General features: G+C 43.3%; 8 protein-coding genes across 30 annotated transcripts; 2 read left to right on the top strand and 6 right to left on the bottom strand.

Annotated features, from left to right (window-relative positions):
• Nucleotides 1–9630: 9630 nt before the first annotated feature.
• LOC308237136 (ETS translocation variant 3-like protein) lies at nucleotides 9631–15910 on the bottom strand (the record flags this gene model as incomplete). Its single annotated transcript, XM_080647649.1, has 5 exons — nucleotides 9631–10109; nucleotides 14367–14487; nucleotides 15134–15302; nucleotides 15537–15774; nucleotides 15850–15910. 5 exons carry the CDS (start codon nucleotides 15908–15910, stop codon nucleotides 9631–9633), a joined length of 1068 nt encoding a protein of 355 aa, XP_080503775.1.
• Nucleotides 15911–39761: 23851 nt separating this feature from the next.
• On the bottom strand, nucleotides 39762–50937 carry ETV3 (ETS variant transcription factor 3). Its single transcript, XM_080648811.1, has 5 exons — nucleotides 50869–50937; nucleotides 48920–48978; nucleotides 48089–48326; nucleotides 46723–46838; nucleotides 39762–41685 (listed from the first exon to the last, which is right to left on the bottom strand). The coding sequence occupies exons 2-5, from the start codon at nucleotides 48963–48965 to the stop codon at nucleotides 40550–40552; spliced, it is 1536 nt and encodes a 511-aa protein (XP_080504937.1). The 5' UTR covers nucleotides 48966–48978; nucleotides 50869–50937; the 3' UTR covers nucleotides 39762–40549.
• A 24919-nt stretch (nucleotides 50938–75856) lies between these two features.
• Nucleotides 75857–97112, bottom strand: PRKAB2 (protein kinase AMP-activated non-catalytic subunit beta 2). Of its 6 annotated transcripts, none has more exons than XM_080647476.1 (9): nucleotides 96639–96898; nucleotides 91908–92074; nucleotides 91041–91134; nucleotides 90686–90806; nucleotides 84973–85106; nucleotides 84157–84225; nucleotides 82102–82138; nucleotides 81000–81043; nucleotides 75857–80691 (listed from the first exon to the last, which is right to left on the bottom strand). In XM_080647476.1, exons 1-8 carry the CDS (start codon nucleotides 96792–96794, stop codon nucleotides 81024–81026), a joined length of 798 nt encoding a protein of 265 aa, XP_080503602.1. In that variant the 5' UTR covers nucleotides 96795–96898; the 3' UTR covers nucleotides 75857–80691; nucleotides 81000–81023. The 6 variants fall into 6 exon arrangements, with proteins under 6 accessions (XP_080503602.1, XP_080503603.1, XP_080503604.1 ...); XM_080647477.1 differs by having other exon boundaries at nucleotides 75857–79226; XM_080647478.1 differs by lacking the exons at nucleotides 82102–82138; nucleotides 96639–96898 and adding exons at nucleotides 93410–93471; nucleotides 94332–94393.
• Nucleotides 97113–104835: 7723 nt separating this feature from the next.
• LOC308237065 (flavin-containing monooxygenase 5) lies at nucleotides 104836–124949 on the bottom strand. Its single transcript, XM_080647472.1, has 9 exons — nucleotides 124815–124949; nucleotides 124372–124549; nucleotides 120153–120341; nucleotides 116466–116628; nucleotides 115417–115559; nucleotides 112682–112881; nucleotides 110640–110992; nucleotides 108703–108775; nucleotides 104836–105721 (listed from the first exon to the last, which is right to left on the bottom strand). Exons 2-9 carry the CDS (start codon nucleotides 124504–124506, stop codon nucleotides 105376–105378), a joined length of 1602 nt encoding a protein of 533 aa, XP_080503598.1. The 5' UTR covers nucleotides 124507–124549; nucleotides 124815–124949; the 3' UTR covers nucleotides 104836–105375.
• A 14398-nt stretch (nucleotides 124950–139347) lies between these two features.
• Nucleotides 139348–190838, top strand: CHD1L (chromodomain helicase DNA binding protein 1 like). 6 transcript variants are annotated; one of them, XM_080649123.1, is made up of 23 exons: nucleotides 139348–139686; nucleotides 141691–141803; nucleotides 143969–144075; nucleotides 144619–144733; nucleotides 145730–145761; nucleotides 150751–150832; nucleotides 155900–156062; nucleotides 157344–157499; nucleotides 160475–160567; nucleotides 162128–162224; nucleotides 164806–164879; nucleotides 167191–167301; nucleotides 167902–168016; nucleotides 168631–168784; nucleotides 169682–169847; nucleotides 172147–172295; nucleotides 174267–174430; nucleotides 175166–175371; nucleotides 176490–176588; nucleotides 181931–182001; nucleotides 184354–184468; nucleotides 185166–185274; nucleotides 189810–190838. In XM_080649123.1, exons 1-23 carry the CDS (start codon nucleotides 139545–139547, stop codon nucleotides 189886–189888), a joined length of 2712 nt encoding a protein of 903 aa, XP_080505249.1. In that variant the 5' UTR covers nucleotides 139348–139544; the 3' UTR covers nucleotides 189889–190838. The 6 variants fall into 6 exon arrangements, with proteins under 6 accessions (XP_080505249.1, XP_080505253.1, XP_080505252.1 ...); XM_080649126.1 differs by having other exon boundaries at nucleotides 139485–139686; nucleotides 141691–141789; nucleotides 189810–190391; XM_080649125.1 differs by having other exon boundaries at nucleotides 139485–139686; nucleotides 156005–156062; nucleotides 189810–190391.
• LOC308237865 (FIGNL1-interacting regulator of recombination and mitosis-like) lies at nucleotides 189916–251817 on the top strand. 2 transcript variants are annotated; one of them, XM_080649130.1, is made up of 24 exons: nucleotides 194071–194285; nucleotides 198277–198316; nucleotides 199600–199688; nucleotides 202246–202350; nucleotides 202995–203135; nucleotides 203899–204064; nucleotides 206443–206527; nucleotides 208117–208255; nucleotides 216623–216703; nucleotides 227206–227270; nucleotides 232871–233019; nucleotides 233675–233804; nucleotides 234847–235033; nucleotides 236693–236775; nucleotides 237095–237146; nucleotides 238123–238212; nucleotides 241698–241883; nucleotides 243691–243813; nucleotides 244883–244978; nucleotides 247036–247149; nucleotides 248680–248784; nucleotides 249453–249533; nucleotides 249962–250081; nucleotides 251353–251815. In XM_080649130.1, the coding sequence occupies exons 1-24, from the start codon at nucleotides 194175–194177 to the stop codon at nucleotides 251551–251553; spliced, it is 2739 nt and encodes a 912-aa protein (XP_080505256.1). In that variant the 5' UTR covers nucleotides 194071–194174; the 3' UTR covers nucleotides 251554–251815. The 2 variants fall into 2 exon arrangements, with proteins under 2 accessions (XP_080505255.1, XP_080505256.1); XM_080649129.1 differs by lacking the exons at nucleotides 194071–194285; nucleotides 198277–198316; nucleotides 199600–199688 and adding an exon at nucleotides 189916–189986 and having other exon boundaries at nucleotides 251353–251817.
• On the bottom strand, nucleotides 191506–194313 carry LOC308237867 (histidine protein methyltransferase 1 homolog). Of its 6 annotated transcripts, none has more exons than XM_080649138.1 (2): nucleotides 193922–194313; nucleotides 191506–192906 (listed from the first exon to the last, which is right to left on the bottom strand). In XM_080649138.1, exons 1-2 carry the CDS (start codon nucleotides 193940–193942, stop codon nucleotides 191737–191739), a joined length of 1191 nt encoding a protein of 396 aa, XP_080505264.1. In that variant the 5' UTR covers nucleotides 193943–194313; the 3' UTR covers nucleotides 191506–191736. The 6 variants fall into 6 exon arrangements, with proteins under 6 accessions (XP_080505264.1, XP_080505265.1, XP_080505269.1 ...); XM_080649139.1 differs by having other exon boundaries at nucleotides 193652–194087; XM_080649143.1 differs by having other exon boundaries at nucleotides 193885–194070.
• Nucleotides 251818–251924: 107 nt separating the features above from the next.
• Nucleotides 251925–281380, bottom strand: SCYL3 (SCY1 like pseudokinase 3). Of its 7 annotated transcripts, none has more exons than XM_080649132.1 (15): nucleotides 280946–281153; nucleotides 278009–278096; nucleotides 276323–276533; nucleotides 274090–274275; nucleotides 268933–269046; nucleotides 266934–266990; nucleotides 265638–265740; nucleotides 264343–264448; nucleotides 262722–262799; nucleotides 260803–260942; nucleotides 259490–259674; nucleotides 256450–256621; nucleotides 253908–254075; nucleotides 252598–253253; nucleotides 251925–252225 (listed from the first exon to the last, which is right to left on the bottom strand). In XM_080649132.1, the coding sequence occupies exons 3-15, from the start codon at nucleotides 276485–276487 to the stop codon at nucleotides 252166–252168; spliced, it is 2190 nt and encodes a 729-aa protein (XP_080505258.1). In that variant the 5' UTR covers nucleotides 276488–276533; nucleotides 278009–278096; nucleotides 280946–281153; the 3' UTR covers nucleotides 251925–252165. The 7 variants fall into 7 exon arrangements, with proteins under 7 accessions (XP_080505258.1, XP_080505260.1, XP_080505257.1 ...); XM_080649134.1 differs by having other exon boundaries at nucleotides 253917–254075; nucleotides 280946–281111; XM_080649131.1 differs by lacking the exon at nucleotides 278009–278096 and having other exon boundaries at nucleotides 280946–281380.
• Between the last annotated feature and the right edge of the window lie 5843 nt (nucleotides 281381–287223).

The following is a 287223-nucleotide window of genomic DNA, read 5'->3' as shown; positions in this document are numbered from 1 at the left end:
TATACCTAGTTTTATGTCTGCATCTATTGAAATGACATTACAGTCCAAATAAATTACCAAACTGGGGGTACAGAGAACATTCCTCCCCCTCAGAAGAACTTAAGGGTTTTAAGTCACATGATCAAATTGGCATTTTAATATATATTTTAATATATATTTTATTGATTTTTTACAGAGAGGAAGGGAGAGGGATAGAAAGAAACATCGATGAGAGAGAAACATCCATCAGCTGCCTTCTGCACACCCCCTACTGGGGATGTGCCCGCAACCAAGGTACATGCCCTTGACTGGAATCGAACCTGGGACCTTTCAGTCCGCAGGCTGACGCTCTATCCACTGAGCCAAACCGGTTAGGGCTCAAATTGGCATTTTAAACAGAGCATCCTGGCAGTACAGAATATGAATTGGAAAGGGACAAGCTTAGACTCTCTGAGAGGCTGGTGAGGACCTAATTTCTGTAGTGTAGAGCTGTCCAGAAGAGGGTAGATGTGAGAAATGCTTAGGAGATGAAACTGGTAGGATTGGGTGACTGACTGGGTGTAGGAGGCGAGAGTGAGAGGAAAGCATAGCCTTCCACCCTAGTTTCTACTAGTTTCTATTTGGGTGTAGTTGGATGTATTGTGGTGTCATTAACTCAAGAAACCCAAAGCAAAGGGGAGTGAGTGGCAGCATTGGATGGTGAGACAAAGAATTCCATTTGGGACTTGATCTATTTGAGATGCCTGTGGTATACCCAGGCAGAGATGCTCAGTGGGCAGTTAGACCAATGAGCCTGAAGCTTGAGTCAGAGGTCATGGCTGGCTGTGTAGATGGGAACAGTCAGCATTTAATGGTGGTTAAGGCCAGAAGAGAAGACAAAACTGAAACCATCTAGGAAGCGTGTGTAGAATAAACAGAGATGTGGTCAATGTTCTGGAGAAAACGGGAAATGGGGGTGCAGAGGGGAGCCCAGTAAGGAATTTGAAAAGGAACAGTCTTAGGAATGGGAGAGCTGGGAAGAGAATGATCTTGGCAACTAGTGGAACACAGGGTTGTCAACAGCGTTGCATGCAGGGGAGCAGTTGAATAAGATAAGGATCAAAATTGTGCTCAATATGGAAGTCATCGAAGAAACAGGGCACCACTCCCCTTCCTAGGCCTCGAATAGAATACAACCTTGCCTGACCTTCCTTGTTTAGTGCAGGTGGGAGGGGTCTTACCACTGGGGAGACAACCCCTTCCTGGGACTGGAATAATGGACCAGAGCAGGGGAGGGAAGCTCTAGTAAGCAATGAGTAGAGCCCGGCTCAGTGGTTGAGCATCGACCTATGAACCAGGAGGTCACGGTTCGATTCCCGGTCAGGGCACATGCCCGGGTTGTGGGCTCGATCCCAGGTGTGGGGTGCGCAGGAGGCAGCCAATCTATGATTCTCTCTCATCATTGATGTTTCTATCTTTCTTTTTTCCTTTCTGAAATCAATAAAAATATGTATTTTTAAAAGTGAGTAGAGAGAAACAAGTGGGGGATATAGGTAAGAGAGCAGATTTAGAACGGATGCTGACTGGCAAACTTGTGATGGCCCCGATGAGGTTGGAGAGGGTGGCTTCATGGTAGCACCAAGCCCCATAGTTGTGGCCTTCTCTCCATGAGTCCGCAGCACACTGGGGTAGGAAAAGTGAATGGGCTCGATACATAGGGATTGATAAACAGGTTTTGCTGTTCCTAGCGACTCAAGACAACTTATTTTCAGGCACATTTGAACCCTCAACTGGAAAATAGATGGGCTAAGTTCCTGGCAGTGGCTCATGGTGACTCTGCTATTTGGGTCTCATTCCATTTGGAGGCAAAACCTCTGGCTCAAAGACCAGATCTCACTTATTGCTTGCTTTCCTCTGGCTGAATCCTCCAGGCAGTTACTGCTGTGCTCACTCAATTCTCCCTAGTGGGTTGTCCTGACTGGTCAGAGCCTCTTAAAGGTTAAGAACAAAGCAACGAAAAATGATCAACCGTATTAATCAGCTACATTACTAACATTTCAAATGGAAATAACAGCTCTTAGTCCAAGTGACCAGGGAAGAGTCTAAGAAAATTAATATCTATATCTTTTTTTTTTTTTCTTTTACACTAAATGAGGTAAATGGTGCCTAGCCTGGTGGCTGGGAAATTTCTCCCCCACTTTTTCAAAACTTCCTAAAGAGCTCTCTCTTTTTTCTTCCTCTTTCTTCACCTATCTCTATTTCCTCCCCCCATCCTTAGCTGGCCACAATATAAATTTAAAATATCTTTTAAATATTGAATTAGTGAGGTAGTCCTTGCTCCCTTTGTGTAATTTCGAAGTTATAAAAAGCAAACGAGCATACAGCCATTCATTTGCCCTCTCCATTTACTAAAGACATACCACGGAAGGTAGTAATGACATAGCAATTTGCTTTTATTAATAAAAGTGGGAGAAGGCAGCTGCTGAGGCTCCAGGAGAACTCAGACTTTACAGCTGGAATCATAGGCCAGTGGGTGAGGGCCAGTTTATAGACACAACTGCTTATAAATATGTATTGCCAGGAATGTGGCCTTGAGCAAGTTGTTTTACTTCTCTATGCCTCAATGTCCACTTCTGTAAAATGGGATGAAAATCGTATTTATCTCCTAAAACGCTTGTGGGCCTTGGATGAGTTGATGTGTGTGAAGCACTTATGACACGGCTGGCTCAAAGTAAGGGGTGCATAAATGTGGCTTTTTAATTGGATTGTTTGTCTTCCTGGTGTTGAGATCTAGGAGTTCTTTTCTTTTTTTAAATATATTTTATTGATTTTTTTACAGAGAGGAAGGGAGAAGGAGAGAGAGTTAGAAACATCGATGAGAGAGGAACATTGACCAACTGGGGATGTGCCCGCAACCAAGGTACATGCCCTTGATCGGAATCGAACCCGGGACCCTTCCATCCGCAGGCCGTCGCTCTATCCACTGAGCAACACCGGTTAGGCTAGAAGTTCTTTATATATTTTGGAAATTAACCCCTTACTGGATGTATCATTGGTGAGTATGTTCTCCCATACAGCGAGTTCTCTTTTCATTTTGTTGATGGTTTCTTTTGCTGTGCAGAAGCTTTTTAGCTTGATGTAGTCCCATTTGTTTATCTTTTCTGAGTTTCCCTTGCCCTCAAAAACGTATCAGCAGCCGAAACTGGTTTGGCTCAGTGGATAGAGCATCAGCCTGGGGACTGGAAGGTCCCAGGTTCGATTCTGGTCAAGGGCATGTACCTTGGTTGCGGGCACATCCTCAGTGGGAGGTGTGCAGGAGGCAGCTGATCGATGTTTCTATCTCATCGATGTTTCTGGCTCTCTATCCCTCTCCCTTCCTCTCTGTGAAATATCAATAAAATATATTTTAAAAAAAAAACGTATCAGCAAAAACATTGCTGCGAGAGATGTTTGAGATTTTACTATGTTTTTATTTTAAAAAAAATTTTTTTAATTCATTTCAGAGAGAGGAAGAGAGAGACACAAACATAAATGATGAGAGAGAATCATCCATCAGCTGCCTCCCACACACCTCCTACTGGGGATTGAGCCTGCAACCTGGGCAGGTTCCTTGACCAGGAATCAAACTGGTGACCTTTTGTTACATAGGACAAAGCTCAGCCAACTGAGCCACTCTGGCCAGGGCTAGAAATGACTTCCTAAGAATTACCTGTAGGTGTTCAAAGTAGGTTGATTGACTACGAAAAGTAAATAAAATTTATATTCAAATTAGGTGTTAAACACTTATAAGAAAACTTGCCTCTCAAGCGCTCTGTACTCAGTCCCCTGACGGCCAAGTACAGTACCTGCACATCCACCCCACCTCCATCTTGAATGCAAACTCACTTCCTACGCGATGCACTGACTTCTGTCATGCTCCCTGTGACAGATACCCTGCACCTCATTACCGGGCAGAACAGTGTTTGGCATATGTAGTAGGCATTTAAGAAATATTTGTTGAACTGTGTGTGTGTGTGTGTGTGTGTGTGTGTAAATCATATATATATGGCACCTGAATTTTTCTCCCCTGTTGGTCAGGGTCCTCACTGGGAAAAAAGGGGGGAGAGGGCAGAGATTATCCTCATTGCCACCAGCAACTCAGAGCAGCAAATGCTGTACTTTTGTTTTGGTTTTAAATCTCCATGTGCTCTGGTGACAACACCTTCCATTTAATAAGAATGTGCTGCACTCACCTGACAATATGGCTTTACAGGGACACTATATTAATGCACACCAACTGTTAGAGAACAGCACCAGACAATAAGCAATCAAATGCCAAAATGCATACAAAAAGGGAAATGTTTGCTACTATGGTCGTATTCAAAATCACACAGGCCCTGGTCAGTTTTCTCAGTGGTTAGAGCGTTGACCTGCAGACTGAAGGATTTCGGGTTCGATTCCTGGTCAGGGGCACATACCTGGATCGCAGGTTCGATCTCCATCCCCAATAGAGGTACTAGTATATTCGGGAGGCAACCAATTGATGTGTCTCTCACATTGGTGTTTCTCTCTCTCTCTCTCTCTCTCTCTCTCTCTCTCTCTTTCTCTTTCTATCTCTCTCTCTCCTCTCTTCCTTCCACTTTCTCTAAAAATCAATGGAAAAAATATCCTCGGGAGAGGATTAACAACAACAATAAAAATATCACACAGGAATTACTTTTTAAATTTCTCTCTCAATATGTAATGTACTTTTTATTTCTGAGGAATTTTAAGGACCTCTTAAACTCTCAACCCAAGTGATTATGGTGAGATGGAAAGAACATTAACTGATAATTAGGAAATTTACATTCTAAATTTGGCTCTTCTTCATGCATGATTTTGAGCAAGTCCATTCCTCTCTGGGCCTGTAAAATTAGGGGGTTGAACTTGATGATCTCAAAGATCCCTCTGGCTCCTAACTGTCTAAGATTCATGAAGCTTGGAGTCTGGCTCCCTAAAATTCTGCTTGAGTGAGTGTTTCTGTCTTTGTCTTTGGTATGATAGACCTGAGGGCCCAGGGCAGGGGTGGTTGTTGAGCTGACTAAGCTGAGTCTTGTCTTGGTTCTGTCAACTGATGGTTGTTGATGTCAATTCAACACCAACAGGAATCGCTAATTTGGGGTGCAGTGAAGAAGGAAACTATTCAGTGCAGACAGCTTAATTGTGATACAGTACGGCTGTGAAAAGAGGACAGCTGTGGAACAGTCCAATAGTGTTACCACTCAATTATGAAGCAGTACAGTTTGTGGAACACCATGGCTACCAGGGCCCTCTCTGGCTGGATAGCTCTACTCTGCTCCTGTCCTGGTCTGCTGAGACATCTTTGGTGTTTCGTCTTTAGTGTTTCTGCTTCAGCTCCAGCAAGGAGACAGTCAATGGTCTTTGGTGGAAAGGGAAAGTGTGGCCCCAGAGCCAAAGGGGAGCTGACTTATATAGACAGAAGTCCTGCCCCTGGTCCCTGATTGGTCCTCATGCAAATGAGGACTCCAAATCCCTGCAGTTTGATTGGCCCCAAAGGCATCACCCTGATTGGTCCATAAATATGCTGATGGAGATACAGCTGCATAGAACCAATTGGATGGGGAAAGCCCCAGTCCTATTGGTTGAAATAGGAACTCCTTTATAAAGGCTGGTTCAGCTGACAGGAACAGTGCAGGCAGGCAGTTCAGGGGAGGAGGCAGGCAGTTTAGTGCAGGCCTTTTCCCTGAAGTGCAGTTTTCATGAGAGGTTTGCCTGTGTAGAAATGGCTGCTAGGCTCTTGTTTTTTAAACTTGAGCCCAGTTAAGTCACTGAGAGCCCTTCTCAGAGGTATTTTCTTTCTCAGGGTCCACAGTTCCCACTGCTCCTAGAAGGCTGAGTAGTCATTCAGTGTTCTCAGAGGAGGCTCATGGCCACAGATGACCAGAAAGTGTGGTCTAGAATTGATAGTGGCACCGATTGTACCAGAGGAACTGACAACCCTCAATCTGTTGACACATTGGACCTGCTGATCCTTGGGTGACTAGTCCATGATTTGCAAAAGGAGTTTAAAACAGCAGAATTATTATGAAATGTTTTGTTTGTTTGTTTATATATATTTTTATTGATTTTTTTACAGAGAGGAAGGGAGAGGGATAGAGAGTTAGAAATATTGATGGGAGAGAAACATCAATCAGCTGCCTCTTGCACACCTCCTACTGAGGATGTGCCCGCAACCAAGGTCCATGCCCTTGACTGGAATCCAACCTGGGATCCTTCAGTCCGCAGGCCGATGCTCTATCCACTGAGCCAAACCAGTTAGGGCTATTATGAAATGTTTTTATCCTGTAACTTGCTTCCTGTTTGCAGAAGACTCCAAGGTGCCCATCACCCCTTCACCTCAAACAGTGCCTCCCATGGGATCTACCCACCCAGGCTAGTCCAGAGCTCTGAGCTCTTCCTATCGCTGATATTAACTCTGGCCACCAGAGGACACTCTTGCAATGTAGAAACCAACAGTTCTCTCTGGCGCCTGGGTCTCCTCTTTGCCAGAACAACCTGAGGTGCTGAAGCCATATTCTGCTTAAGAGATTCTCAACTGTCCTGGCTGGTGTGGCTCAATTGGTTGGGTGTCCTTCATGCACGGAAAGGTTGCTGGTTCGATTCCTGGTCAGAGCACATGCCTGGGTTGCAGGCTTGACCCACAGTGGGGAGCATGCAGGAGGCAGCCAATGATGTTACTCTCTCAAATCAATGTTTCTCTCTTCTCCCTTCCTCTCACACTAAAAATTAATAAACTATTCTTTAAAAAAAACAACCTCAACCAGAGATGATTTTTCCCCCCACCAGGGGATATTTCACAATGTCTGGAGAAGGTGGGGGGGGGGTGCTATTGCTATCTAGGGGCCAGGGATATACTAAACATTCTAGAAGGTACAGACAGCCCCTACAACAAAGAATTTTGCAGCCCAAAATGTCAATAGTGCTGAGGCTGAGGAGCTCTGCTCTACCTGAATCTGTTGTCTAACATACAGAGTGCATCACCTGGAAACGGAGGTCCTCTGGAACCGAGTTTTCAGTCTCCTAAATTCACCGGCCCCAAAGGGAGATGTTAGAATAGTGACCGTGAAGCATTGCCTGAAATGTGGTGGGTCACACAAACCACAAACCACTGAAGAGGAGGAGGGGGAAGGCCGAGGAGGGCACATTGGTTTCCGTTATAGGACCCTGTCCCTGGGGCTGGCCTCTCTACAGTGGGCTCAAGCCCCTCTTTCTAGAGCAGACAACGCTAACTCCTTGTCTTTTCAAACTGGGCGGGTTGTTGGAAAAACCTTGGAGTTGGGCCTATGGCTTTGGGAGGAGGCGAGAAGTCGTTTTCTCTACAGCCCCTGAGGTTGTTATTGGTGGAAGTGGAGTTCTTGGGGTGCTGAAAGGAAAATAATTTCCTGAGGCTCCTATGGGAGGGTGGGGTTTCATGGAAAGCTTTATTGATGATGTAAAATCAAGAGGGTTTCCCTCCGAGGTCCCGTCTCCATCCATCTTGCCACGAAAGAAATCCAATCTTGTCTTCAGCAGGGCTAGAAGTAAGGCCATTGCCCAGAACTTCTTTTTCGTATTCAAGTCCAGTCCAGTCCAGCATCTGGCTAGCTTAGCTTGTGTTCCCAGCTGCAGTCCATTGTGTGTGGGGTCTGCCTGGCCATGGGCCATGCAGCTGCTTAAGGCCACATGGTGGGTGAGTGCGGGTCATGTAGCAAGAGAGAAAAGGGAGCGGGAACCCTGGGGATTTTACCCTTCCATGATTTTGTACGTTTGCAGTGGCTCTACCCTCCTCACGGATGACCTTTTTTCCAGGCTAGACTGACAGACAAGCACCTTCCCTACATCACCCCAACTTCATGGTGCACGCGCCCATCTCCCCCTTTGTTCAATCCCTTCCTCCAGTGGCTTCCTGGGGAGCGTGAAGCTGTAGCTTCCATCATAATTAGCTAGTTATTAATATTAATAATAGGAAGAGAGCAATGGGGAAGCCAGGCATTATAAGCATGGTCATCTTGGCAGCTTCACCAGGAAGCTACAGCCTATATCTAGCTTGGAAACCCAGGGTTTGGGTTCCTTGCTGTTCTCAATCTTCCTGTGGGGCGAGGCCTAACCCTGTCCTACTCGGGGTTTCTGCTTCCCATTCCATCCCTGACAGTGACACACCTGCCACGAGGAAGGACTGAGAGATAATAGAAGGCAGAATGTACAGGGATCCCAGAGACAGGGAAGCACCTTACTCTTTGAGTGAGGGGGAAAAGATGGACAAAAAGATCCTCTGTACCTCCTTGGTCTCTGTTCCTCATAATAGGAAGTAAGTGGAGACAAATCCTGAACCTGCTATTGACAAGCCTGGAGATAGGAGAGCAATACGCTTCAATCACCTTGGCATTTCCTTGGTTAAGCAGAAAACCCTAATGTGTCTCCCCTTCCCCAGCCATCCAATGCTTCACACCCCCCCTCCCCCCGCCCTCATCACTCTTAGGACCTGGGGCTCAGAGCAGGAGGGACCCCTGCCAACACCCTCCTTCACTCCAGCCCCTTAGAGCTCTGCTTAGAGACCCACAGCAGGGATCAGGGTCATTCTGTAAAGAAGCCCTGCTGTGCTGTTGTTCTTTCCTTGAGGCTGGTTGTCTGCATGGCCAGAGTGACTGCTTCAGCCTTTCTCTCTGGGACTTGACGGCAGCAGGAGGGAGGAGACGGGTTGGCTTCATTTCCACTTCTGCTCCATGACTGAGGCCCCATCCCAAGCCCCCTCACTCTTCCCATCAGGAATCTTGGGTGCTGTTTAGATCCACACCACATCAAGGGGCAGCAGAAAAGTCAGCCAAGGGGCCAGTTTGCCAAGGGCATTTTATTCATGGTCTGCAGTAGAGTGTTACAGAGTCCCTCCCTACCCCACTTGCGTGGGTCTTGGGGAAATGGAGCTAGAAGGATGGGCCTGCATGCACATCCCAAGGTCACAGAAATCAGAGGGATGGAAAACAAGGATGTGGAGGGGCAGCAGGGAGACTGTGTAAGGGACATGGGCCCCAGAGAAGAAAGGAGTTACCCTGATATTCAGGGAACAAATCAATTCCTGATCCCCTTCCCAAGCTAGACCTTTGATTTCCCCCTCATGTGGGTAGGTATGGGGTGCTTCAAATGATGGAAACCTTCTTCTCATCTCCCTCAAAGAAAGTTGATATTTAGAATGTCTCCTTAGGCCCAGCCGGCATGGCTCAGTGGTCGAGCATTGACCTATGAACCAGGAGGTCATGGTTTGATTCCCGGTCGGGGCACATGCCAGGGTTATGGGCTCAGTCCCCAGTGTGGGACATGCAGGAGGCAACCAATCAATGATTCTCTCTCATTGTTGATGTTTCTGTCTCTCTCTCCCTCTTCCTTCCTCTCTGAAGTTAAAAAAAGAAAGAAAAAGAAATGTCTCCTTAATCTGATTAGCAATTTAGTGGGATTGGAGGGGGCACCCTGCCTCAGTTTGTCCCAGCTCCATATATGCTCCTTCTCTGCAATGCTCCCCACCTCCTCGGATCCAACTCCATCCATTCAAATCTTCCCACAAATTAAACTTATTTCCACCCAGGGAGGTGCAAAGCCATAAGGGAGGTGGGCAAGAGGAGAGATGGAGTTTGGGGGCCCACTTCACATCTTCCTCCTCAGTTAAGGAGGATCCAAGGACCACACTGCTTCAAAATTCTCCAAATTAGGGGACCTAAGACTTTCCTCCCCAGTTTTGGGTCTTTGCATCTCTGCAAAGAAGCCCTCCCAGGGATCTGGGTACCCTTTTTCCCCCATCAGGGGGTGGGGCTTTACTTCCAGCCCCTCTGGCCTAAGGAACGAAAGTCTGAGCCTCTCACCAGCCCCCTGGCCCAGCCCAGCCAACAGTGGAAGCCCTGGAAAATGCCAGGTCGCTGGGGGGCACATGGGCCCTGGGAGCAGGGTGTCTGTCGTGGAGGACCCTGGAAACTGCTGCTCTGGGAGAAGAGGGGGCAAGAAGGACCCTGAGAGGCGGGTCCAGTCAGAGGGGAGAGAGTGGGGGAGGGGAGGTGTGAAGGAGGCAAAACTGGGCAGCTCTTCTGGGAGGTTCCCCAAATGGCAGCAAGGGCTGAGCAGGCAGTGGGTGGAGGCAGAGCCAAGTCCTAGAGAAAGAGAGAACGGGTCAAGAGAGGCCCCCCCTTCTTTTCCCATTTCCCATTTCCTTTTCCTCTTGCTGAAAACTTTCCCCCATCCTGTGTGCCTTCCCTTTTTCTTTGCTTCATGTCTCATTGTAAATGTCACTTCCCTGGGGAAACTTCCTAAGACCGCCCCAGTCTGGGCAAGAGCCCTGGTTGCTCCTCATGCCCCCCAGTACCTCTCCTGCAGGGCCCTCCGCCCCGTTAGCATCAGGCGGCCATTTGTGTGATTATAGCTCTGTGGGGGCAGGAACAGTCTGTTTTATTTTCCTCTGGATCCAGCCCAACCTGGCACATATTAAGGGCTCAATAAAAATGTGTGGAATGAACGAATGAAGATATCCTTTGCCTTATACCCAGCGAATCCATTCTTCACTCTCCCTATAACAGGGGGCTCCGGGTTTAGCTGGGCAAAGAACTAGCTGCCTGGCCTGATGCTTGTCGTTTAAATTCTCAGGCCTGTTTCTTCATAAAAACTCCTCTCCCGGGTAAGAACAGGTGATGTCATCAGTAAGAAGGGGCCCCCAGAGCCAAGGGCCCAGTGCACATGGCTGAGCCCCGTCTTCCACTTTTCCATCTGGCTCTGGCCCATAACTCTCCTCCTCCAAGAAGCCTTCCCTCCTCTGGTCCTTCCAAATCTGACCTCTTTCCCCAGAATCCTACACAGAGGCTCCCAGGCTGGGGTCACTGGGGATGGCTATATAGAACTTCACTTCACTTTGTATATTTAAAAAAAAAAAGCACACAACAAAAACCTAACACCAGTTCTACATTTTTCTTAGTAAGGCTGTCATTTAACTAGGAGAGCAAGTATCAACCCAATGTGATCACATTGGTGGGGCTATTGCTGATAAAAGCTGGAAAAACAAATTAGTTATGACAATATAACCCATTTATTTAATATTTCTGAAGCTGGATCTATGTAGGGGAAAACAATAAAAAGTGATATGTCGCCGAAACCGGTTTGGCTCAGTGGATAGAGCGTCGGCCTGCGGACTGAAAGGTCCCAGGTTCGATTCCGGTCAAGGGCATGTACCTTGGTTGCGGGCACATCCCCAGTGGGAGGTGTGCAGGAGGCAGCTGATGGATGTTTCTCTCTCATCGATGTTTCTAGCTCTCTATCCCTCTCCCTTCCTCTCTGTGAAATATCAATAAAATATATTTTTTTAAAAAAAGTGATATGTCACCTGGCCAGCATGGCTCAGTGGTTGAGCGTCCACCTATGAACCAGGAGGTTGCTGGTTCGATTCCTGGTCAGGGCACATACCCTGGTTGCGGGCTTGATCCCCAGGAGGGGATGTACAGGAGGCAACCGATCAATGATTCTCTCTCATCATTGATGTTTCTATCTCTCGCTCTGCCTTCATCTCTGAAATCAATTAAAAAAAAATATTAAAAAAAAAAAAAACTTGATACGTCATTAGGAAAATTGGAGTCCTCTGCCAGAGGACCCTCTCCTGGGCCCCTGTCCTTTCCCAGGGTCCTTACATGAGATGGAGACTGCTGTTTTGCACCAGGAGGGTTGTGTCCCCTGCCCTCTGAGATCAAGGCTGTGTCTCCCCTTGGAGAGCCACAGCAGAATGGGCGTGTGGAGGAGATAGTACTGCTTCTCCCCCACCCCTTCCTAGCACCAATCTTGCACCTTCTGCCTCTGGCTCAATAGTCCTGGCCCCGCTTCTGCCCAGAGCAGCTTCCTCCCTTGGCTCTGAGTGCTCTCACGAAGGTGGAGGTTAGGAGCTGGCACAGCCTTCTGGACTCACCCTCCACAGGTAAGGCAGGGGGCTGCTCCTGGTCTGCTGGTGACCTAAACCTGCTTAGCATCCCTCAGGGCCCTAGCACAGGTGTGTGTGTGTGTGTGTGTGTGTGTGTGTGTGTGTGTGTGTGTGTGTGTGAGAGTGTGTGTGTGTACCTGGGCCAGGGAGGTGCAAAATAGCCCACTGCAAGCCAGGGAACACTTTTTCTCCCTCATAGTTTCCCAAAGAGAGAAGCTCTGTGCCCAAGGCATTCCCAGAGCTGGGAAGAGGTGGCTGGGGTGGAAGAACAGGGAGAGCTGTTCAGGTGCTGTTTAGCTCCAGGCTGCCAGATGAGTCCCAGCAGGCCCTGAGCCGCCCCACGCCCACAACCTCAGCTGCACTCACAGGGGCCCAGAGCCAGGCATCCTGCATTCTCTGAGAGGTGGGACCTCTGGGTCCCCAGCTACACTGGGGGTGGGGCTAAGGCCAAGAATTCTTATTCCAAGAAATTGCCAAGGGATAGAGGGGTGGGTCGTGGGCTTCTGCATAAGAGTCTGTGCTTTGTGATCTTTTCCACAGAAAATCTGATTTTTGTCACTTCCCAGCTTACAGCCCTCTAAGTGCGGGCCTCTGCATACATTTCTACCTTCTCCCCCTCGGATCACTATGTGCTGCCACATTTGCCTTTTCTTGGTTGAGCTTCCTTCTCCACCCCATGGTCCTTCCTTGTGCTGGTCCCATCTTCATCAGCCTAGATTCTCTTCAAAAGCATCCCAATACCAGTCCTATGCCTACCCCAACCCAAAGTCAACATTAACCCAAGCATCTTAGTAAAATGAATATCGCAACCTGCCTTTCCCTCCTAGACCCCCCACAGGATAAAGTCCAACCTCCTTAGCGTGGCTTCAGAGGACCTCTGTGACTGACACCTGTTTGCCTTGCTAGCCTCATCTATCACCTTCCTCCGTGTCCCCACCATCTCATAACTCACTCTCTGCTCATGGCAAGCTACCAGCAGTTCTTCACTCACAGATTTGCAACACTCACTCACAGCTTTTTGCTTTACAAATGCTATTCTGTACCCAGGCATCTTTCTCCACCTGCTTCCCTGGGAGCCCCAACTTCTTCTCTGCATTCCTGTAGCACCTGTGCTTCCCCTAATCTCTGATCTGTCACTGGCTGTACTCTCCCTGCTCCCATCTTTTCTCTCCACTAGTCTTGAGCATCTTTTTAAAAATATATATATTTTTATTGATTTCAGAGAGGAAGGGAGAGGGAGAGAGAGAAACATTAATGGATGAAACAATCACTGATCAGCTGCCTCCTGCACGCCCCCTACTGGGGATCAAGCCCACAACCCGGGCATGTGCCCTTGACTGGAATCGAACGCAGGACCCTTCAGTCCGCAGGCTGACGCTCTATCCACTGAGCCAAACCAGCTAGGGCTCTCAGAGCATCTTGAGGGCCACCTTTCATCTCTGAATCCCCACACCTAATAAGTAGCTAGTGCTCAAGAAATGTTTGTTGAATGAAAAAATGACTTACATTATCCCTTGTCTCTATTAACTGATATTTGGTCTTGTCCAAAATATCCACAGAAACATATGGTCATACCAAAAGGTTCTTGAAATTTGGTCCTGTCAAAAATGTCTACTCTTGCCCTAACTGGTTTGGCTCAGTGGATAGAGCGTCGGCCTGCGGACTAAAGGGTCTCAGGTTCGATTCCTGTCAAGGGCATGTACCTGGGTTGCGGGCACATCCCCAGTAGGGGGCGTGCAGGAGGCAGCTGATCGATGTCTCTCTCTCATCGATGTTTCTAACTTTCTATCCCTCTCTCTTCCTCTCTGTAAAAAATCAATAAAATATATTTTTTTAAAAAAATGTCTACTCTTAGAAAATGCCCTTGGGTTCAAACAGCCCAGAGTGTTTATTTCTTACTTTTGGTCTATAGGTTAATACACAAAAAATACTATCATGTTTTATTGGTCCAATAATAGTGTTGTGGCTGTATGGCAATAATCTTTCTTGCCTTAGTGCCCAGCTGGTCATGGCACATGGGCTTAGGTAGAGCGGTTGGGGCGGACCAAATGTCTCCATGGACATTTAAAAAATATATATATTGTTATTGATTTCAGAGAGGAAGGGAGAGGGAGAGAGAAACATCAATGATGAGAGGATCATAGATTGGCTGCCTCCTGCATGCCCCACATTGGGGATTAAGCCCGCAACCCAGGCATGTGCACTGACCAGGAATCGAACCATCACCTCCTGGTTCATAGGTCGATACTCAACCACTAAGCCAGGGCCGGCTGGGCTCCATGGACATTTGGACAGGACCAAATATCAGGGACCTTTTGGTGTGAGTGTTTTGGACAAGACCAAATGTCCTGCTAGACTTGTCTCATGCTCCCTCACCCATGTGTTCATCCAGAAGGGTACTCCCCTTACCTGGTTAAGATTCCCTGGGCCCTTCCCAGTCCCAAGCACTCACGGTAGATACTGCTGCTGCTCCCCTTCTTATCCTCAGAGGCCTCTGGTGGCCCTCGGAGGGCCCACTGTCCAGCCAGCTGCTCCACCATGGCCCAGTGGGTGAGCAGCATGCTGTGTAGGAGCTGCGGAGCGAGGAGCAGCCGGTGTGGGGGTGGGATGGGCTCTCCCTGGCATACATTTCCCAAGACTTACTGTTTTAACAACCAGTTGTTAAAACAATTAAATGCTCTCATAATGGTTGTTAAATCACCCCTGCCCACATGCCTTGGACCCTTGCCTGAGACCCCCACTCATTCCCTGTGATCCACCCTGAAGGCGTGATGCCTAGCACAGGGATATTTTAGAGTATCTTAGAAGATTTAGAGCAGTGGTCGGCAAACTCCTTAGTCAACAGAGCCAAATATCAACAGTACAACAATTGAAATTTCTTTTGAGAGCCAAATTTTTTAAACTTAAACTATATAGGTAGGTACATTGTTATTAATTTAATTAGGGTACTCCTTCAATCGCACTGTACATGTGCGCCCGTACGTGGTATTTTGTGGAAGAGCCACACTCAAGGGGCCAAAGAGCCGCATGTGGCTCGTGAGCTGCGGTTTGCCGACCTCTGATTTAGAGAGTCAGCCCTGGGCACTCAGGGACTAGGATGCAAGGGAGAAGGACATTGGAAGCTTCTGGGTCCCTGAGGCAGAAAGGAGGGCTGGGGGCCTGCTAGGCAGGAAGATCAGTCTGGTGGAGCCCGGGGCTAGGGGCTGCCTTCATGCTTACCTTACTCTGCATGCCCATGGGCACCAGGGTTGGCCGAAACAAGTTGGGGGCTGGCATTGCCCGTCCCTCCCATAGAGGATAGTTGACTACGATGAGCTTGCTTAAGTTGAACTTATAAGTGAACCTTTTGCCTTTGGTCTTGTGCAGGATCTTCTTATTGTAATAATATCTGGAGATCCCAAGGATGAGAATGGAGAGTTGGCCCAATGGACAGGGAATGTAGTCTGAGACCCAGCCATGTCCCCTCCCCAGGCCAGCAAAGCTAACCCCGAGCTGTTCCTGGATAACCACTCACGATCATTTCCCAAGCCTTGAAGAGGCAGGAATCAGGTGGAGTGCCAGAAACCACAGCCCTTTTCTTTGAACTCTGCCCTGTCTGGTGACTTGGGCTGTTTTCTCTCACCTGAGGGCCCGGCTCAGCTTGTCATAATTCATCTGTGGTTTGCACTTCCTGCGGCCCCAGAGGCGGGCCACCTCGTCTGGATCCTTGATGACGAACTCCCCGTACTCTCCCTGCTGCCAGGCGATGACATGGCGGAACTCTTCCTTCTGCAGCAACTCCAGGATGAAGTGCCACAGCTGGATCTGCCGGGAGCCTGGGGAGGACTCAGCTTTGCAGGCCCAGTGAGGGAAGGCCAAGCCTGGGGCAGAGAGGGAAGTGTGAATGTCTCCAGCGCCACTGCTGGACCGTGGTGGGAGGCCTGGCAGAGGCTCACCTGAGATCCAGGAGTTGCCCGCAATGGTGGGGACGCCCTCTGCCAAGCAGCTGCGGTGCATGTTCCAGTCTGGAACTGTGTCTGGGCTTTGGGGGAAAGAAGAAGGGAAAGGAGAAGGCAGGGGAGAGGGAGGTGAAAGAGGGAGGGAAGTGGGAGGAAAAGAAGGAAGGAGATAAGAGGGAAGAGACGTGGGGAGAAAAGGGAGACTGAGGCAGGGGAGCAGGGTCTGGGGCAGGACGCTCCCCTATGTCCCCCTCCTCCGGGGACCTCCTCACTGGCCAGGAGCTGACCCCAAGACGCCGAGTCACTTATATAGATGGAAAGGAAGGCAAAGGGTCCTATATCCTGACCCTGCTGGAGGATTTAAACAGAGAAGGAGATCTCTTCTCAGGGCTTAACAGGATTGGAGTTTTTCCCAAGATAAGAGCAAATGTAATTAATCATTGGCTCTTTCTAAATCTTGAGTGGGAGGAGATGGCAGATACAGAGATCCCCTACCATCATTGTACTTAGACTAATTTTACATTTGAGAAGAGCAGGATTTGTGTGTGTGTGTTTCACTGATGAGTCTCAAGTGCCTAAGAAAGTATCTGGCACATCATAGGTGTTCAAGAAACGATTGTTGATACCATCAATGAATGGTACTGAATTGACCAATGGTGCCTCTATGTGTTTAACACCTGCTTTTCCCTCAGAGTGTTGTTAGCTCCATGAGGTCAGGAACCCCAGCTGTCTTGTTCCCTGCTGGTTCCCTAGAGCCTATCCTAGCCCAGGGCCTTGCACTCCCAGGGGCTCTTTAAATATTTGTTGAATTAATGAACATGAGCATGGAAGACGGGAATTCATTGATTCCCAATTTGGCATGGTGGGTGGGTGGCGGTCAGATGGGGAGAAGATTGTTGAATGAGCCCCAGTGTAACGCAGGAAAAGGGAGGAGAGAAAATGTCTAAGTCCCAAAGCCTTTGGATGGAACTAAGGCTGGTGCAAAAAGGCTGGCATCCTCTGTCACCAGTGGAAGAGGAAATGATAAGCAAGAGGCGGAGGAGGGATGGGAGAGCTTGCCATGGGGATGGCAGGACTCAGGCCTGCTCCTGGGGGTGGACCTAGAGGGGTTACATGGACGTAAGGACCACTTGTAAACAGGGGATGGGCTTACAAGGTGCTGGGTTCCCATCTCTGATATGTGGGTGTAAGGTGAGCTTCATTCTCTACTAGAACTTACTAGGTGCAAAGGTCTGGAGAGCATGTGAGTGTTTGGCTGGAGTAGCTGCCTCACTCTCCAGTCCAGGCTCAGAGAGGGAAAGCACCTGCCACATGGTGTTCAACTGCTCTCCCCCACTCCTCCTAGTCCACAGCACTTTCTCATTTCTCATTTATTTATTTTTTTGTTATTCCTCACCCAAAGATATTTTTCCATTGATTTTTTTTTTTAGAAAGATTGAAGGGAGGGGGAGAGACAAAGAGGGAGAAATATGGATGTGAGAGAAACACATCGATTGGTTGCCTCCTGTGCACCAACTGGGGCCAGGGATGGAGCCTGCGACAGAGGTATGTGCCCTTTGACCGGAATCAAACCTGGGACCCTTCAGTCCGCTCTATCCACTAAGCCAAACCAACAAGGACTCTTTTCTCATTTTTCAAAGTGATGCTTCAAGTCCTAACCGGTTTGGCTCAGTGGATAGAGTGTCAGCCTGCGGACTCAAGGGTCCCAGGTTCTATTCCGGTCAAGGGCATGTACCTTGGTTGCGGGCACATCCCCGGTAGGGGGTGTGCAGGAGGCAGCTGATTGGTGTTTCTCTCTCATCGATGTTTCTAACTCTCTCTCCCTCTCCCTTCTTCTCTGTAAAAAAATCAATAAAATAGCCCTAACCGGTTTGGCTCAGTGGATGGAGCGTCGGCCTGCAGACTGAAGGGTCCCAGGTTCGATTCCGGTCAAGGGCATGTACCTTGGTTGCGGGCACATCCCCAGTGGGGGGTGTGCAGGAGGCAGCTGATCGATGTTTCTCCCTCATCGATGTTTCTAACTCTCTGTCCCTCTCCCTTCCTCTCTGTAAAATAAATCAATAAAAATATATATTTTTTAAAAAATCAATTAAAAAACACACAAAGTGATGCTTCAAGACTTAAAAAAAAATCTGTAGTAGTGCTATCTAATGTGCATAAGGATCACCTAAGGATCTCTTTAAGTGCAGATTCTGACTCAGTGGAACTTGGTGGAACCTGAGGTTCTGCATTTCTAACAAGCTCCTGGGTGATGCCCTTGCTACTGGTCGATGGACCATACTTTGAGTAACAAGAATACATGGGATACAGCAACAAGGAGCTGTGGGTGTTGGAAAGCCAAGGGATCCCAAGCACCACAGGTGTTAAAACCCTTCCTGCTCTCCCCACCCCCACACCAAGAGGCCATGGGGGTCTCTTTCTGTCCCTTTCCCAGGGAGGCCAACTGAAAGAACGGAAGCTCATGGTGGGAAGGGGGGCAGGTGCTTCTGGGGTCCCCAGTCTGGCCTGAGCAGAGAACATCTCTGGAAATTAGGGCGATGATTAGGACAATCACTCTGAATTTGGGTGAATATGTTTTCCACACACCCCTCTCTCTTTCTAAAATAACAGCTAACATTCTAGAATCCTCTTCTCTCCTTCCTTCCCTCCCCTGAAGCAGATGCCCCCCTCCCCGCCCCCTTCATTTCCTGCCCTGTCCTTTGGGAATCTCCTCTGTCTAACCTCTCCTACCTCACCTTAGAAAAATGGGTTGGGAAGTGGGCATTGAGCGATTCCAGGAAAACTCTTCCTTGGGGGAAGCTGGTAAAGTACCTGTGACTGCCCCAGTGCCTGCTGGATCTGATGGTATGTCCTGGTCTGGAAGGTCTGAGACCTCGGCATCAATTTAGGATCTGGCAAGAAGAGATTGATAACCTGCCTCGAAGCAGATACTCAGCGCCCCTGCACTGTGCTGAGGAACTGTCATGCCCTGAACCTCACACAAAGTATCAGACAGGCTAGAGCTCAGAGGGGCGGAGTAACTTCTCTAAGGTCATACAACTCCAAGTGAAAAAGTGGAAAGCGAGACCTTAAATCAAGATTGATAATCCGCCGTGTAGGTAGCCTACAAACACTCTGTCTTCTGCGCCAAAAGAAAAAAAAAACACAAAACACAAAACACACCAAAATACAGAATCAAAGTGGGTTAAACTTCTGGGTTTCTGAGGAATACCTGAATGCCCGCAGCCCCCTCCCTGGCCTGGTGGTGTCTGAGAGTCCCTCCTGGAATCTTAAATCTCTGAGGAGCTCCCCGGTTCTGGATGTGGAAATACTGACTGCTGGCAAGTCTTGTCAAAGGTCTCCCCTCAAGTCCTTCCTTTTTGAGCTGACCAACCTTAGGTACCCCCAGAGAGGAGCAGATTTTAGTTCTGCCTTCTTGCTCAAGAATTATTCTTGGTGTTTAATCTTAATAACTTGTGCTTCCATTTTAACCCACACTCCTGGTGATGCTCCCAAGGCTGAGGGAGGGAGGGAGTCCCACTCTGTCCCACTCCCCATCTCCCAGCTCCCTCCCTCTTGTGCTGTGAGCTAACTGTGCAAAGCTTGGGGGCGGCTCTACCAGGCTATGCATAGCCCCTGCAGTCCTATGAGGATACGCATTGAGAACTAGAAATCAAGAAGGATCATAACCCAATCTTGAATCATCAGAGTGGCTGCACTTAAGTGCCTTGTGTTTCTCGAAGGGTTATAGCAGTGAGCAATCATTATTGTCATCACCATCATCTGGTTACTAACACAAATGCCTATTACGACACATGTAGGTTTTAGGTCATTATTTATTAGAAGCAAGAGAGATAATGATGATAACCATAGGGAGTATGCCTCAAACTTGAACTTGGAGCCCAAGGAAATGCCAAGAGTAGATTTTACCTTTTTAAGAGTTTAGTTAATATGAATTGGGTCCCTATCATGCACTCAGCATTGGGTTTGACACTTTTTTGGTCATATGCTACTTCCCCAAGTCTTCACAATGACCCTTTGAGGTGGGTATTATTATCTCTGTTTTGCAAGCCTAGGAAATTGAGGCTCCAACGATTAAGAGACTTGCATAAGATCCTTGGGCAAGTGGTGGAGCCGGATGGGAACAGGTCTGTCTGACTCTAGGCTCCCAGCCGTAATCAGTCAATCATGGCAGAAAAGTTGAGGATGAAACTTGGGAGCAGAGAGAGGAGGCTGGCAGGAGGCCATGGGCGCTGAAGGAGGCACTCAGTGTAAACCTAAGAAGTGGACTCTTTGCCAGAAAAATGATCCGTGGAGGACCCAGGACGCCAAAGGACCGTCAGATGGGCAGAGTGGAATACAGAAAGGATGAGAAAGACAGAAACACATGGGTGAGGGGGGCGGGGGTTGAGAGTTCAAGACCAACAACACTGCATCTCTGCAAATTAGAAACTTGCATCAAAAGTCATTTTGTTGTGGGGCCTTCTGAGGGGCTGCAGGATCTGACTGACTGGACACAACCAAGTCTAGTAGTAGAGACTGCTTGATTGATTCAGTGGGAAATCGGGGCTGTTTCTAAACACAAAGGTGGAGGGGAAGAGACAGAGCAAGAGAATCAGCAAGAAAGAGAGTCAGAGAGAATGAAACAGAGACATAGAGTTGTGGAATTGGGACTGTGGGCACAGGTGAGATCCAGGTACACAAAGGGGGGCGGGGAATCAGAAGGGCGGCAGTGTTAATACAGAGATGGTGGCTGGGGTGTGTGGAGGGGGATTCTTAGCACCGAGCAAACTGCCATCCCCAAATCCTGGATCTGATTAGAAGCCTCTGGTCTCTCCCCTTGATCTCAGCCCCACGCGGAGAGTGTTAGTCCTGAGACCTCCCTTAATGCTATTAGCTAAAGCTGCTTAGGAGGAGAGCAAGACGGGCTGGGGCCTGGGGAGGGCAGGTCCAATCACTTTTTCACTCGGGGAATTTGGAGGGAGGTGCAGGGATAGATGTCTTCTCTTCACAGAGACCCCAGGGCGTCTTGTTCCTCCTTCTGCCACAGCACCGCACCCAGAGAGCTCAGGCCTAGGGCAGAACAGACTCCTGATTGATGCTCCGTGCCTGGGAATCTAGCCATCTGAACCCCATGTCCCTCCTGCAGCTCTGCCCTTCCAGCCATCACCCCCCACCTGGGAGAGGCCCCTTCCTCCCTGCCACTCCTCCCCACCCCGGGGTCCAGCCAGCACTCACACCCCCCTCCTTCTTACTCCTCGGCCCTGTGCCCCCTCCCAGGCCCCTTCTCACTCTTCTTTGGTAGCCATCCCGCAGTTACCCTGCCCGCCCCCGCCCCTGCACAGTGCAGACGCCTTCAAGGATAGTCTTTGCAGTCCCCCGGGGCTGTGGGATTTAAAAGGTTTGTGTAACTCAGTGGAGTAGAAATCCAAACCCAGACACCCCCATGGCCCACGCCCAGACCAGTCAGTCACTAAGGGCAGTTGAAAGTCATGGGGAAAGTACACACCACCTCAGGGATCCAGAGGTTAGGGCATGGGAAATGGGGTGTCAGGAGGCCTCTTCCAGCTCCGCACCCACCCCTTTCTCTGGCCCATCCAGGTCTCTGTTTCACTTAGTTTGACCTTTCAGTCTTCAGCTCATTTCCTCTTTCATTACTGTTTCTCTCCTCTTTCCTCTCGGTCTACCTCTTCTTCCTTTTTCCATTTCCCTTTCTTTTCTCCCCCTTGTCCTGTCCATCTTTTTCTGTCTCAGTTTCCATTGGTCTCTCCATTTCTATCTTTACTTCTTGTGTCTACAAATCATGTGCCACTGGCTCTCTCTGTCTTGCTGTCTCGGTCACTGTCTCTCATTGTTTCTCTTGCCTCTTTTTCCAAGGGCCCCTGCCCCCCCCGCAACACTCCCCCCCCCACCCCGCCCCGTCTCTTTTCAATGCTTCAGAGCTGGAAACTGAACCCAGGCCTCCCAGCTTCCTGGCCCTGGCTCTTTCAGCCCACCTCCCTGCTCCCCACTCTTTTCTTCCCAAAGCCCTCCAGCACCTTGCCCCTCCCCCAGTGGCAACCTCAGTTGGTTCTTTTCATCTCATTCCCATCAACTGTGCCCCAGGGGATCCCCCGTCTGGATACCCCCTATCCTTCCCTTTGTCTCTCCAACCCAGAGACAAGAAATCCCCTCCAGCAGGCGCTGAGGTAGTGAGGAGCCAGGCCAGCCAGAGGAAGTGAAAGCTCGCAGCCAAATGCTGAGCTGGAGTGAGCTGGCAGCCAGCATGAGGCTGAGTAACTGGGGACCAGGAATGCAGGAGGCCTGTGGGGCGCACTCACGAGCTGGGGGCCTCTAATGCCTCCACCCCCAACCCTCAGTCCTGCATCCACTTCCAGCCTCCACCTCAACCCCAATCTTAACACAACCCTAACTTCAACTTCCACTAAGCCCCGAGACTCCATCCATGTGGCCTGGCCCCTCTCCCGACTGAGCCTCGCTACCCGCGAGCAGGGCCAGGAAGGGGCTCGAAGGTGGAGTGGCAGGGGCACCACACTCTTCCACAGCCCTTCTCTTATCCATTGGGAAGGGGCTGACGAGAGGAGCGGGACTTCTCTGCCATCAAAGCATCACCTCAGTGCCTCTCCAGCTTCACCCAGCCTGCATCTGTCTCTCCCCGCCTCTCCCCGCCTTGGCTGATCAAGGACAGCCAAGTCTTCTTGGTCCTAGTTCTTTGGGAAGCATTCCAGGAGTCTGAGAAAGGGAGAGAAGGATGGGGCCGAATCCTCTTACGCCATCAGAGGTTTCCATTCAGGTCACGCCAGCCTGCTTCCCATGGGAGCACAACCTTAACTCTTCCCTCTTTGGGATCCTCGGCCCATCCTGTTTCCTCCCCTCCCCATGCTGTGATGCCCACACCCTCAGTGCCACTTCTCTCCCACTTTCCTTCAACCCTGGCCACATGGATGGCCCCCGTGAGCTCACTGAGAGGCAGAGCTCCCTATATGTTCACAACAGATCCCCGAGGCCCCCCCAACCCCATCAATCCCAGGAGTCTGCTCCAGTGAGCTAACACCTGACCCTAGCTGTGCCCCCTCTGGGGGGAAGAGCCTGCTGCCGGCTGGACTTGCTGTCTTTATGCGGTCCCCACCTCTCTTCCTTGACTGCCTAACACCGGGCTCTGCGCTGTCCCACACCTGACCCCCTCAGGGCCTTTAGTGTGGCCCTTGGGTTCTCATCTCCTCCAGTGACTGTCTCCTTACTTCTCCCCTTTCCAATTGCCCCACAACTGGCTCCACGGCTGGGGTGGGGGTGGAGGCAGAGAAGGCCAGTCCCAGCCACAGACCTGCCCCCAGAGTCCCTTACCTCAGTGATTAGTCTGTCTGGTCCGTGCTCTGTCCAGCAGCTCCTTCGCGCTCACTCCTCGCCCAGCAACCCCTGGCTCATCACACACTGAGTTAGGGTTACTTAAAATGAGAGCGGGATCTCCAAGCTCTCAGGGGAGCCGATGTGGTTTTCAGACAACAGAATTAACCCTTCGGGGGCCAGTGGCACTACAGACATTCGCCCCCTCCACCTCTGTGGGGGTGGAGTGGGAGGGAGTCTCTCTCCCTGGGTCCTTTGCATCCAGCGCCTACCTCTGGGGCAGACAGCTCCCAAAACAGCAACCAACCGAGGGACTGGTGAGAGGGCTGCCCCTTCTTCAGTTCTGAGAAAAGGGACACTGGACTGCGGGAAGTCCTTCTAGCAGTCTACCCTTCCCAGTATAAGTTAGCTTTTCTCTCAAGGGACTTTCTGCGGAGACAGAAAGAATCTAGGCCTGGATAAGAGCCCCCTTTGCAACCTCTGGCACTTCACATTACCTCACTCCCAGTTTCTTTCTGAGTCCCAGGCCCCACCTGTGCTCACATACTGCTGCCAAATCTTCACAATTTGTGGCTTTTCCTCTTAGTCTCAAATATTAAAATGATATGAATAGTTTTCCTAATTACCTTTTTCTAAGGATTTTTAAGCACTCGTGTGTTTCTTTCCTTTTAGAGTTCTAGAAAGTGATTTTTTCCTTTTCTTTATTAATATGACTCAAAGTTAGACAGCAAGAAGAACTTCTGAATAAGGCATAAACCAGACAGGAGAAAGTAACTGCATGGTCATCAGATACGCTGCTAAGGACATAGTCAGAACATGATAAGAGATTGAATTCCAAAATACACTGGGGAAGGGGCGAAGGATTTAGGTAATTGACCTCAAGAGAGACTTCTCCGGGGAAACTGGAGGGTGGATGTCAAAGACCAGAGCCTCTGTCTCTAAAGTCCTGGGGACCAAGCAACCCTGGAGCTGGGTGGGTGGGCCTGTGTCCAATCTCCCAATCCCTAGTGGGGAGGGAAAGATTGATAGCTGTCACTGGGGAATCAATATGATTTTCTTTCTTTTTTCCCCCTCCATGACTCTGGGAGGCCAAGCTTCCCTCCCCTCCTGCATCATTACACAACCTCTCCCAGCCCCGAGCTGATCGAGATGGGAATAGAGGGCCATGGAATTAAATTCTGGGGGTTGTTTTCTGGTTAAATCAGCCGAAGCTAACATAATGGAAGTGAGAGAGAAAGGCTGAGTGATGGAAGAGACAGGAGCTGAGGGTTAGGGGGAGGCAGGAGGACGGGGCTCCGAGCCCACTGAGGGCATAGGAACAGGGCTACAAAGGGAGGGATGGCCCAGAATACTGTCCCAGGGAGTTGACTGTTATAACAAGGATGAGGCAAACTTGATGAGGTTAGTGCCAAGATGCAGTATCCGGGTATTTTTCTTAGGTGTCGTTGCTATTTCCTCACCTGGAGAGCTGGTCCTACCCCTTCGTTCACCTTCTCCCCCTCCCATTTCCTCCACTTAAGGACCATTTGCGTTAGGAGCAAGAAGATGCTCCCGGGAGGAAGGACCCCTCCCCTTCCTCTCCATGAAGGTGTCGCAGCAGAATCTGAAGTGGGAGAACTGGGGCCTGGGCCTGGACCTTGGGCCCGGGCTTCACAAGGAACTCTGCCCACCTCCTGCCTGCCCAGCTCTCCTGGGAGAGTAACCTCTGAAAGGCTCTTCTGCTTTCCCACTTTCTGCCGCCATCCCAGCTCCTAGGCAAGTCCCTCATGCCACTAACTTCAAGTCCTTGTGAGAACGAAGCAGCTGCTTCGGAGACAATTAGTGTTTTCACCTTTTCTCTTATGCTGTTCCACACACTGTCCCTACCTTCTTCCTCTCATATTCCTGTAACCTGATCAAAGCCACACCTCTCCCTGCCCTCCCTGCCTCCCTGTCCAAGACACACTGTAGAGAAGGCTGGGCATGAGATTAGGAAGTCAGGTGCTGACATTGGCACAGACATTGGCTTCTGGGTGGCCCACTGGGCCTCCTCTTTCTTCCCCAAGACATAGGCAAATGGCCTGGTGACCTTTGGGGAGGCGGGAGTCCTCTGTCCAAATCCAGCCCCTTTCTTTGCTCTCATGAGCATCTCTAGGTGCACCCCTGCGTCTGGCACAGTGCCTGGATGTGGGGGCTGTTCTACAATGATTGCTGAGTAAACAAACCATAAAGTACCCCAAGCAGCTCTCCACACTCTAGCCAATCCAAATACCTTAACTGCCCAGCCAGTGTGGCTCAGTGCTTGAGCATCGACCTATGAACAAGGAGTTCATGGTTTGATTCCTCGTCAGGGCACATGCCTGGGAAGCTGGCTCGATCCCCAGCAGGGGGCGTGCAGGAGGCAGCCGATCAATGATTCTCTCTCATCATTGATGTTTCTATCTCTTTCTCCCTCTCCCTTCCTCTCTGAAATCAATAAAAAATATATATATTTTTTAAAAACTTCAAATACCCTAACTTGCAACATGCAGCCTCAACACATGTTAAACTGCCTTCAAAACCCCCATCTTCATGTCCAGTAACTGTACCTGGACTGATCAGCCCCAGAAACTCCCTGACAAACTAGTACGTTAATAGAGGCCAAGTGAGCTGGGGTGGAGATCCCATCCCTGTCGGGAAACAGGAGTCCGCAGGAGGCAGCCCTCCCCCTTCTCTGGGTGTCTCTCAGAGTCCACAGGGACAGATGCCTGTTGGGCTGAGGGAGGGCCAGGTGGGGGCTGGGAGGAACCCTCTCAGCTCCCCTGCCAGCCCCCAGGGATTAATGCACAGACCTGGGCATGTTGAGTGCCTTCACAGCAGCAAAGCAAGGCATGCTCTGTTTGAGCCTCAAGTAGAATTTCCTTTCCTAGTTAGGGACTTTTGTCATACAATATTTGAATAATCAGCACGATCTGCTAAATTCTGAGCCTATTGACACTGTCTGACATACTTTGAATGGGTCCTCTCGGGCCTCACTTGAGCCTTTAAAATGCGCGGGACCATCCCTGACTGGTTTGGCTCAGTGGATAGAGCATCGGCCTGCGGACTGAAAGGTCCCAGGTTCGATTCCGGTCAAGGACATGTACCTTGGTTTCGGGCACATCCCCAGTAGGAGGTGTGCAGGAGGCAGCTGATTGATGCTTCTCTCTCATCAATGTTTCTAACTCTCTATCCCTCTCCCTACCTCTCTGTAAAAAATCAATAAAATATATTTAAAAAATAAATAAATAAAATGCGCGGGACCCAAGACACAGGGATGGGGTCAGAGCTTGGGGCGGGCTTCTCTGGAGGCTGCACAGGATGGGGGTTGCCAGGCAGGGCGGAGGTGAGGAGGTGGTGTCCTCTCTTCCCTGAGGAATGGGGAAGAAGTCTCCTCTTCCTTGCCCTCCTTGCTCTTCTGCCAGGACTGGTCTGGGGTCCAGGATTGAAGGGACAGGGGACTTGGCTTGTTCCCAGAGGGTCTGTCAGGCCAGTCCAATGTGACAGAAGGAGAATATCCCTTCATAAACACGCCTTGCCAGCTGTTGGTGAGAGAGGGGTCATTCCCACTGGCTCATTCCCTTGAATCCTCCAGCCGCTCCCCAAGGCAGGATGGGGCCCAGTGCACCCTCATCAGAAGGACAGAGGGCAGTGGTGGTGAAAGAGACTTGATTTAGAGGAGGGAGAAGAGGTGAAGGGAGGAGAGGGAAAAGGGACACCCCTGAATAGAGGGATACGGTCCCAGGGGGCCAGAAAAGGAGAAAGGAGAGGAAATGCCAGGAATGCTTTTGGAAGGAGGAGAAAAGCAGCCTTCAGGAGACAAAGAAGAGGGCAGAGAAGAGGACTAGGGGAAGGAGTAGGTGAGGCAGCGGGAAGAGAAGAGACTAGAGATGGAGGAGGAGGTGAGCAGGAGGCAAGGGAGGCAGCCCTGGGATGTGCAGCACGTGGCTATGAGGGCTAGGGCCAGGGAGGCTGCGTGTGTGTGTGTGTGTGTGTGTGTGTGTGTGTGTGTGTGTGTATGTGTGTGTGTCCGGTGGCTGTGGTGTCGGTGGAGACTCTTCAGGTTCCATTAGTGGCAATGGAAGGTGACATGCAGGGATCGATACCAATTGAGGCAACAGACTCCCAGTAATAAACCCATTTCGCTCACACTTCTCCACCCCCACCAGCCAACCCCAAGAGAGGGAGCAAGGGCTTCCCACATCTGACCCCCTCTCCAGCAAGGCTGCTCTCAGAACTGTCCCAGCCCTGGTACTGGGACGGGGTAGGGACCCCAAGCCTGGGAGGAATCTTCAGCAGGGTTGGGGCATGTGCTATCTGGCTCCATGAGGCTCTAGCCCAGGGTCTGCTGCCTTCCACCTGGCTGCCGTCTCCTCCTCTCAGGTGAGGAGGAGCCAGGCTCACCTCCCAAACCCTGTGGGTATTTCCAAGGCAGAACAGGGAAAAGCTCTGGATTTACTGATCAGCTTACCCCTGGGTGCTGGTGAAGGCCCCTGTGTGCCTGGGTCGGTGTGGGTGTCAGAATGTGTGTGTCTGTCTCTGTTAGTAGGTGTTCGTCCTTGTGTGTCTGAGGATTCATGAAATGAATGTATGTCTCTCTGCGGAGTCTGTCTTTACGACTGCATGGTTCTGTGTGTAGGTGTTTGTGTTTCCAGTGTGTGTTGTTAGTGTACTGTGTGTGCCTATCCGTGTCCACACACCCCCGCTTCTGGGAACGCGGGTCTGTGAGCCTGAGTTGCCTGCGTGAGTCTGAGTGTGTGTATCTGTGTTCCTGTGGGTGTCTGCTGCTGGGTGTGTGGGCTGTGCTCTGTTTTGGAGATTGTAGGTGTCTCTGTGTATATGCATCTGTGGGGGGTTTGGGGTGGGAATCGTGACTGTCTTTGTCTCCTGTACATGTGGGAAAATGCTGCTGGTCTCTTAGTAATTTTTTCACCCAAACCCTGCCCCAATCTGGCCCCTGGAGCTGGGCCTCCGGCAGTGTCCTACCGTCCAGGTAGGGTGTCCACCGTCCCTGGAACTGAGCAATTTCCCCAGATACGAGACTCTCAGTACTACTCTCAGTACTGAAACTGGGACAGTCCCAGACAAACCAGGGCAAGGTCACACTTCTTCCAGGACACACGGAGGCCAAAGTGAATAGGGGGGCAGGTGTCCGGGAAGAAAGGGCGGGAGAAAGGTGGGGTGGGGAGAGTTAGAGGAGAAGCTAGAAAGATTGAGGCATTTGAATGGAAGAGGAACTAGGAAAAAAGAAATAAAAGGCTGTGGGAGCAGTAGGAGGAATGCTGGTTAGACTTAAGGAAGAACTTCCCCAGGGTACAGAGGTGGGACTCCAGAAACCAAGGCAGGAGGCAAGGAGGATGGGTTGTTCTCTGCTGGGATAAACTCCAGTGAAGAGTCATGTTGGGCTCTGTGGGGGGGCACTGGCAGAGTGATGCTGCTGGCCAGCAGGTAGCCCCTCTGTGGGGGCTCCTACCCTCCTGCACACCCTCACTGTCCGCTCTATCCCATAGTACAGCGTGTGGGGATGCCCTGCTTTGAATCCTTCCCTCTCTCTGCCTGGTGGGCTCCCTTCCTCAAAGGGAACAGGAATGGGGACCTGGATGGCTTTGGGTGGTGGGCATTGATGAGGTAGAGGGTCAGGAGGCTGTGGGAGGGAGAGCTGGTTTATAATGTCCTAGAGTCTTTAAAACTCCACAGGAAGATCGGAGCCTCATCCATGTGTTCACCATGGAATCTGCAGTCCCTACCTCAGTGCCTGGCGCATGGCAGTCTCTCAGGAAACTTTTTATTTTATTTTATATTTTTATTGATTTCAGAGAGGAAGGGAGAGGGGGAGAGAGAGATAGAAACAGCAATGATGAGAGAGAATCATTGACTGGCTGCCTCCTGCATGCCACCTGGGCATGTGCCCTGACCGGGAATCAAACCGTGATCTCCTGGTTCAAAGGTCAATGCTCAACCACTGAGTCATGCCCAGCTGGGCTCTCAGGAAACTTTTTTGATGAAATTCATAGCTTTGCCCCTGCTCCTGAGTGTGTTAGCTGTCCTCCTCTCAGGGGATGGATGAGAAAGAGTCTGGCTGTTCCTTCTCTCAGCCCCATCCTGCCACTCCTCACTCCTGCCTTCTCCTGCATTGGGCCTCACTGGTGAGCCCTTCCCAGCGAATCACATTCCTGCAGAGTCTCTGAAGGTCAGACACACTGGGCTCCTGCAAGGGGCCTCCAGGCTCTGCTGAAAGTTGTCCCCTCTAGTTTTGTCTCAACGTAGTGCTTTTCTTTCTTTTTCTTTTTTAGAAAATATATTTTCATTAATTTCAGAGAGGAAGGAAGAGGGAGAGAGAGACAGAAACATCAATGATGACAGATCCATCATTGATCAGCTGCCTCCTGTATACCCCTACTGGGGATCAAGCCTGCAACCGAGGCAGGTGCCCTTGACTGAATCGAAGCCAGGACCCTTCAGTCTGCAGGCCAATGCTTTACTCACTGAGCCAAACCGGCTCGGGCAACGTAGTGCTTTTTAAATTGCCCTGACATTGGCGCTTTGGCACTTCGAGGTGTTTGAGAGGGTTACACCAATAACCATGAGGATGAAACTGCCTTTGGGGGGGGGGGGAGGTCACAACAGGCTTTTATCTGTTCTACAAACTGAGTTCTCAGTAGAAGTTTTGAAAATAGAGCTTTAATGCTAAGAATCTTTGCACCCTGGGCCACTCCTGACATCAGGTGCCGCTGTGAGGAAGAGTCAAGAGAGTGCGCCCAGGGCAGAGACTGCGCACGCCTGGGTGCTCCTCAGGGTCAGGGACGCTGAGCAGGTAAGTCCCGGAGCCCAGACTGTGGGCTAGAAGAAGGGACGTGGCCGAAGGTGGACATGTCCTCTTGACCCCACGAACTCCACATCTGGGCTGGGGGCATTACTGTTGGCAAATTACAGTTGCCGTGGTTTTGGGCCCCTGCCTGGCTGGTCTATGAGCTGGCCCTGGGCTGAGCTCGGGAAGACCGCGGGAGAACTGAATCTTGCCCAGGACCCTCCTGTGTTCACTCTCCTTTGGGCCGTGTCTTTTCACCTTGGTGCGGCTCTTCTTGTCTATTTCTCAGACGGGTTTTGTCTCTTCCCTCAGACTGGGGGCTGTGGGAAGCCAGGAGCTGTTGGCTCCCTGAGGAAACCGTATCTCCTCCGTCAGACTGGGGATGGCCTGGTTGCAGACTAGGGGTCAGGGTGGGAATCCCTCCTTCCTTCGTCTGTAGACTCCCTGGGAGGGGCTGAGTCTCCTTTCCTAGTTCCTCTTCCTCTGTCCGAGCCCTGGGGCGGGGAGGTGGGGGGTGTCGGGGGTGAGCACGGAGGAGATTGGGCCAAGGCTCCCTGAAAATAGTGAGGAAGGGGGAGGGTGATAGTATGAAGAACACACAGACAGCAAGGACACACACACAGGGCCACAGAGAGGGCAGGGAGAAACTGGCATTACACATGGCAAGAGGGTGCAGGCAAGGCTTTGCAGCCTTAGTGAAGGGACATCCAAAAGCCTGGCTTGGGAGTGGGGTGGGCAGTGGGGGGTCATGGAGGGGTCACAGTGGGAAAAGGCAGATTGTGGCTGTTGCCCACTAATTCTACTTCCCCAGCTCTTTTCTGGACCTTTGAGGACACGAGATGGGCAGACATTTCTACCGTCTGGAGGCAGGAAGGATTTCTTGGCAGAGGAGAACTCAGGGACTCCAGGGGGATGCTGGTCTCCCTAACCCCCCATCTAACCCTGACCCCCACCCCAGCACAAACTTGGGGCAGGCCAACCAAACTTTTGTGTATATTTTCAGTATCAAGGAGCCCTGTGTCAGGCTGATAGGAAAGAATAAGAGGGAGGGAGAAGGGGCCAGGAGAATGCAGAGCTCAAATGAGACCTGAGATAAAGCAATTACCTGATCAATATGGGTGAAATTGAGTAATCTAGCAAATCAATACCCTGGGCAGGAGGCTGAGGGGTGCTCCATGCTCTCAGTCCTGATCTCTGGACTACTCCTGCTGCAGCCCCCTTCACCCACTTTAGTCTCCCCCCACCCTCCCACCCCCACTCCAGGAATTCACTCTATGTCTGCCTTCCATCCAGCCTTGAACTCTGGTCCCCCAAAAGCTGCCCAAGACTTCCTCTTCAGCTTTTCTCTTCTCAAACTGATCCCCTTCTCTCAACAGCCCTCTAGGTTGATGCCTCCACATCTTTCTCCATCTTCCTCCATTCCTGCCCCACTTTTCACTCATTGGGGTCCACAGCCCAAGCCAGCTGGGTAGCCAGCTGCCCACATCTGTGTCCTGGGAACAGGTGTGGGAAGGTGGTTCCACCTCTCCCCTATCTGATAGGCACTTGCTAAGGACAAGAACTAGGTTTTCAGGGACCAAGTCTTCCCCCACTCTTTATATGCTAGGTTGCAGGCTGAGCTGGACTCTGGGGCAAGGAGCTGGAGGAGGATCCTGCCGATCCAAAGGGGACATAGTGGGTGCTGACAGTAGTGAAGGCCAGTAGGCCATCTGGGTCTGTCTAGAAGAGGGTCTTGGGGCTTTGGTTATTTTATTTTTTTTTTAAATATATATTTTATTGATTTTTTACAGAGAGGAAGGAAGAAGGATAGATAGTCAGAAACATTGATGAGAGAGAAACATCGATCAGCTGCCTCTTGCACACCTCCTACTGGGGATGTGCCCGCAACCAAGTTATATGCCCTTGACCGGAATCGAACCCGGGACCTTTCAGTCAGCAGGCTGACGCTCTATCCACTGAGCCAAACCGGTTTTGGCAGGGGCTTTGGTTATTTTAAAAGAAGGGGTGTGGGGAGAGTGAGAACGGAGAACGCCCCCGTATGTGGGAACATGAGTTCCTACCTTCCCAAGTCAGTGTTAAAGATTCTCTGGCAACCAGGAAAGTTACAGCTCACTGGGAGATGAAGAGAAAGACCATAGCATTGTGGGAAGACCACTGGAGCCGCAGTCAGAGCCTCCTAATTACTCATCTTCCATCGCTGTTGGACTGGAGGATCCTGGCAGGTAGGGAGTGTCTTTATTTGGCTGTGAAAGCCCAGGACAGAGCCTGGCATCCAGTAGGCACTCAGGAAATGTTAGTTGAATAAATGAATGACTGTTGTCACCTTGCCACAGTCCACCTTGTACCTCAGTTCATTATGTTGGCTTGTTTCCCCACCTACAATGTTAGTCACTAGAGAGCAGAACCTGCTGGGGCTATCAGCACGTGGCCTGCCAGGTTTGTTTCACAAATGAATGAATGAAGGTCTGCATATGCGCCTCTTCCTCTCTGGCCTGGCGTTCCATCCAGGGGAGCTCACACCGGCAACGATTCCACAAGTTCCCTTAGAGCAGTGGTCGGCAAACTCATTAGTCAACAGAGCCAAATATCAACAGTACAACGATTGAAATTTCTTTTGAGAGCCGAAAACCAACTTCCGCGCATGGGACACGAAGTTTCAATTGCACTGCATGTGGTATTTTGTGGAAGAGCTACACTCAAGGGGCCAAAGAGCCGCATGTGGCTCGCGAGCCGCAGTTTGCCGACCACTGCCTTAGAGAAACCAGAGACTTCTTTAAGGCAACTCAATCCCCTGCCACCTTCCTTATGCTCTCTATGTGTCACCTCTGAGAGGCAGGGAGGTGTTTGAGAAAAAACACGGACTTTGGAGTCAGAAACTCGGGTGAGCCTGGTTAGTTACTCACTAGCTATGTTGACAGAGGGCAATTCACTTAGCTTCATTGACCTTTGTTTTCTTCATCTGCAAAATGGGGATAACAATGATACATTAGGCAGAGGGCTATTTTGTGGATCAAATAAGTTAACTCAGATGAAGTGAACATAATGTACAAATGTTCGTTGTTATTTTCAATATGAGGGGTAGGAGGGGTTGCTCAGCAGAACAACACTTTAACAAATGCAGATAAAGATTTTTTTCAGCTGGGCCAGGAGTGGGAGCATGAAAACGAACTTTCTTGCCGAAACCGGTTTGGCTCAGTGGATAGAGCGTCGGCCTGCGGACTGAAGGGTCCCGGGTTCGATTCCGGTCAAGGGCATGTACCTTGGTTGCGGGCACATCCCCAGTGGGGGGTGTGCAGGAGGCAGCTGATCGATGTTTCTCTCTCATCGACGTTTCTAGCTCTCTATCCCTCTCCCTTCCTCTCTGTAAAATATCAATAAAATATATTAAAAAAAAAAAAAAAGAAAACGAACTTTCTTTACCTGTGATATTCCGCAGATAGCCTGAATCTACACTCCTCAGTTTCCCTTCCCCTTTTCTTTCAGTTAAGTTCTAATACCCAGAGGGCAAAGAAGACACTGCCCCAAACACCACATTGTGGCTGGCTCCCCTCCCTCTCACCTATTTATGTTACTCTTTGAGGAATGCAGGAGGTGGGGAGGGGGGGTTGACCAGATAAAGTCTTAATGACACGTTGGAACAAAGGACCCTGCCCTGGGAGTCAGGATCTTGGTTTCAAGGCCGACCTCTGCCTCCTGGAGAGAATGGTCTTTCCATTCTCCTCCCTTCTTCCCTCTCCTCCCTGGTGTGGTCCCTGCAGGACTCCAGGTGAGAGGTTCCTTGCTGGACCTTCGCTCTCTGACACCAAGGTCGTAAGGCTCTAAGTCTTCTCCTAGACTAGTCTTTGGACTGGAGTTGGACTGGAGCCAGCCTTGATGACAAAGGCCAGAGGCAGTGACACTGGGGTAGAGAAGCCTGCTGCCTCTTGGCTTCAGACCTTCACTTCCCAGTCTCAGCCCATTGTTTGGGCTGCACCCTCCCCACTGTCTGCCTAGACTGCATCCTCAGATCCGGGAGCTACTTCCCTATCAGTCAGGGTTGGGCTCATCTGCATTCTGGGAAGGTTTGATCTTTGATCTTTACCCCTCCTTGGCCAGTCCCACAGCTCAGCCCCTGGAGCCTATTTGACCACAGGTGCTAGCTCCCCCTCCTGCCCTTCTGATTAGGACATAAAGCCTGACACTTGAAGAAACACTAAAGTTGTGGTGCCCCAGAATACCTCCAATTCTGCATGTCTGATTCTTAAGAGGTTGGGAGGAAGCGTCTTTACCCTTGCTCAGAAATTCAAAGCAATGACTAGTTAAAGTGTGAAATTCAGAGTGAGGAGACCAGTTTGAGTCACCGTGGGCCTCATTTTTCTCATCTGTGAAACAAGGATTATAGTAGGAGTGGGGCCAGTGAAAGAGCGATGTGCAGGTACAAAGACCCATAGAGTACAAGAACCATGAGGGTGAAGCAGAACCTCCCCAAAACACCTTGGTCACTTATTAAACAAGGATTTGAGTACTAAAAGCTTTGTAGGCATCATTTAATACTAAGGTCAATCCTATAAAAGCAGGAAGTTGAAGCATAGAGAGCTTCTGTAAATTGCCTATGTAATAGCCAGTAGAATGGCAGGGGTGGGACTATGAATTAGAGCCAGTTCCAGTTTATCTCCCTTCCTCAGAGAGTTAACACACCCAGCTCCTGTGAGAGGAGGGGAGCAGAAGTCACAACAAGAAGGGTCGGGGTGCTGGTTGGGGGGAGGGGAGAGTGAAGTCTGAGACAGCAGGCCTTCTCCTGTCCTCATATTCCAAACCTGCATCCTCTATCCCAACAATCAAACCTCCTTTGTATATCTGTCATCCATTCATCCAACACACTGTTATCAAACATCCTTAGCTCCAGGCAATGTGCTGGGTACAGAAGAAAGATGAACTGACCCTTGCGCCAGCCTTTCAGCCACCCTGTGACCAAGCCGGACCAGTAGAGCATTAACAACAGCATGGAAGGGTGATGGTGCAGAGGTCAACATGGGCTGTGGCACAACACAGAAGGGTGCCCAGGAAAGGCCCCTGGAGGCGATGACCTGAGTGGAATTCTGAAGGATAAGATGCAATGGGCCAGGGGAAGTGGAGGAAAAAGGGTGGTCCAGGCAGTGAGAGAGACCATATCAGCAGCAGTTCAGCAGGGTCAAGAGAATTTATGGCAGAGTAATTGAGGCACCAGTATTGGGGCTTGAACCCTCTTCATATCAGTTAATGTCTCCGTGATTCATTGTTCTCCTCATGAGGAGTTAATGAGAAGCCCTTAATCGTGACCGGCACATGGTAAATGCTCTCTGTTCATTGGCTGTTGGGGTTGCAGCCATTTTGGCTGTGTGGGGTGGGAGTGTATGCACATGTACCTGTGTGTAGTTAAGGGGCTAGATTATGAAGGACCTTCTAAACTAAACTAAGGACTGTAAATAGAGAGCCACTTAAAGCTTTATTCCCTACTCACTTATCTTGACAGGCTCTGAGACACCCTTTTCTATCACCATCACCCTCTGTCCCCATGCAGTGTTCTCACCCCCAGACCCCATCTGTTCCCTCACCACTTCTTCCCCTCTGGTCACCCTCACTCCTAGGCTCAGAATATGAATAATCATCTTCCAATTCCATGCAATGAATGGTCAACAGAGGGTGGCAGAACCAGATACCTGGGATCCTGATCTCAAAACTAGATGCAATTTCACTTCTAATAGAAGTCTCATTTTGCTTTCAGTAGCATGACGAAGGGAAAGAAGCAGGAAGCTTGCCCAGCAGGAGGGTCTCCATCCAAGCCCATTCTAAGCTTGACTTTGTTTGCTTCAGAGAATCAACCAGTCAGCCTTGTCACTTCACTTTTTCCCACTTCAATGAGTTGAATAGTCTTCTTGAGCAGACATTAACAGGCTGGTTACAGTTTCTCAGGGCTGTGGCCTTCATGTTCATTGGCCTACCCCAAAGGCTTTGGCAAAATATTGGGGATGCCCATCACTAGCAGAATAAAATGTAAATTCTTTGGCATCTCCTCAGACCCTCCATAATCCTTCCTGGTTTGCTTCTTCAGACACACCCTCAATTCCAGTCTTCCTGACTCAAAGGACTATTATATGAAGTCAAATTAACACCTGGCTATGATTCTACAAATGTTGGGATCTTTAGATCACTTTATCTCCAGGATGAAATGAGGTTACTCAGTCTGGCACCATTTTTCTTAGGGTGTGTTCTGTGATGTTCAGTACCCCACCAAGATCTCCTCCTACCCCTCTGGATTCCTGTCCTCTACTGGCTTGCCATGTACTTAAAACAAACCACCACCAACAAAACCACCTTTACTGATATTATTCACATACCAATTCACCCTTTTAGAGTGACTGTAATTGAGTGGGTTTTATTTATCCAAATTGTACAACTATCACCACTAACTCCAGAACATTTTCCTCATCTCCCAAACAAAGATGTGACCCATCGGCATCACTCTCCACTCTTCTTGGCAACCACTAATCTATGTCCTATCTCCGTGGATTTGTCTATTCTGGACATTTTATAAAACCATACAAAGTGTGGCCTGTTGTGTCTGGCTGTGCATGTACTCTTAATGAATCCTCAATCTAGAGGTAGAAGTTTCCCTACTACACTTGTGTCCCAGGCTTGTGTCCTTTATCTAGCAGTAGCCATTGACTCAAGAAAATCGATACTTCAGAACTATTAGGAGACTATCTTCTCACTATATGCTGATATCTATACCATAGGAATAAAAAGCATAGACTCGGCAAAACCTCTGGCTTACCTACCCTGGCTTAGTGTGTCAACGACAACACCAACACTCGTATTTATTTAAAAGTATTTTTTTTATTTAACTTTAATTTCTGAGGTAAAATACTTTTTTCTTTCAACTTCCATAACAAAATACAGAGCTATCAGATACCCCTGGAAAAAAATATGTATATTATACATATATTTCTATAACATTACATCATATATATAATATATATGCAAAAATTTGAAGACTTTATAGAAAGCGGAACATCTAAAAGGCACTGCACAATGGAGTTAAGATTACTTACATTTTATGTACATATACACACTTTATTCTGCTTAAGCTAACTAGTGAAGTCATCTTTCACATGTGAATATCTCACAATTCCCTGCATCACAATTTTATAACTCAAATAATGCCTAAATATTTAAAAAACAAATTAAATGGTAACTTTTTTTTCAACAAGAAACTAAAAATGGAACAGTTCTTAAAAGACTGGGTCAAAGTTCTCTTTAACAGAATTAAAATTTCATTACTGTTTATAAAACAAAAAGCACAAACATAATTATGGAATAAATAAGAAGGGACAAATAGCCAACTCACTCTACCCACTTGGTGAGAAGTGAAATACAACTATATTTTTAATGCTTCTGAAAGTTTCTTGGCCCATGGAGGACTAGGGTGCAGTAATTCCCTGTATTAGTGAGTTGGGTTTAATGCAGTGCAGCTTGAAAATGGGGGGGGGGGGGTGTTCGAAGGGACTGGTGAATTGTTTAAGATTGACCTCTACTATTGTCTCTTTTCAATAGTCAAAAAAAAAAAAAAAGCAAACTGCACGAACAAATTCTGGATTATAAGACTTCAAGATTCATATTTGTAAAGTTTTAAACATTTGGCACAGCAAAATTCAGAAAAACTGGGGGAGAAAATAGGTCTGGTTTTACCCCCCTTTTTTCTATCTGCTGTTGGACAGTGATAAGATGCTCAGAGAAAAGTAAAGGCTGGCTTTGTGCCAGGCTGGTGACAGGTGCTGCCAGGAGCAGGCTGGGGGGAGAAAAACGAACTCCCACCCCTTCACCCCAGGAATGACCCACCTCCACATTCCCTGGTCCACTTCCTGAGCAAGCCCAAGTTTGGCTCTATTATAAAGGACCCTCCCCTCCACCCAACCCCAGTGTGCAGTGCAAATTGACCAACAATTTACTGGTGGAATGGCAATCAAAGGAAACAGTTAAACACCAAATAATTTCTTAAAGCCAAAAACATTTTCATGGAATTTAACATTTTTTGAGTGTGTTTTTTCAAGTGTAAAAGCAGTGACTTTTTGTTCAAACAGAAGCAGCATCTAGGAATTCTGGCACTTGGGTTCTAGGGGGTTACAGGTATGCAACATGGATTTCTTTCCCTCTTATTTAAAGGCCTCATGTTTCTATTCCTGAGTTAATACCGATACCTGCTGGCCCTCCCCTCTAGTGGACAGGGAGGGTGGCCAGCCAGCCTCCCTGGTTAGATTGGGCAATGACAAGAAGACATACCTCCTCCACATGCCCGGGCTTGCTTTCCAATTAGAGGTAAGTTGAGGTGCAGAGAAAGTAACTGACAAAAACATAACCAACCAAAGATCCCTTGAACAGGGAGCCCTTTGCAGCCTGACCAAAGCCTGAGTCCTTAGGGACTGCTCTGTCAGTCCCTTTCCCAGGAAAGACAGGTTACTCATGGAATTTGAATTAAACAAGGGGGAGGGCACTTGCCCCAAAAATCTGCATGATGGACTCAAGTCATCCCAAACCACCTAGTAACTCACTCACCTGCTCTAACCTTCCCTGAGCCCCTCTCATGCATGCTCTCCTTTAAAAAAGAACAGCCACCTGCCAACATTGAAAGACAACCCTCCAATGCTTCTTAGTAGAGTTCACTTAGATTAAGGTGGAGTCAGGAATTTCTCCATTCCTAGACAGCATCCCTGTGCCCACTCCTTGCCCCTATCAGATATGGAGTTACTTCTCTCCCTGCTGCCAGGTGGATTTGAGCCACAGTTAGGTGTTTCCACACACTAGAGTTACATGGGCACATGCATGCACAGAGCTGGCTGTGGCTTCTCTCTCTGCCTCTAGTCCAGGCTCCTTTCCCTTCCTAGAAAATCATTACTTTCCCATTCCTTTGAAGTTGATGGAACAATTCCTCATTGTCTGTAAACAAGAGTCTCACATAGGATAGTCAATTGATCATGAATATTAGAATGGGCTAGGGCAGTGGTCGGCAAACTGTGGCTCGCGAGCCACATGCGGCTTGCAAGCCGCAGTTTGCCGCTCTATTGACTAATGAGTTTGCCAACCACTGCCTTAGGGAAAAACACTTAAAAAACATTTTAATAATGTACTGTCTTTAACCTGAAGTCAAAACTTCTGGGTAAGGTTAATGCCTTAAGCAGTGGTCGGCAAACTCATTAGTCAACAGAGTGGCAAACCGTGGCTTGTGAGCCGCAGTTTGCCGACCACTGGGCTAGGGAAATGGTATGGCAAGAATGGTAATGCCACAACAGGACAGACACCAACTTTCATTCATATCAGGCCTTTTGACATCTGTTTGCTTTCGTTATCTAACTATTCCTTCAGGTTCAATAAACCTCCACTTGTACCCCCAGCTACCTTCTGCATTTCTAGGTATCATCTGTCTTTCACTTCTATAATCCTGCCTCTTTACTATCCATCCCGAAAACATCTAGAGAGGATTACTAAATATTAGCTCAAAATTGAATCGTGCTTCGAAATTCTTGGGTTATCTGAAAAGTTGTTCATGTCCTTTTACACGTTTATTTTGACAGACCCGTATCATGTTAAAGTATGTTCATTGTTAAGGCTTGACTTAAGAAAATGGTAAGAGAGCCAGATAACAAAAACACAACTTCATCAGTGTCATGCCTCTCAGTGAACTCGCTACAGCCATATTCTGGTTTGGCTCTCCAGACCCATGATGGAAAAGGAAAAATAAAAGATAATTTTTGTGTTTGTTTTGTTTGTAAAGGCGTTGGGTTACTTCCTCCTGCCCTCTTTTTTCCTCCCTGAATAAGAGTTTACAACTCCTCATGGCTTCTTAACAGATGAAGGTGAAAAGTCCAAGAAATTCACAGCAGGGCTTCCTGTCTCAACCATGCAGCCAGGTTCAGTGCCTGCTCCACTCTAACTGGCAGTATGTTTCATGTTTCCTGAAAACATTTTTTAGAGGAAAAGAAAAAAAATGCCAAACAACAAAGGAAAAAAGAAAAAAAGCAACATCTGAATACCCCAATCGCCCTACCCCAGTAAGACTGAGAATATCTTATTCTCCCCCTGAAATAATTACAAAGAAACATCTCAGGCAAATACTGAGTATTAATGGTCTCTCACCTGTCAACCATGCCCTTTCTCCTTTATATGTAACTCTCAAAGCAAAATAAACTCATTAATGGCTTTCCTATATATAAATACAGTAGAAAAGAAAGAAGTCTGGAACCTGAACATCATGGGACCAAACAGTGTCTTGGCCCTTTGGGAGTTTGTTCAGAAAGTATTAGCCTCAACAGGAAATAGAGGCCCTTTCTCCTCTCAGTTCAATACCCTTCCTGTGTCCTACTCACCAGGAAAAAAAGTGTGTTCATCTCACCTAATTTACAAAAGATGACCAATCCCATCCCCAAAACATAAAAATACAAGTCTATGCCCCTAGAATGATCAAACCAGCTAATTCCCTCCCCCCACCCCGAAATCTTGCTACATAAATACATGTATGTGATTATAGTATAAACAGCTCCCAATCCACATCCAATTCTAAGCATCAGCAGCTGCCGTTGCCAAGCCCTGTGGTCCTGACCCATTCCAGAGGAACTTGCCATCCTTTCTCAGCTCTCGGGCTTCAGGGTCGTCATTCCAGCGCCGCTTCAATCGAAGCTTGGGGGGCATCAGGGCATCTTCTTTCTTCTCAGGCGCACTGGGCTCTTTGCCAGGCCTATCTTCGCTGTCTTCAGTCACTTCTAGGGGTTCTTCACTTGGGGTGCTAATGGGTACAGAGGGCCAGATAGGTGGTGCCTCTGGGCGGGCAAAGATGGTGCCTTTTTCCTCCTCTATGGTCCTGCTTGGCACAGTGCCCTCTTCTTGAGAGTGCTCCTCCTTCTCTTGGGCTGAGTGCCTGAGACTCTCAGGATCCTTTTCAGAGGCTGGCTCTACCTTAATTCTTGGGGGCACAGGCGCCATGGTGGGAGCAGTGACAGGTGCTGACTCCTCCCTGCTCTCTACCCTCTCCCGGTTCTTGCGCCCAACTGGTGGGGGCTGCAGCTTGATAGAAAACTGGGTTGACTCTTCAGGATGCATTTGGCACTGCAGTGGTGGAACCATGAGCCCTGGGTAACGGGGAAATGTCCGGGGACTCAGATGGTAGTTGAACACAGAACAGGCTTGAGAATGAAGGTAATGTTTCATTTCCTCAGGGTTGAAGGAAAAGCAACTGCTACTGGTGAAAGGGCTCAGGCCTGGTGATGGGCTATAGGAGAAGATAGTGGGAGTAAGGGAGAGGGCTGGTGAAATGGGAACATTAAGGACACCTCCTCGGCCAGGGATTGGAGAGACAGCGAAGGGACTGTGGGGGTCAGGGTAGATCCCTGGCCTACTGAACAGAGGAAGCATGATGTCAGGCTTGCGTTTCTGATGGCCAATCCCTCCTCCACCGACAGCATTCCGGGAGGACATGAGATCCACACCCCGGCGCCAGTCAGCGGTTGAGCCATCCTCCAGCTCTGAAAGCTCCGCCTTTCTATCAGTGCCATTACTCAACTCCTGACCAGCAGTTAGGGAGCTAGTAGAGAACCGCCCAGGCTGCACGTCACTAGTTGGAGAATGAGTGTCCAGAGGTGGGAAATGGAACCGGGAAGAGGCTGTTGGAACTGGTGGTGCACTCTGGGGAACCACACCTGTGGAGGAAGAAAAGACAAAAGGCTACCTCAGGTCTGATAATTCATTATCATCACTTTTACTTACGCTAAACAAATACAAGATGTTTGGGAACAACAGGAAACGCTCCAGCGGGACTGATTCCCTTAGCTCCCTGTCTCTCTAGTATCTACTGCTTAGCTTCCTCTTCTCAATTTAGTTGCCATCTTTCTGTAGCCTTACTCACGTTGTCTTCACAGTACGCTTTGCTATTTATCTGTATTCTAAAACAAATTCCACAAAGGCAGGGACTTCCAATTGTTCACAATTAGATTTCCAGCACTTTGGGGCTTAACAATGAGTAAGTGCTCAATAACTATTAGTTGAATGAATGAATGAATGAATGGGTACAAGAGCCTTCTCCTCTGCAATTCTAAATACTGTGTGTATATCACCTGTTTTAATTCTCAGCTTTGCAAATAGTCTTTTCTTATTTTCACAATTTTGGCCATATCTAAAAAGCAAGCCAACACAGCAAACCAAAAAACAAAAACAAAAATCCACAAACAAAATTAAAAATTACATTTATGTAAAGCAATGCATTAAAAGACCAAAGATGCCCTAGGTGGTTTGGCTCAGTGGGTAGATTGTTGGCCCGCAGACTGAAGGGTCCAGGGTTCGATTCCAGTCAAGGGCATGTACCTCGGTTGCAGGCTCAATCCCAGACCCTGGCACGTGCAGGAGGCAACCAATTGATGTGTCTCTCTCACAACAATGTTTCTTTCTCTCTGTCTCTCCCCCTTCCCTTCCACTCTCTCTAAAAATCAATGGAAAAATCTCCTTGGGTGAGGATTAACAACAACAACAAAAAAGACCAAAGACCCTGCACCTAACATATATGGATACAAACAAGGCATGTCTTAAGAATAAAAACAGATTTTAATACAAAAACCATGTTTATTAAGTTCTTATGGTATATGTTTTATCATTTCTGATATACAATCACCACTTTATAGAAATTTAAATGTTTCAACCTCTCCAAATCATTATTTCTCTAACAAATTTTATATAATGATCTCCATTCCAAACCTGCTTTCAATACTTTTCAAGCATGGAGAAGGCTGGGTGAAATCCAGGACCTAACACTCACTCTACCAAGGCCACCTGCGAAAATGTGAAGCTCTAAGCTACCAAAAGCATGCTAGACATGTCAACTTCAGATGCTCACAAGTTCTCAACTCCCCAAAAGGCCCTTCTGATAAAAAAGGCCATAAGAAAGGGTTGCAAGCCAAGGCCTCAGAGACTCTTTGGGTTCCTAGAAAAAATTATCGATATCTATCACTGAAGATGTCAGGAGGGCTCTTTACATTCTGAGGCAGAGATAAGGGAGAAGGAAAAAAGGGCAAAGAAAAAGGTAAGAAAAATCCAAATAAGTAAAAGTATGGTGATGTAGGAGAAGAAACAAAAAAGCGCATAAGACAGTGTGGTTAGGCATCACTCCCAAACAGCTGCCTTCTGCTATTTGTATAATGGAGTCATCCTCAGATAGGACTCTGGAGTCTGCTGGTGTGTGCAAGACTAGCTTTCTAGGCACATGTGACGGAGTAACACTCTGCCAGAGCAGCATTTCCCAAACTGATGCTTCACAGAAAATGCAGGACTTTTTTTTCCCTACATCTACTGATTGAATCTTACAATTAGGTTTGAGTAGAGCCACAAGGGTCCCAGGCCAAAAGTTTCTCTTCTTCCAGTCTATTACAGTGGCTAAAATTCCATTAGAGTCTTTTCTATCTTGATTTTTTTTATAAGAGCACATCAAATCAAAAGTAAAAAAAATCCCCACTTTTGTGTGTTCTGAAGGACTGAATAACATTAAGCATAATGTGAGAAGGTCCTGTCTCCTAAATAATTTTTTCTTAGAATAGCATCAGCTCATAGCAAAATGCATGTAAGTATTTTTCAAAATAAGTAATTTGTTAGATAATCATGGCTCAAAAGTAATAACTTTAAAAGGCATATGTCATTGGAATATGGACCATATATTAGATAATAATATTAGAGCAATGTTAAACTTCCTGGGGAGTCGTAATATTACTGTGGTGGTTATGGAAGTGAATGTCCTTGTACCTGGGAGATCCATGCTGAAGTACATGGGGGTGAAGTGTCATGATGTTTGCAACTTAATCTCAAGACTTAAACATGTGGCTGTTCACTGTTTTACCAATTTTTCTGAAGGTTTAAAGTTTTCCAAAATAAAGGTATATATAAACAACTTGGGGTGGTGGTGGGAGGCAGAGTGATGTCTGAAGACCATCCTTGATCTGGTATGTCCTGCCCCCACACTCTTGACAGGCTATCATTTTTTAAAAAAAATTCTTTTGGGGTTATCACTTTTATTAGTATCTTCTGTATCTTTCTTTTATTATGCAAGTAAATATTTAAAATATATTTAATATTTTACAGGACGCTTTTAATGGTAAAAATGAGATACTATACGTAGAAGTATTTTCAACACTATTCAAATGTTAAGTACTCTCCTGTGAACTGTTAAAAGTAAGATTGTGGGGAAGGGAGAACATTCACTTTACTTTTACTCTATGAACTTCTGTATTATTTGGATATGTTACAACCAGCATGTATTGCCTCATTTTTAAAAACACACAGATCAAAACAGGCCAACTGTATCAACCCACCATCTAGACATGATCTCTCTGGCCTCCAAGATCTAAATCCATACAGCCCTACTTTTAGAGTGCTTATCACATTCCACACTCTGAATTGTTTTAAACCTACTATATCTTATCTCTCCTGATAAACTGTAAGTTCCTGGAGGAAAGAGTGCCCCTCCCATAATTGTGGTTTTTTTTTGTCTCTAGGGCTTAATATATTAAGTATTGACTAAATGAATGAATCTCAATCCAGAGGAAGAATGGTTGATTTAGTAAATAAGAACTGAATTTCAGAAGCTCTATTTCTCAGGTATTGTTTCCTAAGAAGCTGTTCAACAGGTAACTGTATTCAAACCACCCTGATCAATCTTTAACTTCGATGTCTTCCTTAATTTTATCATTTATAAAATGATACTGAGACATATACTTTATCCGACTAGCAGAGTTGAATGAAATAATTCACCAAACACTAACGTAACTTTGTTAAGTAGATGTATGTTCAATAAATGTTGTATTTCTTGTCATAAAAAGTTAAATTGAAACAACATTTGGTCTATCTGGGTAAAAGTTCTCTATGAAAAAATGACGTTCTTTGGAGTTATCTATCCAGGAGTAAGCAACCAAGCAGTGTGCCTAAAGGAAATACACACTGCTCTGCATTTCCTGTGACTCCCCTGATAAGGATCTCGAGTTTAGTTGAGGATCAATGTTGGTTCCAATGCCTTCAGGAAGAATGGGTTGTGCCAGGCTACTACTGTAAGGTCTCTAGACCAGAGTCTTCACAAAGTGAGAGTCCAGATTTCCTTGCCTTGGAAAAGCATATTACTCCCAAGGGCTGATGGATACCCCATTTCAGGTTGTCCAATGGCTAGACTTCTGAGTTTGTAATAGACAAGAATGGGTGAAAGACAGAAGAACAAGACCATTAAAGCCTTTTTTGGACGAGTGGTATGGCCGGGTATGAACACCAACACCTTCTTCAAAATTGCTGGTATGCCTACTTACAGTCTCAATTACTCTAGATGTACAAGGAAGGAGCAAGAGTGAAAAATAGAGGAAATGGAATTCCAGTGGCTGAAACAGGTTTGATTTCCTACGGCCTCTCCCTCAGGCACAAGGAAAGAAAACAGGTTGTAATCAGAGAGATACATTCCAATACCACTTTTTTTTTTTTTAAATGTATGCCCCAGGGACAGGAGGGAGTGGCTATAAGTTGGAAATGTAATGATAGCTACATCAAGCTAAAACTGCTCTAACTTGTTGTGTGTAGTAATTAGGTATCTGCAATGGATCTCAGCATTATATTCTCTCAGCCACACCCCCGTTCCAGGTTGTTTTTTCAGGTTGTTTCCAACTTTTCTGTGAGAAGTCGTAATACTGGAGAATCACAATTAGATTTCTTTGCCTTAACATACAATGCCACAAAGACTGTACTGATGGCTGGTTAGAAACTGGTTAATACAATGTTTTATTGGGCAGGATTATGACTTGCACCAACAAACAAACACACTCTTATAAGAGACTGACTACTTTCTGCTTTGAGAGAGGCAGACCCGAAACCTCTGTGAAGAGCTGTGGTGAAAGCTGTCACCAGAGATCCTAGAGGGGAAACGTTGCTGCACTTGAGAGGTCAACTAAGCCCCAAGTCTTGTTCTGAGGTGCTGTTGGTACAGATCAAAGACACTGCTTTTCACTGTAAACATATGAACATTCCCTTCTGTGATCAAGGATGCTGTGGTTTTGATGATATTCACTTGATAAGGGAAGGTTTGGTAGTTTCACAGAAAATCGGAAGTGCTTGTAGAAACAAGTTCTTATCTATGAAAGAGCCACTGGGCAGAATGTTAAAACTCAGAGTCCTGAACTTAAAGATCAACACAAACCTACAGAACATCTTTCCTAAAGAGGATAGAGTCATAGTATCTAGGAAATTACAAATATGCAAAAAAGGGAACCAAAACAACAAACCAAACCCAATTTATCTTGATGCTGCAGAGCTTATCACTCTTGGTATGAGATGAATGGAAACACCTGAGCAAGAACAGAGGCAATTCAAGGGGTCACATTATTTTAGTGTTTCTGAAAACCTCTTAAAACATGCCAGTCTTAGTCTTGGGTTTACAGGATTCCTTTTCAACTCAAAATTCTTTCCTGCCCTAACTGGTTTGGCTCAGTGGTTAGAGCATCAGCCTGTGGACTGAAGGGCCCCAGGTTCGATTCCAGTCAAGGGCATGTACCTTGGTTGTGGGCACATCCCCAGTAGGGAGTGTGCAGGAGGCAGCTGATCGATGTTTCTCTCTCATCGATGTTTCTAACTTTCTATCCCTCTTCCTTCTTCTCTGTAAAAAAAATCAATAAAATATATTTTTTTAAAAAATTCTTTCCCCACCAAGAGACTTTGCATCTTACCACTTGACCGAATGTTGATGAATGGGTAGTTGGGCGTCACCAGCTTGTTAAAGTTAAATTTATAAGTAAACCTTTTCCCTTTTGTTTTATGAAGGATCCTCTTGTTGTAATAGTATCTGTAAAAACAAAAATGCATGTCAATCTATCTTCTATCTACTGACAGTTAGTACACTTAGGTAATCGCTAAGAGCAACAATTCTTGCTCTAAGTATTACTTGCAAACATCACTATCATTCTTTTGCTGATCTGCCCTAAGGTTAGGGCTGGGAGACCTAGGAGCTTACTTTTCATTCAATTTTCAACTGAGTTCTGATCATTGGCTAGAGCTTTACAAAAACAATCTCATTTTAAGATCCTGAACACCTATCCTAGTCCCAACCACCTTTCTTTTCCAACTCTCTCTAGTTCCAATTCTATTGTACATTTCCTTCCTGTCCCATTATATGTCACTAGTTTCTCTTTTCTGCCTTACCCAGCTGGGGGCAGACAAGTATCTTGGGACACCTGATGTGGCTAGTCTAGAGGCCATAGATGAAGGAATGTGGAACTGTTTTATGGTGGCAGGTCAAACAATGGTATACCCTGATCTGGAAAACAGCACCGAACTTGGCCTGCTTCACTTTTAAAGGGGATGTGAGTGGCTCCAGCAAAGCTGCCACGCACATTTCACATTCAAGGTCACTAAGAATGAAAAAACTTCATTCAGGGAGCTTCAATGTATCCGGAACCTTTAGCCTCACATCTATTCATTAGCACGGGTCATAAATTGCCTTCTGGCCCCTTGAGGACTAAGGGTTATGAAATATAAAGACTGACAAGTGGAAAAGAGAAGCTGAGAAAACTTATAGATCAATTTTGGACATGTTGGAGCAACTTATGAACTGACAACTGAACTCACAGATATGGTTCCTAAATACTGTAGCTAGGTCAGTACCATTCAGTGAATCCTCCTATGAGTTTGCTTCACTCTTTTTCTAGTTGCTTCCAGAAAAACCTAAAGAAGAGAAATTCTAATAGATTTCCAATAGGGGAAGTCTAAACTAATCTTCTGGATTATAAATGAGCTACAATCCACATTTTACCACACACTCTTACTCACTACAGAACAGAATCAGCTGTCTTTCAGAAGCCAGTGCCAACAACATTGGAATTCCTTCCTACGTATAACCAAAGATACTCCTTTTCTCCTTTTGTGCCTCTGCTACTCAAATTCAACAGCTCTCTACTCCCATTTGAAAACTACACATTATTCACGTAGGTAATATAGTCTCTTGTCACCTGATACTCTTTTTACCTAACATTCATCACACTGCTTAGTCTCCTGTCAACCTACTGACACCATGGATTTTGGGATCCTTTCTGTTACCTGAGGGCCCGGCTCAGCTTGTCATAATTCATCTGTGGTTTGCACTTCCTGCGGCCCCAAAGGCGGGCCACCTCGTCTGGATCCTTGATGACGAACTCCCCGTACTCTCCCTGCTGCCAGGCAATGACATGGCGGAACTCTTCCTTCTGCAGCAACTCCAGGATGAAGTGCCACAGCTGGATCTGCCGGGAGCCTGGGGAGGACTCTGTTTTATAGGCCCAATCAGGAAACTGATACCCTTTAATGTGAAAAGGGCAAGATCAAAGTTGTCAGGACCTAGGTACATACATTCCAGTATCTCTGACTTCACATTCCAATGCTCAGAATCTCTAGAGTGCTGTGCAAATATGCTTTCAACACCCTGGGGCTAACCACAGCAGGGGAGAGGAAAGCAGAGAGGTTACCTTTCCTTATGACAATCACCAAATCTGATAAGAGTTGGGTAGCAGCACCCAGGTGTTCTAATCTCTTACCCTTCCATACATTACTTACCCTCACGCCTGCTTTCTATGAAGGCAGGAAATTTCCAAAAGGAACAAATAGGAAAGATAAATGAATGTTTTAGGAAAACACAGCTGAAAACCCTTACCCCCAATATTAGAACTGTCTCTCTAACAGAAAAGAGATTCTAAAGCTTGGGATAAAAATGTTGTGACCAGACATGTTAGATATACAAACATAGGAAACAAGCCTACAACTGTCCTAGCAGGATCCACCCAGTCAAGAGGCTGTCAGTCATGGCCTGGCATTTGTGAACAGAGCCCAAGTGGAGAGAAAAAGAACCATGGAGGGACATTCCAAGTAGACCAGAGATGATTCACTTCTGCTCACCTCCACCTCCTTCTGGCTTTTCCACGATGCTACAGCCCGCTTTCATTTTCACCCTCCTGCTGAGAGAATATAAAGCCACATCAATTACTTTTTATTATCTTCCTAGGATTTCTGGCACAGCCTTTCCCCAACTTCCTTTCTTTATCTTTTCCTCCTTATGTAACCCTCTTTCTTTCAAACTTGTCACCTCCAAACTGCTAATCCTCAAGTCATCAAATGATGGTCCTCAGGTCATCAGCTTCAAAGGCCATAATTATCTTTCACCTGACTTTAAACTACCTAGGGGAAACACTACTTTAATATTTGCTTTCTTCCTCCCTATCAGCCCTTTGGAAAGTAAGGGTACCAGTTAAATGGGTCCAAAGAGGCAGCCAAAATAAGTCAGTTTGTCTTCTATTACTAGACAGGTCCAGATGCCAAGATATACATGCTTGAGCTCACCCAGATGTACCAGTTTAAAGACAAAGAAGAGTGGAAAAAAAAAAAATCTAAATCCAACTGATTGCCACTCAAGAAAGAACATCTGAATTTGATTTATTTTACTGAATTATGTGAGATGGGAGAAGGAAAACTCTCAGTCAGAAACTGCCCCCTCCTCCTTGAAAAACACTCTGGGATACAGAGAGTAAACACATTGTGTGTACACTCTATACAAGAAACACACACATTACCAAAATCTTTTTGAGAAAAAATTTACATTTTTTCCCCTTTAATAGAAAGGGGGGGAGGGGGGTTGGAGAGGCAAGCATTTCTGAGAGCCTTTGTCCAAAAGGTGGAGGGAGTCTTAGTGTGATCTGAATTCACTCCATCCAGATTTACAGTACCTCTATACATTTCCTGTTCCCGGCAGCAAGCAGCTTTGTATCAGTCAATCCTTTAGCAAAAAGAAGGGAAGGGTGAAACTGCCAGAGAGAGATGTGGGCAGGAGAGGCAGATCTACCCTCACTGCTCCCCAGGGTGGATGACAGGCCCTCAGCACCCACCTTCGTGGGAATCTGGAGGAAATGGAGGTGCCTCAATGGCCTCAGGGTGGAGTGGGGACAAATTCCTAGTCTTGGAAATTTCATCTAACCTAGGATTCCTCTAGATCCTTTGAATTTCCCCCCTCACCACACACATTAAGAAAACCAGCAACTTTCAGTCTGTAAGACAAGGGAAAGAGGATGAGATAAACACCCCAAAGGAAGAAAACACTGACACACAGCCGCATACACAAGATACACAATAACAAGGCCTCAGAGCTGAGGCAGAAGCTTCCTCTCCAGCTGCTTCCATCTCCGTGACAATGAGGGAGGAAAAACACTAATTTCCCCACGGCTCCAGGAAGCTGCCCTGGACTCGAACTCCTGGGTGGATCCGTCAGATCGCAGGGCCTTTATCCGGCCACAGGAATGGCCTTCCACCTCCGAGACTCGGGCTCAAACCCCACTGCAACAATAACTTGACCAGGAAGCTCTCTCCTGACACCCCAGCTCCCGATCCCTTACCCCCCCCCCCCAATAAAGATTCCCCTCCCAGGAGCCCGGAGGCGCCTCTGCAGAGTTTCATACATTCACTTCGAGGATACTGTCCAAGGAGGGCCACTCATCCCAACTCTGCAAACCCCACCGAGGCCCCTCGCGCCCTGCCTCAGACGCCGACCACCCCCGAAGAGTGAAGCAAGCAGAGTCTGGCGCTGCGGCTCCCGGCTCGGCTCGCGGCCCACGCAGCTTCTTCTCCGCTTGCTTCCCGGTAGGGTCTCCTTAGTCCCGTGGCACGAACGCTGCCCTGGGTCCCCGTCGCCGCACAGACACCCGGGCGCCCTCCCTCCCCCGATCCTCCTCCCCGCCCTGGGTGAGGCCAGCGGGGTTGGGACGTGGCCCGCTGGGCATCCCCGACCCCAGGGATGCCGATCCCGCCGAGATCCAGGGGGTCCATCAGAGGGGTCGGGCGGCGAGGCCAGGACTCACCTCTCCCCGGCAAGGTCCGTCTTCGGTCCGGTCTCCTCCGCGGCGTCTCCGGCTCCTCCTCATCCACCCCAGCAGGAAGTGACCTCTTCGGCTACTGTCGTCACTTCCATCCTCAGCAGACAGGGCGGGGAGGAGGCGGCGCCCTCCCGCGGGTCTCCCGGCCGCGCCTCCCTTCCCGATTGCGGTCCGCGGACGCCGACTTCCGCCCGCACTCCGCCCCCGGCGCTGCTCCGACCCTGAAGCCCACGTAGCCGCCCTGCTCACGCAGCTGCCCAGGAGTGGCGCGTGCGTCACGCTGCGGGGGCACGTTACGCACGCTCACGGCGGGAGGCCCTACCCAGTCGCGGCCCCGCCCGCCCGGTCGCGGGCAAGTGTGTGAGGCGGCGCGAAGGGTGTGTGGCGCATGACGGCCAACCCCGCACAGGCGAGGCGCGGCCCCGAGAGCCCCATGGGTCGCGGGAGTGGGCGTCGCAGATCCCCCTGGAAGGGCCGAGGTGCCGGGATAAAGCCTGCCCCGACCGCTGTGACCTCCCAGAGGAGTGTGTGCACAATGGGCCGAGGACCCCAGACTTCAGAGGGCGTTCTCTACACCCCCACCCCCTTTCATTTACTGAGGAAAGAAGCCGCGGAGCTTTCCCTGGAGCGCATTGCTTGGACATTTGTATGGGAAGTGTGACCCATTCCCCGCTTATCCCCATATCTCTGCATTTAGTTTTAATATGTCCACATCTAAGCAACTTGAAAGTCTACCTCAGTTATTAAAATACATCTACCCTTTCTTTTCCCTCTATCTTTTGTTCCTGCGGAAGCAATTACAAGTAACTTGTCCCAAGCATGTCTGTTCTCCCTGTCGGGCTCAGCGGTCAAGGCTCTCAGGCAGTTCGGTTTTATCTCCATCCTCAGCCCCATAGGGCTGAGTGGTGTCCAGGCTTAGTTTCACTCCAGAGGCAGGAAAAAGGGAGAATGAGGATCATTAAAGGTTAAATAAATTAGAATAAAGACTACAAATTAGAAGTGAAGAAGAGAGATGGAATTGAAGAAATCTGAACAACAATTTGGGATAAAGCAGTCAACTTCGTCTTGTACCGTTGTTCTACTAACACCTGAATGCCACCAAGAACATGGAAATGTCATGGTAAGTTGTTAGAAAAATTCCAGCTTGGGATTTGCTCCCTGCCATTCTCTAGCTGTTGATAAATGAACTAGCATACTGGGCCCTTCTGAGCTTAAAGTTGCCCGTTTAAAAAGAAAGGATAATAACATTGGTGGTATAAGGCCTTTTCTAGTTAGAAGATCCTACCGCGTAGTTGAATAAAGTGACCAAAATTTTAGCGCCGTGCAATGGACTACCAATGTCTGCAACTACACCAAGAGCTCCTGAGTCTAGCAGCAACTGTCTATTGTATCTTCCGAACAGCACCCAGAGCAATGTCAGATGTTTGGTTGAACAGTCTTTTTCAAATATTGGGGTTTAGCTCACTGACATCAATTGTAGTCAGTTCCTAGTGCCTTCATCAACTAGCTGTGTGACTTTGGTTAAATTACCTAACCTCTCTGCGTCAACTTCTCATCTGGATGAACATAATATCTACAGTATCTCCTCAGGTGGTCGTATGAGATGTGTTAATATATGTAGAGTGGTTAGAGCATGCAGAATGGCACGTTGTGAATATGGCAGATGAACAAATGTTGGCAAAAATAATAATTAAAAATCATTGCAGTAAAATTTTCATACCACCCATGCAAGTCTTAGTACTTGTGTCAACTTGGAAACCAAGGTGAGCAGCTTCTTCTGAAAGTCTGAAGTTACTAGCCTTTGGCTCAGGGTTCAAATTGTCATGGTTAAAGCCAGCACTTAACCTCCAAGGACCCTGTGTTTTCCAAAGAGCCAGAATGCAGCATAGAGGGACTCTTTATGCATATTCTTATTCACCCCAGTCTCCCAGTGGTTCTCCACTGCGGCTTCTCTGACTAATTAGAGCCATAGGGGACAACTTGAGTAAACACAATTAACAGAGATAAACAGGTCTCTCTACCTGGCTGGAGTCTGAGTTGACATACTGAGAAATGTGTCTATGCCAGAAGAGCTCAACATAATTTTTACATTAAGAATCTAATCACTGACCTGAAACTCAATAGGCGAATTGGGGTTTGATAAAGCAAACTGGAAATTCCTTCACAATTAGTGGATCCAGATAAATGAGTTTTGCACTAGGAACTTCTGTGATGGTAGTATCTGGGGAGATTTGGATGTCTAGGGACTTCTTGCCCACTGTATCCAAGGTCCCTATCCACTAATCTCCTTTACCACAGCACTGTTTGCCTTCTTCATCTGCTGCAGACAGGCTTTCACAATGTGGAGATTCTTCTGTTGCTGAAATAGGGAGAGCATGAGCTTTCTGAAAGCATGGGGGTGGAAACACTTAGACACAGTCTAGGAGTCAAGACAGGTTGTAATCTCTCTTGAATTTCCACTTGCTCAAAGCCTTCTTTGTCCACTGACACTGCCCTCTGCCCCACTTCCAACCCATCTTTATGATTGTTCCATAGGCCTAGGATAAGTTTCTGTTCTAAATCTCCCTCTCCCAACTCGGCTCTTGATGCGACAAAGCTACTCCATTGCTTCTGAAATTTAAAAAAGAGGAAAAAAAAGAACATCTAAAATTAATTTTACTTTAAAAACCCTTCCTGGCTTGGTGTGTGTGTATGTTTCTTTCCTGGCTCGCTCTTCAGTATGGCTCCTCTTTTTATTTAAGAACTTATATTTTCCACATTCCAAACTTCCTTGGCCATATGCAGGGGTTGGCAGAAGTAGGTTTACAGTTGTTCACATGAAAAATTACAAATTAGTAAATAATAATACAAGAATAAACTCTGTGTTTCACATACAACTCTAAACCTACTCTTGCCCACCCCTATATATGATATAAATGCCTTCCTCTCTATTCTCATGGTAGATCACTGTGGTTGATTTACTGTGGCAGATACTATTTGTGTGTTATGTATATACTAGAGGCCCAGTGCACGAAATTCATGCACGGGGGCGGGGGTGTCCCTCAGCCCAGCCTGCACCCTCTCCAATCTGGGACATCCCTCTCACAATCCAGGACTGCTGGCTCCCAACTGCTCGCCTGCCTGCCTTCCTGATTACCCCTAACCACTTCTTCCTGCCAGCCTGATCACCCCCTAACCACTCCCCTGCCAGCCTGATTGATGCTTAACTGCTCCCCTGCCAGCCTGTTTGCCCCTAACTTCCCTCCCCTGCAGGCCTGGTCACCCCTAACTGCCCTCTCCTGCAGGCCTGGTCACCCCTAACTGCCCTCCCTTGCAGGCCTGGGCCCTCCCAACTGCCCTCCCCTGCTGGCCTGATCGCCCACAACTGCCCTCCCTTGCAGGTCTGGTCCCTCCCAACTGCTTTCCCCTGCTGGCCATCTTGTGGCGGCCATCTTGTGTGTTGGAGTGATGGTCAATCTGCATATTACTCTTTTATTAGATAGGATTTGTTCTTCTAAGTGTGTTTGTCTTAGATTGCAGGCTCTCAGGGCTTAAAGCTGCAGTCTCTAGATCCCTGCAGTGCCCAGGGCAGTTCTATGTCATCATTTGAAATGCCTAATGATGATAATTTCCTTTTCTGTGCCATACGGGTTTATGTGCTGCTGGCACTGGTTACTTCCCACCTCCCTCAGGCTCCTCTAAATCTCCCAGCAAAAAGCTGGTAGCCTCTTTTCCCTAAACTGTGTTCTCTTTGAACTTGGATTCAGAAAACCTGAGTTTCATTCCTACTTCTGCCCTTTGCTACCTGTATTTTTGACAAGTTGCTAAATATCTCTGAGTTGTGACCTCCTCACCTTCATCTGTAAAAGGGGGACACTGTTGATGTCCTTGATGAGGACAGAGTGTAATAGTGGTTGTGGAATGCTTATAAAGGATGAAACCCTCTTACAAAGGTCAAGGATCATGATTACTCTGGCTGTCACTCCTGACCCTACACTGTGTTTGGTATCAAGAACTCAAACTTTACAGCAGTTATCACCTCATTTCATAAACTTTGAGTGGATTTAATGTTTCAAACTTGGGTAGGAATCTAATGGAAAAAGAATTTTGCCTTGAAAATAGGGTTCTTGAGTTTTTCATCTAGGCACTATTTTATAAGGCCTACCAAGAGGCAATACATTTCAGTCATTCTGTGCCTCAGTTTCCCTATTCATAAAATGCCTATGATAAGAACTCCCAGAAAGAAAAATACTGTAACATTAAAACATTATATTGGTAAAGTAAAAACTGAAGAGTATATTGAAATTGACTAATTTCTGCCCTTCCAGTGTGCTCAGTGGTTAGAGTGTTGGCCCTCACACTAAAGGGTCACGGGTTCAACCCAGGCAGATACCTGGGTTGCAGGTTCTATCCCCCATATTTGGTTGGGCCCCTGTGGAAGGCAACCAATCGATGTGCCTCTCTCACATTGATGTCTGTCTGTCCCTCCTTCCCTCCCTCCCTCCCTCCCTCCCTCCCTCTTTTCCTCCCTCTCTCCCTCCCTCCCTCTTTAAAGATGGACAGGAAAAAGCCATAGCCGGTTTGGCTCAGTGGATAGATCGTTGGCCTGCAGAATGAAGGGTCCTGGGTTTGGTTCTGGTCCAGGGCACATACCTCAGTTGCAGGCTCCGCCCCGGCCCCCGCCCTGGTTAGGGCCTGTGCGGGTCCGGGCATGTGTTTCTCTCACATCGATATTGCTCTCTGTCTTTCCCTCTCTCTTCCCCTCTCTCTAAAAATCAATGGAAAAATATCCTCGGGTGAGGATAAAAAAAAAAAAAAAAAAGGATGGATTAACACACACAAAAATTGGACTTATTTCTGTGCTTTGTGACTCAATTTCCCCTAAAGTGAAGGTAAATTATAATAAGAGAATAAGCTTTTACTAAGTATTAATTGCATTTTACCACATTGGACTTGAGAAGCTCATAAGATTTTGTGTTTAGGTTTATTTTTCCCATCAGCTCAAGGTTGTTGTGAGGGTAAAGAACTTAATGTCAGTAACATGTGAGGGGATCCCCAGATTAAAGGTTAAGTGAGTCCAAAGCAGAAGTAACTTTGTCCAAAGTCACAGCTCCACCAGAAGGAGCAGAGAGGCTGCTGTTTATTCAGCAGTGACTTGGGGATTCAAGGACTCTCCCGGATTCCACGTCCATTACAGTCCACAAATACCCCTTCCTCTCATTTCCCTTTTTTAGGTCTTGGTTCCCACATCTCACATTGGTGCAGTGGAGAGGGTAGTGGAGAGATTACGAAGGAACAGCATGGGACAGTATTTACTGAGGAAATGGCCACGTAAGCTAGTTGGCCTTTTTTTTTTTTTTTTCCTGGCAGCCTAGGAGCAGGGTTCCCCTAACCAAATGTTTGATTGCTAGAATTTATATATTTCTGAAGGCTCACTTCTCCCAGGAAGCCTGCTAAAGTTAATTGGAATGGGGGGCTAGCTTCTTTTAACCTATGTAGGATGTGTTTTTCAAGGCCCCGTATTTGTTCCCTCCTCTTGTAAGACCTGAAACCTTGATCCGTTTGCCACGTAAACTTTTTGCTGTCTTTTGTATTTATTTAATGTTCATATCTGGCTTTCACTGTGTTCTCTTTATGACTGTCTACGTCATTTATAATCCTAAGAGGTCAGATACTGTGTCTATCTAATTCTCATTATATAATAGCCAATAAAATGATAATCACTGTAATAGAGACTTGATAATCATAGACTAACAAATGCTAGTAATGGTTGTAGTGAATAATGGAGTAAGGTCTTGAATAAAATTAATTAAAAGTCAATCACCTTAAAATATTTAAAAACTTTTTTCTTTAATAATTACTCACATATTTTTGGACTTGTAGAATTTTAGAGTTGGAATGAATGTCAGAGGTCATCTATCCTATCCTCTCACTAAGTGCCACCAGCCATATATATATATATATATAATCAATTTATATATATATATAAATATATAATATATATATTTCATAATATATATATAATCAATTTATATATATATATAAATTGATTATATATATATATGTAAAATTGATTTCAGAGAGGAAGGGAGAGGGAGAGAGAGATGGAAACATCAATGATGAGAGAGAATCATTGATTGATTGGCTGCCTCCTGCACACCCCCTACTGGGGATCGAGCCTGCAACCCCGGGCATGTGCCCTTGACCCAAATCAAACCTGGGACCCTTTGGTCTGCAGGTCGATGCTCTGTGCACTGAGCCAAACCAGCTAGCGCACCACCAGCCTCTTGAACCCTCACAATGACAAGGAGTTCACTACTTTGCCCAATACCTAATCAACCTAGTTTTGCATTGTAAAACATATCATGCCTACAAAAATATATGAAAATATATGTGTTGAAGAGCAATAATAAAACAAAGTACTTAAGTACCTACCACCCAGGCAAAGTTTAGAAATTACCATACCTTAGAAGTCTTCTTTGCCCCTCCTGATTTCATCCAAGTTCAATGTTTAGATCACCCTAATTGTTCTTCCTTATATGGAGCTGAAATGTGTTCCATTGACACATCTACTTGTGATTCCTAATTCTGGGCACTGGGGCTATACAGATTCAATGTAATGCTTCTTCCACGTGACAACCCATCAGCTATTTGATGGCATGTATCATAAGGAATTGCTAGAAGAAACATCTTTAATTCTGTTCTTATTCAAATGTGTCTTCAATAATTGTAAGTAGCCCTCTACAGACCTGGTCTGATTAGCAAAATTATCTCGAAGATGGCCTCAGATAGGATTGACTGTTTCAGAGGCCATTGTACACTGCTGAGTAGATAGTAAAAATTCCCATAGTTTTCGTACAAAGACTATTAACCCAGGTCTCATCTGTTAAGTAGTTTTGAAATCTAAATGCCAGACTTTACATTGATTATGTTAATTCTTGTCAATTTTATTTGGTTGGTTTTGGTCTGTGATTCATGCCAGCCTGTCTATATCATCTTGATTTATTAGGATGCATTATTGTATAATTTATTGACAGAGAGACTGTCATTGGAGCAAGCCTGAATAACACTTCTGCAGAATACATTAAAATGCCAATGTTAAACTATTCTGAACATAATATTTTCTAAATGGTTCAGAAGTCACTGCAGGATCTTGCAGTGTCTCCTCAATTATTGTGCCTTTGATCTGTGGGATGCCAGTTAGTGGAGTTGCAGGTAATGAGATTCCAAATAGCAGTGTGCTTTAGTGCATGAGACTCTGGCAGAAAGTTAAAGCTACTGTGGAAAGCAGAGAGCATCAAAGTAAAGCTAGTCATTATGCTGGCAGCAGGGAGAGAGGAGTGGGAGTTCATGTACAGTAGTTGGACATCATAAGGAACTGAGAATATATCATATTTTGGCATCAATTCAGAGGGTGGAACGTCTAGATACATGTACCGCCAGGATATTTTTCTCTTAACAATAAATTATTGTAATGAGCTTGGTTAATGTGCTTGCAATAATGCTTTAAGGCCAGGTTTATTGGCACAATTTTAAAAATAACTATCATTATAATAACAGGTCTTGATTTTGCAGCAAAAATCTGGGCTGCTAATATTTTAGGAGAAGAAAAACTCAAAGCTTGGAAGAAAAACACCCTAACACATACCTTTTCTTGGCTGTCATGAAAGCACCTGGGGCACAGAGAACATGCACTGCAGAAGCACGCGCGCACACACACACACACACACATACACACACGCCATCTTGTCCAGCTTCTACATTATGCAGATGCTGGTTACAGACCAAGTCCTCATCTGCCCCTACATGCCAATCTGGTCCCCAGCAGTGCTAGTTTCTCGTGGAAAATATTTTGCCCTGACACTGCCCCCGAAGCCCTGAAACACTAATTGAACCTGAACATTTGAATTGAAACCTCATTACTTGAACTGTGTTGAGGGAAGTGTGGGTCCCTTGGGTCTGAAATAGGATGAGAGGAGACTCAGCTCTCGGTTACACTGTCTCCAGGTGCCAAAATACACTGCCTCTGGGAACCCAGTTACTTGCTACAACTTTGATTATTTTTTGCCTTCCCTGCTCCTCATTTACTCTATATAATTCACACTATAACTTCCCGAGTCCTCTCACCTTGATGCAGAGAGGGAAGTAGGCATCATATGAGAATCATGAGAGTCTGTCTAGTATAGGGGGTGGCTAGAATTTGGGGAACCATCACCCAATCAGTCACTTACCCACACAACTAACGCCATTCGTTAGGTAGGCATTTTGCTTTTCCCTATTCTGTAGAACATGAAAGGTCAGATAAGTGGGGTTTTGTGGAGCAAAAGTGACATGCTGAAATCCAGCAGTGCTTTGTGACATGTGCCTTGAAACTCTACAGAACCAAAATCAAACACCCTTTTAAACAGCTCCACTTTATACTTATGAATATATCTTTACTTTTAGATGAAATTTCTTTAATATGGGCCCATTGGCCAAGTTCGTCAGGATTGTTGTCCTCCTTTTTAAAAAAATATTTTTATTGATTTCAGAGGGAAAGGGAGAGGGAGAGATAGAAAAATCAGTGATGAGAGAGAATCACTGATTGGCTGTCTCCTGTATGCGCCCTACTGGGAATCAAGCCTACAACCCAGGCTTGTGCACTTGACCAGAATCAAACCCGGGACCCTTCAGTCCCCAGGTTGAGGCTCTGTCCACTGAGCCAAACTGGCTAGGGCAGGATCATTCTTTACTAAAATATAATACAATAGAAATAGGTGATATACTACTAAATACCTGGTGACATACCACCTTTACAAGTACCAACAGAGCAGAACAGATGCCCAGTTCTGGAAGGGTTTTCTAGAAAACATAGTAACTCCTTAAGTTTATGTAATATTTTTAAAAGCATTTAAATATTATAATTATTCATTCATCCATTATTTATTTCCTAACACTTCATGTAGCAGTTGCTAGATACCATGCACTATGCCAGACTTTGGGGAGACAAATCTCATGGAGCTAGGTCTCCTCTGACTGTAATAACAGTTCCATTAGCAATATTCCCTACAATTATTTAAAGCTGTGAACCACAGACTAAGCCAAACATATGAACAGAGTTTAATGTTGTAATCAAACATAACATAAACAGGTTCATCTAGTTCATTAAATTCTATACTTTCATTTCTTTAATAGATATTGGCTGAGAACCTTCTATGAGCCAGGAACAGTGCTCGTCACTAAGGGTACACAGATGATTGAAATGCTGGTCTCTACTTCAGAGAGCTGGGAATCTAATGGGAGAGGTGGATGCATAAGCAGACAACCTTGACACAATGTGAAACGTAGTGCAGCAGACAGTTTGGTAACCCACCTAATTATTCTCAGCCCTTTCTTTCCAGCTGGCAGGGCCCTTTCCCAGTAAATAGGTGAAAATGCTTTCCTAGACTCCCTTGTAAACTAGAAAAAGGACATTTTACTAAATCCTACTCTGTAAGTATACTGGAAGGGTGGTGGGAAAAATTTTTTCACCTGAAAAGAGAGATTCCCAGAGTGGAACTCCTATTCCTGTGTTTTCTTTTGTTGTGAACTGAATTGTGTCACCCCTAATATTCATGTTGAAGTCCTAACTTCCAGTACCTCAGAATGTGACTGTATTTGGAGATAGGGTCTTTAAAGAGGTAATTAAAATAGGCCATTAGCATGGACCCTAATTCAACATGACTGGTATTCTTATAAAGAAAAAGAAATTTGGACACAGACACATACACAGAGGAAAGACCATGTAAGGACACAGGGAGACGATGGTCATCTAAGCTATGAAAAAAGGCCTCAGAAAAAACCAACTTGCCAACACCTTGATCTTGAACTTCTAACCTCCAGAATTATGAGAAAATAAAGTCCTATTGTTTAAGACAGACAGTCTATAGTACTTTATTATGAAAGCCCTAGCAAACAAATATATCTTCCCTGATTTTGGATGTCATCATATGAGTTTGGAGATGCTGTAACCATATTGTGGAAGAGCCAAGAGAATTGTAGAATTGCTAGCTAAGAACCCTGACATCACTGAGCCAACTTTGAAACCATCTACTTCAAGATTACTGGTAAAGAGATAATAAGCCCCTACTCTGTAAAGCTGCTTTAGGTGTGGAATTTCGTTACCCCAAACCACAAGCATCCTAATTGATACTTTCAAGGATAGGTGCATTGTGGTATAGAGATAGGGTATTATTGCAGGGACACCAAGAAGAGGTGTCTAGGTGACAACTAAGCTTGACCTTTAAAGATGTGCAGAAATTAATCAAGTAGATGACTGAACAAAGGGCATTTCAGAAAGCGAGGATCATAACAAGGGCAGAAGCCACCAGATATGTGAGAGAAACTTAGTAGCTACAAGGCTTTGGTGTTGTGGGAGTCCAAGTGGGAGTTGGGAGGGGCAAGAAGGAGGATGTGGAGGTTGTCAGGCGTTGAATCAGTGGAGAGAGGCCTTGATTGCTGCTAAGATCTGTGACCTTTTCTTCCCCCCTCCAATCTGTGACTTTTTTCTATTGGCTAGATCAAAATGCTGTGAGTAGAGGATAAAGTTGAGGGGTCAGAACTGAAGGCAGGAATCCTAATCAGGAGATTTATGAAAGTTCAGGAGAGAGTGGAGGGAACAGAATGAAGGTGGTAGAATAGAGATGGTGGTTGACCTGGCTTCCCAGCCCTTGGCCCTTGGAGGACAGATACCAGAAATTCAGCAGACACACCTGAATGATGTATATCAATGTTATCGTGCTGTATGGCAATTAGGCATAAAAAGGGAATGACTATAATTTATAATGTATCTGAGAATAGAAAACTGAACTTTATCCTAAATGCCAAACTTTGTCTCTTTGTATCATTTTTATGAAAATTTTAAAAAAAGTACTACCTACTTCCCTGTTTTCTTCAACAGACTTTACTAGATGTAAACTGACCTTTTCTTGATGACTCATGGTCATCATTATGAAAAAGGAGGCATCATGGTGCAGAGGGAAAGGGCTCTGTGTTAGATATAATAAGATGTGGGTTTATTCCCAGCTCTACTCACAAATATGTGTGATCATAGAAAAGTTACTAAGCCTCTCTGAATATTTGTCTTCTCCTTGGCAGCCTACTTCATAGGCTTGCTGTGGAGATGAAGTGAGATATTGTGTGTGAAAAGGCTTGATAAACCATCAGGCACCATACAATGAGGCATTATAATCCTTTTTCTAGAGTGAAGTGACATACAACACAATACTGTGTCTACTCTTGAGTTCTATTGTCCTTTGCTGTTAGGTTGTTTTCTGTCTCTGCTCAAAAATGCTTCCACCTCAAGACCTTTCACCCACACCCACCTGTCCCAGCAAGGGCTGGGAAGCCAGGTCAACCTCAAAATACTTTGTTCAATGTAACTAGTAAGAGTCTGCATGGAAGCCTAAGGATCTGGCTTTGATTCAGGAGATTCGTGTCAGCTATTTTAGGTGCTTAGAGGCCTCTTTCACTTCTGGATTTGGTGCTGCATTCCACAGAATTGAGGTAGTCAGAGCGTGACCTCCAGTTAAGAGAGGTGTAACTAGGGTGCTTTTATACTGCCAAATGAACTGTTTAGTTTTCCCTCTTCCTGCTTAGTTCTCTTTTATCTCTCTGCAACCAGTTTTCTATGATACCATGTATAGATTTATTCTCACCACTGACCCACATACCATGACGTAAGTTAAGACAAAAAAAAAAAAAAATCTTGACTCTAACTTTTCAATAGAGATATTCCTTGCATTCCCTCCTTTAAGGATTTAGGGACCCTTCTAGAAAGGTCCTTAATTAGCATGTTGAGAGGCTTTTAGCCCCTCAGACTGACTGTGGGAGCCTAGAATATAAGATCCAGGTATAAGGATATGGGGTGGTTTATTTATTTGTTTGTTTGTTTATTTATTTATTTTGTTAATTATGATGATGAAAAACATACACAGTTTTCCATCTTTTTTTTCCATTATAGTTCACAGTCAATGTTATTCTGTATTAGTTCCAGGTGCACAACATAGTGGTTAGACAATCATATACTTTACAGAGTGGTCCCCCTAATATGTCAAGTACCCCTCCCCCCGGCCCGTACATAGCTATTACAATATTATTTTTTTCCTCCATTGACCTCTCTCTGGCCACTCCCAGCAAATGCCCTCACATGGGGTGGGTTTATTTAAACAGTAGATAGTGATGAGGAGATGTTTAACATTGTGCTTAAAGCCTGCATTTTAAGTTGGACCACTTGAACTTAAGTGTGTTGCATAATTTCTTTGGATCTCAATTTCATCATCTGTAAAATAAGAGTAAACCTGATGTAAGGAGTCAATGTAATAATGCATATAAAGTACTCAGCACAGACCCTGGCACAAAGTAAGTATCCATGAAATGGAGGATGGTGGTGCTGGTTAGAGAAACCAGTCTTGTAAGATAGTAAGACTAAGGGGTGCAGGGTCTGAATTCATTAAGACGAAGAAGACAGGAGTTGTTAGGAGATGGGGAGTAGAGGATCCTAGAAGAGGATTGGGTGTTTGGGTAGATTACAGGCTGGATTTTGAATTATCCAGTGAGAACAACTCTTGGGATCCGATAAGTCTTGGCTGGGTTTCGGGTGGAAAGTGGGCAGCTATCTGGGAGGCTGAAATGTTTACTACCTTCTTCAGGGAACTCAGCCAAGTCTGGAACTTTAACTTTCATATAAAGCAATTCTCCTAGCCTTTTTCATCTCAGGTATCCTTTCCCACACATCTTTGTGATGAATTAAACATGGCCACAAATTCTTTGATACTCCTTCCCTGGACATGTGGGGTCTTTTCCCCCTTCCCCATTATTTTGGTTGGGCTTTGACTGATTTGACCAACAGAGTACAGCAAAAGTGACACTGTGTGAGTTCGGGGCCTAATCTTTACGAAGATTTGCAGCTTCCACTTTTTTCTCTTGTAAACCTTGAACCACCATCAAAGAAGTCCAGTCCCCCTTCTAAAGAAAGCACATACAAAGACCTTGAGACCACAAGGAAAGGGAAAGGCACCCAGCTGAGTCCAGCCTTTCCACCATCTCAGGCAAGATAACACCCATATGAGAAAAGTCATCTTGGACTGTCCAGCCCAGCTGAGCCACCAGCTGAATACTACTGGGTAACTCTAGTCTGTGGAGCAGAATCGTCACCCAGCTAAGTCTTGTCCAAATTCCTGACCCACTAAATTCTGACATATATTAAAATGGCTCCAGCTTTAGGCTGCTAAATTTTAGGGTGGTTTATTATATAGCAATAGATAACAGAACCAAATAAGAACAAAGTAAGATTTATTTGCAGTATTTTTTATTTGCAATATTTTGAATGGGCACAAGGAATTTCAGGGCTCCCCATTATTTCTCCATCAAAATATTCATAGAGATAATTATTGGAATATAGAATACAGTCAATCACATCACTGTTACTGATTAAAGGCCTAAAGTTCAAATGATCTAGGAAGGCACTTAACTGAAACTTATCTCACTCCTACAAGAGTGGACTCTACTAATTAAAATTGTTTCATGTTTGGATGGAAAAATTTAGGGAACTATTTGGGAGAGGAGGCCTTCTTTTCTCCTGTCACCAAATATTGGAAGATGGTAGAAGGGATTCTGTCTAAAAGGACTGAAAAGGAAGATAGCAAAACAGTTTCCAGAACTTGAGTTTAGGGCCAGCTCTATTTTCCTTCCATCATAAGTACTCTGCTTAAAGTATCTTGGAGGAGCCAGCCATATACACAGTCTAGAACAGCCGTGGGCAAACTATGGCCCACGGGCCGGATCCGGCCCATTTGGCTGTTCTATCCGGCCCGCGGAGCCGAAAGAGCGGACGGTTCTCTTGCTCTCCCCTCCGCTCCTTCACCAGCAGCAGTGTTAACATGGCAACATCGGGAAACACGGCCGCAGCTCCTTCTGAGTGGGCGGATTTATATCTGCCCATTCAGTAGAAGGAAAAACCTCTCAATCTTCCAGAGGCTCCTTGTAATGCCCGCGGACGCGTCCCCCGACATCACCCTGGGAACGCGTAGACACGTTATCGTGGTGATGTAGGAAGACACGCCCCTGGAGAGCACAGTATCAGAGCATTAGCTAAAAAGAAGACCAACAATACTGTTCCCACTGAAGTTGATGTTTTAAAGACCAAAAACCTTTCAACCCAGTCTACATTGCCATCTACATCTATGTCCCGGGCATAATTTGGAAGTTGCACTAAAGAAAATGTTTAATTTACTGTTTACACATTTTGTTCTTTTCTATTTGTTTTAGTTTTAAATTATTTTATTATATTTAAGTTTAATTTGAAAGGCTTTTGTACCTTTCCTTTGTTAGGCAATTTTATTTTGCCTTTGCCATCTTCAATATAAGGTATGTTATTGTGCTATGATTCCTCCATTTTTTTAAGTTTCAATTTATAATAATTAGTGTTTACATTCTTCTTGTTAAAATGTTTGAAATGAATAAAACTATTGAAATAAAAAAAAAAAGACCGTACCCTTTTATGTAATGATGTTTACTTTGAATTTATATTAGTTCACACAAACACTCCATCCATGCTTTTGTTCCGGCCCTCCGGTCCAGTTTAAGAACCCACTGTGGCCCTCGAGTCAAAAAGTTTGCCCACCCCTGGTCTAGAATGTGTTGACATCATCTTCAACACTCAGGACCCCAAATCAGGAAAACTAAGTAATGGAGCAGTTTCTTACTCAGGACCCAACATGTCAGTAGTAGAGCTGGAATTCAGATCCTGGCTCTCCTGGGCTCTTTTCCTGAGGGATTTTTCTACTGCACCATGATGTTTCCTCTGCCTTGCTGCTGAGGATAGAGCACATTTAAATAATGTTTATCTTGCAGTTCTCTGGAACCCTGACTCCCAGAGGTTCAGCTTGTTTTTCTGAGTTACCTTCCATCACTAACTTTGACAAAAAAGAAAACTGAGCACAGAGAAGTGGGCTTGTACAGAGCTCCTAGCTCAGAAAGAGGCATTCTGATGTTGAAAGAATTTCAAAGGGGTCAGTTGTCTGTCCTTAGGCAGTTATATTCTAATGGGGAAATGGTATCTGCTTCTACTCAGTGGTTGAAGAAGCTACGGCTAAGCAAGGTGTGGGCAACTACAATTTAATACTGGTCCTGGAATCAAGGAGAGGAGTAGAGAGGCACTAGTCAACGAAGAAGGCCTCTTGGAAGAGGTGGTAGGTACAAATTGGAAAGGAGAGAGAAAGAGAAGATTTAGGAACAAATATTTTGTGCAAAGTTTCCATATTCATGTTCAAGACATGATAAGAAAATTCCCAGAGATAGCACACGGCCCTGGCTGAGGAAGCAGGACAGGTGTGATTAGAAAAGTGGAGGAAGAGAAAGTTGAATTAAAAATGGAGGGAGATCCTAGACTCTTAGGACTCTTATGTCTGAATCAGAGTATGAGGCACCTGGTCCCAAGGCCAACCTCCAGCTCTTTCTAGTGTCATCTGTGTTTCTAACTCCCATCTGTGTCTCCTGCCTCAGCAATAATCTCTATGGCACCCATAATAGCTGCCATTTATCAAGTGTTTCCTATGTGCTGGGCGCTACATGGAGCTCTTTACATGCATATTCTTATATGACCCTCCTGGAAACACTACGGGGAATCTGCACTTTATAGACGAGGAAACTGTGGAACTGTGACACAGAGCTGGGAGCCGGTTGAGAGAGGTCTGGCAACTTGCCCCAGGAGTCCCTTGTCACTCAGAAGTAGCAGAGCCAGGAAGGAGTCTAGGCTGTTGGCCCCAGTCTGTGTTTCCACCTTCATCTGCTTGGGCTCCGGGTTGTGGAAGGGATTACATGCAGGACTGGCTGCATAATTTGCCGGGCCCAGTGCAAAATGAAAATGTTCAAATATGATGAAGAATTTCAAGATGATGACAGCAAGCGCAGGGATCCCTCTGAATGCCCCTGTGTGGATTGTCTTCCTACGAAACCTGGCCTGATTATGTGGTTACTGCAGGGACACAGGAGGGTGAGATACGCTGGGCTTGAGTGCTGTAGCAGTTCCTATATGCCCTCCCTGCCCTATCATTATGCCTCTCCTCCCCTTAGGTAAATCTCTCAGCACTGTTATTCAGAGAGAACAAAGAAGGAGGGGAGGACAATGAATTGGCACTGTCAGTGGGTAAAGCTGTCCTTTGGCTGATCTGTCCCCAAAGGACCCCTAGCTCCCAGAAACCCTCGGGAAAGCTGCCTTCAGGTGAGGTTTTTGCTGCATCCAGCCAGGGTAACATACTGTGTAGATACACAGCCATATAATAAGATATGAAGGTGCTTAATAACTTGGAAATTCTTGCCTCTTCAGTGCTCTTTAAGTGTCTGTTTATTGGAGGAGCTCTTTCTGTGTGTCCAGCACTTTGCAAGCTGATGAGGGGAGAAGACAGAATAAGTGAAGGGAAAGTCAAGATTCTTGCCCTCAAGGAATTTTTGCACTCTGGTTGGGGATCTAAGATTTGTAAACATGAAATAATTAGAAGACAACGCCAAATTACATATAAGTACACTGTCAATTAAATATGAGCAAGGGCCAGAATATATATCACGAACGTGCTATGTGCTGTCTGGAAGAGGAGAGGCCAGGGTGGCTTGAATGAATTAGCATGCAGAGCTTCCCAAGAGAGTTGTGTTTGAGTTGGGCCTTGAAGAGTGAGTAGGAATCTGAAGAAGGGAAGAGGCAAGTCAGAGTGATGTGGAGGGTGGGTGGGAATGTTAACAAGGTCAGAAGGGAGAACAAGCATAATGACTGTGAGTCTAGGAGGTGACACGACAGGCTGAGCCACAGGTGAGTGCTGGCAGACTCAGATTTCAGTCTGGCTCTTCAGGGAACTAGCTGTGTTATTTTAGACATTGCTTAACCTTTCCAATCCTCAACTGTCTCATAATATGATAATATCTGCCATTCAAGGTTAGGCTAAGGATTGAATTCAAGTAATTGACATAGAGCCTGGCACAGAGTAGAGCTCAAAAAAAGTTAGCTATTATTACAATTGTTTTGAAGATAAACTTGCATGGGTGAGTAGGATTAGATTATGAAACACTGTCTTGCATCAACTCCAGTTTTTTTTAGTTGGGCTGAATTGAACAATTTACCTAACCTCCCCAAGTTTCTATAGGGTTGATAATGTCACCAACCTCATAGCGGGGTTGCCAGGATAAAATGACAAACTACATAAATGTAAAACACTTAGGGCAGAGCTTGGTACCTAAGAAGAACTAAAAAATGCTTGCTATTGTTATAGCTGATCCTACCCAAATCCTGCAAAGGTTTTTATCATTCACTTATTGTTGTTAAGGAAACAAAGACTCAGAGCTTGAGAAAACTGCTCAAGGCCACCCAGCCAGTCACATGTGAGCCAGAACTTCATCCTTTCTATGAAAGAAAAACAGAAACAGTCCAGACTACCTTCCTCATCCCCCAGGTGGAAATTAGTCTCTCTGCTTCCAAAGCTCTCTGTACTTCTAAGTATAACACTTATTATAGTCTGATTTAGACTGTGCTGACTGCCTCTAAGGCTGGTGTCTAACCCACCTTTTGTGTACCTGCACCTGACATCAGCCAGCCTCTGGAAAGTGCTCAAGAATACTTGTTGGCTTGAAATGAGGTGATTGGGATTAGAGCCCTGGAAAAGGCAGGGCTTGGTATGAGCCTGTATCTGGGGTATCAGAGGAAAGAGTGAAAGACAACTCCAGGTTTCTAGTCTGGGTGAGTGGGAGAAGGGCTGGACTGTTGGCAAAGAACAGGAAGTTGGGAAAGTTGATGGCTTGGGCTTAAGAAGAAAGTGGGGAAAGGGGGAGATGCAAAGGTTAGGTTTAGATAGGTAGTATGGAAAGATGGGGGCCATTTAATTAGGATTGTGTACTGTAAAAATGTACTGGCAGCTTTCCAACCCCCTTCCTAAGGACTGGCTTGTGACCAGGTCAGGTCCCTGCTCTGGAGTTGCTTCTAATGGGAGAGGCCTGAGACACACCCCGGAAACCACAGTGCTCAGACCACTTACCTGACCACTTATCAACATCCAGAACTGAAAGAGGTGTTTGTTCATTGTGGTGAGGATGAGGAGCCTTGGAGTGAGTGGGGTGTGGAGGAAGCTCTAGGAGAGCTTCTTGGAGGAGGAGGAGGAGGAGGAGGCCTAATTTTGGCCAAGAGAGGCCAGTAGGCTGCAAAGGAGGGAGAGAGAATTGGGAGCTGGGGTGGTGCTCACTGCCAGGAAGACGAGGCTTCTTGCCCCTGACTGGGATTCTGGGCATGGTCCCCTAATCCATCTGTGGGAGTGCTGAGGAAGAGCACAGCACAGCTGTTGTGAGGGGGCCCAGAAAGAGATCTCTAGGGAAACAGGACAAGAATAATCATTCTAATGCCCAGCACCACTCCACACTCTGCTACCTTCTCTCCCTGTGGGGATTTTGCTTTCAATGTCGTGGACACCTCTCTGCCACGCTCCCTCTTTTCTCCATTCCCCATCTTTCTACCCCAGCAGACTGTGGGGGAGGGGGACCACCACCTCCCAGCATATGGGGGGAGAGTGGGCTATGCCAGTTGTCTTCACCCTCACCTCAGCCCATTATGATCCCTTTCTTCTGGGCTGGCAGCACCCACTCTGGTCCTGACAGACAAATCTGGCGTACTGCCTTATCTCTCAGCCTCCACTCCTCCCTCCACTTTTCCTCCAGCCCCTTCCCCTCCCTCCACTCTCCCCCCAGCCCTCACCCCCTCCTTCTACATTCCCCCAGCCCCCACCTCTCCTTCCACTCTTCCCCACAGCCCCCATACCCTCCCTTGAGCTGGCAGACAATGATAAAACCTCTATATACAAGAATGCTCCCATCTTGGGCTTTATTCCCTGGTTTCTCCCCAATACCCTCTCTCATCCCCTAGTCCCTCTTCCTTGGTATGCCATAGCCCAGTCCTCAGCCTTTTCTCCTAGGGCTGAGAGCCCTAGTACCTGGTACCCCCCTCTGCCTGCAGGAGGGCACAGAGCTCCCTGCCCTGGCCTGGCTGTGAGTTCAGCTTTTGGGATTTCCCGTTTACAGCCAGCAGGAAGTCTGCCTTGGGGAGGGGAAACCTTATTCTTGGCCTTAGGCCAGATACTAAGCAAGACCAAAGTTCAGGGGAGGAGCCTGTTTCCCTGGTCAGCTGGGGACTCCCACTGACCTCTACTATTCAAGCTTAGGGGTTTGGGCCTCAGAGGCCCAGAGAGCAAGGTCAGATGGAGGCAGAGGGAGAAGGAGGGCTGGAGAGCAGTGGGGTGAGAGAGACTTTTCGCTGACCTGCCTGCTGGTTACCTGTCCCTTGGCTTGTCCAGCAGTAGGGAATGTCTCAGGACGGTCTGCCCTATCACAGTAGGGAGTGTATGCTAGGGGGGCATGGTCTGGGCACACACATGGTTGGTAAGGGGCCTGTAGCAGCAGTACCACCCTCTCCAGCCCCCGGGGGAACCCTGGTATAGCCCTAGGGTAGAGCTGCTATGTGGGTGGAGTCCACACAGGTCTCATCCTGAGACATCCAGGAATTAGGTGCAAGAAGGGAGGGTGTCTGGAAGCCAGCCTTGTTCTCTGGTGCCTCAGTTTCCCCTGCCCTTGAGCTGTTGCTTTTGGAAGCTGATAAGCTCTGTGGATGGGGCTGTGGGGAGTGGCCTCCTTTTCCAGTGGCTCTGGCCCAGAAAAGGTCTCCCAGGCACTGCGGACTCCTCTCTCTTCTCTGAATCTCACCTCTGCCCTTACCCAGTTTGCCCTATTCCCTGGCTCCAAATGAGCCCCTTGGGACCCCTCAACAGCAAACACATCAGGAAAAGAGCAAGAGTCAGCCCCCAGGGAGCAGAGCAGACCACACTGGTGACTGTCACATTGCACACTGCCCATGCCAGCCCCTCAGGCCTTCCTTCCTCATCTCCCACTCTGCTCAAATTCAGGCTGGGGTCCCCTTTTCAGGGCTCTTGGGCTGGCATGGGGCGGTGGGAAGAGAGAGAAACTGAGACAAAGGGGCAAGTACGTGGAAAGGAACCACTGGATGGGCTGAGGTCAGGGTCAGACGTGGTGGGGCAGCGTTGTGGAGCCAAGAACGGAGTTTTCAGGGGTATAGGGAGTAGCTGTGCATTGGGCCAGCGCCCCCTGGTGGAAAGTGTTGCAGCTGCTACCCAGAGCCCGGTCTCCCTGCCCTGCTGCTGTGGCTACCTGGGCATTCTTCCCTGGGCATTTGGAGAGAGGGGAGAGTACAGCCCTGCACAGGGCCCAGAAAAGGTCTGCTTTAGTAAGAGTTGGGTTTGAGGAAAAGAAAAAAAAAATGTCCAGGAATCAAGTTCCATTCCAGTGCCCCTTGGAGAAGTGCTTCCAGAGGAAACACTGTTTGGGCAGCCAGGGTAAAGACCTGGATCACTGGAGGCTCCTGCCCTGAGGCAAAATTCCTGCCTGAATAAAAAAGTATGCCTTTCCTTTCCTTTGCAGTTGTCCTCCTCCCACTGTCCTGCGTGCTCTCGTGTCTTCAGAACAGGATGTGGGACTTCCTGGGATTCCCCTCCTCATTCCCCGCTGCACCTCTCCCAGTCTTCCTTTTCCCTCCCACTTCCTTCATCTCCTTTCCTACCCCACCCCCCACCCCCTCACGTCCCTGCTTCCCCGACTCAGCCGGGGCTCTCAGGACACAGGAAGGGACTGCGCCACCCCTCCAGTGGGTCCAAACCCTGCTTCTCAGGTTTGGACCCTTAGGGGATCTTTACGGGAGGCAGAGCATCCACAGCCAGTGCTCAAGGTCCGGGCAGTGTGGGCCTTTTGCCAGCCCAGGACCTCCCCGAATCGCGGGTGACCCCAACGTAAAGAACATCGGCTTGCCCTAACCGGTTTGGCTCAATGGATAGAGCGTCGGCCTGCGGACTGAAAGGTCCCAGGTTCGATTCCGGTCAAGGGCATGTATGTACCTTGGTTGCAGGCACATCCCCAGTAGGGGGTGTGCAGGAGGCAGCTGATGGATGTTTCTCTCTCATTGATGTTTCTAACTCTCTATCCCTCTCCCTTCCTCTCTGTAAACAATCAATAAAATATATTAAAAGACAAAACAAAAACAAAAACATCTTTTTCCGCGCCGCTCACCGCAGATGCGTGTGATCCCAGGAAACCGAACCGCCTGCAAGGCGCTCCTTTACAGCATCCACTGAGAAAAGGCAGCGCCCCTCGTGGCCAAGCCTGTACGGCGCACAGTGATCAGCGCAGTACGCTGGGTGATACTCGGGGGCCTTGACATTAAATGTCCAACAAGCTACTAACTAAAACACGAAGAAAAAAAGGTGTTCCTCTCTCCTGGCTACAAGCGGAGTTTGCAAAAGCAATTGTCTAGTGTTTTAGGATTCAAAACGTGGATAGTCCCACAAATAGGAGCCCGAGGACCATTGCCAGGCAGGAGAAAGGCTAATGAGCCATAGAAGCCTCTACCTGCGCAATCAGTCCTCTAGTTTTTACACTTCCAGAAGTGCAGAGACTCGGCAGAAGCTCCCTTGCCTCCATCTGTGCACAACCCAACATCTAAGCGTCTGGACCCTGGAACAGAGAGAGGGGTCTTAAGCTCATTGGGTGGGAAAGGAGAGAGAACAGGTTTTTGTCTCTTAGACTTAAGTATACTAGTCAGATTCAGTGGAGGATTTTAAATAAGCCTCTGCTTTGGTTTATAGTTAATAGTGGTTGCTCTTAGGGAATTTAATGTGGGAGAGAGGAACTGAATTTTCCCCTATACACTGGGGCCAAGTGTAGCAGAGAAAGGAGGTTCAGGCATTGGGCTGAATAGCATTCCCCCACAGATGGGTTCTTCAGGGATTTATCACCACCCTCTTACTCTCTCACTTGTTCTTAAAATCACCTCGCCCCTCCTAAGGCTTGTCTGTGCTTGTGAAATGAGGGTGTGATCACAAGGGTTAGTGGTTTCCTAATGATTGGATCCCACTTCCTACATTTAAGAATGACCAGTTCATACACACACTGGAGTGCTTTGCAACCTTAAATATGAGAAATACCTCTATGAACAGATATGGTTCATAATGTTTTTTATGTGAAAACTCCAAGTACAAAGGAGTGTGTACACAGTATGCTATCTTTTGTACAAGGAAAAGAGCAATAGATATGCTTTTTTACAGGAAGAATAGGTCAGAAAATAATGAAAAATTTTTTTAATCTAGGGATGCATGGGAATGGAGTCTAAGATATGGAGATGGGAGGGGCTTTTTTCTAGTTTTGTTTTTTAATACAGCTTTTTTTACTACAGTTTTTTTTTTCCCATCCCACCGCCCGCTCCCCTTTACTACAGTTTTTAAATAATGTTAATGTTTTACATATTCCAAGAGATTGAAAAAGCTCTTACAACTGAAAAACAAAAGCCGAACAAATGAATTTAATTATATATGAAACGATAATAAAATCACATAGAATATAATTGAGTAAATTTTGAAGGTAGTTTTTGTCTGTATGTCCATAGTGGAGTCCATCTTCAGGACATCTTGAGCTTTACTTAGTAGGTTGATGGTTTTTTGATTTCAGAGAGGGAGAGGGAGAGAGAGAGAGAAACATCAATGATGAAAACCACTGACCGGCTGCCTCCTACATGCCCCCCACCAGGGATTGGGACTGCAATCCACACATGTGCCCTTGACTAGAATTGAACCCAGGACCCTTCAGTCTGCAGGCCGATGCTCTATCCACTGAGCCAAACTGGCTAGGGCAGTAGGTTTATTGTTGGTAGTGGAATTAGTATAATTGTGAAGCTGTTTTGTGTGTTTTGTAGGATAGAGCAAATTAGTAAAAAAGGTTGACATTGCCAGGAATCAAGGTTATCCTCTTGGAAAAAGGGAAAAGTTGAGGACGAACCCTATGGTGTTGGACTGGAATTGGAGATATCCATATCAACTCATGACACCCACTGATAGGGTCTAAAAACAGTGAGCCCGGCGTGGCACAGTGGTTGAGCGTAGACCTCTGAAACAGGAGATTAGGGTTCAATTCCCAGTCAGGGCATATGCCTAGGTTGTGGGCTTGATTCTCAGTGTGGGGCGTGCAGGAGGCAGCCAATCAATGATTCTCTCTCATCATTGATGTTTCTATCTCTCCTTTTCCCTTCTCTGAAATCAATAAAAATATATTTAAAAAATTTTAAAAACAGCATATTTAGTTCTTGGTTTCTGAATACCATTTCCCATGAAAAAATTATGATTCATTGTAGAAATGCCTGCTTTGGGATTGGGGGATTAAAAAATACAAGGTGAGCCTGGAATATTTTATTGTGCCTGAAGATTAGTTAGGACATGTCAAAAGGTCACAGAAACCAGTTTGAAGAGGTTGCCTGGTCAAATTAGAGACCACTGGAACATCAAAAAGAATTCTGGTGCCATTTGTTGTTTCCGTGACCAGGGTACATGAAGTGTAGACCATTCTGCCACAGGCCGAGTCACATGACATCTACCACTCTCTACCTAAAGCCTGCAGGCATATCTTGATCTGCTGTTAAGGTTTGAGGTTAACTGTTTCGGTCTGTTTCCTTCACATGTCTCCATTACCTGTCCTACTATATGTCTCCACTTCTTTCAGCTCACCCTATTCTCACCCTCTAGTTACTCCCACAAGGTCTTTCTCCTATCTCCCTGAATGAAATTTAATTCAGTTAAATATTTAGAGCAGCAAATATAAAGGAGATTGGCTGTGTTGTTTTTGGAAAAGTCCAGAGGCCAGCTATGAAAAACCGAGTGAAACAAAGCAATAGAAAACAAAAATTAGCCCTAGCTTGTTTGGCTCAGTGGATAGAGCGTCAGACTGTGGCCTGCATGGTCCCAAGCTTGATCCCCAGTAGGGGGCGTGTAGGAGGCAGTCGGTCAATGATTCATCATCACTGATGTTTCTATCTCTCCCTCACCCTTCCTCTCTGAATCAATAAAAATATATTAAAAAGAAAACAAAAATTACCCTGTTATAATTATGACCCCAAACAAAGCCATCTGAGGAGTGATTTGCTGTCAGAATGAAGTATATAATCTGTTTTCATGTATAATGAAGTATATGCCTGGCAGAGAAAGGATAGTGGTGCTTATCCCTGGATGTATATTAGAATAATCTGGGGACCTTAAATATAGACGCCTGAACCCCATACCAGAGATTTTCATTTAATTGGGGTAAAGGTAGTAGACTGGGCATCACTATTTTTATGGAATCTGCATAGGTTATATGCATGTGTAGCCAGGGGTGAAAAAGTTAGTCTAGGACTTGAGCTAATTCACCCCAGGATGGCTAAGTGTACAGTTTACAGAAAGTGCTGAAAATTAAATCATAGGGTTTGCAGTTCTCTAGTTAATGTCGGCATACCCTGGAACAAAAAGAAAAGAAGTGGCAGATGTAAAGATGACATCACTTGTGTTCTACCCCTATATATTCTCACTTAAATGTGCCTGCGTGGCAATTTACATTCTTTTAGGTCCTGAGACTATCAAGGCAGATAGATCCCTTTTTTTAAAATGTATTTTTAAAATATACTTTTTATTGATTTCAGAGAGGAAGGGAGATGGAGATAGAAACATCAATGCTGAGAGAAAATCATCAATAGGCTGCCTCTTGCATATCCACTACTGGGGATCGAGTCCCAAACCCCAGCATGTGCCCTGACCAGGAATCAAAACCTGACCTCCTGGTTCATGGGTCAACACTCAACTACTGCGCCACACCGGCCAGGCTTAAGATTTTTAAAAATTGAATTTTAGAAAGAGGGAGAGGGAGAAACACTGATGTGAGAAACAGCAATCAACTATTTTTCGCACACCCCTGTCAGGGATCGAGCCCACAACTCAGGCATGTGCCCTGACTGGGAATAGAACAAGCAATCTTTCAGTACTGGTTCGGGGTGATGCCCAAGCAACTGAGCCACATCGTCCAGGGCAGCAGACAGATCTTGATAATATAATCAGTAGTCAATGAACAATTCAAATATTGCTGCATAATACTTTTATTCAACAGTTTTATGGAGAAAAAACAATTTCTGCATGTGCTACATCACAATTTTCAGACACATCAGAGTCCAGTGACAAAATCCATTTGGAGAAAAGTTTTCAAATCCATTCTTGTGTGCTACCCCTCTATTAAATATTGAAAAGCAGTTCTGCACCTCAGCACTAAAGGTTACAAAAAGCACCATTTAAAGGACTCACATGTTTAATTCTTTTCAAATTATAGTATTATTTCCCCTTTATGACAGAGCTTCACTAATCCAAAATGCTTCAGTATAACAACCAACATCCTTCAATGTACCATATTCAAACAAGTCTCACATATGGGGCCCAGTGTGGAATTACAATTAATAACATCAGTGAGCTTGGCTGTTCTAAAACCTGAACCTGGTTAAGGTGACTGCTCTGTAGACAGAAACAGAAAAGCAAGATGATCAATACATAATACTATGGTAGGTATTCCTTGACCATTTAACCTGACTACAAAGTCCAGTGTTTAGTATTTCATACCAATCTTACTGCAAAAGTACTGTACTACACACAGTCCATTTTCAATTAATGTTGAAACCAATAAAAATTTCGATTTTTAACAAAACTTAATCACTTCAAAGCACAGTTGAGAAAAGCAAACCAAGACAAAGCCCAAATATGAATCCTAGAGAGATTCCATTATTATTTTTTTTAAATATATTTTATTGATTTTTTACAGAGAGGAAGGGAGAGGGATAGAGTTAGAAACATCGATCAGCTGCCTCCTGCACACCTCCCACTGGGGATGTGCCCGCAACCAAGGTACGTGCCCCTGACCGGAATCGAACCTGGGACCCTTCAGTCCGCAGGCCGATGCTCTATCCACTGAGCCAAACCGGTTTCGGCGAGAGATTCCATTATTAAGAATTGGAGTTCATAAGTAGCAGATTCGAGTTCTTTTCTTTTCTTCTTTTTGCTTATAATTTAAAATTTAAAAATAAATTCTTTTACTCCAAAAGTTTGGGTTCATTGCAGAAATCACAGCCCTTCGAGCTCCAATTGAGATTGGCGCTTAAGAACAGACAAATGCCTAGGTCCAGACTTTTATTTTATTTATTTCTTTTTTAAATATATATTTTTATTGATTTCAGAGAGGAAGGAAGAGGGAGAGAGAGATAGAAACATCCATGATGAGAGAGAATCATGGATCAGCTGCCCCCTGCAAGTCCCCCACTGAGGATTGAGCCCACACCCCGGGCATGTGCCCTTGACCGGAATCGAACCTGGGACCCTTGAGTCCGCAGGCCAACGCTCCATCCACTGAGCCAAACCAGCTAGGGCTAGATCCAGACTTTTAAAAGACAGACCTTACCCCCTCCCCGCCCAGGTTCACCATCCCATTGGTAACTGGAATCAGCAGTCCCTGGTAGAAGACAGCAAGAACTTGGCTTTAAGGATGAGTCAGAATAATGTAGGAACAAACTGTATCTGCGAGTAAGCCCATGCCCAAATCACTAGAACATGGGGATTTAGAAACCTTTGAGAACAGAATGTATTTCAAACACACACAAACATAGACTATTGCATATCATTTTTAGTTGAGGTCAAAATTTTAAAAGCCCTGTTTCCCCAGTTAAAAGCAGGAAATTCTATCATTAGTACGTCACCTTCATTTACAGCCCACATTAATATAAGCCCAGTCTGGAGGTAACACTTCTTTCAAAATTTAACTTCATTTTAGCAGCATACATGGAGTACCAATACTTTTCAAAGGTTTTATCTCAGATTCAGTAGGTCTACAGGAGACTAGAACTAATTAGAGGGAAGTAAGTGGCCAGGGTTTGTAGGATTCTCTTAGGAACTTCTCTTAGATTCTTCTTTTATAGGATTTCTTTACCATGTAAGCATTGTTTAAAAAAGCCAAACTATTAAGCATGACTGAAAGTTCTCCATACCAGCAAGATGCCTAACATTTATTTTAGGTAATGTTTGACTTGAGACCCTGATAAAGTCTACCTGACAAATGAAGTTGCATAAGAATATAGAAAAAAGGATAGAGAACAGGAACAAGAGTTGAAGGAATGTCTTTTACAGTAAATTCTGTACAATGAAATCCAAGGACACCAATATGTTATTTCTGATTTAATTTTTTAAAAAAGGATAGTTCTCAGTTATTCAAGTCTTTATTTTCCTAGTATTACTCAACTCAGTCCTTCTCTTTTTCCCATAATCCCAAAACCATGATGTAGTTCTTTAAGGGTTAATCCTCCTGAGAGCTATTTTCTTATTCTTCTGACTCTTGTGAAACTGCGCTAGTCCCTCCCAAAAGAGCTAAAAATATTTTTCTTGCTTTTATTCATTTCTCAAATCTGCTAAACTCTATTCTGCAGAAAGTAAACTATTCCTTTAACCAATACAAAAGAATGAGTGGCTATACGTGGGGCTACCTTCCTCCCTCCCTATCTACCTTCTGAAACAGTTTCTTGGGGACAGAGTGTGACAGGGTTTCTCAGGGCCATGGGACATATTAGCAGTAAAAAAAAGGAACAATACTGAAGGAGTCATCATCCAGTTCCTCTCACCCACACCTTCCATACCAGCTGTTAGGCTCCCATTTCACATCTGGCTGAGAGATTACCTCAGAATTTGGGAAACTGACGCTCTCTGCATCTTTCCTGATTAGAAAGATGTGAAGGTCACCAGCACCAAAACCTACTGTCACTGAAGCCAGACCCAATTCAACAAAGCCTTTGGCCTGAAAGAAATTGAAGGGATCTCTTTTCCTGCCCCCTCTACTGACATACCTGTGTGGAATAAAAATCTTAATACATGAACATACAGGCAATCACATTTTAATACTGTTGACCAGAAATATAAGTGCAACAAAATCCTTTATTCAAAAGCAAGGTTTTGAATCCTCCTAAGTGGCCCACTTATTTAATGGGTATTAGAAAAAAACAAAATTCTAGATTAACTGAAGATGACAGAGATCCTAAGAGTTGGTTAAAATAGGATTTGGCCTGGATTTTTTAAATGGCACACTATTCAAAAAGTGGTTGGGAGTATAAAAGTTCTCCACAAAAGCCTTTTGCTGCAGAAGGTGGCCTTAAGCGGCTAAAGCAGTATTTATTCTCAGCAATTAACCACCAAAGCACTTAGCAATTTGCATTCCCAGCAAAACACCACCACCATACCCTACTGCCTCATACGGGGATCTAAGAGGTCTACACACCCAAAGATCACTGCCTTCAGCTTTGCATGGGAAAGCAGGAGGTAACTAAACTGACCTGTGGATGCCCTCAGTGTGGCTGGGCTCATCTTAGCAGTCAAGGAGTCTCTCAAGCATCAAGTTTGGACTCCTTTGGTGTTGAATGTTTGACGTGCATTTACCTGTAATGGAAGAGCCAGATACCTGGAAAATATGTCTTATCTTTCTACCCCAAGAATAGATTGAATGCTACTTTTCATTCCACAAATGGAAATCACTGACCCCACCTCATTATCAAATATGTTTTTTAAAAAGAGGCAGAAGAACAAAACGATGGTTGAGAACACCAAGGATACTTTCTTGCTTTTCAGCCTAACAAATCTTAAGTTGGGGGAACCTTTTAGGTGCATCAAATGAGCCTGAATAAATCTGTACCTAGAGCAGTATTTAGTGTAATGATGTGCACAGGGTCAACTACATTACTTACTCTAAGGTTAAGAACTAGACTAGGGAAGAAAATCTTGGGAACCATTTATCAAGAATTCTCCTATAAAGTCTCATAAGACCAATGAAAAGGCATTTTTAATTAAAGAAAAATGTAGGCACATAAAAATCTTTCAAGGATGAAAGACATGAAAGTTTTCCCTGGCTCACCCCCACCTTCAAGGTTGTCTGCTCTGAGAAAGAGAACATGGAACAGGCCAGGCCAGGTAGGAAAACCTGTAGGGATGTGCCAATACAGCCTAAGCTGTGGCATCAAACTACTAGTAAAACAAGAAAGTAGACCTTCTGCATTCCTGCCTTTATTATTATTTTTTTTTTGTTAATCCTCACCCAATGATATTTTTTCCATTGATTTTTATAGAGTGGAAGGGAAGGGGAAAGATCGATGTGAGAGAGACACATCGATTGGTTGCCTTCCACATGCATCCCAACCAGGGCCAGGGATTGAACATGCAACCCAGGTATATACCCTTGGCCGTAAATAAAACCCACGACCCTTCAGGGTGTAGGACAATGCTCTAACCACTGAGAACACTGGCCAGGGCTTCCTGCCTTATAATGCTGAGCCATTTTCCTTAGTAGAAGTTAGTCAAGGAGTTAGTCAAGTGGTAACAAAGTGGCCTAGGCCTGTGCTGGGCTAAAAAGGACTTTCTGGCAGCCCTAGTCTCGGAGGTGGGTCAGTTATCCCACCGACTTTGAAAGGAGTCCTTTACCCAATGAGTTTTTGTGTTAGGGGAGGGTCATGTATAGGATCTGAAAGAGGTTATCAAAGCAAGAATGTAAAATGAGAGGAAAAAAGGATTTTTGTGGGGTATCTGGTATTATATAAAAAACCCATAGTGTATCCTCAGCTGAGGATAAAAAAAAAAAAATGACCACCACAAAACCAACCAACCAACCAGCAACAAGGCTGTGCCACATACTCTGGGAATACAGAAACCCATGCCAGAAAAGCTGCCCTGAAAGGAGGCAGCTGTGAGTAGGGCCAGAGTATGGCACAAGTCCATCCCTTGGAGAGCCCAGGTAGCAGTGATAGACTCTCCACCCATCAAGGATACTGAGTTCGCTCTTCATTTTAGTAAAAAAAGCTTCCTATAACGAAGGTTCTTCCTGCAGCATCCCCAAACAGTTCTTGGTGCGTCCCTAGAGGCAGAGAGAATACATCTAGCTAGTAGGCTTCCATTAACCTTCCTCTCATATGTATACATATATGTATTATTTTTCTTAAAATGAACGCCATGAATTCATAAAGCCCTCATCTTCAATCAAATGCAGAAGCAGAGCATCCTACTCAGAGGCTCAGAAACACACATATCAGCCTCAAAGCAAATCAGCCTTCCAGTCTCAGGTAAGACTAGTCTAGTCCAGAAAGGCAAGAAAACTGCTTCTGAAGCCTGGGAGGCAGAAAGGGATCCCCTCAGATGGGCTTGTACAGCAGAGTAGTGACATACTTCTTCTTGTAGCGATGGGTTGCACTAAGGACCATCACGCTGTCCTGCAAGGAAAAGAAACATGCAGCTAATTCATTATTTCAAGTGGTACACAGTTGCTCACTTTTAAGAGACATAGTTTGATATTATAAAAGGAGTTTGGTTTTAGAGTCAAATCAACTTAAATCTGATCCTGAATCCTACTGTTACTCTGTTTGTGACCTTGAATAATCTACTTCATGTCTGTAAGTCTTTTTTCCTCACCATTAAAAGGATAATACCTACCATTAAGGTGGCTCTGATGTTTACATCAGAATAGCTGGCATAGTACCTGACACATAATAGGTGCTGATGCGGAAGAAAGATTAGTCTCCTATTTCATTCCTTCCCCATTTTAAATTTGAATATTGGGTTTAAACCTAGCAAAGATAAAAAGAAACACCCTGGCAATCCATTTATAGAAGGAATCTTAAATGCAGTGAGAAGAAAGGGCATTTTCAAGCCCTGAAGCAGGTCTAATTTCCATTTAAAAAGTCTTCTTTGATCAAGAGGGGACTCAGGAATCCCCTTCTATCCTTGAATAAAGTAGACCCCAAAATCCTCCTAGGAAAGACACTCAATCCAATTGATTAATTCCAAACAGCCTAAACAATCTGGGTCAAGGCCAAGGTGAATCACAATACTCAAGACCAGTGTGAAAAGTAAAAGGTACAAGTTCCCAGGCTATGTTACAGGTTATGTATGTACCACAAGAGAAGATGGCAGGCCTGTAGACATCCATTGATAGTTAAGGAGCAGTAACAGGAGGCAAAAGTTCAATCAGATCCCTAAGAACCCAAGCAGATCCAATTGAGAAACCAGTGCATCTTCCTATTTTCCCCTATACTGTTTGTCCACAATCAGTGCTTCCCAGATTAACATTCCGTGACCAGAGAATGCTGGTCACAGCCTAAGTATGACAGAAGCAAGGCAGGTAAAAAGTTCAACTCCAAGAAGGGTTTGATAGAAATGAGGAGTAGGTGAGAGAAATACCTACTGGGAAAGACCTGGCACAGCAATATCTAGGAAAGAATATGGAATGAGGATAGGAGGATTGGACTTCAGTCCTTTCTCTGGTACTTACTGGCAATATGACCTTCTCTGAGCCTTAGTTTCTTTATCTATAAAACAGGGGTTAAAAATAATACTTACCACACAAGGTTATTATAAAAAATAAATGCAGTTAGATTTTTAAAGTACCCATTAAAGAAGTCATTTGTTAAAGAAGCTGTATCAGTGATTTCCCTTATCTGATGCACATCTAAGAAATAAAAGCAGCTTAAAAAGACGATTAGGGCCCATCCTAGATGCACTTATTCAAAATTCCTGGGATGTAGCCTCTGAATCTGTATTTTCACAAACTCTCCAGGTGATGATCATCTGGTAACTGTAGAACAAAACTTTATTCCAATAGCCAAAAACCACAAAGACATGACTAGACTGAATGACTGTTTTCAACCTAGACTCTAAAGCAGCAGAGAAATCAAGAAGGACTATAAGAATTGGAGGGGACACTGCAAATCTGGTCACATTTCTCCCAATATAGGAGAGATGCAATCACTTGGGTATATATGAATGAGGCACCTGAAAGCAGCTGTGTCCATCTTTAAAAAGTGAGCTTTAATACCACGTTTAGGTATTCTTTGAATCGAAGCTACACTTGCTTTTTGTGCAAGTGGAATTTTAGTGCTATGTACTCAAAATTAAGTAGGTAATACAGTGGTTATAGCTACCCACAGGTAAGCTAAGAACACATATGTCTGTATCTATGAGTTTCAGTTTTATATCCCACACATAAGAATTATATGGTTCTTAGCTTTTTCTGACTGATTTATTTTGCTTAGCAAAATATTCTCTAAGTCCATCCATGTTATCACAAATGGCAATATTTCATCTTTTCTTATGGCTCAGTAATATTCCATTGTATACCAGCCTATATATGTACCACATCTTCTTTATCCAATAATCCATCAAAGCACACTTTGGTTGTTTCCATGTCTTGGCCTCTGAGTATAATGCTGCAATAAACATACATATATATATAACACACATATATAAACACACATATATACACACACATATACATACATATATATATATATATATCTTTGCAAATGAATGTTTTTAAATTTTTCAGGTAGAGACTCAGAAGAAGGACTGCTGGGTCATATGGTAACTCTATTCTTAATTTTTTGAGAAGCCACCGTACTGTTTTCCATAGTGGCTGTACCAGTTTACATTCCCACTAGCAGTGAATGAGGGTTCCTTTTTTTCCCACAACCTCTCCAATACCTGTCTTGTTGATAATAGCCATTCTAACAGGTATGAGGTGGTATCTCATTGTAGTTTTGATTTGCATTTCCCTAATAGCTAGCGAAGTTGAACATCTTTTCATACATCTGTTGGCCATTTGTATGTTTTCTTTCGAGAAGTGTCTGTCCAGGTCCTCTGCCCATTTTTAATTGGATTATATGTTTGTTTTGTGTTGAGTTGCATGAGTTCTTTATGTATTTTGGATATTAACCCCTTATTGGAGCTGTTGTTTGCAAACATCATCTCCTACTCGATTGGTTGCCTTTTAGTTTTATTGGTGGTTTCTTTCGCTGTGCAGTTTTTTGAAACTAAGATAAAAAAAAACACCAACCCACTAGTTTAAAAAAGTTCTTTATTTATCTCTCTCTCCCAATTTTTTTTTGGGGTAGGCAACCAACATTTTTGGTGGCCTAAAAAAAAAAATAAGTAAGTTCTTTATATGACTGTCAGTGTTGCTCAGTGGTTGAGTGTTGACGTAGGAACCAAGAGGTCACCCGTTCGGTTCCTGCCTGTTCAGGACACATGTCCGGGTTGCAGGCTCAATCCCCAGTATGGGGCATGCAGGAGGCAGCCAATGGATGACGTTTCTCTCTCACTGATATTTCTCTCTGTCCTTCTCCATTCCTCTCTCTCTAAAAAATCAATAAAAACTTATTTGGGGGGGAAAAAAATAAGTTCCTTATAATTTGACCATTATTGCCAGCCTCAGCTTCAGTGAAGTAGCAGAGCAAGTAATCACTGGAAAACATATGTTACCCTTATGTGTGGGATATAAAAGTGAAATCCATTTTGGGGAGCTCTATGAAGAGCCAGCCCCACCACTTACCTTTATGGACAATGCATAGAGATGGTTCAGCATAACGTGATTTGGTTCAGGGAGCAAGGCTGGATCACACTAAGAGAAAAAAAAAATCACTAATTGGGGTTAAATGCACAGTCTTAAACCAGGCAGTTTCTTCTTCCTCAAGCCCTTTGGGATTGTTGAGAAACTCTAAACTAGTATATATTGTTCCTTTTACATACTGTACTCATCCTTGTATATATCAATACAGTCTCATTACAGGAAATCAGGAAAATTCTGAGTCCAGGACAGAAATGCTAAGCCTCAATTCATCTTCCTTAACAGAGCTAAGACAAAAATCTTGGCCCACATCACACATAGAAGATACAGGCTTAAGAGGCAACAGTAATCTTAATGGGAATCATGTGAATTGACTAGAGATGTAAATTATATGAAAACCACACACAAAAAAGGACCACTTTATACTTCTTTTCTATATCCTCAAGTGATAAATGCGCCCTATATTGTGTTGGAATATAAGTTCCCGAAACTAGTTCTAGTAATCCATAGCTCTGGGCCTGAATTACTTGGAGTAGAAGACAACTATGAATTTTGATATCAGTACCTGGAAAAGTCACAACTCAGCCCTAAAAAAAAGAAACTATAATAATATATGTATCTATATATAGCTATATGTATGATAACAATATGAAAAGATTAGAATTCTTTTTTCCATATATGTGATGAATACATATATAACAATCACCTTTGTAATAATCCCAACCTCCAGGATTACTAAACTTTAGCTCAAATGGTCCCAGTGACCTCAAGATGCCCCAGCAATACTCTCAGGATACTCACAGAAATATTAGTGTCCTTGTTAAGAATAACTTGGAGAAGGTGAGGAGGCAAGATGGGCGGGGATTTGAATCTCTCCTCAGATCGAAACACATACATTTCTTGACTATAAGGGCCTGGGGGTGAGCTGGAAAGGTCTGGAAGACATTTATCCAAATATAAGGGAAAGTTAGAGAACTAGTAAAAACGCATGAAAAAAAATATCGTCATGGCATCTAATAATAAATACAAAGAAGTAATGAATCATAAACTTGTGACATGTTGGGTCTACAACTGTAAGGCAGACAGGAAAAAGTCTGAGTTATCCTGAACATAAACTAAAGTTCCTCAACCTGGAAACATGATATGGAGGATAAAGGAGGAGAAGAGGGGTAAAAGAGGTGGGTTTTGGGAAGAAGTACTCCATTTATCCGTTTCCTCATTCATACAATATGGTCAGTTTCCTTCATAAAATAAAAAGAATCTCTACCCTATTTCACAATGTTTTTAAGGAATCAAATAAGAAAACAAATGTGACAATGCCTTGTCACTGTAAAACAGTATAAAAAGATTACATTTCTTCTTTTTTTTTTTCCACCCAGGAAACAGACAAGGTTATAAACTTTAAGATTACTTATACTACCATGATTGCAACAATGAGGACAAAATTACTAATAATATAGTAGTCATTAGGGAAATGCAAATAAAAACCACAATAAAATACCACTTAACATGCATTTAGATGACTATAATAAAAAAGACTGACAAGAACAATAATTGTTGGCAAGTATGTGGAGAAATTGGAACCTCTGTACTATTCCCATTGCTGGAGGGTATGTAAAATGGTGCCGCTGCTTTGAACAGTTTGGCAGTTTCTTCAAAAGTTAAACATAAAGTTAACATATGACCCAGAAATTATATTCCTGGGTATATACCTAAGAGAAATGAAAACATGTCTACACAAAACTTGAACACAAATGTTCAAAACAGCATTATTTATAATAGACTAAAAGCAGAAACAAATCCAAATGTCCATCAGCTAATGGATGGGTAAACAAAATAGTATATTCATACAATAGAATTTTATTCGGCTATAAAAGGAATAAAATACTGATACATATTACAACATGGATGACCATATTAAGTGAAAGAAGCCAAACACAAAAGACCACATATTGTATAATCCCATTTACATGAAATGTCCCATATAGGCAAATCCATAGACACAAAGTAGATTTGTGGTTGCTAGTGACTGCTGATAGTTATGGGATTTCTTTCTGGGGTGATAAAAATACTCTGCAATTAGACAATGGTGATGGTTACAGAACTCTGTGAATATACCAAAAATTACTGAATTTTACACTTTAAAAGGGTAAGTTTTATGTATGTGAAAAAAAAGAAAAATGGCCCTGGCCGGTTTGGCACAGTGGATAGAGTATCTGCCTGGGCACTGAAGGGTCCCAGGTCAATTTTGGTCAAGGGCGCATACTTCGGTTGCGGGCTTAATCCCAGTCGGGGCGTGTATGGTAGGTGGCCACTCAATGTGTCTCTCTCACATCCATGTTTCTCTCTCTGACTCTCCCTCTCCCTTCCACTCTCTCTAAAAATCAATGGAAAAATATCCTCGGGTGAGGATTAACAAAACAAACAAAAAAAATGTATGTAAACCAGAATAGAAGAAAATATATAAAAATAAAGAGAACTAATTTAAAAAAGAGAGAACTATAACTGTTTGCTTAACAAATTTTAATATTTGTTTATAGTTTCCAGTGAAAAAGATTTTAATAACCAGTATAAGAACTCAGATTTCAGTTGACTATATGAGAGGCAAAAGAGTAGCAATAATATTGCTATATTAAGAAATATCTTAAAACTATATAGAACTTGAAATTTTTCAAAATACTCTGTTATTTTGTCATGTGATCCACAAAACACCCCTTGGAAGTATGTAGAAAGTTTTTATTTCCCTTTCATTCAAAATTTAAAAAAACAAATTGGTTAAGTGATTTGCCCAAAGTTACATACTTAGCAACACAGTCATTGAGTGCAGATTCCTAATAAAATGTATTCTAAACTTACCTCAGTGGATCAGGAAATTGGGTAAAAGAGGGAAGAAATATCGAAAGTGTGCTAGTCCTCTCTCTATATATAATTATGACTATATGTCCAGTATTTATTGGCTGCTATGTCAGAATAATGTAATATAAAAATTTAGTCACAAGTGGCCTCATGATTTAATTTGGTATTTTTAAACCCTTTTTATTCACTGTCCCACCAGCCAAGAAGAATGCCCAGCTTTACTTTCTTTCCTTTTTTTTTTAATTTAATAAGTTTTTATTGTTCAGATTATTACAATTGTTCCTCTTTCCCCCCACCCCCCATAGCTCCCCTCCACCCGGTTCCCACCCCACCCTCTGCCCTTACCTCCCCTCCACTGTCCTCATCCATAGGTGTACGATTTTTGTCCAGTCTCTTCCCGCACCCCCCACACCTCTTTCCCCCCCGAGAATTGTCAGTCCACTCCCTTTCTATGCCCCTAATTCTATTATATTCTCCAGATTATTCTGTTCATCAGATTTTTTATTCACTTGATTTTTAGATTCACTTGTTGATAGATACGTATTTGTTGTTCATAATTTTTATCTTTACCTTTTTCTTCTTCTTCCTCTTCTTAAAGAATACCTTTCAGCATTTCATATAATACTGGTTTAGTAGTGATAAACTCCTTTGGCTTTTTCTTATCTGTGAAGCTCTTTATCTGACCTTCAATTCTGAATGATAGCTTTGCTGGGTAATCTTGGTTGTAGGTTCTTGCTATTCATCACTTTGAATATTTCTTGCCACTCCCATCTGGCCTGCATAGTTTCTGTTGAGAAATCAGCTGACAATCGTATGGGTGCTTCCTTGTAGGTAATTAACTGTTTTTCTCCTGCTGCTTTTAATATTCTCTCTTTGTCTTTTGCTCTTGGCATTTTAATTATGATGTGTCTTGGTGTGGTCCTCTTTGGATTCCTTTTGTTTGGGGTTCTGTGCGCTTCCTGGACTTGTAAGTCTATTTCTTTCACCAGGTGGGGAAGTTTTTGGTCATTATTTCTTCAAATAGGTTTTCAGTATCTTGCTCTCTCTCTTCTTCTGGCACCCCCATAATTCAGATGTTGGTACGCTTGAGGTTGTCCCAGAGGCTCCTTACACTATCTTCATATTTTTGGATTCTTTTTTCTTTTTGCTTTTCCGGTTGAGTGTTTTTTGCTTCTTTGTATTTCAAATCTTTGACTTGATTCTTGCGGTCCTCTAGTCTGCTGTTAGGTCTCTATATAATATTTTTTATTTAAGTCAGTGTATGTTAAATTTCTAGTTGGTCCTTTTTCATATCCTTGAGGAACTCGCTAAATTTATTGGCCTTTTCTAGGAAATTCTTGAAAAACCTTATAACTGTGGTTTTAAACTCTATATCCAGTCGTTTGCTTTCCTCCATTTCTTTCATTTGTGATCTCTTTCTTTGTCTCCACATTTTCGCTGCTTCTCTGAGTTGGTAGAGTAGCTTTGTGTGCTAGGTGTCCTATAAGGCCCAGTGGCTCAGCCTTCCCAGTTACCTGAGGTGGACACTCTTGGTGCACCCCTTTGTGGTCTGTGTGCACAGCCTTGTTGTAGTTAAGTCTTGATTGTTGTTGGTATCACTGGGAGGAATTGACCTCCAGGCCAATTGGCTGTGAGGATCAGCTGTGTCTACGCTGGGAGAACTTCTGTGCTGGAGACACCCTTATGAGACAAGACTTGCAAAATTGCAAAAGCCTCTGTGCTCAGCTTGGATGGGGCGGAGTCTCAGGGTGGAGCAGACAGCCTTGGCTTCCCATCAGCCCTGCCCTATGAGGCCCCTGGGTCTCAGTGTCCCTCGGTAATCGCTGCAAGCACCTCTGGGAGAAAGCCGCCCTCGAGTTTCGCCCGCTGCCAGACAGACCAGTTTCTCCCCGAATGAGTCTGGGTTCCCAGAGTCTCACCCAGAACTGGAGTTCAGCGCAGTTGGGAGCTTCCGTCTCCCTCCTGCTTGAGAAAGCCAGCCACGCACTCAGCAGTCAGTCCTCTCCACATGCGCCCCTCCGGACCTCTGCCTTTCGCAGCTCCCCTGAGTTTCAGTGTGCTTTTCTCTTTTCCTGACAGTCCAGATTCTCCCTGTATGAGTCTGGGTCCCCAGGGTCTCGCCCTGAATTGGAGTTCAGAGCAGTCGGGAGCTTCTGTCTCCCTCCCGCTTGAGAAAGCCAGCCACGCACTCAGCCGCCAGTCCTCTCCGCCTGCGCTTCTCTGTAACTCAGCCTTTTGCAGCTCCTCTGAGTCTCCGTGTGCTTTTCTCTTTCCTTCTAGTTGTACAATGTCCACTTAGCCAGCTTTCCTGTGGTTCTGGATGATGTCCGTTTTGTCTTTTAGTAGTAGTTTTGAAATTGTTGTGCGAGGCAGCAGTTTAGGTGTTTACCTATGCCGCCATCTTGGTTTCTCTCCAGCTTTACTTTTTCTTATATAATGAAAACAACATTTTTACAATTTTCATAAACAATTATACTATTGATTATTCTTTTAGAAACTGCTTCTTCTTGTAACCCACACTTAGTGCTCTGAGATTCTAATATGCCCCATTTCAGGTACTGTGTCTCCTCAATTGAGAATCTAAGCCTCCAATTTTATTCATAAGGAACCGAGAACCAAAAAGGTTGAAGGACTTGTCCATGATGGCAAAGCTAGTCAGTAGCAGAGGCAGGCTTTGAGCCCACAAGGGAGAAGTATGCTCACTAGAAACACAGTGCACACAGTTCTGTAGACAGTCATAGCCTTTATTGTAAAGTAACAAAATGGTAACTGTGAGAGTGACTAGCAAATCACCTATCTGGTGCTGCAGCAAATGCACATAGAGATGAAGGCCTTCCTTGGAAAAAATATTGGGAGAAACAAAAGGATACAGGCCTTTTATTCTTTCAAGGCATTAAAAAAAAGAAAGAAACACTTACAAAACTTCAGTTAACATATACACACAAGAATTGTGGGGTTTTGTAATTCCTCTTTCCCTACAGACTGCCATTCCTGTAGGGTCCTATAACACTGTAGGCAAACCAGACAACATCTAGCCCCCGGGCAGTGGGTGGAGGATGATACCACCAAAGGTCAATGAAAAACTTGAAATATTGTTAGAAATAGATTTTTAAATATAGGCCATAGCCCATTATTTGCCAAAAAGGAAAGGATAAAATAGAAAATAGAGTGCATCATATGTAATAAAGGCAAACACTGTTCTGCAAGACTTGTGTTATAGGTGTGTATGTGTGTGTGTGTGTGTTGGGTTATAATGTAAAACAAAAGATCTACATTACTGCAGATCCTGGTTAAAGTTTGAAATCAAATACTCTAAACTGAGATTTTTTTGTCTCAGAGCATGGGACCAAAATGCTTACAGAATTACACAGGGTGGGGCAAAAAATAGGTTTACACTTGTTTGTATGGAAAATAATAAAAATGATAAATAATAATACAAGCATAAACTCTGTGTTTCACATACCCACAACTATAAACCTACCTTTGTCTCACCCTGTATATAATTCAGAAGATTCCTGAAGAGAAAATGAAAATAAAACACACAAATAAACACAACAAAAATTCTTTACAAAAAAAAATAAAAAAATAAAAACCACTCTTGGGAAGGAACATGCATTATAAGAAAAACATCAAGAAAGAGCAAATACTACAAAATTACCTCGACAAGATGTCTCCGAGCTTTCCATTGAATCTAGTTTTAAAGCATCAAACACCTCAAAATCGGATTTTTTGACATGGATCAAATTGTTAATCGTGCCAAGCTGACTGGTAACCACAGGCTGAAACAGTGAATGGGAAAAATGTATGAGTCCCTGTTTCAAATCCACCTCTTCATTCAACTCTCCTCTTTTTAAAAATGATCATATTCGCCCCCTCCATCTTTTATCAAGAAATAAATCCTCCAGTGCAGGAGAGCTGCTGCCATCAATCCTGACAGCAGTGAAGTTTGACACCAAGGGAAATAGCTAGGAGGAGACTAAGTCAGTGGTTACCCTTGGAGGTCAAGGCCTTACCTCTGATGGATCATGAACCCACTGTCCATCCACAAAGAACTTGTACTGATGCTCTCCCTCAGGGAGGTCCAGGATGGCCACAAAGTCATTATGGCTACAGAAGAAAACAGAAAGTTAAATAGGCCAAGTTCTTATCAGAAGACGGAAAGTAAATGTAAAAACCACGAGGCAATAAAAATATCATACCAATTATCCTCTACACTGCTAAGTGATTGTAGCCTTTGAAGTAATTTATAAACCCAGTTTCCTTTCCTAGATCATGTTCAGCATGTATTTGCCAACCCCTCCCAATAAATTGAGTTCTTAACTAATGTCTGGAAAAATATAATAAAAATGTTAAAGTCTTCCAAAACGATTCACCTTAGTACAACTATTTTGCTTCAGCAGAACAGATCCCTCACAAGTGTAAATAAGATAGCAGGTAGGTTCAGGATACAGAAGTGGCTCAAGGTACCCTTTCCATATTTTGGTGAGCATCTTCTGGAAGATTACGTACTGACAGGTAGGCCGTTCTGATAACCAGTTAAATAATTCATTATTGCCCTGGAGGCAACAAATAACATTAGAACTTCACAGTGTGTTTCGTTTTAGTGCAGAAGTCAGAGCAACTAGACTCAGCTAGTTATAAAACACTTCCTACAAGCATAGAAAGGACTTGAATTAATACAGTCCTAAAGAATGTGCCCACAAAACTATAAATCCCTCTGAGTAGTAAAACACCTCTGAGTCATTATGAGATTTAAAAAAAAAGTTGCAGATTAGTCACTGGTCACAGAAAATGTTCAAGAGTCCCTAGCAGGTGGAAAGTAGTCCAGCCAGGTCTCTACTCCTGGACTCTGTAGACTCAATCAAGACACTTGTCTTCACCTCTTAATCAGTGGAATCTTGGTGCTCCAATTGTTGAAGGACCCAGAGATGAAGACCTCCTTGCCTCCTTCAGACCAGCGGATAACAGTGGGTCGGGCCTGCTGTGTGGGCTTTACGGAGTCCTCCAAATCCTGCTGCCATGATACAAACTCTTTGTCCCCAGGGAGCTGTAAGAAGGATTAGGTCATCCCTAAGTTGTGACCCAGGAATTCTTAAAAGGTCACTCTCCTCCCTAGGGCAGAGAGGGGTGCTATGTTTCTGCTAAGGGTTAATAAGCCCTGAAATTAGCAAGTTTGGTTTTGAACACACTATAGATAAATAACTCATCTAGGACCAATATGGTCAAATAAATGACTTATGCTCACAAGCTGCCCAAATCACATCCTAACTTCCAAGTCTGTTTCCTGTTATCACATTAACTCACAGGCAGGCAACTGTGATATGCTTCTGAGTGCCTCTTAAGAGGAAAAATGTGAAAATGAAGTGTGTGTATATACACACACACACACACACACACACACACACACACACACACACACACATATATATATAAAAGCCTAAGTGATGAAACAACTGGTCGACTGGTTGCTATGATGCACACTGACCACCAGGGTTCAGATGCTCAATGCAGGAGCTGCCCCCTGGTGGTCAGTGCACTCCCACAGCCAACCTCCCACGGCCGGCCAACCTCCCATAGTCCCTCCCCCAGGCTAGCCAGCATCAATTGCCGGCCAGGCCAAGGGACCCCACCCCTGCATGGATTCGTGCACCGGCCTACAGTCTTATATAATAAAAGACTAATATGCAGAATGACCAGTGGAATGACTGGTTGCTATGATGCGCACTGACCACTGGGGGCAGACACTCAACACAGGAGCTGCCCCCAGCCCGCAGGCCCCAGGCAAGCCAAGGAGAGTGCCAGCGGGGGCCTCCCCCCAGCCCCGTCTCCTCCCCCCACCCCCTGGTCATCCTACAGATCAGCCCTGATCACCGGCCAGGCCTAGGGACCCTACCCATGCATGAATTTTGTGCACCGGGCCTCTAGTGGTTCTATAAAAAATAATTACATTAGCCATGTATTTTTCATGTGCAAGTATGAACATCTCTCAATTATCAGTTACAATGGAAGATAGAGACTAAAATTCATAAATAATTCATAAACTCCATTTTAGCTAATAGGTTACAAATTAAAAATATAAAAACCAGATCATTGGTTTCTTAAATTTTGAGAATTGGTTATGAACTCTTATTTGCTCACCATACTAATTATTTCAGGAGTAGGAATGAAAATTCTGGAGCCTCAAGAAACATCAGATCAAAAACAAAGCTTCCTTAAACAAAAGCAGTTCCAATATCAAATGAGGTCTGTAGGATTCTGAAAAATACTGACTCCTTACTTAGTTTCTTTTCATTACCATGTTGGGAAATTTCCTGGGACTGGGAGACTGAAGAAAGAGGTTGACAATGCCATCATTACATCAGAGTTTATTAAGGGAACTTACATGAGGTTCATCTTGGGCTTCAGCAAGATAATGTGGATAAACTCCAAGCCCTGCAGCAGGCACTGAAGAAATATATAGAACAGAGCAAAATGGATAGGAGTACTGGGGCAGGGGCTGCCCTAAATAAGGGGAAATAGTCTTAGTGCCTGCCCAGGGCAGGACAAGGGCTTGTTCTAGGAACCAGTACAACTGGGACATATGGGAGAGGTCAATCAAACAATCTCTGAGGGAATTTACAGGAAGCAATCTCTGTTCTGGCAGGGATCTAGCTGGATGTAGGTAGAGGACATATATTAGAACAGTCTCTCCACATACCATCCTTTAGAAGAAGAGTTGGCAAACTATGGCCAGTAAGCCAGATGTTTTATAAATAAAGTTTTATTGGAAAATAGCACACTCATTCATTTACTTAGTATCTCAGCTGTTTTCATGCTACAGTGGCAAAAATGGGTAGTTGTGAGAGACTATATGGTCTGCAAAGTCTAAAATATTTACTATCTGGCCCTTTACAGAAAAAAGTTTGCTGAGCCCCACTTTACATTGGCTTAAATAACATTGGTAAATAGAGAAATAAGACTGTACAGTATCAAGGGAAAAGATTACCAAAGAGCCCTGGCCAGGTGACTCAGTTGGTTGGGCATCCTCCCATGCACTGAAAGGCTGCCTGTTGGATTCCTGGTCAGGGCACATGCCCGGGTTGCAGGCTCGATCTCTAGTTGGGGTGTGTGCAGGAGGCAGCCAATCAATATTTCTCTCTCACATTGACGTTTCTCTGTCTCTCCCTCTTCCTTCCTTTCTCTTTAGAATCAATAAAACATATTTTAAAAAAAAAGATTACCAAATAAAATAATGTGTGTTTTTTTTTTTAAAGGGCTAGCTTATTCATTTGGGCTTTATTTTCAAAATGGCTGCGGTAGTCTACCTTCCATACTGCCTCTCGATCTTCCTCAGAACTGCACCGAGACACCAGTAGCAGTATAATCTGAAGTAAACGGAGAAAGAGAAATGAAGGCACTTTCACATTATATAAGTGGCTTAAGAGAAAAGCTGGTCTCCATGTTCTTAAAGCAACGCACTCTTGTCTGACAAGCTGCATTAGAATTACAAAATGTCTACGTATGTCTAAGAATAATCCTCAGATTCTGATTCAGAGATAGGGTCTGGGAATCTCCTTAAGTTTCCCATATAATGTTAAACAAAGAAAAAAAAACCCCTCATTTTTAGAGATCTGTCCTAAAATAGATAATATAACATATGACATGTCTGGAATTTGCTTCAAAATAATTGATGGGGAGAGTGAATGCGTATAGGTTATATAAATTCATTCATGATTTGATCATTGTTTAAAATGGGAGACAGGTATTTAGGAGTTCATTACACTGTTCTTCCTAAACTTCGAAACATGGAAAATGTTTCACATTTTCCATAAAGTGTTTAAACAAATGTCAGGTGATTTTAATGTGCAAACAGAATTGAGAACTGAAGAAGGTTGGCATTCAAAGCAATGAATTCAATCCCACTGCCACTGTTTCTATCAGTTACTTTTAGGATTTAGGATTTTCCATTTAGAATTTGAAAGCTACAAACTATTAATATGCCTAGCTTTGGAAGAAAGCCCTTCCATGTATGACATGACATTTCTGTGGTAGATATGAGTACTGCTGACTAGCAGAAAGACTGTTTACGCCAAGTTAAATTGTCAGCAAAGGCATCAGGGAAAGAGACAATTAGGATTACAGTATGAAATGTTCAAGTAAAACACTGAGGGAAGAAGACAGTAATTTGAGAACTATAAAATTTTAGATTTGGAAGAGATCTTAGGAATGATCTGAACCAATTTTCTTATTTCACAAATGCCAAGACTGAGGGAAGGGAAAGAATGATCCAAAATAGGCTCCATTTTCAGATAGAGCAACCTGGCTTCAATCCAGGACACCGAATACTGCACTCACAGTTTGACAAAAACACTTCTTAATTCCTGAGTCATCAATGTAGGAAAATGGGAAAAAATACAGTGAGGTAGATCACCTTGAGAAACCTTGAATACGTAAATTCAGATGGCTGGATGGACAGCCCAAATGATGAGGAAGGAGTCCTGAAGTGGGAGAAGAAAGGAACAGAAAAGAAACCCCAAGAAGTGGTCCCTTTAATCATCCTCAGTCCTCCTTTCTCTGATTACGTTCTCAGTTGGGATCCAAGAAAATAACCAAATTCTATGTGCTACCAACTAGGCAAATCATTCTCTACTACTTTGTTGAAGAAATAAGAAACATCAAACACACTCCAATCTCCTCAATCCCTTCATTTTTTTTTATTTATTTATTTATTTATTTATTTATTTATTTATTTATTTATTTATTTATTTATTTTTACTTCATCCCAGTTGGCCTTAATGCATTTAATGCTGACAGCTCTAAAAGTGATTAGAAGCATTTGGGTGGTAATCATATTGCTGTCAGCTCCATCTGTCCTTTCTGTAGAGTAAACACACGTTACTGCTTTCCTGAGAAACCTTGGAACTGAGAGCAAGTTCTCCGGAGCAGCCGTGGGTGGTCCTTTTTAGCCATGCTAGCATTATGAAGTACTACTGGGAAATGGAGAAATCCTGGAATTATTTGCTCTGCCACTGGAGGAGCAGCTGGGCATGAGAGGAGCACAACCTCAGTCACTGCAGACAGCCAGAGTATGGGGCAAAAACTGAGCGGTGATATCCTTTTTTGAGCCCCACTGCTAGAAGAAAGTATTCAAATAAGCAAGCGGTTGCCACAAACAGCCAAGCCAAAGGGAAAGGGATCAGAAGTGCTGAGCTCCTAGAAGGGTATCATGTTTACATGATACTGATACACATAAGTTGTCAGGGAAAATATTCATTTACCCACCTCCGGGCAAATGTGAGAAACTGAAGTTTTCCACCAGCGCTTTTAACCTATAGTAGTATTCATCAACACTTTAGAAGAGGACACCTTCCTGTTAGGAGAACCAAAGATAAGGGGGCGGGGGTCCTTCTGTCATGCTAAAAATGTGGCCAACAGACTGGTCGGAAAACAAGAATTCTCACTTCTATTTGGAGGCAGCACTGCAAGAGGAATTGCCATCCAACATCTCCATCCCCGAAAAACCCCTTTAATTCACAAAAACCGTAACCTCGATCAGTGGGATAACTAAGAAAGGGAGGAGGAGCCCTGACGCCCAGGCCGCTGCAGTATCGCCACCCATTGGGTTCGCTCACCTTGGAGTCGGGCAGGCTGAAGACGCTGGGGTCGTCGGTGCTGCCCACCATGATCTTGTGCTCCTTGCTCGGGCCTTGGCCGCCGGCGCCCTCCGCGCGCACAGCCTTGGCGCCGTGGCGCTCCCCGGCCACCCGGTCGCTGGCGGTGTTTCCCATGGCTGCAGCTCGCGTCGGGGCCACCTGTCGTGGGAACAACACAGAGCGGGGAACACCCCGGCGGCGCGTCAGGGGCACCTCCGGCCCCGCCCCTTCGCCTGGGGTTCCGGTTCAGGGAATCCCCGCCGCAGGGAAGCCGTCTTGAGGTCGCTTCCCTCCCGGGTCTCCAGGAATGCCCGGACCCCGCCCCACCCACCCTTGCTCCTTCGCCGTGCGTCGCTCAGGAATCCCGCTCTCGGGAACTCCCAGGCATCCCCGCGCTCACGCCCGCACCCCGATCACCTCCCGCCAGCGCGATGGGTGTTCTGAGGATAGGGCCACCAATAAAGTTATTGAAATTGAAGCCGCGCCCGGGTAGCAATCCGGGTTTCCTTCAAAAATGGCTACAGCCCGCCCCGCGCGCGTTCCCTGCGGCCGCGCTGTGCCCAGGCCCGCCGGCCTCTCTAGCGCTGCCATCTCGATGGTGGACAGCCGCGCGCAGCCTCCAGCGCCGCGCGGGGCGCCCGTCCGCAGTCAACTAGGGGCCGGACCGGGCCTCTGCCCGCAGGATTGCCCTGGGAGACGGTTCGCTGAGTCCGGGCCTCGCGTGAGGGGGACGCGGTCCCCGAATGACACTCGGGCTGCCACCCAGCCTCCCGTGTTCAGTACCTGGAGGAACGGTGCTTTCTTCCCGGCCCCTCACCTGGCCTCAGTTTCGCCAAAGCCGGTTTCTTGTTCGTAGGCGACCCGGAGAGGTGGGTTCCTAGAGGGAATAAGAACCTGGGCTTCCCACGGCCGGCCGGATTGCGTGAGGTTGAAACTAAGTGCTGTAGGGAGCAGTCTGGGGGCCCAGGGAAGGAGTGATTAGGAGATAACCTTAAGTTAGTGAAATGCCAGTCTAAAAAGAAGGGGGAAGCTATTCCAAGCTAAGAAACAGTATATGCAATGAGCAACCTCAGAAGAAATAAAATTCAAGGAAGAGAGCAACAACAAAAACAACCGAGGAATAAATACTAGGCAGAAGAGGGCAAAGATAGTCCTGGGTTTGGGACAGATCCAGGCTTTTACTGATAATGAATGGTATTTAACAATTCTTACTTTGTATTATAATTACATGGGTGTCTCATTTCCTACTAGCAACCCTTGTCGCTCAACACGTGTTACACAGACCACCTAAGAGATTGTTCCAAATGCAAAATCTGGGCTCCATCCCATAGAATTGAAATCTTCGTTTTAACAAGATCCCCAGGGGAGAGTGTGTGCATATCGACCTGTAAGAAGCACTACTTTGACAATTGGCAAAGAGCAAATCTTGATTTGATTCCTCTTCATATTCTGCACGCACCTTGTACAGAGTATGCTTTAATAACATTTGCAAACTGAAGGATAAGTTACTACATTTCTCACAAGATAATGCCATTAGGCTTAAACACAGCCAGTGATGGGGACCCTGAAGTCACACAAGGCCACCCCCTTTCTGAATGAGCTGCTCTATTTATTAAAAAGTTCATTTTTATATTTTAAGTTGAAAACCCACCACTTAAGTCCAACAAATCCACTGCTCCCCCTTTTATCTGTGCTCTGCATCTCATAAACTCAGTTTTCTGGCTCTTACCCAAAGACAGTTAGCATTAAAAAGGCACATTTTTACCGCAACCTTTTGCTTACCCCTCCAAAATCTGACTGTCTGCTTGCATCCTATTTGGTTATCCCTGCCTCCCCCACCCCGCCTTCCTTTCATCCTTTCCATAGGACTCTGAAACTATGAGGATGAGTGCAGAGTCCTTTGTCTTGAGGCTTTTCTTTCTTGCTTGCAGGTGGGAATCTTAGGGAAGGTCTCAGGGGAGAGTTTCTGCAAATTATTCATCAGTTTTCCAGGTGTGCTTTTTCAGGGTTGTGGTCTCCACTGATGGGTCATTGTCAGGGTAGGGGGTCGTTAGTCATTGCAGCTGGTCCTGGTGTTGACTACCTGTTTTGCTGTTTTTCTTCAGCTGGCGCTAAATACAGCTGAGGCCTAGATGTTATCTCTAGGGAAGTGACCTGTATCTGCTGTAAATTTCTCTGCCAGTTTGTTCAGCTCTCTGTCTCAGTTTCCCTGTTCCACTTGTCCTGGCTTCCTGGCCAGCCTGTCTTTCTCCCAAAAACCCATAATCCCAGCTTACTCATGAGGAAAATATCAGATAATTACAAATTAAAGAATATTCAACAAAAGACTTAACCAGTTCTGCTCAAAACTGCAAACATCATAAAAAACCTGAGAAGTCTGAGAAACTGTCACAGTCTGAAGGAACCTAATGATGAGGAGTAATGTGGTATCCTGAGTGAGATCCTGTGACAGAAAAAGACATTAGATATAAACTAAGTTAGTTCTTTTAAAAAGTGTCAAGGCCCTGAAGTACAACCAAAGACTTCTCAAAGGTTAGAGGAGATTAAGGATGCATAACAACTAAAGGTAGGATGGGATCCTGAAGTTGATACTGGAACAGGAAAAGGAAATTAGCGGGGAAAGCAGTGAAATTTGAACAAGGTTTATGGTTTAGTTCAGTGGTCGGCAAACCGCGGCTCGCGAGCCACATGCGGCTCTTTGGCCCCTTGAGTGTGGCTCTTCCACAAAATGCCACGTGCGGGCACGCACATACAGTGCGATTGAAGGAGTGCCCTAATTAAGTTAATAACAATGTACCTACCTATATAGTTTAAGTTTAAAAAATTTGGCTCTCAAAAGAAATTTCAATCGTTGTACTGTTGATATTTGGCTCTGTTGACTAATGAGTTTGCCGACCACTGGTTTAGTTAATAGTAGTGTATTATATTGAGAGGAATGGTGGTGTGAAAGATTCCTTTGGTCTCTCGCCTATAAGTTACAGTAATATGTACAGCCATATCTCAACAAAGGATTCCCTGCTCAACACACAAATGTGCCTGAGAGAGCCACATGATCCACACATTGAAACATCTAAAGGTGGGCAAGTGGATCAAAAGGGGGAAGCGAAAAGGGAGTGGGGCTGACACTGTTGCTGGTGAAAGTGATAGATTCTTTTGCGGTGATGTGAGAAAAGAATTTCAAAGCTACATGCATGGAGAAGTTTAAATGTGAGGGCAAGATTTTATTGTAAATTAGAGGCCTGGTGAATGAAATTTGTGCACGGGTAGAGGGTCCTTAGGCCTGGCCGGCAATCAGGGCCAATCCGTGGGGCGAAGGGTGGGGCGACCAGGGGGTCCCCACTGGCACCCGCCTTGGCTGGCCTGTGGCCTGCGGGCTGGGGGCAGCTTCTGCATTGAACATCTGGTGGTCAGTGCACCGGTTGTTCCGCCATTCGGTCGATTTGCATATTAGGCTACTATTAGATAGGATTAAGGGGAATTCATACACCTTAGGGGACAGAGGGTGGGCAGGCTCTAAAGAACTGCCACATGGCTCCTATTAATCCTCCATATATCTTCTAGGTTCAGGTAAAGAACAAAGAACCAAATTATCCAACCCAAATTCCTAACTTTTCCCAGGCCTGGATTGGGCACTCTTCCCAGTAAATTTTATTGGGGTGTCATGTCCTCTATCCACTCTGATTACCTTTTTGATTGTTCCCAGGCTAGCTTTTAGTATCCTGTTCCGAGGATGATGTCCCCTGGTGAGGAGTGGGGTGGGGGAAGACGGGGGAGGCAGTTCTCTGGAGTGTGTGAATGAATGTTTACCACTAAACTGGATGGAATTCTGCTCTGTTACCTGCTTCTGCTTCCCAGTTTCTTAAGATTTTTTAGTTCCCCTTTGCATTTCTCCTTATATTAATAACTAGCTATCTTCCTCATATCAATAACTAGCAACCTACACTGACAATGCGAGCCGGAAACACAGCCCAGCAGCCAGGACCTCATCCAGGGAGGGAGGAATCTGGTTGTCGCTGACACACCATTCATCTGGGAGGAACACAGACCACATGGACACTCCTGCAGGAATGAGCAGCAGTAGCTGCAGCTGAGCACAGAGACCTGGGCAAAAACACAGCAAGGGATAGCGGCCACGGTTGTCGGGGCTTTTGGCAATTCAGACAGTGAAGCAAAGCCACAAAGCCTGGCCGCCTGCCCTTAACCTCCCAGAGATTGCCTCCCTTTGCCCTTGATGTCGGGCTGTAGACCACATTAACTGCGTGCCCAAGGACACGCACCCAAGATCTAATACTGCAGAATCACATTTCTCCCTAAGCAAAGGGTACATGCTTTAACCAGAACACAGGGAGGACCCTGGCAGAGGACCGAGGTCTCCTTTACTGAGAGTAAAACAACAAAGAACAAGTGTTGGGATTCCCCAGCCCACCCCAAGGCATTCTGGCTACACTGACCAGAGGTCAAGGGAGACGATGCTGAGATCTCACAGAGCTAAAAACCTTGTGATTCAGCTCCACCTGGTGGAAAATAATAGAAATATGCCTCTGTGTTAATCAGCTAGAGGTAGTGGATGCTTCAGGAAGGTGGGAATTTGGGAAAGCAGGGAGAAACAGCTAGCTGTGAGGACCAAGGCAGCAGTGAGGACCAAGGAAGACGTCTACCATTCCTCCTTTCTTGTGTTAAGATACTGACTTTCACAGGCAAGAAGGAGTAGAAAAAGTGTGTTTGAGAATTTACGGAATACTTCATTTTATTGTGCTTTGCTTGATTGCGTCTCAGAGGTGTTGCATTTTTTAAAAAATTAAAGGCAAGACCCTCCACCAGCAAAATGACTAAGACTCGCTTTATTGCAGTACTTGTCTTATTATGGTGGTCTGGAACTGAAATCACAATATCTCTAAGGTATGCCTGTAAGTTACAGACAGGACATATCATTTGTGTTTCAAACCAAACAGGACATTAGAGATGACATACTGAGTCAGATCAGTGATCTATTCCAGAATATTTTCTAGAACAGACTTGCCCCACAAACATTTCAAAATGTTAAGCACTCCTTACTCTCCTTAATAATACTTTTTATGTGTGTGTATATTCATTTATATTGAGATATATTCACTGTTTTATTTGATCCTTTAAAAATACATCCAGCCCTAACCGGTTTGGCTCAGTGGATAGAGCGTCGGCCTGCGGACTGAAAGGCCCCAGGTTCGATTCCGGTCAAGGGCATGTACCTTGGTTGCGGGCACATCCCCAGTAGGGGCTGTGCAGAAGGCAGCTGATCGATATTTCTCTCTCATCGATGTTTCTAACTCTCTATCCCTCTCCCTTCCTCTCTGTAAAAAATCAATAAAATATATTTTTAAAAAATACATCCATACTTTTACCTCTTATGTCAAATTTATTTATGCAATTAAGTAATCATTAACATACTCAGGCCATATGTTTTAGGCAGCACTAGCAACATACAGATTACTTACAAAGTATCTTCCTCCATGGAATTTACTAGTTCAAGAAGGAAATAGGTGAGAGAATCAAGTGATATATAGTGTGACAAAGGCAGAGTGTCTACATAAATTATTTGGAATTCTGGTTTGGAGATTTGTGTATTCTTCCCCTCTTATTAATTTATTAAAACACTAGAGGCCTGGTGCATGAAACTTGTGCACGGGTAGGACCCCTAGGCCTGGCCGGTGATCAGGGCTGATCCATGCCTTCCAGCTGCTGGCCAGGGCCTTCCTTCCCCTGCTGCCAGCTGCTGGCCTGGGCCTCCCTTCATTCCGCGCTTCCCCCTGGTGGTCAGCACATGTCATAACAAGTGATAGAACTCCCGGTCTCCCAGTTGAACTCCCTTGGGGACACTTTGCATATCGATTTGTATCAATACAGACTCATGGGTATTTTTTATATTTTACTAGAGGCCTAGTGCATGAAATTTGTGCATGGGTAGGGTCCCTAGGCCTGGCCAGTGATCAGGGTCGATCAGGTTCCCCGCCTCCCCGCCTCCCCGCCTCCTCTTTCCCGTGCTCCCTCAGTGTGCCACTGCTGCCACCACCACTGGTCACCACCATGTTCTGCACCGCCATCTGGTGGTCAGTGCACGTCATAGCAAGCAATCGAACTTCCGGTCTCCCTGTCTCCTGGTTGAACTCCCGAGGGGACAATTTGCATATTAGCCTTTTATTATATAGTATAATCTAATATCAGGTAATTTATTTTATTGCTTAAATTGTTACATCTTTGACCACTGGGGCCACCTTCAGTGGGTTCCTGACATACCCCACCTTTGACATACCCCATCAGTTTGCTTTTTGAGCACATCCATGCTTTTTGGCTCTATATGGATGCATTCTATTGTATAATCTAATAGAGGAAATAATATGACCTTTTAGTATAATTGCAATATATGATAAATTGCTGAATATTAGTACATATTTATTAGTTATTTTGGGTTTTTAGTAATTGAATTGTTTTGAGTTCAATTTCCTATTCATATTTTACTTTTAGCTTGGTTTAACCAATGATTTTTTTGTAACCTTCCAAATTATAAGGAGAATGAGACAGTTAATGAATTTAGAATTAAAATTTTTTAAAAGAAAACTGGGGTACTTGTTGCTGATAATTAGGAATTATAATATGAAAGGACTATTAATTCACAAACTTACCCACTGAAAGAGGCAAACTTAAAAAATACATTAAAAAAATTAAAAAAATAGCAAGCAACCTTCAAATTACTTTTTTTTTGAAGTAATCTGCAGATTAAAAGATACTAGGTCCATTTTACATAGGTAAATTAGGCCAAAGGGCAGGAAATTGTTCAAATAATTATATGCTTAGAAAGAAGTTGTGGTTCTCACTTTTTGGTTCTCTTATGTGTATTTATATTGGGAAAGATAATTTCTAATGCTGTTCTTTCAGTTTTTCAAGTTTATCCTTTTGCTGAGTAATAGGCATTGATCCCAAAATGTATTGCACAACAGCTACTTATGAACATACACCTGGCCAGTATACACAGTACCCTAATTCATGAAATTAAGTGTGCCTAACAGCTAACAATTAAGTTCTCTGTGAGACAAACACACAGCATAACTTGTACAGATTAGAAAACAAAATCAACAGTGGCACTGGAGTCCTTGCTTTTCATTTCATTTGCTCTCTTTTGCTCTGTTTTTCAGAACTACACTATATGCTATAAGGAGAACGGTTATAAGCAGAATGACTTTATATTTATTTTTTCTTTTTAATTAAAATTAAATTTTTTTTTTCAGAGAGAGGAAGGAAGAGGAAGAGAGAGAGAGAAACATCAATGATGAGAGAGAATAGTTGATCAGCTGCCTCCTGCATGCCCCCTACTGGAGATTGAGCCAGCAACCCAGGCATGTGCCTTGACTGGGAATCGAATGGTGACCTCCTAGTTCATGGGTCAATGCTCAACCACTGATCCACACTTGCCAGGCATCTTTTTAATTAAATTTATTGGGGTGACATTGGTTAATAAGATTATATAGGTTCCAAGTGTACAATTCTATGCTATATCATCGGTATATTGCATTGTGGGCCCACCAGCCAAAGTCAAATTTCTTCTATCACCATATATTTGATCATCTTTACTCTTTACTACCTCCACACTGCTCTTTCCTCTGAATGTCCCTATATTTAATTAATATCAATTCTAATTTAATATAGAAATGACCTAAAAAGGCCACACTACAACAGTAGGCAGCTACTTATCATGTTTCCCAAGGTAAAGTCTTGTTGGATTCTAATATGAGAACTAAGAGATCAAAAAAGATAGGACAGCTCATTTAAAATCTCAAGTTTTTCAACCAAGTTGAACTTTCTGACAAATGCTAATTATTAGAATGACCCACGAGCCTAGTAAGTTTAAGGTAGTTTCTTCAATGAGATAAAAATGCCGAGGGAAAAAGAGTCAAAATGACCAGATATCAGATACACTAGTGAACAGCTAATGAGACAAAATGTTTAAGTATGTATATATCTTAGGTATATACAACTGTTACAAGACTGTTATTTCTTTTTATCCCTCAGGAAACACATTTAATTACAATATTAAAAACAAAAGATTGAGCTTCTAATAGAAAACTAAATCCTATCAGAAGCTGAGTTACATGGAGTCACCCATTTCTTTTTTTTTTTTTTTAATATATTTTATTGATTTTTTACAGAGAGGAAGGGAGAGGGATAGAGAGCCAGAAACATCGATGAGAGAGAAACATCGATCAGCTGCCTCCTGCACAACCCCCACTGGGGATGTGCCTGCAACCAAGGTACATGCCCTTGACCGGAATCGAACCCAGGACCCTTCAGTCCGCAGGCCGACGCTCTATCCACTGAGCCAAACCGGTTTCGGCAAGTCACCCATTTCTTATATAGATATTGACTTCTGCTCCCCACCATAATATTTGATAACAACGAACATTTATTAAGCACCTATCATGTAATAACTCTGCTAAGGACATAAAAAGACTAACAGAGTATCAGAGCTCACAGACTAGGGATTGCTGGAAGGAAAACATGATGGGTCATAAGAAGAAGGGAGATAAGTCAATATGAATGAAAAGCTGGAATTTCCTTGTAGGGGAAAGAGGATTAATGCTTTGGAAAGAGAAATATAAGATTTTTGGTGAAAAAATTGTTCAATAGTTGTTCAATCTTGTCAGATTCTGAAGGCATCTCTCCATCCAGCTCCCCAATGGGACAGCTAAAAATAGGTTATCATTATAGCAAAGATAACAATGGCTAGCATAAACCTGGCCACTGTTATTGTTGAAGTCATGGAATCGCTGCTTTCAACCTCTCTTGTCATCATAGGCTTCCTGATACGATCTTCTGTGGTGAGGATGGCTTTTCGAGCTCCATCCCACTTTCCAGGACCCTGTAGACGATACTGGATGGGAGTGCAGGGTCCCAATAATAACTGCAATGCCAATTTGGGGTCGGTGAAAGCTAGAGACAGCAGATTGGGCCTGACGCCCACCAGATCAGCAAGCTCTTCCATGGTCTCTACATAGTCTCCCTGAATGGTATGGCGCTGGCTCTCCACATACCTGAAGCAGAGAAGACAAAAGCCATGGCCTATCAACAATTTAGTCAATCAATCAGTCAATTAATCAGTGCTTTCTAAGTATCTGTTATTAGCTCAATATTGGTCTAGGACAGTGGTCGGCAAACTCATTAGTCAACAGAGCCAAATATCAACAGTACAACGATTGAAATTTCTTTCGAGAGCCAAATTTTTTAAACTTAAACTATATAGGTAGGTACATTGTTATTAACTTAATTAGGGTACTCCTAAGCTAGCCTTTGCTAAAAAGGTCCTCAATCTGATTGAGTTACACTCAAGGGGCCAAAGAGCCGCATGTGGCTTGAGAGCCGCAGTTTGCCAACCACTGGTCTAGGAGGTATGGAAAATAAGAAAGATAAGATATTGTCTCTATCCTTAAGGACAAGAATATAAGATAGATACACATGAAACATAGAATATAAGACTTTTAGAAAACCATGTGATCTTAGACTGCTAAATAGAAATGTAGAAGAGGGTAGTTAAAATAGAGCTATAATAAATCCTTGAAGGATGTGGAAGATACAAATAAGCTGACAACAAAGAGGAAGGTGCCCTAACCGGTTTGGCTCAGTGGATAGAGCATTGGCCTGCGGACTGAAAGGCCCCAGGTTCGATTCCAGTCAACGGCATGTACCTTGGTTGCGGGCACATCCCCAGTGGGAGGTGTGCAGGAGGCAGCTGATTGATGTTTCTCTCTCATCGGTGTTTCTAACTCTCTATCCCTCTCCCTTCCTCTCTGTAAAAAATCAATAAAATATATTTAATAAAAAAAACAAAAACAAAGAGGAAGATATTACAAGTCAGAGGGACAGCAGAGTGAAGGAATTAAGCAGGAATGAGAGTAGGATGTGAGTATAAAATATCTGTAGGCACTACCTACAGTAGAGGAGGAATGTTGTGGAAAACAAGGATGGATAGAGAGAGGCAAGTATAGCAGTTCCAGATACAGAGGACTCTGATTTTATCAGAAAGAGAGAACCCATCATAAAAATTCTGAAGTTTGGGACACTCCACTGTGTTATGAGGGCAGTGGTAATGGGGTCCACAGAGCACAACTTTGGATGGCCAATGTTCATTCAGAATCTTGAAAGGAGGGGGGTGGGTGACTTATTCCACAAGAGGAATTAACGCTCCAAATGGAGCCAGGCGGGATGATTACACCAAGTGCAGATTTGAAAAGCTAAAAGGGATTGTTAGAGGGAAAATGTGGTAATGATGATACCTGTGTGGTAGGACTGAGATTTAGAGAGCTAACTGGTAACTTTCTTTTTCTTTTTTTTTTTTTTCTAGAATAAAAATAAAACAAAGAGCAATGGGACAGAAAGGAAGTAAGAGAAAAAGCCAAGTCAAATTAATTGAAATTAGATGGGCTTATTAAGAGAATCCAAAACAAGGACAAGAAAAAAAATAGAAAATAAATTTGAAGTAGAACTGGTGAAATAAAATTCCACAGGAACGGACAGATTCTAAAGTTTAAAAGAGAAGAAGATAAGACAGGACAGAATTTGGGAGCTCTCCCTTATGGATGTTATGTTGGCTCAAGGATTTATAGACATACATTTATCCTATACTGGGTTGCAAGCTGTAGTATTCATGCATCTTTCACAAAGAGATTCACTAGTACATGCCTTGTAGGGTTTTATGAGGAATAAATAATTCATACATATAAACCATTTAGTGTATGTACATAATGGACCCTCAATAAAGGATAAATTATATCCTTAGGGACTGCTCAGTCAGGTGGCCAGACAAAAATAAGCCAAAGTAAAGGGAACAGGAAAGTTGAAATAAGATATTTTAGTACCAGAAAAACAAGGAAAGAAAGCACTCCAAGAAGGATGAGATGTTTAAAAGTGTCAAACTCCAGAAGGAAAATGAAGTTGGGCATGGCTGACTTTCAAGAGAGCCGTAGCAAGGAGTTACAATGCAGGGACCTTCGGAGGCAGAAAGGGTAAGAATTGAGCATATCATGCAGAATATTTATTGCAGACATTTGGCAGTGAAAGGAAAGAGGAAGCTAGAGGACCTGGAAAGGGTAGCAGGGTTAAATAAAAACTCTCCTCCTCCAAGGTAGGGAAGAGATACGCTAGTATAACCAATTCAAGAAAAACTACATCTTTAGGCTTGGATGATTGTGCCTCTGACTTTAGCACAAAATTTTAGGAACTTACCATCAACTTCCACTTGGTCCAAATAAAATTGACCAGTGAATAAGCTCAGTTCTAAAATTCAGATTGCTAAATGACTGTGTCCACCCAAGCACTAAGCAGCTGGCTGATGCTACCACCTTTCCAAATCACACGGACTATTCACACCATGAGCCAGTGTGAACAGTGACCTCTGCAGATTTGTAAGCCTACCGGTGGATTTGGAATTCAACCATATTTATCACTCAATTCATTGTCACTCTTCCTTTCTCTGGTGGCTCTGCTAGCATTTCAAATAATAGTTATAAAAATCATAGGCCCGATTTTCTCTCCAAGTGTTTTTTCCTACTTGACAATTTCTTTTAGGCCCTACATACTGGATTTTAAACACTTTTCTTAAGCTTGTTTCTTCTTTCCCATCCATATCTAAACCACTTGATACTATTTCTTCAGTCTGTTGTCATAAACTCTTATTTCCTTTTCCTGCGCAATACAATCTAAATCCTTAAACTAACACAGTGGTCGACAAACTCATTAGTCAACAGAGCCAAATATCAACAGTACAACGATTGAAATTTCTTTTGAGAGCCAAATTTTTTAAACTTAAACTTCTTCTAACGCCACTTCTTCAAAATAGACTCGCCCAGGCCGTGGTATTTTGTGGAAGAGCCACACTCAAGGGGCCAAAGAGCCGCATGTGGCTCGTGAGCCGCAGTTTGCCGACCACTGAACTAACACAATGAAGATAAATAGAGTACAATATTGTTCTTATTAAATAGAAAAATTAAGCACATATTTTCCTGGGAGAATTTCTTACCTTTTTCTCATTTGCTCTTGAGCCTTAGTTATTTCTGTTATCATTTCATTTTGTGAGGGCAATGTCTTTAGCCCTAAAGAGAAAAAACAAAAATATAAGTATAAAGCTACCTCAGTAGGAATAATAATCCTATTAACAATTACTGTGTTATGGAGAATTCAAAGAAATACAGGATGTTTTCTTTACTCAAGGAGGTTAAACCTTCACTTGATCACTTTATCCTAGCACCACCATAATATAATAATATAAATTAACAATAGTAGCTTTCTCTATTCTACTTTCTCTTTGGAAGATACTTGCTTAACTCTGCCTTCCAACCGATACCTGGTCCTCCATAGCATAGTCCTTTATTTGGGAAATGAAATACAGACACAAGGAAATAATAAATGGCCTTAAAGTCTATGGAAAATGAAGTACAAAGTAAAAGAGCAGGGGAGCACACCCACAGTTGTACTCAATAACAAAGAGGTTTTATAACCCAGGGAGAAGGAAGGGAAAAATAACGTTCAATCCCATTTCATGCCTGTACCCCTATGGAAGATAAGCCTCATCTTCTAAATTTTCTTTGGTCAGAATGGGGGTAAGGCTAAGGGCAACTCATAATACTCAATCTCGACAGATAAATTTAAGCACTGATGCACAGTTCCGATAAGTAGGAATTTAACATCAAGGACCTGGCTAGAAAAGTAGAATAGTATTTAAGCCAATATAAACAACTCTAAGTTTAAAGAATTAGCATTATGTCCAGATTTATAGGCACTATGCCATGCAGATAATTTTTGTCACACCCAGCCATAAGGTGTTACTCCATAAAATTCTGGATGGTAATATATTTTACCTAACACAAGCCTTCTCTTTACAAATACACTAATCAAATGGTTATCTCTTTCCTCCTTAAACATCTTTGCTGACAGGGATCTCATTACCTTCTGAGGAGATGATTTAATTGAGTGGCTGCTCTAGTTGCTGGAACATATTCTTTTTATTGATCCCCAAGTCTACTTCCATGCAGCTTGTACCGTTGGACTTAGCTCTGCCTTTTGAAGCCACGGAGTCTAATCTTATATGACAGGCCTTCAAATCTTTGAAAACAACTGTCATAACTTCTTCAGATCTTATCATCATCAGCAGAGCACAAGTTCCCCACATCACAGGTTTCACATGCTCTGCCATGTTGGTTGCCCTCCTCTGGGCACAGGCCAGTTATTATCCTGGTGTCCCTCTTAAACTGTGAGACTCAGAAATTCAACACTCAAGAAATAGACTTCTGTATTTTACCATGTGCTTTCTCATTTGGGAATTATAACTTACGATGAGGGAACACTGAAATGCTTCATTTGAGATTAAGCAGGGGTCCCTTATGATGCTTGTGAAACATATTTTGAGAGTTGATTTCAAAATTGCTTCTTATAGTACAACCATAACTTTTACTTCTATTAACTAGAAACATTATGGGGAAGGAGGTATATTTCTTGCCTTGGAGAGGCAGCCAATTTATCAAAAGCAAAAAATTAAAAACAAAGAAAATCTTCTATATACATATACAATACCCTGTGGTACAATTCTTTCTTAATTCATTGATACTGTTCTTGCAGTGTTTACTTGTTCAGATACGTATTATATTTTTACCACATTTTTTATCTTCCTCTTCTTATCTTAGGTTTTCAGTTTACTATTATTACTACTATTATTTTCTTTAATCCTCACCTGAGGATTTATTTTCATTGCTTGGGAGGATGGGAAGAAGGAAGGGTGAGAAGGAAGGAGGGGTGGGAAGGGGGGTGGGTGGAGGTGAGTGAAGGGTGGTGAAAAGGGGGATCCCTGCAATTATGACAACATTGAAAAATTTAATTAAAAAATAAAAAATAAAAGCAAGAACATAAGTATAATTAAATATACTACAAGTAATTAAGTAGTCAAGTTGCATGGTCACTTACCTTTAAATACTTGAGTGACCCAGCGTCCTTGGAGCTCTGAAATGGGCATAATGGCACCCAAGGGCTGGATCAAGCCTATGATTGCAAGAGTTGGCTTTTCCAGGTTAGGAGGGAAGACTTTTTTATACAGGGATATCTTGTTTTTTACTACTCTGACAGAATCTTCAAGGAAAGGAAAAGCAAAGCTATAGCCTGTGGCAAAGACAACAGCATCAATGTCATCCTCCCTGGAGCCATCTTCAAATATGGCAGCTGTTTCTGTGAATTCCTTGACATTTCCTTTCACCTTTACCAAGCCAGAAATTATACGATTTGGCAGATCATCATTGATTGTTGGATGCTGACTCAGAGCTCTGTGAGTAGTGATAAAGACCAAAAATAAAGAAAGAAGAGTGATCATGGGGGCAGGGAGGGAGAGAAAAATAAGTAACATGAAAGTAAAATTCTATTTTGATGGAGGTGGTTAAACAATATGCCAACGGCCTCCATCTTGGTCTATCCATGGAATTTGGGAAAGGTCTAATGTAATTGGCACAGATCAGGATCTCAGAGCAGAAGTTGTACCCTGGATGTCACTGAAAGGAAAGATGTTAGAGAAGTGAAGGAAGAATGGTTTTATTTGGAGACTGCATGTATGGTTTCTCAAAAAGCAGACTTTCTGCAAAACAATTGGCTTGGATATTTTTTTAAAAGGAGAATTATTTCTTTTTTTTTTTTTTTTTTAAATATATTTTATTGATATTTCACAGAGAGGAAGGGAAAGGGATAGAGAGCTAGAAACATCGATGAGAGAGAAACATCGATCAGCTGCCTCCTGCACACCTCCCACTGAGGATGTGCCCGCAACCAAGGTACATGCCCTTGACCGGAATCGAACCCGGGACCCTTCAGTCCGCAGGCCGACGCTCTATCCACTGAGCCAAACCGGTTTCGGCAAAAGGAGAATTATTTCAAATTAAGAGAAATTAAAGAGACAGGACAGCTAAATGCAATGGTGTAATACCTGATAGGATTTTAGATTTGAAAAAAAAAGCTATAAATATATATTATTGGGGCAACTTGGTAAATATGAATGTATTAAATAATGATATTTTATCAATGTTAAATTTTCCAAGTGTGATAATTGTATTATGTTTATGTAGGAGAATGCCCTTTTTCTCAGGCAATGTATGCTGAATAACTTAGGGTAAAGTGTCTTAATGATTGCAACTTACTATTTAAATGGTTCAGAAAAAAATATGTATGTATGCATGTATTGTGTATGATATACATGCATGGATCTATTTTTAGAGAGAGGGAGAGAGAGAAAACACATATAGTGAATCTAAATGAAAGGTATTGGTGCTCATTATCCTTACTATTTTGTAGGAAGTAAATCTGAACATTTAAAAAATAAAAAGTTGGAAGGGAAAAAAAGTTGGGTTTAAAATCAGCTTCTAAAAATGCTTTCAGTCTCCTTCCTTGGCTGTGTGAGGATTCTCATCCTTCATGCTCTCATAGCATGCCTTGCATTTCTCTATCTTATCCTATTGTCTGTCCTATCATTAGAGTATTTAAGGTAAAATCCACTTCTGGACTCTGCCATTTATTTCTTGTGTGATCTTGGGATAGTTCCTCTAAGTATCAATGTTTGTAAAATGGAGGGAAAATGCCCATCTATAGGACTGTTGTTTGAGGGTTAAATGAGATAATGCATATAACTCATTTAGTACTGTGCTTGTCATATTAAGTCCTCAAAAAGGTAAGGTGTTATTATTTGTATTAGTATTACTATTAGATCTTTAAGATCTGTATGCTCATGCCCAGTATAATGCTTGGCTTGTAAGAGGTGCTCAATGTTTGTTGGATGAATGAATGATTCATGCACTGCCCTCTACCACCATTTTGTTGTTGTTGGACATCACATAAAAAGAACTAGTACCGCTCTGGCTGGTGTGGCTCAGTTTGTTGGAGTGTTGTCCCATATACCAAAAGGTGGCAGGTTTGATTTCTGGTCAGGGCACAGACCAGGTTGTGAGTTTGATCCCATCCTGAGAACATACCTGTGTTTAGGCTTTAGGCCATACATTTTGTGGTTAAACCTTTGGTTCATCCTTTTTTCCAAATATGTGTTTGCTAGTGATTGACCACAAATCTTCGATAAAAAATGTTTAAGTCGAGAGTTTAACAACACATCAAAAGGATATCCTTGGTCTGCTACACGATTCAGGATCCAAGCCCCTCTCCTGGTGCTGAGGAAAACCTGGGGCATGGGGAAAAATTGTTTGCTTTTACCATTCTTTGGTTCATAATCCTTTAAAAGTACCCTGTTTTCCTCAAGAGTAAGTTTAAACTCATTAGTCTGGCTTTTCAGCGCCTGCACAATCTTTTTTTATTTCCTGCTATTTTCCTTCTCAGATACTAAGCTTACAATTAAATTGATGTAGTCACTGACCTAGAATATGTCTTGCTCTTAACCACCACTGCATTTCCGTTTACTGTCATCACGCCTCCTTGAAAAGCCCCTATCCTCTTAATTCTCTAAAACCTATTGTCATTTTTAAGATCCAGATCAAGCCCTAACCAGTAGGGGGAATGCAGGAGGCAGCCGATGGATGATTCTTTTATCATTGAAGTTCCTATCTTTCTCTTCCTTTCCCTTTCTCTCTCTAAAATCAATAGAAACATATTTTACAAAAAATAAATTAGAAAAAAAAGAAAGGAATGTTTTCTCTTCACAAAAGCATTATAGCACAAGAATTCTTATAACAAAATGTCCTTGATACTCTGACATTTATAATTTTATTGAAAACTAGAGGCCTGCCCTAACCGGTTTTGCTCAGTGGATAGAGCATCAGCCTGTGGACTGAAGGGTCCCAGGTTCGATTCTAGTCAAGGGCATGTACCTTGGTTGCAGGCACATCCCCAGTAGGGGGCGTGCAGGAGACAGCTGATGGATGTTTCTCTCTCATCGATGTTTCTAACTCTCTATCCCTCTCCCTTCTTCTCTATAAAAAATTAATAAAATACATATAAAAAAAATAAAACTAGAGGCCTGGTACACAAAATTTGTACCCAAGTAGGGTCCCTAGCCCTGGCCTGTGATCAGGGCCAATTTGTGGGGCAACCGGTGGGGCAATCAGGGGGCCCCTGCTGGCACCTGCCTTGGCCGGCCTGGGGCCTGTGGGCTGGGGGCAGCTCCTGTGTTGAGCATCTGCCCCCTGCTGGTCAGTGCGCGTCATAGCGGCTGGTCGATGTGCATATTAGACTTTTATTATATAGGATGTTTGATTTACAAACCATCTCTCATAAGTACAATTTAATATGTAAAGCAAAGAGTCATATCCAGCAATTGAGTTTCTTCAACTTGCTTTAGTGGTGTGATAGTGCTGTCCCTGCTAGGCAGACATCATTTTGCCATTTGTTTTCCCAGGCTCTCTCAGACACAACTACCTTATCTCCATCCAGGTGGGATGCTTTGTTCCTTGGCAATCTACAATTTCTCATTGCATGTAAGGCCTAGCTCCCTTATAACTGACCATTTGACAAGTCAATGATATTAAAGAAGGCTCATGCCTTGGGTCCCCACCACATACCTTGTACATTCTTTTTATCATAACACCCACACACATTTTTACCCTTTCTTGTTTATATAGCTATTTCCTGATAGATGCTGTTGAATTAATTCATGGAGCATCTGAAATCATTTTTGTGGTGATAAATGGAGATAGGACTGAGAATGGAGTTTCTGAGTATAGGTCATGTAACAAAGTTGTGGCATTAAACTTCTATTTAAAAAATAATTTAAGCCCATGAACCAAGAGGTCACCAGTTCAATTACCATTAGGGCATATGTCCAGGTTGCAGGCTCGGGGCATGCAGGAGGCAGCTGATCGATGTTTCTCTCTCTCTCTTCCTCTCCCTTCCTCTCTGAAATCAATAAAAAATATATATTAAAAAAATTTTAAACATATTTGTGGGGAAGCATACCTTAATTAAATTTACTGAAGAACAACAGATATTTAACTATTGTTGGCAGTTATGATTCAATAAAGACATGAATAACAAAATATAAAAATGACATGTCTTTTTCTAGGAATTTATAATGATGACACTTTCTTTCCAGTTCAAAATCTGATGAAAAGAAACAAACAAGAAAATCTATGATGAAAACAAACAAACAAGAAAACCTCAAGGACACAGAAATTGCTTTAGAGAAAATAGCATTCCGTGTTGCCTAATTGTATGCAAAGTCTGGGGCAAGCTGCCTGCAGGTGCCACAGTGTGGACACTTTCATACTGCTAAGCATGTTGTCTTTTGAAAGATTAAAGTGCTTCTTTTTTTCCAGTTGGGGAGTAAAGAGGAAAATTCCCCCACCATCCTATGAGTGAAAAGCTTTCAATGACCCAGTGTGCTTTCCTTCACATAAGAGCATGGCACTTCTGCTGGCCAACCAAAGATCCACACTTCTGGGTGCTGCCTTCTGACAAGCTCTCCCATCGATTATTTGGTCTTCTTCAATGCCAGAGGCACACTCTGAAGAGACAGCTGATTGGGACTATGACCACAGTCGTGGCCATGAACTAATTCCTTAGTGTGAGGCCAATCGAATGATGGGAATCTAACTGGCAACCTTGGCTCCATTATATCATCAATCATAATGTTGCCAACTGAGGCAATGAAACAAGCTCTCCACTTGCCATCGGCACTGATGGGCTATGGACAGGTATCCATACTTTGTTGAGTCCATCTGCAGCTTTCTTGGAGAAGCAAAGCAAATAATTTGCTGATTCAAACCTGCTTGGCTGTGTGGCTAATCTCCACAGCCAGGTCGCCTCCAGAATTCCCAATGCCAATTATAATGACTCTCTTTCCAGTGAAACTCTCTGGATTCTTATAATCTCGACTATGGAAGTACTGTCCTTTGAACGTCTCAATTCCTGCAAGATAAGGGAAAGTAATTATCAGGTGATAGTTTATCTGATATCATTTGACAAATATTTTTTTGCCTATTCTCCCCACCATAGTCTCGGGGCAGAACCTTGTGACTTCTGTATCATTAATAGTCTGCTTCACTCAGGATGTTTGTATTTTGTACTTGTAAACTCAGATATACAAACAGCTTCAGAAAACCTCCACTCTCTTTTGTCTTTTCATCCTCCTTAAATACCTACTCCCCTTTCAATTGGACTATATATTTTTATAAACTCTAGAATATACATAGACTGCTCTTGGGCCTAAAAATCCAGGCCCCAAACGGTAATAAATTCTTTCCTTAAGCTTTAATTTCTTCCTTATTAACCCAGTATTTCTGTTTGTTTCCTTGATTGCTGAAAATCCTTATTCAACCTAATACACATCAACTCCACCTTTTTTTCTTTGGATTCTTAGAAAAACTAAAGTCATTGTGAAACTAAATATACTGTATAGCGCCTTCTAACTTTCCCCTAGTGACTAGGGTCGGCAAACTCATTAGTCAACAGAGCCAAATATCAACAGTACAACGATTGAAATTTCTTTTGAGAGCCAAATTTTTTAAACTTAAATTTCTTCTAACGCCACTTCTTCAAAATAGACTCGCCCAGGCCGTGGTATTTTGTGGAAGAGCCACACTCAAGGGGCCAAAGAGCCGCATGTGGCTTGCGAGCCGCAGTTTGCCAACCATGGCCCTAGTCTCCAAATTACCATTATCTCTACCTCCCAACGTCTTTTAGGAGGATATACAGAATTAGGATAAGCCTTATTTCACCTCGAGGTCAGAATCACTCAGAACGAAATCCCCCCATGCCTCAGGGACGAGGTCACAGGTATGGTTCAAGGGTCTTTCTTCCTGGTAGGCTACTCACCAGGGAAGCTTCCCAAGGGTAAGTGAGCATTGGTATGATGGCCGGTGCAAACCATGACTCCATCGAAGACATTCACCTCCTTTTTCCCTTCAGATTCCGTGACCACCTCCCATTGGCCTGAAGTGGAGAAATCAGGCCGCTTTTTCACACTGCACACAGTGGTCTGAAAAGGAAAGTGATAGCAACAGGGGATGGTAACCACAGCCTCTACAGTGGACATCTTTCCTGACACGACTCTCCTTGCAGAGTGTGACCCAAAGGGCTGATATCACACAAGAAGGCTCATGCAAGGAGATTTGATTTCCATATTCCACAAGTAAGAACATTTTTGTGAGATGTGGTCAGAGTGAGAAAACTTCCGTGAGAGAGGCTAAATAAAATAGAGTTGGCAGGCTAATGACACACTCTTCTCCGCTTCTAGAAAAGTGCACATTACTAGGTCTCTTGGACTATGCCCTAAGGCAGCAATTTTCAAGTGGTGTGCTGCAAGAATTTTTAAAACATGCAATACCTGACTATTTAGTCAGAGGCACTGACCTCTTTTCCCTTAGACTGTCAAATAAAAAGATGACAACAGCCAACACAACAATAGCCATCTGGTGCGAATGAACTGAAATTATACCTACTTTTTGTCAGATCGGCAAAAAATATATATTTTTTTGGTGTGCTGTAGAATTTTAGTAATTAGTACATGTGCCAGGAGATGAAAAAGGCTGAAAGTCACTACCCTGAGGCAATGCAACACCTGAATAAAGCTTAGACTTCTCCTGTGCTTCTGAGATACTCTGTGCAATAAATACCTATTCCTCCTCTGACCCGCAAACATCCTAAGACTCTCTGATGTCTTCTTACCCCAAGTCTTGTTCTCATTGTCTAACTTTAAACTTGTGACTGAGCTATAGGGCTCCCATTCTTAGTAGAGTAGAAAAACATCTCAGTGGCTCCCATAAATGCCTATTTCACACATAACTATAAAAGAAGAAGTTGTGACATGGGATAATAAGTGGTATTCACTTGTTGTTTTTAAATAAATAAATAAATAAATAAATAAATAAATAAATAAATACATGTTATTCTACCCAGCCTAAGGAAACATTAAGAATGTATTCCTATGTGCTTCTAGGGTCTATGACCATAATGTCTAATAGAGACATGACACCTTTATACTCTAGCCATCTTGCACTATTTATAGTTCTTGCTTTTACACACACTGGTGCCTCTGTCTGGATCATCTTTTTTATACATTCTTCATTTGACTGATTCCTGCTCACCCTTCAGCCTTTAATTATCTCCTCTAGGAAAACTTCCCTGGTGCCTGATGACTGATGCCCAGATGAGTTAAGCATCCCTCCTCTGAGCTGCCATATATAGATCTCTATAGCATTTATCACTTTGTAACACTTGTAAAAAAAAAAAAAAAAAAGTAAATAGAAATCTCACTCAAAATGAAGTGGGAAGTGGGGGGAGGGGATCTGTCATGCCCTATGTCAATCATGAAGCATAAAAGGGAGAACTCTTTGTAACTGCCCTCCCAATTCCTTCTTCCCCTCTATAAAAGAGTTCCTTCTCTTTTTTTTTTTTTTTTTTTAGCAGACTTGCATGTGGTCCACCATGGTTGCCCATTCCAGATTGCAACTCTTTGTTGTACCTGAATAAACCCATTTTGCTGGAGAAATATCTGGCTAACTTTTTGTTTAAGGTCAACTTTCTTTGTTTTTATTACTTATATTTATAGTAAAAATTTTCTTCATTTTTCTATCTCTTTAACTAGACTATGAAATCACTGGGTTTTGTTTTATTTTTGTTTTTGTATCTTCACTACTTAGAATGGTAACAAACATGTTCAATAAGTATTTAAACAAGTGAAGAGAAGTACCACTGGGCTGGAAATGACTTACTTTGGAAGTTATCACTGGATGTTCCTGTTTTATTATTGTTGTTAAACAGAAAGAGGCATGATTTAGCAGAATGATCAGAAAGTAGAAGGGAGGTGGGGATAGGGGAATTGAATTAAGGTGGTCAAAAGGTACAAACTTCCAGTTATAAGTACAAGGGATGTAATGTACTACATGTAACTATAGCTAATATTGCTGTATGGTATACTAGTATTTGAAAGTTGTTAAGAGAGTAGATCCTAAGGGTTTTTGATACCGTTGTATAACTTGGTTATTATTTAACAGGAAAGAGGTGAAAGGGGCGACCAAAAGATATAGGCGTGCCATTTATACAGCTATGCCAAAAAGCTACATTTAACACTGTCCAAATCTGTTCCCCACTCATTGATGGGGGACAGGACTAGACAAAGGCAGTTTAGACATGTGCCCAGAAGGGTCTGAATGACATGGGAAACGATTGCCTATCAATCACACCTGGAAACAGGTAACTGGCCAGGATGAGCGTGGCCACTGAAGTGTGCACAAAACCTAAAATATTTAAACTTCTAAACAAAGAACTGACACTTGGCTCACTCTGTGTTCTCTCTCTCTCTCTCTCTCTCTCTCTCTCTCTCTCTCTCTCTCTCTCACATACACACACACACACACACACACACACACACACACACACACACACGCTAGCCTTAGCCCTCTTGGGACTCCTGCTGGTGTTGGGCTGAGCTACCTTTCACCCACATGGCCCACGGCCATGTTGGACTACACACACAGACTAATTGACTACAGTCTATTCTGAATGCTGAACCAGACCCGGCTGCAACACAGAAGGGAAACTCTCCTCTTTCTAGCTCTGATGAACTTCCAGCTGCCCCTCTTCCAGGACTGGTTTTGGGGAAATGGGACATTGGAACCAGAGGAATGTCATTCTATGCCAATACGATCTACTACCACCACTCATCCTCCCATGAGGGCTTCTGAAAACTTTTATTTCAGCCGTGCCCCAAGAACCCGACAAACAACGGATGGTTCCCACTCATGTACTCCTCTGGCAGCATTTTCATCCAAGGAAAAAAAGGTAGGAGATTCAGGCTTGTTGCTAGCTATCAGAAATATCTCTTCATGGCTAAAAAACTATAGAAAAGTATGGAAGACTTTACAGCAGGAAAAAACCATTTAAGTGACCTAGTACAATCATCTTGTTTTACAGAAAAGAAAAATAAGACACGTGGAAGTTTAGGAACTTGTCTGAGGTCACAAGATGATTAATAATAGAACAAAGACTAGAATTCAAGTTTTTATTGCCCAATTCAGTGTTCTTCCCTCTTCACCAGAGTTAACTTCTTTGCTTTCTTAATAACTTCCCAATAATCACTTCACTGCGTTGTTTTGATTACATAAAATAATGCATTGGAAAATACTTCAGAAAAGTATAAAAGGGCTAAGCACTAGTGGACAAGTTGTAGAACCTGAAGATTTTAAAGTTCCCATACCTGTCAATTTTCCTCTATAACTGGAAAAACATTCCCCCTCATTTGTTTTATTGCAATCAAATATAAAATGCAGGCAATGAAAACATTCTGGCAGGTGGCTTGCTAGAGCTGCAGCCAAAAATATATAAAAGAGGGACCTTTCTGTGAATATTTTTCAGGCACAAAGAGTGCAGTCTTTTTCTAGATAGGATAGATACACTGATATCAAACCAATATTTATGTGTAAGCACTGGTAAATGAAACCACATTATTCATGTAATTGACAAACAACCTCAAACACAAAGGTACCCACAAAATTTCCCTACCTTGAATCGGATATACTTTAGAAGGTCAAATTCTTTGGCATACATCCTGAAATACTCCAGGACCTGGGAATTGTGCATGAAGTTAGGAAAATGACCTGGAATAGGATAGTCACTGAAGCACATCATCTCCTTAGAAGTATTGATGATCACTGATTTATAAATACTGGCTCTTCCTTCTTCAGGATTTTCCTGCAGTAAATAAGAAGCATTCATAGCCACTTGAGAATTAACTTCATGGTTTATAAACAGTCAATAAACACTTCAAAAAGATTTAAAAAAAAAAAGTTACACACACCTCTACATCTCCTAGTATTTGTGCCTTTGTGTAGTCTCTTCCTCTTGAATCTGAGCTGTCTTTACGACTTGCTTTTGACCAACAGCATGCAGTTGGGATGATACTGAATGGCTTCCAAAACTGTCATAAGTAGTCTTGCAGCCACTGCCTACGTCTCTTAGAAAGCTTGCTCTCATGGAAGTCAGCAGTCATGTAAAAAGTCCAACTACCCTGAGACTACCATACTGTGAGGAAGCCCAAGCTAGTCACATGAAGAGAATGTATGAGATAGAGAGATATACGGCCAGTTCCCAGGAGTTCTAGTTATCCCAGTGGAGTTCTAAACACATGAGCAAAGAGACCATAGCAGATGTGCAGTCTCAGTTGTCACCTGATTGCAATGACCCGAAATTCCAAGTGAGAACTGCCCATCTGAGTAATAGTCTTAACTAGTTTACATATTTCAAAGCCTAGGTAAGTTTTGAGGGTTTTCACATACTTATGAGGCTGCTCTCCAAGAATCATTGTACTAACTTAAATTCTGTCCAGTATAAATCCCCATGTTACCTCATTTTTATTAATTTAAAAGACAATTACTGAGTGTTAGCAAAAATGAGGTGAAATTGGAACTTATGCTGGAGTGAGTGTAAGTTAGTAGAATGTACTTTTCCACCATCAGTCTTACTTAACATTAGTGATGAGATCAAGAATTGATTGAAATTAATATTTTGAGAATTTATATATACAGTAGCCCCCACTCCCCCATCTGCTGTCTGTGATTTTAGTTACTGTCTGAAAATATTAAATGGTAAATTCCAGAAATAAACAATTCCTAAGTTCTAAATTTTGGGCTGTTTGAGCAGCATGATGAAATGTCATTCTGCCCTTCTCTAACCTGCCCATGGCATGAATCATCCCTTTATCTAGTACAGTGGTCGGCAAACCGCGGCTCGCGAGCCACATGCGGCTCTTTGGCCTCTTGAATGTGGCTCTTCCACAAAATACCACGGCCTGGGCGAGTCTATTTTGAAGAAGTGGCATTAGAAGAAGTTTAAGTTTAAAAAATTTGGCTCTCAAAAGAAATTTCAATCGTTGTACTGTTGATATTTGGCTCTGTTGACTAATGGGTTTGCCGACCACTGGACTAGAGAAAAGAAAACGCAAGTGATGGCCAAAACTGGTTTGGCTCAGTGGATAGAGCGTCGGCCTGCGGACTGAAGGGTCCCAGGTTCGATTCCGGTCAAGGGCATGTACCTTGGTTGCGGGCACATCCCCAGTGGGAGGTGTGCAGGAGGCAGCTGATCGATGTTTCTCTCTCATCGATGTTTCTAACTCTCTATCCCTCTCCCTTCCTGTCTGTAAAGTATCAATAAAATATATTAAAAAAAAAAAAAAAGAAAACGCAAGTGATGGTATTTGAGAAGAAAAAAAATTCATACTAAATCCTTAGGACCTGTCACAAAAGAACAGATATTTCTGCCATATATATATTAATATGATATATAATAGACACATAGGTGGTCTGTCTTAATGTAAGTCAGAGAGTTATGATGAAAAATAGCTTATTTATTTTCAAGGAAGTAGTTTATATGGTATTGAAATTTTGCCAAGAAGATAACCAGAAAAAATCCCAAGTCTTTAACAGAGAATAAGGTTAAACCACTTTGGAGATAAAAGTCAGTTACCTGGACCCCACTCCAGGCCTACTGAATAATAACTGGCATGCAGCATTTATTGTACAACTGGCATTGTTATTAAAGAATGACACAATTATTCATGTACTTAATCCCCACAATAACTCTATGAAGTGGGTATTATTATCATCTCCTTTTAAACAAAAAAATTATCTCCTTATTAAAGATGAAGAAACAGAGGTTCAGAGAGATTTACTGATTTTCCCCAACATCCCACTGCTGGTAGGTGCCAATATAGGAGTTGAACCAAGACTATGCTGTTAACCTCTACACTCAGTTGTGGCTGGATTTCAAAAATAGCATGTTCTGTTGATTACTAAATATTAATTAACAGCCTTTTCAGCCCATGCCCAAGACCGATGATGACAGAGGCGTGGGGGATGTGGTTTTCTAAGGGGTATCCACTCATGAACTAAATAAGGACTATTGTTGAATAGAGTTAGTTCCCAAAGACAGAGCCCAGATGCAGAGGATTATACTGCTCTTCAACTAAGGAATGCTATGAAGCCACTTAAAAACACACACAAATGAACAGCATGTATTTAATATTGCTGGCAATATGGAGTGAGTAGTGGGCTTCATGTCCTAGGGGAAAAACTGCTCCTCCCCTTCTCCTGCCAGCTGGATGATTATATAGGAGTAAGGGAAAAGATCTGTGTGCAGTGTAGCAGGGTAAGGGGGCGGGGGGGTTAGGGTCTGCAGTCTGTGTGTCTGCCTCCAGGAGCTTGAAGTTGAATACCAAGGTGGCTGATCTTGTATGGTGTTAAAAACATCTCAACCTGTTCCAGGGACCAGAGAATGGTCAAAACTGAAGCAGACTCCCAGAGGAGGTCAGGGTCCAGGCACAGCAACCAAATCAAAGCATGTCCTGTCCTTAGTCTGCTCTCCAAATGTATTTTCTTTTCTGAGTAATGGGCCCATTTGGGCTTCGAGACCGTATTATCTTTGCAGCCCTGTTTTTCTTCTTGCAACTCATCCTCCAGTTTCCCAGAATATGGTCTTCAGAATATGGTTTCAAGATGTGATTAAACCCTGACCTCTAAGCTTCCATCATTCTAGAAAGGTTTGAATGAGAGTCGAAATGTTCAAGAGCTCCCACTCATTCCTGGGATATGCATTCAACAATGAATACAAAGTTCCTGTGTAAACTTTCCCCGAAATGTAATCTTCAATAGTTCTGAGGATCAGACGTCTGACGTGGATCTCACTGGGCTAAAATCCGGGAGCAGGCCGGGTTCCAGTCCTACACAAGCCGCTAGGTTTTCCCCCTTGCCTTTTGCACCTTCCAGAGGCTGTCTCCATTCCTTGGCTCACGGCCCCCTTCCAGCAATGGCTTCACTCTGACCTCTGCTTCCACTATCACTTCACCTTCTCTCTGAAGCCACTTTTTTTTTTTTACATAGCTGGTCAACACTGTTCATTTTTATGAAATAGGAAACATATTTGGATACCCCAATACCATTCACTGGTTTAGAAAGTGAGTTTAAAAACAAACCCAATACATGTTACTTTGGAGATCAGGAAAGGTGGTTAATATTCTTTGGCATATAATAAGATTAACTATCATTTAGGTGATACCTTAACTTTTAGTAACAAGTTACAGGGCTGGGTGTGCATATTAAAGCAACTCAACTTTAAAACTGAATATTTGCAAAGACAAGTAAGTCCAGTTGCCGTTGTCCTCTGCCTTCTTCTGAGGACAAGGACTTCTACCTACTGGTTTGAGTTCTCCAGTGAAGTCAAGTTCAAAGGATAGAGGTGGCCAGATTTTATATTCTACTGAAGGACTAGGATTTTGAGAGAATTATCTAAAGTGAACCAGCATTCAAAAGAAAAAGAGAGGGAGGAGGAGGAGTTGTTGTAAGCAGGTAATCTACAATCACTTACCTGTTAATATGGACTAGGAACAACCACTCAATTTTCTCATCATTTTACATTTTGTTATTTTGTTCTCCCCTCACACCACCCTCTTCTGGATAGCAGCACAACTCAATAATGGAAAATGATCTCTGTGCCATTTTTCTGGACATCAGTAAAGGAAAAACAAATGTTACCCATGTTCTACTTTGCTGCCAGCCTGGGGAAAGAGGAACCCATATAGAGGTGATGGCTGCTAAGAAGAGGTCAGCAGATTTAAATCACTGTCAAGGCAATCATATCCCCTGACACAAGATAAAATATCTAAGATAAAATATCTCATGTACCAACTTACAGGGAGGGTTCCAAATACTATTAACCCCAGGAGATTTACCTGGAACCTCCAGAGCCCTCCGATGTCATCTGTCCTTTCAAAGCAGACGGGCTCCAAGCCTTCCTCCAGGCAGCACTTGATGGATGTGAGCCCGCTCGCACCTGCCCCAATCACGGCAATTCTTTTGTTGGTCATGGTCTCCAGAGAACTTCACAGTGCTGGGTCTACCCAATCTGTCCTGAAGAATGGATGACAAAAGACAGAAAGCACACATCAGTTAACACCTTTCAAGAAAAGACCTTGGCCAAGGCATCCAAATAAAACTTGCAGCAACAGGTGTCTCTGGGGAAGCCAGATTCTGCTCTCTTCTTAGCCACTGGGAATGGCTACTCGCGGGACCCGGGAGCCCTGAGCCTCCAAGCTGAGGCCCAGCGCTGCGAGCTCAGCTGTCACACGCGATCTCACTACCTTTCCTACAGCACCGGGCAACGCGATCTCACTACCTTTCCTACAGCACCGGGCAGATCCGTCAGCTGCAATCTGGAGGCTCCACTGCACTTCAGACTGTTTTCACAGAAATATAAAGCAACAAAGCGCAAACAAGAGCAACAGCCAACTGGGAGGGGCTGAGCCGCACCACCCCTTTCAGCCAGCACCCCGCCCACTCAGCCGCCCCCGCTCCCTCTCTCGAGGTGGGGGTGAGGATGGGGGGGGAGGAGGTGGGGAATTAAACGTGGGCGGAACCCGCTTTGGGCAGACAAAAATTAGTCCTCCAACTTCTTTGCTTTTCAGTGCAGTTGCCTGCACTCTCTCGACCACTCTCTCTGGGGAGAGGCCTTCTATCTCCATCGCTCTCTGCCCCTCTGCACCCGCTGTGAACTTCCTGGTTTTCACCTTAAAGTGACAAACTCCTCCTGGTGAAGGGGAACTGTCAACCACCCCATGACTTGCTCCAACAGCTTAAGTGGAGAACCCCAATCTTTCAGATCTGTTCAAACAGGCCCCGGTCCCTCGTCCGCCCCGCACCCTAACCCCCACTTCACAGATTGGATCTTTGGTTCTGTGTACTGAGGGACATTTACTCTACAATACCCAGGCACTGAGCTGGGTGCTGGCCTACAGTGCGGAGTGGATTATGGTTCCTGCTTAAGAGGAGCTTATAGTTTGGTGGAGAAGACCAAAACACAGGCTGAAAACTTCAATAAAATAAAAATACTTTTTTAAAAAAAGTGTTTTATGCCATTGCATGTGGACTTAAAACCACAAAATATCCGCTTTGAAAATGTAACTTAATTTTTTCAAATATAATTTCACTGACTGGGTCACAATCAGGGCCCATCCCAGGAATCTACTCTGATGGGTTGTTGGGGAGGTAAGCTGTGGCTGATGCAATCCATCTTTGCTCACCTTCTACTACTCCGTCAACTTTGCTCAAGATGGTTGGATGCCAGTGACAGCCTTGGGTGTTGACTTACTGGTTTCTCCTCAAAGGTATTGTTCATGGAGTTAATACTTATCATTTCTCAAGGGCTTGCCTTGTATGGTTCAAAAGGCTAAATGGGAATGGACACTATCTTCTCAGCAATGCTGTGAAGCAATACTATCATTATCCTCATTTCACAAGTAAGTGGGAAAGGATGCAAGCCAGGCAGTCTAGCTGTAAGCCTGAGCTTTCCATCACTGTGCATACTGCCTCTTTAAGAGGATAAATATATATATATATATTAGAGCAGTGGTTGGCAAACTGTGGCTCGTGAGCCACATGCGGATCTTTCGCCCCTTGAGTACTGGCATGCAGCACTTCCACAAAATACCACGGCCTGGGCGAGTCTATTTTGTAGAAGTGGCATTAGAAGAAGTTTAAGTATAAAAAATTCGGCTCTCAAAAGAAATTTCATTCCTTGTACTGTTGTTATTTGGCTCTGTTGACTAATGAGTTTGCTGACCACTGGCCTAGAGGCCTGATGTACAAAATTCGTGCAAGAGTAGGCCTTCCCCCGATTGCCGGCACCGCATTCCTTCTGGCACCTGGGACCCAGGCTTCCCTGGCAGCCTCGGCTTTGTTTGGAAGGTCATCTGGAAGGACGCCCGGAAGGACGCCAGTCTAATTAGCATATTATCCTTTTATTATTACAGATATATTTTTAATCCTTACCCAAGGATATTTTTCCATTGATTTTTAGAGAGAGTGGAAGAGAGAGGGAAAGACAGAGAGAAATATCGATGTGAGAGAAACACATCCATTGGTTGCCTCCTGCACCAGCCTTGACCAGGGCCCAAGCTGGGGAGGAGCCTGCAAGGGAGGTACATGCCCTTGACCAGACTCGAACCTGGGACCCTTCATAAGCAGGCCGATGCTCTATCCACTGAGACAAACTGGCTAGGACTAGGAGGCCATTTTTACTTCTTATTTAGTCACAAGTCCTTCTTCCATTTCTCATCTCTTTTCTTTTTTCATCCTTTTCTTTTTGGCTAACTTCTGCCTTTACGACACTCTAGTTCAGGGGTGGGCAAACTTTTTGACTCGAGGGCCACAGTGGGTTCTTAAACTGGACCGGAGGGCCGGAACAAAAGCATGGATGGAGTGTTTGTGTGAACTAATATAAATTCAAAGTAAATATCATTACATAAAAGGGTACGATCTTTTTTTTTTATTTCAATAGTTTTATTCATTTCAAACATTTTAACAAGAAGAATGTAAACACTAATTATTATAAATTGAAACTTCAAAAAATGGAGGAATCATAGCACAATAACATACCTTATATTGAAGATGGCAAAGGCAAAATAAAATTGCCTAACAAAGGAAAGGTACAAAAGCCTTTCAAATTATACTTAAATATAATAAGATAATTTAAAACTAAAACAAATAGAAAAGAACAAAATGTGTAAACAGTAAATTAAACATTTTCTTTAGTGCAACTTCCAAATTATGCCCGGGCCGTAGATATAGATGGCAATGTAGACTGGGTTGAAAGGTTTTTGGTCTTTAAAACATCAACTTCAGTAGGAACAGTGTTGTTGGTCTCCTTTTTAGCTAATGCTCTGATACTGTGCTCTCCAGGGGCATGTCTCCCTACATCACCACGATAACTGTCTACGCATTCCCAGGGTGATGTCGGGGGACGCGTCCGCGGGCATTACAAGGAGCCTCTGGAAGATTGAGAGGTTGTTCCTTCTACTGAATGGGCAGATATAAATCCACCCACTCAGAAGAAGGAGCTTCGGCCGTGTTTCCCGATGTTGCCATGTTAATTGCTGGTGAAGGAGCGGAGGGGAGAACAAAAGAACCCTCCGCTCTTTCGGCTCCGGGGGCCGGATAGAACAACCGAACGGGCCGGATCGGCCCGCAGGCCATAGTTTGCCCACAGCTGCTCTAGTTGAACTGCATTTATTTATTTTTATTGTTTAAAGTATTACAAATAGTAGTGCATATGTCTCCTTTTTTTCCCCACTGACCTCCCCCCAACCCCAGGCCTCCCCTATCCCCCGGCACTTGCCCTCACAGTGTTTTACATCCATTGGTTATACTTATATGCATGCATACAAGTCCTTCGGTTGATCTCTTACCCCCCTCAACTCTCCCCTAACTTCCCACTGTAGTTTGACAGTCTGGTCGATGCTTCTTTGCCTCTGTATCTATTTTTGTTCATCAGTTTATAATGTTCTTTATATTCCACAAATGAGTGAGATCATGTGGTATTTATCTTTCACTGACTGGCTTATTTCACTTAGCATAAGGTTCTCCAGTTCCATCCATGCTATTGCAAATGGTAAGGATTCCTTCTTCTTTTTTTTTTTAAAATATATTTTATTGATATTTTACAGAGAGGAAGGGAGAGGGATAGAGAGCCAGAAACATCGATGAGAGAGAAACATCGATCAGCTGCCTCCTGCACACCCCCCACCGGGAATGTGCCCGCAACCAAGGTACATGCCCTTGACCAGAATCGAACCCAGGAACCTTCAGTCCGCAGGCCGACGCTCTATCCACTGAGCCAAACCGGTTTCAGCAATTCCTTCTTTTTTATAGCAGTGTAGTATTCCATTGTGTAGATGTACCATAGTTTTCTAACCCACTCATCTGCTGGTGGGCACTTAGGCTGTTTCCAAATCTTAGCTATTATAAATTGTGCTGCTATGAACATAGGGGTGCATATATCCTTTCTGACTGGTATTTCTGTTTTATTGGGATATAGTCCTAGAAGTGGTATCACTGGGTCAAATGGCAGTTCCATTTTTAAATTTTTGAGGAAACGCCACACTGTTCCCCACAGTGGCTGCACCAGTCTGCATTCCCACCAGCAGTGCACGAGGGTTCCTTTTTCTCCGCATCCTCTCCAGCACTTGTCATTTGTTGATTTGTTGATGATAGTCATTCTGACAGGTGTGAGGTGGTACCTCATTGTTGTTTTGATTTACATCTCTTGGATGATTAGTGACTTTGAGCATGTTTTCATATGTCTCTTGGCTTTCTGTATGTCCTCTTTAGAAAAGTGTCTGTTTAGGTCCTGTGCCCATTTTTTTGATTGGGTCGTTTATCTTCCTTTTGTTAAGTTGTATGAGTTCCCTGTAAATTTTGGAGATTAAACCCTTATCGGAGATAACATTGGTAAATATGTTCTCCCATGCAATTGGCTTTCTTGTTGTTTCATTGATGGTTTCTTTTGCTGTACCGAAGCTTTTTATTTTGATGTAGTCCCATTTGTTTATTTTCTCAGTTTTTAGTTGAAATGCATTTAGCTGAGCTATAGTGTGCCTTATTTAAAATGTTTTAAAATAGATCTTCGGTTTGGGGAATCACTGGCTCCATCCGGAAGATTCCTGCTCAATATGTGGTCCAAATTATACTTAAAAAATAGTAAACACACACACACACACACACACATACCCCACTTCCACACATACACACGGGGATGCATGATATCAACATAACCTAATGGGACAATGAAGGGGAAGAGGCTTAAGGATGGAGTTTTATATATTTTCTCAGTAATAAAGAAAGTTTTTGCTTTTTGATATGGTTCTGTCTTTTTAATGTTGTTCTTATTTATTAAAATCTTTCAATAGTCACATCAAGATGACCTAATCTAAAAGTTCTTATTTTAAAAAAGCTGATGTGTACTTTTGCTCAGAATTCTCTTCTGACTTTGCTCTAGAAATCTTTTATTTGACTAGTATCTTCACAGATTACCACCAAATAGAATGCATTTATTCATTAAGTATTTTTCCTTCTATCTAACTTTTAAACTTTATCCTAGAAAGAAAAAGCAGGTGTTTTTTGTTTTGTTTTTACCCCCCAGGTATATAAATGTATCTTCCAGGCACCGAAGCCGGGTTGGCTCAGTGGATAGAGCATCAGCCTGTGGATTGAAGGATCTCGGGTTCGATTCTGGTCAAGGGCACGTACTTTGGTTGTGGGCTTGATCCCTAACCCTAGTCCGGGCTCCTGTGGGAGGCAACCAATTGATATGTCTCTCTCACATCTATGTTTCTGTCTCTTTGTCTCTCCCCCTCCCTTCTACTTTCTCCAAAAATTAATGGAAAAATATCCTCGGGTGAGGATTAACCAAAAAAAAAAAAAAAGTATCTTCCTTGAGATTTCAGAAAAATTAGCTTCTCATTCTATCCCTCCCCCAAGATTTATGGTAGTAGAAGGGCCAAGAACCACTTAAGAACAACCACATCTAATACAACTATCCTGTTTCTATTAGTCCATGGTTTATTGGGTGCTAGAGAAGGTTACGTGACTTCCTTTCAGTTAATGAATTGCTGGACCACAAGGAGCCTCATCTGAATTGGAGGCAGATAATTGCAAGTCACCTAGAGATCCCCAAACTTGAGCTCGGTGTAGTAACTGGATGGGTGGGATGAGCATATCAAGAAAAAGATGAACATAGAATTTTCATGGTTAGAGGAGTGGCAGACACTGCTAGTTGTTCATTAAAATCTGTTCTCCTTATACAGCATAAAAGGGTTGTTGCGGGGATGGGACTGCCCAATAGGAACTGTATTTCTCAGTTCCCCTTGCAGCCATGTATGCCCATACGATTAAGTTCTCACTGAGGAATGTAAGAAGAGGTGACATAGGCAAGTCCTACCTAACTGGTTTAAAGGGAATGGTTTATCCTAGAGTTCTACTCTTTCTCTTTTCCTGTAGCCTGAAATAGTGATATCCAGAGATAACTTTGGAAATCACATATTGGGTCCTTCAATAACTGGATTTTGTAATCTGGATATATTTATCTTAGTCTGTTACATAAGAGATAAGTAAACTGCTATTTTATTTGTACTATTGAATGTTTAATTTAGCTTTTTACAGCAATTTGCCAACCCTAATAAGTATTAATATTATTTAATTTTAATATTCTTTGTACCTATAACTTTTTTTGCTTAGTCCTAGCTACTCTTGGACTTAAAATTTTTTTCTTTCAATTATAGTTGACATTCAATACTATATTTGTTTCAGGTATACAGCATAGTGTTTATTTGTTTTTTCATAGTGTTTAGACCAGGGGTGGGCAAACTTTTTGACTCGAGGGCCACAATGGGTTCTTAAACTGGACCAGAGGGCCGGAACAAGAGCATGGATGGAGTGTTTGTGTGAACTAATATAAATTCAAAGTAAAGGAGTGGAGGGGAGAGCAAGAGAACCCTCCGCTCTTTCGGCTCCGCGGGCCGGATAGAACAGCCGAATGGGCTGGATCCGGCCCGTGGGCCGTAGTTTGCCCACGGCTGGTTTAGACAGTTATACAACTTATGAAGTGATCCCCTGAGAAGTCTAGTACCATACATAGTTATTACAATATTAACTATATTCCCTATGCTGCCAATTTTTACTCTTAATCCATTTACCTTTTTCAACTTCCAACCTCCAATATGGCAATCATCAGTCTTATTTAAAAACTGGAGGCCCGGTGCATGAAATTTGTGCACGGGGGGGGGGTGTCCCTCAGCCCAGCCTGCACCCTTTCCAATCTGGGATCCCTAGAGGGATGTCCGACTGCCTGTTTAGGCCTGATCCCGGTAGGGATGTCCGACTGCCATCCCTCTCACAATCCAGGACTGCTGGCTCCCAACTGCTCACCTGCCTGCCTTCCTGATTGCCCTTAACTGCTTCTGCCTGCCAGCCTGATCACCCCCTAATCACTCCCCTGCCAGCCTGATTGATTTCTAACTGCTCCCCTGCCAGCCTGTTTGCCCCTAACTGCACTTTCCTGCAGGCCTGGTCACCCCTAACTGCCCTCCCCTGCAGGGCTGGTCACCCCTAACTCCCCTCCCCTGCAGTCCTGGGTCCCCCCTAACTGCCCTCCCATGCAGGCTTGATCGCCCCCAACTGCCCTCCCTTGCAGGCCTGGTCCCGCCCAACTTCCCTCCCTGCTGGCCATCTTGTGGCAGCCATCTTGTGTCCACATGGGGGCAGCCATCTTGTGTGTTGGAGTGATGGTCAATTTGCATATTACTCTTTTATTAGATAGGATAGAGGCCTGGTGCACGGGTGGGGGCCAGCTGGTTTGCCCTAAAGGGTGTCCCGGATCAGGGTGGGGGTTCCCTTGGGGTGTGGGGTGGCCTGGGCAAGGGGCCTGTGGTGGTTTGCAGGCTGGCCACGCCCCCCGGCAACCCAAGTGGAGGCCCTGGTATATGGGACTTATTTATCTTCTATAATTGAAACTTTGTAGCCTTGAGTGGAGCCAAGCCTCCTGCTTGTTCTGTGGCCACAGCCATTTTTGTTGGGATTTATTTATCTTCTATAATTGAAACTTTGTAGCCTTAAGTGGAGGCCTGGGCCAGCCAGGGTGTGTGGAAAGCTTGGCTTCCTCCATTGCCAGGGAAACCCAAGCCTCCTGCTTGCTCTGTGGCCACAGCCACCTTGGTTGGGTTAATTTGCATACTTGCTCCTGATTGGCTGGTGGGCATGGCTTGTGGGTGTAGCGGAGTGATGGTTAATTTGCATATTACTCTTTTATTAGATAGGATTGGCAGAGGACCTGAATAAACATTTCCAATAGACACATGAAAAGATGCTCAATGTCAATAATCAGAGAAATGTAAATCAAAACCACAATGAGCCCAAACTGGTTTGGCTCATTGGATAGAGCCATCAGCCTGCAGACTTAAAGGTCCCAGGTTCGATTCTGGTCAAGGACATGTACCTTGGTTGCAGGCACATACCCAGTGGGGAGTGTGCAGGAGGCAGCTGATTGATATTTCTCTCTCATCGATGTTTCTAACTCTCTATCCCTCTCCCTTCCTCTCTGTAAAAAATCAATAAAATATATACAAAAACACACAAACACAATGAGATATTACCTCACACCTGTCAGAATGGCTATAAAAAAAGAATGAACTCTAACCATTTGTGAAAACATGAATGGACCTAGATGGTATTTTACTAAGTGAAATAAGTCAGACAAAGGCAAATACCATATGGTTCACCTATATGTGGAATCTAAAAAATAAAATAAATGAACAAACAGAAACAAACTCATAGGTACAGTGGACCTGTAACTTTTATTTTTTGGACCTGTAACTTTTAAAAGACTGGTATATTTCATAAAAGCTTTCAGTTACACATGTGAACCTATACTATAATAGTCTCTTTTAAAAATAAAATTCTGAAGAGAGTGTCTTAACATAATCATTTTACAGATCGGAATTTTAACTTATAAATGTGTTATTTGTAAATTGGAATATATGAGTGTACTAGAGATGTCTAGCTATAGGAAAACTGGGGAATCCTATATAATAAAAGGCTAATATGGCTTTGGGATCTTGCCAACCAGAGAAGGAGAGAGATCTTAGGTTCAGAGCCCCTGGGAGCAAGATCACATTGTTTAACAATATTTCATTGTAGACTGAGTCAATAGAAACATTTAGCTACATGGTTTTATTATTGAGATGTTCTGCTCCTTCTGTGGAAATATATCACAAAAGTTAACTGGCAAACTCAAAAGCCTGGGATTAACTAGGTGGATTCCTGGCAGGCGAGGCTTAGTGGATGAATGCTGACCTATGAACCAGGAGGTCAGGGTTTGATCCCCAGTCAAGGTACATGTCCAGGCTACGTGTTCTATCCCCAGTGTGGAGCGTGCAGGAGGCAGCCGATCAATGATTCTCTCTCATCATTTGTGTTCCTATCTGTCTTTCCCTCTCCTTTTCTCTCTGAAATCAATAAAAATATATTTTTAAAAAACAGAAAGAATGAAATTGAGTGTCACTAACTTGGTGGCAAGGCATATTGATAGTCAAAAGGCATTAGTTAAGGAAAATAAACAGAACTGTGGGCAAATATTGGTGCACAGCTGATAGTTTACAATCTCTGGATTTTGTCCTCCAAGATTACTTGATAATATCCTAGTGTTAAAGCATTACCTTTGGTATAAGAGGGAGTGGCAATTTTCTGATGAGACTGAGTACGAGTCCTATAAAGCAGACTTACTTTGTTGATATATTTAAAGGGGCCCTCTTTTTTAATGTATTTCCCTGGTTTTCTGCATTTTAAATTAATGTGTGATTTGATGCTAAAAACGTATAATTATGTCAAATGTCAAAATACGGTTTTTCCTTTTTTGGGGAGAAAAAAACTCAACTCTCTTTCTTTCCAATACAGTGATTTCTCCACCACAGGGCACTGACCTAATCCTAACCTGAACCCAAAGGTCTAAGTTCATGTACTCAAAAAGAGGTTTGTACAAATTTTCACCGATGGCCACAGCTTTTACTCAAGCTCCATATCTAACCTACTACTAGTAGATGTTGCCAGCTGGCATCCTGCTTTTACCCACCAGGTCAGGGACGTAATGGATAGCAAACACACTTGTTCGCCAATCTGTGCTTCCTCATGCTTGCTTTGGTGGGATTGGCAGAGACGAAGGCCTATCATTAGCCTGATATGATTACCGTTAATCTTATTCAGTTGCTGTTGGCAGGTGTGTACCCTCTCAGTGAAGTTATAAAATAAAGAATTAATATTAACACCATGATTATATAACCAGGACAAAGAATGAGAAGGAGTTGGGGTTAGACGCTCTTCTGGCAGTTAACATTGGCTCATTGGAAAAACTGGACAAGTTGCCTACACTTTTGATGCCTTGGTTTGTCCATCCCTGAAATGTCCTCTCTGTACAGTGAGGTTATAATAGTCAGGTCTGGACTTTAGAATTGCTCAGCAGACACCTCATTCAAACATTCAACAATACGTACTGAGTGCATACTATGTGCCAGTCACTGTTTAGGTACAAATTCAACCTATCCTAACAGTGAAATTATTATATTTTATCTCCTGTATTCTCTGTCTCAGTGGTGGTATTAATATCCACCCAGTTATCCAAGGCTCTGCTAGTCAATCTCAACATTTCTCTTTCTCTCAGCCCTATATCCAATCAGTGACAAGTCCCCTCAAGTGTACCTTCACCAATTGAAAAATCTATTACTCCTTTGCTAACTCTGCCTCAGTGTCTATACCCTTCCAGTCTCTGTGTTGAACACTCTTCTTCCTGATTATCATTCAGATCTTAGCTCAAATGTCATTTTCTTAGTGACATGTTTATCAACTCATCAAGAGCTGCATCCCAGCCCTGTTCTTAAGCTCATCACACTGTTTTATTATCTTATTAGCACTAATACTAATACTGATAACTTATTTTTTAGCCCCTTCCTTTTTGTCTGTCTCCATCACTAGAATCTAACCTCCATAAATGCAGGGACCTTACCTGTCCTGTTCACTTCTGTTCTAGACACTGGATATATGGTCAGTGTAATCACTCTCTGCTGTACTCATCTAGCAAAAATCCAACCCTGGTGAGATCCAGTTCTCTAACTATTCCCCTCCTGCACCTAACACACACCATGCTTACTGGTCTCCTGACCATAAACTTCAAGTGTCCCTTGCTGCTGCTTGGCAATGCTACCATATTTCTCTAATCATTTCACTCTCCCCCTTCCCCAGACAGCTATTTCACACCTTTCTCTCCCCGAACCTCCAAAAACTCCTTCTCCTTCCTCAAGCTCATCTGATGACCTTGTTTCTTTCTTTTTTTTTAAAAAAAAATATATTCTATTGATTTTTTACAGAGAGGAAGAAGAGGGATAAAGAGTTAGAAACATTGATGAGAGAGAAGCATCGATCAGATCAGTTGCCTCCTGCACACCCCCTACTGGGGATGTGCCTGCAACCAAGGTACATGCCCTTGACTGGAATCGAACCTGGGACTCTTCAGTCCACAGGCTGACGCTCTATCCAGTGAGCCAAACTGGCTAGGGCATGACCTTGTTTCTTATTTCACTTAGACAACTAAAACAATGAGAAGAGATCTTCCACATACTTACACTCACCACCAACTCTGTCCTCTACATGTTCTAGTGCGTGACTGTCTGTACTCCTACGTAGGCCAACCCCTCCACTTGTGCATTGGTCACACCTCTGCTCACCCAAGGGCAGCACTCCTGCAGCACCAGTTTTTCTCTCTACTGGACTGTTCGTATGAGCATTCAACATGCTCTAATATCAATGATGTGGAAACCATATAATCCTCCTGTTAGTACATGCAGACCCAGGGAAAATTCCCAAGAATGTAAAAACTACCTCCATAAGCAGAGGGCGTGGAAAAACTGAGGAAAGAGGCCAGCCACTCCAGTTTCATAAGTGGTAGAGTTTATGAAGGGAGACTTACATATGAGGTGTGTCTTGGGTGGCCAACAAGACAAAACAGGTCTCTGTACCATTTGATAGGCATCCAAGAATTATAGAAGGTAAAAGAGGGATAGTAATGGTACCATATACAGGAAATTACATGCTTCTGGTCAGGACAATGACCAGGGACCAGCATGTAGAGGGAGGCAGGGGAGGCGCAGAATTAATATCAATTATGATCAGACAGTTTCTAAGCGGGGTGTGTGTGTGTTAAGCAATCTCTGTTCTGGCCTGGGTCCAGCTGACAGGTCTGGCAGCAGTCACATCTGTCCTCCAGACCTCCCATTAGCTCTATATCCCCTTTCTGTTACTGCTCCCAGTATGCTGTTCCCTTTTATAGCAAAACTTTTTGAAAGAGTTGTGAGACATTCTGCCTCTACTTTCTTTCCTCCTATTCTCTTTTAAAAATCCATTCCTATCAGGCTTTTTATTCCACAATATACAGAAATTGTTCTTGTTGAGGTCGTGAATGACCATCATATTACCCAACCCAGTGGTTATTTCTCTACCCTATCTTTACATTTGACACAGACAATCCACTCTGCCGGGGTTCTTTTCCCAGCTTTACAAAGGGTTCTGCATTCTGGGGAAAGGGGCTGATGTGTAGATTCAAGGAGTCCAAAGATGAAAGATAATTTTGAAAGGCATTGGGGGTCAGAGGAGCTTCAGCTAAAGGAACTGAAGACTCTCCTCCTTCACTCAGGACCCTGCTTTTATTCACACGATTTATCCTAAGGCAAGGTGGAAATATACACTTCAAAGGGTAAGGTATCAAAGGGTAGAATACAGAAGCATTATCAGTTTGGGGAATAGCCTACAGCTGTTCAGGTGTTTGGCCAACAGGAGGCAATAAAATGCCCTGAGCTGTCTGGCAGCTAACAATCCTATTCAGGTTTGTTGAGCCTCCCAAGTCCCATCAACCTTTTGATGGAACTCTTGTAATTATTACATGCTGGAATTGGTTCTCGGCACCACTCCCTTCTTTTTGTAACTCCTCATCATTTGGCTTCAGGGACACCACACTCTTGCTTCTCATATTATCACATAAGCTGCTCTTAGTCTCTTCTGCTGGTTCTTCCTTATTTTCTTGACTTCTAAATATTAGTTTAGTGTCCAAGGCTTTGTCTCTTCTATAATTCCTGTCCTCACTTAGGGTGTACCATCTAGTACAAAGGTTTAAGGTCCATCTATAATCATGACTTCCATATTTAAATATTTTCCCCCTGAACTTCAAATTAATCTATTTAATTATTCACCATCTCTACTTGGATATCTAATAACTTTTAACTTATTAGATACTTATTACTTATTAACTACTCTGTCCAAAAATGAATTCTTGATGTTCCTCAAAACTCCTCTTTCTCCATCTTCCCTTATCCATAAATGGAAACTATTCTACTATTTGCTCAGGTAAAATCCCTGAAATTATCCTTTATTTCTCTACTTCTCTCAGATGCTCAATCAGAGTATCTTACAGGCTCTTTTTTAGCAATATATCTAATATTTGACCACTACTCAAACCTCCACTCCACTATGTTGGCTCAACAACTATCATCTCTTGCCCAGACTCCCACAGTAGTCTCCTACAGGGTCTCCCTGCTTTTACCTTGTCCCTTTCTATATATTCTTTTCATACAGCATCCAAATAAAACTCTTATAGGCATCATCTCACTAACTGACTTGGAGTTTCTCAGCTAATTCTCTTAGCTGTATTTTATTTTTATTTACTTATTTTTTAAAATACGTTTTTATTGATTTTAGAGAGAGGAAGGGAGAGGGAGAGAGAGACACATACATCAATGATGAGAGAGAATCATCAATCAGCTGCCTCCTGCATGCTCCCTACTGGGGATCAAACCCACAACCCAGGCATGTGCCCTGACTGGGAATTGAACCGTGATCCTCTGGTTCATGGGTCGACGCTCAAACACTGAGCCACACTGACCGGGCACTTAGCTGTATTTTAGATGCCAGACTCAATATACCAACAGAACACTTAGCTTACAGCTAGGACCCCATCTCTAGTATAATGCTAAAACAAATGTATGTTAAGTTGATAATAATAAACACCCGTTTGTTTGAGTGGTGGGTGGTTAATATTGGTGCTTTAGTAGATGTCTACCCACAAAGTCTTGAGGGGAGAAAGTAAGTCCAATTCAGACACCAGGACTCATAATCCATTTACAACAGCCACTTAGGACAGAAGCCCCTTAAGAGAAGCCAGTAAAGAATATAAAATCTATCTTAAGGTTTTGAGAAAACACCAAAGTAGGAAATCAGTGTAGCCCTATTATATGACTCTGTTTCTCTTTTTCTTAACATGGATCACTACTTGGTTTTCATTTGTTTATTGCCTGTCTCCTCCTTTTTAAAATATAAGCTTAATCTGATTTACTTAAATTAAGTTTGTGACTAGTGGCCTCTGTCTCCAGTGCTGAAAGAGCACTTGGCACATGGTAGGTGCTCAATCAGTATTTACAAAATGACTCAAGACACAAAATTAGCTTCACAAAACAGTGCTTTGTTTTTGAGGTTTTAAAAATCAACCCAAAGCCATTTCTTTTGTAGCTCACAACTAATTTCTCCCTTTTATTTTGAGGGTAGGCGAGGATGGGGTGAAGTGCAACTTTAGTCTGAGTTCACTGAAGACAGAAGCATCAAGATTAATGTAAGTGAAAATAGTATTCTAATGACATTATCCAGAGAATAACATGGTTCCCTTTCCAGCTTTGCCAATTACCACTCACAGTTTCCTTATCTGTAATGTGGGGACAATTATAGGACTTTTATAGAGTTATTATGAGGGTTAAATGAGAAAATAAACACATGTTAAGGCCTTAGGGCAGAGCCTCTAACTGCATCAATAAATGCAGCTACTTGGTTATTATAATATTTGTATTGGTGGTACTCTACTAATCATAAATTACTACATCATAAATCCACTCAAAACTAATATTGAGTCTTGGTGACCCCTAATCTAACAACACATTGCTTCAGTTTACTTCCCATAATTCACTTGAGAAATCCATTGTAGCACAAGCTTTGGTGACTTTACTACCGTTCAGGGGTTCCTAACTATGGCCTACAATCAGCAGGAAGTAAATAAGATATCAGGGCCGAAACGAATTTATTATTAGTGTAAACTGAAAGCACTCAAGCCTTTACAATCTCGCCGTGAATCGCTGGAGGGCAGCAGGGACGAGGTCTTATTGAATTCTACAGCCCCAGAGCACCTGGCAGAGGGCAGTCAACCTGAGTAAGTGAACGACCAGCACATGCTGACCTCTGGGGGAGCGTTTTCAGGCCGCCTGTCGCTTAGAGCGCGCGTAAGCACAACCAGAAGCACAGGAGCGCGCATCCAGCGGCCCTGCGTGCACCCAGCTGCGGAGAACCCCGGAGGAGTCGGAAGGGTCGCTCGGAACCGCGCTCGCATCCGGAACTCAGCGCTGGACGCGCCCTCTGGCGGCGGGTGGGCCCATTTGCGTCGGGAAGGAAGCGCGTGAGGCGACGCGGGCGACGCGCGGCGGAACTCTCCGGGCGGATGGAGAAGCGCGCGGACGTCGCGACCCGCCAGGGCGACATGCCCGGCTTCTTACAGACCCTTCAGACCCAGAGCCGAGCAGAGGCGGCGCGGGCGGGGGCGCGTGTGCAGGAGCAGGACTTAAGGCAGTGGGGCCTGACAGGTCAGTGGCCCCGGGCGAACTTCCGCCCGACCGACAACTCGCCGGGACTCGCTTCTCCCCGGTCAGGACCCCGCGCACGGACGGTGCGGGCGCCGCGAGGGGACCGTCCTGTGGGCTGTTTTCCTGCGGACCTCAGGACCTTCCCTTCCCTTCCCTTCCCGCACCAGCAGCGGGGCTGGGCGGACAGGAGCCCCTCCTGGGGCCAGGTGGCCATTGCCCTGCCGGTGCAGTGCGCGGGGTTGGCGGACGCAGCTGGAGAGGGGGTCCGGGGTGCGCGGCCCAGGGGAGGGAGAGCTTGGTGAGGCCTTGTCCTAATGGGAAGACCTTCCTCTGAGGAAGCGGCGGATGTCCTGACGCCCCCGGGCTTGGGTTTACAGTTTCTGTGCCGGTGGGTTTGCAGGCCTGTTCTTGGGGTTTCAATCGTTAGTTCTGTGAAACTATCAGAACTCGGCTCCCAGCTCCAGGTTTCTTAGTTTACTGTACATGCGCAGTTCTTGGAGAATTACCCCCCGGCAAATTCCCTTCCCTCCCGTCTCCCCGCTGCTGTATTTTAAAATGTGCATCCAAGCTTTTATCAGTTCATCAACCGCACATAACTGCCCCTCTTACTAGCCCTTCCTTCCCTGAAGTCAACGAAGAACAAACCTTTCAGCCTCTGGATAGGGAGGGGGCGCTCCCTTACCTCTTGATGAGGGTGAGAGTATGGCTCTCCACTGACACTGTAGGGTAGTCTCATTACCTCTGGACAATGATAAAGGTCCCGAGTCTCCACAAGGCCTCCTCTGACACCACTTTCGAGGGTGGTATTGGAGAGGGCTCATGATCTCCTAGGCTAGGGGTAGAAGTCCAGGCATTTCTGGGTGGTTAATATTTTCACCTCCAAGTCTTCAGAGTTGACTTACGTTTGTTTTTTATTGTAACATTTCAGGATTTTTAGTTGCATTAGCAGGAATAATGGTGAAAAGAAAATCTCCATCTTCCCAGAAGCCATTTTAGTCTTTCACATTTTAGTCTTCTTTGATTAGTTGAATTTTTTTTTTGAATATATTTTTATTGATATTTTACAGAGAGGAAGGGAGAGGGATAGAGAGCTAGAAACATCGATCAGCTGCCTCCTGCATACCTCCCACTGGGGATGTGCCCGCAACCAAGGTACATGCCCTTGACCGGAATCGAACCCGGAACCCTTCAGTACGCAGGCCGATGCTGTATCCACTGAGCCAAACCGGTTTCGGCAAGATTAGTTGAATTTTCTAACCTACCAAGTGGAGATATTACCTACTACATGGGATTGTTTTAAGTATTAAAGGAGGTAACTTATATAAAGTGTTTACTGCTCTCCCTGGTATTTAGTGCTTAATAAAAAGAACTTACTTTTTGCCAAATGTTCTGCAATTATTATATATGACCTAGTTTCTTTTTATTTATTTATTTATTTTATTTTATTTTTATTTTTTATTTTTTTTCAAATTTTTATTAAGGTATTATATGGGTACATATCTTACCATTGCCCCCCCCCCCCACCCCATGACCTAGTTTCTTTTTAAAGGTCGTGAATTCAAACCAGAAGATTATAGTTTTGTTAATAGTTAGTAGTATGCTTGGGGTCTTCCCTTCTCCCAAGATGTAGCTATTTTCTGAAATTGTATATTCTTTCCCCAAGGGAGAGAAGAGAGACAGCAGAAGCTCCATGTGGATTGCAGTCTCATTTCCTAGAATGGACACTGGCATGAGAGTCAGGCCCAAGTTGACTTTCTTATCTGTCTTGTGGATCCCATAAAACTGGGCTTTGGATATCATGGTGACTAAATCTGCTGAAAAAGCAGTTTGGAAGTCAGCAAATGTTTACATATTTGTAACTACCCAACAGAGGATATGGCCAGTAATGTTGGGGGTATAGGAATTTAGGCCATATCCTTCAGTTGAAGTCTTAGAATATAGCCTGTGTGTGTGTGTGCGCTGAAATATTTGCTGTTTGGACTTGCTGTGTTTTTTTATTTCTAGGGATTAACCTACGCTCTTATCAACTGGAGGGAGTCAACTGGCTAGCCCAGCGCTTCCATTGTCAGAATGGCTGCATCCTGGGAGATGAGATGGGCCTGGGTAAGACGTGCCAGGTGTGTCACTTAACCTCTGGTTGAGGGTGAGAGTACTGGCTCCCCACTTGGTCTCCACTGACATTGTAGGGTGGTCTTAACCTTCACTGAAATACCTTCTTACAACTCTATTACTATCTTTAGTTACTGGTATGCATTTTTATATTAGGTGGTGAAATGCCTGAACCTTTATTTAGAGATTCTGACGTTGGAGCTGACTTTTCTAATCGGGACAGTTTTGAACTGTGTCACTGTTACAGAAGACCGGAAAAAAACCAAGCCATGCTTAGAGAAAGGGAGTTACATTTTATTAAGGGCAGGGCCAGAAAAATTTGCCTTTCAAATTCTGGCACCCCTCACCCCCCCACATGGAGGAAACCTTTTCTATTTATACTTTTCCTAGCTCTTTTGTCTCCCAAATTTGGAATGAGACTTCCGGGCCTTCTTGGAAAGAAGGCCTACGTGCTGGGAAGGGGCCATGAGACCATATCTCAAGGCCTGGCCTGGTGTCAGCACTGACAACTCTGTCTGGGGCATAGACCAGGGCCTCTCTGGAATGGGAGTAGTCTTACTTTCCTTATTATTTAAGCAAGCAAGCATTTACAGAAGCCAAAATAGCAGGGTTAAAATTTCAAACAGCAGTTTTTATATAAGATGGGTGCTTCATCACTACCCTATTTTAGTTACTGGGCAGGGTTTTTCTCCTGTAAAGCAAATATACCTGTCTCAGGGATCAAATTGTTTCTGTCTTCCTTAGCAATACTCTAACGAATTAAGTTAGCTGGATCACTTCTAATATTAATTTCCCTTCCTCAGTGAGTAGAGGGCCACTTGTCATTTTTCTAGCATGTTAGAGAAGTGCAGAAGAAATACCCTGTGTTTTCCAAAATGCCCTGGACATGTAATGGTAGGACATAGTCTAGAGATAGTATCCTCAGCAAAAGCTAGACAGAGTGGTTTTAATCCAATAAGTACTTATTTATTGGATGATTTTTCTGAGCACAATCTGGATTGGAAAGTGATAGGTAATTAAAGAAGAAAATTACTTCTATTAAAAAATTAATGTAATTTCAGTTAAAAAAAAACCCCACCAAACCATAACCACAGAACTCTAATCATAACCATAAATAGTAGTGTATGTTTTACAATGGTTGAAATTATAGTGCACTTATAGTTTGTATTTTAGTAATCTAACACTGTCATTTCCATTTCTATTCTTCCCAATAATTATTTTTATTGGCTACTTAATGTTCCTTCAAGAGAATTGATCATAATTTACTTAAATGTCCTAAAGATGAGGAATGATGAGTTCCTTTTTTGTTGTGCTACTTAAATTAACCTCAATGTGAACACCTTTGGGTATTTGCTTTCTCAGTATTTTGGATTGTATCCTTAGGATAGATTTTTTTCAGAAACAGTTTAGCATTTGGGGATGGAGGCTTCTCAGACTTTTTGTTTTATAAAAGAGAGCTATTTTCTCTGTATATCACAGCAGTCTTCTAAAGAAACTTTTCTAGTCAAAATTGTATACAACCATATCCTTTAGTAGGCCTAATTGGCTTTACAAAAATTTTCATTTTATACCCCTACTTAAGCTTATGAGGCATTACTTAATTTTTTTTTTTTTTTACACTAGAATGTCTATTCCAGGAGAGCTAGTAGTTTTATCTATTTTGTTCACTGTTATATACCAGAGCTCCGAATAGTAGCCTAGCAAATAGAAGGTGCTCTATCAATACAGACAGGAGGGAGCAAGTTAGGGAGGAAAGAGAACCTGGAAAGCAGCAGAGGCCACCACGTGGTTGGTCCTTTTCACAGTCATACCCTGACACTTGCTGTATGTGTTCAGAGTATTCCTGATCTCTTGTACATGCTTTGCATTGTTTTCATTGATTTCTGTGGTCTTTCCTGATATATATATATATATATATATATATATATATATATATATAATTTTTTAATATTTTTTTTACTAGAGGTTCAATTGCATAAATATTGAGCACCATTGCTTGTTAACTGTTGATATAATTGAGTGCCATAGATTTCTTTGGCAATTATTTTGAAGCTTACATGATTTCACTCTAGGAATGGATGACTCTCCTAATGTGTACATTATTTTTTGTAAACCAAGTGGTCGTTTGAGTATGGAAATGTTATCAAAACTGCCTTCTTTTTCTGTGTTTCAGACTATTGCTCTCTTCATTTACTTGGCAGGAAGATTAAACGATGAAGGACCATTTCTGATTCTATGTCCCTTGTCAGTGTTGAGCAACTGGAAAGAAGAGATAGAAAGGTACAGAGCAGATGTAGCTGAAATTTTATTTTTTGCATTGATTAAGGTTTTTTTTCTGAGTGATATGTGAAGTGTGATAAAACAACAAATTGCCCTAAACAGTGAGTGTATTTTTTTCCAGAAAACTCTAACCTGAGGTAATGTAGATAAAGACTGAGGATCTGGATGGGAGGAGGGTCCCATGTTATTGTCACTATTTGGCAATTTGAAGGTCAGTCCTCATTTTTAGTACATTTTGCTGAACTAAAGGAGAAACCATCTTTTTCATAGTGACATATGGAGTAACCAATATGGGAAAAATATTTTGTTTTTAGAGTTAGCACAAGACCCTTTTTTTAGATGTTCATCAGACCCTCCCACCTATTTACACAAGAACTTACCCATTACTCGACATAGGATTGCAGAGTCCCAGGTCTCTTTCTGATTGCAGGGCATCCTGAAGCCTGCCCATCTGCAGTCCTTCCATGAAATGTACTTTTCCAGATAGGCGTGCCCTTTCCCATGGCTCTGTTTGTGTTCATCTACTTCTTTTCTTGGATTCAGATTTGCTCCAGGTCTTTCCTGTGTAACATACACAGGTGACAAAGAGGAAAGAGCCAACCTGCAGCCAGACCTAAAACAGAAGCCATGTTTTCATGTGTTGCTGACTACCTACGAGGTACCCATTTGTTCCTCTACAGCAAGAACTCCTAACTTGGGGCCCTAGAAGTTGTAAACTCCATTGGAATTATATTTAATGATTTTTGAGACCACACATTTTTCTGGGACAGTCTACTTCAATTAGATTCTCAGTGCCGGGGTGTGACCAAAGAAGTGAAGGGGAAGGCTTCTCAGGGAGGTGGCACTTGAGCTGCTGCTTTTTTTTTTTTTTTTTAATTTTTTTTTTATATAGTTTATTGATATTTTTACAGAGAGGAAAGGAGAGGGACAGAAAGCCAGAAACATCGATGAGAGAGAAACATCGATCAGCTGCCTCCTGCACACCTCCCACTGGGGATGTGCCCGCAACCAAGGTACATGCCCTTGACCGGAATCGAACCCGGGACCCCCCAGTCTGCAGGCCGACGCTCTATCCACTGAGCCAAACCGGTTTCGGCTGCTTCTTTTTTTTTTAAAATATATATTTTATTGATTTTTTTACAGAGAGGAAGGGAGAGGGATAAGAGAGTTAGAAACATCGATGAGAGAGGAACACCCATCAGCTGCCTCCTGCACACCCCCTACTGGGGATGTGCCTGCAACCAAGGTACATGCCTTTGACCTGAATCGAACCTGGGACCCTTCAGTCTGCAGGCCGACGCTCTATCCACTGAGCTAAACCGGCCAGGGCTTGAGCTGCTTCTTGATTGATGAATAGGAGGCAGACAGGCAGGCAGGGGAAAGGGTTTGTGGGCTTAGGCATGGTCTCTGTTACTTGAGGATGGGAATGGAGGACACTTAGTTCCTGTCTCTTTCAAGACCTTGTTCTTCATGCTAAGACCAGGTCACTGTAAGCAGGACTTACTCATGCCTCCCTTTTGCATGTCTAAGATAGTGCTACTTAGAAATTATGTTCATAACTCGTTTTACTTAGTGAGTGAATAAGACTTAACCTTATTAATCTCAGAGTTATACTAGTACCAGCCTTTATAATGTATTTTCCTTAAATTTTCAGATTTCTTTGAAAGATGCCGCATTTCTAAGATCGTGAGTATGTTGTGTTTCTTCAGAAATTGTGTTAAATGTATCATGATACTCATGTCTTTTCTTCTTTCCTGTATGTCTTCCATGAGTCTTATTTACAAACTAGAGGCCCAGTGCATGAAATTCGTGCACTGGTAGGGTCCCTAACGGCTGCTGGCTGCTGGCCAGGGCCTCCCGCCCTTCCCCCAGCTGGCCCATGCCCGGTCGAACTCCTGGAAGAACTCCCGATTGAGGGAACAATTTGCATACAATGCTTCTATTATATAGCAGGCGTCCTCAAACTATGGCCCGCAGGCCACATGCGGCCTGCTGAGGACATTTATCCGGCCCCCCGGGTGCTGCTTGCCTGTCCTGCTTAGCAGCCGACTCGTCCCAGGCCCGCAGTGCGCATAGGAATTTGTTCATAGTTTTTTTTTTACAGACAGGAAGGTAGAGGGATATAGAGTTAGAAACATCAGCTGCCTCCTGCACACCCCCCACTGGGGCATAGTTTTTTTTTTAAACTATAGTCTGGCCCTCCAACGGTCTGAGGGACAGTGAACTGGCCCCCTGTTTAAAAAGTTTGAGGACCCCTGTTATATAGGATAGGAGGCATTGCAGGAGTCCTACCATCTAGCTCCCTAGATTGTATGTCCTTGGGTTAGTTACTTAATCTCCATGAACCTCAGACTGTTCATGTGTAAAATGGGGTTGATTAACTCTCTTACCTTGGATGGCTGTTGTAAGGATTAAATGAAATAATGTGTTTCTGGTAGGGGGTTAACAGATAGTAGATTCTTTAAATTGTAACTTGCATAGACACCTTCAAGACTGCTGTTTGGAGATTTTCCTATAATATAGGAGGTGACTGATTTGAACCTACAAAATTAACGTTTTAGAAAGGGAGTGTTAAGAACACTTCTAATTAATTAGCTTTCAGGCTTCATATATGCTCATGAAGTACAGGAAACTTAGATCTAACTCTTAGTACCACCTGATAATAAGGCTGACATGTTGCAGTATAGGGTCAAAATAACAGTTACAATATAAATTAAACAAGAGCTAGACTTTAGGTAAATAAGAAAAGAATATATGTTGGCAGAGTTTCGCACTCTCCATTGCATGTGTAGTTATGACATGGTTAGGTGGGGATTTGCATCTTTAATATTCTGAAACTTTTGTTTTCAAAGTGCTTAAAAGTATTTTCAATGTTATTTCTCAGTCAGGTTCTTTAGAGTTGAATTTCTTTTTTCATCTTATTTTGAAATACTAAAGGCTCAGTCATAGATTTCAAAATGACTTCCATCCAGTATTTTGTTTCACTTTTCATTTAAGTGAGCATATGACCTTATTTTTCTTTAGGAGAGGATATGCTTTGCCTCTCTTTTGTTTATTTATTAATATCCAACTTAATATTTGTTGAAGATTTCTCCTCTGGAATGATACTGTTCTGGGAGTTATTAGAAATACCAGGAAGCGGGGGCGGTGGGATGAGGGCATGTGACAGGGCGTAGGGAAGGCTGGCGGAAGGTCAATGGGGGAAAAAAAGGAGATATATGTACTAATATATGTAATATTTTAAACAATAAAAAAAAAAGAAAAAAAAAAAAGGAAATACCAGGAAGGTAAGCCATAGAGCTACCCTAAGAGGACATTAACTCCAGGAGAGGGATAAAAAATATATAGATATCTGCCCTAACCGGTTTGGCTCAGTGGATAGAGCGTCGGTCTGTGGACTCAAGGGTCCCAGGTTCGATTCCGGTCAAGAGCATGTACCTTGGTTGCGGGCACATCCCCAGTAGGGGGTGTGCAGGAGGCAGCTGATCGATGTTTCTCTCTCATCGATGTTTCTAACTCTCTATCCCTCTCCTTTCCTCTCTGTAAAAAATCAATAAAATGTATTTAAAAAAAAATACATAGATATCCATAATACAAGGCAATGTACGGGGCATCTCAAACAATGAAAAGATTGAGGCATAAATGTTATTCAGTACTTTATATAAATTATCCTATTTAGTCCTCATGACAACCCTAAAAGGGATATTACCATCTATTTGATAGCTGAGGAAATGAGATTAGGTAACCTTTCCACTAGTAAATTGTAGATAACAGTTACAATATACATTAAACAAGAGCTAGACACCCAGACCCAGCACTAGTGCTGTGGAGCTTTCTTTTAAGTGTGCTTCTCAAAGGATCTAGGTACACTGGAGTTTCACATTGTTCAGCAGAAATACAATCTTTCTACGTCAGATTATCTGTCTTGAATCCATTCCAGGTGAATTGAAGAACCTAAGTAAATGAAGGGGCATTTGTAATGTTGACTCATAGTATGAATCCCCAAAACACAGATAGGTTCTTTTGATAACAGGAGTGGGCAAAAGTAGGTTTACAATTGTAGGTACACGAGACACAGTTTATTCTTACATTCTTATTTACTAATTATTGCATTATTTTCTATGAAAACAACTGTAAACCGACTTTTGCCCCACCCTGTATTTGGCAAGGGTACACTGTGTGTTACTATATTGCATACTCTGAGAATACGTGGGAAGTGTAATGTAATCTCTGCCCTAACGAGGTTTATTATGGGGAGTTAAGACTGTGCATGTAACAATAAGAAAAATAGGAAAAATTTTTTATGATAGGCAACAGACTTATACAATCTTTGAGTGCTAGAATTTCCTCCACCTCTTCCTTTCCACGGAGCATCGTTCAGAGTGTCTTTTGATGAGTGCCTTTACCTACTTCCTTTTACTGAACCCAAACCCATCTCCCTGTAGCCTGTTGCACTGAACAAGCTTTTATTGGATGCCTGCTTGCTGCGTGTAAAAACCTAAATATCTGGTTCTTCACAAGGGAATAGGACCTAATCTGTTTTGAATGCTAATTCAGTCAGGCACACAGCTTTATTGTACTGTGGCCACTTTCACACCTTATCTATGACCAGTGTCCAACGGCAGCTAGACTTTGTTCCTGGTAGTCCTTAAATGCATCCCTTGCTCATCTTTTCCAGTGGGAATGATCCCAATTCCTGTGTTCTCTTTGGACCCCCAGTCTCTCTCCACCTGGACCACTCTCAGAAAGTGAATGGAACTAGGTGTCTCTGTACCCTTTTCTTGATTTTTCACTGTAGTCTCAGAGGAAGAGAGCTTCCTCTTTGTAAGGCCAACCTCTGCTCAAGATCTTTTTCTAATTTTTTAGGGATTTTTATTTCCATGCCCACTATCTTTCCAATATTCTGTTTTACTTGTATATACATTTAGTTTTTTTAAGTATAAATTAATGTAATGGAATTACCGAATGTTTACAAACAAAATAAAGAGTTAAAAAATCTTATAACTTACACTTTATTGTCTTTTGGGTGGTTTACACATTTGTGAAAAGATATATTTATATCTTTTTTGGTTGTCATATAGGGATATTACCATCTATTTGATAGCTATCTTATTGCAACATAATCATCTTTATTATTTAAAATGCTGTATAATATTTTATAACCTATAATTGGACCTATTATGATTTTTTTCTATTTTAAATAATGCAGCTGGAAACATACACAGACATACATTAAAAAAATATATTTTGAATTGTTTGGGGGGTTGTGGGGTGAGCAGCTTCCCAGAAGTGTTTGAATGAAACCTCTTGAGAAATTGTTATAACATACTATGCTACAAAACATGCTCTGGCAGCCAGTGGCTTCCATTTTAACAACCCAGTGGATGTATCTTCCAGACATCTATAACACTTGGTCCTATTCACCACTTCCTCATTTTAACATCATATTTTTTTAGCTATTGTGACACCATTGTCGGTTTTCTTCTCAGTCTGAATCTCAGCTCTGCCTCATAATACCTCTATGACCTTGACCAAGTCACCTAGTCTTTCTGAGCTTTCAGTCTCCTTGTTGGTAAAATGAGCACAATAATGTCTATAGTAAAACCTCAATATAATGGAATAATTTGGGCGGGGGAGGGGGGGTTGTCCCTTAATGCTGAAAGTCTGTTATATAATAAAGTAGGTTTTCCAAATGCGTATGATAAAAAATTGACAAATCAGTTCATTTATCTGTTTTTACTTATTTGACACATTCTGTGTACTTAAAATTAAGTATGTATGAAAAGTTTGAGTTCACAGAAAAGTTTTCTATAAAATTATTGTAATTTTAAATTTATACTGAATAGGTCTGGTAAATGTGTGTATTCACCAGCCACCACAAGTAAACAAATGCACACGGTTGAGGTGTGGCTTAGTACATGTCGGAACTTCATTAAAACTGCTGTAGAGTCACGCCAGGAGACAACAGAACCAATTACTGTGCATGTGATCACATGCTAATCATTCCCTGAACATTGTTTGCGAGTGGTGACTCTTGGATTTAAATATGTAGACTATAGTTGTAGATATGTAATATTTATTTATGTCGGCAAAATTACTGCAGTGTTTTTTCCCCAACACATGGCCTATTCACTAAAATTTGTTAATAATAACAGTGAATTAGTAACAAAACAAAACAAAAAAAACCAAACCCCTGTTAATTTAATTATAAGCAAATCTTGGTTAAAAGCATTTTAAAATTAACAAGGTGTTAATTTTCACATATGACATACGGACTGGAAATTCTGTCCGTTAAATCCGAAGTCCATTAAATCAGGGTCTGCAAAATCGAGGGTTTGCTGTACTCACCCTATTCTGGTAGATTAAATAACATACATAAAGAGCCAAGCTCAGTGTCTGGCACACAGTAGGTGGTCCTAAATGCTTCATTTTTTGTTTTCTGTCTCTGGCTCTTTCCTATCTTGGGAAAAATTCCTTTTATTTAAGTACCTTATCTGGATATTGTCACAGGTACACAGTAGTCTCTTAGATAAGAAGGCAATTTGAGTGTGTTCTAATAGAATGGGATTAATATTCATCTTCCCAACAATACTCACAGTTGTGTAGTAAGACTTTTGAATGTGAGATACGTGTTTGAGTTACACAAAACTGAAAGCTTGGATTTTTCTCTCACAGCTTCCATTGGAGTGTTCTTGTTGTGGATGAAGCTCACAGGTTGAAAAATCAAAGCTCCTTGCTGCATAAGACACTTTCAGAGGTAAACTCACAGGATAGTTTTAGTTTTTAATATAACTTCCTTATAAAAAACATTAGTTTAGGCTTGCATAGAGCCAATTAAGTTGAAACGTTTTTTCAGTCACATTCCTGAAGAGCTGAATGAACATTTTGTGGGTGACAAGCAGGTACTTAATATGGCCTAACTTCTTCCTCTAGTCTTTTACAAAGGAGATGTTTTCAAAAATTTGGTTATCCAGTGAATAAGTTTCTACACCAATAAAATACATTGTATTTTTGGAAATGTTTCAACTCTCTCTTTAAAGGGTCAATTTCTTTAAAAAAGTTTATTATAATTCTTCTGTCTGCAATAGCAGATATATCTGATATATTGTACCCCCTTCCCCATATACCTGTTAAAAAATTTAGCAGTTCACAGAGTCACAAAGAGACTGATTTCATGCCATTGAATATTACCTTCAGTCTTTCTTGTCTTAGTCATACTTTTGAGTATGACACCCTTGACCTCATTTCCTTCTCTTGATCTCTGACATCATTCTGGCAAAGTAGATGAGAAATGTTATTATAGCCCGAGGTTTGCCATATCTCCTGAGAATACAGTGGAACAGTTTGTACATATGAAGTGTCCTTCTCCTTAATCAAGTAAAGGCTTGTTCATTCATGAGACCACATGTGTGAATTTCTGTGACCATCATTGAGGTTTGGTCCCTGTCCTGTAATCAGTTAATAAATTTAGAGGACATTTGAAGAGAAGTCTGGATTTTATACTTATTGGCTAAAAGTTACAGTTTTTAGCATTTTCATGCAGATGTGGCCACTATCCATTATTAGCTCAATCACAAGATTGCTATCCTGTGGTGAGTTCCTTTCTGCTTTATTGTCCTTTGCCTTCTTTTTAGGGACTTGTAACAGTGTCTTTCTTCCCCAAGAGGTTTACATGTGCTGGTGCCTAATCTTATAAGAGACTGTTTCATAAACTACCAAGTTAGTTTACTGATTTTCAAGGGGAGAAGAAAAGCAGGTATAGTAAAAGAACACGAGGTTTGGAGTGGGGAAACTTAAGTTCTGTGGCTGGCCTCAGAGCGATTAAGTAAGGAATTTGTTCTCTGTCATCATGCATTCTTTTTAGGTGAGGTTTAAATTGCAGTTTACTCATTGGTTGAAAAAATACATTTACTAGTACTGATTGGGCTGAGAGGTGGGGAGGTTACTGCCTTTATTCTCCTTCCTAATACTGTTTTCAGCTTGTTTAAAAAAGTTGGAAGCAACCTAAATGTGAAACATAATTGATTATATAATTTATGCTATATTCATATACTACATTTACAAAGTAAGGTTACCATGAAAAATTATGTAGGAGGATATTTAATAACATGGAAAATATTTGTAAAATATTTTCCACAAAAAGTTTACAAAATATTATACATAGCCCTAGCCCAGTGGTCGGCAAACCGCGGCTCGCGAGCCACATGCGGCTATTTGGCCCCTTGAGTGTGGCTCTTCCACAAAATATCACGGCCTGGGCAAGTCTATTTTGAAGAAGTGGCGTTAGAAGAAGTTTAAGTTTAAAAAATTTGGCTCTCAAAAGAAATTTCAATCATTGTACTGTTGATATTTGGCTCTGTTGACTAATTAGAGTTTGCCCACCACTGCCCTAGCCAGTTGTGCAGTGGTTAGAGCATTGGCCCAGGGACTGAAGGTTGTGGGTTTAATTTCAATCAAAGGCACGTACCTTGGTTGCAGGCTTGATTCTGGCCCTGGTCAGGGTGCGTGCAGGAGGCAACCAATCTGTGTGTCTCTCCCACATCCATGTTTCTCTCTCTCGGTCTCTCCCCCTCTCGTCCACACTCTTTAAAAAAAAAAAATAAATGGAAAAATATTCTTGGGTGAGAGGATTAACAATATATATATATATGTACACAAATGAATTGTCTCTGGATTGTTTTTTACCCATTTAGAAGTTTTGATGTCAAAACAGACATTACTTTAAATAAAAATGTTAACTTATGTGATAGTGTAAGTTGATTGTAGTGACCAACAGCCTTGGTTTTGTGACCTCATATCTCTTAGGTCATCTCATTTTTTTGCCTGGTGAACACACATTGCAAAAATCTGATCTGGTTATTGGAAACTTATTTTTGGCCAGTTCCCATACTTGAAATATTATGAAAACTTTGCCCTAAAAGTAGATCAGGCATGAATGGGTAGACACTATTAGACATTATAAAAAGAAACAATATCTCGGAAGGAAGCCTGGGGAGGGTGGGTGGGTGGGAGGTGACCAACCAGAGAACTTATATGCACTTACGCATAACCCATGGGCACAGACAATGGGGTAGTGAAGGCCGGGAGTGGGGGGGAGGGGGCGGGCTGGAGCGGGTCAATGGGGGAAAAAAAGGGGACATGTGTAATACTTTCAACAATAAGTATTTTTTTTTTAATTGATTTCAGAGAAGAAGTCGGGGGAGAGAGATAGAAACATCAATGATGAAAGAGAATCATTGATTAGCTGCCTCCTGCACACCCCCTACTGGAATCGAGCCCACAACCCGGGCATGTGCCCTGACTTTGAATTGAACTGACACCTCCTGGTTCATAAGTCGACACTCAACCACTGAGCTGCCTTGGCCTGGCGACAGTAAAGATTTTTAAAAAAATAGTGTTGTGCCCTAGCTGGTGTGGCTCAGTGGATAGTGCATCAACCTGTGGACTGAAGGGTCCCGGGTTCGATTCCAGTCAAGGGCACATGCCCAGCTTGCAGACTCCATCCCCAGTGCCGTGAAGGAGGCAGCCGATAAATGAGTCTCATCATTGATGTTTCTATCTCTCTTTCCCTAGTCCTTCCTCTCTGAAATCAATAAAAATATATTTTAAAAAATAAATAAAAATAGTGTGTTTTCAGATTGGTAGAATTCATTACTAGGGTGCTGTTCTAAGAATGTCCACAAGACAGCACTATTGCAACTTTTTCCTGCAGGAAGAGAGCCTTCTAGGTCTATCAATAGGGATTTCTTCACAGACTGGCAGAATTCCTTACTAGGGTGCTGTTCTTAGAATGTCCATAAGAGGGCACTATTGTAACTCCTCCCTTTCTAGGGTGCTGTTTTTAGAAAAACACACACACACACACAAAAAAAAAATTACCAAAAAAAGGAAAACATATTCAAGTCAGTTTTTTTTAAAAATATTTTTATTGATTTTTTACAGAGAGAAAGGGAGAGTGATAGAGAGCTAGAAACATCGACGAGAGAGAAACATCGATCAGCTGCCTCCTGCACACCTCCCACTGGGGATGTGCCCGCAACCAAGGCATACGCCCCTGACCAGAATCGAACCTGGGACCCTTCAGTTTGCAGGCCAACACTCTATCCACTGAGCCAAACCGGTTAGGGCTCAAGTCAGTTTTAATTGATTGTGTTAATTTATCTATTACCTTTTCTTATGACACAACAGTATCTTCTTATGACTTTCTCCCAAATCAAAATATATGAAGACAAGATGAAAGTAAAAACCCCCAAATATTCTAGTCCTCTGTATTTATTAACATTTGGTATTTATTACTACTATATCCTTTGCTATATATATATATATATATATGTTATATATATATATTATATGTATATATATATATATCCAAACATATATTTGCATAATAACCTATTTTAAAAATTAAAACAATACACATACATAGGATATGGCTATCCCATTTTGCTGTACTATTTAATTCAAATGGTGTATGTTCTTGGTAATGTGAGGTCCAAGGGTGTTTTTTGCTTGACCATCAGGTCTATTGCTGTTTTTCCTAAACTTTTACTTCATTAGTCACTTATTCTTGGTGTTATCATCTTTGCTCAAAATGGAAAGACTTTTTTTGCATTTTGGCTGTATATGACCCTGTGTCTAGAAATGTCCCGAAGTCTTGATGTGTTACATGTGATGCACTGTAAAGTTTTATAAAAGGACACTGGAGGCCCGGTGCATGAAAATTCGTGCATTTGGAGGGTCCCTCAGCCCAGCCTGTGCCCTCTCGGAGTCCAGGACCCCTTGGGATGTCCACCTGCCAGCTTAGGCCCACTCCCTGGGGGAATCAGGCCTAAGCTGGCAGTCAGACATTTCTCTGGCAGCCCAGGAGCCCTTGGGGGAGCAGGCCTAAGCCATTAGTCGAACATCCTTAATGCTGCAGTGGAGGCGGGAGTGGCTCCCGCCACCACCTCTGCACTGGCCAGCCATGAGCTGGCTTCTGGCTGAGCAGTGCTCCCCCTGTGGAAGCGCACTGACCACCAGGGGGCAGCTCCTGTGTTGAGCGTCTGCCCCCTGGTGGTCAGTGCACATCATAGTGACCAGTCATTCCCGGTAGTTCCACAATTAAGGTCAATTTGCATATTACCCTTTTATTATATAGGATTCTTTTAGCCTCAGCCAGTTTGGCTCAGTGGATAGTGTTGGCCTGTGGACTGAGGGGTCCCAGGTTCGATTCCGGTCAAGGGCACATGCCCGGGTTGTGGGCTTGATCCCATTGTGGGTTGTGCAGGAGGCAGCCAATCGATGATTCTCTCTCATCATTGATGTTTCTATCTCTCCCTCTCCCTTCCCCTCTGAAATCAATAAAAATATATAAAAAAGGGACATTCTTTTAGTATAGATTTGTTTGTGCTTATAGCAATGGGGCCTGCTGCTATAACTTTGGGCTTCTCAAACTGCATGAATATATGCTATGTACCTCTGATGCCTCAGTGGACTCCCCCACATAGGTGATAATATAGCTTGAATCCCCACATACATGGAATAATAATGACCATGTTGAATACTCATGTAGTACTTCAGAGTTCACAAAGTGATTTTATTTACATTCTTACAATGGTATCTCCATCACAATTATTATCCCCTTTTAGTAGTTGAAACTGAAGAGGTGTTATTTCCTACGTCAAACAGATAGTATGCAACTAGAACCTGAGCTTTTTGTTTTCATGTCCCTGTGGTCATTCCATTAAATCATATCTCTGTTTATATGGGTAAAGGTTGTGATGGCTAACTCTGCCTTGCTTTCCAATGTTACAGATTTTTTACTTTATTTCTTTATGTATTTGAGTTCTCAGTAGTCTTCAATCTCCTGCTGACCGGTACTCCCATCCAGAACAGCCTCCAAGAGCTCTACTCCCTCCTCAGTTTTGTGGAGCCTGATCTCTTTTCCCAGGAGCAGGTGGAAGATTTTGTTCAGCGTTACCAGAATATTGAGAAAGAGTCTGAGTCAGGCAAGTGCCCTTCTGACAAATTGTTCCCTAGAGGTCTGGACCCAGAAACTGGCCTCGTGCAAATAGGTTATAGATAGAAAAGAAAGAATCAGTAACCAGAGGATACCTTCCAGGAAGATAAAGAGCCACACACAAAAAATCAGATGTTGGTAGATTTCTCATGTTGTTCCCAGTTGTCTGCTATTCATGACTCTCTTATTTGTTACATGATTCTACAAGAGGGTTTCTCTGGGTAAATTTTGGAAGAAATAGAAAGTGTCTGCTAATTTTCAGACTTTGACATGTAATTTCTATAAGGACTCGTTAACTTTCTGTGCTGCTTCCTGAGGCAGAAAAGTATTTGGGTGCGATAGCCCTAAACTGCTGTTCAGCATTCCACAACACTGGCTCTTCTATCAACATTGCACCGAAACCAAAGGTCTGGGATGGATGTGTGGTGGAAGTGAACGAGGAAGCCTTCCTCATTCATACAGTTGCCTGTTGTGGGCTTCTTCCTCTCTCATCTGTGCACCTCTGCCTCATAGAATTATCTGTATATCCCTATGATGATATCCCAGGCTGATTGTTCAAAACAAATGGTAGGCGTTCTACTAGTGGGTATGAATGTACTCAGTGAGTATGAATTGGAAAGGCTTCTCATACAAAAATCCCCACACTTCAGGCTGAAGATTCCTTGGGGAACCTGCTCTGATGTTGGTTGCTCATGTTTAGGGTTGCGAGATAAAATATATGACACCTAGTCAAATAATACATGGGACATACTTGTATTAAAAAATCACCTGAAATTCAAATTTAACTGGAGTCTTGTATTCTTATTTGCTGTATGTGGCAACTATACATGCAGTGTAATGCCAATTTTGGCTAATTTTGAAGTTTACCACACTTAGGGGAAGAACAAGGGAGTTGACGTCAGAAGAAGTAAGCAACAGTAGCATCTAGCTATGTGACCTTGGATAAGATGCTTAATTTTTCTGGCCTCACTTCATTCTAAAAATGGGGAAATATTACTTACTTGGCCTGTACATTTCTCAGATGTGCTGATCAATGAGATTATCAGTAAGAATCAAGTTCTTTGGGTACTCCCAGTTCTTGAGTTAAGAGCTAGTAATGATTTCAGAAGGAATTGGAAAGAACCCAATGAAGGAAGAAACACTGAAAAATTACCATATTGGCTTAGAATGCAGAATTGGCATGAAAATGAGAAAAATAAATTGCTGTATGTTCTCTAGTAATTGGTCTTACTTCTATCCCACACTTCTTGTGTGTTTTTTTCTTACACAGCAAATGAACTACACAAACTCTTGCAGCCATTTCTGCTGAGGCGAGTGAAATCTGAGGTAGCTACGGATCTTCCTAAGAAGACAGAAGTAGTGATATACCATGGCATGTCAGCACTGCAGAAAAAATACTACAAGGCTATTTTGATGAAAGACCTAGGTAATCAGAGGGCACTTACCTGTTTGGTCTTCATGCAGGGAAATATTTTATAATCACACTCATTTTGTACAGCAAGGCTATGGGCTGGAATTTTGTATTTTGAATATATTCAGATCAGCTACAGTGAAACTGGTTGAGTATCTTCAGTATAACTCAGACTTGATTGGCTGTCGCAGTTGTGAAATGTCCTCCCCCACCTCTCCCACACTCAGTTTTCCTTATTGCAAACACTTGTAGGTATTCCAGTCATGCCTTTAATTTTCCCACCCTCTTAGATATTTACATTTCAGAATGTTTTTGTTGAATCAAATTCACTGGGGGGAATTGTGAATGAAAGGGAGAGATAGGAGTGGAACAATCTCTCAGTTTGTATTTTTTTTTTTTTTTGTCCCTTGGCTCCAGAACAGCAGTTAAAGAGGGAAATTTAGAATTTACAAAAGAATAACAGTCCTCCTGAGTTAGTGTCCTTCATAAAACAAAATGATGGTTAAGGAGACTTCCTATGGACGTGCTGTTCTTAATGTGATTCAATGGAATTTGGGAGATTAATATAGGTTTGAAATATTATTAAAACGAGTAAGATTGGAGAGAAACCAAGATGGTGGCATAGGTAAACACCTGAACCTGCCACCTCGCACAACAACTTCAAAACTACAACTAAAAGACAAAATGGACATCATCCAGAACCACAGGAAGACTGGCTGAGGGGAAATTCTACAACTAGAAGGAAAGAGAAAAGCACACTGAGACTCAGAGGAGGTGCTGAAGGCAGAGGTACGGAGGCGTGCGTGCGCGAAGAGGGCTGGCAACTGAGTACAAGGCTGGCTTTTTCAAGCTGGAGGGAGACACAAGCTCCCGACTGCCCTGAACTCCAGTTTCGGCGAGACTCTGTGGACCCAGATTCATAAGGGGAGAAACTGGACTGTCTGGCAGTGGGCGGAACTCGAGGGTGGCTTTCTCTCAGAGGTGCTTGCAGCGATTACCACGGGACACAGACCCAGGGGCCTCTTAGGGCAGGGCTGAAGGGAAGCCATTGCTGTTTGCTCTGCTCTGAGACTCCGCCCCACCCCATCTGTGCGCAGAGGCTTTTGCATATGAATGGTCTGGTCCTTTGAAATCTAAACTTACCTGACAAACTGCAGCTGAGTCAGAGAGACCCAGAACATCCAAAAGAAGGCCCAGGGCCCCACAGCAGCTTGCATTGCTTCTCAGCTGGGCCTCATCTGGGCACCTCCAAAACCCAAACAAAGAAGAGGAATCTGCAGATCTCTCTGTAGCTCCTACTGGGTGGCCTCAGGCAGAGGCTAAATTAGCACCTCCTTGGAGATCCAAGAGCCAGTGTACCCAGGGGTCAGCATAGGAACATCCAGATTACAACTCCTCAGATCCATAAGGGACACACTCAGGGCAGACTCAATGAGCACCAAAGCCCCACTGAAGCAAGTCTTGCCTCATAAGGGTGTCTCCAGCAGAGAAGTTCTCCCATCGTAGACACAGCTAATCCTCACAGCCAATTGGCCTGGAGGTCAATTCCTCCCAGTGATATCAACAACAACCAAGGCTTTACTACAACAAGACTGTGCACACAGCACACAAAGGGGTGTACCAAGAGTGTCCACCTCAGGTAACTGGGGAGGCTGAGCCACTGGGCCTTATAGGACACCTACCACACAAAGCTACCCTACCAACTCAGGGAAGCAACCAAAATGCGGAGACAAAGAAACAGGTCACAAATGAAAGAAATGGAGGAAAGCAAACTACTGGACATAGAGTTCAAAACCACGGTTATAAGGTTTTTCAAGAATTTTCTAGAAAAGGCCAATAAATTTAGCGAGACCCTCGAGGATATGAAAAAGGACCAACTAGAAATTAAGCATACACTGACTGAAATAAAAAATAATATACAGAGATCCAACAGCAGACTAGAGGATCGCAAGGATCAAGTCAAAGATTTGAAATATGAAGAACTAAAAAACACCCAACCGGAAAAGCAAAAAGCAAAAAGAATCCAAAAATATGAAGATAGTGTAAGGAGCCTCTGGGATGACTTCAAGCATACCAACATCTGAATTATGGGGGTGCCAGAAGAAGAGAGAGAGCAAGATACTGAAAACCTATTTGAAGAAATAATGACGGAAAACTTCCCCCACCTGGTGAAAGAAATAGACTTACAAGTCCAGGAAGCACACAGAACCCCAAACAAAAGGAATCCAAAGAGGACCACATCAAGACACATCATAATTAAAATGCCAAGAGCAAAAGACAGAGAATATTAAAAGCAGCAGGAGAAAAACAGTTAATTACCTACAAGGGAGCACCCATACGATTGTCAGCTGATTTCTCAACAGAAACTATGCAGGCCAGATGGGAGTGGCAAGAAATATTCAAAGTGATGAACAGCAAGAACCTACAACCAAGATTACTCTACCCAGCAAAGCTATCATTTAGAATTGAAGGTCAGATAAAGAGCTTCACAGACAAGAAAAAGCTAAAGAAGTTCATCACCACCAAACCAGGATTATATGAAATGCTGAAGAGTATTCTTTAAGAAGAGGAAGAAGAAGAAAAAGGTAAAGATAAAAATTATGAACAACAAAATGACAACAAATACATGCCTATCAACAAGTGAATCTAAAAATCAAGTGAATAAAAAATCTGATGAACAGAATAAACTGGTGAATATAATAGAATCAGGGGCATAGAAAGGGAGTGGGGGAAAGAGGTGTGGGGGTTGCGGGAAGAGACTGGACAAAAATCGTACACCTATGGATGACAGTGGGGGGTGGTAAGGGCATGGGGTGGGGTGGGGTGGGAACCAGTTGGAGGGGAGCTATGGGGGGAAAAAAAGAGGAACAACTAATAATCTGAACAATAAAGATTAAAAAAAAGTAAAATTATTTATGGAAACTTAGAAGGTTTCTTTTTTGTTGTTGTTCAGTAATTCATCTCTGTTTCTCTCTCTTTAAAAATTCCAGATGCATTTGGAAATGAGATGGCAAAGAAAGTTAAACTTCAGAATGTCTTATCCCAGCTTCGAAAGTGTGTGGATCACCCATATTTGTTTGATGGTAAGGCATTGTTTTTTCTCTTACTTTATGTTAACATTTCTGTGCCCAACATGATAGTAGAATTTTTCAAAAGAATTGCCTGTATTTACTGTCTATTTTCCCTACATTTTATTAATATTTTTATGTTGATGTTATCTAACATATAGATCATATACAAATTTCTTCAGTTGTCCCCTATAATATCCCTGATGGCTATTTTTTTTTTTTAAATTCAAGATTCAGTCATAGATCCTGCTTGCATTTGTCATGTCTGTGTTCTCCTGTAATTTAGAAATATCTCACTTTCTTTGTTGTTGCCATTTTTTGTCTTTCATGAAAGTGTCTTTCATAAAAGAATTGAGGCCATTTGTTTTAGGGGATGTCTTATGATCTGGATTCATTTGATAATTTTTATATAAGATGTCCCTTTGTCTTGAACCCACTCAGCCTTTCACCACTGTTATTCCTAGTTTACCAATGATCTCCATGTTGCCCAACCAATGATTGTCAGCTCACATTTTAATTAATGTCTCAAAACCTTTGACACAGTTGATCACATCTTTCGTGCTCTTCACATGGGTTTTGGGGCAGCACTTGCTCTTCTCCACCTATGTTACGTCTACGCCTTCATAGCCTCCTTTGCTGTGGCCCTCTACATTTTACGGATGTCTATCAGTTCCCTCTAAGTGCTGTTCATTCTATGCATTCTGATGTGTAATGTTTTCATTTTCATTCAAACTGTTGTGGTTTTTTAATTCATCCAATGGGTAGTCTTTGGGACAGTTTCAGGACTTCTGCGGCTGTGGGAGCTCTAGGAGGGATAGGAACAATGCAGAAGGTTTGCTGCAGTAATTTTAAGGGAGTCTTTGCCAAGTAGCACGATGAATTGTTTAAAAATGTCACAGCATCTTAATTAGGTGCATATCAGAACTTTTTTTTCCAAGGAGGGGGGTGTTGGGAACATGTACATTTTGAAAGCAGCCCTCCAGGTTAACCTGACTGCCATCCCCAACTTGAGACTTACTAGAGTATACAACTAAGCGTATTTCTTAATTTTTTTTTTTAATTTTTAATTTATTGTTATTTTTTTTAATTTTATTTTTTAAAATTATTTGAAGTATTACAAATAGTAGTACATATGTCTCCCTTTTTTTTTTTCCCCATTGACCTCCCCCCGGCCTCCCCTACCCCCCAGTACATGCCTTTACCTGCCTCCCCTCCCCCAGTGTCTTGTATCCATCTTAATTTGTTTTCTAGAGTTAAAGCCTCAAGATATTAATTTTGGGTCTCTTTGGCCTTTAGCATCTCCCTGTGCCTCAGTATCCTAGAGTCAGTTTGTTCCTTGGATAAACATTTATTAGGCATATTGGGTGTGCCAGGCTCCGTGATAGATGTTAAGCAGCACTGATATTATCATGCAAACAAACAATTATAAATTGCCTCAAAGAGAGACAAGATGTGGGCCCATTATCAATTGGAAGGAGCTGGGCCTCTTGCTGTAGCCTGGCCATGGGTTTCACCATTCACGGAGTCTGGCCTGGCTGAGGAGACACTATTAAGAGTGGGTTCTCTCTTGTCCAGGTGTGGAACCAGAGCCTTTTGAAATTGGAGACCACCTGATTGAGGCCAGTGGGAAACTTCACCTGCTGGATAAGCTGCTGGCATACCTATATTCTAGGTAGGTGGTTGTGTTACAGAATTTAACAGGTGACCGAAAAATACACAGGAGTACCCGGAGATACAGGAAAAACCCATTTATTTTCAGATGTTTCACATGTACTAGTACAGTGACTCAGGGGGGTCAGTTCTCCAAATCCTGAGTAAGCCAATATGGAGGAAGCTTTCTCTTTATACCCTTTGGTTTCTTTGTCCCCCATATATGGATCAGACTTCCGGATCTTTTCACGGGCTTTGCAAAAAGTCCCATGTGTGTTGGGATGGGGGACATGAGACCACACCTAAAGGCCTGGCCTGCATTGTGTATTGTTCATGGTTTATGGCTTCTGTAAAATGTGAATATTTGGGTAAATAGGTCTTGCAAGACCAGATAATTAAGGAAGGGGCAGTGACTACCAGGTGTCCTCAAACTGTGGCCCACGGGCCACATGCGGCCCGCCGAGGACATTTATCCGGCCCACCAGGTGCCGCTGCCTGTCCTGCTTAGCAGCCGACTCGTCCCGGGCCCACAGTGCGCAGAGGAATTTGTTCTTAGTTTTTTTTTAAACTATAGTCCGGCCCTCCAACGGTCTGAGGGACAGTGAACTGGCCCCCTGTTTAAAAAGTTTGAGGACCCCTGGACTAGACGATAGGCTAACAGGAATGTACTGATTAACTAGGTACAGAGTCAGGCTGCTGGTCTCCCCCCCCCGAAAATGTCTTCCTCATCATTTGGCTCATATTTTGTGCTCTGAGCTGGTGACTGTTAAAACCAGTATAATCAGGAACTTACCGATTTCTTGAGATTAATTTCAGTTTTGTAGTTTTCAAGACCCTGATTCAGGTTCTATCTATGCAGCTACACCTCCTTCCCCTACTCCTTCCCATCCTACCCCATCAGCTCCATAATCATCCTTTCCTTTCTTGAATTACTACAGCACTTAGGGTCCTAAAATAGTACTTGGCCATGCACTGCCTTAATTGGTGTATATTAACCAAATCACTCAAGCTATGTTGTTTAGTTCCACAGGGACAGTGATAACATCAAGCATTTCTTTTTAATTGCCTGCTGGTAGCTTGTATTGAATTGGCACATAGTAAGACTTAATAAATGTTTGCTTTTGTTAACCCTGTGATGTTTTATTTTATTATTTTTTTAATGTTTTTTTAAAAATTGATTTCAGAGAAGAAGCGAGAGGGAGAAAGAGAGAGAAATATCAATGATGAGAGAGAATCATTGATCGGCTGCTTTCTGCACACCCCAACTGGAGTTTGAGCTTGCAACTTGGGCACGTGCCCTGACTGGGAATTGAACTGTGACTCCCTGGTTTATAGGTCGATGCTTAACCACTGAGCCAAGCCAGCTGGGCCTGTGATGTTTTGGTTTTAACTCAGGAAAAACTTGGGAGATTCTATCTTAGAGACATGAATTGGGCCTTGAGAGACCAGGTCATTTCTGGAGCCTCTAAAAGTTCAGCTAAGGCCCTGACCGGTTTGGCTCAGTGGATAGAGCGTCGGCCTGCGGACTGAAGGTCCCAGGTTCGATTCCGGGCAAGGGCATGTACCTTGGTTGTGGGCACATCCCAGTAGGGGGTGTGCAGGAGGCAGCTGATCGATGTTTCTCTCTCATTGATGTTTCTAACTCCCTGTCCCTCTCCCTTCCTCTCAGTAAAAAAATAAATAAAATATATTAAAAAAAAAAAAAAGTTCAGCTAAGTGTTCAATAGCCTGATGTTCAGCTGGTACCTGATCCTCCTAGTCCCCAGAGGGACAGAGTAGTCTAGAGAAGTCCTAGCTTCCAAAGTATTTAAAAATTCTTGGAACTATTTCCCCAAGTGGGCCTGAACCAACCTAAAACCTCAGATTTGGCAAAAGCACCCACCATTAGGAATGTGCTACTCAAATGATTGCATGTCTTATTATATTCTGTTGGCTCTGATATGTCTACTATAAGTGTGTGAGAGTTGGAGAGGATCCATTAATATCTTCTCTCTAACTATTTTAATAAAATAACTGATATCATGGGGCTCTAGGCTTGACTTCATTCGTGGCTTAACCCATTTTGCCTCCTCCTCTCTTCACTCCTCTTTCTATACATAAGTTTTCTCATGTATCTTATGGGATAACACCTTCCCCTTGTTTCTCTAATGCTTCATAGACTTCAACCAGCATAGCTCTAGAAGAAAGGATAGTGACTTTACACCCTCAAGTAGATGTAGATGGCTGACCACAAACTTCAGTGTTTTCAGGTTTTTTGGTGCATTTGCATTTTGCTCTTCTAATGTCTTTAGTTGCTGTTAAACTAAAATTTTCTTCACACTTGGTAAATTGATCTTAGAGAGAGGCACCTTGGTTATCCTAGGGCTTCATACACTCTCTGGTGCATTAACACATGCCCCTGGGGATATTCCCTCTCTGTTTTGAGAACTACTATGAAGGATATGGCTACATTTGGACCTATGCCCTTACATAAGGCATTTAGCATTTCAGAGGAAATCTCTGTAAATGATTAGGACATTTATACTTCTGCTTCAGCATTTCATTTATTTATAAACTTGCGTTCTTTGGTAAATTTCACTTGAAACTTTCCTTTTTCTTGATAGGGGCCATCGAGTTTTAATTTTCTCCCAAATGACCCAGATGTTGGATATTCTCCAAGACTACATGGATTATAGAGGTGACATCCCGTGGCCACTACATTTCTCCAGCTTTTTTCAGACTTAACAGTCCAGATAGGTTCCTAAAGAGTAATCTAGGGCGTGGAGATGTTACAGAGGAAAGCATAGAAGAACGTTACTCAGACCAAAGGCAGATTAAAAGTTAAGAGAAAAGTGTGTGATGCAAGGATTGACAGCAGGGTGGAGACATGTGGGCAGAAATAAACACATATTCCCATAGGTGATGTGATTTAAAAATATGGGTCCTGGAGAAAATGTGTATTGCAGAAATGTTGAGAATTTTTGCAATTTATGATAAATAGTTTTAGTGAAAGGAGCTATCAGTGTCCTGCAACATTCAACTCAACAGTTGAGTACCTGTTCAAGATCAGTAGAAGAGATGAATACTGAAATTATAGAGATCCCACATATCAACCAAGAAAGAGGTAAATGAAATAAAAAAACCATATATTTTTATTGATTTCAGAGAGGAGAGAGAGAAACATCAATGATGAAAGAGAATCATTGATTAGCTGCCTCGTGCACACATGTGCCCCAACTTGGAATCAAACCGTGACCTCCTGGTTCATAGATCAACGCTCAACCACTGAGACACACCAGCCAGGCAAGACAAAGAACCTTAAAAGCACCAAGAGAAAAGCAGTTAGTTACCTACAAGTCATCTCCTATAGCTAGTTACCTATAAGACTGTCAACTGATTTCTTAAAAATTTTGCAGGCTAGAAGGGAGTAGCAAGAAATATTCAAAGTGATGAAAAGCAAGGACCTACAACCAAGATTTTTACCCAGCAAAGCGATTATTTAGAATCAAAGGACATTAAAAGAGCTTCCCTGACAAGAAGAAGCTAAAGGAGTTCATCACCACCAAACCATCTATATATATAAAAGACCAAACAACCAGAACAACTGGAATGACCAGTTGCTATGATGTGCACTGACTACCAGAGGGCAAGACGCTCAACACAGGAGCTGCCCCATGATGGTCAGTGTGCTTCCACAGGGGGATCGCCACTCAGCCAGAAGCTGGGCTCATGGCTGGCTAGCGCAGTTGCAGCGGCAGGAGCCTCTCCCGACTCCATGGCAGTGCTACTGAGCAGTTGCGGCAGCAGGCGCAGCGGGCCGGGATGAGTGCGAGCAGCGTGACGTCCAGCCCCGGCTCGGCTCCTCCCTGGCTACCTGCCACTTTGCGCACTGCTTCATCTCCCAAGAGGTCCCGGATTGCGAGAGGGCACAGGCCAGGCTGAGGGACCCCTTCCTCCCACATGAATCCATGCACCGGGCCTCTATTATATAATATTTCAGGGTCTTGAAGAAGAAGGAGGAGGGGGAGTGGTAGGAAGGGAAGGAGGAGGAGAAAGGGATAAAAATATGAACAATGAAATGGCAATAAATACAATTGAATCTAAAAAACGAACAAGCAGAACAGAAACAGACTCATAGACGCAGAGACAGTTCTGACAGTTGCAAGATGGGAGGGGGTTGGGGAGATGGGTGAAAAAGGTGAAGGGATTAAGAAGTACAAATTGATTGTTACACAGTAGTCATGGAGATGTAAAGTACAGCATAGGGAATATAGTCAACAATATTCTAGTAACGATGTATGGTGTCATTGGATATAAGATTTATTGGGATGATCACTTTACTAAGTGATTATATAACGTCCAACCACTGGGGTGTACACCTTAAACTAATAAAATATTGTATGTCAACTCTAATTGAAAAATAAAAAATTATTTAAGAAAAAAGGAAAAGAACTCATAGACAGTCTCTCAGAGCCACTTGATGCCCCCCAGGTACTATAAACTGGTCCAGTCAGTGGACACTTGCAGGAAATGCCATTGGCACATTGAGGAATCCCCAGATTTATAAACAGGGCTTGAGTACATAGTTACCTTCTCCAACATGGGTCTGTAGTGAAGCCTGAAGCCATCTGGCAGGCTCACTCACCAGATCCCAAGTGCTTGTCTTACTGCATGCATAAGTGAGAGTTACGTCTTCGCATGGTCCACAGTGTGTTTTAGGGTTACCCAGGATAGTCAAGATTGAAAATTAAGTCCAGGAATCCAAGTATATCTTATCAACTGCATGTATTTAAAACAACTAGAAGAGTACATTATGGAAAGTTCTTTGGTAAGACAATAAAATAAATGACCCCTACATTTTAAATTTTGCCTGTGGGATTTGCTTAAAATTGGGGCATGCTTGTATAGGGAAAGGGACAAAATTAGCATTTGGTTTTGAGCTGACATTGTTTTATTCCTCATAGAGTATCTGAAAAGAATTAGTATTTGTTTTCTTCCTGTATGTAAAGGCTACAGTTACGAGCGTGTGGATGGTTCCGTGAGAGGAGAGGAGAGATACCTGGCCATTAAGAACTTCGGACAGCAGCCCATTTTTGTATTTCTTCTAAGTACCAGGGCAGGTAAGTCACATTGGCATTGACAAAGGCAAATAAGGGATGATACAGGACTTTTACATCCCAACACTTAGTATGTTTTTCCTTATTTCTCTGAAACTTTAGGTCAGTACTGAGTATAAAAAATGGGACTTTTAGGTCGTTGCCATAAGTTTACCAAGGTACTGGACCTCTGGCATGGTTTTCTATTGTCTGCAGCCTTTCTTAGCTGTCATCTCATCAGAGAAGTAAGGCTGAAACCTGGGGTCAATAATTTTGTGGAAAGTTTTATTCATAATTAATAGAGGTAGCTCTCCTCCCCAGCCATGAATTTGTGAAATGAAATAAGAGTCTGTCCATTACTTAAGTATCCACTTTTGCTGCTTTCCCCTGCTTCCCTCATTCTGTTACTTTCAGTGGTTAAATTTTCCCAAGTCAGGCAATATGAGCTCAGGGAGCATTTTTAACCACTACAAGTTTCTGGAGTTAGAGATTGGGGTGAGTTTGAAGGAAGAAGCCCGATATTTTGACAATTCAGTTTATCAATCTGACCACTGTAGCCTGTCTTTCTTTTCTAGTCTCTAGTCCGCATACTGTTGATCATTCTTCTTCATGCATTGTTTTCAGGTGGAGTTGGCATGAACTTAACGGCAGCAGATACCGTTATTTTTGTTGACAGTGATTTCAATCCTCAGAATGACTTGCAAGCAGCCTCCAGGGCTCACCGAATAGGCCAGAACAAGTAAGAGATTTAAGCAGCAGCATGTTTCCACTTCTTGGCTACTCAGCAGTTCTGGTTTGGGGAGGAAGGTGGTAATCCTGGTGATAGTCCCGGACTGGAGGCTGAGAGACCGCTAGGTGTTAGCCCAGGTTTGCTGCTGACTGGGCAGGGCACTTTCTCACTCAAGACTTGCTTTGTTAAAAAGAGCAAAATCAAGTTGTGAAAGGACTAGAAGGAACCTTCACAAGTTATTTAACGCATCCTTCCTGAGTTAAGGTCTAACTCAGTTAAGAAATTTGTGGTGTTACGGAACTAAGCTGAAAAGATGGGTCTTACCCTTTGACCTGAAGATAATTTAGGTTTACCAGAGATTTTCTTCTGCCACAGATAAGGAATCCCAATTCTGACCACCTCATCATCCCTTCCTTAACTCTTTTGGAAAGGTTTAGTGAGAACCTATGTGAGGTCAGATCTCTCTTAACAGTGGCTCTGTCCACGGATAACAGTCTCCCTTTAGCTGTGCCCCAAACATGGCATTTTGGTTAAATAAACCTTTTAGGTGCATCAACCTTGTATGCTTGCATCCATCTTTGCAGACTCCGATAGCACACTCCTCTCCTTTGACTTCTGTACAGGTCTGTTAAGGTTATTCGGCTGATTGGCAGAGACACTGTGGAAGAAATAGTTTGTAGGAAAGCCGCCTCCAAGCTGCAGCTCACCAGCGCAATCATGGAGGGAGGTCATTTTACTCTGGGAGCCCAGAAGCCTGCAGTTGATGCTGACCTCCAGGTATAGAAGTTTGTTCTTCACTTCAGAATATGTCAGGATTTGTAGTCAGTGCTCTCTGTGGATGAGGATGTAAGTGAAAAGAACTAGCATTGCCCTGGCCGGTATGGCTCAGTGAGTGGGGCGTTGTCCCATGGACTAGAAGGTTGCTGGTTCGATTCCTGGTCAGGACACATGTCCGGGTTGCAGGCTCGATCCCCAGTAGGGGCATGTAGGAGGCAGCCCATTGATGTTTCTCACATAGATGTTTTTCTTTCTCGCTCCCTCTCCATTGCTCTCTCTATATAAAGCAACAAAAATATTTTAAAAAAGACTAGCATTAATTACCCACTCTCCTCAACTACACATTTGGTCTCTGGCCAAACTCTTCCTCCTCTAGTACCTATTGCATACAGGCTGCTGTAGGAGCTAGAAATGAATATGATACAGAAAGGCAGCTGGATAAAGAATAACAATGTGCTTTGGATCCATCTGACTTGAATTCATATCCAAGCTTTGTCACTTGTTGACTCTGTGGCTTTGAGCAGATATTTTAACCTCTTAGCTCTAACAGGGTCTCTGACTTTTCTGTGGCTGTTGAGAATGCCTATGAAGAAGACTCGGTCAGGAGGGCAATGGTAATGCAAGAAATTACTATTACTCTTCAAAAAAAGAATTGGAGGCTCATAACTTGTTTTTAGTATGAGAATTGTCAAAATCAACATCTCTGGCCATCATTTATCATATTTTCTGTTTAGCCATCACCCAATTATTAAATGACTCTGTTGGTTTCTTATTATGGGGAGAGAAGAAAAGGCCCACCATCAGGGAAGGAATATACCTGGTGTCACTTAGCAAATCCCTGATATCCCGGTGTTTATTTTCATGAGAACTGACTGGACTTTGTTTTCTCCATTCAAGTTGGGTGAGATACTCAAATTTGGTTTGGATAAACTGCTGTCCTCTGAGGGGAGCACCGTGGATGAAATAGACCTGGAGTCTATCCTGGGAGAAACAAAAGATGGCGAGTGGATCTCTGATGCCTTGCCTACCGCAGAAGAAGGAAGCAGAGAGCAAGAGGAAGGAAGTAAGTAGGGGGTGAGAGCAGCCCCAAGGGCACAGCCCCCCTAAGCTAGGACATGAGATGAGTCCCCATGGAAAGTCCCCAGTACTGCTCTCTGGGACGTCTTTCTCCTACCCACCCTTATTCTCGTCCTGGGCACACTGTTTAAGACTGACTTGGTCCAGGAACTCTTTCTAGACTGGGCATTATCTGGCTGTTTCCTTACAGCTGAACTTTGAATTAGAGTAACGATATTGATGCTTATGTAGTATCAATCTAAGGATCTTAACTTGTGCTTTTCCTTTCTTGGTTGCAAGCATCTTCTTCTTTATTAGTAAATCCTGCTGTCCTTGGTATGGTGCTTTCCATGTCGTGATTTCTTTTCCGAATAGTATGAGGATTTGTTTTTTAAATTACAGTTAACACTGAGTGTTCTGTGCTCAATCGAAAGTGTGTACTCTGTCATGTGCTTTATATACCTAATTTTTCATTTAATCTTCACAATACCCCACGAGGTGCAGGCACTACTTAATTTTAATTTTTTAATGAAGCAATACATGTAAATCATGAGATGATTTGGTCATTCTCTTAATTTTTCCGAGTTTGGTTAACATTTGTCTATTTCTATTCTGAATATTTGAATTTCTGATTTGAAGGGTTTTTTTTTTGTTTTGTTTTGTTTTCCCCACATAGTAGCTTTGTAAGGGTGTTCCCTGATGTCTTATGATTGTTAGAAAGGACTTTATTTTTTTGTACCAGAGGCAACAAGGATTCAGTGTGGACTTGGGTAAGAGGTTTGAGAGTCTTACTAGGCTTCTTAATTCAAGAGAACCTTATCCCATGAATACAGAGATAAGGTTCAGTGTCTTTACTGGATGGTGCTTCCTTCTTTTTGGTGGGGAGTAGGGTTGATGTGACTTCTGATCTTGTTTCTGTATGACCCTGAGTTTTCATCACTTGCTTCCTTTTTATGTTTAGCCATAATGCTGCCAAGGCATGTCTGCCCCTTCTAAGTTGTCCAACTGCCAACAAATAATTACTTTTTCAGGCAGCCCAGCATGTTTATAAGTTGAGAATTGCATGCAATATGAAGCTACATATGTTGATTATATTTTGACACTTCTCGGCTCTTTATTATTTTTTTTCAGCTCTTTATTTGTTACCACATGTTGGTAGGTCATCTCATTGAAAGCCCACTGTTGATTTAATTAGCAAGTGCCAGTTAGAATTATAGCTGGTTGTATTTGGGTATACGTATGAAGCAATTGATCTCTTGAGAATAAAAATATTTTGCTTTCGTACTGTCTAGAGAAAACATACTTATAGCTGATTTCATAATGCTGTGAAAATATATTCTTTAGTGACATATACTATTAAATACACTTCAGTTTAGAATCATTATTTCATCTTTGAGGTTGCTAGTCTTATCATGAGTTTCCTTTATCAGTGATTCATGATCTTGGCAGGTCACCCAACCTCTTTGAGCCTTTGTGTTCCCATCTGTAAAATGGTGCTGTTAACGTCTACTTCTCTCTTTTAACAGCTGCAAAAATCTACTGTGATCATGATGTGAAAGTGCTCTGATAGCATAACATGCTAATGCAAGATTACACTATTGCAGTTGTTGTAATTGGCCTGTTATCTCTTCTCCTGTAGACACAGTAATATACTGAAAAGAGTACACTGGCCTTAGAGTCAGAAAATTCTGTCTTCTTTATTTATTAGCAGTAAACATTGGGGAGTCCCTCAATCCCTGTCTTAGTCTTGGTTTTCCCTTTCTTAAGTGAAGGGGTTAGTTATACCATGATTGTGGTGAGGCTCATGGAAATGCTTTCTGAGATCTGGAAAGACTACTGTAAATCTAAGGGATTATATTTATGATTCCTAATTTTTCTCATCAGTTTGCCACTTGCTCTTTTAATATTACAGAAAAGGGGGAAAGAGTTGAGTATTAAAAATGTGTTCAGAATATGTTCTTAGTTACTAATGTCAGGAGATTTATGCTGAGGAATAGTGTAGCATGAATGAGTGATGAGTGATTCAAAACTCAACAGGATGGAGGTACTCACCGATCATGTAGAGATGACCCAAAGGGCTTTAGCCATGCTCTCTCCTTTGAAAAATAAATGTGTGAGATCTCCATATGGATCCCAAACCCATCAGTGTCAGTGGGATGGGAAATGCAATACCTTCATCACAAGCTAGTCTTGGCCCATTTAGAATACAGGCTGTTCTTTTGTTCACCCTGGTTATTGCTTTGAATAGAACTAATCAATTTTCTTTAAATATCTAACATTTCTCTTTTTATGTTTTCTATTCTTAGAAAATCACATGTACTTATTTGAAGGGAAAGACTATTCTAAGGAGCCCAGCAAAGAAGACAGAAAATCATTTGAGCAACTGGTGAATCTTCAGAAAACCCTTTTGGAGAAAACTAGTCAAGAGGGCCGGTTACTCCGAAATAAAGGCAGTGTAAGAACTATCTATAGTAATAAAAGTGTAATATGCTAATTAGACCGGACAGCCGGACGACCTTCTGGACGAAGCCAGGGCTGTGAGGGCTGAGCCCCTTGCACAAATTTCGTGCATCAGGCCTCTAGTTAATTTATATAAAAGAATAAGTTCTTCCAATTTTTCATTCTAAGAGAATAAAAAATTATGCTGGGTGTAATTATTTTTTGGTAGTAAAAATATATTTTTATTGATTTCAGAGAGAGGAAGGGAGAGGGAAAGAGAAGCATCAATGATGAGAATCATCTATCAGCTGCCTCTTGCATGTCCCTACTGGGGATGGAGCCCACAACCTGGGCATGTGTCCTGACTGGGAATTGAACCCTAACATCCTGGTTCATGAACCCTAACAACCACTGAGTAACACCGGCTGGGCTGGATGTGATTTATTAAGAAATAAATTATAAGCATTTGTTGAAATGTAAGTATAATTACCTCGGCCAGTATGTGGAGTGGTCTCCCCCTCGCCGCCTTTCTTCAGCCTTCAGTCCTTCAGTCTTTCTTTTGTCAAGATGAGTGGTAAGCCAGACTTGTCGGTCAAAACTGAAGAAAACTAATACCGAAGAAAAAATTATTCTCTCCCCAAAGGAAACTATCCAGCAGAGGAAGAGTGTGTTCAAATATTGTAAAACAATCTTGTCTGAAGAACAAATTTCAACATTGCCTGAGTGTCTTGGATTTGGGCTTGTTTTTGTGTTGTAGAGACTTTAGGCATCTTCTGATGTCTTCTCACTCATACTCCCTGGCTAAGAGATCAGGGGTAACCAGTGTTCTCTTACATACTTTTTTAAACTTCCCATTGGTGCATAAATTCCAGCTGGCAGATGGTGTTGATAATCTCACCATTGATGATCTTCGTGTGTGTAGTCCTTGCACCCCCTGTGGGATGAACCACTTGTAACCTTCTAGGATGGATGCTCTCTAATCTTCATGAAGTGACATGCTTTTGTAGCTTCTTACAGTTTTATTTCTAATGTAGCAATAAAATATATACATAACCACTAAAAACAAGAAATATAAGTATAATTAACTATACTGTAATATAAAAACTATGTAAAAAGTTGGCATAAAAAACATTAGAAGGAGAATTTATTTTGCCACTTAATGCAGGTGAAAGCAGCTTGTCCACTTAAGCCACCCCTAGGATCCCTGTATTACAGCAGTATACATACCCTGCTCTTTTTTTTTTTTTTTTTAAATATATTTTATTGATATTTTACAGAGAGGAAGGGAGAGGGATAGAGAGTTAGAAACATCAATGAGAGAGAAACATCGATCAGCTGCCTCCTGCACACCTCCTACTGGAGATGTGCCCGCAACCAAGGTACATGCCCTTGACCGGAATCGAACCCGGGACCCTTCAGTCCGCAGGCCGACGCTCTATCCACTGAGCCAAACCGGTTTTGGCCATACCCTGCTCTTGATGATCATGACTCCATGTCATTCAGAGAGGATCGCACTGTATCTCTATTGTCCATATTATTTGGCACTTAATATGTACTCTTTGAATGCTAGCTATAATTAAGATAATCATGATGTTGAAATACTCTGTTTAAGAAAGAAATATAATACATTGTATGAAGATTTTCATTAAAAAATGGTTAAACATAAAATGGCATCCTGCAAGGTATGCTTTCCATTTTTAAAAAGTGATTTTTCTCAAGTGCCTTATTATTAATGAAATTAATTAAAATGACATATAGCTTTACCAACCATGCCAGTCCTTTGGTTGAGTTTAGAGTACAATGTCCTGGTCGCCATGCCTGGGAGATGTGTGATGGAAGTGTAAATTGAAGTGGCATGGAGACGCAGTGTTTTGTGAAATATTAAGCATGTTGCTGGCATACAGAGTGTGTTATAGGGATGAATGAAACTTATGAAGGAACAGGCAGTCCCCAAACTTCTTGGTTATAGATCTTGTTCTTCTGATAGGTTCTCATGCCAGGCCTTGTGGAGGGGTCTAGCAAGAGGAAGCGGATTCTAAGTCCAGAAGAGCTGGAGGAGAGAAGGAAGAAAAGACAAGAAGCAGCAGCCAAGAGAAAGAAACTAATAGAAGAGAAGAAGAGGAGAAAGGAAGAGGTGGAACATAAGAAAAAGTATGTGGGCATTATTTGACTGCATTATTAATAAAGCTGAGGATCACAATTGATAAAAGAATCACTATTGTATACTGAGTCCACAGTTGAACATCACTTTTTTTAAAAAAAGTAATGATTGATTTGAGAGAGAGGAGAGAAAGAGACATCATTTGTTGTTCTACTTATGCATGTACTGCTTGATTCTTGTATGTGCCCTGACTAGGGATTGAACCCACAACTTTGGTGTATTGGGATGACGTTCTAATCAACTGAGCTATCCGGCTGGGGCTAGATTAGAACATCATTTTAAAATTGCAGAAAAAAAAAATTGCAGGAAACTTTTATAAAGCTGGTAGCTCCTACTGGTAACAATATTTTTATAATGATTAACCTAAACAGTTTATTGAGGTGAAAATTCCTGAGTGCCTAGGCAGAGAAGATACATTCAGTTGAGGCAAGAAAATTTAAGGTTTTATTGTAGCTAACAAAAAGTAGTTTACTCACAGTCCCTTCTAGTCATGTTCTTAAGAACAGGGACATCTGGTGGCTGCTCATTATTGAAGTATAGACAGGAAGCAGTCAAGCTAATTGGTAAGCCTTGTCTATTTACAGATTGGCAAAAACTCAGTCGGGGTGAGTTTCTAATTGCATTTCCACATGGCACTCAATGTTTGTGAATAGCAATACAAAATGTGCTCCACGGGAAACGGTGATTCGCCTGATTAAATTCCTTTTCTCTCTGGCCTGTTGAAGGATGGCCTGGTGGGAGTCCAATAATTACCAGTCCTTCTGCCTGCCTTCTGAGGAGAGTGAACCCGAGAATCTAGAGGAGGGGGAAGATGAGAGCTCAGCCCAACTGGATTATGAAGATTCAGACTCAACCGCCATCAAGTATGTTAGTGGTGATGTCACCCACCCACAGGCCGGCGCGGAGGATGCTGTGATTGTGCACTGCGTAGGTAGGAGAAATGGTATGGGCTCAGGGTGGGGGCCTCAGTCTTTATGGTGCTAAGAACTGGGGAGGATGAAGCAGAACCCTGACCTAGTGCAGTCTTGTGTGGTCAAAAAAAGTGTGAATTTTAGAATCAGGAGACTTGGATTTGACTGTCGTCTTTCCTTTACCTGGTTGAGTAACCCAACCTCCCTAGGCCTCAACTTCCTTAATCTGTATAATGGGATGATACTATCTACATTATTCTTTTCACAAGGTTTTTAAGAGAGTGAAAAGAGGCAACATCCATAAGACAAATGAACCTTTGAGAAAAAGCAAAATTCCAAGCATGTTTCCCCCTCACAGTCTTTGCACTTTTCCTTTTTTACTTCCTCTGCCTGGAACCCTCTTTTCCCAGTTAGCCACCATCAAGCATTGTTCAAATGTCTGTGTGTCAGAGAGATCTCCCCTGCTTGCCTCATACAGAACAGACCCCATCCTCACGCCTCCATTTCTCTATCCCCTTTCCTACCTTATTTTATTTGATGACACGTATCACCATCTGACATTACATATTTGACTGTTTGATTGCACTAGAAGAAAGGCTTTATGGGAGCAGTGTTTGTTGTCCACTGCTATAACCCTAGTGCTTAGAACAATGCCTGACACATAATACATGCTAACAAATATTTGTAATATGAATGAATAACTCTAAATACAAGGTACTAACTAGCTATGTTAACACCAGCTTGAATGAATCATTTAACCTTTCTTCTTCCTTACCTGTAAAATGGGAGTCAAGTATTGTTGTTAAGTACCAGTGCTACAACTCCCTTTGTTTTGTTACGTTAACTCTCCACCATTCCTTGGTCATCTCCCAGGAATTACAGAAGTTCTACAGAGATTTTGCTCTTTCAGAACACTAATTTTTTCGATGCTTTCCTGTTATGATGGCCGGGTATATTAGAGAAAATCTAAATGTATTTGAGAAATCCAACCTATGGTATTCCTAGGAGATTAGATTGATTTTTCAAAGGGAAGAAAACAACTTCCTTCTACAAGTCTTTTGGTGTAACTTTTTTTTTTTTTAATTGTGGACTGAACTTTGCCTCCTATAAGAAGAAAATTTTCTCTTTCTTCTGTCAGATGACTCTGGCCACTGGGGCAGAGGTGGTTTATTCACAGCTCTGGAAAACCGATCCACTGAGCCAAGAAAAATATATGAGCTGGCTGGGAAAATGAAAGGTAAGGAACAAGAAGAGAGAAGGGTTAGGGATGGAATATGAGAGGAAGCTTAGGGTAGGTATCATGTGGGTTTAAAAAGCAGTAGATAAGGAGTCAGAAGAGCTGGTTGGAGTCTGAATTCTGTCATCAATTAGCTAGTTGTAGTGTGACTTGGAGGCAGTCCCTTCCCCTCCCTGTGCCTGTTTTCTCAATTGTAATTTGTGAATAATGGACTATAATGAGGATAATGAATGTGCAACTGCTTTGATAAATGTTGATTCCTGCATGCATGTTAAAGTTTAGGATTTCATTACTTACCCAACTCACCCAATCTTTATAAGGGAATCTCATGAAAATGTGAAACCTATGGGAGAGAAATCAGACACACCATTAAAGTGCTAACAAAAGCTGGGTGGTGAGGGGAAGAAGGCTGTATTATAACGTTAGCACAGGCGGGGGCGGGGTGGGTAAAGCTGTTTGGTGCCAGGGGGATTTGGAAGTCTGAACAGTATTCTCCGTTGGCATAGAGAAGGGGTAAGGGCACCTCCTTTTATGAGCAGAAATCACAAAGTGGCAAAAGGAGTAAAATTATTTCCCAAAGAACTTGAGAGGCTAAAGGACCTTATTCAATAGAGAAGGGCCCTTCACATTTCTCAGAGATTATTATTATTACTATTTTTTAATTCTGCTCAGTTCTCTAGGATGGACTTAGAATGAATAGATACTCATTCTACTAAAACAAATTACTGGAAGACGGCTTTTAATATGTGTTGAAATAATTAACCCAGGTCTAGATATTGATTGGGCAGTTAGAAAAGCAGGGAATCCAGAGGAGGTCAGAGCTAGAGGTGCAGACGGAGGAGTCTGTTTGGATCCTTGTTTGAAACCAAGAGGGAGATATGATGAATCTAGGACATAAAGCATGTCCTAACAGCCTAAAACTCACTGTTCTATTTATAAGAAGTTTATGTAAATCCCATGGTAACCACAAAGCAGAAACGTTGAGCAGATCAAAAAAAGACAAGGGCCGAAACCGGTTTGGCTCAGCGTCGGCCTGTGGACTGAAGGGTCCCAGGTTCGATTCCAGTCAAGGGCATGTACCTTGGTTGCGGGCACATCCCCAGTGGGAGGTGTGCAGGAGGCAGCTGATCGATGTTTCTCTCTCATCGATGTTTCTAGCTCTCTATCCCTCTCCCTTCCACTCTGTAAAATATCAATAAAATATATTAAAAAAAAAAAAAAAAAAAAGACAAGGAAGGGGAAAAGAGCATACCAGCATAGAAAATATGGAAATGCAAAACAACCAGGAAACAGTTAATAAGATGACATTAGTAAGTTATTGTTACATATCAGTAATTACTTTAAATGTAAATAGATTGAATTCATGAATTAAAAGGCACAGAGTGACTGGATGGATTAAAAAATTAAAAAAAGACCCAACTATATGCCTCCTACAAGAGACCTACTGGAGCCTTAAAAACACACAGACTTGAAGTGAAAGGATAGAAAAAGATATTCCATCTAAGTGGAAACCAAAAGAAAGAAGAGTTAGCTATACTTCTATGAGACAAAATAGCCTTTAAACCAAAAATGGTAATGAGAGGTGATAAAGGTCATTATATAATGATAAAGGGATCAATTCATCAAGAAAATAGAACAGTCATAAATATATATGTACCCTAAGTACATATATACGACATTGGCACACCTAAGTATATAAAGCAAATATTAACAAACTAGCGGTCCATTGCACAAAGAGATTCGTGCAATAGGCCTTCCTTCCCTTGGCTTCCAGCACTGGTTTTCCTCCGGCACCTGGGACCCAGGCCTTCACTCCGGCCAGAGTCTGCCTTCTTCGTCTTTGCTGCAGACTCAGGCCAGAGTCTGCCTTCTTCGTCTTTGCTGCAGACTCAGGCCAGAGTCTGCCATCTTCGTCTTTGCTGCAGACTCCAGAGTCTGCAGTCTGTCTTCGCTGCAGCACTCTGCTTCCCGTAGATTCCTTTGCCCCCCCCCCTCCCTCTCATAGCAGGCATCCTGCTCTGCCTGGCCACTCCACGCCTGGAGCAGCTGGGCAGCCGCCATCTTTGGCCTTCTAATTTGCATACTCACTCTGATTGGCTGTGGCCATAGCGGAGGTATGGTCAGTTTACATGTTTGTCTATTATTAGGTAAGATATGAAGGGAGAAGTAGACAACAATTGAATAATAGTAGGAGACTTCAACATCTCATTTTCAGCCATGGATATGCTCTCTCCAGACAAAAAAATCAACAAGGAAATGATGCGCTTGAACCAGACATGAGATCAAATAGACCTAACATCTATAGAACATTCCATCCAAGAGCAGCAGAATAGACTTTCTTCTCAAGTGCATATGGAACATTTTCTGGGATAGATCATATGATAGGGCACCAAACAAGTCTTAGCAAAGTAAGAAAATTAAAATCATACCAAGCATCTTTTCTGACTACAGTGGTATGCAACTAAAAATCAACAACACGAGGAAAGCTGGAAAATCAACGTGGAAGCTAAACAACACACTTCTGAACAACCAATGGGTCAAAGAAGAAATCAAAAGGAAAGCCAAAGAATATCTCAAAAAAGTGAAACACAGCATACCAAAAACTATGGGTGCTGCAAAAGCAGTTTGAGAGGGAAGTTTATAGTGGTAAATGAATATATTAAAAAAAATAGAAAGATTGAAAATAATCCACCTAATGTTACACCTCAAGGACCTAGAAAAGAAAAACAAATTAAGCCCAAAGTTAGCAGAAGGGAAGGAAACAGCAAAGATTAGAATAGAAGTAAATTAGAGGCCAGAGAAACAATAGAAAAAAATCAACAAATCTGTTTATCTTTTCAAAAAATAAATAAAATTGACAAAACTTTAGTGAGACTAAAAAATTACTTATTTAAATGTAAGACCTGAAACCATGAAACTCCTAGAAGAAAACATAAGCAGTAAACTCTTATTATTGTTGCTTTCTCAGCAAGGGAAACAAAAGGAAAAAACAAACAAATGGGGTTACATCACACTAAAAAGTTTTTGCATAGTGAAGGAAACCATTAATAAAATGAAAAGACAACTGACTGGATGGGAGAAGATATTTGCAAATGATACACTGACAAAGGATTAAAATCCAAAATATATAAGGAACTTGCACAACTTAACACCAAAAAAACCTCCAGATAATCCAATTTGCACTGGTCAATGTGGCTCAGTAGGAGCATCATCCCATACACTGAAAGGTTTCGGGTTCAATTCCTAGTCAGGGTGCGTACAGAAGGCAACCAGTTGATGTTTCTCTCTCACATCAATGTTTCTCTATCCCTCTCCCTTCCTCTCTTTCTGAAATCAATAAGAACATATCTTCGGGTGAGGATTAAAAAACAAACAGCCAGACAATCCAATTAAAAAATGGGAGAAGACCTGAATAGACATTTCTCCAAAGAGGACATACAGATGACCAACATGACTAATCATCTGGGAAATGTAAATTAAAACCACAATATCACCTCACACCTGTCAGAATATCTGCCATCATCAGTAAATGAACAAATAAGTGTTGGTGAGGATATAGAGAAAAGGGAACTCTTACGCACTGTTGGTGGGATTATAAATTAATGCAGCCATTATGGAAATCAGTATGGAAAGTCCTCCCAAAATAAAAATAGAGCCTTCATGTGATCCAGCAATTCCACTTCTGGGTATTTATCCAAAGAAAACAAACACTAATTTGAAAAGAGATATGCACCCCTATGTTTATTGCAGCATTATTAGTAATAGCCAAGATATGGAAGCAACCAAAATGTCCATTGGTAGATGAATGAAGAAAGAAGCTGTGGTACATAATATTACTCAGCAATAAAAAGAATGAAATTTTGTCATTTGTGACAACATGGATGGACCTACTGGGTATTATGCTAAGTTAAATGAGTCAGAGAAATACCCTATGATTTAACGCATATGTGGAATCTACAAAACAACACACATAAAATGAATAAACAAAACCAAATAGAAACATTCATAGGTAAAGAGAATAAGCTGATGGCTGCCAAAAAGGAAGGTGGGGTGGGAGGATGGGAAGAAAAAAAATAAAAACTTAAAGTGCTTCTTACAGTCTTCCTCACTTCAACATTCTGGCCACAGAGTAGGGGGAAAAAACGTGTAAAAATACCTTTATAACCTAATGCTAACTGTGAGTTCCAGAATATGGTCAGGCCCTCTGCAGCCAAACATGAGTATTAAGTCCTTGCCCAAGAAACAGGTGACTTGTTCTGAATCTTACTTACAAAAGAAAAAAATGCACCTTTTTAATTGCTTGCAGAGAATTTTAAAAGGAAACTCTCACTCATCTCCTTGATTTTATTTTACAATAGACAAGCAATCAAAAATTGAATTGCCAATTTGTTTAGGTGAATTATTTCAATTTTGGTCTTTACCTTGAGAGCTCAAACTTATCAGATGTTACTTGAACAAATTTAACAGACATTTTTCTTTCAATTCTTACTGATTCCATTTATATTTCTGAATAAAGAAGAGTATTTTTTATACAATAAAACCTTGTCATGAGCCAGGAAAGAAATATGTTAATCTACCTTAGCTGAGTAATTTCTATTTAAAAAGTATTATTTTTTACTAGAGGCCTGGTGCACTAGTTTGTGCATGGGTGGTGTCTGGCTGTCCTGCCCTGCCCGCCCCAATTGGGCCATTCACGGGTTAGCTGGGAGGAGGGACTGTGGTCGGTCTGATCAGGGTTGGGGGGTCCGATTGGGGGTGGGGCTGGCTGGGAGGAGGGGCTGCAGGCAGTTGGCCAGCCCCGCCCACGGATTGAACTTCCAGTTGAGCTCCAGGTCGAATTCTTGGTCGAGGGGACAATTTGCATATTAGCCTTTTAGTAAAGTACTGTGCCAGGCTCTCAATTTTTTGTAAAAATTGAGCTTTTTGGGGGGGACTAAGCCATATCTTTATGACACTGGTAAACATAAATATTAGGCAAAAATGGCTCAGCTTCCAAAAGGCCCTGGTGCTACTGAATGGAGAGCAGGAAGCTACTCCGAGGACTGAGCTCTTTAAAGATACAGAAGTTAGGGTGCTTAGGGAGAATGTTGTCATATTCATCTCTGAATCCCCAGGGTTAGAGCACAATGCCTGGAATAGTAGGGTGTTCAATAATGTCAATAGTAAACCTTTGTAAAATAAATACAAAGTAGAAAAAACGTTTCTGAGGGGAAAAAAGGAGTACCTAGCTAAGACAGTGACTGGGTCCAGGAGAGTGAGAAAAGGCAAATTTGAAACCTGATTGAACTCAGTCTGCAGTGAACTTAATGTTCTTTCTGTTGCTCCTTTTTCTTGTATTGCAGACTTGAGTTTGGGAGGTGTCCTTTTATTTCCTATTGATGATAAAGAGTCAAGAAATAAAGGGCAAGATTTGGTAAGTGAAAAAAACCACATCTCATATCAGAGCTAAAATTTGGCTCCGATCACCTCCCCTTGAAACTGCTCCTGCTCCCACTGGCCTCTGTCGCTGTATATTGGTTTGCTAGGGCTGCCATAAAATACCACAGGCTGGGTGGCTTCCAAAACTGGAACTCATTTTCTCACAGTTCTGGAGGCCACAAGTCTAAGATTAAGGTGCTGGCAAGGCTGGTTTCCTCTGAGGCCTCTCTCCTCAGCTTGCAGGTGGTTGGTTTCATGCTATGTGAGGACATGGTCTTTCCTCTGTGCCCAAATTTCTTCTTCCTGTAAGGATGTCAGTCAGATTGGATTAGGCCCCACCCTAACGACCTTTTCAATTTGATTACTTTTTTAAAGGTCTTATCTCCAGATACAATCACATTTTGAAGTACTGAGGGTTAGGGCAGTGGTCGGCAAACTCATTAGTCAACAGAGCCAAATATCAACAGTACAACGATTGAAATTTCTTTTGAGAGCCAAATTTTTTAAACTTAAACTTCTTCTAACGCCACTTCTTCAAAATAGACTTGCCCAGGCCGTGGTATTTTGTGGAAGAGCCAAACTCAAGGGGCCAACGAGCCGCATGTGGCTCACGAGCCACGGTTTGCCGACCACTGGGTTAGGGCTTCAACATATGAATTTGGGGGGACACAATTCAGCCCATAAGCAGGTTGAACCTTACCTTCCGATGCACTCTGCCATCCCCCATACTTCTGTTCATCACAGCTTCTGGGGTACTGTTCCCCACTTGCTTGTTCTCCCCACTGATTTAGAGGACAGGCCCCTCCTAATTGCAGAGTTTAATTTTATCTTTTATCTATTCTCAATATTGCGTGCAGTATGGCTTATGCAGAAATGCTCAATAAACATTTACTGAATGAATAAGGAAACATGACTAAAAACTGACTGTTTCGTTATTTGTTACAAGAAAAGTTCTATAAAAGACCTTGCTTTCTAGCCAGCCATAAGCCAAGAAGAACCAATCCACATTTCCTCTGCCTGCATTCAAATTCTTCTTTTGTATTTTAAGTGTCTCCCACTTGCCTGTCATTTGGAATTCTTGTAAAATGTTTTATTTACCATTAACTTAGCTTTTTCCAGGGCCTGAATTCATATTCAAATTTTGGGCCAAACTTCACTGCCTTAGCCCTGACTGGTGTGGCTCAGTTGGTAGGAACTTTGTCCCATACACCGAAAGGTCACAGGTTCAATCCCCAGTTGGGGCACAAGCTGGAGGCAACTAATTGATTTTTTTTCTCTCACATCAATGTTTCTCTCTCTCCCTTCTTCTCTCTCTAAAAATCAATGAACATGTCCTGGTGAGGATTAAAAAAATGAAAAAACAGAAACTTCACTGACTTAAACAAGACATTTAGAAACTAGGCTGAGAGGACCTTTCCTTGAGGTTAATGGCCTGTGTGCCTAACAACAAAGTGGTTTCTGCTTGTTTAGTCATTCAGTCATTTCTGAAATGCTAAGAAATGAGAATGACACAGTGGTTGTGCATAAAAGGCTCAGAAGCCAGTGACTCAAAAAAACTGTTTACAGTGAGTACAACCAAGACTATGATGTGACTACTGGTGTAAGTCCCAGATATTGCCTTGACATTCTCTCCAGCTCCACCCCTCTTCGATTAGGAGGCTGGAGATAGTTGGCATTTTGAACAGAGAAGAATGACAGCTTACCCTGGTGTTTGCAGAGCTTACCTGAGCATCAGCTAGTGGGCTGGAGTACAAGAACCTCAAAAGGCCTTTCTGCTCCAAAGACCCTGAAAAATTCCTTCTTTATCCTTGAGAGCATTTAGAAAGGCCAACATGTCTTGGACTCAGGTTTCTTTTTTTCTAATTTTTAAATATATTTTTATTTATTTCAGAGAGAAAGGGAGAGGGATAGATAGAAACATCAATGATGAGAGAGAATCATTGATTGGGCTGCCTTCTGCATGCCCCACACTGGGAATGGAGCCCGAAACCCGGGCATGTGCCCGACTGGGAATTGAACTGTGACCACCAGGTTCATAGGTCGATGCTCAACCACTGAGCCACACTAGCTGGGCGTCAGGTTTTAACATATCTTAAAAAGAGTAAGAAAAACTTATATAAAGTTGCCACAAAATAAGATAAAACAGTTACAATGGGGTGTGAAATCATAGATTTGGTAGTATATGGCTATTCAGGCAGAGCATTCAAAAGAGGTGGAGCTAACCCGAGTGATCCATAAAGGGCTATGCCTATTGGGGGACTGCTCACACACCCTCCAATGGCAGGTCACTTAGTTGGCTGTGTAGCCATCTCATGCCGTGTCAGCTATTAATGATGGTTTCTCCTAGTTGGCCTTGATTGTAGCTCAGCACCGTGATCGCTCCAATGTCCTGTCTGGCATTAAGATGACAGCCCTAGAAGAGGGCCTGAAGAAGATTTTTTTAGCAGCAAAGAAAAAGAAAGGTAAGCTCCTCCATTTGTCCTTAGGAGTAGATGGATTTCTGTAATACGGTTTTTAAGGGGTGAGAAATGTCAAGAACCTGTTCAGTATGCATATTTGTAAAGTCCTTTTTCTTTTCTAAATTACTTCTGTATCCCTGTATCTGTGTGCCATCTGCATCCACTGGGGGACTTGTACCATGATTTTACAGATGAGGAAAGAGGCACCAGAGATGAAGGAAACTGGTTATATGCAGTTGGGAAATGCCCTCTGTCGTGTCCTCTCTTGGAGAGTCACAGTCCACATCAGCAGACAGTTCTCTGTCAAAAACCATAGTTTAGTGTTGTTTCCAAACCTTGTATGTCTCAGAGTTTGTTGAACTGATTGGCTTGTTAAGAATCTTTGCTTATTTTAATTACATCTCGACCATTGATCATATATTCTTTTCCGATGTACCTACTTCTTTCCAGGGCCTACCTGTAGGCCAGTCCTTGTGTTCAACAGAATTATTTTTCCGTATTACATCCCTCCCCAGAATATTCGTGATTTTATAATTGTATGCTTTGAGTGGGATGCTCCATGATTATATATGTTTGGTCCATTGGAAACCACAGAGTGACTAAGAGTAAAGATCATTTTCTCCTTTGTGTATATATATATATACCCATCAATCCATTTTTGATGAAGGAAGACATCATAATCTATTCTTCTTTTCAACAGCAAGTGTCCATCTCCCACGCATTGGGCATGCTACGAAAGGTTTCAACTGGTATGGTACTGAGCGACTTATACGGAAATACTTGGCTGCAAAAGGCATCCCAACTTATATGTATCCTTTTGTTACTCTAATAGTGTCCCCTCCCACTTCAAAAGGGAAAATGTTTTACATTTTCTGATATCACTATTTTACCCAACACCAAAGCCTCCTCTGCCACATTTTTCACTCTGCCCCTCTTTAATGAGAGAAAATCTAAGAAGCACTTTCTAACTTTTATTGAAGAAGACAAGTACATCCAAGCCTTTCTGGGTGCCAAGAGCTAAAAGATACATGAGAGGAGACCCATGTGGGTGGCTGGAGGTGGTGTCTTGGCTGAGGCACTCTGCGGGCACCTTCCCATGGGGTCCAGCAGCCGAGTGGGCAGAGGCCCAGGGTGGGAGGGCCTGCCCTCCAGAGAGCCAGGTCTCTGATAGTTCACTGACTTCTCCTGAGGAGGTACCTGACATCTCCAGGAAATCTTAAGGTCGGTGGGCACTCCTCACCTCCAGGGCTCTATAGACCCCACAAAGTCCTGGTGACCTGACAGTAACATCCAGTCATGCCTGGTCATTATATACCACCAGTCTATACAACAACCTTTAATATCCAGGATGGACCTGACTTTCAAGACTGAGTTGTTAACAGCGAGACACCAGTGGTTGTGGATTTTCATGCACAGTGGCGTGGCCTATGCAAGATCCTGGGGCCAAGGTTAGAGAAGGTGGTGGCCAAGCAGCATGGAAAGGTGGTGGTGGCCAAGGTGGATATTGATGACCACACAGACCTCGCCATAGAGTATGAGGTGTTAGCTGTGTCCATCATGCTGGCCATCAAGAATGGGGACGTGATGGACAAATTTGTGGGCATCAAGGATGAGGACCAGCTGGAGGCCTTCCTGAAGAAGCTGATTGGCTGACAAACAGGGAAGAGCCCTTATTGCTCTTGCCCACTGGGACCCTGTGGTCCTGGGAGGGACCCTGATAGAACTTAGTCCTGTGTAGGCCCCTCCTGCTTCCTCCCTTCTGTCTGGCCCCAGAAGGGTTTTTGCTTTTGCTGCATCTCAAAAGTCTTGATATGTTATATTGTCATTCTCATTTGTCTGTATATATCTTTTGATTTCACCTTTTATTTCTTCTTTGACCCAATCATTTTTTAGTAATATGTTGTTTAACCTCCACATATTTGTAGGTTTCTTTACTTCCTCTTTGCAGTTGACTTCTAGTTTCAAAGCATTGTGGTTAGAGAATATACTTGGTATAATTTCATTCTTCTTGAATTTGTTGAGGCTAGTTTTGGGACCCAGTATATGGTCTATCATTGTGTACTGGAGAATAATGTATAATCTGATGTTCTGGGATGAAAGGCTCTGTAGATGTCAATTATATCCATTTGGTCTAATGGATCATTTAAGGCCGATATTTCTTTGTTGATTTTCTGTTTGGATGATCTGTCTAAAGCGGTCAATGGGGTTTTAAGATCCCCAACTATTTGTCATTATAAAATGTCCATCTTTGTCTCTTGTTACCTTTTTCATCTTGAATTCTATTTTCTTAGGTGTAAGTATGGCTACACCTGCTTTTCTGTGGGTGCTATTTGCTTGGAGAATCATTTTCCACCCTTTCACTTTGAATCTACCTTTGTCTTTGCAGCTTAGATGTGTCTCCTGAAAGCAGCATATGGTTGGGTTTTGGGGTTTTTTTTGATCCAGTCTGCTATTCTGTGCCTCTTTATTGGTGAATTCAGTCCATTTACATTTAGGGTAATTATTTATGTATGAGGATTCCTCTAGCCCAGTGGTCGGCAAACTCATTAGTCAACAGAGCCATATATCAACAGTACAATGATTGAAATTTCTTTTGAGAGCCAAATTTTTTAAACTTAAACTTCTTCTAACGCCACTTCTTCAAAATAGACTCACCCAGGCCGTGGTATTTTGTGGAAGAGCCACACTCAAGGGGGCCAAAGAGCCGCATGTGGCTCGCGAGCCGCAGTTTGCCAACCACTGCTCTAGCCATTTTATCTTTTGTTTCTGTGCCTCTATTGGTTCTTTTCCTTTGTGTTTATGTCTTTTTTGTTTGTTTATTTGGTGGCATTTCATGCTTCCTTCCTCTGTTTCTTCCTTTTTGATGCTAAATGTCTCAGTTTTGGGGTTTTTGTGTGAGGTTACCATTAGATTTCTGGGGTAAAAATATCTTTTTTTTCTTTTTAATGCATCTGGCCTCCACCCTCCTTTGCCAATTCAGACCTTTTTCCCATCTCCATTTATGTTTTGGTTGTCACAAATTACCTCTGTGTATGCTGTCAGGTTGTTGGTGATGTTACTCATAGATTTGTGACTTTCTGTTCTTTGCTTCAGGTAGGATAATCTCCCTGACTATTTCCTGCAATGGAGGTCTTCTGGTGATGAATTGCCTCAGCTTCTGTATGTCTGGAAAAGTCTTTATTTTGCCTTCGTATTCAGAGGATAACTTTGCTGGATATATTATTCTTGGCTGGTAATTTCTCTCTTTCAGTATTTTGAATATTTTGTAGAGTTTCTGCTGAGAAGTCTGAGGGTAACCTAATGGGATTTCCTTTGTAGATAACTCTTTTTCTCTGGCTGCTTTGAGAATCCGTTTTTTTGTCCTTAATTTTATATGTATATGTTTTTGTTGATTTCAGAGAGGAAGGGAGAGGGAGAGAAAGATAGAAACATCAATGATGATAGAGAATCATTGATCTGCTGTCTCCTGTACACCCTCTACTGAGGATCGAGCCCGCAACCCGGGCATGTGCCCTTAACTGGAATCAAACTCAGGACCCTACAGTCCGCAGGCTGACACTCTATCCACTAAGCCAAATTGGCTAGAGCTTTTTGTCCTTAATTTTTAACTGTTTTAATACATTTTGTCATGGAGAAGGCCACTTTGGATTAAGGTAATTAGATGTTCTTGCTTCTTGGATTCAAGGATCTAGTTCTTGCTGTAGGTTTGGGACGTTCTCATTAACTATTTGAATAGGTTCTCCATCCCCTTCTCTGTCTCCTCTTCTTCTGCTATGTCTATTATTTTTATATTGCAGAGTTCTTCCATTTTTTTTTATGCTCAAGTCTTTCTTCCTTCCACATTCTTTCTACTTTGCTATCTTTTTTTTTTTTTTTTCTACTTTACTATCTTTGATATCACTGGTCCTCTCCTCTATTTGGTTTGCTCTGTTTCCTATCTTCACTAGTTCATTCTTGACCTCTTTCATTGAAGTCTTTATCTCCAGGATTTCTGTTAGATTCTTTTTTATAGTTTCAGTCTTTTTGGTGAAGTACTCATTTTGTTTGTTGTTTTCTGAGCTTGCTAAATTGCCTGTCTATATTTTATTGCATCTTGTTGAGTATTTTCAGAACTGCAATCTTGAATTCTCTGTCATTTATGTCATATATTTACATGTATTTGTTTTCTGGAGATTTTTCATTTACTTTCCAGCTGCCTTGCTACCTTGGTTATTCATGGTTGGATTTCTTCTTTGTCTAGACATCAATGTGTGAACACCACTTCTCTAGCAGATTAACAGGAAGAGGTTTTTCTGTCCTTTTCTAGTAGGTATCACAAGTTTTTTGTTGTTGTTTTGCCCTCCCAGTAATGGTGGTCTCAGGCCTCCATCGGTCCTCCCCTGGGTTCTGACCCAGGACTGGTCACAGAGTGTATGTACCCTCTGCTCAGGAAGAAATGTAATTCTGCAGTATTTGTCCTCCTGCTTGCAGTTAATGTGCTCTGCAACCCTACTCCAAGGGCAAAGTGAGGAGATCTAGCAACCGCCGCCTAGCAACCACCCTGCTTTCCTGTGCTGTGTTCCTGCCCAGGACACTCAGTTCAACCATAGCTAGTATTGCTCTCTCCTGCACAGAGTCTGTCTGTTTCACCCGGCGGAAGGGGCTGTCCACAACAACCAGATTCCTTCCCTCTCCCAGCTGAGTCTGGCTGTGCGCTCTGGCTGCAGCTGCCGGGCTGTGTTCCTGGCTCATATCAGCCCCACTCCCTTTTTGCCTCCCCCTTTGCTCCACATGCCCATCTTTAGATGTTTCACTGCGTGGGTCTCAGGCATATTTGTGCTTGAGCAGGGAATCTTTTGTTGAAACATGGGTGTTCAGGTTGTTGAAACTTCCAGGGGAGACACTAAGGAGTCTCTCACGCCACCATTCCTCTGCTATAATCTAGTTTTGCTAGACTAGTATTTTCTTCTAATGACCTCTTTGTTGTATAAGTTAGAATTGTTTGAACTATTACAAGAAGTCCAAATGTTATAATCATATAGAAACTCTTATCTTTTTTTACTTAGATACTGAAATTAATTCACTCAGTATTGGTTTTCAAGGTATTTAAATTACTATAAAATCTTAGAAGTCATGTTTTATACTCTTGCATAATTCAAGCAGTATCAAAAGCTTTCTAGTACATCAGGAATAGCAGTAACAAGTACTATCAACATCTGAAGGATTTATAATATGGTGAAAGGGAATTAAAGGCATTCTACTTCTGGAGTGGTTATCTCAACAATGACTAAACTAGACAACTAGTAGTTCTAGTAAAGTTGATTTTAAAGTGAGGAAGTGTGTCTTCCTTGACTGTCCTTATCAGATATTACTTTCCCAGAAACAAGGCTGCCGTCCCTCATTCACAGTACTCATCTTCCTCCTCAGGACAGCTGCTGCCTTGAGAACCAGCCTGGCTCAGCCCCAGCCCTCAGCAGCTCGCTGAGGGTTTTGCTCAGAACTACTGTAATGGAATATTTTGAAAGGAATTGGGATCTGAAAGGTGGGCCTCTGCGATACTTTTTTTCTGAATTCTAATTTTGTTCTGATGTGTTGCTCTGATTGGTACTTGTAATACAGGGATGTAAAAATTAGATGGGAAAGTCCTTTGGCAGCTTCTCAGGGCCCCAGTTGGCATAGCTATTTGAATAATAATAAAATTTCTATCTCTAATGGTTTCATTGCTTTCTTCCCCCAATCTAGATTTCTTCTCCTCTGTCAGACTGGATTAGAATATTTAATAGTCTAAGTGTTCTAATAGTCTAAGTGTTCCACCGAATTAAGCTATATATTTAATATAATATCAACCAAAATACCAAAGGAATTGTTTAAATTGTCAGAATGATTGTAGAGTTTACCTGGGAAAAATAAACATATATAAATAATAAATAACATACACTGTACCTTCAACAACAAAAAGAAAGGTTTGAAAAGGAAAGAGCAAGTCTTGCCTGACAGATAAAATTACATTATATAGGAACACTGATTAAAACAGTTTAATACTTGTACAGAAATGGGCAATGGAAGGATACACCTAGATGGGTTAAGACAACTATCTAATCATTGGAGGGAGAGGGGGAAGATAAAATCATTTGGTATGGCTCTACCAAGGCATTATGAGTGAGTTAATTAAATATTTTACCACATATAGCAGGCTAATTTTCAAGTTGATAATTTTGTATGGCCCGAGAATGATGTTAGAAATATCCAAATGGCTCTTGGCCGAAAAAAGGTTCCCCACCCCTGGTATATATAAAAATTGTTAAGGAAGTACATCCTAAAAGTTCCCTTTAGAAGGAAAAAAATCATTGTTTTCTTTTTCTCTTATTTTTTTTTGGTATCCATATGAGATAATGGATATTAACTAAACTTATATACATGATATGTTTATAATATGACTATATATACACACACATTAGGGATTTATGTATAATATGTACAATTTTTAATGACGGGCATAAATAAGATTCTTTAACTGTGACTTCCATTTCAGAATAATACAAGGGTGCTAAGAAATGTTTGTGATGAAAAACAGGCAGTGGTAAGGTTGAGACCACTGGGGTGGTAAGAAAAGCTTTTAAATAGACATCAGTTCAGATTCTGGTTCAAGGTGAAATATGTGATGGGGATTTAATTACTTCCTTGACTCTCAATTTCTTTATAAAATGGAGATACTAATTATAACCTGAATCATAACCTAATTCAGGGCTGTTATTAATATTAAATGTTAGTATATGTGAAGCTCTTCTGCCCTGCACATAGTAAATACTGAGAACTGTTAGCTATTATGATCATTATTAAAATGAGGATGCTATATGCCTCATAAGGTTATAAATATTAAGCAAGATGCTATACAAAGTTCCTAGTTAACAGATGTCCAGTAAATATATTTTATTGAATCCTAATTTCACAAAATAAGACCCGAAGCATGGAGGCATGGGACAGACTGACATACTTTGATGTGGGGTTGTGGGGGACGAGAAGAGATAAACCAAATAACTTATATGCATTTTCCATGGACATGGGCAATAGGATGGTGAAGGCATGGGGGCGTGGAGGGGGACCTGGGAGGAGCGGGGTAAAGGGGGAGAAAATGGGAGACATCTGTAATACCATCAACAATAAAAAATATATATATATAAGAAAATAAGGCCCTTGCTAATTGTATTATAAAAAATAGCAAAGCAGAAATTAAACATTCTAAACAAGTTTTTAGTTATTCTGTTTATTTTACTTAGGACACTCCATGGACATTAACTAGGATACTTAAAAGTCATTTCAATTAGGAATCTTTTTAGTCCTTCATCAATTATTTCAAGTGTTCTGGTCTTAAATACATTCTTTTCTTCTACAAACTTCTGAAAGAGATGAATACCTCCACCTACACCAAAATAATGTGCTTTGCTGGCCAAAAGCACCCGCCCATTTTTACCTAACAATTGAAGGAATGTTTGGTGCAAAGTACCATAGTAATCCGGATTGTAAATTGTTTCTGAGGTGAGAATGAGATCATATTTTTCAAAGTGTTTTTCACTGGTTACAAGCTTACAAAACTTAGACCACTCCCCAGAAAAGAACCGGCATTGACCTAGTTTTTGTGCTACTTTTGATTTCCTGCATCTTTTCACGTCCAGCTCATTTCCATCATTTTCTTCATCTTCCAAAGTGGAGTTAGCCACCACATTAGGTAAAGTTACTTCATCGATCACCAAACTGTTATAATCTTGAAAATGAACTTCTTTGGCCCCTCCCTTGAGTGCAATTAACCCCAGCAACCCTGATCCACAGCCAAGATCTAACACTTTTCCCCCAGCAAATTTCACTTGGGCCTTTGTGAAATAAGCCAGGAGGTCAAAGGTACATTCCCAGATTTTTAAACCTCCTTCATATACACCGGTAATCAGATCAGAGTGAGACGAAAAGGTTTTTGAAACGATGTTTTCTCCAGGGAAGTTCTCTTTCAACAGGATGGTTTTCACTACCGATATGTTAACGTGCTGGAGACCTGGTAATGTTTCTATGACTTTATTTTCTAACACTTTCTTTAAATCTTTAGGCACAGCATGCTCTTTGGCAAGTCTCAAGCAAGGCTGTTTTTCATGAGGTTCTAAGTTCTCTGAACTGTGAGCTGCATTGAGTGAGTTGCATGTGTCTTGGGAGGGAGCTGCATGTCCCACAGACTTAGGTCCCGACGAGTGATTCGGAGGCAAGACAGACTGTTCTGTAGAACATTTTGTGTCCCTGTGTTTACCTTTTTGACTTTCTGAGACTGAAGACTCTTTTGAGGAATTTGGGGTTAAAGTTCCCTCTCCAGGGGGCGTTAATTCATTTTCCAGATGGTCATCTATAGTGAAATTAAATTGGAAGGTCATCCTCGTACAATCCTTCAGTTCAAAGGGAGACTCCTCAGCGTCTGGATAGAACTGATGACACAGAACATAAACCTGTTTCAGTTACTCAAGTAGTTTTGTTTGGGTCACTTTCTCTTTAGTGGCTTATACAGTTACAAATATTTAGAGATGTTTCCAAATCACTTTTTAGAGGTTTTTGCTTTTCTTTCCGTTTAACTGGTGTTAAAAGAAAAGAAAATTGTTAGTAAAAAGCAAAATGACACATTTCCTTAAAATATAATATTAAACAGTAATCACCCCCAACCCTCTCAGCTAGCTGCTTTTTCTATACAAGTTTTGAGGGAGATAAGGAGATTTGGAAACACACAACCCCTCAGGGGTCAAAAGCTGGATTAGAGAATGAAGAGTAAAAACAAATAATAGAACAGGAGCAGCAACAACTAGAAAAAAAAGTCCCAAATTTTCGGGAAGGAACTGACAAGCCGAGCTACTTGGTGTCTGTCACCTGTCATGACCCTTCTAAACATATTTACCTACTAAACTGATAATCTCTTCACTCAGTCTGTTCCTGTTTCAAGTAACAAGAATTCGAGTTTAGTTTGGTAAATGTATAGCCCTGTAAAAACCTGCACGGTTCTACTTTGGTGCAAGTTCATCCAAATGAGCTCACAACACTTAGTGGATATCAGCAGCCCTAAGTGTATGGGAGTGGGGTGATTTTGGAGTAATCAGTAAAGGTTAGTTTAGCGGCAGAACAAACACAAAATAAGGACACTGAACGGTTGGAGAGGCCTGTGGAAAATGGAAGCAACTTTACCGAGACTCTCACGGTACTAGACCTGCTGCAGCTCGTACAGTTCTGGCAGTGGGATCTCTATTCCCATTAAACAAGACGTACAAAGTAGGGCCACACGGTTAAGTGGACAGGAACCGGATCCAACGCCATCAGATGTGCAATCTCAAAGCCCCCTGGGATCGACAGTAGCAAATATGGGGACTTCCGGCCTTCATCTCCCCAAAGCGCCTCAATGTAACAACAGCAATCTAGACCTTGGGATGCTCACAGCTCCGCAAGTTCCCAGCTCACCGCCGCGTGTAGAAACCTCATGTCACGCCAGATGCTCGGGGCTGAAAGCGCGCACCAGTGAGTCGAGTCCTCCGCGGGCCAGAGAAGCCCGGTCTTTCTCAGCCGCGCAGGGCCCGGGCTCAACAAGGAACGCAGCCCGCTCCCTCTCTATGGTATTGGCGCCATCGGAGAGCTCGCAAGGCCTGCCGGGACGGCGGCGTTTCCGGTCTCGGCAGTGGCGGGACTGTTTTGAAGCTGTTTGCTGGGCAAAAGCATGTCTCAGGAGCGCGCCGAGTCGGCGAGCGCCTTCCCCCTGGAGGAATTAAGCAGCTGGCCCGAGGAGCTGTGCCGTCGGGAGCTGCCGACTGTCCTGCCTCGGCTCCTCATATCCTTTGCTGTCGCTTTGCTCCTAGAGAGGAGTGTGCGGCAGGTGTCGCATTTTCTCCTCAGCCAGGCCACACCCACCGCCAGGTCGTGTTGCGTTCCCGCGGCCTGAAATTTCTCGGTTATTTGTTGGTGAGCGAGATGGAGCAGCGAGGGGACGGAGGGCGAGCCGGGGCCGTGTGCCCGAGAGCCAGGGCATGTCTGGCTTTGGGACTGCTCGGGCTCGCAGAGGTGTCCTCTGCCCCTCGATTGTGGAGGTGGGAGTGGCATTTTCGTCCATTGCTGTGTGCCATGGTGTGCCATGGAGTTTTTCTGTGCTCGTCACGACTTTTGGACAGGAGAGTGGGAGAGGCAAGGACTCGGACCTGAGCTGTAAGGCGAGACCTGACCCTAAGCCGGATGAGGTAGAGTCACTCTGAGCTATCATCTGTAAGATGCGTGGTGGATCTGAATAATACCTTCCCCAGTATTGTGATAACTAAAGATGTTGAAGTGCTCTTCCCCTCCCCTCTCCCATCTCCTTTCCTGTATTGCTGATTAGGAGGAGTTGCTAACTTTTGTTATTGGCTCCATCTGCTGGGGTTGAGTTGCTTGATGCCTCAGTTGCCAGGTGCTGACCATTCTTTAGTAGTCTCATGCCTTTGTGTTTCTAAATGTGCCTCGAGTACTAGCCTTTCATGCTACTTTGGTAATTTTTTTTTGCTTTTGCGCTCACCTTCAACATAAAACTACACTGAAGAGGAAAAATGACCTTTATTTGAGAGTCCCAACACTGCATAATTTTTACAGTTAAAGCCAAATACAAATGTTGCCATCCCATAGACGTCATTTGTAGGCATTAGCACATTCCCACTAGGTACCAAAGCCCTTTTTTAGTCGTTGTGCAGATAAGGAATCCCCATCCTCAAGGATTTGGACTTGGAAATTAAAAAAAAAAAAGATTTTGACTTGGGAAACGAAATAGCTATCCTTCTCAAAGACATGTACTGGGTCCTTAATATGTATCAGGCAGGATGGCAGGCTTTGTAGTAACAGATAAGGAACAAAGTTCCTCTTCTTCCCCTCAAACTTATAGGGGAACCTCAGTAATTGAAAGTCAACATTCCCACCTGGTTTTGCATCTCACACTTAACTTTCAGAAAGACCCAAACCTGTTCTTCCCCCAGTTTTCTTCATTGAAATACGGCAGGTCCTAGAATAACTAATTTCGTTCAAAGTCATTTTATTATAAAATAGGAACTTCTGTTTAGATCAACTGGCCTATGGAAAAAGTGGTTTTGTTATACATCGTGTTGCTTTAAATCACAGGATCTATTGATAAATTAAGTGAGGAGTTAACTGTAAATGGTTTCACAAACCTTGAATCCTCACATCTAATCAGCAAGTTCTTTTGTCTCTGACTTCAAGCTGTATCTTGAATGCATCCACTTATCTCCATCACCAGTTGCTATCACTTTATTCTAAACCTCCATCCCCTCTCACCTGGACTGTTAATAGTTTCCTTATGTCCTCTTATAATCCATTCTCCAAAAAGTTCTGGGTGAAAGACCTGTCATTTCCTTTTTAACCCCCCACCCCCAGCCCAAACTTACCGTAAGGCCCCATGTAATCCAAGCCTTGCCTTTTCTTCCTGCTTAGCTCACTACATTCTGTCCACAAAGGCATGAAGTTCCCCCACCTCTAGGTCTTCATGCTTGCCACTCCCTCAGCCTCCTTTGTTCTCCAGCCTTTTGTGCAGCTCATCATTCAGGTCTTGGCTCAAATTTCACCTCACTGGGCCCTTTTCAGAGCCCTCAACTTTAGGTGGTTTGCACAAACCCAATCTGCAACACTTTTATTACTTTGTACTGTTTTCTAAAGAGTACTTGATCATTAGCAGAAATCATCTTGTTTGTTTTGTTTATTAAAAAAAATGTTTATTGCTTTCAGAGAGGAAGGGAGAGGAAGATGGAAAATCAGTGATGAGAGAGAATCATTGATTGGCTGCCTTCTGCACATCCCCCAGTGGGGATCAAGCCTGCAATCCGGGCATGTGCCCTGACTGGGAATGAACCAGTGACCTCTTGGTGCACAGGATGATGCGCAATCCATTGAGCCACACTGGCCGGGCTATCATAACTAATAATAGACAAACATGTAAATTGACCATACCTCCGCTACACCCTCAGCCAATCAGAGTGAATATGCAAATTAACCCAACAAAGATGGAGGTTAATTTGCATAGTAGGCACCCAGCAGCCTGGATCCTGGGAACTTTCTCAGCACCCAGGTCACTCCGAGGTAGGCCCCTGTGGGTCCTGAGCAACCTGGGAAGGGCTTGAGCCAGGGGGCTCCTGGGCAGGGGCGGAGCCCGGCAATCGGAGGGAGCTGGGGGTCCCCTGCCCAGGCCCCAAGCCTGGCCAGAGGCTTGGGGCCTGGGCAGGGGCGGAGCCAGGCGATAGGGCAATCAGAGGGAGCTGGGGGGCCCCTGCCCAGACCCGGAGGCTTTAGGCCTTGGCAGGGGCGGAGCCAGAGATGGGAGGCAATCGGTGTGAACTACAGAGGAAATACCTTTTCTGACTGCTCATTGGCTAAGCTCCCTGTATGCCGCTGGTAATATTCTTAGTAACTTGGGTATAAGAATCCAAAAAGGTGATCTAGGGTTTTCCACCACACTCCTGGAGAAAAAAACGAAGGTCTGCTGCTGGAGGGCTAAGAAATGTCATATCCTGCCCTATGCCTAGGCTTGCCGACCGCAGGGTCCGAGTTCGATTCCAATCAAGGGCATGTACCTAGGTTGCAGGCTCCTCCCTGGCTGGGACCCAGGTCAGGGCTCATGCAGGAGGCAACCAATCAAAGTGTACCTCTCACTTTGATGTTTCTCTCTGTCTTTCCCTTTCTCTTTCACATTCTCTAAAAATCAATGGAAACATATCCTCAGGTGAGGACAAAAAAAAAAAAAGAAAGGAAAAATTTGTCATATCCTATGAAAGACACATCTTGAAAATGCCTAAAGGTATTTTTTCATGGTGAAGGGACGAGTCCGTGTTGATGAAAACACCTTGGTGGCTGTGGTGACTGGCAGTGGCTGCAGCAGTGGGGTGATGGGGCTGGTGCCTTCCCCTGATCAGCCCAGTTGCCTCAATAGGACATCCCCTGAGGGCTCCCAGTATGTGAGAGGGGGCAGGCTGGGCTGAGGGGACCCCCCCCTCCCGCCCAGTGCACGAATTTCGTGCACCGGGCCCCTAGTAAGTATATGTTTTATAATTTGATTACTGTTAAGATAATTTACTGTGACAATTTTTGTAAGCTCCTGTTATGTGCAGAAGAGTTTCAGTCTGGTAAGGTTGGTAAGAAAGGTGTGAAAATAATATGAAAAGAAGATGGAAAGTGGTGAGTGACTTAAGACAGCTACAGATAAAGTACTATAGAAATGCTGAGGATGGAGAAATTGCTTTCCTGCCTGAGAAACCAGAAATCCATGGCTTATTGTAGCACTGTTTGTCAGCTGTCAAAGATATTTTATCTAATAGCTTAGGCAAGAATATCCCTGGAGTGATTTTGAATATATTTTCATAATATTGTTTTTTTTAAATCTAAAAGCTTTAACTTTTTATTTTTTATTTATTTATTTATTTTTTTATCATCACCCGAGGATATTTTTTCCCCCATTGATTTTTAGAGAGAGTGGAAGGGAGAGGGAGAGACAGAAACACCCATGTGAGAGAGACACATTGATTGGTTCCCTCCCCGACCAGGGCTGGGAGCCTGCAGTTGAAGTACGTGCCCTTGACCAGAATCAAATCTGGACTCTTCAGTCCACAGGCCGACACTCTACCCACTGAGCCAAACTGGCCAGGGCAAGTTTTAACTATTTAAAAGTAAAATTATGCCAGTAATTTGAGTCTAGTTTCAATCTCTTACTGATTATTGCTTAAACTTCAAGAATGGTCCTTTTAAATTTGTTTTCAGAGTGAACATCCTAATAGTATGATTTTTCTTAATTATTTTACTCCATGTATCAACATTCTGACAGTTGGATTGAGCATATTCGTAAGTCAGACTATCTTCCTGTATGATTTATTTTGATGTTAAGATGTGAATCATACTTATCAATACAGCATTGTATTCCCTTCAAATTGAATCTTTTCCTATTGTCCTGCTACAATCTCTGTAACTTTCAATTACTTAAAATGCCCAAATTTCTTCTAATTACAGTACTTACAGTTTTAAATTCCATTTTTGATAGATAGCAAACGTATTCTGTTTAATAATGTGTGTGTAAGCACAATGCAAACTTTAAATGTTAGTTGTTTAACCATGGTTAACCTCTATGAAACAACTTGCAGTCTTTTGCTTTCAGCCTCTAACATGTGAAGTAGCTTTAGAAAATAGTTTCTAGGTTATAGAAAGCTGATTATTTAGGTGATGACACATTTGTCATTTGGAAAAAGTTGACTTTCTCATCTTTATCTGTCTTCATCACCCTTATTTGATGTGATTTACTTATTTAGCCAGGAGGGGTGGTGAAGAGTAAAGACTAGACAGTATTTACATTTATTTTGAGTTAGAATCGTGTGGAATATTTGTTTATAATTTTGAATTTATGTTAGGAAAAGAATTATTTTTTATACTGAGTATGAGTTACACATATTCATTGTAGAAAATATGAAACATACAGAAAAAAACAGAAGACACTCATGGATCTGAAATGGTTAAGATTTTAATAGAGAATATTCTCATCCAATTTCTGTACATTCCTGCCAGATTACCTATTATTCTTTGTATATACATGTTTACATATATTAAAATTGAGATACTATTTTGAGACCTTTATGCTTAATTTTAAAACACTGTAAACATTTTTTAAAATATATTTTATTTTTATTGATTTCAGAGAGGAAGGGAAAGAGAGAGATAGAAACATCAATGATGAAAGAGAATCACTGATTGGCTGCCTCCTGCATGAGGCCACAACCCGGGCATGTCCTCACCGGGAATTGAACTGTGACCTCCTCAAGCACTGAGCCACACTGACAGGGTCAGTTCTGTAAACATTTTTTACGGTTTTTAAATAATCTCTTAAGAATCATTTACAGATCCTATTCAGTAAAGGTACCCACATCCATTAAGTGGGCCTCAATTGCTGGACATATTTTTCCTTTTTTTGTTATTATTTCACTTAATAGTTTCTCTATACAGATTATGACATTTGAAACTGTACAACGCTTTCTGTTGGTTGTGCTCACATATTTTCCCATTTGGAAAGAGCAATGATCTTTGTTGGCTGACATGATTAATATTCCTACAAAATGTGTTACTATTTTGCTTTATAGAAATTCTGAAAACCATTGTACAAATGTTTTTACCTCATATGAACCACCTGACATTGGAACAGACTTTCTTTTCACAAGTGCTGCCAAAGGTATAGTACTATCCTATCTAATAAAGAGAGAATATGCTAATTGACCCTCACGCCATCGCAAAGATTGGTGGCGCCCACAGCCAATATGGAGGGAATATGCTAATTGACTGCCCCACCCTCAAAGATGGTGGTGCCCAGTACTCTCAGGCCCGCTGGGGTGGCAGACACGCTCTGCGTGCCTGCATCCGGAGTCCCCCAGTTCCCTCAGCTCCCCAGCCACCCAGGGCCGGCCTGAGCGCAGGCAAGCCTGGATGGCAGCTGCCCAGGTGCCCAGGGCTGGCCTGAGGTGCAGGCAAGCCTCGGATGGTGGCTGCCCAGCTGCCCAAGGCTCAGGTAACCAGGGCTGGCCAAGGCTTGCACTGCTGGCAGTGGCACCAGCAGAGGTGTGATGGGGCGTCACCTTCCTCTGATCACCTGGTTACCTCCTGCCCCTGAGGGCTCCTGGACTGTGAGGGGGTAGGCCTGGCTGAGGGATGCTCCCTCCAGTGCATGAATTCTCATGCACTGGGCCTCTAGTTAGTCAATATGCAGGATACAAAACAAAGGCTGTTAAAATCTAACCTCCATTTTAGAGCATTCTTAATTGTGCTTTTTAAAAAATATATCAAACATATTTGTCATACAGATAAAGTATTAAAAAATAGATCTCATGTGAGAATATGGTGGTGGGGAATGTCTGGCTCGAGGGCCACATAAGGCCTTCAAAATCATTTGGTTTGGCCCTGTCAGGGCATTAGGGGTGAGTTAATTAAATGTTTTGGCCAAATATAGCAGGCTAATTTTTAAGTTGATAATATTGTATGACCCGAGAATGTTGTTATAAATATCCAAATGGCCCCTGGCAGAAAAAAGCTTCCCCACCCTGTGTTAGAGTAGGCGATTAAAAACTATTTTCAGATAATAGGGATCCTTTACTAACTAAATTTAAGTTATTTGCAGTTAGTTTTAAATGCTCTTGTATTTTAATGCTATTAAGTGAAAATTTGGGATGTGTGATAAAGGTAGTGAGTCCCTTTGTTGTGTCTTCTCTGTAGGGTTTATTAGTAAATGATTAAATAGCACTGTCTGAAGAAATGGACCCAAGGCTTATTAAAGAAGTCTTAGGATAAAAAAGGCTGGAATACTGGTAAAATCAAATAACTAAGAGAAAACATTATATTTACAGACTATATTATTACTTTTTAGATGCATGATACACTTTTTCTCTGAAAAGCCATCTTTTTTTTTTTTGATTGAGAGAATTAAAGGTACTTTGGCACCAAAATGAAATATATTTACAATAACTTATTCTCTTATTAGAATGGAGTTCTAAGTTTAGCTTTGAGGCAGATAACCATCAGAATTCCTTTTACTCATATTCACTTGGTTATTCTGTATCTGAAAAGATTCTTAGGATTTGTTCTTGACCAGCAGGAAAGGTCAGCTGCTGTGTACGTGAAAACAGGATGAGCATCAACAGGCCTGTGGGAAGCAGTGGGAAACCATCCTCTTTAATTACCTGGTCTTATTGCCGGTGTGCTTATTCCTGCAATGTGTGGGTCATTTAAATAGTTTAGAAAGATCTTAGTATTAAGATCTTAAGGTGGCTAACTTTTCACAGACAAAATACTTAGTTCTGAGGTCACATACTATGCCTCTAACCCAGGAACTGTATTTTGAGTTGGTTGAAAAGGGAAACTGATTAGAATACAAGTGAATAGGAGATTCAGCACAAATTCATTACTCTGCCAGGAATTATCCTTATAAATGCCCACATGAATGTTGATTGGTTAAGACCATCATCTTTTATTATGAAAAGAGTAGCACTTATGTTTGTTACGTCACCAAAAAATGAACTATTAATTATTTTTAAATTGTTATTAGATTCAAACCACAGAAATGGAAAATAAGTCAATTTCTGTCTGAAGTCTTTTTAAGTGACTGTATTGTAAAGTTACTATATACAGTGCTCGGGTTACGTTGGACTTGACGTACGTCGTTTTGTGGTTACATCGCCATCTCCCATTTATGTATTAAAAAAAAGAAAGTTCCGTCATTTCGATGTATGTACATATATGCTTTATGTTTTTTATTATTTACCATAAGTAAAGGTCAGGAATTGTTATCTTTCTTTTACATTTTTTTAAACTGTTTCACTTCATTACTGCTGTGTATGTGCTCCATGTGAGTGACATAGGTGCTTACGTAGGTGGGTTCTGACTAAATGGCGAAAATCGCGTTACGTTGTGCCGTAGGAACGGATCTCCGACGTAACCCGAGGACCTACTGTATATTATACAGGGTGAGGCAAAAGTAGTTTTACAGTTGTCCATATGGAAAATAGTGCAATAATAAATAATACAATAATAAATGCTGTTTCACATACAATTGTAAACCTACTTTTGTCCCACCCTGTATGTATAACATATATTCTAAACTTAATTAGGTGCAATTGTTAAGCTAGATAATATCCCAAGGGTGTTATTGATGCAAAAATAAATCATTTCATTTTCTTTTAAGGTAGCTTTCCTTTTCTAGTGATTTCTGTTTATAGTAATAACATGCTTTGTTTTTGCAGACTGTGAAGTTATTTGATGAAATGATGTATGAGTTAACCAGTCAAGCCAGAGAGCTAACAAGCCAAAACTTAGAAATCCAGACCACTCTAAGGAATATTTTACAAGTACGTCAAATTTATTAGAAAAGGAGAGACAGAGCTCAAAAGAGTGTGAGAATTTTTATACTGATATTAGTTAGCCTTGTATTCTTTATGTGATGGCCTAGTACTGGAATTATGTTTATAGAACAGGGGTGGGCAAACTTATTGACTCGAGGGCCACAATGGGTTCTTAAACTGGACTGGAGGGCTGGAACAAAAGCATGGATGGAGTGTTTGTGTGAACTAATATAAATTCAAAGTAAAGGAGCGGAGGGGAGAGCAAGAGAACCGGATAGAACAGCCGGATCCGGCCCGCAGGCCGTAGTTTGCCCACGGCTGTTATAGAATTAAAGATATGAATGCAGAAACATAAATTCTGAAAATTTTCGTGCTGAATAAACATCTAAACTCGTAGAGAAAGACAAGTAATTGAGATAGCATGCCTTACCTGTAATTTCAAAGCATATGGGTTAGGATTCCAACTTTTTTTTTTTTTAACCAAATGGCTAGCTAAATGTTCCAGTATTTGTAATTCTGACAGACTGAAGTTCTATGAATGGAGGTACAGAGTGTCCATTTTGTTCACTGCTCTACCCTAGCACTCAGTCTGATAGTTTTTAGATACACAAAAAATATATTCTGAATTAAATGTCTTTCCTTATTCCCAGACAATGGTGCAGGTTTTAGGAGCTCTTACAGGATGTGTTCAGCATGTCAGTGCCACACAGGAGCCCATCATTCTAGAAAATATTCAGAGTCTCCCCTCCTCAGTCCTACATGTAATCAGAAGTACCTTTGTACATTGTAAGGTGAGTAAATGGGTCCAGGTACACTTTCAGTGGCCTAGAATCCATGGGCAAAAGGGCTGAGTACAATAGTATTTATATATACAATTTTGTATTCTTGGAATGGACTTTGCTATAGAACTAAAAGCATGTATGTAAATCTTTTAAAATAAGTGACTATAAGGAAGTAATAAAAAGTGGGCTTTTGCCTTTTGTTTGCTTTAACATGTTTCCTTTGTATAAAGAAAGAAGTGATAGGATTTGTGTTGGGTCACAGGGATCCTGAAATAGTTCTGTAATGGCATTGCGCCGTAGGAACAGATCTGCGAAGTAATCCACTAAAGACAGTGGATTAGGAGTTGTGAAAGGACATTAACCCTTGTTAGTTCATCTCGGTATTCCTGAGGCAGCTTTTAAGTACAAAAGCTGGCTATGATTTGTGCATCCCAGGAAGTTTGGATACTGCTATTTGTTGGGTGAATGAAAAATGTTAATTAAAGCTTCTTTTTGGTAATAGGGTTCTACATTGTCATGCACCTGACATGTTATTTATCTCCCTTTTAGTTCTGTATTTGCAGGGTCTTGGAAGTCATATCATTTGATACATGCTTGCATCTCTTGAAGTACACTGTATTTAATGGATGTTCACTAAACATTTGCTTAATGAGTGAATATGTGATTCAGTGAAAGGCATTAACGATGATCTCTGATAGTATGAGTGAAAGTAAATTTGGCTTTCAAGCTTTTTCTGATTTGCCTCTTCTCTCATTTTTATTTATTTGAGCAGAATAGTGAATCTGTCTATTCTGGGCGCTTACACCTCGTTTCAGACCTTCTCCAGGCTCTTTTCAAGGAGGCCTATTCTCTTCAGAAGCAGCTAATGGAACTGCTGGATATGGTCTGCATGGACCCTGGAGTTGATGAGAACGATGACATTTTGAATATGGTACTTGGTGAGTGAAGAAACTTACTACCCAATATATGATGTGTACTGACTGGACACTGTATATCAGTTAAATTATTGAACCTACCATTGTTTTAATGATTCATGATATCTTATATATAAAAAAAATAAATCCTACCAGATAAATTTTTAATCTTTTAAATTTTAGAATTTAAAATTGAGATTTGATGCCTTAACATTAGATTTATATATTCAGTTAATGTTTGTAGATAATTTCCCCACAGTGATTAACAAAAAAAAAGGTATGCAACTTTATACCCTCTGAAGTAGTTCAGATTGAAAGACTGTGGCTTTAAAGAATTTTTAAACTATAACTCATAGTATGAAATGTAGTTTGCATTCCTTCTCAGGCACATATAATTATATATGGGTATGTTTGTCAATGTGTATATGTGCATGACATTTATTATCTATATATATATAAAAGCCAAGGGACCAGAAAGACCAGAACGACCGGAATGACAGGTCACTATGACACGCACTGCGGCCAGCCAACTGGCCCAATCGGGGGTGGGGCCAACCGGCCAACCTCCCGCAGCTCCTCCCTCCAGGCGGCCCAACCCCCAATTGGTCCCCTCTACCCCAATTGGAGTGGGCCCGCCGGACCCCACCTGTGCACGATTTCGTGCACCAGGCCTCTAGTACATGAAATAAAATCCATATTACATGTGATATATTTTTAAAGGTTTTACTTCACTCACTAATAAGTTATGACCCAGAGTTTGGAAAGCAATACCCTAATGAGTAAAGGCAAAGATTGTATTCATCAGTTCAGTCTGAAGAGACTAAATTGGTTTTGTGCAGCATATTAGGTACCTTTTATTCCATAACAAACCACTCCAAAATCATTGGATTAAGAAAACCACTGTTTTATTTATTCATGATTCTGTGAGTCAGCAGTTTAGGCTGGGCTTAGCTGAGACAGCTTTCTCTGTTCCGCTTGGCAGAAGTGGCTCACTTGTGTGTGTGGTCAGTGACCTCACTCTCATCTGGCTATTGGTAAAGGCAGAAGTACTGAGCCAGCCATGTGTAGCGTATCATCCAGCAGGCTAGCCGGGCTCTGAGCTGATGTGGCCTCAGGGTTTCCAAGAGCAGCAAAAGAGGGCAACCCCCAATACGTAAAAACTTTTTAAGTCTGCTTGTCCTACACTTAGTATTGTTAGTATTGCTCTGTTGGCCAAAGCAGATCACATGGCTAAGCACAGAGTGTGTGGAAGGGATTGCCCAAGAGTGTGGACACAGAAGGGGAAGTTATTGTGGCCATTTTTATAAATAATCTGCCACAGACAGTAGGGGCCTTATATGAGAACTGTGCAAATTAGTTCTAATTCTTCCTCATTATGTTTTCTTTCCTTAGGTTCATTTGGTCATTTTACAGTATAAATATATATATAGAATGTTTCAGTTATAACAGGGTACAACTTTATTCTATTAAACATTTTAGTTTTATTTAGGTCATAGGGTAGGTGTAAACTTCAAAAGTTAATTTTCCCTAATTTCTAGCAACCTTAAAAATGTGACACTTATCCTATACAATAAAAGGGTAATATGCAAATTGACCCTCATGGCAGAACAACCAGAATGACTGCTTGACCAGTTACTATGAGGCTCACTGACCACCTCTCGGTCCCATTCCCCGGCCGGCAGGCTCCCATCGCCTGATGGCGAATGGGGAACCAGGGATGGGTGGCGTGGGATGCAGGCGGTGCCAAGCCAAGGCCCCCACCCCACCAGTCACCCTACACACAGAGGGTAACCTGTGGCGGGGGCAGGGGCGGGTCCGGTGAGCGGGCAGGAACGGCCGACCTCTTGGTCTTCTCCCTCTGTTTTCTTCCCCGGCCGGCAGGCTCCGATCGCTTGATGGCGAATGGGGAACCAGGGGTGGGTGGCGGCAGGGGGTAGGGCTGGCTTCTGGCAGCCAGGGAAGATGGCCCTGATTGCAGGCCAGGCCTAGGGACCGTACCCACGCACAAATTTCGTGCCCTGGGCCTCTTGTTTTTTTAATAACTATTTTGACACAATTTTTGCAAACTGCATTACCTATTTTAACAAATGTCAAATTGTTCAGTAGATAATTTTAAATATATTTTATTGATTTTTTTACAGAGAGGAAGGGAGAGGGATAGAGAGTTAGAAATATCGATGAGAGATAAACATCAATCAGCTGCCTCCTGCACACCCCCCACTGGGGATGTGCCCGCAACCAGGGTACATGCCCTTGACTGGAATCGAACCCAGGACCCTTCAGTCCGCAGGCCGACGCTCTGTCCACTGAGCCAAACCGGCTAGGGCCAGTAGATAATTTTAAATATAGACGATACTCATGACATTTGAATGTTTTAAGAGTTCTGTTCTCTTTCTTTGTAGTTATTCATTCATTGTTGGACATCTGCTCTGTTATTTCCAGTATGGACCAGGCATTTCATGCAAATACTTGGAAATTTATAATTAAGTAAGTTATTTTGTTTTTACTTTTTGTAATTTTCCATATCTTAAATCTTAATTATTCATATCAGATTGCATTTAAAACAGTTCCTGTAGGTGTATATAATGTTCACTGACCTGCTGTCTGGTAATCCAGATAATCCTGCATATACTGGTAGCTCCCAAACCAAATTGGACTTTACCCTGCTACCTCTACAATTAAAAAATTCTCCCTAGTTAGCTAGTAATTCTCAAATAATGGACCATGGTCAGACTAATCCTTAACCACTTGCCTGCTGCTATTGTTTAATGGACTATTAAGTATCCTATTTTCAGGCTGAGATAAATTAGTAATTATAATTAGAGCTGAATATATAATCCCTTCATTATAGGCTTTTGAGTTATTCAACTTGAATTCTATTTATAAAGTAATTTTAAGTAGAGCATTACAAAAGGTTACTAGGGAGAGTTCCCACAGTGTTCATCAGTTTCTTAAATGCTGGACGAGATACAGTTGAGACGTAAAAATGGTTAAGAACCTCTACTTTACACACATGTGTAATACTTTGTATTAAAGGGGACAGTGTAGTACTTCCAGGTCTTAGGTGCTTTTGCACTACCAGGTCATTAATTTACCAAGTAACAGCAGAGGTAAGAAGTGTCAGCTCAGATCCATGCTGCATCTTGCTTGAGTCTATTCAGAAATAATTTACTCCTCCTGGACATTTGAGCAATTTGGTTAACTTCTCTGAACCTTAGTTTGCTTATCTGGCAATAGGAGTAGTAACAGTGGCACTTTTTTGGTGGGTGTAATAGAGTTGAGTTTATAAGGGTGAAATGGTTAGAATGGGTGCATGGCACATAGTGCTCAATGAATGAGGTGTATCATCATCATCACCATTATCAAATACCTTCCATTCTTAACCCCTTCCAATTCACTTTCCACCCAGAATCTCTTACAAATGTAATCAGATCACTCCCCATTTTACTAAGAGTAACCACCTAATCCTCTCTGTGCTCTGCCTTCTTCACCAGCCCGTCTCCGCTGCTCTCTCTCTGCTCTTAGTTCCTCAAACGTACTGGACTCTTCTGTCCTGGAACCTTGTCATGGCTTCTTCCTCTGCTGGGATGCTCCTGCCTGTTCTCTACACCTTGCTAACCCCTACCTATTTTTCATTTCTCAGCTTAGGTGCTATGTCTTCATGATAGCATTCTTTGATTTCCTCACCCTAAGAAGTTAGATTAGACCTCTCTGTAGTAGCACATTGGCCTTTTCCATCTTCACAGTGATCACAGCCATAGTTACTAATTAATGGTCTCCCTCGGGCTGGCCCACATGCTCTGTACAGACAGGGCAGAGGTGGTGTCTTCGTTCACCTCTGTATCCCCAGAGCCTAGCAGAGTGACTGGTACAGAGTAAGACTTCAATTAATATTTTACATGGAGAAATAAAAGAAATCTGTAGTAACTTAAATTGATATAACTGCTTAATAGGTAAAGTTGGCACATCTTAATTATGTCATGTCTCATAAGTGTGCACTGATTTTTTACATGTTCCTTCATTGTATTTTCATGGTCCTAAGTTACTCATGGTGACTGCTCTTTTTACTCATTTAGGCAGAGCCTTAAGCACCAGTCCGTTATAAAGAGTCAGCTGAGACACAAAGAAATCATCACCAGCTTGTGTGAAGACATTCTGTGCTCCTTCCAGTCTTGTTTACAGTTAGCAGAGCAGATGGCCCAGTCAAGGGCACAGGTACGTATGCTCCCACAGCACTTAGATGGTGGCTCTTACTTCCTTTGGCAGTTACTGAATCGAATTTGAACCTATGGATCACTTTACTTCTAAGGGTTTTAATTTGTTTCATTTGTGTTTGCTTATTATTCAGTTAATTAGATGAAATTATAGCTCATAATCACTTTTCATTCAGAACATTGCATTAGGCTCCTGTCTGCTCTCATTCTCTCTAGGTTCCACATGTCCCTCCTCTTTACTTACTTATTGGTTGGTCATTCTCCTCACCATTCTTTCATTCCTTTGTACCCTAAAACAAAAGTCTAATTCTTTAGTCCTATATTTATTTAAGATTGCCTTGATAGAGCCACACCTATCCTTTTCTTCACCAATCCCATGCGGCCTGCAGTAAGACAATATACAACTCGTGTGTGTGCGTGTGCTTTAAAATTGATAGGCGCTTGCATTTATTTTTATTTCAAAAGTTGTAGTGAATTGGTATCCCATTTATGAACCATTATACTCTAAAAATTTATTTCTAATATGCTTACTGGTAATTGTAGTTCCTTTTCCTATGACAACGTTATACCTAATGCCTTTTATTCTCAGACTAGCCCTTTAAATTTTATTTAACTCATAAAGCCCTAAATTAAAGGAATAATAGTACTCAGGGCCTAACAGTTATATATTTCAATGGAAAAATGGATTAAATATTTCTTCCTAGAGTAGCACTGCAAGCTGTCAGAGGGAATTCTTTGTACCTATACTCTTCCCTGCCAAGCATCTATGGGGGAGGTATAAAGATTCATCTAGTCCCTAAATACTGGTAGCAACTGCTGGGGCAGGGATGATCTGGGAAGACTGATGCTAGCAGAGGATGGAAGTGTGGAAAGGAGTTCTGGAGTTGCTAGGGAGGTGAGAAGTAGCTTAGGAAGGGACTGACCTTTTCCCTCTTCTCTTTTTTTCTTTTTTTTAAATTTAAATATATATATTTTTTATTGATTTCAGAGAGGAAGGGAGAGGGGGAGAGAGATTGAAACATCAGTGATGGGAGAGAATCACTGGTTGGCTGTCTCCTGCATGCCCCCAACTGGGGACCAAGCCTGCAACCCGGGCATGTTCCCTTGACTGGAATTGAACCTGGGACTCTTCAGTCTTCAGGCTGATGCTGTATCCACTGAGACAAACCGGCTAGGGCAGTGGTTGGCAAACTCATTAGTCAACAGAGCCAAATATCAACAGTACAATGATTTAAATTTCTTTTGAGAGCCAAATTTATTTTTTATTTTTTTATTTTTATTATTATTTTTTAATTTAATAAATCTTTGTTGTTCAGATTATTACAGTTCCTCTTTTTCCCCCACCCATAGTTCCCCTCCACCCGGTTCCCACCCCACTGTCCTTACCTCTTTTCCACTGTCCTCATCCATAGGTGTACGATTTTTGTCCAGTCTCTTCCCGCACCCCCCACACCTCTTTCCCCCACTCCCTTTCTATGCCCCTGATTCTATTATATTCACCAGTTTATTCTGTTCATCAGATTTTTTATTCACTTGATTTTTAGATTCACTTGTTGATAGATATGTATTTGTTGTTCATAATTTTAATCTTTACCTTTTTCTTCTTCTTCCACTTCTTAAAGAATACTTTTCAGCATTTCATATAATACTGGTTTGGTGTTGATGAACTCCTTTAGCTTTTTCTTATCTGTGAAGCTCTTTATCTGACCTTCAATTCTAAATGATAGCTTTGCTGGGTAGAGTAATCTTGGTTGTAGGTTCTTGCTATTCATCACATTGAAAATTTCTTGCCACTCCCGTCTGGCCTGCATAGTTTCTATTGCGAAATCAGCTGACAATTGTATGGGTGCTCCCTTGTAGGTATTAACTGTTTTTCTCTTGCTGCTTTTAATATTCTCTTTGTCTTTTGCTCTTGGCATTTTAATTATGATGTATCTTGGTGTGGTCCTCTTTGGGTTCCTTTTGTTTGGGGTTCTGTATGCTTCCTGGACTTGTAAGTCTATTTTTTTCACCAGGGGGGGAAGTTTTCGGTCATTATTTCTTCTAATAGGTTTTCAGTATCTTGCTCGCTCTCTTCTTCTGGCACCCCCATAATTCGGATGTTGGTACGCTTGAGGTTGTCCCAGAGGCTCCTTACACTATCTTCAAATTTTTGGATTCTTTTTTCTTTTTTCTTTTCTGGTTGAGTGTTTTTTCCTTCTTTGTATTTCAAATCTTTGACTTGATTCTTGCGGTCCTCTAGTCTGCTCTTAGGTCTCTGTATAATATTTTTTATTTCAGTCATTGTATGTTTAATTTCTAGTTGGTCCTTTTTCATATCCTCGAGGGTCTCGCTAAATTTATCGGCCTTTTCTAGGAAATTCTTGAAAAACCTTTTAACTGTGATTTTGAACTCTATATCCAGTCGTTTGCTTTCCTCCATTTCTTTCATTTGTTATCTGTTTCTTTGTCTCCGCATTTTCGCTGCTTCTCTGAGTTGGTAAAGTAGCTTTGTGTGCTAGGTGTCCTATAGGGCCCAATGGCTCAGCCTCCCCAGTTACCTGAGGTGGACGCTCTTGGTGCACCCCTTTGTGGACTGTGTGCACAGCCTTGTTGTATTTAAGTCTTGATTGTTGTTGGTATCACTGGGAGGAATTGACCTCCAGGCCAATTGGCTGTGAGGATCAGCTGTGTCTATGCTGGGAGAGCTTCTGTGCTGGAGACACCCTTATGAGACAAGACTTGCAAAATTGCAAAAGCCTCTGTGCTCAGCTTGGATGGGACGGAGTCTCAGGGTGGAGCAGACAGCCTTGGCTTCCCATCAGCCCTGCCCTATGAGGCCACTGGGTCTCAGTGTCCCTCGGTAATCACTGCAAGCACCTCTGGGAGAAAGCCGCCCTCAAGTTTCGCCCGCTGCCACACAGACCAGTTTCTCCCCGAATGAGTCTGGGTTCCCAGAGTCTCTCCTGGAACTGGAGTTCAGCGCAGTCGGGAGCTTCCGTCTCCCTCCCGCTTGAGAAAGCCAGCCGCGCACTCAGCATTCAGTCCTCTCCGCGTGCGCGCGCCTTCGGACCTCTGCCTTCCGCAGCTCCCCTGAGTCTCAGTGTGCTTTTCTCTTTTCCTGACAGTCCAGATTCCCCCCAAATGAGTCTGGGTTCCCAGAGTCTCGCCCGGAACTGGAGTTCAGCGCAGTCGTGGGCTTCCGTCTAACTCCCACTTGAGAAAGCCAGCCCCGCACTCAGCCGCCAGTCCTCTCCGTGCACATCTCCCTACCTCAGCCTTTTGCAGCTTTTCTGAGTCTCAATGTGCTTTTCTCTTTCCTTCTAGTTGTAGAATTTCCACTCAGCCAGCTTTCTTGTGGTTCTGGATGATGTCTGTTTTGTCTTTTAGTTGTAGTTTTGAAATTGTTGTGCGAGGCAGCAGTTTAGGTGTTTACCTATGCTGCCATCTTGGTTTCTCTTGTCTCTCGACTTTTTTTTTTTTTTTTTTGAGAGCCAAATTTTTTAAATTTAAACTTCTCTAACGCCACTTCTTCAAAATAGACTCACCCAGGCTGTGGTATTTTGTGGAAGAGCCACACTCAAGGGGCCAAAGAGCCGCATGTGGCTCATGAGCCACGGTTTGCTGACCACTGGGCTAGGGCTCTTCTTTTTCTCTTATCTGCCCTCCCCTTACATCCCGTCTTTCTTTTCCCTTTTATTTTTTTCCATCCCCACTTCCTTCGTGTACACTTTCTGATTTCCCCTGACCTTGTTGAACGGATAGGCATTTGGTTGGGCATCCCGTGTCATGGTAGGAAGGTTTACTCTGCCACCTCTATCACGTACATCTGTATCCTCAGCTCCAACCTTCTCTTTCCCCAGTTTCTTCTTGCTTATCCTGACACCACAGCACCCAGCTAGCTAGTGCTTGGAGAATAAGGTTAGACGGGGGCTCCTGGACAGGAGTGAAATGCGGAAAGCCCATGCAACAGGATAGTCTGTAGTGGAAGAGAAAAGAGAAGACCAGAGGGTGCTTGGCCTGGTGGCTGTTTGCACTAAATTATACAAGTTCAGCTCATATCAACTGTCTGCAGGTGAAAGTCAGGGATTTTAAATTGTAAATTCTCCTAACATCCAAGCATATTTTAATGTTTTTCCTTATTTGTGAACATTTGGGATTGACTATCCCTACACTATTCATTGGCTGAAATGGAGCTTTGCCATGGTCTGTAGAGTTTCTGCGTTTTTTACTCTAAATTCTGATCAGCAGCATGCTCTCCTGTTCACTATTGATATTTATTCAAGAATCAAACTATTAAAGTTTTACAGTTAGTGTTTTAAAAAAATGTCTAGCTAAAAACACTAGAGTTAATTTGTTGTGTGCTATTAATGGAGGGATTATTGATGTATCAGTCCCTGTATTTGTTTTCCAGGCTGCAGTAGCAAATTACCACAAACTAGGTGGCTTAAATAAAAACGACATTTATTCTCTTTCAGTGCTAGAGGGTAAAAGTCTGAAATGTGTCAGCAGGGCCTTGTTCTCTCAAAGACATTGGTAGAGTGTGCTCCGTGCCTGCCACTTAGCTTCTGGTGTGGCTGGCGTTCTGTGTAACACTGATCTCTGCCTCAACCGTCACATGGTGGTGTCTTCCTGTGTCTTCACATCTTTATATAGGACCCAGTCAGCTGGATGAAGGGCACATCCTATTTTTGTAATACCTCATCTTAACTAATTACATCTGCATTGACTGTTTTGGCAAATAAAGTTATATTCTGTGTTAGGACTTCATCATATCATTTTGGGGGATGTTGTTCATTCACAATAGCCCCTAAAATTGACAAGATACTCATTCTCTATTAAGTCTTGACTTCGTCTTCAAAATGAGAATATTGTGTTAGACTTTTTAGCATAGTCTTTTTTTTATTTTTTTATTTTGCTCCCCCTTATCTCTAGCATATAGTCTCTTATCCACCAATGATTTAGTTTTTCTATAAAGATAGGGAAATTTATTTGTAAGGCTCTTTTTAAAAATATATTTTTATTGATTTTAGAGAGAGGAAGGGAAAGGGATAAAGATACAGGAACATTGGTGAGAGAGAAACATCGATTGGTTGCCTCCTGTATGCCCCATAATGGGGATTGAGCTGGCAACCCAGGCATGTGCCCTGACCGGGAATTGAATGGCGACCTCTTGGTTCCTTGAGTCAGTGCTTAGCCACTGCACCACACCAGCCAGGCTATAAGCTTCTTTGATACAAATTTAATTTTCTCTGTAATTCCTACTTTAAAAAAATACATATTTTTATTGATTTCAGAGAGGAAGGGAGAGGGAGAGAGAGATAGAAATGTCACTGATGACAGAGAACCATCGATTGGCTGCCTTCTGCACACCCTATGCTAGAGATCGAGCCTGCAACCCAGGCATGTGCCCTGACTGGGAATTGAACTATGACCTCCATGTTCATAGATCGATGCCTAACCATGGAACCATGCTGGCTGAGCTGTAATTCCTACTTTAACTTATACATTGCTTATAGAAATTTGTATTCTGAAAAGAAACTTACTTTTATATTTATTGCCTACACTTAGATCTATTGCCTGCTGCATTTAGTCAGTATTTTTCTTGTTTTACTTAAAGAAAGGAAGCATTAGTACTCAATATTTTGAAACATTGGATAATGATCTTCCTTGCTTATTTCCCAGCCCCTTCTTCATTGGCATTGGGGTGCAAACTTTCTGTTCTGAATAGTTCAGAAAATCAAGATGGGACAGGGTTTACATTATACATTTGCTTTTGAAAATATCAAAATAAAAACTCTGGCTTTAATTAGTATGTTATGTGGTAATGAAGTAAAACTAGTCTTCTGCCAAATCTTACACAATTTCCCCTTAAATGTGAAAGGAAAATTTAAGGTAGGCAAACATAGGTTGTGTGTCACCATTCATTTATTGAATATTTCCAGAGTGCTTGTTCTGTGCTAGAAACTAGGCGCTAAGTTAGTCACATTTTCTGCCATCAATAACTTATACTGTAATCTAGCTCAGGAGACAAATAAGCACGTAATTATAGAATAGGGTGATCTGTGAAGACTGGGGGTTGGTTCACAGTGGTAAAGATAGAAACCTAGTCATTAAGTCAGGGAGCTTTCTTGTGCTATGACATCGAAGCTTAATAAAATTTCTTATCCTATATAATAAAAGGCTAATATGCAAATAGGACCGAACAGCGGAACGAACAGTCGCTATGATGTGCAATGACCACCAGGAGGCAGGCGCTCAACACAGGAGCTGCCCCCTGGTGGTCAGTGTGCTGCCACAGGGGGAGCACTGCTCAGCCCGAAGCTGGGCTCACAGCTGGCAAGTGCAGTGGCAGTGGCGGGAGCCTCTCCCGCCTCTGCAGCAGCTCTGAGGATGTCCGACTGTCGGTCGGACATCCCCCGAGGGCTCATGGACTACGAGAGGGTGCAGACTGGGCTGAGGGACCCCTTCCCCCCGGGTGCACGAAATTTGTGCACTGGGCCTCCAGTTGAGTATATTCGAAGGTCAGTGTAGGTTCATTTTTAATCCCTGTGTTTATTTCCATAGCACTGTAAGTGTTCAGATTTGTAATGATCAAAGAAAGATCAATATTCATCTCATCTATTTCTGCTGAGGAAAATTTACTATTTAAAATATTTTTAATATAGGTCAGAATGAAGGGTCATGTCTAATTAGTGGGTTATTCAATTCCATTATGACTGGTTTAATTTAGGTTTTGTTATATTGTTGGAAAGAAATTGAACATAGTTGATTAACATTAAAGTTAAGATATTTTAGCCCTGGCTGGTTTGGCTCGGTGGATAGAGTGTTGGCCTGTGGACTGAAGAGTCCTGGGTTTGATTCCGGTCAGGGACACGTGCCCTGGTTGTGGGCTCAATCCCCAGTGGGGGGCGTGCAGGAGGCAGCCAATCAATAATTCTCTCACATCATTGATGTTTCTCTCTCTCTCTCCACTCTCCCTTCCTTTCTGAAATCAATAAAAATATATTTAGTAAAAAAGATACTTTATTTCATAAATTATTCTCAAAATCAAAGACAGTAATGTATGTATTTGACATAATTTTATGGTACGAATTTAAAGTTCTTTGGATTATAATGTGTATAACACATTTGGGTAACATAACCAATATTTATTGAGCTAAATTTTCTAAGTGTTAGATACTAAACTTTACAGTGACCTTAGCATAAGCCATATTGCAACCCCACAGAGAGGTTAAATAATGTTCCCACGAACATGTAGTAGGGGAGGTGGGGGCAAGATTTCAATCAAGGCAGGATGACTCCATAGTCCCCTAACCGCCCTTTATACACATAGTGATCGTGGAGTTACCCATCATTCAAACAGTTTACCAGTGTAATACACACTCAAAACCCTCATGCATTACACAGGTACCTAACATGGAAAGTGAAATGCTACTTTCCTCTGCTAGAGAGAACGCAGATGAGGTTTCACTTTATTTTTGAGGGGTTTGGGAATAAGTATTAATAGATAGTATACATTTAAAAAATAATGGGATATTATACATAGTGTTTTGTAACTTGATTTTTTACTTATTGATCTATTTTAGTGTTTACTGTGTCATGAAGGTATTATCTACCTGATTCTCTTTTTTTTAAAAAATATTTTTATTGATTTCAGAGAGGAAGGGAAAGGGGAAGAGTGAGAGAAACCTCAGTGATGAGTCATTGATTGGCTGCCTCCTGCATGCCCTCTACTGGGGATTGAGCCTGCAACCTGGGCATATGCCCTTAACCGGAATCAAATCTGGGACTCTTCAGTCTGCAGGCCGACACTCTGTCCACTTAGCCAAACCAGCTAGGGCTGATTCTTTTTTGATAATCTTCACCTGAGGATATATTTTTCATTGATTTTTAGAGAGTGGGAGGGGTGAGGGGAGAGAGAGAGAGAAACATTGATGTGAGAGACACATCAATTGGTTGCCTCCTGCACTTACCCCAACAGGGCCTGGGATGTAACCTGCGACCCAGGTCTGTGCCCTTGATTGGGAATTGAACCAGAGACTCTTTGGTGGGTGGGTCAGTGCTCTAACCACTGGGAACACTGGCCAGGGCTACCTTGTTCTTCTTAGTAACTCTGTGCTATTATAGTTTATATACATACCTTGACTTTATTTAACCATTCTCCAGTTGAGGCATACTTGGTTCATGTCAATTTTCACTAGATAAAAAATGTTGCATTGCATACCTTTGCTAGTATTCCTATAGGAATTATGTTTTCTTGAAAAATGTTTTCATTCTAAGTATTTATTAAGGGACCTTTTCAGAAAAAATTGTCTCATTTACAAGTTAAGCTAATTCCATATTCTATTCTTATTTATATGCTTTCTTATTTCCTTTTTTGAAACAGGATACTGCTGACAACAGGTTATTTCAGAAAACACTCAAATTGTGTCGTTTCCTTGCCAACTCTCTTCTACACTATACTAAGGTAAGGCTTATTTTTTTAAATAAATTATAAGTTAGCATATTTTTATCATTCCTGTCAAGAGCAATCTTTTGAGGTTTATTTTGTCAAGAGTATATTTTTTGGGTTTTTGTTTATTTAGTATTGTTAATTGTGAAATATTGAGCATCTGTGAAATTACTTAAGTGGCCACCATCATTGTTCTTCAATTATCTGAAAAATTATCCTATATAATAAAGAGGTAATATGCAAATTGACCCTCATGCCCTCACAAGATGGCTGCCTACGACCAGGCCGGCAGGGAGGTTAGTGAGGGATGACCAAACGACTGAACAAGCAGGCTGCATGGGGCGACCAGGCCGGCAGGGGGGCTAGTGAGGGATGACCAAACAACTGAACAAGCAGGCTGCGTGGGGCGACCAAGCCAGCAGGGGGATTAGTGAGGGATGATCAAACGATTGAACAAGCAGGCTGTGTGGGGTGATCAGGCTGGCAGGGGGGGTCAGTTGGGGGCAACCAGGCCGGCAGAGGGGGGCAGTTGGGGGCGACCAGGTCGGCAGGGGGGAGCAGTCAGGGGCAACCAGGCCGGCAGAGGGGGGCAGTTGGGGGTGACCAGGCCAGCAGAAGGGGCAATAAGGGGTGACCAGGATGGCAGGGGGGGCCAGTTAGGAGTGACCAGGCTGGCAGGGAGGGGGCAGTTGGGGGTGACCAGGCTGGCAGCAGGGGGCACTGAGGGGGCGATCAGGTTGGCAGGGGGAGCACTTAAGGGTGACCAGGCAGGCAGGCAGGTGAGTGATTAGGAGCCAGTGGTCCAGGATTGTGAGAGGGATGTCAGACTGCCGGTTCCAGGATCAGCCCTAAACCGGCAGTCAGACATCCCCCAAGGGGTCCCGGATTGGAGAGGGTGCAGGCTGGGCTGGGAGACCCCCCTCCCGTGCACAAATTTCGTACACCGGGCCTCTAGTTTAATATAAATATAAATAAAATAATTTCTGTAATCTCAAATCAATTTTCAGAAAATAATTCAGTTTGTCTTCAAATATGGTTTATATATTGTTTCTGCCATACTTCTAAATTAGGTTTTCAGAGTTTAAATGTTCATATCTTTAAAACTGTATAATAATTTTAAGAAGACCTGCATATTTGGGAGTCATCAGGAGAGCAGTGATAGTTGAAGATATGTGGATAGAATAGAGTAGTTGTCCAGGGAGATTGTTTGGAGAGATGAACAGGGGAGTGCTTATGGCAGCCAGTTAAAGAAATATTAGTAGTAGATATTAGTGATTAAAATAAACAGAGATTAGGGATACAACATAGTGATTAGACATTTATGTAACTTATGAAGTGATCACCCTGATAAGTATAGCCCCCATCTACTGCCATTCTAGCTATACTTGGCTAGTATTGTATCCCCAAGACTACTTTTATAAGTGCCAGTCACCAACCTCGCTCCCATCTGACAATCATCAAAATGTTCTTGGTATCTGTGAGTTTTTTTCTATTTTGTATGTTTTTTTTATTTTGTTTTTATTCCACATATAAGTGAATTCATATGGTATTTGTCTTTTTCTGACTCATTTTACTTAGCATAATACCCTCTAAGTCATCCATGTTGTCACAAATGGCAAGATCTCATTCATTTTTGTGGCTGAGTAATAGTCCATTGTATATATGCACCATAGTTTTTTATGCATTCGTATATTGATGGATACTTAGACTGCTTCCATATTTTGGCTATTGTAAATAGTGCTTCAATGAACATGGGTGCATATATCTTTTTGAATTCACCTATTGGGTTTCTTTGGATAAACATCCAGCCATAGAATTCCTGGGTCATCTGGTAGTTCTATTTGTAATTTTTCGAGGGACTGCCATACTGTTTTCCATAGTAGCTTCATCAGTTTATAATTCTAACAGTGCACAAGGTTTCCCTTTTCTACATGTTCTCGCCAACACTTGTTTATTGATTTATTGATGATAGCCATTTTAATTTGCATTTCCCTGGTGATTAGTGATGTTGAGCATTTTTTCATATGTCTGTTGGTCATCTGTACTCTTGGGATTTGAAATGTCTATTCAGGTTCTCGGCCCATTTTTAAATTGCATTGTTTGTTTTTTTGGTGTTAAGTTATATGAGTTATTTATATATTTTGGATATTAATCTCTTATTGGATGTGTCATTAGCAGATATCCTGTCCTATTCAGTAGGTTGTTTTTTGTTTTGTTGTTATGGTTTCCTTCACTGGGCAAAACTTTCTTAGTTTATGTAATCCCATTTGTTTATTTTTTTCATTTCCTTTGCCTAAGGAGATATACCCAATAAAATATTGCTAAGAACGATGTCAGAGAGTTTAATGCCTATGTTTGCTTATAGGAGTTTATGATTTCAGGTTTTACGTTTAAATGTTCAATCCATTTTGAGTTTATTTTTGTGTAGTGTAAGAAAGTGTTCTAGTTGTATTTATTTTTCCCTGTGTCTGTCCAGTTTTCCCAGTTTTCTTATTGAAGCGATTGTCTTTATCCCTTTGTATATTGTTTCCTCCTTTGTCATAGTCTAATTGACCATATATGCATCAGTTTATTCCTGGGCTCTATATTCTGTTCCATTGAACTGTGTGTGTTTTTATGCCAGTACCTTGCTGTGTTGGTTACTGTAGCTTTGTAATGAAGTTGCACGATACCTACAACTTGGTGTTGATTACTATACCTTGATAAGAGGTTGCATGATATCTCCAACTTTGTTTTTCTTTCTCAAGATTGCTTTGGCTATTCGTGATATTTTGTGGTTACATATAAATTTTATGATTATTTGTTCTAGTTCTGTGAAAAATGCCATTAGTATTGTGATAGGGATTGTAGTGGATCTGTAGATTGCTTTGGGTTGTATGGATATTTTACAAATGTTAATTTTTGCTATGCATGAGCACGGTATATGCTTCTGTTTATTTGCATCTTCTTCATTTTCTTCCTTTAATGCCTTACAGTTTTGAGTACAGGTCTTTTATCTCCTTGGTTAAATTTGTTTCTAGGTATTTTTATTTTATTTTTTGCATTTTAGTTTCTTTATTGATTAAGGTATTACATATGTGTCCTCATCCCCCCATTACCTTCCCAACCCCCCCTTCCCCCTCATGCCCTCACCCCCCCGTTGTCTGTGTCCATTGGTTAGGCTTATATGCATGCATACAAGTCCTTTGGTTGATCTCTCCCCCTACCCCGACCCTCCCCTACCTTCCCTCTGAGGTTTGACAGTCTGATCAATGTTTTCCTGTCTCTGGATCTGTTTTTGTTCATCAGTTTATGTTATTCATTGTTTCCCATAGATGAGTGAGATCATGTGATATTTATCTTTCTCTGACTGACTTATTTCACTTAGCATAATGCTCTCCAGTTCCATCCATGCTGTTGCAAATGGTAGGCATTCCTTCTTTTTTACCGCAGCATAGTATTCCATTGTGTAGATGTAACACAGTTTTTTAATCCAGTCATCTGCTGATGGGCACTTAGGCTGTTTCCAAATCTTAGCTATGGTAAATTGTGCTGCTATGAACATAGGGCTGCATATATCCTTTCTGATTGGTGTTTCTAGCTTCTTGGGATATATTCCTAGAAGTGGGATCACTGGGTCAAATGGGAGGTATTTTACTTTTTGTAATGCAACTATAAATAGGATGTTTTCTTAAATTACTCTTCCTGATAGTTTGTTTTTGGTATATAAAAATGCAACCAATTTCTCAATGTTAATTTTGTATCTGTTACTTTACTGAATTTATTTACAAGTTTTAATATTTTTTTGGTGGAATTTTTAGAGTTTTCTATGGTATTCTGTCATCTGTAAATAATGCTAGTTTTACCTTTTCCTTTCCAGTTTGAATGACTTGTCTCTTTTTTCTTGTCTAATTGCTGTGGCTGAGATTTCCAATACTACAGGGTTGGGCAAAAGTAGGTTTACAGTTGTTTGTACTGGTATGGAAAATAATACAATAATTAATAAATAATGCAAGAATAAACGATTCCACATAGTCACAACTGTAAACCTATTTTTGCTCCATCCTATCTGTATCATAAAAGGCCTGTGGTCATGATGCTGTAATGGCGTCACGACCACAACCGGTCACCAGGAAGTGCATGGAGTGCGTGGGTGGGCGGGGCTGCGTGCACGGCGAGGCGTGGGCGGGTGGGCGGGGACTTGACTCTGAGTCTCGCGCTGCAGCGGGACCTCCTGCCTCCCTCCTGTGGGCGTGCCGCGGCTCCCACGGCGGGCGACCTGTGCGCGATTTCGCGTGCTGGGCTACTAGTATCATGTATAAAAGTGGTGAAAGTGGACATGCTTGAGTATGATGTTAACTGTGGATTTGTCATACATTGTTTTTATTGTGTTGTGGTATGTTCCCTCTATCCCTGCTTTGTTGAGCGTGTTTATCATAAATGGATGCTGGATTTTTGTCAAATGCTTTTTCTGCATTTATTAATATGATAATATGATGTTTTTTATTCATTTTGTTTATGTGGTGTATCACATTAATTGATTTGCAGATTTTGAACCAACCTTGCATCCTAGGAATAGAGCCCATTTGATCATGATGTATACTAGTAATCTTTTTGGTGTATCACTAAATTTGATTTGCTAATTTTTTGGTGAGAATGTTTGCATCTATGTTCTTCAGGGTTATTAGCCTATTCTTTCCTTTTTTTTTTTTGTAGTATCTTTATCTGGTTTTGGTATCAGGGTAATGCTGGCCATGTAAAATGAATTTGTGAACCTTCCTTCCTCTTCAGTTTTTTGGAATATTTTGAGAAGGATAAGTATTAATTCTTTTTTGAATGTTTGGTAAAATTCACCTGTGAAGACATCTGGTCCACAACTTGTTTTTTGAGAGTATTTTTATTACTGATTTGATTTTGTTAGCAGTTATTAGTCTGTTCAGATTTTCCATTTCTTCCTGGTTTAGCCTTTCTACGTATCTAGAAATTTATCCTTTCTTCCAGGTTGTTTAATTTGTGGGCATATAATTGTTCGTAGTGTTTTCTTATAATGCTTTGTATTTCTGAGGTCAGTTATCACTTCTCTTTTATTTCTAATTTTATTTATTTGGGCCCTCTCTTTTCTTAATTGATGAGTTTGGTTAAAGGTTTATCAAATTTGTTTATCTTTTCAGAGAACCAGCTTTTGGTATCATTGATCCATTTTGTTTTCTTAGAGTTTATTTTGTTTATTTTCTGTTCTGATCTTTATTATTTCCTTCTTTCTACTCACTTTAGGCTTTGTTCTTTTCTAGTTCTTTTTGGTGTAAGGTTAGAATGTTTATTTGAGATTTTTCCTGTTTGTTGACATAGGCCTATATTGCTACGAATTTCCCCCTTAGAATTGCTTTGGCTTTATACCACAGATTTTGGGTCGTTGTGTTTCATTTTCATCTGTCTCAAGGTATTTTTTGGTTTCTTTGTTGATCTCTTGTTAACTCATTCATTTTGTAGTAGCATGTAATATTTAGCCTCCATGTGTTTGTGTGTGTGTTTTTTAGTTTTCTTCTTGTAATTATATCTAATTTCACATGTGCTTCCTGGACTTTTTTAGTCATTATTTTTTTCAAATAGGTTTTCAATTCCTTGCTGTCTCTCTTCTCCTTCTGGTATTCCTATGGTGCATATGTTCCTGTGTTTGATGTTGTCTCAGTGTTTCCTTAAACCAGTGGTCGGCAAACTCATTAGTCAACAGAGTCAAATATCAACAGTACAACGATTGAAATTTCTTTTGAGAGCCCAATTTTTTAAACTTAAACTTCTTCTAATGCCACTTCTTCAAAATAGACTCGCCCAGGCCGTGGTATTTTGTGGAAGAGCCACACTCAAGGGGCCAAAGAGCCACATGTGGCTCGCGAGCCGCAGTTTGCCGACCATTGCCTTAAACTATCCTCATTTTTTATAATTATTTTTTCTTTGTGCTATTCTCATTGGGTATTTGGAAGACTACCTTGTCTTCCAGATCTCTGATTTGATTTTCTGCTTTGTCTAGTCTACTGTTGATTCACTCTAATGTATTCTTCATTTCAGTTATTGTATTCATTATGGAATGGTTTTTTTATGGTTTCTATCTTTTGTGTAAGTTCTCACTGAGTTCATCTGTTTTTCCCCTGAGTTCCTTTAGCATCTTTATAATCAGTGTTTTGAACGTTGCATTTGAATGGAGATATGTTGCTTATCTCCATTTCATTTAGTTCTTTTCCTGGATTTTGTCCGGCTCTTTCATTTGGGATATGTTTGTCTCCTCATTTTGACTGCCTCTCTGTGTTAGTTTCTATGTATTAGGTAGAGCTGCTACATCTCCAAGTCTTGGTAGGGTGGCCTTATACCAGTATAGCAGGTGTCCTGAGGGGCCCAGTGGCACAGTTTCCCTGGGTGTCCCTCATATAGGTTGTGTGTGCCCTCCTGTTGTAGATGAGCCTTGATTGCTGTTGGCATGGCAGTGTGTGGAATTGACCATCAGGCTGACTACTGTAACTAGCAGATGCTGTTGTGCAGGGGCTGACTCCACGATCAGCAGTTGCTTTAGTAGGGCTCTAGTGCCAATATAATTTGCTCTTTGGTGTTATTTGTGGAGCTGGTTAGGTGATACTCTGGTGAGGTCTGAAGCTGGCCAACATGTGAGTTCGTTCTGGAGCCTCCTGGGAGCGTTCCAGTGCAGGTCATGGTCAATCAGAACCTGTTCCTGGGTTTGGGCCATTTAGTAGGAGCTACTAAGTGATCTGCTGTTGGTTGCCATCAATGCTGGGCCTGGAACCCTTTGGTGGGCAACAAGATGTGAGCTGAAGCCAGCTGTCATTTTGTGCCAGGCTTATGGCCGATTATTTGAGGTCACCTTCCAAACCAAGGTTGGCCACTGCTTTTGCTAGGCTTAGGGCTATCTGATGGGCGTCACAATGGAAGTTGTTGGAGTAGCGTAGCGGAGGTTCAGGGCACACTGAGGCCAGCGCTGCTTTTTTGGGGGTTTGTGAGATTTTGGGAATATATGCAGCGCAAAACCAGGCAGGATGCTTGTGTGGAGGAGCCACTGGAAGAGGTTCCGCAGGGCTTGGGAGTTGGGTAAGGCTGGGAACGGGAATGGTGTTAGCCAGGTTAACGTAGATGGCACTCAGGGTGTGACAAAAGTTGTGACTGTGCAAAACACAGTTCATTCTTGCATTATTATTTATGAACTAGAGGCCCGGTGCACGAAATTCGTGCACGGGGGTGTGTGTTCCTCAGCCCAGCCTGCATCCTCTTCAGTCGGACATCCCTCTCACAATCCAGGACTGCTGGCTCCCAACTGCTCGTCTGCCTGCCTTCCTGATTGCCCCTAACTGCTTCTGCCTGCCAGCCTGATCACCCCCTAACCACTCCCCTGCCAGCCTGATTGATGCCTAACTGCTCCCCTGCCAGCCTGTTTGCCCCTAACTGCCTTCCCCTGCAGGCCTGGTCACCCCTAACTGCCCTCCCCTGCAGGCCTGGTCACCCCTAACTGCCCTCCCCTGCAGGCCTGGTCCCCCCAACTGCTCTCCCCTGCAGGCTTGAGTCCCCCCCAACTGCCCTTCCCTGCAGACCCAGTCACCCCCAACTTCCCTCCTCTGCCGGCGGGTCACCCCTAACTGCCCTCCCCTGCAGGCTTGATTGCCCCCAACTGCCCTCCCTTGCAGGCCTGGTTCCTCCCAACTGCCCTCCCCTGCTGGCCTGATCGCCCACAACTGCCCTCCCTTGCAGGCCTGGTTCCTCCCAACTGCCCTCCCCTGCTGGCCTGATCGCCCACAACTGCCCTCCCTTGCAGGCCTGGTTTCTCCCAACTGCCCTTCCCTGCTGGCCATCTTGTGGTGGCCATCTTGTGTCCACATGGGGGCAGGATCTTTGACCACATTGGGGCAACCACCTTGTGTGTTGGAGTGATGGTCAGTTTGCATATTACTCTTTTATTAGATAGGATAGAGGCCTGATGCATGGGTGGGGGCCCTGAAGGGTGTCCCGGATCAGGGTGGGGGTTCCCTTGGGGTGTGGGGTGGCCTGGGCGAGGGGCCTGTGGTGGTTTGCAGGCTGGCCACGCCCCCTGGCGACCCAAGCAGAGGCCCTGGTATCTGGGGTTTATTTATCTTCTACAATTCAATCTTTGTAGCCTGGAGCGGAGCCAAGCCTTCTGCTTGCTCCGTGGCGGCAGCCATTTCTATTAGGATTTATATATCTTCTATAATTGAAACTTTGTAGCCTTAAGCGAGGCCTGGGCCGGCCAGGGTGTGGGGAAAGCTTGGCTTCCTCCATCGCCGGGGGCAACCCTAGCCTCCTGCTCTTTCCAGCTCCATGGCTGCTGCCATTTCTGTTTGGGTGTATGTATCTTCTATCATCGAAACTTTGTAGCCTTGAGTGGAGGCCTAGGCCAGCAAGGGCAGGCGGAAAGCTTGGCTTCCTCCATTGCCGGGGAAACCCAAGCCTCCCTCCTGCTCTCTGTGGCTGTAGCCATCTTGGTTGGGTTTATTTGCATATTCACTCCTGATTGGCTGGTGGGTGTGGCTTGTGGGTGTAGCAGAGTGATGGTTAATTTGCATATTACTCTTTTATTAGATAGGATGTGTTATTTTCCATATGAACAACTGTACACCTACTTTTGCCCCACCCTATAGTTGGCTCCCAGCTCCTTCGTTTTGACAGTGTGGTGGGAGTCCTCAACAAAAGACAATGGCACCTGCCAGAGAGCTGTTGTGACCTCTGCCTCTTCAGCCCTCATTCTGAAGTTAGACAGTTAGTTCTGTTAGGGTCACCAAAGGAGGAACACACGAGGCCAAATGGGGTAAAGAATTATGAATTTATTAGGTCATCTGGAAACCAGATGGGCTGAGCCCCAAATGGCGCCATCCCCCAAAGATGGGGAGTCAGAGGTTTTTAAAGGATTCTAGGCGGGCTTTTTCTGGGCGGAGAATTCTCTGCAGGTCCAGATTCTGGGAAACTCCGGAGGGGAGAGATAATGGTCTTAGTAAGTGCAATGTGGTCTAAGCAAGCGAATGTCCATTGTGAAGTGGCCTAAAGGTCAGTTCACAGGAGGTATCAATTCAGTTATTTGATCAGACCTAACAAGTTCCTCCCAGTATGTCCCTGGCACCTCCTGCTGGGCTGGATTCCAGATCCAATGAGTCTGAGCTAGTCCTTGCGCTGGCTCTAGCAGCCTCAGTCTCACTGGGATGTAATCCCTTCTGGATTTTACAGCCAGATGTTATGGGGACTCCCCTTTCTGCTGTTGGTGCTCTGGGGCTGGGGAGCTGGGTGTTGATTCCTCAATGGGGGACAACCCTAACAGCTGAGTTATCTCTCCTGTCAGTGGGTGTGGGACCTGCCTGATCGCCTCTGCCCCTCCTACCAATCTCCTCATGGCTTCTTTATATCCTTACTTGTAGGAGAGTAGTTTAGCTAGTCTCTGGGTGGTTCTCAGTGATGATTATTTCTACTTTAGTTGTAATTTTGATGTGGTTGTGGGAGGAGGCGAGCACAGCATTTACCTACTCCACCATCTTGACTAGAAGTCCTTGTTATGCCATTTTTTAATCCTTTTCTACCAGGGGAATTTTTTTAATTTTTAAAATTTAAGTATCAGCTGTTTTTCTATGTCTTATAACAATAAGAAATAGTTCCTTAACTTTCTAAGAGATAGCCTACCATAATGGGTAGAGCAGTCACAACTGTACCTAAAGCCCAGCCTTGCTGGTTTTTAACAGAGAACTTGATCACATTACTGGATACCTTAGCTTCAGCTTTGTGTTCTGGGGACAATGACACGCCTTAGGATTTTTGAGGCACTGATACTAAGTAAACTGATGCACATAAAGTCTCTTGCAACATGTCTGCTGAGCACTTCGTCGGTGTTCTGTGTGTGATAGTTGCTGTCATTTTGGTGATAGTCTTAACAGTAAAGAATTTTATTTTATTTTTTAAAATATATTTTTATTGATTTCAGAGAAAAAGAGAGGGAGAGATAGAAACATTAGTGATGAGAATCATTGATCTTGGCTGCTTCCTATACGCCCCCTCCTGTGGATTGAGCCTGCAGCCCGGACACGTGCCCTTGATCAGAATCGAACCCAGGACCCTTCAGTCCGCAGGCCAACGCTCTATCCACTGAGCCAAACCAGCTAGGGCACAGTAAAGAATTTTAGATGCTTGGCCTAATCCTCCTATATAGTCTCATGCAAGAATTTATTTTAATGTGGCACATCCAGGATATTATCATTATTGTTTATTTTGCAAATTTCTTTTATTTTTTAAAAATTTATCTTTGTTGTTGAAAGGATTACAGATGTTTCCCCTTCTTCAACCCTCCCATTTACCCCTCCATCCTGTCTGCCTTTCCCTCTCCCCGCCTCCCCCGCCCTGGGCCCTTCCCCCCATGTCCCCCAGGCCTTCACCACACTATTGTCTGTGTAGGATATTATTTTGTATTTTGCATGTCCTTGTGAGAGATGTGTATTAGAAAGGTATATTGTATATAAAGAATGAATATAGTTGTTTTATTTTAGGAATTTCTTCCTTTCCTCTCTGATTCTTGCTGTACATTGCACCAGCTTTATCTGCAGATACACAGGTAAGAAGAATGCCATGTAATTATTAAAATGTAACAATGCTATTTGAACCAGGCAAAGATTAAATATATATCATTTTAAAATAAAATACCAGTCATTTTTCTTAATGTTTAGTAAATTTTTATCTGTTTGCTTAAAATAATTGGAGATAACAGCTTTTAAAAAAATAGATTCCATGTGGGTTTTGTATATCTTTATATTCTTAACTAGTACATTATACCAAGTGGTGAATCACTAGTGTGTTGATAAATACCAAAGGCCAAAAAAAAAAAAAAGATTATTCATACACATGTGTGAGTTACAGGAAGGTATTACGTTAGATAGGGGCTAAGTGACATTTGAAATTGACAGTTACCTCAGAAGAGCCCCTAATTTGACACTAAGATAATCTGTCAACTCACTTATCCAGGTCCTCTCAGCTCTGCCTGATCCATCTTGTCTCCTAGAAGCCTTTTTCATACCACTCCCTCTTCAAACTTCCTGTTTCCAGCACCTTCAACCTATTCCTCATCGTCAGTCAGTATCCTCACTTTGTCTGTCACTGAGAAAAAAGAAGCACGTGGAAGAGAGCTTCCATGCACTCCCTCCAACACACCGCTCTGCCTGCATTTAGCCCATAGATTTAGGCTCTGGTTCCCGTGGATGAGCTCTGTGAGGCTAGCCTTTCCATTTGTGCATTGGATTCCATCCTCTCACATGCTCAGGGACCTCACTCTAGCAATTATCTCCTTCCCCCTCACATCATCAGCCTTCCCTCCCTATTGGATCATTCCCATGAATGTACCAACGTGCTATTATTTTTCCCACCTTAAGAATAATACAAAACAAAATCTCTCAACTCTATATCCATCAAATTCTTTCCCATTTCTTTTCCTCGTAAAATGTTTACAACAAAATTAGAAAGCTTTGCCTACACCACTGTGTCTACAGTTGACCCTTAAACAACAGGTTTGAACTGCACAGGTACACTTATATGTGGATTTTTTTCAATAAATACTGTAAATGTAATTTCTCATGATTTTCTTAACATTTTCTTTTCTCTAGCTTACTTTATTATAAGAATATAGTATGTAATGCAAATAACATACAAAATATGTGTTAATTGTTCATATTATTGGTAATGCTTCCAGTCAGAAGTTATACACAGACTTGACAGTGCGGGGAATTTGTGCCCCTAACCCCTGCATTGTTCAAGGATCAGCTGTACTTCCTTTCTTAATCCTATTCCAGTTAGACCTTCTATTCTACCACTTCACCAAAACAGCTCTTGTCAAGGTCAGGTCATCTGTGACTTCCATGTTGTTACATCCAGTGGTCAGTTTTAGGCCTCACGTTATTAACCTGTCAGCAGTGCTTCACCCTTTCTTTTTTTTGTGTTTTGTTTTGTTTTGTTTTTTTAATTTAATTTAATTTAATTTAATTTTTTTAATAAATCTTTATTGTTTAGATTATTACAGGTGTTCCTCTTTTTTTCCCCCATAGCTCCCCTCCACCTGATTCCCCACCCCACCCCATGCCCTTACCCCCCCACCACTGTCTTCATCCATAGGTGTAAGCTTTTTGTCCAGTCTCTTCTCACACCCCCTCCCCCCTGAGAATTGTCAGTCCACTCCCTTTCTATGTCCCTGATTCTATTATATTCACCAGTCCATTCTGTTCTTCAGATTTTTTATTCACTTGATTTTTAGATTCACTTGTTGGTAGGTATGTATTTGATGTCACTTTGTTCATAATTTTTATCTTTACCTTTTTCTTCTTCTTCCTCTTCTTAAAGAATACCCTTCAGCATTTCATATAATACTGGTTTCGCGGTGATGAACTCCTTTAGCTTTTTCTTGTCTGTGAAGCTCTTTATCTGACCTTCAACTCTGAATGATAGCTTTGCTGGGTAGAGTAATCTTGGTTGTAGGTTCTTGCTGTTCATCACTTTGAATATTTCTTGCCACTCCCTTCTGTCCTGCATAGTTTCTGCCGAGAAATCAGCTGACAGTCGTATGGGTGCTCCCTTGTAGGTAACTAACCGTTTTTCTCTTGCTGCTTTCAAGATTCTCTCTTTGTCTTTTGCCCTTGGAATTTTAATTATGATGTGTCTTGGTGTGGTCCTCTTTGGATTCCTCTTGTACGGGGTTCTGTGTGCTTCCTGAACTTGTAAGTCTATTTCTTTCACCAGGTAGGGAAAGTTTTCTGTCATTATTTCTTCTAATAGGTTTTCAATATTTTGCTCTCTCTCTTCTTCTGGCACCCCAAAAATTCGGATGTTGGTACGCTTAAAGTTGTCCCAGAGGCTCCTTACACTATCTTCATATTTTTGAATTTTTTCTTTTTGTTTTTCTGGTTGGGTGTTGTTTGTTTCCTCATATTTCAGATCTTTGGTTTGATTCTTGGGGTACGTTGATCTACAGTTGAGTTTCTGTATATTCTTTATTTCAGACAGTGTATGCTTAATTTCTGACTGGTCCTTTTCCATTTTTTTGGCATTCTCATTAAGGTCCTTGAAGGTCTCACTAAGCTCCTCGGAGGTCTCATCAAGTTTCTCGGCAGTTTTTGGAAGATTCTTGAGTAACCTTATAAATGTGGATCTGAACTCTATGTCGTCCATTAGTTTGCTTTCCTCCATTTCTCTCATTCATGACATGTTTCTTTGTCTCCGCATTTTGCTGCTTCCTGTGTTGATGGAGTGGCTTTGTGTGGTAGGTGACCTATAGGGGCCAGTAGCTCAGCCTCCCCAATCACCTGAGGTGGACGCCTTTGGTACACCCCTTTGTGGGCTGAGTGCAAAGTCTTGGTGTAGTTAAGCCTTGATTGCTGTTTTTACACTGGGAGGAATTGACCTCCAGGCCAATTGGCTGTGAGGACCCGCTGTGTCTATAATGGAAGAACTGCTGTGCTGGAGACACGCTTATGGTGCAGGACTTGTTTCAGTGGGGCTTTGGTGCTCACTGAGTCTGCCTCTTGAATGTGTCACTTATGGATGTGAGGAGTTGAAATCTGGTGCCTCACACTGACCACTAGGTACACTGGCTTCTGGATCTCCAATGGGGTGCAGGTCAGCTACTGTCTGAGGCCACCCAGCAGGAGCTACAGCAAGAACTACAGTTTTCTCCTCTTTGCTTGGGGTTTGGAGGTTTTGGAACTGTCTGACCGGGGCTGCAAGTTTGCTAGGTTAAGCTGCGATAGGGCACGCCATTCATATGCTAAAGCCGCTGCTTGGAGCTTGGGTGTGTTCGTAGATTGTGCAGGGCGGGATCTCAGGGCGCGACTAGGCTAGGGCGTGGCAAACAGCGATGACTGCCAGTAAGCCGGCTCTTCGGCTCTTTGTCTCCGACCGTGTCCCGCGCCCCAGCACAATAAACAATTGTTCCTGCACGCAGCCCTGCAAGCAAGCCTCCCTCACTTTCCGACCCCACGGCAGACAGTCCAGCTTCTCCCCGTAGGGGTCACCCTTTCTTTTGAACTCTTTCTTTTGTTGACTTCTAAGACAATCCTCTTTCTTGGTTCTCTTCTAATTTCACTGGCTGCTCTTCATCAGCAGTCTCTGCAGGTTCCTCTTCTTCTCCCCAGCTTCTTTAAGTTGGGTTTCCCCAGTCCTCAGGCCCCTTCTCTGTGGTCATTTAGTCTCAAGACTAAATTTATATCTCCCTTTAATGTAACTACACTTAAACTGACCCAAACTAAACTCTTGTTTCCCACCCATTTCATTCACCTTCTCTCCATCTCCCCCAAATCTGCTCCTCTGTGGCTTCCTCAGTTTAAATGGCAGCTTCCTTCTTTTTATTGATCTGACCCCAAATCCTTGCCATCACCTTTAACTTTGTTCTCATAACCCCTCCATGTGGTTCATTTGCAAAACTCTCTTATTTTCATCTTTAGTATAAATATATATGTTCACTATGTGTATAGAGAATGCAACCACTTCTCACCACCTTAACTTACCATCCAGTCCCATCCATTATTATTTTCTTGTCTGGATTTTTGAAAAGGAGCATCCAGCCACTATCTGTGCTTCCACCCTCAACTCACTCTAGGCTGTTCTCCATACAGTAGCCAGAGTGACAAAATATAAATTAGATCATTTGACTTCTGTGCAAAACCTCAAATGACTCAATATTCAAATAGAATTCAGTAGAGCTTCCTGTCAACCATACCTTGTGTTTCTCCATAGCACTATCCCCCTGCTATGCTATGAACTTGCCTGCTCCCTTATTGGTTAACTGCCTCCCTTCATTTGAATGGACCCTCCATAAAGGCAGTGATTTTGTGTATTTTGTTTACTGCTATATCCTATGACAGTGCATGGCATGTATGCATAGGCATTTAGTAAAGATCTGTCAAATAAATAAATTGAAAATATATTATTTGATTGAAATGCAAACACTTTGATGCTCAGTAGCTGTAGTTCATGTCTATGGAGTTTCATTACCTTTTATTTATATATGTCTTTCATCTTACAATTTAATCCTCACAACTTCAGATCAGTGTCACAAGTGAAGAAACTGAGATGCTCAGGGTGATCAAATGAATGATCGAAAGTCACTGACAGATGGGTGCTTTCTCCATCATATTACAGAGGCTCTAATGTTTATCTTAAGCCCATCCTTTTATTTTTTTAATCCTCAATGAGGATATGCTTATTGATTTTAGAGAGAGGAGAAGAGAGACAGAGACAGATACATTGATGAGAGAGAGACCATCAATCAGTTGTCTTCCATATGTGCCCTGAGTGGAAATCGAACTCATAACCTTTTGGTGTATGGGACAATGTTCCAACCAACGTTCCACCCACCCAACCAGGGCTTAAATGCACCCTTTTAAATGTTGTTATTTATCCCCTGCAAGACAGGGTGTTCCCACATTTAAAGTGTGACACAATTGAAATAACATGGCAAAAAATACTGAATACATATCTTCAGTTTAGTTATTGTAAAGCTCTTGCTCCTTAGAAACTGAGCATTAATTCATAGTATATTCAGCATTCCATCTATTTTATTTTATTTTTTTAAACTATATTTTATTGATTTTTTTACAGAGAGGAAGGGAGAGGGATAGAGTTAGAAACATCAATGAGAGAGAAACATCGATCAGCTGCCTCCTGCACACCCTCTACTGGGGATGTGCCCGCAACCAAGGTACATGCCCTTGACCAGAATCGAACCTGGGACCCTTCAGTCCGCAGGCTCACACTCTATCCACTGAGCCAAACTGGTTAAGGCACATTCCATCTATTTTAAAACAATGTTTAGTAGAAGTGGTTATGCCAGAATTTATCATAAATTTTTTTACATATAATGTTTTTATTAGTTATTTAAATTCATATTTTTGCAGTATTTTTAAAAGACATCATTGTCAAACTGGGTATTAAAATGAATTAAAACAATCCAAAGATTTCACTAAGATTCTAAATTTCTTGTTAGAGCCTTGTTATTTAGTTCTGAGGTTCTTCATAGTTATGGTGTCATTTCCGTGGTCTGAATTTTGTTTAATAAAACGCATGCTACTTATATTTTATGTATTCTCACTGCTAGAAGAACATCAGTTTGCAGTATTTACCTCTTCCTAAAATTAGAAGGTAGCTGTTAATAACATTGTTTTCCTCCCTTTCCAGCAAGTTTCCTCCCAGCCTGTATGCTTCCGGGATTTCTCAAGTCCAGCAGGAGGAGATAGCGGGCGCTTTCCTAGTTACCCTGGATCCACTCATCACTCAGCTTCTCACCTTCCAGCCTTTCATGCACGTGGTTTTGGACAGTAAATTAGGTAAAGCTTCAAAACAGAATTAATGTTAAAATGTCTCTTATTAATTACTAGAGGCCCCGCAGGTACGGTCCCTAGGTAGCCTGCGATCAGGGCCATCACTCACCCCGGTTCCCCGTTCGCCATCCAGTGATGAGAGCCTGATGGCTGGGGGAGGGACTGAGAGGTCAGCCGTTCCTGCCTGCTTGCCAGCCCCACCCCCGCTGCAGGTTGCCCTCTGTGTGTAGGGCGACTGGTGGGGCAGGGGCCTTGGCCTGGCACCACCCGCATCCCCTGCCACCCACTCCTGGTCACTGTTCGCCCTTGGCAGTTGGAGCCTGCTGGCCAGGGAAAGAAACCAAGAGGTGGTCAGTGCACCTCATAGTGACTGGTCAAGCAGTCGTTCTGGTCGTTGTGCCATTATGGTCGCTAGGCTTTTATTATATAGGATAACATGTTAGAGACAGCCGTCCCTTCCCTTACGTAATCATCTTTTTAAGTTTCAAACTTTTTACTTAAAATTTCTCTTACGTTTTTCTTCTTGGAACATATTTCTCATTTAAAAAAATTATGTATCTAATTTCTTTACATATCACATCAGGTTTCTGCTGAAAAGATGTAGAATATGTTTTTACCAATTTGTTTGTAACACAATGAATGTGTTTTTATTGCTTATAAGAGCTGCCATGCGAACTACAGTTTCCGCAGTGTCTCCTGTTGGTTGTCATCATGGATAAGCTGCCCTCTCAGCCCCTGGATGTGCAGACCCTGTGGTGCACCGAGAGCCGGGTCTCAGGAGCTGCGTCCAGGTAGCAGATGTGCTGTTTCTACCTATCTTGTTACGATGGTTTTAGAATGCCCGCTTGCTTGGAAAGATCTTGAAATTACATTTTTTGTTGTGTCAGATATTCTAGTTAATAATTACTGTAGACCTCATTTCATATGTTGCTACTTTATAAAAATATACATATGAAATATATGAATCTATAAACACTAAAACTATTTTAATTTTGTTCAGTGTTTTAGAAGGTATTGCCTAATAATGTTATAAACATTGAGTGTAATGGGTTAGATGTAATTAGTAACATGAAAATGAGCTCTGATGAAGAGAATGCTAGACACTGTACTTTACCGCTTGGGAATTTTTACTTGTATTCATCCTCCTGCCTTGGATTATTGCTGTGCTTGGACTTTTCACCCTCTTTTAGCCCATTCTTTGTACCGTTGCCTCTTCAGTCTCCCTAAAGCCCAGCTATGAGCTCCTGTTCTCAAAACCAAAATTCTGTGCTCAAAACTAAAGTTGATTTGTCAGACTTCTCAGCTTTGGGTTGAAAGGTTATCCATCCCATTCTGTTGCCAATTTCTACTTTTGCTCCTCATCCTTTCACTTGTTTTCTGTCAGACCTGTTATTCATGTTTACCTTGTACTCACACTTTTGTTGTCTACCTATTTATATCTTTTTGTATTTTTAATTTAAGTCCTCTATGAAGACTTCCTAAACCATTTCAATCATAAAATGCCCTCTCCCTATCTGAACTGTAATATTCTAGTTTATATATGCTATCTAGCTATTTAAAAATGAAGTTTCTTCATGGATTTTTGTCTTTGAATAGTTTAGTTATGTGATAAACACTTAGTGATACAAAATGTCCAGGCAAATTCTTACCCTTTAAGGACTTTCTCTAATAGTGACTGTATTTTGTTTTTATTATACATGTTCACGTATTGGAAATGTATACCTCTTGAGACATTTTGCTTTGCTAAAAAAACCCATGATATGTTATATTATTATACCTACTAATTATTAAATGTTAATAATGTTGGGTTCCATATTCTCAATTTCCCTGCAGGGTATCTCTACTCAAAGCCATTTTCTGCAGTTTTGAGCAGTGTTCTGGTGAACTCTCTCTACCTGTTCATTTACAGGGAGTAAAGGGTAAAGGGCAAGTGGAGGTTGCCGTCCCCTTGTATCAGCATGTCTGTGTTCATCTGTGTACATTTATTACTTCCTTTCATCCCTCCCTGTTTCCAGAACTGGTAAGTTTGTTACTTGTTTGGCTAAGCCGAGGTTGCTCTTTTGCATTTTTTGTTTCACTGAAATTGTGATTTATATACAGAAAAAAGTGGGAATAATTAATGCATGTTCTTGTTGACCGCCATTTTCTCAGCTTACACATTTTATCCTTAACTCAGTTGTGTCCTAGAAAATGTAATCCTAGAGCCCAACCGTATTCAGATGTAGTATTTAGCTAAGACATTTGAAGAAACATTTTGGGTGGGAAGGTATAGAAAGATTGCAAGGAGAGGAAAAATATGTGGATTTTATCTGCCTCAGTTTCATAAAGAAAAGAAGTAAAGAGTTGTATGCAGCATTAAGTCTCACAATTCAGGACTGCAGGCTCCCAACTGCTCACCTGCCTTGCCTTCCTGATTGCCCCTAACCTCTTGTGCCTGCCAGCCTGATCACTCCCTAACCACTCCTCTGCCAGCCTGATTGATGTCTAACTGCTCCCCTGCCAGCCTGATTGTGCCTAACTGCCCTCCCCTGCAGGCCTGGTGCCCCCAACTGCTCTCCCCTGCAGGCTTGGGTTCTCCGCAACTACCTTTCCCTGCAGGCCCGGTCGCCCCCAACTTCCCTCCTCTGCTGGCTTGGTCACCCCTAACTGCCCTCCCCTGAAGGTTTGATCGCCCCCAACTGCCCTCCCTTGCACGCCTGGGCCCTCCCAACTGCCCTTCCCTGCAGGTCTGATTGCCCACAACTGCCCTTTCTTGCAGATCTGGTCCCTCCCAGATCCCCTCTCCTGTTAGCCATCTTGTGGCGGCCATCTTGTGTCCACATGGGGCAACCATCTTGTGTATTGGAGTGACAGTCAATTTCCATATTACTCTTATTAGATAGGATAGAGGTCTGGTGAACGGGTGGGGGCCAGCTGGTTTGCCCTGAAGGGTGTCCCGGATCAGGGTGGGGGTTCCCTTGGGGCGTGAGGTGGCCTGGGCGAGGGGCCTGTGGTGGTTTGCAGGCCGGCCACGCCCCCCGATGACCCAAACGGAGGCCCTGCCTTGTATCTGGGATTTACTTATCTTCTATAATTGAAACTTTGTAGCCTTGAGCGGAGGCCAGGGCTGGCCAGGGCAGGCGGAAAGCTTGGCTTCCTCCATCGCTGGGGAAACCCAAGCCTCCTGCTCACTCTGTGGCTGCAGCCATTTTTGTTGGGATTTATTTATCTTCTATAATTGAAACTTTGTAGCCTTGAGTGGAGTCCAGAGCCTCCATTGTTGGGGAAACCCAAGCCTCCTGCTCGCTCCGTAGCCACAGCCATCTTGGTTGGGTTAATTTGCATACTCACTCCTGATTGGCCGGTGGGCGTGGCTTTGGCTGTAGGAGCGGTGTGGTCAATTTGCATATTACTCTTTTATTAGATAGGATGTTGTTTTAATGATGTCAGCTACTCAGAGAATTCTGGTGGATCCCAGTGATTGAGTTACCACAATTAAAATCAGTTTTGAATCCCCATAGCCCAGCACAATGCTCGATATGGTAGGTGCTGAAGACGGGCAGGCAGCATAGGCTCCTTCAGATTCTAGGAAATAGAGCCTTTCCCTGAGATCTGTTGCTGTGTGTGTTGTGATGGTGTTTTGTTTCATTGAGAAGTGTAACATGAGTGGTAACTTACCCTGAACTGTGTTTCTCCTCAGGATGCCGCTCTGCTGAGTGCAGTGCTCAGTGCTAACATGATCTCCTCCTTGTTAGCGATGGACGCCTGGTGCTTCCTTGCTCGGTACAGCGTACTGCTTTGTTTTTGGATTGGTTTGTTGTAGTGACCGACAGTGAATTATTTTAGATTAGTACGTTTATAGAAAAGTTTTGCCTTAATAACTCTGATTTCCTATCACAGCACTCAGTTAGGGTTCCTCTCTCCTTTCTTTGTTTGAAGTCATAGACGACTAGTGCTTACGTGGCTTTGTCGTGATATTCCTTGATCCTGGGAATAACCGCGGTTTAGAATACTTAGTGCTTTATGGAAGTTCGTCTCCTTGCTTTTCTGGGAAGTTGTATAAATAATTGTATAAAGACTCCCTCCTCCATGTACATTGCAGATATGGGACTGCTGAGCTCTGTGCGCACCATGTCACCATAGTGGCTCACCTGGTGAGTAGAATTGCAGGGCTAATGCACACACTGCCCATGAAGTTCCTTTGGAGATACGCTAATCTAAAGAAAGGGAATATCGAACGGAGAAATTGGCAGCTAAATTATTTTGACAGTTTGTTGATACTGTTGAGAAAGATAGACTAGAAACAGTATAAAACTGGGGAAATTGTCTCATATTTTCAAAATTTTATCGAGTTCCATTAATTGTTCTGGGAAATAAAGACTAGGTTGAGAATTAATTTAAAATTGAATGCAAAATAGAAAATCAGGAGAGAGGAGTTTAAATGTTGATGACCAAGAGTTCTCTCTCTCTCTCTCTCTCTCTCTCTCTCTCTCTCTCTCTCTCTCTCTAATATGACTTAGACAAGCTGACTCTTGAATTGTTGTATCTCTTTTAGTCAAGAGGGACTAAATGTGATAGTGATTAATGCCTTTTGGGAAAAGAATAATGCTTTGTGGATGGGTATAAAGAGAGAATGATTTAGTGATGATTTAATCTTTTCATATTGACCTTTTTTACTTTTAATTCTGAGATATTTGATACATTCCATTTAAGATGGTCATGATCTGTTCGTTAGTTTGTTGTGTTTTTTTTTTTGTCCCTGGCCTTAGTGTATTATGCAAGGAATTGATTTCCAGAAAATTGAGTTTATAAAATCTTTTAATTATGGTTCCATCTTACCAGAATTATACCCACCTCTGCACTGTTGTGCTTAGATCTGAAAACATTCCATGAATTGTTTTTGAGTAGGAGGTTGTCATCAAAATGATAATTCGAAACCAAGATTCCAAAGTGGTGTTTTAAATATAATGTCAAAATAGTTCTTTCATTATAAAAGTAATCTAGGTTCATGGAAAAAAAAATTAAAATTACATATAATCTTCTCTCAGAAAGAGCTACTGTTAACCCTTGGCATGTAAAAGCTTATAAAAGATATGATTTTAGGCCAGTCAATCTCCTGTCTTTTCCCAGATAAAGTCCTGCCCTGGAGAATGCTATCAGCTCACCAACCTGTCAATACTACTGCGACGTCTCTTCTTCTTCATGGCCCCACCCCACCAGGCAAGAATGTCCTTGTTGTCACCGTCTTTGAGCAGCTGCTGAGGATTGGGTTCAGACTCTTTTTAAAACTTTTCTTCCCCCCATTTATACTACGTTTAAATGTTGGCCTGATAACAAAATTTTTTTTTAATAGTCCTAACCCAAGGATATTTTTCCCCATTGATTTTTAGAGAGAGTGGAAGGGAGGGAAGAGGAGAGAGAGAAAAACATCGATGTGAGAGAGACACATGGATTGGTTGCTTTCCACACATGCACCCTGACTGGGGCTGGTGATCGAACCTGCAACCCAAGTGTGCCCTTGACTAGGGATCAAACTCATATCCCTTTGGTGCATGGGCTGATGCTCTAACCACTTAGCAACACCAGCCAGGGCAACAAGAGCACAATTTTTAATGTATCATTGCTTATTGCTTTTAGATGAGTTCAGATTTTGATGTTGTTAAAGAAAAACCAGAGCTACACAGTAGTTAAAGTGGTAAACGCAGATTTTATTCAGGGACTATCACGATAGGAGAGAGACCTCAGTGTGCAGCTGGCTCAGTTCTGAATTCTGCACAGACAGGTGAGGACTCAGAGTCGGAGCAAGTGGACGTCAGAATTAGTGAGATGAAACATCGGGAGGGGTGATTTTTTCTAAACTGACTTAACAAGATTCTTGCTGAACACAGACCAGGTGCTCAGTTAGCAAGGCGGGAGAGATTCTTTCTAAACTGACTGGGCAGGATTCCTGCTGACACTGGATGATGCAGACCCAGCATGGGGGACACAGCCCAAGGTCGAAGGCTAGTCATAAGAAGGCTCTCTGACTTAGTTTGTCAGGGCCTTTGCTGCAAGTTAGATAATCATTCTAATTTTCTCTTCCTGAAACACCTTCCCTCTTGTTTCTTGTGCATTTAAGATACTTGAAATGGTTCTATGTCTCTTGCCTCTAACTAATTTGAAGAGCTGGAATATTATATATGCCCTTAATGATATCTCTTGTTTTTCTTCAGTAAATGAGTTTAATATGCAGGGGGAAATCGAAAGTAGGATGGCCATAGCTGTTTGAGGTTGTGAGGAAACAAGCTGTGATGGAGGAGGCTCTGCAATTACAGGGCCTGGTAGCCTTGGGCAGTCCTCCGACTGGCCACTTGGGAGGGCCTAAGGAAGGTAGGGGAGGGCGGGGGTTACGGGGAGAGATCAACCGAAGGACTTGTATGCATGCATATGATCATAACCAATGGACCCAGACACCAGGGGGGTGAGGACATGAGCGGGGGCGGGCGGGGAATGGGGAAAAAGGATACATATGTTATACCTTAATCAACAAAGAAAGGAAAAAAAAAAAACACACACACAAAAAAACACCAGGTTCCCGCACCTTCATCTGGGTATGGAGTGGTGGCTGTGAAATGAGGCTTAATATTATTTGTTTTTGTTATTGTTAAATTCCTACATGAATCTGACAGGGATACACGCTTGGGAACCACTAGGTTAGCGAAGGGGTTACAGGCCTCTGTTTGAATCCTGGCTTAGTATGACCTTGGACAAGTCATTCTTTCTGAACCTCAGTTTCCCTGTCTACAAAGTGGTGGATAGGTATAACTATTTTTGAGAAAATTTGTAAAACACTAGCACTGGAGGGGTGCTCAGTAAATGCTGGGAGTTGTTTCCCACTGGAGTATTTGGCCCGAGTCTGCAGTCTTCCCTGCCCTGGAGAGGCTGGCCGGGCCCTGGGAGAACCGCACCAACCTTCTAGCCCTCCTCAAGCAGAAGCACCTGAGGCCGACGGTGAGCACTTGAGAAGACACGCTGCTCTTCCTCCCAACTCCAGCCTAGTTGTCTGCTCAGGTCCCTTTGAATTTTCCTACCCTCACTCTCCCGTCAGAGGCCTTGTCCTAGGTTCTTGGCACATTGCTCTTCATGGAGGGAGGGAAAAGGTCCTCTTGATCTCAGTTTCTCACATAGAAGATAGGAATAAAAGTATCTGTTTCCAGGGTTGTTGTGAAATTTTAACTTTTAGAATAATACAACTCACAACAAATTAGCTCTAAGTGAGGTCTAGAAGCTTTGTTATAAATAAAGGAGATGAACTCTAATTTTAGACATCTTACATCTCAATTTTCTAAATTTTCCCCAATAACTGAGGCTATCAGATAAATAGGTTATGGGTAAATGAGGGGGTTTTTAATTTTTTCCTTCAGTTATCAAATATTAATTTTCTGCTATGCTCAAGTGATTGTGCTAAAATTTACAATTAAAGGATAGCCCTAGCCAGTTTGGCTCAGTGAGTAGAGCATTGGCCCGTGGACTGAAGGGTCCCAGGTTTGATTCAGGTCAAGGCCACGTACCTTGGTTGTAGGCTCCATGCCTGGCACCTTTTGGGCTCATTCGGGAGGCAACCCATCGATGGGTCTCTCACATGGATGTTTCTCTCTGTTTTTACCCCTCCCTTTCACTCTAAAAACCAATGGAGAAAATACCCTAGGGTGAGGATTAGCAAAAAAATAAAATAAAATAAAATAAAAATTAAAGGACAAATCTGAATTTGAATCCCTGTTCTGCGAGTCCTTGGGAGTGTTCATTAGTCCTGAAATGGAGTTACTGAGGCTTACTCTGATGGCAGCTGTGAGGTTTGAAGTGAGCATTTACCAAGTGTCAGTTCTGCCCTGTAGCTCTTTTTCCTCAGACATGGTCACTCCTCTAGAGGAAGGAGGGAGGGTACAGACATTTTTGGAGACTGTAATGTGGACCGGGCTTTATACCAGGCACTCAAACTGTTTGGTCCTCATGTCAGCCTTGTACAAGGGATACAGATGAAAAAACAGTGATTCGGAAATTAAAGACCTTCCCCAAACACCCATAATAAATGCCAAGCTAGTTCCTGCGTTGTCTCAAGTGGAGCAGAGCCAGTTTCCACTGGAAAACTGCCTCTGTGACCTTTGCTTCTTTAAGTTCCTGTTGTCGTGTTGGGAATATTACTTCTGACTTAACTGTACAAGGTGATGAGAGTATGAATTCTTAGGAACATAGTAGGCTTGCTCTAGCTGGTTTGGCTCAGTGAGTAGAGTGTTGGCCTGCAGGCTGAAGGGTCCCAGGTTTGATTCTGGTCAAGGGCAATGCCCGGGTTGCAGGCTCGATCCCCAGTGCAGGGCATGCAGGAGGCAGCCGATCAGTGATTCTCATCATTGAAGTTTCTATCTTTCTCTCCCTCTCTCTTCCTCTCTGAAATCAATAAAAATATATTTGAAAAAAATAGTAGGCTTACTGGGTAGGGGCCTTATAAAATAGCTGACCTGACTACTAAGGAATTATATTCTTTAACATTCTCAGTGCATTTTCATAATGTTCCTGATGGAAACAAATGCAACAACAAAAATAAGTGTTCATTTCAGTTGTCCTTGAATCTGGTGCCTTGTGATAACACACACTGTTTAATTAAAAACTTTTAAAATATATTAAATAATATATTAAGTTACTCATGTTTCTTTAACAATTTATTTCAGGTGGAGTTTATCCAGAAATTTTCCCCAAAAGAAACGGAAAATCTGCCTCTCTGGCAACATATTTCTTTCCAGGCTTTTCCCGCTGAGCTAAGGAAGCAAACTGCTCATGAGGTTGTCAGAGTAGCCGTGGCACAGAGCAGGAGGTGGCTCGGTGGCAGTCGCACTGTGGGGGAACTCGAGTGGCTGGCAAGTAATCAGTTTGATTGATTTTTCCAGTAGTGGTTGGTGAACACTGTCTTAGGAATGGGTGGGTTGTTAGAAGATGGACCAGTCTCCGTCTGCAGGTTAGAAACTTGTGAGATTTTCAGATTTCTACATTCTGTGAAAGGCTCTGGGAAACATCCTGTCTTGAATTATGTAAATTATAAATTATGTGGAGGGTGAGTGTCTGAAGCTCAAGACATACTGAACATTGTGAAACACATTATGGAATTCCTTTATCTGTAGTATTTTTGCTGACACAGCTCTAGGTCCTTCTGTTTGACAGGATATAACCCCTATATTATGCATACCTATTCTGAGCCTTTATGTACCTTTCTATTTAGAATGCTCCCTCTTAAAATAATGCAATAAAAAAGAAATTCATCAGTAAGAAGTAATAATTACAATTTTGAAAAATGGATTATAATACATGGAGTTGAATTTTCCAGTTTACTGTTCATTTGCTCATTCATTCACTCAAACCTGTTTTGAGTGTTCTTGTGTGCCAGGCTCTGCTCTAGGCGTTGGTATATCAGGGAGCAGAACAAGAATTCCTCCCCTCAGGGACTTACATTCTAGCTTAGCAAGGTAGTAAAATAACTGGTAAGTATGATTATCAGTTTGTGATAAGATGAAGAAAATCGAGCAAGGATGGGGACAGGGCCTTCAGAAGATTGGGGACCAGTAAAGGGTTCCTAAGGGGTTTATATTTCATTTCTGAGTGTAAATGTTCTAATGCGCTCTTATTTGATGGCACTTGACCATAATTATCATAGTGACATTTGCATATATCTAAAGGAAATAAACGTATTTATGTGCCTTTATTTGGCAGAACTATTAAATACCTAGTTAGGAGTAGGCTAAGTGGTTCACGTTTTGCATTTATTGGGCAACTAATTTCTATAGTAAAGACAAAAAATTTTTTTTATTGGGTAAAATAAAAGCACCTATTTTCTAATATTGAATAAATCTTTTATGTCTGACCAAAAACTTTAGTTCAGCAGGTTACTTTCCTGTTTATTTATAAAAAGAAATGGGTAAATTGTAAATAAAGAGCAGTATGGTGATTACATAAAATTAAAGTGGGTTGTTGATATATAATGGGTGAAAAGCATTGTTACTATCGTTCCATTCTCATGGCCTTCACTTTACTCCCACCACACCCCAACGAAGCCCACACCTGGTGGGAGCGGGGAGGGATGGGGGTAAGATGGGATATGTAACTAAGAGTGAATACAGAAAAGGTTGTTTTTAGTCTGTGATTCTAGATAGTGTACTACTTCTTCATACATTTTTTTTAAAAGAATAGTTTATTGATTTTTAGAGAGAGAGAAACTGATGTGAGAGAGAAATGTCTATCAGTTGCCTTCCGTGCATTCCCTGACTGGGGATTGAATCCGCAACCTTTCAGTGTATGGGACGCTGCTCCAACCAGCTGAAGTACACTGACCAGGTCTGAATTCATAAATATTATAAATTAGCTTGGCCATACTGACTATTTGTATCAAACTTATTTATTAAGATAAAATGTTCTTTTTATTTCCTTATTAAATTTTCAACCTAAAAGGAAAAAGGTTTATTTAAAAAAATGAAGCAAATGTTCCTGTTAAGGAAAATTAGTTTTATTAAAATATATTACAGAAATAGCTGAAAAGATGAATTTGGGTCTTAGGAATATAATTCCACATGGATTTTTACGAAGAGTTATGGGTAACTCATAACCTCTAGGTAATTGGCTTCAGCTCCGTTAGGCTGGTGTCTAGACTTGGGTCCTTTTCCTGTCTCTCCACAGAACACGGCGCTCTCTGCTTTGCTTGCTGTGAATAATTCTGCGAGCGAAGCTCTGGATATTGGACAAGAAACTGCAGTTATGGAAGCCGGAAGTCAGCTTTGGGCTTTTCTAAACACTAATCTGGTAAAGAATGCAACTGATGATTTCCCTGAAGAAAAAAAATATCGACTAAAGAGAATAGTACTGAAATTTCCCTGTAGAGTAAAAGGGATCTCATTTCTTTAGGTGCTGGGTAGAGCTTGTGATTACAACTTATTTGTACAATTGAATTAGATTAGTAAGCCAGAACCTAGTCAAGATGGTGACAGTCCAGCTAACAGTTTCAGGACCAGTCGGACACAATTTTTTTTTTTAAGTTTCTTACCCTATTATTTCTCTTCTCTCTTGGATTAGTTTAGCCTGTTTGGTGATTCTGGGTTCTTAATAATATCTTTTGGGCTTAAAGGTAGAAGGGGCAAGTAGATAGATGACCCAGCAAAGACAGAGCCTAGTGATGAGTGGGCTGGAAATAGTATGATGTGTGTCCATGTTATTACAGTTTGAAAATACCGACTTAAAAATCTAAATAGGACATTTGCTTTGAGTAAATAAACGTTGACCTCTGGCTGTCCTGCCTGTGAAAGCAGAAAGCAGAAAGCTACAATTGCACTTGTGGGAAATAATAGACATGGTTTTGCAGGTGGTTCAGCATAAAGTTTGTGTGGTCAGATTTCCCATCTGCAGTATTTTCGCTTAAGTACTTCCCCCAGTCCTCAGAAATCATTCAATAAATATTCATAAAAGCACCTATTTTCTAAAATTAAATAAATCTTTTATGTATGACCAAAAGCTCGAGTTCAGCAGGTTATTTAACCTCTCTGCCAGTGACATAACTTATAATATCATGACAGAAACAATTATGGAGAGAGGAGTGGAATTCTGAGACTCAGGATACCCAAGTACAAGGCATACAGAAGTGATGAGATCTGGGTTTGCATTGTGTCTCTGCTTTTTACTAGCCATACGGTCGTGAGCAGATGGTATGACCTGCCCCTGTTCTTAGTAAGCTGAGGGGAGTACCTGCCTCAGAGATCTGTAAGGCGTAAGTGAGGTAATAACCAGAAAGAACCTAGGTATAGAGTAAATGCTGATTAAGAGGCTGCTATTCACATGTTATTAAAAATTTTCAAAATTATTTTGTTTCTTATTTAAGGTAACAGGTCAACCTTATGTTCAACAGACACTCAGCCTTTTATTTCCACTGTTGGGATTTTTCATTCAAACTCTAGATCCTCAGCTGATCAGTCAGGTAAGAATAGTGAGCAAGTGGGTACTTTGTTGAGGAAGTTGTTAAAGTGGGATGACTTAAAATAACTTTCTAGAAACTGTCCTTTTTCATGATTTCTTGCGCAGTTTGCTTATTTACCTTTCTTGTGGAGTTGCACATAGCAGCCACAAATGGCATGTCCAGGGATGTCTCCTCATTGCTTCTTTCTTCCTTCTAGTGGTGGATTGTTGGTATACTGGGCTGTTAATCCAGCCTTTATCTGTCTTCCTTATCTCCTTGCTGGGAAGAGTCAAAACTTTTCTGTTGCTGTTAACTGCCCAGAAAAATCTGTGGTTGAGTCAGAGTTGTGTGGGACCTGCATTCCTAGCACTTTCCAAGGCATTTCAGCAGCCCTGGGAGTGAGGACTAACCAGCATGGACGAAGGCTAATCCTCAGTTTCTCTGAGGAAATAAGATGGTTTTGAGGGAAGACACTGCTGAGTTTTCTGACCCCAGCATGCATGTCTGGGACAGGCAGAACTGGGGTTACTGTCGGGGGAGCCTGGGGTGTTGCTCAGTTATGCCCCATTTTGGAGGTTCCAGGCCAGTGAGGGGAGAGAGAAGGGAAAGGCCTTCATCTTATCTGAAGTGGTCTAGAGCAGGGGTGGGCAAACTTTTTGACTCGAGGGCCACAATGGGTTCTTAAACTGGACCGGAGGGCCGGAACAAAAGCATGGATGGAGTGTTTGTGTGAACGAATATAAATTCAAAGTAAAGGAGCGGAGGAGAGAGCAAGAGAACCCTCCACTCTTTCGTCTCCGCGGGCCGGATAGAACAGCCGAACGGGCCGGATTCGGCCCGCGGGCCGTAGTTTGCCCACGGCTGGTCTAGAGGCTCTGGAATGAGTCCAGACTGGACAGGATGATCCCCAAGTCGAGAGTTGGCTTGTGCTTAGTCACATAAGAAACAAACCGAAAGAAAAGCTGCTAGGAAATAAGACTAATAACCCTGGTTATTCAGGAGGCTGGGTGATGGAAGATAAATCCTGGTGCAGTAGACTGTGGGAAGCTCTGGTGAGTGGCTGTATACATGAAAAATTTAAATATTTGCTAATTAGGTATATTGTTTTTGTTAATCCTCACCTGAGGATGTTTTTCCATTGCCTTTCAGAGAGTGGGAGGGAGAGAGGGAGAGGGGGGCAGGGAGAGAGAGAAACACTGGCTGGTTGCCTCCCAACTCGGGGAGAGAACCCAGGTATGTGCCCTTGACCAGGAATTGAACCTGACACATTTCAGTGCGTGGGCAGAAGCTCTAACCTCTGAGCCACATAAGCCAGGGCTAATTAGGTATATTTTAAAATTTCTATATATGTAACATGTATTACTAAATTATAGAGAATGACAATGTGGTAAAAATCATTCACTCAAATTATGTGAATGCAACATGTTGAATTCGTTGATTCTGAAGGTTCTATTATTCTTTTATGAAAAATTAAATGCTAATTTTAATATGATTGTGCCTACCTTTAAAAAATCCAAATAACTAAAGTTCTAAAATTTCAACCTAAGTTGTTCATTTAGGCATTTTTCGTTTTACAGAAGACTTTCTCTCATTGTTCCCTTAAATCAGGGGTTGGCAAATCTCCTGGCTAGATTCTGCCCTGCTTTCAGCACAAGAGCTAAGGATGATTTTTGCTTTCTTAAAGGTTTATAAAATAAAATACAATAAAGTATGCAGCAGGGAACACATGTTGCTGCAAAGCCTAAAAATACTGACCACCTGGTCCTTTACAGAAAGTTTGCCAACCCCTGCTAATAATAAGGAACTTGGAATTTAAAATACAAAATAATTTTAAAAGGTTTGAAGAACACTGGTATATACTTTTTCGGGAACCCCCCTTTGTTTTTTCCACAGTTACTTAACCATTCTTCCTACTAGCCACTGACTCACATGGTTAGTTTGATTCACATCCACCTTCATGAAGTGTAGGGTTTGTGGAGTGTTCGGCTGTTGTGGGTTTTGCTTTGTTTTCCCTCCCACACCCCCTTCAGAATCGTAGTCAGGATGTTTCTGCAAAATAATGTTCTTTGCCTCTTTAGGTAGTAACTCTGCAGGCCTCACTTCTGAAATTAGAGCCTCCAGACCATGTTCGCTTGGCAGTCCTTGACTTTGTGTCCTCTCTAGGAAAACTTTTCATATCTCCAGCTATCCAGGTAAAAACTCTAAATTCCGTTCTTGTTATTACAAAAACGCTCCAAGAATGAATGACTAAGGGATTTTTAGGATTTTGATTTCTTCAGTTCTGTGGATTGATGACAATGTAAGTTGGGGGAAAAATGTATTTTATGAATAGAGTGACTATCAAAGTAGAACTCATTTTAAGTTATTTTTTAGAAAAATAGACGTTGACACACACACACACATATATTATGTCAGCGTAGTCTGATATTTTCTTTGTGGGCTTTTGCCCCAAAGTTTCTGAGCAAAGAAAACATAGTGTATAATGAGGAAGTTGGGTAACTTACTGATGTTATTCTTTTGGTTTTATACCCATGAAAGGGAGTCTGTTTGTTTTTAAAGATAGTGTTTTGAATATGTTGCAAAGTATATGTAGCTGACAGTTGGGTGCTTATTTATGACATCATACTGTGAAGGCCTGGCAGTCCACTTCTGTTGAAGGAGATCGTCCTCCTCAGTCTCGCCTTCCTTACTGCTGCCGTCACAACCCAGCAGTTCCAGATAGTTGACTTTCCCTCCTCCATGGGAGAGACTAGAGCTCACTGATGAGGACCTTTTATGTAAATGGAGCAAAACCGTAATTGACATTACAGGTTGATTAAAATCTTTGCAACCAAAAAATTTACCTGGTTTCTAAAGGACTTTCTCATTTGTTCCCAGGTAAACGATGCTGCCCCGTTTGTTGCCATCATATCAGGTTGTGTTTCAAGAGATAAGTGTAGCTGTTGTCAGTTTGTTTTCAATTCTATGGGCAAAAGTAGCCAAATCTTTTTAGCATAAGAGTGTTTTCCAAAATGCGTCTGCATTTGGACCATAATGTGCCCAGAACCTATAGAACAGATGTTTTTATTAGCAGAAATTACCTTTTATATTTCTAGAAATATATCTATTTCCAGGAGTGAGGTTAAGGCCTGAAGAAATTTTGGGGATTCATCAGCAAATGAGAGGCATTTAAAACCATTAGATAAGATTGATTCATATATTCATTTAAGAAAAAAAATTACTGAGTTCTTGTATATGTATCAGGCACTGTTTTAATCACTGGGGATTCAATAATGAACCCAGTGAATCCCCACTGTGAGATTGCAGACCAGAGAAGTGGTGACTTGTGCAGTGTATGGGATGGTGTGAGTGCTGTGGGGGAGAGCAGAGAAGAGCGCATGTGGACGTGGGGCACAGCTCTAAGTGGGATGGTACAGTCAGTGATGACACTAAGACTGAAGCTGAGGGAGCAGGCCTTGCAGCTATCTGGGACAAGCGTCTTCTGAGCAGAGGAAAGGCAGGTAGAGAGGCTCTGACCTGGGAGTCTGTCTGGTACACTGAGGATGCATCAATGACATGAACAGAGGTGGCGGGCTTGCAGGCCAAGGTCAGGACCCTGATTTATACGAGCAAAATGGAAGACTCGAGCAAAGGAGTTACATGACCAGCATGTGTTTTAATACAACATTAGGCATATTGCATTTACTCTGCTAACGTTTTTCTCTGCTTGGTTCTCTCTTTAGGACAAAATTGTGCCCAACCTGTGTTCCATTTTTGCTTTGCTGCTGGCCGACAGGAACTGGCTATTAGAACAACATGCCTTGGAGGCATTTACTCAGTTTGCAGAGGTAAGACCCACCTATGGCCGTGACCTGCAAAACATTTCAGACACTCCAGAAACAGTGTTGAGCTGCTTCTCTTAGCTGTAAAGTTTTCTGCTGCAGAAGATTTTTCTAAAGATGAGGCATCAAGAAGTGAGATTCCTAAGGGCTGTGGGTAGTAACAACCCAACAGGCATTCTAACCAGGTCTGCTAATCCAGGCAGTCTCCTCGATGCTGTTTTGGGTTGGATGAGGAACACAGACCTATTCATTTGGTTCTGTGGAGAAGGTGATCTGGCATGGACGGCTCCTCCCACTGTATATCTAAGGCACCTGGAAGAACTTCGAGCTAATCATCTCCTGAGTATCCCAGTTAACTACCACGCACCCAAACAGAAACCATCCCCACACGCCACAATATTTTGAATTTAATTTAAAAAAATCAATTTACAATGAATATTATAAAAATAAATAATTACTCAATGCGGATGTTCTTGAATATTTTCAGCTGAAAATTCTCAGGAATAATGATTTTAAAGTTGGTCAGGGCTGCCACTTAGAGCAAACATTTTTAATAGACGCCTGTGGCGTACAGTGGGTTAAAATGCTTTTCTGAGTAAGGTGGCCCTTAAAACTCATGTATCTTTTCAACTTATTGAAATGTATTAAAATTTTGTCTCACCAATTTTTAATAGGGAACAAGTAATGAAGAGATAGTCCCCCAGTGCCTCAGTTCTGAAGAAACTAAGAACAAAGTGGTATCCTTTCTGGAGAAGGTATTTATTTTATTTTTTACAGAATCAAAAAAATGGTGTCACTGTTCTTTATCGTGTTACTTTTTAAAAAGTTACCTCCCTAGCTTCACTTTTTGCACAGTGGTGAGACATCACAGAAGTCAAACACATGGAGTCACTGCCTGTAGCAGTGAGGACCCCGACTGTTAGTGACGTTGATTAGATGTTAATGTACACCACTGTGGTCCAGATGTAACTGAGGCACGGCTTCTCTGCACTGACGTCCCAGGACACGGACTTTTTACAGTTTGACTCCATCCTACGGCTCCCACATCTGTGCATCCTCTGTCACTTTCATGGGGACAGTGTTAGGTGAAGCATAAAGAATAATAGTTAAACCACAGGTACCGAATTCTGGGAGCAGTCTTACTACACTGGCTGTTTACCTGGTCTTTCATGATCTCTGGCAGACGGGATTTGCAGACGAGACGGTAGCTGCCAGAGTGGAGCGTGTGAAACAGGAAAAAGGGATTTTCTGGGGATCCTTGGCAACAGTTACGTTAGAAGAAGCAAAGTGGTCATCTTTACAGGTATGGACTATTGCATTACAATATGGATCAAGCTTTTTTTGTACGAGAAATTCTGCTCTTAGTACTTAATGAGTAAGCAAAACAAACTAGTATGGCTCTTGATCTCATGTTGCATATAAAAGTAAATAGATCTAGACATGTAAAATTCTGTTTTATGCTAGATGCTCTTTAAAAAATCATTTTCCCCCCTAAAAGATTATGAACACCTAAAAACAGGTAGGACTACAGAATAAGCTTTGAACATCATACCAAATATACCGTCGACACACTTGTTACCTGTGGTGGTCTCTGTCCCAGTTTGTGACCCAGAGAGGAAAACCAGAAAACTTACCTTCCGGAATGTTTATCTATCCGATACCCTACCTCAAAATCACATCTGCCTATTATTAAATATCCACTAGGGAGATTTAAAATGTTTTGTTTTTTGAGTACTGACAGTATATTTGGAATTGCAATCCACAAGAACAATATTCTTGTAAGTTTTAATAACTTTTCAAGACTCTTATGCCTTAAGTCTGTAAAGTTAAATATCCTATCAGTAGTACAAGGGGGCCCCTCAAGAATTCATGACCTTCCTTAGAGTGATTATAAAGGGTGTCTTAGCCCTCAACCCCTCTTTCCTGGGCGGTGACAGTTTAAAAGACCTGGCTACACAGCTCTCCTTAGTTATAAACTTAGCATTAAACATGAAGCATAAATCCAAATGGGCTCTGTGGTCAGGCAGTGGTTCTCAACCTTCCTAATGCCGCGACCCTTTAATACAGTTCCTCATGTTGTGGTGACCCCCAACCATAAAATTATTTTCGTTGCTACTTCATAACTGCTAGCAGGGTCGCCTAAGACCATCGGAAAGCACAGATATTTACATTACGATTCATTAACAGTAGCAAAAATACAGTTATGAAGTAGCAACGAAAATAATTTTATGGTTGGGGGTCACCACAACATGAGGAACTGTATTAAAGGGTCGCGGCATTAGGAAGGTTGAGAACCACAGGTAGAGCATAGTCACTGGAAGTACTGGAGGGAGGCCGCTGGCACTGAGGGGTTAGCTCCCTGCATCACTGACAGACAAAAACACCTCCGCATGTCTTTCCAGGGGATGCTGGAGGTGCCGCTCTTGTGAACCAATGACTAGAATAAAATTTGCACATGCAGCTTTTTACAGTTTTCGAACTTGTTCTAATAAGCTTTGCTCTAGTCTGCAACGAAGTTCTTGGTAGTTTTTATAACAGTTAGGACATCCCTACCACGTCTTTCTCATTTGCCAGCCTTGTGCTAAAAGAGCCCGTCACGAGCCCCCTGTGGAAGAAGAGTACAGGTCAGCACTGCAGGCCGCAACACGGGCCCTGGAGGCAATCGAGTTACTGCTCCAGAAGTCCGCTGCTCCAGACTGGCTTCCCACAAAAATGCAGCTGCTCCAGGAAAAGATTGACGAGCTAAAACGTCACGGGTTCCAGGATGAAACTTGAATGGACTGGACCATCGCTAGACAGAACTGGGTATGACTATCATTCTACAATGTAGTTTGTAAATAAAAATATTTATGTAAATTATGTCTATAAATTTCCTAACACATAAAACAACTTTTGTAAAGTTAAATCTAGTGAAAATAGTCTTTATTGGATGTTTAGAGAACAGGATTATAGGGGATATTTCTCATGAAGAACTTTGGTCCATGTAATACATGTGGGAATAACCGTAAACAAATAAATAAGCTGCCCAAGGAAACCTTAGCAATTTAAAGTCATTTACATCCTTCATAGTAAAATGTTTTCCATATGTATTTCATAATAGAGCTCACTCTTCTCACCGGTAAAGAAATGGCACAAAATTAAGCTAATCAGTTGGAAGGTCTTGTATTTATTTCCTTTACTTCCAGAATGACCTGGCCTTCGAGGCACAGGCTTCCCCCAGCTGAGGGCCACACCCAAGGTCTCGTTTCCTTGGCACAGACCGGAAAAGCTCCTGGTATGAGAAACAGGATGCCTTGGGGTTTTCTTGTCTGCAGAGCCTGTTTTGAGGTATTAGATTTTTTTTTTTTAAAGGAATCCTTTTTCCTAGAGTTTAACTCACAGCCATTGTCACCAGCTGCTGTCTCCCCAGTTCAGCTCCCCGGCATCTCCCCAGCCTTCAGACTCCGCCTGCAACGACATAAAGCCAAGGGCAGCCGCTGGGACAGCCTCTCCACATTCAAAAGGTCAGCAGTTTATAGTTCCTTATGCAAATAAGTAAAATAGCTTTCTAAGCACCATCTCATCCAATGAAGTCCACCTGCTGACACCAAATTTATTCTTGATTTACTCCCAAGTAAAAAGGTGACTATTTACATTTACAAGTGCCACTGAACACTTAGCCACACTGCTGCATTTTCCTGGGGAAGGAAAGATGGTAATAGGAAGTGACTTTACTCGCCGCTTTGATTGGGCATAGGTGTCCCTTCCCTTGGCGGGAAGACAGCTAGGTGTCTGTTACGAGGGGACAAGGCAGCTGGTACCCACGAAGGAAATCCTTACCTCAGTCATTTCTGCTGCAGCAAATTTTGAGGAAAACTGCATCCCTGGCGAAATACCATCCGTGTTGGGGATCACTGTTTCTGTCCTCAGTTCAGGTAGAACAAGAATAGCACCCGAAGGTTTAATTTCGGGGATCATGTCAGCAAACCAGTCCAACTCAGGGTCCTGTGCTAGCTTCTTTTTCACTTGAATGGTGAACTCCTCTCCTAAACCAAGTTCTGATGGAACCTTAGGGTGCCTTTCTCGTGATGATACTTTTGGGGACTGGGGCTGGTCTGGGATAGGACTGGTCTTTTGTGGTTGGCTTGATGCCAAAGGCTTGGCCTCTGTGAGTGGAAGAGAAGTGGAAATGGCCTGGTGCTCCCCCGAGGTACCAGTGATTCCGCCTCCTGGGCTCACTGCATTGCCGAGGCTGCTGTGCTTAAGGTCATCCCACGTCTCCGTTATCTTCAAGTCTGTGAGCGGGGGCCTGGCAGGCTCTGGAGGCCACACCTGTGTGCTGACAGTTCTACTTTCAGGCTCCCCCGGCTCGCTCCAGTCGGGCCACTCCTCAGACACTTGGGGACTTGGCAGGAAGTTCTCACTGTCTCCTGAGGTATTTTTCACGTCTGAAAGTCCATTCATGGGAAATGTCCTAGGCTGAGAAAACCGATCACCTGTGGGATATGGACAAGAATTATTCTCCTAAATGTTAGTTAAAAGCAAGAATATATTTAGGGAAATGTACAGATGTAAGTTTTTAGAAATATCCTTGCACACTAAACCACAAAAGCAACAATTAGAGCTTCTTTTACTAAATACTCAAACATAAATGCTGTTGGCACAGTTATCTATAAACAAACATAGAAGTGTTAAGACAGCCGGTGTTACCCTTGCGATGTCAGTTATGTACACCCCGACACTGTGTGTGGCCAAGTAAGTTTGCCTCAGTCAACATACCTTCACTTGAACAGGCTGCCTATGTGCTCAGGGCATGGATGTGCAGTGACTGCCAGCATTTCCCCAGGCTTACTGAACCACGACACTTTTCTCACGCATACCTATCATCTCCCAGAACTATTGCTACACTGAGGCATCCAAGTAAAGACAGTGTCTGCTGTAAAAAAAAGATTCAAGCAGTGTTAACCTGCCCCTCTGCCAGCTGTGAGCAAAGGTAGTTTATCACCCTGTGGCCTAGGGAGGCAGGTGACACCCGAGCTGACTTCTCTTGTAATCAGTCTCAAATGTTCCCAAAGTGCCCTTAATTTTCAGAATTTAAACTTATTAAGAAAACGTTCACCCAAGCAATGGAAAAGCTATATAAAACTTACTATTTCTACCTGTCTGGGAAAGAGTGGTGTAGGAATCTTGCTGTTTGTGCTTCTTGCTGCCGATGGGCCTGTTGTCAGAAAAGAACCCTTTAGGGAATACCCTGGAGGGGTTCTCCAAGACGGGTGAGGTCTGCCTGTGCTGGCTGCAGGCCACGTGCGTGGGAGAATCTGAAGATAAACAGAAACTCCAAAAAGTGAAAGGGACAGTGAACTGCGTCTTGCTCTAGCACACATGTTAGGTGAGCAACAGTTAAGGGAAACGGGTATATTTAGCACAAATAAAAGCTAAAGTGCAGGGAGAAATGTACACTTAGTATTGGAGTGGATTACCTGTCCTAGGGGGGTGTGAGGACAGGCTGAGTGTCCACCTGGTGGAGTTGGACTAGAGAGACAGAACCCTTAGGACGACACGTAGTTAGAAAAGTTACAGTCTTTAAAACCAGGAAGTTCATACTCATGAGTTGGCATTGCTCAAAAGGATTCAAACACAATTTTGGCTACTTCCTGTGCCTTAAAGTGCGGAGAACAGCCTGGGCTCAGTCACTGCTGGTGCACTCCACCCTCTGATTTCATTCTGCCACTGTCCTCCCTCCTGAAGTCCTAATTTTTCTCAACCTAAGATGTCCTTCAAATTTCCTCCTTAACTCTCAGCAGACTTCTCACCAAACAGGTAAAGTGCAACAGGACAGAAGAAAAAGTCAGAGAGTATCTCTACATGCGCAAGTCAGTGGGATTAGATCTGATGTGTCTTCAGGAAAACCTATTTTAATAAAAATTCACCTGCAGCTCTGGTGTCTTTTCAGCTGGTTGGCGATCGCTGGTATGTAACATGTCTAGAATTAGAAAACTCCAGGCAGCAAGTAACACCGAGGTCAGGAGTGAGGACTTACGCAAAGCTGCCACCAAAGACCAACCCCTAAGTCTTATCTCAAAGCTATATATACCTTCCTCCTCCACACCGTCCGCCTCCCCCCCAAAGCCCTCCCGTATGAAACATGAATAAACCTCTCACTTGCTGTTGGCAGCACAGACCTCACCCGTCTGATGAGTACATTCCACAGCTGTAGAGGTGGCGGCAGTTCTACGTCCTCTCCGAGCTGCTCAGAGCCTCCCTGACCCAGTCTCATCTGAGCTCTCAAAGGTTTAGGAAGCAGGAATTATTTTTAAATTCTCTTGGCATCAGTGTAGAGCCTAGTCTATCTGATGGCTCTTTTCTAATAACTTTCCCTGCATCTGCCAACTATCAGTGAGGACCGGACTAGAGAGCCAGTTTCACAATGTCACTGTCCTTCCTACTTGGGGTTACATAAAGGAGCAGGAAAGCGACCCTTTATAGCCTAGAGAGACCAGAAATTACTGCCACCTCCCAGGTAACACCCAGTGGGAACACACCGGAATAAATAAGGTTTCTTGAAGTACCTAAGCACCAACAGCTTTTCACCTAATAGGCCACTAAGTCAAAAGAACTAAACTACTAAAGCATATGTGGGAACTGACAACATCTACTAAAATTTTAAATAACATATATTCTTGTGACTCAGTAAGTCTACTCCCGGGACCTGATCCTACAGCAATAAAACTGAAAGATGTATTTCTAAGGATATCTAGTGCAATACTGTGGGTAGTGGTTAAAAAGCCAGAAATGGGAGTAATAGCCATCAACAGGGAAATCACTGAGTGAATTACACTCAATGAAATATAAAGCAGCTTTCACAAAGACGAGCTCAAGTTTATGCTGACCTGGAGGCTGGTCCCTGATAAACTGCTACATGAAAAAAACAAAAACAAAAACCAAGCTGTACAATTACGGACAGTATTTTCTCGTCGTTTTAAAAAATTGTGTGAAGCCCTAGTTGGTTTGACTCAGTGGGTAGAGCACTGGCCTGTGGACTCAAGGGTCCCGGGTTTGCTTCTGGTCAAAGGCACATGCCCAGGTTGCAGGCTCAATCCCCAGTAGGGGGCATGCAGGAGGCAGCTAATTGATGATTGTCTCTCATCGATGTTTCTATCTCTCCCCTCTCCCTTCCTCTCTAAAATAAAAATATATTTAAAAAAAACCAAAAATACTGTGTAGTCCTGACCGGTTTGGCTCAGTGGATAGAGAGAACATCAGCCTGTGGACTGAAAGGTCCTGGGTTCGATTCTGGTCAAGAGCATGTATCTTGGTTGCAGGCTCGATCCCTAGTAGGGGGCATGCAGGAGGCAGCTGATTGATGTTTCTCTCTCATCGATGTTTCTAACTCTCTATCCCTCTCCCACTCTATGAAATCAATAAAATACTAGTATATTTTAAAAAATAAACTGTGTGTGTAAATACACATTTGTCTTTTGGGGGCTTTTGAGAAAGGGATGAGAGGATTCCCACTAAGCTATTAAAATCGGTTTCCTGTCCCCAGAAGGAGCTGGGAAGGAAATTACCAACGGTTCCTTTACACTTCTCTGTATCATTTGACTGAATACAACCACCTGCACCATTTGTACAATGTTAAAAATCTAATAACGATACTTCATACCATAAAGAGACCTTTTAAATCACTCTTACCTTCTGGGGAAAGGTCAATAGCTTTTGTAAAACTTGGGGCAGTGCGTTTGAAGACCTTGGTTCTCTGTCCTCCCACAACCACCTCTGGTCCAAGTAGGGAGACCAGCACAGCCAGACTGTGAAGGGTGATCGCCACAATGGAGCTGCTGGTATCACGCAGGCCCAGTAACACCTAGGAGCAGACGGGAGTGAGTGTCGACAACCACATTGCCTGCAGGCAGGTTTGCTCAGATGAACTTCATTTCTTAGACACATGTTCTGAGGCAGTAGCTTGCACACTGTCTGGTCAAGGACCAGCATTTCCCCCTCCCAATCCTACCTAAGGTGACTCATGGCCACCTGTGGGTAGGTAAATGCTGTGCTCACCTCCTCCCACAACCACATCAAAGTTCCAGTTAAATTAGAACCACCACCCTTGAGGACCACCTGACAACTAGCTGAACAAAGTCCTATAATTATGGATGTGGCAAATCTGAGTCTCATTAACCTGGCTAACACCTTTCACCTCCCTGGTGAGGCCCTAAAACTCCACCCAACTCAGCCCCGTGGAACCTCTTCCAGCAGCTCCTCCATACAAGTGACCCGTGCCAGTTCACGCTGCAGCCTCTCCTAAAACCTCTAGGTCCGCAAACCAAACACGCAGAGCTGGCCTCGGCATGCCCTGTACCTCTTGTATGCTACCCAGAGCCTTAGACGCAGGCTGCGGCTGGCTCACCTTGCACCGGAGCTCACATCAGAAGCCCCAAGCCTGGCATAAGCTGCAGCCAGTGCTGACTTGGAACACAGCTTCAACCAAGTGGCCACGAGCCCAGCACAAGTGGCCGTCTGCTCTCAGCTCCAATCATGGTGCTCACCAAAGAGTCCCAAGCCTGGCCCTAGTGGCAGTGGCCTGTTTGCAGCACAGCCTCTCACTGCACAAGCATCAACCAATTGCAGATCAGTTTGTAACTCCCACCAGGTGGCCCCAAGCCAGGCAAACACGGAGGCTGATCTTGGCCCACATGGTCAAGAGGCTCCAGAACAAACACCTGGTGGCTTGGCTCACCAAGCACCACCCAACTCTCCACAAACACCACCTGCGGACTCAGCTGGCACCAGAGCTCTACTCCAGTGTCCTGCTCCGTGGGGTCACCCCCCCTCACAACAGCTTCCCCCACATTACAGCAGGGGAACAGCAGCTCAAAAAGGGCCAGGGACATTCGGTAAACAACCGTCTGACTTCAGGACAAGGGCTGGAGAGGCAGCTTTCTCCAAGACAGAAGTCCTTGCAGGTGCCACTGTTCCTTCATTGAGCCCTCCCCCAATTCAGCCTGCGGGCGCAGGCACCACGTCTGAGTCGCCATCAACCTGGAGACTTCAGCCACCCAACTTACGCATGGACCCAAACTTCTTACTGCGGCTGTTTCTCACAAGCAACTCGCTTTGGCTTGTGCTGTGGACTTTTTTTTTTATGTTTATTAAATTTATTGGGTGACATTGGTTAATAAAGTTATGTAGGTTTCAGGTGTACGTCATTTGTATATTGTATTGTGTTCACCACCCAAGTCAAGTCTCCTTCCATCACCATTTGTCCCCCCTTTACCCTCTTCTACCTCCCCCATCTCCCTTTCCCTCTGTAATTAGCATAAAACCTCTCAAAGGTCCATAACCACAACTGCTCATGGGTAAGAAAAACTAAGATTAAAATTTCCATACTAATCAAAGTAATCCACAGAGTCAATGTAATCCTATCAAAATACTAATGGCATTTTTCACAGAACTAGCATAAATAATCCTAAAATTTATATGGATTCACAAAGACCCAATGAGAAAGAACAAAGTTGGAGGCATCACACTCTGATATCAAAGTATACCACAAGCCTACAGTCATCAGCACAGCCTGGCACTGACATAAGAACAGGCATATGGATCAATGGGACAAAGCAGCCCAGAAATAAACCCATGCCTATATGGCCAATCTATGACAAACGAGGCAAGAATATTCAATGAGGTAATAAGGACAGTCTCTCAATAAATGGTATTGGGAAAACTGGGCAGATACATAAAAAAAAAAATAAAAATGAAATTACACCACCTCCTTACTCCACACACAAGAATAAACTCAAAATGGATTAATGACTTAAATGCAAGACCTGAAACCAACATAGAACCCCTAGAAGAAAACGCAGGCAGTGAACTCTGATGTGGCTCTCGGTAATATTTTTTTGGACGTGTCTCCTTGGGCACAGGCAACAAAAGAAAAAATACATAAACTAAAAAGTTTTTGCACAGCAAAGGCAACCAACAAAACTGCAGACTGAGTTGAATAGTGTCATCCAAAAATTCTTGTCCACCCAGAACCTTAAAATGAAGTCACACTGGGTTAGAGTGAGCCCTACACCGAATGCCCGGTGTCCTTACAAAAAGGCCACGTGACAATGGAAGCAGAGGTTGGAGTGACACAGTCAACACCAAGAAAGGCCGAGGAGCCAGCAGAAGCTGGGAGAAGTGAGGAAGGACTCGAACCTGGAGCTTCAAGGAGCTCGGGTCTGCCCACACCCGAGTTTGCACTTCTGCCTCCAGAACCGAGAGAATAGTTCTGTTATAAGCCCCACCATTTTCAATCACTTGTTCATCACTCAGGAAACCCACCAACCCGGAGCCTTCAAGTGGGCAAATCCTAACGAGGCTCCCTGGTGGCTGAGGAAGAGGCTGAAAAGCCCTGAATCTCAACATCCATCCCCTCGGTTGTAATTATTTTATACTAATTGTGAACAGTCTGTGTTCACAAAGCAGTCCACCAAGGATGCTGGCTCTTCTTCCCCAACGAATTAGCAATTACAGTTTTTCTCAGTTTCAGACCAAATCCATTAGTTTACCGACTGGCCTTTGTGAATGGGATCACCATGTAGCTTTAATTTCAACATAATTGCTGCCTCAGGGCCTCCTGTGCTCTCCTCTGAAAGCCACAGCCCTTTTTTCAGCCTCGCTGATCAGCACCCGTGGGGCCCACGCCCTGGCCTCCCAGCTCCAGGATCCCCAGGCGCTGACAGTCTCTGACCTGTGGCAAGATGACTGTCCTCAGCTGCTCCGGAGTGAAGTGCTCCACGTAGGCCTCCAGGTGAGCCAGCAGCACCGTGCGCACGTGCTCCTCGTGCACCTGGAACAGCTGCAGCAGCACGGGGACCACCCGCGAGCGGAACAGGGCCGGGGACAGCAGGCGAGGGGTCTCTCCGGGCCCACCGTCTACCCCAGAGCAGAGGTGGGACGGATGAAACACATTTCAGTGAAGGGTGCTTAGCATGACTCACAAACTCAGCCAAGAACCGGACATACTCAGTACTCGCTAAATTCTCAGGCCCCAAACCAGAGGGAAGCTTTGTTGACCCAAAATTCCTCTCAAGGCTGAATTATAAATCCACTCCACCTGACAGAAGTGTTTTAAACATACTGTGTCAATCTTAATGTACTACAAAGAAACCTTTTATTTTAATAGAATCCAGAATCAATAACTCTATGCATTTATGCTCACTCAGTGAGGAATTTTATATATATATTAGGTTGATATTGTTGCAATCGTATCTGTAAAACCAGAAGGTGTTGAAACCACCAGACTTGGTGGTGGAGAGCTGTTGTGGTTGTGGAAGTGGGAACCTTTAAAATATGTATAATACCCCTGAACCAGGGGATCATGCACACAGACAAAATTTTAAAAAGCTCCCCAGGTGACTCAGAAGTACACCCCCACCTAAGATCTGAGTAATGGGATCGAAGCACTCTAGTGAACAGTTCATGGCTAAGGGAATAACATCAAAGGAGAATATAAGGAAATTCTAGTACCTGCAACACTGTTTGCTTGGATTTAGTCTAAAAAAATAAATTCTAAAAGCAGGATTCTCCCCAACTCAAAATTCTGGAGTCATATTAAAGCTATCCTCTCTAACCTAAAATGTTACCATCTACAGTGCTGATAAAGTTACAAAGTTTCAAAGCAATAACCTAATTTCACATTCCGAAAAAAACCTGAGGTCCTAAGAAGTAAAGTGATCTCAGTGCTTTTCCATCTTTGCTCTGGGGAAGTCACTGCAAATGCACAAGTCCCTGAAGACGTGCTTTACATATGCTAGTCCTGTGTGCATGTGTGTGCACGTGTGTGTGATATCCTGCTGACCACAGAAGTCTGACTCTTCAGGAAGACTCCATGTCTATGCTGTGGGCTCTGTGACCCAGGTCTGAGTCAGTTATAAGGGACCAATACTGCTCCCCACTCCTAGAAGCAACATTAACGACACCATGCAGTAATCTCACTGCTCAAATACAGACTAATAATCCCCAACTCCTCAATTACCAATAATAGTTTGGAAAAAAATTCACCTTTTTTGGGGCCAAGCAGATGAGGAAGGAAACTCTTCACAGCCACTGGCTCCGCAAATACCAGCTGATTGAGCAGCAGAGGCACCAGCCGTGAGGCTATCAGTTCCTCCGACAAGCAGCTGACTCTGTCCAGCAGAAACCTGTGGGCAAGGAAGAGAAGCCTGGGAACTGGGGTGACACTGGGCCAACCTGTGCACGTTTCAGACCTGTCTCCACTCCATCGGACTGATGCATTCTGAAGTGAGCTAGGGAAGGCGACCAGGTCGGTCTCAGGCAGTAAGAAGAATGCAGGTGAGGGGCAAGGCCAGCTCATCAGCACTCAGCCCTCCAAGCCGAGCGAGGAAATGTTCCAGCATACTGCCCTCATTAACAGCAGAAGTGTCCCCCCTAGCCAGGGCTTTCGATCCATAAAAGGTGCTTCCCCGATGTAAAAGATGGAGGATGTTAGAGTATCCAAACTTCCCACAGTTAACAAAGCACAGGCTTTTGTTTCTAAATTTACTAGATTAAAACAGCACACGTAAAAGCCCTTAGTTAAGAAGGACACAGATACTGGATATTAACGTTAATATGACCCCACTATCCCATCAGCCTTCTCGGATAATCTTGCCTCCCACTTTACTAGGAAATAGGCCACTATCCACAAATGGGTCCATCCACATCCCTACTCGTCCCTCCCGCCTTCCCAGGTACCAAAGGGTGAGATTCTCCTCTTACTGAAGGCCACCCACCAGCGACTGCCCCACCGTTCCCTCCCCTTCCAGCCCCCAGCATGCCTGCAGCTTCAACTGCCCCTCCTCTCCTGTTCCCACCTCTCTCACCTTAAAAACATCCACCTCAACTCCATTTCCTTCCTCAGCGGTTCTACGTGCTCCCTGCTCTCAACTTTGCAGGAGGTTTTACCCAATGTCTACCTCCTCCCTGCCTTCACTTCCGAGCTCACTGAGCCCGGCTCACTCTGGGAAGCAGCTCCTGATAGAAGCTGCCGGTGTTTTCCTGCTGACCCCACCTTCCTGACATGCTCCTCTCCTGGGAAGACCAGCCTTCCTTCCTGCTGAGTTTCCTGCGATCACTGGTCCCTTGTCTCACTCGTCAGCCACTCCTTCCCTTCCAGCCCCTTACGAGGTTGGGTCCTTGGGGCTACAATTTGGACCCACTGTCTTTTTCATGCACCCACTTTCTCTGGGAGAGTGTCACCAACTTCAGGCTGATGGACCCTAACAGTCATCTCCAGTTCTTCCCCTTAAACCTTCTCTCCTGCGCTCAGACCCACCGGCAAGAGCCCAGGCACATCTCCTCTAAAGCCCCACGGACACGCTGGCCATCACGGCGCATTTCCCGCACATGAGGTCCTCAGCCCAGAACGCTAGTTCACCTGGTGGCGATCACTAAAGCTTGCGATTTTACCTTTTAGGTCTTTCTGACCTCAGAGTCTTTGTACACGGAGCCGCACATTTACTGCCTTCACTACCTCGGGTCAGTAAGGGGTCCAAGTCCAATACGAGCTGAGCCTGTGCCCACCTCAGGGGGGCGGGACCGGCTCAGTGCTGGGGCCCATGTACTCCTCATGCCACACGCAAGGGTGCCCTCCTCTCGCCCGTCCTGGTCGTGGAACTTGTCCCCCAGCAGGGCCCAGCTGTCGTCATCCAGGCACACGACACCCTGCTGCTCTGTGCATTCGTTCACGCCGCCCTCTGCCCGCTCCGTCTGCCCAGGACCCCCGTGAGCTCCATCACTGTAAGGACCCTCGTCTCCACCTGCTTCCCTCACCAGATCTACGCATGCGGGCCCAGCAGGAAGCCGAACTCGGGGCAACACTCAATGTATTAACTTCGGTAACAGACCAAAGGTGTGACCCACCGATTTCATGGACTTAGCCCAAGTTATTGAAGTTTAAGGTGTTAACTTTCTGAACTTACTTAAAGAATTCAGTTTTTTCCTCTTCACTCTTCAATGTTAAACTTTTCAAGAAATTCACAACTTCTAGGAAATCATTCCTAAATGCCAAGAAGAAAAAAATAGGGACAACAGATTAGAGAAGGCATGTCAAACACCGAAGCACAACCAGACGACACTGTAGTAACACTCCACAAGGAACACACTCCTGTACCATTTAAAAGGCTCCATTACAACAAAGCAGCTTGAGAGGCAAATGCTACGGACAAGGGACTCTGACGCTGAGAATCGGAGGGCTGTGGAGAGGAAAACCCGTACACGTGCACCCGATGCTGTAATGGGATGTGGTCAAATGAGCTACGTGGGAGAAATGGTTCTCATTAGGAAACGGTTGTTACTTCTCAAGCCTCTGCTGCAGTAAAAACGATTAACAAGGGGTGGGGAAGGGGCTTTCTCTACAAGTCACAGGAATCTCATCGTTTCTCCTGCTGCAGAAATAACAGGTCACTTTTCCAGGCAGGGAAGAGGGTGAGGAGTGGTCAGGTCCCCAGGGCCACTGCTTCGGTCCTCCGGTCCTGTCCTCTGGGGATGGGCCTGGGAGGAGGCTCCGCAGGCAGCCTGCAGCCGTGGGCTCCAGCTCACACCCACCCCACTTCCCAGGGCTCAGAAGCAGAGAAGAGGCCCAGGTGTCCTAATTGGAGTCCAATGCCTCCCAGGGAGACACCGCTGGCTGCCCCGCCCCCGGCTTTGGGAGGGGCGCAGGTGTGTGTTTCTCGCCTGCCGCTGCCCTTTCCATTGCGTGTTCTAAAGAACTGTTACACACAGTGACAGGGAATCTATGTACTGTGAAGGATGGCCTTTGCATCAGGGTAAATAAAATATTACTATGAATCACCCATAAGGACGCGGCAATACCCTGGTTAATACTCCTGTAAGGGAAACGTTGTGGACAGTTTCTTGGAAACAAATGACAAAACCCAGTAACTACAAGGAAACTGCCCTCTGGCTGAGTGACAGCAGCTCCCCACCCTAACCTGCAGGGAAGTGTTCCCTGGGGGAACATCAGCTTTCCCTTCGCCTCATTTTTTCTTGGGCTCTCCGACGGCAAACGCGTTTTAGTTCCAAAACTGACACAGGGTTGGCTTTGCTAACAAAAGTCATGAACATGGAAATAAACCTGAGCTGTTCATGGAAGTGAAAAAAATGAAGGACACATAACTCAAACCAACCTTGAGAGGCTCAGAAACATCTGAACCTGCGAGTGTCCCCTGTGCCCGCCCTTCTCGGCCCGTCTCACTAAGCCAGAAACAGTCGTTGCCTGAACAAAGTAAGCTCATCTCCAGCCCCAACAAGAAAATTTCAGCAGCAAACTCACGGGCCACACAGTGGCGGCAGGAAGATGCGGCCATGCTCATTAACTTTCTCAATTACAACAGCCCAGGCCGCAGCCTCGCTTCTTCCCCACCCGATGCTCTAAGGATTCCGCTAAAACGCCTCGGCCCAGCCTTCTGACAACAGGACCCGGAGAGGTGACCTGACCTCCCTACTCCCCAGTGGACACACTCAATCTCCCCTGGTTCACAGGGAGCGGATGTGCGGACGGCAGGCGTGGCAGCGGGCAGCGTGTCCCACCAGGTCCCTCACCTGAAGAAGTCATGGGACAGTAAGGTGCAGAGCGCTGGCCGATGCTGTGGGACGGGGTTCAGCAGAGCTGAGTGCAAGGTCTGTCGGAAGCTGTGGAGAGCGTCCGCTGAAACGGAAATCCAGAGCGAGAGTTAGTTTCCAAGGCTTCTCCCTCCTCTCAGGGCCTCTCTAGCTGGAGACTGACGGGAGCAAAAACCAACCTGTAAAACCCAAACAAACAAGAGCCCTGGCTGTTGCGAAACAGCTTCCAGCCCTTAAGCCGAACTCCCTGGCAGGTGTAGGGAGTTGCCCTGCCAACCCCACCCACAGAAGAGCCTGTTCCCAGGTGCCTCCCCTCCTCGGCCCCCTCATTTCTGATTGTCTAACTCAGCTCGGCCTAAGGAGGTACTAGGGGCAGGTGTGCAGGCCTTGTCAACAGGCAGCTCATCCACAGTTACGTGAAGGACACCGAGTTACGTGAAGGACGGTATTTTCAATTCTCCCAAGGACGGTGCCTAACTGTCACCGTTCCTGACCAGTGGAGGGCAGGATTCACACCCACAGGAGTGCCTGCCAGGGCCTCGGGGTTTCATTCTCGAGTACCGAGCTGGAACAGTTTAGGGCTGACGGGGGATGGTGCCTGTAACTCCAGGTTGCGGCATCAGCCTGGCGGCAGAGGCTGGGTTAGGACTGCACAAAGCCTCAGCAGTGGGGTACAAGCCACTGGGGGGCCTCACGGGCAGACCCTGAAGGCCTGGAGTGGCTACAGGACAGGGACGCAGCTGCCGAGCCTGCCACGAGAGGACTCGGGAAAATGCTTGTTCAGTAGTCTGGGCTTTACCGGGCAACAAAGGGAAAAGGTCATGAGTAAGTTACAGCAAGATGAAAAAACTCAAAAGGACTCTGAAAGGATAGAGATAAAACATGTCGAGCCTGACATAGAAACATGTTCTGAACCGTTCTCTGTTCTCTGATTGTTCCAGATAACAGTCTACAACCACTGCTTCACACTCTTCAGACCAGCACTGGTGGTCCGTGAGGTCCCAAAGGCTGGCGGCCGCTGCTTCAGACCATCACCACCGACACCAGTTAATGACAACATGACACTGACGGCTGGAGTTCAAGGTGCTTCCTACGGAAAGTTCTTTAACGAGGCGAACGTGGGAGACCCGCTTCTCCTCCGCTGCTCGATCTGCCCACAGGTCACTGCAGCACAGGGTCCTCACAGCCATGGGGGCCTGCAGGCTGAGCCCACGCACAGCAGGCTGGGGTGGTCCCCCTTGTTCTGTGGATGCAGCAGTTTAGCCCTAACTCACCCTGTCCGTGCAGGTCCGTGAGCAGCCTTTCCACCAGCACCCCAAAGGCGTAGGCGTCCCGTGCGTGCCCGTGCACCTCTGGCAGCGTCGTGAATTCTGGAGACTAGAGCAGGGGAGGCCGTTAAAACCAGTGCTCTCCCTGTTTTGCATTTACTATATTCAGCGCTAACCAGAGGCTGCCACACTCCAGTTCACAGGCTCTTAATGGCTGTGGCTTTCAAAATAGGTTTGACAGCAACCCAGAGTAAACAATACACTATTATTCATTATTATCAGCACACGCACATACAAATGCACACATAATGGAAACAAGTTTCATAAAACAGCACTAAACATTACTACCTACCCAAGATGCCCAATGATATTTTCCACCTCCCCTCCCTCCATGCTAGTTAGAACCCTTAAATTGATTTAAAACCCATCTATCATCAGAAGAACACATAATACTGACTTGGATAACTCTGATTTTTTTCAAGTCTTAGGTTTCTATTTAAGTTTGTTTTTCTAGTTGGGTTTGCATTTCCTGTAAAGCACGTGTAGACGTGTCTTTGGGGATCAATATTTGTTTACAGTGGTCATAAGAACAGGTCTAGAGAACTGCTTCGACTTCACAGGTAAATACAGCTTTCTTTGCCCGCACACGATGCAATGATCACTCTTGTCTGCATCTTGGATTCCTAAGTGATAGCCAGACGGCCGAGCGATCTTGTCCAAACTGAGGCCCCTCTTTTTTTTTTAATTTTATTTTTTATTACAGTTTGTATTCAACATTATTTTGTGTTATTTTCAGGTTTCAGGTGTACAGCACAATGGTTAGACAATCACCTACTTTACAAAGTGATGCCCTGGTATTTCCAGTACCCACCTGGCACACACATAGTTATCACAATACCACTGACTGTATTCCCTGTGCTGTATTTTACACCTCCACGACTGTTCTGTAACTACCAACCTGTATTTCTTCACCCCTCACCATCTTCACCCGGTCCCCTCCCCTCTGGCAACCGTCAGTCTGTTTTTTGTATCTATGAGTCTGTTTCTGTTTTTGTTTATTTTGTTCTTTGGATTTCATATATCAGTGAGGTCCCTCCATCTTTAAGTAATGTCACAAGTGTCTATAGGACTAAAATGTCAGCTGAGTGTCAAGAAAAGGCTGCCCGCTGGTGATGAGGTACTCTCAGAAGCCTTCGAGGCCACAGGAATTTCGGCCTCTGTAATTCAGAAAGAAAGGGTGGGCGGAGGAGGGTTGTTGTGAAGTGTCACACTCAGCTACACGAAGGGCACGTATCATCTTACCGTCTCTTCAGGAGGGATACAGGCCGGGTCTCTCACTGACTGAATGCTCCGCAGAAACTAGACAGAAATAAAGTACGGGGAGGAATTCATGTGGATGTTTGGTGAACCAATCTGACGTCAAGCGACAAAAGCCACAAGCAATGGAAACAGCAGCCATGACACCGTCCAACTCCACCCCCTCAAATACACAAATCCAACGTCCTAACCGAAGAGGGAAACACCAGAGGCTTCAGTAGGAACCAATGTCCGTTCCATTGCTTCCCCCTCAGCTGGTCTCACAGACACCCTTGCCGTCCCACAGAGAAACAAACCTGGAACCTTCTCCCTCCTGCACAGACATGAACCAGTGAGAGGCTCCCCTGCAGGGAGATCTGTCACCCATCCTCTCACTGCATAGAGTCAGTTGTAAGGTTTGCTGCCACGTGAGCTATAAAAGTTGAGGATCTTGCCCGGCCGGCGTGGCTCAGTGGTTGAGCATCGGCCTATGAACCAGGAGGTCACAGTTCGATTCCGGTCAAGGGCACATGCCCAGGTTGTGAGCTCAACCCCCAGTGTGGGGCGTGCAGGAGGCAGCCAGTCAATGATTCTCTCTCATCATTGATGTTTCTATCTCTCTCTCCCTCTCCCTTCCTCTCTGAAATCAATAAAAATATATTTTTAAAAAAAGTTGAGGATCTTACCAAGAGAAAACCAAAATCACAGAGCAGTACGTTCTTTCACTGACATAAAGATTATTTTTCAAGAGTTCGTAAGTCCCACACACCACTCAGGGCACTAGGAATATAAAGTGAATGCAATCAGCTCGCTGCCCCCTGCAGGTGCGCTCATCCTAGAATGTAAACTAGTTTCAGTAACACATGCAGAGGGCCACCAAGCACAGGAGTGACTCATGTTGGTTCCCAGAAGACACTGAGCTATCTTACACTGCGGCTCCTCTCACATCTCCCAGAGAGCCCTCGGCATGGACAGCGGGGAAGGGCGCTGGCACACCTGAGACCACTCAGGGTGGGACTCAGCAAGGGAGTGTGAGCGGCTGATGGAGCCCGAGGGCAGCTGCGAAGAGACGGGCCTCAGCTGCCTCCCGCCGGGAAGAGTCTGTGATCTGTCCCCGCAGGCACTGCATGCCTAGTACTAACAAGACATGAGGTGAAGTCTGGGAGCAAGTGAACAAGGGGCAAGAATGATAATCAGAGGAGGGTCCTTGTGGTGAAATGGCACCTGAGTGAGTGAGAGCCCACGAGGGTGCGGACGGGGTGAGGCCCCTGTGGACGCCACATGGAGGAGATGGTGGGTAGAGGTGAGGGGGTGACAAGGCTTCAGCGGGGATATTACGACAGGTGGGTTTTCTTTTCTCAGAAAGAGTGAGTCTCGTGGCAACATGCAGCATGGTGAAAACAAGAAAGAAGACACCAAGGAGGGTTGGCAGCCTAGGAGGGGCGCTGGAAGATCTGAGTCAGACAAAATTGTATGACGTGCCACAGGCAGCCACAAGGCCGTGGGGGGCTGGGGCGGGGGGGCGGGGGGTTGACGATGCACAGGCCCTGATTCCAGCTCCTAGGACATAATGTGTGACTTGGGACAACTTCGATGATTGTGCCTCGAACAACAAGTTGTATCCAATATGTGCCAGCACTATCTGGGAGGAGCTATAAAGATAAGACACTGTCACACCTGGCACAGACAGACCCATTCGGGTCAGTTCAACGTTCAGCATGACGTGGAATCATTAACTTCAGGAGCAGAGAGGAGGGACGTAAAACTGAAAATCTGACTAAGCCATTATACCTCTCAGCCTCAGGCTCCCTCAGCTACAAAATGAAGAGAAAAGAGTAAGTGAGCCCCGTGGCCTTGTAAGAATAAACTCCCACAATTCTAGGAACACGAGCACTGACAAAAAGTCAAGTCTCCAAACCTAAGATCGCCCCACACTGAAAGGAGGTCCCTGCAGAGACCACACCAAACCGCTTGCCAATTCTGATGCCGCGCTGTCACCGCTTACCTCCGGGGTGGCCTGGGGGACTCGGCAGACTGTCTCCATCCCTCCCAGCTTCCAGTGCCCATCTTCACTCACAAACACAGAGGACAAGCAGACGTTGTTATGCGTTAGGTGGCCCTGGAAAAGAGGAACAGGAAGAAGACTGCCACTCCAATTTTTGAAGTAGAAATTTTAAAAAACTAAATACCAATCACCAAAAAAGGCCTGGCCAGTCTTCCTCTTGTGGCATCCTAAAGGAAGTCTGACTTTGGACATGACAGCCGAAGGGGCCTGCTTAAGCACTGAAGCCAGGGGAAGGGAAGACGCCAGGGAAGGGCTTCTGTTACCTCCCCGCCCAGCCTGGCAGGTTCATAAGACACCGAAGCCACTGCTCAGATGCCGCACCCCATCCCCACGGGAGTCAGGGGATGCACGTCCCTAAACATGCACCCCGTTTTCATATCCTGTGGCTTTGCCTCCGATACCTTTAAACATCAAGTTTCTTGGCTCCCACAGGTTCCTGTTTTAATCTCTAAATTCTCTCGCGCCCACATTCTATCAGGAACCCAGACCCATGTCACCTTAGGTCCTATCCCAGTAAGCATGAAATTTTCTGCCCGAAGAGGAGGAAACGAGATACTATGGATGACCAGAAATACCGCAGAGCACAGCAGAGCCAAAGCAACACCATGCAAACAGGGCAAACACGTGAGCGGGAGGAAGAACATGAGAACGGGGATGAAGTAAATGTTTCTTTTCCAAACCAGAAATCATTTCAGTACACACTTTAAATATTTTACCCTGTAGAGCAAACATGTACCTATTTTTATATTAAACGCTCCAAGATGTATATTTTATTTTATTATTATTTTTAAAACATATTTTTATTGGTTTCAGAGAGGAAAGGAGAGAGAGAGATAGAAACATCAATGATGAGAATCATTGATTGGCTGCCTCCTGCATGCCCCACTCTGGGGATCGAGCCTGCAACCTGGGTATGTGCCCTGACCAGGAATCAAACTGTGACCTCCTGGTTCATAGGTCGACACTCAACCACTGAGCCACACTGGCCAGGCGCAAGGTACATATATTTTAAAGGAAGATTTAGAATAGTGTGAATGGTATGTTTCCATTTGAGAAAAAATGAAGGAGAACCAGCTCACAGAGGTTCGCTTTACCCGCACAGACTTCCCGGACTGAAGTCTGAGTGCCGAGGATGAAATAGAACATTGCATTTAAGGAGGGCTGACTTTACCTTACGCTCACTACACTAGTCAAACCTTTCACCACGTGCACACACTCCTCGGTCAGAGGGCATATCCCTCCCTCCACAGGGAAACATGAGTAATCCCTCTATGTGAACCTCAGACACACTTTTAAGAGAAGATATGTTATTTGGAGACTCAGTCTCCCATTAGTTGGAAAAAATTTAAAAACAAACATTAAGATGAGTTAAATGCAAGTGTTTCTAATCTGTGACTGGTGTTTTTATAGGGGGGCTGGTCCTACCACGTCAGCGTGTAAACTCCACTAAGCAACAGTAACTCTAACCCATCTAGACACAGCCCAGCAGTGACCCAGGAGCGGCCACTTTATTCCTGAACTGAAAACATCGCCGCAGAGTCTCTCACTGGTACAACCTACTCGAATGGGAAGAGATGTGTAAAATTTTGCCTCTAAGAAATAATTGCTTTTTTATTTTCATTTTTTATTGTTTAAAGCAGTGGTCGGCAAACCGCGGCTTGCGAGCCACATGTGGCTCTTTGGCCCCTTGAGTGTGGCTCTTCGACAAAATACCATGGCCTGGGCGAGTCTATTTTGAAGAAGTGGCGTTGAAGAAGTTTAAAAAATTTGGCTCTCAAAAGAAATTTCAATCGTTGTACTGTTGATATTTGGCTCTGCTGACTAATGAGTTTGCCAACCACTGGTTTAAAGTATTACGTAAGTCTCCTTTTTCCCCCATTGCACTCTCTTTGGCCACCCCCACCCCCAGCACATGCCCTCACCCCCCTACTGTCTGTGTCCATTGGTTATGCTCATGTGCATGCATACAAGTGCTTTGGTTGACCTCTTACCTCCTTACCCCCTGCCTTCCCTCATAGGTTGGACAGTCTGTTCGATGCTTCTATGACTCTGGTTCTATCTTTGTTCATCAGTTTATGTTGTTCATTATATTCCACAAATGAGTGAGATCATGTGACATTTATCTTTCTCTGACTGGCTTATTTCGCTTAGCATAATGCTCTCCAGTTCCATCCATGCTGTTGCAAATGGTAAGAATTCCTTCTTTTTTTACAGCAGCATAGTATTCCATTGTGTAGATGTACCACAGTTTTCTAATCCACTCATCTGCTGATGGGCACTTAGGCTGTTTCCAAATCTTAGCTATTGTTAATTGTGCTGCTATGAACACTGGGGTACATATATCTTTTCTGATTGGTGTTTCTGTTTTCTTGGGATATATTCCTAGAAGTGGGATCACTGGGTCAAATGGGAGTTCCATTTTTAATTTTTTGAGGAAACTCCATACTGTTTCCACAGTGGCTACACCAGTCTGCATTCCCCACAGCAGTGCATGAGGGTTCCTTTTTCTCCTCCTCCTCTCCATTTGTTGTTGATGATAGCCATTCTGACAGACGTGAGATGGTACTTTATTATTTTGATTTGCATCTCTTGGATGATTAGTGACTTTGAGCATGTTTTCATATGTCTCCTGGCCTTCTGTATGTCCTCTTTCAAAAGTGTCTATTTAGGTCCTTTGGGAATTTTTTGATTGGATTGTTTATCTTCCTTTTGCTAAGGTGTATGAGTTCCCTATACAACTTATATAAGGGTTTGGAGATTAAACCCTTATTAATGATAACATTGGCAAATATGTTCTCCCATGCAGTGGGCTTTCTTGTTGTTTTGTTGATGGTTTCTTTTGCTGTACAGAAGCTTTTTATTTTGATGTAGTCCCATTTGTTTATTTTCTCCTTAGTTTCCATTGCTCTCAAGAAGCTGTATCGGTGAAGATACTGCTACAACAAATGACTGCTATTTTGCTGCCTTAGCTTCTTTGAGGATTTATATGATTTCCCATCTTAAGTCCTTTATCCATTTTTAGTTTATTTTTGTGTATGGTGTAAGTTGGTGGTCTAGTTTCCTTTTTTTTTTTTTTTTTTTTTGCATATACTGTCCAATTTTCCCAACAACATTTATTAAAGAGACTGTCTTGACTCCATTGTCAAATATTAATTGAGCATAATGGCTTGGGTTGATTTCTGGGTTCTCTGTTCTGTTCCATTGGTCTATATGCCTGTTCTTGTGCCAGTACCAGGCAGTATTGAGAACAGTGGCTTTGTAATACAGCTTGATATCTGGTATTGTGATCCTTCCAACTTTGTTCTTCTTTCTCAAGATTGTTGCAGATATTCGGGGTCTGTTTTTATTCCAGGTGAGTTTTTGGAGCGTTTGTTCTAGGCCTTTGAAATATGCCATTGGTATTTTAATGGGGATTGCATTGAATCTATAGATTGCTTTGGGTAGTATGGACATTTTAATGATGTTGATTCTACCAATCCATGAACACGGTATATTCTTCCATTTGTTTATGTCTTCCACTATCTCCTTTTTCAGCATCGTATAATTTTCTGAGTACGCTTGGTTAAATTTATTCCTAGGAATCTTACCTTCTTTTTGCAATGGTAAATGGGATTGTTTTTTTAGTTTCTCTTTCTGTGAGTTCATTATTGGTATATAAAAAGCCATAGATTTCTGCGTATTAATTTTTATCCTGCTACATTGCCATATTCATTTATTATTTCTAGTAGCTTTTTTATGGAGTCTTTAGGGTTTTCTATGTACAATAGCATATCATATCATCTGCAAATAATGACAATTTTACTTCTTTTTTTCCAATTTGGATGTCTTTTATTTCTTCTTCTTGTCTGATCAGTATGGCTAGCATCTCCAGTACTATGTTGAACAGGAGTGGTGAAAGTGGGCATCCCTGTCTTGTTCCTGTTCTTAGGAGAAATGGTTTGTTTTTGCCCATTGAGTATGATGTTGGCTATAGGTTTGTCATATAAGGCTTTTATTATGTTGAGGTATTGTTCCTCTATTCCCACTTGGAAGTGTGCCTTCCTCTTGAATTTTTTGGAATAATATGAGAAGGATAGGTTTTATTTCTTCTTTGACTGTTTGATAAAACTCTGCTGTGAAGCGGTCTGGTCCAGGGCTTTTGTTTATTGGAAGTTTTTTGATTAGTGCTTCAATTTCCTCCATAGATATCGGCCTATTCAGATTTTTTTATTCCTCCTGGTTGAGTTTTGGAAGGTTGTATTTTTCTAGGAATATATCCATTTCTTCTAGGTTGACCAGTTTGTTGGATTAGAATTGCTCATAGTATTTTTTTATGATTCTTCGTATTTCTGTGGGGTTGGTTGTTACTTCACCTTTTTCATTTCTGATTTTGTTTATTTGGGTCCTCTCTCTTTGTTTTTTGGTGAGCCTGGCGAGAGGTTCATCAATCTTTTTTATCCTTTCAAAGAACCAGCTCTTGGTTTCATTGATCTTTTGTATTGTTCTTTTGGTTTCTATGTTGTTTATTTCCACTCTGATCTTTATTATTTCCTTCCTTCTGCTTACTCTGGGCTTTTCTTGTTGCTCTCTTTCTAATTCTTTAAGTTGCAGGGTTAGATAATTTATTACCATTTTTTTCTGTTTTTTTGAGGTAGGCCTGTAGAGCTATGAACTTACCTCTCAGGACTGTTTTCACTGTGTCCATCGATTTTGGATTATTGTGTTTTCATTGTCATTTGTTTTCAGAATGTTTTTAATTTCTTCTTTGATCTCTTTGGTAACCCAATTGTTGTTTAATAGCATGCTATTCAGCCTCCAAGTGTTTGAGAAATTATCATTTCTTTTCTAAATTGAAAATGGAACAAAACTGCTGAAAATGAAGGGGAACTTTGGTCCACAGGCCTGATGTTAAACGTTTGTTTTGATTTTATTAACAAATAACAGCTGCAGCTGTATTTACCTAAGTCTGTAGATAAAGACTTACCCAGAACTGGGGGAGACTAGTAGACTGAAATAGTCTGTCACTAACTGCCCAATTCCATGCAACAGGAACTTATGACTTCTATGTGCAGCATAATTTACCGTTCACCCCCCAGCTGCTGTGTTCAGGCCACTCACTCTGTCGTGAAGGAAGATGAGAGCCAGCAGGATGTCGTAGATCCCGGCACAGACCTCAGCGGAGGACAGCGTTTCCAAGGCCTCTTCCAGAGGCTGCACACGCTCAGTGACCAGATGAATGCCATCTGCCTCCACCGTGCAAGATAAGAATCTCAGCAAGCAGGGGTGCCGGAGTGTCTTCAGGTGCTTTAACAGTACAAACAGAAGAGTTGGAGGTTAACGACTCAAACCCACATTCATACCAGACACAGGAAAGTTAGGAGACAGAAACTTGCATTCAAGCTCCTTTCCAGGTCCCTCCCTTCCCCAACTACCCCTATTTGTCAAATAAGGCAAAGGAGAATCTCCGACTTGCTGTACTTTATCAACTTTATCAGTATTTAAATAACACATCAGGGATGTCTAGTGCCACTGTGCAGTGTGAGCCCGACAGCCCAGACCTCCTGAGAATTACTGCTCGGAACTGGGAAGTGCCCAAAGCAGCCACCTGAGAACTCTGAGAAGTAAAGGAAAGCGCAGACTAGAGGGGAGTCAAACTCTGGGCAGAAGACCCACAGGGGGGAGTTTCCTTCACTTTTGCCTCCAAAGAAAATTCTTCATTTTGCTTTTCTGTCTCAGGCTCTAATTATTTTCTGTTGGTTTTATGCACCTTTTTTTATTCTCTCGGGCTCAGGGCAGAACAGTAAGCCAGAGGAATGCTACTTGGTTCAGTGCTGGCCTAGAAACACAGTTGATTAATGTTCACCTGGTTAATAAGTGAAAAAAATAAATTTCATTTTGGGTTCTGTTTATTTTGAACCCTGCATGCCCACCAAAATTCTAGATCCAAAGTGGCTCCTTGTTTTTTTACTGAAGGAAGAAAACACTCATTGCCTGATCCTGACGAAGAACCCTGTTTGGGGCACCCCTGGCACAATTATGCATAAATTCTACACACAGATTCATGGGAAAGGCTCATAGTTAGCAGTCAAACAGGAACGTTTCTTAATTCTAGTGTCTGCTCCAGAGAACAGAGGAAGCACAAGATGTCCTTGCTGAATGTGACTCGGACAGGCTCCTAACGGGCACCAACTGGAGAGAGAAACAGCGCTGATCCTGGGGGAGAAAGGTGCCTGTGACTGAATGACAGTGCCTTGAAAGTACTGGTCCTGAAGTTCCTGACACCTGGTCCACCACCTGCTGTCCAGGTGCTGGGCTATGAGAGGGTTCTGAGTAAGAAAGGACCTCACTGCCCAGCAGGAGCAGGACTAGTGACTGGTCAGGATGCAGCCTTACCCAGGCTGAGTGTGACATCCAGCCTTGACTAGAAACTAGGCCCATGTTTCAGGAATAAGCTGTGGCTCAGGTATATAGAGAATTAACTCAAGCCTTTAGGCTTCACTTTTTATTATCCTTCTACCTCGGACTTACTACTTCACTTAGAGAATTACACAGAGCAGTAGTTCTTAACTATAGCGTGAGTTCACTTGCAGGTTTTAGGCAGGGAGAAAGCCATAATTTCATCCTGTTAAAGAAATATAACACTATAAACTAGAGAGCATGAAATTTCAGGGAGAAATAGTCTTCCTCCTAAGATGCAAATCTGAGACAGGATGGACGAGCATTGTCTTTAAAATGCCCGCCGCGTTGCGATACCTCAGGAAAAGAGAAAACAGTACAGTTCCTAAAATATTATTTCCAGATCCACCGTCACTGCACTATTGAAGGTTGTCAATACTTAGAGCCCCCGAGCTGAGCTAGGTGAACTCTCCACCTTACACCAGCGACGTGAAGTCACCTCCCAACCTTCTCACTACGAAGGGCAATCTGATAGGGAAGCCACCACACGGCGCTTTCTGGAGTGTGTGCCTACTGCTGTGGTCCTTGGCCTTGCCATGCAAGCTGGGGACACGTCCATGCAGTAAGGACAGCTGTGTTTTTAAAGGCCGTAAGTATGACCCACCTCCCTTGGCCTTTATATTTTTCATAGAAAAAGTACTAACTATTGCCCAGCTGGTGTGGCTCAGTGGTTGAGCATCGACTCAAAAACCAAGAGATTGCTGGTTCGATTCCTGGTTAGGGCATATGCCCGGGTGGCGGGCTTGATCCCCAGTGGGGGCAGTATAGGAGGCAGCCAATTGATGACTTTCTCTCTCATCAGTGTTTTTATCTATCCCTCTCCCTTCCTCTCTCTCTAAAAAAAAAAATAAATAAAAAATAAAAGTACTAACTATTAAGAGACCACACTATGTACCTTGGCGGCCTTGTTGACTTTGTCTTCGTTTTCTCTCTTGTACACAAACACCGACGCGACTTTGCCATCCTGCAGCTCGGCGGGGAACACAGCTAGTCCTGAGGGTAGTGTGACCGGGGGCCCCTTCAGCGCACAGCTCTTCAGAGCGCTGCTCTCCGCTCCCATTCCTGGGGCGGGGGGCCACGTGCAGCCCCTCCCCAAAGCCACGGACCTGAAAGGAAACAGAGAACACAGTCAAACTTCAAGTCTCTGCAACATGAGCCAAGGATCCAGGCGCAGCCTTGCCAACCTGCAAGTTTCCACAATAACCTGGGCCACCAGAGAGTGAAAAGGTAAACGCCCGGCCAGGTCCCAGCGATGCTGCCAGGGAACAGCTGACAGCTCTAAAGAGTGCACTTGAACGGAACAGTTCGTGAAGCAACTGCCTGCCAACCCCCAGCACTCACACCTGACGTTCAGGGTGGGTGATGGGCAATCAAACACAGACTAGGGTCACTCACGTCCCTAACCCACTCACACACCTGCCTCACAGGGGAAAGGGTTGCAAAACTGGAGTAGTACTGACACGTCTCTATATCTAAAATAACTTACAATTATAAAGGAAAACAATACAAATTGGAGACTATTTCTAACAATGATGAAAACATGTTAACAAATGGGGAGCTCATTTAATCTAAGTAAAACCCCAGGGGAGAAATGGGACAGGAAACAGACAGGGAACAGAATACAAATGACAACAAACAGAAGAAAAAGGGCAGCCTCTCTGCTCTTCAATGCTGTGCTAAGTAATAAGGGGAAAGTGCAAAACTGTAATCTCACATGCTAACTCCCCACCCCCATGCACACACACACACGAGATTCTAGAAAATGCAAACTACTCCTAATGACACGAAACACACCCGTGGCTTCCTGGTGGGGGGCCCAGTCAGAGGGACCTGGAGGGGTCAGGATGGCGAAGGGGTATAAGGAAACTTTGGGGGGAATGGATCCATTCATAATCTTGATTATAATGAACATGGTGATGGGTGACTACAAATATCAAAACCTGTAAAATCGTCCCCTTTAAATATGCTCAGTTTATTGTATGTCAATTATACTTCCGTAAAGGTGACTTAAAAAGAAATTTATACTGCCTGCCTATCCCTGTACCAACGTGCATACGAAAAACATGCTGAAGTGTGAACAGAGCTATGCCGAGGGTGTCAGATCACGGTGATGCACACGCACACAGACATGCACCGTGGACCTGCCCCGTCCAATCTGTCTTTACAACAGAGACACAGCTCACATGGTCACAACAGGTGACGCCCAGCAGTCCAGCAGCACAGGGTCTGTGGCGCGGGCACAGGACCTGTGAGACAGCCCTGCGCCCTCCCTGAGTGCCAGCCAGGACTGCAGGCCCAGAGTTGCCAGGTTGTGCCCTTGACCAGAAGGAGGCAGGAGCCAGGATATTTATGGGGAAATGTCCATTTTTCAACGTTGGCTCAAAAAATGTTTTTAAAGCCAAACAACATGTCTGAAAAGTAAGTGGCAGACTTCAGTTCTGGCTTTACCATAATTTAAAAAATAAAGAGCTCTTACTAATTTTGGCAAACAGGTAACATGGCCAAACACTCTCTGTAGACCTTGAAAATTTTAGTTTAAAATCTGCCTCCTTTGGATAAATATAAACCAAATAATCATTACCCACAGCCCCTCCACTCGGTGAAGTTCCACACGCCTTCTGTTACCGGAGTCACGCTGCTCCAGACCCGTCTGAGACACACGTGCACCACTGTACAAGGAACACATGGACAAGGGCTAACATTAGCCAAAATGGAAGTCTTTCAAAATCCAAGGACGCTTCTGGAGATGAAAAGGAAGTGAGGCCCTGGCTGGGTGGCTCCGTTGATTGGAGCACTGTCCCATACACCAAAAGGTTGCAGGTTCAATTCCCAGTCTGGGCACATATGGAAGGCAACCAATCAATGTTTCTCTCTCATATCAATAATTTCTCCCTCTCTAAAATCAGTAAAAAAACTTATCGGGTGAGAATTAAAAAAAAAAAAGATGGATATCAGCTTTGTAACAAACCCACTGAGTTCCTGCCCACCTAGCCATGCACCTTTCTTAAGAATAGGAGAGTTAAAAACACAAAATAGTATTAAAAAGGCCAAGTGTCTCAACTACAGGCAACATTCCCCTTTCCATGGGGATGAGGAATGTGTATGCAGGATCATGGAGAAAAGCAACTATGTTACTTCTCTTATTCCAGAGAAGGCGCAGTGCCTGCCCAGCCGCTGACAAAACTCCCACCCCTGCTGAGTAGGGAGGGTCAAGAGTAACACTTGGATCTTGCTCTCCTCTTCTTGGACACAGCTAATGGGTCAGGTGCCTACTCAGCACCCAAGGGCCATCTCTGCACATTAGCCATCTCTGGGGCCCGTGGTCTGCTTGTCTCCCCAGGAACCTGAATGAACAAAAGGTATTTTTGTCCACCAGCAGGTAAAAAGGGTGCCAGGAGGTAGCCAAAGCCACGTGGAGGCAGTCACTTGGCAGGCACAGAGGGAGCCGGTGGGCATCAGGAGGGGAGCTTAGTGGCACTTACTGGGCATGTTACTACCCCCAAATTCTACATCCATTCCCTCCCTGCCTCAGGCAGGGAGCCTCAGGTACTCAGGGAGCTGATGCTATTTCACAAGCAGAACTCTGCTCCTCTCTAACACCTCCAGTCTGGTCTGCAAAACCAGTCCGACTAGAGCAATGAGTTCGAGAAGAGTTCCTCTGAAGTGTCTCCCTGAAGCTGGCCTAACTCCTTCACCCACAAAGGCTTTCTGAAAAATCAACAAGAAAATGAAAACCTGCCTCATGCTGTTTACTTCCTTTTAATATGAATCCCCAAAGCAGGTAAGAGGGCCACCAGGATTCAGGGCCTGCTCTGGCTGAGTAATTACTTCGTCATTTCCAAACAGCAGGTGCTTCCTTGTGGCAGTACTGGGCCTTGCAACATCTATTCACCTTTGACTTAGAATCATGAATTCTCCTGAGATAATTAACAGCGGAGGGTCATGAAAACTTTAGCAAGAGGTTAACATTGGTGATTTTTCTTAGCAGTGAACATTTTGAGTCTCGGCCCTAAGAAATATCACTTAAAAACTAAAAGGGAATGACTTCCTTTCTTGAGAGAACGCAATAGAAAGATGCCATTTTTGAAACACATGATTAATGTTGACAGAAGGGTTCTACCCTATGTCCAGGCAAACTTTATTAGGGGGAAATAAGATGTGCTGTTGACTGCAATTTGAGGATGTCTTAAAATCAGTAATTCTTAACTTCACACAACTGTATCCCAAGACACTAAAACGGTTGATATAAGCAGTGCTCTAAAAACTGTAATTCATAATTCGGTTCATATGGACGTACTGCAAGTTAAGACAGTTACACAGTGGCACTTGGATTTCTAAAATGTTCTTCCTTGTTTTGAGGCGTGAAGGGGAAAATACAAAATCTTTTAGCTTTAAAACATGTCACAAGAAGACAGAGAAGGTCACCCTAACACTGTGCTATGAGCACGAGTATTTTGCAGACTCTACCATCTCCACTCTTCAAGGAAACGTTCCGGAGTTTTATCGCACAGGCTGTTTCGGACTTGAGTATGCATCATCGTCTCGTCCTTAGGAATGTGTCAGCCTACCGTCCCCCATTCCTTGGCTTTCTTGGGCGGCACTCCAAGTTTCTGGGCCACCTGTGGATCCCAAAGCTCTGGTCTGGGCCACCGGGCAACTCACTCAAACCAAGAGACCCGCATCCTCTGGGGAACAAACAGCTCTCCCTCTGCTCTTTCCACATTAGCCAGGACATGTAGGTCCCAGGTCCTTAGCCTGCGAGTGCCAAAGATAATGGCCTGCATTGTGAGTTCTAAGGCCAGCCGGTAAGGACTGGGTCCTTTGCTTTGGTCTGTTTCAGGTGTATGTCCCCGCCTGGAGCTCGGGGTGACCTGCCAGGTGCCCACGATACAAACGAAGCCTGGAAGGACCCATAACGGGGTCTGACTTCAGCCAAGAGAGGAAACGCGACGTGGGGCTGCTCACAGGTCCTAAGAGCAGTGGTGCCAGTGATTCAGAAATTCGGGGCCACTCTGAAGGTTCACGTGTTTCCTAAATGTTTCATCTTTATTCTAAATACAAAGCACGACGCACAGACAGGGGCCACCTGGTCCTCTGGGGCCGGGCCCCCGGGGCGGCGCGACCCAGGGTTCCCCGGCTCCAGCGACACCGCCCGCCCTATCCCGCCCAGCTCGGGGCCAAGGGGCCACGGGGTCCAGCCGCAGCCGCTTAGGGGGCGCTCGGGGCAGGGCGGGCGGTGTCGCTGGGCTGTCCCTCACCTGCCCGCGAGGCCCGGCAACGCGCTTCCTTCCAGCGTCCGGCCGCCAGCGCCGCCCTGGGCCGGGACCCCGCCAGCCCCACGGAGAGGCCGTCCCGCAGGCCGCAGGGGGCTGCACGGAGGCGGCTGGCTGGGCTCAACCGGCAGCGGCGCCGCGCCAAGCTCGCCCCCAAGCGCGGACCCGCGAGCCGGGCGCGCGCCCACCGCCCACTCCGCTCCCCGCGCCCGGGCCGCACGGACAGGGACGCGGCGCCCTGTTACCTGCCGGAGGGCAGCGGGAGGTGGCCGAGGGTCTTGGCTCCGGTCCCCTCTTCGCCCCCAGTTGACACAAACCACCCTCGCCTCCCCCGTGAGGCTCCGGCCACTACACCCACAGTCTTCGGGGGTCTGGTCCCTCCGCCACCATAGAGACGGATCCGGAAGCCGGACAGAATGCCAGCCTGCGGCCCTCCGACGCCACCACCGAGGCGCACGAACCCGGAACCGAGCTAGAGCGGCCGGCCAGATGACGCTCAGGCAGGGGCCATCTTGAGTGTGGGCGCCATGCCCACCTCGCGACTCCCTCACGGCTCCCAGCAGTCCGTTGGGCTGTGGACAGGGCTTCTCTATTAGCTCTTGAGTTAAATACGCAAGTTCGTCTTGATTGTAACGTTCAGGCTTTTGACCCTGAGTTTTCATTTGATTTCCGCCCGAATCAAAAATGGCCCCCAATCGCTTCTAATAAATAGCAAAGGGGCGGAAAGGAAAGAAGAGGGTCTGGCAATTGGAGTGACGTCACGAGCGCCGCAGCTCTGATTGGCTGAGCCGCGTGGCCCGAAGTGGTGCATTGGTATGGTGGCTGAGCTCTGGACAGGGAAGTCTGAAGTTACACTTAATTCAGTAAGGAGTCAAATTGGCCCTATAGGGCCTATAATTAATAGTAATGGTTTCTACTTAATAGGCTGTTGTGAGAATAAAGTGAATATACGCAATAGCTTTAAAACTACATGACTCGGTGTAAACACGATCTGTTTTCCCTGTTGTCATCTGCATGGTTGTGGTCATCATCACTCCTACTCAAGGTGTCTACAACTTCACAGCTGACAGCTGACCCAAAGCATTCCATCATCTAAAACGTTTAGGTTCTTTCTAGTTGATAACAGTAGCTGAAACTTTTAGATAAAGGAGACCACAATTTCTTCAAGTTAAATGAAAGCAACTAGCAGACTAAATGTTGCCCCTTATTCAGAAATGGATTAAATACTTAAAAGGAGGCAGACACAAATAGCATTTAATCTGTCCTAATAGTTTGATGAAGGCCGAGTTGTGTACTAAGTCAGTGAAGTCCTATAGAAACAGAATTCAAGCCACATAGGTAATTTTAAATTCTAGTAGCCACATTAAAAACAGAATGATGGTAATTTTAATATTGTTTTAACTAAATAGGTCCAGAAGACTGTCACTTACACATGCACTCAATATGAAAAATTGAGATTCTTTATATTTTGTACTATCTTCAAAACTGATGTTTATTTTTTTAGAATTTGGACTAGTCATATTTTCACGCTCAGTGGTCACACATGGTTAGTGATTACCATGTTGGAGAGCACAGTTCTAGAGGTCTGACCATCACTTTGCTCTAGAAAGTTGAGTAGCAGAGGTACCACTGCTGGGGGGCAGGACTGTTATCAGCATCAGCATCAGCATCAGCATCTGGCAACCAGAAATCTTCTAGACCAGTGACAGAGCTAGGATGAAGCCTCAGATGGCATCTCCAAAGGTGGAGGTCTCCTTGAATGTCCAGTGGTTCTCAGCCTTTTTAATGCCCTGACCCTTTAATACAGCTCCTCATGTTGTGGTGACCCCCAACCATAAAATTATTTTCGTTGCTACTTCATAACTGTGATTTTGCTACTGTTATGAATCGTAATGTAAATATCTGTGTTGTCTGATGGTCTTAGGCTCTACAGCAGCGGTTCATGACCCACAGGTTGAGAACCGCTAGCAGGGTCACCTTAGACCATCGGAAAACACAGATATTTACATCACGATTCATAACAGTAGCAAAATCACAGTTATGAAGTAGCAACGAAAATAATTTTATGGTTGAGGGTCACCACAACATGAGGAGCTGTATTAAAGGGTCAGGGCATTAAAAAGGTTAAGAACCACTGGTTTAGACCCTGTTTATTCAGGAGTAGAGAACATTTTCTAAAATATGTTAAGCAAATCACCTATCTTGAATTCTTTTTAGACCTAATTTCTAATGTACATTGTGATTATAAGCTGTTAATTTTGCCAATAAAAACCCATTTCTGATGCTATGATAATTAGTAAAACACCTGGTGTCTTCAGAGATCAAGGTGGTTAAAGTGTTTGTAGCTCCATCTCTGGAATGTGGCCTTTCTGGTATGATGCTACTAGCAACCCCCTGCAATGTGCATTCTGATTACTAGAATGCTAGCCGCCTCTATGGTATTCCTGGAACCAATTAAAACACAGAGAACATCACCCTGCCTATGCTGAGAAAATTTAAAGTCAACCACAGGCATCATGACACCCATGTTACTATAAGAAAGATTGCCCTGTGTTTTAAACACTATAAATGTTCTAGAACTTGTAACCGCATGTTACAGACCATGTTTATTCCACAGGTGTTTAACATACACCCTTTCTGTGCCATGCATTGTGCTGACCACTAAGAAAAGAAGGAACAATCATTACAGAAAAGTGGGTTGAGGGGCCCAAATAAAGCTTTTTTCCCCTTTTTGTTTAAGGGGTTCAAGATGTGCCAGTACCGTAGTCCTAGTAGTGTTATTTTAGTTTTTCAGAATGCCTGCCCCACCACCAACGTTTAACTACTGCTACTGTTTGTGGATCTGGACCTGAGCTAAATGACTCTACACTTTCCCTGACATTTGCTCCTTGTTCGTTGTGAAGGGTTCACTGTGCGCCAGCTTCCACTCTACGGACAAGGGAGACACCAGCACAAAACAACTTCCCTGCTCTCAACAGACCTCACATCTTAGGGGTTACGGGGACAGAGAGACAATAAGCATATAAACAAACAAAGATAAGTTCAGCTAATGTAAATTCTATGAAAAAATAAAACAAGTTAATGTAGTAAGAGTAACACATGTTTAGTACTTACTGTGTTAGATACTTCATATGATGTTCTTCCTACATCACTTTGTAATAGTATGTGGGAAGTTAAACTTTAGCACCTTTGTTTTGTCTATTAATGTCACTTATTATATTTGTTTAATCTTTTTTTAAATAAATTTTTATTCAGATTATTACAATTGTTTCTCCTTTTCCCCCCCATAGCTCCCCTCCACCCGGTTCCTACCCCACCTTCTGCCCTTACCTCCCCCGCACTGTCTTCATCCATAGGTGTATGATTTTTGTCCAGTCTCTTTCTGAACCCCCCATACCCTTTTCCCACTGAGAATTATCAGTCCACTCCCTTTCTATGCCCCTGATTCTATTATATTCACCAGATTATTCTGTTCCTCAGGTTTTTAATTCACTTGATTTTTAGGTTCACTTGTTGATAGATATGTGTTTGTTGTTCATAATTTTTATCTTTACTTTTTTCTTCTTCCTCTTCTTTAAGAATACCTTTCAGCATTTCATATAATACTGGTTTGGTGGTGATGAACTCCTTTAGCTTTTTCTTATCTGTGAAGCTCTTTATCTGCCCTTCAATTCTGAATGATAGCTTTGCTGGGTAGAGTAATCTTGGTTGTACGTTCTTGCTATTCATCACTTTGAAAATTTCTTGCCACTCCCATCTGGCCTGCATAGTTTCTGTTGAGAAATCAGCTGACAATCATATGGGTGCTCCCTTGTAGGTAATTAACTGTTTTTCTCTTGCTGCTTTTAATATTCTCTTTGTCTTTTGCTCTTGGCATTTTAATTATGTTGTATCTTGGTGTGGTCCTCTTTGAAATCCTTTTGTTTGGGGTTCTGTGTGCTTCCTGGACCTGTAAGTCTATTTCTTTCACCAGGTGGGGGAAGTTTTCGGTCATTATTTCTTCAAATAGGTTTTCAGTATCTTGCTCTCTCTCTTCTTCTGGCACCCCCATAATTCTGATGTTGGTACGCTTGAAGTTGTCCCAGAGGCTCCTTACACTATCTTCAACTTTTTGGATTTTTTTTTTTTTCTTTTTGCTTTTTCGGTTGAGTGTTTTTTGCTTCTTTGTATTTCAATTCTTTGACTTGATTCTTGTGTTCCTCTAGTCTGTTGTTGGGTCTCTGTATAATATTTTTTATTTCAGTCAGGGTATGTTTAATTTCTAGTTGGTCCTTTTTCATATCTTCGAGGGTCTCGTTATATTTATCGGCCTTTTCTAGGATATTCTTGAAAAGCCTTATCACTGTGGTTTTGAACTCTATATCCAGTCGTTTGCTTTCCTCCATTTCTTTCATTTGTGATGTTTCTTTGTCGCTGCATTTTCACTGCTCCCCTGAGTTGGTAGGGTAGCTTTGTGTGCTAGGTGTCCTATATGGCCCAGTGGATCGGCCTCCCCAGTTAACCTGAGGTGGACACTCTTGGTGCACCCCTTTGTGGACTGTGTGTACAGCCTTGTTGTAGTTGTCTTGATTGTTGTTGGTATCACTGGGAGGAATTGACCTCCAGGCCAGTTGGCTGTGAGGATCAGCTGTGTCTGCGCTCGGAGAAGTTCGGTGCTGGAGACAGCCTTATAGGATTAGACTTGCCAAATTGCAAAAGCCTCTGTGCTCAGCTTGGATGGGGTGGAGTCTCAGGGCGGAGCAGACAGTCTTGGCTTCACGTCAGCCTTGCCCTTGTGCGCGCGCGCCCCCAGACCTCTGCCTTCCCCGGCTCCCGAGTCTCCGCCCAAGAGTCCAGATTCCCCCCACAAGAGCGTGGGTCCCCAGGGGCTTGCCTGGAACTGGGGTTCAGTGCAGTCAGAACTGGGGCTCAGTGCAGTCAGGAGCTTCTGATTCCCTTCCACTAGGGAAAGCCTGTGGCAACCTCCGCAGTCTTTGTGCGCACTGGCGCACGCGCGCCTCCAGACCTTTGCCTTCCCCGGCTCCCAAGCCTCTGCCCGAGAGTCCAGAATCCCCTCCATAAGAGCGTGGTTCCCCAGGGGCTCACCTGGAACTGGGGTTCAGTGCAGTCAGGAGCTTCCGACTCCCTTCTGCTAGGGAAAGCCTGTGGCAACCTCCGCAGCCTTTGTGCGCACTGGCACGTGCGCCTCCAGACCCCTGCGTGCCGGGGCTCCCCCAGGTCTCCCCCAGGTCTCCGAGTGCCTTTCTCTCTACCTGACAGTCCAGACTCCCCCTGTATGAGCCTGGGTCCACAGGGTTTCGCCCAGAACTGGGGTTCAGTGCAGTCGGAACTGGGGTTCAGTGCAGTCGGGGGCTTCCTTCCCCCTCCCGCCAGAGAAAGTCAACCAGGCTCTCAGCCGCCCTTCCTCTCTGCGCGCACAAAGACCCTTTGCCGTACCTCCAGTTCTCTGTGAGCTTTTCTCTTTCCTTCTAGTTGTAGAGTTTCCACTTAGCCAGCTTTCCTGTGGTTCTGGATGGTGTCCGTTCTGTCTTTTAGTTGTAGTTTTAAAATTGTTGTGCGAGTCGAAACCGGTTTGGCTCAGTGGATAGAGCGTCGGCCTGCGGACTGAAAGGTCCCGGGTTCGATTCCGGTCAAGGGCATGTACCTTGGTTGCGGGCACATCCCCAGTGGGAGGTGTGCAGGAGGCAGCTGATCGATGTTTCTCTCTCATCGATGTTTCTAGCTCTCTATCCCTCTCCCTTCCTCTCTGTGAAATATCAATAAAATATATATTTAAAAAAAATTGTTGTGCGAGGCAGCAGTTTAGGTGCTTACCTATGCCACCATCTTGGTTTCTCTCTGTTTATTTAATCTTTGTACATATGACAAATAACAAGGCAAGATGCTTAGTGTTGAGGTTACTGGGTTGGAAGCAGGGAGACAGATTATGTCACTGACCAAACAGGTAAGCTTGGGCAAATAATTTCATCTCTCCTGGCCACAGTTTTTTCAACTGAAAGAATTTGATAGGGTTGCTTCTAGGGCCTTTTCCAGTTTTAATAGTCTATGGCTGAAATAGAAACTAAGACAAATGTATGTTTTCAGAAAGATCAATTAGGTTGTAGGCTCAAAGACACAAATCATATTTCAGAGTCATATATTCCCTTAGAAGCATCATATTCTTAGACATAAGCAGTAGTTTAAAAATATCTGTTGACTATATTGAACATTTTTATGTGATTGGTTTCTCAAATAGGTAGATGGACTGAGTTATTTCAAAGGCTCATTCCAGCTCTACTGTTCCTGAAATATAAATCAAGCCAATAAATAGTGCAGTAGATCAATGAGATCTAAAACTCAAGGACAGAGAAACCAAGATGGCGGCATAGATAAACACCTAAACTGCTGCCTCGCACAACAATATCAAAACTACAACTAAAAGACAAAATGGACACCATCCAGAACCACAGGAAAGCTGGCTGAGTGAAAATTCTACAACTAGAAGGAAAGAGGAAAGCACATTGAAACTCAGAGGAGCTGCAAA

Source organism: Plecotus auritus (assembly GCF_963455305.1).
Source record: "Plecotus auritus genome assembly, chromosome: 12".
NCBI classification, from domain to species: Eukaryota; Metazoa; Chordata; class Mammalia; order Chiroptera; family Vespertilionidae; genus Plecotus; species Plecotus auritus.
This window is presented reverse-complemented; position numbering and strand designations above follow the sequence as displayed.

Excerpts from the sequence above, each read along its gene's own strand:
- ETV3 (XM_080648811.1), bottom strand. The coding sequence starts at position 48,965 with ATGAAAGCGGGCTGTAGCATCGTGGAAAAGCCAGAAGGAGGTGGAG. Across the intron at positions 48,327-48,919 it reads AAAGCCAGAAGGAGGTGGAG|GGTATCAGTTTCCTGATTGG; the intron begins GTGAGCAGAAGT and ends TTCACATTAAAG. Across the intron at positions 41,686-46,722 it reads CATCAACATTCGGTCAAGTG|GTGTGGTTCCCCAGAGTGCA; the intron begins GTAAGATGCAAA and ends CTTCCTCCACAG.
- PRKAB2 (XM_080647474.1), bottom strand. The coding sequence starts at position 96,794 with ATGGGAAACACCGCCAGCGACCGGGTGGCCGGGGAGCGCCACGGCGCC. Across the intron at positions 91,135-91,907 it reads AAGATTCCACTGATTAAGAG|CCATAATGACTTTGTGGCCA; the intron begins GTGAAGACAAGT and ends TTTCTTCTGTAG. Across the intron at positions 84,226-84,972 it reads ACAAGGACACTAATATTTCT|TGTGATCCAGCCTTGCTCCC; the intron begins GTGAGTATCCTG and ends TTTTTCTCTTAG.
- LOC308237065 (XM_080647472.1), bottom strand. The coding sequence starts at position 124,506 with ATGACCAACAAAAGAATTGCCGTGATTGGGGCAGGTGCGAGCGGGCTC. Across the intron at positions 115,560-116,465 it reads ACCCTTGGGAAGCTTCCCTG|GAATTGAGACGTTCAAAGGA; the intron begins GTGAGTAGCCTA and ends CTTATCTTGCAG. Across the intron at positions 110,993-112,681 it reads GGCCTAAAGCCTAAACACAG|AGCTCTGAGTCAGCATCCAA; the intron begins GTATGTTCTCAG and ends CACTACTCACAG.
- CHD1L (XM_080649123.1), top strand. The coding sequence starts at position 139,545 with ATGGAGAAGCGCGCGGACGTCGCGACCCGCCAGGGCGACATGCCCGGC. Across the intron at positions 145,762-150,750 it reads GATGCCGCATTTCTAAGATC|CTTCCATTGGAGTGTTCTTG; the intron begins GTGAGTATGTTG and ends TTTCTCTCACAG. Across the intron at positions 168,785-169,681 it reads CAGTTGATGCTGACCTCCAG|TTGGGTGAGATACTCAAATT; the intron begins GTATAGAAGTTT and ends TCTCCATTCAAG.
- LOC308237867 (XM_080649138.1), bottom strand. The coding sequence starts at position 193,942 with ATGAGGTTTCTACACGCGGCG. Across the intron at positions 192,907-193,921 it reads TGAGGTTTCTACACGCGGCG|TTCTATCCAGACGCTGAGGA; the intron begins GTGAGCTGGGAA and ends CTGTGTCATCAG.
- LOC308237865 (XM_080649130.1), top strand. The coding sequence starts at position 194,175 with ATGTCTCAGGAGCGCGCCGAGTCGGCGAGCGCCTTCCCCCTGGAGGAA. Across the intron at positions 227,271-232,870 it reads CTTTATCTGCAGATACACAG|CAAGTTTCCTCCCAGCCTGT; the intron begins GTAAGAAGAATG and ends CTCCCTTTCCAG. Across the intron at positions 233,805-234,846 it reads GTCTCAGGAGCTGCGTCCAG|GGTATCTCTACTCAAAGCCA; the intron begins GTAGCAGATGTG and ends ATTTCCCTGCAG.
- SCYL3 (XM_080649131.1), bottom strand. The coding sequence starts at position 276,487 with ATGGGAGCGGAGAGCAGCGCTCTGAAGAGCTGTGCGCTGAAGGGGCCC. Across the intron at positions 265,741-266,933 it reads GTATCCCTCCTGAAGAGACG|TCTCCAGAATTCACGACGCT; the intron begins GTAAGATGATAC and ends CCCCTGCTCTAG. Across the intron at positions 262,800-264,342 it reads CTGTCCCATGACTTCTTCAG|GAATGATTTCCTAGAAGTTG; the intron begins GTGAGGGACCTG and ends CTTGGCATTTAG.